The 269,406-nt window shown below is 51.5% G+C and overlaps 4 protein-coding genes and 1 non-coding gene across 5 annotated transcripts in view; all 5 read left to right on the top strand.

Annotated features, from left to right (window-relative positions):
• The window catches only part of LOC110469184 (receptor-type tyrosine-protein phosphatase V-like), a 37,649-nt gene extending 14,549 nt beyond the window's left edge, over nt 1-23,100 (top strand). The window contains exons 15-39 of the mRNA XM_077789047.1: nt 1,245-1,517; nt 2,300-2,572; nt 3,590-3,859; nt 4,276-4,554; nt 4,794-4,928; nt 5,033-5,237; nt 8,124-8,191; nt 8,550-8,676; nt 8,965-9,012; nt 9,413-9,506; nt 10,831-10,921; nt 11,402-11,478; nt 12,294-12,428; nt 13,320-13,442; nt 14,232-14,392; nt 14,722-14,857; nt 15,329-15,408; nt 16,084-16,171; nt 16,586-16,676; nt 17,302-17,378; nt 17,755-17,889; nt 18,386-18,508; nt 19,431-19,588; nt 20,310-20,445; nt 22,546-23,100. Coding sequence (XP_077645173.1) covers nt 1,245-1,517; nt 2,300-2,572; nt 3,590-3,859; nt 4,276-4,554; nt 4,794-4,928; nt 5,033-5,237; nt 8,124-8,191; nt 8,550-8,676; nt 8,965-9,012; nt 9,413-9,506; nt 10,831-10,921; nt 11,402-11,478; nt 12,294-12,428; nt 13,320-13,442; nt 14,232-14,392; nt 14,722-14,857; nt 15,329-15,408; nt 16,084-16,171; nt 16,586-16,676; nt 17,302-17,378; nt 17,755-17,889; nt 18,386-18,508; nt 19,431-19,588; nt 20,310-20,445; nt 22,546-22,605 — 3,443 coding nt within the window. The 3' untranslated portion in view covers nt 22,606-23,100. The remainder of the gene's footprint in view (nt 1-1,244; nt 1,518-2,299; nt 2,573-3,589; nt 3,860-4,275; nt 4,555-4,793; nt 4,929-5,032; nt 5,238-8,123; nt 8,192-8,549; nt 8,677-8,964; nt 9,013-9,412; nt 9,507-10,830; nt 10,922-11,401; nt 11,479-12,293; nt 12,429-13,319; nt 13,443-14,231; nt 14,393-14,721; nt 14,858-15,328; nt 15,409-16,083; nt 16,172-16,585; nt 16,677-17,301; nt 17,379-17,754; nt 17,890-18,385; nt 18,509-19,430; nt 19,589-20,309; nt 20,446-22,545) is intronic.
• Nucleotides 23,101-36,231: 13,131 nt separating this feature from the next.
• LGR6 (leucine rich repeat containing G protein-coupled receptor 6) lies at nt 36,232-191,082 on the top strand. Its single transcript, XM_021527716.3, has 18 exons — nt 36,232-36,500; nt 92,981-93,052; nt 104,444-104,515; nt 116,307-116,378; nt 138,471-138,686; nt 148,898-148,969; nt 164,039-164,107; nt 165,788-165,859; nt 166,990-167,061; nt 168,101-168,169; nt 169,099-169,170; nt 173,277-173,342; nt 176,479-176,550; nt 178,014-178,085; nt 178,782-178,907; nt 182,549-182,709; nt 188,175-188,255; nt 189,795-191,082. Exons 1-18 carry the CDS (start codon nt 36,304-36,306, stop codon nt 191,030-191,032), a joined length of 2,871 nt encoding a protein of 956 aa, XP_021383391.2. The 5' UTR covers nt 36,232-36,303; the 3' UTR covers nt 191,033-191,082.
• LOC116184510 (U6 spliceosomal RNA) lies at nt 182,224-182,307 on the top strand. The gene has a single exon (XR_004149271.1). It is a non-coding gene; the product is annotated as a U6 spliceosomal RNA (small nuclear RNA).
• A 36,457-nt stretch (nt 191,083-227,539) lies between the features above and the next one.
• On the top strand, nt 227,540-251,662 carry KLHL12 (kelch like family member 12). Its single transcript, XM_021527661.3, has 12 exons — nt 227,540-227,623; nt 227,850-228,047; nt 234,610-234,763; nt 235,540-235,757; nt 238,764-238,913; nt 240,629-240,743; nt 243,287-243,393; nt 244,273-244,468; nt 245,159-245,317; nt 246,456-246,554; nt 249,627-249,813; nt 250,112-251,662. Exons 1-12 carry the CDS (start codon nt 227,540-227,542, stop codon nt 250,236-250,238), a joined length of 1,794 nt encoding a protein of 597 aa, XP_021383336.2. The 3' UTR covers nt 250,239-251,662.
• Nucleotides 251,663-258,066: 6,404 nt separating this feature from the next.
• On the top strand, nt 258,067-258,558 carry RABIF (RAB interacting factor). Its single transcript, XM_021527717.3, has 2 exons — nt 258,067-258,252; nt 258,319-258,558. The coding sequence occupies exons 1-2, from the start codon at nt 258,067-258,069 to the stop codon at nt 258,556-258,558; spliced, it is 426 nt and encodes a 141-aa protein (XP_021383392.1).
• The last annotated feature ends 10,848 nt before the right edge of the window (nt 258,559-269,406 follow it).

Genomic DNA, 269,406 nt, shown 5'->3' with positions numbered 1-269,406 from the left:
TGAGCGTGACCTGGATGAGGAGGGCTTGGCATGTAGGGACCAGTAGGGGTGAGCAGTTAATGGTGAGGTGAGACTGATTTATTAAAAAAATATAGATATTGATCTAGTACCGATATCCAACTGGGACGGACAAAAACTCTCTAACAGTTTAAAGTTAGAAAGTGTGTGTTTATTGTGTGTGGGATAGCTCCCAAATCCACACCGCAGCTTGCAGGTGATTACAGAGCCCTTTTATCCATACAAGTATTGAATATCCAAAATACAAATACATATTCATCATTTTGGTACATCCCATTTCCCACTTCCTATGCTAATCACTTCAAAAGCTGTTTAAGCATGCGTGGTTTGTTCCTTGAAATGGGTCGGTGTCCCTTCCATGGGGAGTGGTCCCAAAATGAGGAAGTAAATGAAGTCTTCCTCATTCTGACCTTTCTACCTTTTCAATGCAAATATGACAAATGAACTCTTGGTAGAACTCCCATTCCTTGTCTTCAGTTGGTTTCAGAACAGAGCAGGCCCACAATTGTCTTACATTCCTAAAAGCAATTTGTCAGTTTGTGTATTCTTCATTATAAACCCAGCTAACTCAACATTGTGCTGACAAGCAATCAGTTATTAGTTAACTACTAACTCTTAACTTCATAAAGGCCTACTCATTTATTTTAATTAACTGTAGTAAGGCTTATCTCTAACTAAAATCTTAGCTCCTCTAAAATCTCTAAATTCCTTAAAATGTACATTTCAAGATGGGAGTGGAAAAGAGAAAAGTGAGGATGAGGAGGCATTTGTCGGAGGGGATCCTCCGTGTGCTGCACGATGAGCACAGGGTGTGTGTGTGCTCCTGCTGGGTGTCGTGTTCCTGACACGAGGCGTGTCCCTGACACGAGGCGTGTTCCTGACACGAGGCGTGTTCCTGACACGAGGAGTGTTCCTGACACGAGGCGTGTCCCTGACACGAGGCGTGTTCCTGACACGAGGCGTGTCCCTGACACGAGGCGTGTTCCTGACACGAGGCGTGTCCCTGACACGAGGCGTGTTCTTGACACGAGGAGTGTTCCTGACACGAGGCGTGTTCCTGACACGAGGCGTGTTCCTGACACGAGGCGTGTCCCTGACACGAGGCGTGTTCTTGACACGAGGAGTGTCCCTGACACGAGGCGTGTCCCTGACACGAGGCGTGTTCCTGACACGAGGCGTGTTCCTGACACGAGGAGTGTCCCTGACACGAGGCATGTTCCCCCCAGGCCCGCTGCCCCCGGCCGCCGTGCGCCTGCTGAGCCCCGGGCACCCCGACAGGCTGAGCGTGGCCTGGGGGGCCGCGCCCGGGGGCACCGAGGGGTACACGCTGACCCTGTACCGGGCACCACCGGGCACTGTGGCAGCCACAGCCTCGCTTGGCAGAGACACCCACAACTTCACCTTCACGGGGCTGGCCCCGGGCAGCAAATACCTGCTGGAGGTGGCGTCCGTGGCTGGCTCCTTCAGGGCACCTGCAGCGAACGTCAGCAACTGGACGTGTGAGTACCTTTGGTGGGGGGACCTGTGCCCTGCTGGGCTGTCACGAGAGCTCGTGGCCAGGAGCGTGGTGGCCCTGCTGACCCCAAGCAGTGGGCAGGGCTCTGCCCACTCTTCATCAGCTCCACCAGGCAGCTGGAGTGCCAGAGCCATGCTCTGGGGCAGAACCAGAGGGGAAGTGGCAGCAGCAGGGTGTTCCCCTGTCCCCTAGCTGGCTGGGTGTTCCCTCCTCACCCCTCCCCAGGTGTCTCACTCCATCGGGACAGGGCTGTCCCTGCTCAGACAAGCACAGAGAAGTTTGCAGAGGCTTTGAGCTGACTCTGGGCTGGTGGGTGGAGCCACACAGTGGAGGCTAAGCGTGCTGTACATCTAAAAGATCTTCTAATATATATTTATTTTATCTAGATTTTAATACCTGTTGTGTTAATAATACAAAAATAAATTAAAATGTTTATAAAAAATAATCTTTAATAAGTTGAGTGTTAATAAGATTAAGCAAAGTTTCACTATATTTAAGTACTCAATCTCCATTTTTTTACTTTAATATTCTATTAAAATTTAATTTATTATTCTTTGTTATTAAATTTTACTCATTCTAAATTTAAGCGTTGTTTAATATAAATTATGCTAAATCTTGTTAAAAGTTATTTATCTAAACTATGTAAATGACATAGTTAATTTTCTTAGAGAAGTAAGCGTGGTGCATCCCTTCTGATGGCAGCACCAAGAGACCCCGAGTGTCCTGGGCCCCTTTGCTGACGTGTCTCCCCTGCTGTCTTGGCAGACCCCGTGGCACCCCGTAACGTGTACGTGACGAACCAGGGCTATCCCAACAGGCTGAGTGTGTCCTGGCGAGCTGAGCCCCAGGGACACGACGGCTACAGGCTCCTCCTCTATCACTCGGGGTCAGGCATTGTGGCTGCCAATGTCTCTGTGGGGAGAGGCACCAGCAAGTTCACCTTTTCTGGCCTGGCTCCAGGACACAAATACCTGCTGGAGGTGGTGTCCGTGGCAGGGCCCTATGCAGCCTCGGCAGGGAACATCAGTGACTGGACAAGTAAGTGTCAGAGCTGGAGATTCTGCATCCTGCAGAGCCCCAGCCTTCCCGTCTGGGTGGGCTCAGCACCTGTGGTGGGAAGGGGCAGAGACTCGGCCAGGACGGCTGCCTGGGAGCTGTAGGGTCAGAGAATGGTTTGGGCTGAAAGGGACCTTTTAAAGGCCATCTAGTCCGACCCCTCTGCTAGTGGCAGGGACATCTTCAGCTAGGTCAGGTTGCTCAGAGCCCTGTCTAAGCTGACCTTGAAGATTCCCAGAGATGGGACGAGATGGGGTGGGAGGTGCCAGTGTAGCAATGGGATCATGGGCTGGGCAAGCCCTGGTGGATGGGAGAGTGGGGCAGGGCAGTCCTGCTGCCTGTGGCTGCTGTTTCAGGAGGCAGCCTCCAGCCCATGGCCCCACTGGTTGAAGTCTGGCTCCTCCAGGCAAGGGTGACTGAACAAGAGCACGGCATCCCGTGGCAGTAGTGCTGCTCTGGTAGATGACACCCACAGCCTGGGGGACCACGAGGCCTCACAGCTTGGGGGGACACCCCACCATTCCTGCTGCATTTTTTCCAGGCACTCAGAGAATTGCTGGCATGGGGTATAAGGGGAGGATGGGCTTTTTTTTTGTTTTATGGAATGTGGAAATGCTGATAAGCACAATAAGCCTTTTCATGTGCTCGTCCCCACAGTCCCTGCACTTTGCTTGGGGAATCCAGCGGTCTCTGCTCCCACGCTCAGCCATCCCCTGGCAGGGTGCAAGGAGTCATGTGCTGAGCCCTTCAGGCAGGTTTCTAATGAAACTTGGTAATTAGCAGGAAGAAGAACCCATCTCCTCACACTCCTCACTCTGTATATCCTTCAGCTGCCATTTAAAGGTCATTTCTGGCAAACAGCAGCTGCAGGAATGTTATCACTGAACATGTGGAGTCTCCTTGTGTCACCCATCTCCTACTTGTGTCTCTGTAGAATAGAAGAGAGCACATGCATACCAGTAATACCAGTAACTCCTCCTGGTGTGGTTTTTGTTGTAGCCCCCTCAGTTCCCCAGAATCTCTCGGCGGTGGCTGAAGGGAACAACACGGTGCTGATCTCCTGGGACAGTGTCTCTGGCCAGCAGGACGACTGCCAGCTGTGGCTGCGGGACCCCCGGAACAGCTCGCTGCCCTGGCGGCACTCCCTGGGCACAGGACAGGTCCAGCACCTCCTGCAGGGGCTGATCCCAGGCAGGAACTACTCGGTGTCCTTGAGCTGTGTGGCTGGGCCCTACTGGAGCAGCACCAAGCCCTTGGCAGTGCCCATGGGTGGGTACACACTGCCACGGGAAGGGAGCGGGGCAGGCTGGAAGAGGGAGCAACACCTGGGTGGCCTCAAGTCTGGATGGACCCTTGAGTGTCAAGAGAGGCATGGGTGGGAGACAGGGAAGGCCAGCGAGGTGACCTCTGGTAGCCTTTGGCTCCCTAAGCTAGCCCCACCACAGATCTCCTGGCTGCCTGTGAGGCAGAGCAGACTTTGCAGATCTGCACTGGTTGATGTCTCCTGTAAGATGTGAGCTCAGGCCCTGCCCATTCCATGTCCTGTGGCTCATGGCACAGCAGGTTCCCAGGCTGCGAGTGTCCAGCTCTGCTCATCTCACTGGCCTGGGGAGCAGATGCTGACAGGGGCAGAGGTTGGGATTTCTCTGACCCAGCGAGTCCAGAGCCTGCCCTCTCCTTTGCAGAGCCAAATCCAGTGAAGGATGTGCAGTGCCTACCAGAGGCAAGGAGCCTTTACTTGAACTGGACGAGCTCTCCTGGAGATGTGGAGGCTTATGAGGTGGTGACAGAGAGGCTTTCTGAAGGACCCCCCACCTCCAGGCTTACCATGAGCATCCCTTCAAGCAAGGCCAGTCTGGAGGGGCTGGAACCAAACTCCTCCTACCAAATCCTTGTGAGCACCGTGGGCATGAACACACTGAGGAGCCAGGCTGTGACTCTGCTCTGCAGCACAGCAGTGGAGCGTGAGTGCCCTTTTTTCCCACAGCCTTGCCACAGGGAAACACGCCAAGAGACCCCAGAAAACGCCTGGTGTTGCTGGTCAGAGCTGGGGGCTCCTGGGGTGCCTGTGAGCCCCACGTGGTTGCCCTGCCCTGCAGTGGGTCGGGGCTCTGGCTGTGCTGCTGGGACAGCACAGGCTGAGCAGAGGGGGTCTGGGAGCAGGGACACACTAAGGTGCTGTGCCTGCTGGTTGCTCTTCCAGCCCTGCCCCCTCCCCTGCGTGCAGACGTGTTCCCAGTGGAGGCCAGTTCCACGGTCATCATTTCAGCCGACCTGTTCAGTGAGGAGAACGGCCAGATCCAGTACTACGGTGTCATTGCTACCACCAACGAGTCACGTAAGTGTCCCTGCATGGCCCAGGCTGTGGTGGCTCCCTGGGGGCAGCAGGACCCCTGGACGTCACTTTGGGACTGTCACTGTCACTGTCACCTTCCCCTCCAGTGCTGAGGCCCACCCAGGAGATCATGTCCAGCACATGGTACGACCACTACTACGGGACAGAGGACTCCTACCTGGCAGTGCTCATTCCCAACCCCTTCCATCAGAGGAGCTCCCCTGACACCTGGAGGGTGCCAGTGGGAACAGAGGAGTGTGGCCAGTCCAGGGCAACCTGCAATGGGAAGCTGAAAGACAACGAACAGTACAGGTGAGAAAGGTCAGCATCCCTCCTGAGGGGGAAAAAGGACTGCACGTGTCCCTGCAAGAATGCCACCAGCTCCCTGGATGTCACCTCAGCCTCAAGGTTTGGTGGACCCCAAGGGTTCTCCACCAAGCAGCATTTGAGGAAGGCAGGGTTGGCATGCAGGGAATATTTGGCAATGTAGAGGGCAGGGAGAGGGAAAGCTGAGGCTGCCAAGGGCTGTGTGTGTTGTCTCAGGAGCTGAGCAGGTGTCCAGCCCAGGATAGGAGCTAAAACAGGTGCTGTAATTTGTAGGACCTTCGTTTGTGACTCAGAACCATGTGCAGACAGTGCAAAAATGAAACTGATTTGGAAACAGTTCCAGTGGTGCCTACTCTGTGGGAGATCCAGAGGTTGGGGTTAGCAATAACCAGGCTGAGGTCTGAGTTCCCCATGAGACACACACATGGATCCCAACAGTCATACGTTCAGAGTCTGATTTGACAGTGAATAGGATCCAGGAACATGGAGGTACATATTTTCTTGTAGGGTACCTTTAAAACTGCTGATGAAAAACCAGGTTTTCCACCGCTAACAAAGAAAGGTATCTTTAGTCAGTCCTGTTAATTTAGCAGCTCACAGTTTCATCAAATGGGGACCAAATCCCATTTCTCTGATCGCCCAGAGTTTGGAAGGTTATCCCATTTCAATATAATGAAATTTGCAGCAAGGATGGCTGATTCTGATAAAGCCATTGAGAGCATTAGGAAAAGAGAATGAAAGTCCATGGGAGAGTGCGTGAACAAGAGAGCTTCCCTTTCCACTGGGAATAAAGGGAGAATGAAATCTGCCTGTATGTTTTGTGGTGAGTGGGTGTTGGGGATGGACCTCCTCTCCTCTCCTCTCCTCTCCTCTCCTCTCCTCTCCTCTCCTCTCCTCTCCTCTCCTCTCCTCTCCTCTCCTCTCCTCTCCTCTCCTCTCCTCTCCTCTCCTCTCCTCTCCTCTCCTCTCCTCTCCTCTCCTCTCCTCTCCTCTCCTCTCCTCTCCTCTCCTCTCCTCTCCTCTCCTCTCCTCTCCTCTCCTCTCCTCTCCTCTCCTCTCCTCTCCTCTCCTCTCCTCTCCTCATTCTCACTACTGTTCCTATGTGCAGACATGGAAAACTTTACCTGATTCTGAGTTGTTTTATATTCACACCTGTGCCTAAAAGAGGCTCTTAAGCTGCTGGTTAGGGCAGCACTGGCGCAGGGGGTGGGAAATGTTTTTCCCCTGTTTTTCCCAGGGGAAAAGAAAAAGAGGGAGTTTCCAGAGAGACATTGCTGGGAAATTCCAGCCAGACTGGGGTCATGAGAGCAGAGAGCAGCTCTGGTGTGCTGTGCTAGCCTGCCTGGCAGGAGAAGGGCTGACAGTGCACTCCCATCCCATGTCCATCCCGTGTCCATCCCAGGTCGCTGGGCTGGCAGGGGATCTTAGAAGGTTCCAGAAGCCTGGAGACCGATCCCCCATCAGATCTGTCTGTTGTGCATTGCTCATGCCTCACCCCCAGGCGTGGCAGGGCAGGAGTTGCTGGTTCCCCCCTCAGCCTCGCTCTGCAGGGATGGAGAGGGAGCAGCAGGGACAGAGAGGGGTCAGCAGGGCACAGATCTCAGCCTAAGGGCTGGCAGCAGCCTCGAGGGGATTCAACAGCAGCACAACCACCCCAGGCACTGATGAGCCAAGCACAGGCTCTGTACCTGCCCCACTTGGACTTCTCACCCCAGCAGGGCCCTCCCACGGGGAGCAGCTTGCTCAGGGACATCAGGCCCTGTCATTAGTCCACCTGCCATGATTCCATCACATGAGTCAGTAACATGTACTGAACTGTCCAGTTATTCAGGACTAGAAGGTACTTTTACAGCACAGCTTTCTTACTTTTACACCACAGCTTTCTTTCAGTTTGGCTGCCCTAGAAACTTAAATGTTCTCAATACAAACAGCATTTGACCTAAATAGCCTAAATACCTGACTTAAATGTCTTAAATATCCAGCCTAAATATCCTCAGTGCATGGAACACTCAGCCTAAATATCCGACCTAAATATCCGCAGTAGACTTTGCTGCTGAATTAATGATTATCATAGTGGTGAAAAGCTGACAGCTCATTCCCACTCAGAATTTCTGTTCTTGTTCCCTGTCTTTCAGTGAGTTATTTATCCACAAGCCCTCATCTTTCATGCCATGGCATCTGCAGGCTCACTTTTCAGAGATCCATGCCCTGACAGCCAGGTGTGGGGACCTACACACAGTAAAACAAATTCTTGGCTGCTAAAATCCAGTGCTACCTTTAAGAACCTAGGCTTGCATTTAGGGCACACGAAGGGGTCCTTCCAAGTCCCCTGCTCAGAAGGAAATTCAGCTCTGCAGGGAGCTGTGGGCACTGGTGTGCCTGCTGCCAGGAGGGGATGAGGAGCAGATGTGCACAGGGAAGAGGATGCACCAGCCACTTGTGAGTGTGGGTGTGCAAGGAAGGGTCTGGGCAGGCTCAGCCCTCCCAGCTGAAATGCCTCTGTGTCAAACAGGGCTCAGCTCTTTCCTGTCAGCCCTGCTAACCAGCTGACATGAACGACGTGGTTTTAATTTTTGGTGTCCTATAAGAGACCAGACACTACCATTCTCTGCAGATAACCCTTTGGAGGAGAGCTGCTTCCCATTTGTGCTTGCTGGACAATTTCTCATGCTTTCCCAAGTGCAAGACACTTGCCCGAGAGGCAGAAAAGGGAGGAAGACCATTTCCACACGACCCCTAAGTCCATAACAGAAACTCAGCTTTTTCCAGGCAGCAGTTCTGTTCCCCTGGGTCCTGCCTGCTGGGTGCTGGGTTCTGGGTGCTGGGCTCAGCTCAGGCTGTCCCTGACACAAGACTCTGTTTTGCCTTTAGGTTCAGCATTGCTGCCTTCACCAAATATGACCCAGTAGCCCCTGCTGTGACATTCACCATGTTCTCAGGTAAGCTGGAAAATAGCATTTTCCCTACCTGGCCATGTAGGTTAATGAACAGCCAGAAAGAGATCATAGGCTATAGTAAATATAATAAATAGAATAAATGCCATCTATCATAGAATTATAAAATGGTTTGGGTTGAAAAGGACCTTAAAGCTCATATAGTTCCACACCCTGCCATGGGCAGGGACACCTTCTGCTAGCCCAGGTTCCTCCAAGCCCTGTCCAGCCTGGCCCTGGACACTTCCAGGGATCCAGGGACAGCCACACTCTCCCTAGGAACCCTATACCAGGGCCTCACCACCCTCATAAAAAAAACTTTTCTACTGATTCTTCTCTCTATACTCTCTCCTTTTAATTCCAGCTGCTGGATCCAGTGCAGACACAGGTCCACTCTCAATGCCAATAATTGCTGGAATCATTGTGGGGTCTCTTCTGACACTTGCAGCTGTTTTTGCTTTGGTTTACTGGAAACAGCTCAAAGCAAAGAGGTGAGCATGAGCCATGTCTTACCTGTTGATACCCAACCTTCAGTGCCAAGCCTGGAGGAGAGCAGGGTCAGAGTGCAAAAAGAGACTTAGACAAATTAACACGTGGGTTGGTGGAACTGTGCCTGGCAAGCTCAGAAGCCAAAGGCAGAGGGGAGAGAGGAGCTGCCCATGTGCAGTTAAGTCACAAAACCCTACAGGTGTGCAAGGCCTGCCAGTGGTACACAGTACCTCATGGCATCCATCTCTGCACTGCAGGCAAAAGTAACAGCTCCTGTGCTTTGATTCTAGAGCCAAGAAGAGCAGCCCACCCCAGGAGATGGTGACCTACAGCTTGAGGTGAGTGCTGGTGTCTGCCCTCTGTATGGCCCCACTGCAGCTCCCACTGTCCTTTGCCTACTTCCTTTTTCATGCTTTGACTCAGGAAAAGTCCAAGCGTCTCCTCTCCTCAGTTATTTTATAAATCAGCCTTTCCCAAGTTCAGTATTTATTGCCCAGCTCCATTCCAAGTCAATGCATTATCTCCACCTCCTCTACAAGCTTCTGCAGCAGGAGAATATTCTTACCAGCTGGAAATCCCTCCCAATATTTCAACTGTTGGACCTGCTTCCCTGGGCAGTGAGGTGGTTCTGAACCATCCCTGTGTGCAGCCAGGTCTCCTGGCAGGGCTGTCCCTGCCAGGCTGGCCAGGCCTCCCAGGAGCTAAGGCCAGTTTTCCTCTGGACTTTGTTTCCTGCAGAAACGTCCACCGGCCAGTTCCCCTGCAGAGCTTCAAGCAGTACTATGAGATGAAGACAGCAAGTGCTAACCACGCTTTCTTCCAGGAGTTTGAGGTGAGCTGAGACCCCTCCTAGAGATGAACCTTGGTTTCTGCACTCGGTGGCTCATGCTGTTGGGTGTCTCCAGGGGTGGTCACCCATCTCTGCAATCCAGCCAGCCTGTGGAGCAGCCTTGGAGGCCAAAGATTGGATGGACCAAGCAGTTCCTTTGCTCAAAAGCTGTTTTGTTCAAGTTCTGGTCAAAGCACACATGGAGCGAGGAGAACTAGCACAGAGCAGAGTGCCCAGCCCTGACTGGAGGGGAAGGGGAGAGGGGTGGTGTCATGGTTTGACACTGGTATAATGCCAGTGTTTTTATGAAAATGTAATGTTTTAATTGAATGTTGTGAAATGTGAGCAAGAATAGAGTAAAAAGTAGGCTCAAGCTTAATAACAAGAAAAAAACTTTATTAAGCTACTACTACTATTATATTACTATAAAAGGAAAAAGAAAAAAAGAAAGAAAAAAAAAAACACGCAAAATTTAAAATTGAAGCTTTTTAAAGTATTCTAGACAATCGATAATCAGTCCATCGAGGGAGAGGAGTCCCTCCCGTGCCACAGACCCCCCAAGAAACACAGTTGCTACATCCTGTGTTTCCATGTCACTCATGGCACTGCCCGGAGAAAAAGTTTGCTATGGTGACCCTCTCCTTTCTATGTACAGTGCTCTTACTACTACTGCATGGATGGATAGACTGCTTTTAGGATTTTTCTTTTCAAGGATGCTCTTTTTTCCAAAAAAATTCTTTTTTCCGTGTCAAACCACGACAGGTAGTGATGAGAACCACCCTGGCAGTGGTAGAAAAGAGCCTGCAGACAGAGGGAAGGTCGAGGAGCACTCTCAGAGCTCCCGGGTCAGGCTGTGAGCTTCACCTCAGGCTGCCTTCCCTGGCTCCCACTGCCAACACCTGCAGCCTCTGGCCTGTTCTGCTGCAGCATCTTCAAATTCATATCAGCAATTTCAAACCCTCCTCAGATCACCCTTTCCTGGCGTCTTGAGTGAGGACAGGGGCAGAAGCAGATGCAGCACAAGATATTTCTGTTTGCTCAGCAGAAAATCCTCCAAGCTTTGTGGTAGATTTCCAAGCCTTTTCCCCCCAGTACTTGTTCTTGGGCTTTTCTTTTAAATATAAACAGTGCTGCTGGAAAAGGCAGTGGGAAAAGCCAGCATGGCTCAGAGTGCACAGGCCATGTGAGGAGGGGAGTGGAGCAGTTCTCTGTATGAGGCTAATCCTCTTTACCCTCCAGACAGAGCCACTGGCCATGGGCAGGGAGCTGAGCTGACCAGGAGCTCTCCAGAGGAATGTTGGTGCTTATCTTTTCCCCTGTCCCACAGGAGCTGAAGGAAGTTGGGAAGGAGCAGTCGAAGGTGGAGGCTGAGCTGCCAGCAAACATCTCCAAGAACAGATATGCCCATGTGTTGCCCTGTAAGTGCTGTCTCCTGCCTTCTCCCCAGCCTCCAGGGTGGGAGCTCACAGGGCAGTGTTCAAGGGCAGGCTCACCTTGCGTCCCTGCCAGGGTCAGTGCCTGGCTCCTTTCCTGCGAGCAGGAGGACTCTTGAAATGGGCCTCAGTTTCCAGTTTCCTACTGGAGACTCAAGGCTTAATGGCTGAGCCACCGTTCTGCCCAGTCCTCCAGCTGTGCTGGGTGGGCCCAGCTCAGGATGGTCCCAGCAAGAGACCAAAGGGGGTCCATGAGCTTCACTGGGGGCCTCACGACCCCAGCTCTGTCTGCCAGTGCCCTGCTAGCCCAGCTGGCAGGCAGAGCTCACCTCTGCAGGGAGAAGGTGCCTGGCAGAGCACGGAGCCTCCCTGCAGGAGCTGCTGAGGCTTCTCCCACTGGGTCACCCAGGCCCCATGTCCTGGTGAAGGGCTCCCTGGGGCTCACCTGTGTGTGCTCTCTTTCAGATGATCACTCTCGGGTCAAGCTGAGCCAGCTGGGGGAGGATCCACACTCAGACTACATCAATGCCAACTTCATGCCTGTGAGTGCCCACCTGCCCTCCCCACTGAGATATGGCCACAGGGCTCCATCACAGAAGCTCTGCCTGGCTTGAGGCACAGTGTCCCCTTCTGGGAGGGCTGGTGGCCCTGGAATGTGCTGGTGAAGGCACAGCTGGCACAGGCCAGCGGGAAGCTGGGGGGAGGTGGAGAGGTGTGGCTGTCCTGTAGCAGCCACTGGTGGATCTGTGAGATGGGAAATGCTGCCAGTGTGGGAAATCTCTCTGCTTTCTTCTCGTGGACTGTCTGTCCTCTTCCATCACCTCCCAGCTTACTGCCCTGTCTCTCTGCCTGCTCTTTTCCCTTCTGGTCTGTGCAGCTGCACTTGAACAACCCTGGAGCTGTGCCTTCATCCCCCCTGTGTGAGGTGTTCCCAGGTAACAGGCAGGGCATGCTGCATGCATGGGCCGTTGTGTGGATCTGGGACGTGTGTGTGTCCAAGGGCAAAGAAACCCTGAGACCTTGCATGCTCACCCTGCCCTCAGCAGGGAAGGGGAAGCACAGGGATGACCCAGATCTGTCTTTCTCTGGTTAGACTGAATGAGGAACTGCTTGGAGGGAAATGTGTGGGTCATTTTATTCCAGATAAGTAGAAAGTGTAGCTGGGCAGCTCATGCTTCCTGTGAAATCAGCTGCTGCTGAGATCAGCTGCCTAGGACCTGTGCCCACATGGGCTAAGGGCAACAGGAATTTCTCCTTCTACCACAAAAACAGACCAGGCACTGACTGGTCCCAGGGCAGGACCCACCTGCCTTGGCAACCTGCTAACTCATCTTGTTCTTGTCTGCCTCTTGCTCAGGGCTACACATCCCAGCAGGAGTTCATTGCCACCCAGGGGCCCCTAAAGAAAACCATAGAGGACTTCTGGAGGCTGGTGTGGGAGCAGAACGTCTGCAATATCATCATGCTGACAGTGTGCATGGAGAACGGGCGGGTAGGTCGGTGCCAGCCCAGCCCTGGCGGTGTGAGCTGAGCCCAGGGCTGGGTTGTGTCCTCCACAAAACCCCTGCTCTGACACAGCTCCAGGATGAGCAGAGCCCACACAGATTCTCTGACAGTCTGGGGGAAGAGAGGCTGATCTGTGCAGCTCAGCCACAGCTTGGGGTGGGAGTTTAGCTAGGGCCATGCCCATCACCCTCAGATATTTCTGCAGAATCTGAAATTGCCATGTCCTCTGGGTGAGCCACCTCACGTGGACTGTTCCTCCAGTCTCCAGGAATGATGGGACCCACTCAGATCCTTTTTTTCTGGAGGAGGTTTGGATCCAAATGAAGGGGCTGTGAGGGAGAACTGTGCAAAGCTCCCAGTGGGAAGGGGAAGCACCCCTGCCTGCTCCTCAAGATCTGTCCTGGCTCCCCTACAGCTGCTGCTCTGAAGATGCTCCCTGGGTATTGTAAATGCAGGCAAACCCAATGGGAAGAAATGATGATGTTTGACTCAATTTAGAAGGCTGAATAATTTCTTTATTATAACTAGGCTAAAATATATTAATATACTATATAAAAGAAGGATACTAAAACTACATACTACTTTCTCTGACTCTAACACAACTAGTGCCCCTCTCTGAGAGTCCAGCCCCAGATGTGTTGTATTGGCCATCAGGCTCAAACATTCCTCACCAGAATCCAATCAAGCACTCACTCCAGATAAACAATTGCCCAAACACATTCCACGTAGGAAAAACAAGGAGCAGAAATAGAAATTGTTTTCTCTTTCATTTCTCTCTGTGCACTTCTATGAAAAATCCTGGGAGGGAGAGAAATGTGCTTGCCACACCTGGGAGCCAGATCACCTCATCCCTCACTGGGACCCTGTCCTGCTCTAGGTGCTCTGTGATCATTACTGGCCATCAGAATCTGCCCCGGTGTCCTATGGGCAGGTGAGGGTCCACCTGCTGATGCAGAGCAGCTCTGAGGAGTGGACAGTGCGGGAGTTCAAGCTGTGGCACGTGAGTGCAGCCCCAGGGGCTGTGGGGACGTGTCGGGGCTTTGGGGTGGGCACTGGTGGGGATGAAGTGAAGTTTCTCCTCAGCGATGGTGGCACCTTTCCCTGCCATTTCTGGGGCTCAGAGAAGAGCCCAGCCCTGAGAAGCAGTGAGAGTGACACGGGGGTGTCCAGCACGTGTCACGCTGCTCTCCACCCTTGCTCTCTGGTCTCCATGGACAGACTGCAGTGTCCAGGCCATGTTCCCTGGCACTCAAAGGCAGACGTCCTCCCTCCCACCTCCACAGCACGGCAGGGGCTGTGGGGGAGCACGGAGGAGCAGAAGCCACCAGGCAGTGCAGACCTGATGTTGGCTGTTCCCTGCAGCTGAGGTGTCCTCAAATGCCCAGGTGATGTTTCCCCCCCTCTCAGCCCCTAAATTATCAGGCTAGCCCCGAGATCTGAGGCTGTGAGGGGAGGAATATCAGGAGATGGCAAAGATTTCCAAAAGAGGCTCTTACCCCGATGTAGTTGTCCAGCTCTCTTTATTCTGTGATGTCCAAGGGAAAGTGTGGGGCAAAAGAGGACGAACAGGAAATGTCAGGGGTTTATCCAGGCTTTGGGCAGGGAGGGCTCCTTGGCTCTCCACCAACCCTGTCAGGGCAGGAAGGAGGGTCCAGGGTTATGTGATCAGAGTCACGGGGTCCCAGGGAAGGGGGAAAAGGCATGTCCTGAGCACACCGTAACACCCAGGTGCTGTCAGGGCTGTGAGCCCGCCCCGGGGGCTGCACACCCATCAGCAATCCCTGTGCAGGAGGGTCTGCGGGCAGAGCGCTTCGTGTCCCACCTGCACTACACAGCATGGCCCGACCACGGCATCCCCGAGTCCACCTCTTCCATCATGGCCTTCCGGGAGCTGGTCCAGGAGCACATCCAGAGCACCAAGGATGCAGGGCCGACCCTCGTGCACTGCAGGTGAGGCTCTGCCCCACGGGATGGTGGGGGGATGAGGGTCCTCCTGGTGCACAAAGTGTGAGTGAGGGAAGGCAGTGCCCAGGAGACACAGCTGCTCTCTGGAGTCTCCTGCTGGGTGTTGAGGAGCACGGGAGCGCTGGCAGCCTGCCCCAGCCCCAGGCTGTGGGGCAGGGGGAGATGCTCAGCACCAAGCCAGGGCAGCCTGGGTGCTCCCCAGCCCCATCCCTGCTGGGGCCGTGCCCAGGGAGCAGCCTTTGGGAGCGGGTGCAGCAGCAGGAGGGAGCCTGTGGTGTCAGGCCTTGTTTAACCCTTGCTGTTCTGTGCCTCAGTGCTGGCGTGGGCCGCACGGGCACCTTCATTGCCCTGGACCGGCTGCTGCAGCAGATGAAGCAGGAGAAGGTGGTGGACATTTTCGGTGTTGTTTACTCCTTGAGGATGAACCGGTACCTGATGATTCAAACGCTGGTGAGACCTCTGCTGCCTCTTTCCCCTGGCCCCTCGCTTGTTCCATTGAAGTTCACAGGGCTGGCAGCTGGATGAGCTGGCCAGCCAGCCCCAGCACCCCCAGGCTGGTCCTCAGCCTGTCACTGTGTCATCCTGCTGCTGAAAGCAGCAGCTCAGCTGGAGTGGAAATTGCTGGGGGGGGTCTTCAGCTGCTCCATGCCCTGCTAGACCCACAACAGCAACATCCAGAGTCTCAGAGACCTCCCAGGAGGCTCAGAAACACCCCAGAGCACTGAGGAACAGGATCAGGCCCTTTGCAGACATTTCTTGACCCACACCATGTTGTTGGTCTGTGGTGCTCCCCAGTCTGTCTCCTGTCTCCAGTCTTGGGGCTGGGACAAGGTGTCAGGATTACCCTTCAGGAGAGGGACCATCCCCACCCCCCCCGTGCTGTCTCTGCAGTGTGATGGTCTGTCTGCCTTTGCCTTCCAGTCCCAGTACATTTTCCTGCACAGCTGCATTCTGGACAAGATCTTGGAGGAACCTCTCCTGGATTTATCAGGGACAGAGAGGTAAGGCCTTGCTTTGCCACTCTGCCCACCCTGATCCACAGCCCCTCCCAGCAAGCCCTGGCTGCAGGACAGGAGGACAGGAAGCCCAGCCAGCCTTCCCAGCTGCTGCTGTGAGTGGGGTGTTCCTGCAGCAGGGGTGCCCAGCACAGGACAAAGTGCATCTCCCGGGTACACCAACACCAGAGATGTGCAGAGCTGTCCTGGAGAAGGCATCTCCCTCAGCCTCAGCTTCCCAGCCCACAGACATGCCCTAGAGATAATGTAAAACTGGAGAGGCTCATGGCAGCAGGGTGACCTTGGAATGTGCTCCAATGGAGGCCAAGAGGATGGAGCAGGGTCCAGCTGGGCATGGCTTTGACCACCTATCTCATTGTCTTGGGGCTGCATCTGGAGGTCATGCACTCGTCTCTGTGGTCAGATTGTCTCCTCCCTCATGCAGGAGAGGACGTCTTTGTCCTTGCTGCCTCTTGGGAATGAGTCCTGGGCTGTGTCACCCCTGAGACCTGCCCCTGTGTGGGGGAGAGCAGGTTGTCACGGGCCGGAGCTGGGCTGGGGGCCTGGGAGGCCCCGGGCACGTGAGGAGTGGAGTTGTGCCCACAGCCCTGCCCACCTGCTGCAGACACAGCCTGGGTGCTGCTCAGTGAGCTCACCCCGGTGCCCTGCCTCTCTCCCCAGGTCCTGCCCCATCCCACTGAAGAGCTTTGCCCAGCACTATGCCCAGAAGGCAGCCAGGTCCCACACGGGCTTCCTGAGGGAGTACGAGGTGAGAGCTGTCTCGGGCAGGTGCAGGGAGTGCTGCCATGGCTGTGTGTGCTGAGGGCACCTGGGGAGTGACCGAAGCTGCTCGGGCTGGGGGACACTCTGTGAGTGCCTCCTGAGTGGGTCCCATGCCCCGGTGCTGGCAGTGTCCCCTCTCCACGGCATTGCATGCCCAGGCACACAGCTCCCCCATGCATTCTGCACTGGTCAGGGTCTGGCCAGCACCCCTCCCTCCCAGGTGCCTGCCTGGACAGCAGCAGCCCCTCCTGCCAGCATGGCACAGCCCTGGCACCCACTGCAGAGCTGCTCCTGTGGCTCACGCTGCTGCCATCCCCCTCTGCCAAGTCCAGGTGTCCTCAGGAGGCCCCGGTTCTGACCCTTCCCTCACTGCCTCCTCCACTCTCTCTCACCCTGGCAGGCCCTCCTGGAGGTGGTCAAGGAAGAAGCCAGCTCTGCATCCCCATCTTCAGGCAGCCAGCAGACACGGCCCTCCTCCAGCATCCTGCCGTGTGAGTTCTGGGACACCCGGCATCCTCCTCCTTCTTTTCCTTCTCCTCCCCCGTGGAGCCAGGCTGCACCAGGACCAGTAGTCCAGAGCACAAGAAAGTGTTTTGAGGCTCTGGTGACTCCCCCAGAAGGTTATCAAGGTGTTTGGGGTGGAGGACGTGGTGCTTGGGACGGGGATAGGTGGGTTTGCTCAGCCTGGAGAAGGAAAAGGGGAGATCTTATTGCTGTTTCCAGCTGCCTGTGGGAGGGCACAGGGAAGACATGGAGTCTTCTCAGAGGAGACAAGGGGGTGCTTTGGGAGGGTAATCCTACTTGTAGAAGGAATAGTGAATTTCCATGGAGATGGTCAAACCCCAGAACAGAGACCCAGAGGACTTGCAGGCTCTCCATCCCTGGAGAGGGGCAGATCTCCACTGGCTCAGACCCCGAGTGACCTGCCCTGCAGGAGCTTGGCACAGAGACCTGCCTTTGGGAGCCAGCATCCACAGGCTGGAGATGAGCACTGCAGAAGGAGTGCCCTTGCCAAGAAATGGTGAAGGAAAGATTGGATTTGTGTGGCAGTCAGTCTGCAAAACCTGTTTGGGCTCAAGAGTGCCTTGAATCCCTCCAGCTGACACTCCTTTGCAGATGATCGCTCCAGAGTGAAGTTCTCCCTGCTGGAGCAGGGCCCCCTCTCAGGACTGCTGCAGGTGTGGCGTGTCCCGGTGAGTCTCACACCCACCCTGGCGTGGTCCCTGCCCTGGCTGTGCTCCTGCACTGCTCCCCTGCTCCCTGTCACTGTGGTCCTGTGTGGAGAAGAGGGGACTGCAGGGACTGAGGACATCCCTTCCCTGCCCAGTTTGGGCTGCCCTCACCTGCCTCCTCTCCTCTCCTCTCCTCTCCTCTCCTCTCCTCTCCTCTCCTCTCCCTCTCCTCTCCCTCTCCTCTCCCTCTCCTCTCCCTCTCCTCTCCCTCTCCTCTCCCTCTCCTCTCCCTCTCCTCTCCCTCTCCTCTCCCTCTCCTCTCCCCCATTCCTGCAGCCACCTGGGCCAACAGAACCCCCTCTCCAGCAGGAGAGTGACCTTCTCATTCCCCACCCAGGGCTGTGGCTCCAGCAGGGACTACCTGGCTGTCCAGGGCCCTGACAAGCTGACCATGGAGGACTTCTGGACCCTGGTGTGGGAACAGGATGTTCACACAATCCTAACGCTTCTGCCATGGCAGGAGAAGGGGGAGGTAAGGCTCTGTGCCCACCTGTGCCATGGCAGAGTGGGAATCTGTTCAGTGGAGTTGGAACGAGCAGAGCTCTCAGCTCTTCTCTGCCTCCTAAGTCCTGCGGAGCCAGCTTAGCTGAAGCTGGACCTTTCTGTGTCCAGGTGCTCCCACAGCTTTTTGTGGGATTCAGGCTCTGTCACCCATGCCTGGACTCAGCTGCCCTTCAAGCTGCATCTGTGAGAGACCCAGGGCAGCTCTGCCCAGCCAGGGTGCGGGCACTGGCTGAGCAATTCCAGCTCTGAGCTCTGAGCAGGGCTGCCAGGCAGCTCTGGGCTCCCAGATGAGCTGGCTGAACCTGCTGGTGTTGCTGGAACTCCCTCAGGTTTTAGGTGGGGGATGAAGTGACACGGAGAGATGCTGGAGTGCTCTTGGTGCAGCCCCACCACAGACCCCAGAGATGGTGACTGATGACACACAGTGACCATCAACAGAAAGCCAAATTCCTTGTTGCACACAGGTGCCAGGTGAGGTGTGCTGGCCCCTGGAAGGAGACTCTCTCTGCACGAAGACACTGACCATCCAGTGTGACACAGAGAAGCTGGTCTCAGGATGGAGATGTACCCAACTCAAACTCAAACACGTGCGTGTCCTTGGGGCTGTCCTGCTTCCACCTCCTGGGTGGGGGTGGGTCTGTAGGGGCTGAAGGCTCTGTGGGACTTCTCCAGGCTGCAAGAGCAGAGTGCCAGCAGTCCACAAATGCAGGAGTGAGTCTGGATTGCAACATCCAGAACTAAGTGGACACAGGAGTGTCCTGGTTTGAAGAGCAAAGCCAGTGAGAGGCTCTAAGTTAGAAATACAATTTATTAGGAAAAAAAAAAAGGGAACAAAGAACCAAATATATACAATAGCACTGACAGAGTTAGCGATACAACCTGACACTCTGGCTAGGGTGGTGGTAGCAGATATGGTTCTGTCCAAGCAGTGCTCCTGCAGACTGATGTAGTTTCCCTCTGGAGGTCCAGTGCAGAGAAGGTCTCAGCTGTTCCTCTTGGAAGAGGGGATCTACTTGCTGTCTGCACAACCCCGCTGATATCCTTGATGGTGTCGTTTGACTCCTCCCTCTGGGCGGAGCATCTCACAACAGAATGCTGTGATCTTCTCAGCCATGTGGCTGAAAGAACAGGTCCCCTGGAGGGACTTATCCCTGAGCCACGAGATAAGGAAAGAAAGGGATTGCAGCTCGAGGTGGTGATGGAATACACCCCAATATTATAACCTAGGACAAGGAGATACATGGAGAAGCCCTGCGGGCTGCTAGGTCTGTCTGACCCTTTTGAAGTCCCACACAGCTCTCAGTTCCCTCTCCAGGGGCAAGTCAGGGTGCTGTGGGGAAGGAGAGCAGGTTGCCAGAGTGGGTGGTGGGCAGTGATGCCTGGACAGCTTTACGGAAGCAGGCAGAAAGCTCAGGGAAGTCTCAGAGAGGATGAGGGAATTTGGGCTCCCGTGCATCCAATCTCACCCGTCCCTCCCCAGTATCCACGTCAGCTCTTTGTGTCCCACAGGAGAAGAAGGCAAAGGAGAGGCAGGTGCAGAGGTTCCTGTACACGCTGTGGAGCACCAAGAAGCAGCCTGATGTGCAGGGCCTGGTGGAGCTGCTGGGGGCTGCCAGGCGGGGCACGCCCCAGCGCAGGAGAGCAGCTCCAGTCCTGCTGCACTGCAGGTACCCGGCTCAGCCCTGCACACAGTGCCTTGGCAGGCCCAAATCCCTCCTGCTTTGGAAAGCCAGGTGTCTGCTAAGGCAGGCAGGAGCCTTCCTTGAAATGGAAAATGTAAACCCCCTTCCTACGAATTATTATCATTTTGAAATCAAGGGGCTCTCAGGCAAAGATATGGGAGTAGGAATAACAGTTCTTTACTAGGAAAATTAAAAATACAAATGCAATAACACAAAAAAGAAAACAAACCACTGCCAGGGTCAGAATCTGATCTGACAGCCTGTGGGTCAGGGAGGTGGCAGCAGTCCCATCCCATGGGGGCTCAGCCCTCCTGCAGTGCCAGCTGTGCTTCTGCTGGAGCAGGATCCTGCACAAGGGGGAGTTTTCCTCTGGAGCTCCAGGGCTGGGGGAGATGGGCCATGCCCTGGGTCCATGGGAGCCAGTGGAAGTTCTGAGCCTGGGAGGTCACAGTGCTCTGCCAGGGCTGGGAGAAGACAGGGCAAACAGGGCTGGGCTGGGGGAGCTTGGGTGGAGCAGGCATTCCCAGGCTGAGGTGCCCAGGCCATCCCTGGGTAGCTGCAGGGATACTGGGAGCAGCCCTGGTACACTCACTGGCACACAGAGAGAGCCCACAGTGCCCACATGGCTCCTTGGACTGGTGCCCTCCTCCAAAGGGGTTCAGCTCAGCCTGGCCTGGCATCACTGACCCCCCCTTGTCCCCTGCAGTGGTGACATGAGCCAGATGGGGACCCTGATCTCCCTGGATTGCCTGTTGCACCAGATGAAAGCTGAGAGAGCTGTGGACATCTACGGCGTGACCCTCCAGCTGGCCAGAAGCTGCTGCCTCATGACCCCAACTCTGGTAGGTGGAAGGAGAAGGGGTGGAGAAGGTGGCCAGGGTGCAGCAGAGTCTTCATGCTGACCTGCCTGGAGCTGGCAGCACCCTGCCCACTCCTGGGTGCTCTCTGCTGCCTCTCCAGCCTCAGCAGGGATTTACTTCATGCTCCTGGCACTGACATTTCCCAGGCAAGAGTTTTCCATCTCCTCAGTTCTCAGTTAAGATCAGTTAAATGGCATGTGGGCTCACAGTAAATCAAAGCTCTCTCCCCACTGCACTCGAGGAAGAGTGGAGCACTGGTGTCACCCTGCACAACCTGCCTGCTCCCCCTTGGCAGCTGGGCATGGCTGTCAGCCTGGGCACCCAGAACCTGCTGGCTGTCCCCTTGGCCAGCACCTTTTCTGCTCCATCCCTGACCCAGAGCCTGGCATCGCAGCTGGGGCTGCCCCAGGGGGACAGCAGGACACAGTGCCACATGAGCAGGTGCCCTGTGGGCTGTGGCACTGTCTGATGGGGCTGCTCTGTGCCAGCCCAGCCTTGGTGTGCCAGCCCTGGTGGGTGCTTGTGGCACCAGAGCCTCTGGACATGCTCCAGCTGCTGCAGCTGCTGAGTGAGCTGCTGCACAGCCCTGGAAACACTCCCCACAGGGCACAGCAGAACTGGGGAAGATCTCTCCAAGGCTTCCCAGCTGCAGAGCCTCCTTCCAGAAGCTAATTACATTCTTAATTAATGTGAACCATGTGTGTGGTGGGAGCCAGAGCAGGGCAAGGCGCTCGCTGCCCCGCTGCAGAGCTGCTTTGTGCTCCCGCAGCCCGGCCCTGCAGGGACACAATTCCCCCAAAAAGGCACAGCGAGGGCCCATCAAACGCTGCTGTCCTGCTGAAGGGGGGCAGCAGAGGAGCTGCTTCCCCTCAGAGCAGCAGGGCTACCCTCCTCCACCCTCTGGGGGCTTACCAGCACCCCTTTGTGTCTGGCAGGGTCATCGGCTGCTGGCATGCCAGAGGGATGGTGTTTTTGGGGGGCAGCACGGGGGAAGGTGAACCTTTGGTGGATATTCAGGGGTGACTGTGGGATGTTAAGCACCACCGTGGTGCATGTCCCGGGGGATGAGCTCTTGCATGTGGCCAGTGGGGCTGCAGTCAGCCCTGGGCTGTCAGTGCCCGTTTCACAGCCAGACCTGGCTCACTGCAAACACGCTGTGACCTGGAGCCTCAGCCATTGTGTGATCCTGGCATTCCCCTCCACCAGGGGAGGAGGCTCCTCGTGACTTGTGGCTCAGCCAGAGCATTAACAGCCCTGGGAATGCTGCTGGGGCCCCTCTGCAAGCCCTAATCCCCCCGGCCATGCCGCGTGATTCCAACCCACCCCATCTGCTGCCTGGCCTTGCCCTCCAGCTCTGTGCCCTGAGTACAACCCCATTTCCCTTCCTCACATCTTGCCTACTCAGCCCTGACTTTGCAGCCTGCTGGCATTTTGGGGCAGCCTGGCATTTGGGTAGAACCTCCTATCAAACACACAGGGGACTCAGGACCCCAGAGCCCACATTTGGACATGATGGATCAGTTTGGTGATGCTAAAAAGAGACACTGCAGCTGGGCTAAACCCACACAGATTTTTCTGTACCTCTGTGAGCCTGTAAGCATCTGCCCTGATCTGCTGCCAGCACCTGACTGGTACACTGGGACTACACCAAAGTCCAGAGGTCATCCCTCATGGCCCCAGGTCACTGCCAGACCCCAAGCCTCCAGCTCCATGCCCTGCAGCATCACTGGAGGTGCTCTGGTTTTGGATGAAAACACCACAGCACATCCAAAAAGCCACTGGGGCCCTTGGAGGGGAAGCCAAATGAAATTGTTCCTCTGCAGCTTGGGTGGTATGTTCCTCTCAGCCCCATCACAGGGGGATGAGGAAGGGGCAACAAACAGGGTATAACAGGCTTGATTCTTCCTTTCTGGGTGGCTGTGGTGACACAGTACCATCATGGACTACTGGGGAGAGCAAATCCTGCTCTGCTGTCAGACACTGTTCCTTAATTGGGATTTTTTAAAGCAAACTGAAAGGTTAATGTGTGACCTGGAGGTCTCTGTCAGAAACCTGACTCTGACCCCCCTTTCTCTCTTGCAGGACCAGTACATGCTCCTGTACACCTGCATCCAGGACATCATTGCTCAGAGCCAGCCCTAACAGCACCTGGCCCTTCCTGGCACTTCTGCCTCCCCCTGCAGGGTCCTGTGCAGAGCTGGGGGCTGGTGAGGGCACCAAGGGACTCCTGAGGGACAGAGGGAGCCCTGCAGGAGCGGTGACCTCCCTGGGCACTGTCCCCACTGTGGTGTCAGCTGTGACTCGGGGTGTCCTGGACACAGGGACAGCATCCTGCCACGCAGCCCTGCAGCCTCTCAGTGCACACCTGGTGAGGGGCTGGGCAGGATCTCTCTTCTGGAGATCTCCTGGGGTTTCTGGTGCCTGGAGGGTTCTCTACCCCCTCAGTACCCGCTGTGGGGCTCTGCAGTGCCCCTGAGCCCAGCAGGAGCATGGAGCACTGCTCTGCAGTGCCCGTGGGCTGTGCTGTGTGGGGTCTCAGATGTGCTGTGGGCAGAGCACTGTGGGAGCTGCCTTGTCTCAGCTGGAATGGTCTTAGGTACAAACAATAAAGAGCCCTAGGAAGAGGTGTGCTTGTAAGGGGGGCTTGGCTGATGTGGAGGCTACAGCACAGCACATGGCTGTTTCCCAGCCATGGGGCACAGCAGTGCCCCTTGGGCACTCCAGATGCTGCAGTCCGTGGCACAGCAGCTTCTGGCCACTCTCAGCTGCTCCTTCCCCTGAGGCAACACTTGTGCAGTGAATGTCCAGCCCACCAGACACATGTTCAGACGAAGCCTGGGCTCAGAGTTGTGAAGCTGCTGGGTTCACCCAGCACCAAGGAACAGGGCAAAGCCACCTGGTTCTGCTGGACCCAGCACCAAGGAACAGGGCAAAGCCACCTGGTTCTGCTGGACCCAGCACCAAGGAACAGGGCAAAGCCACCTGGTTCTGCTGGCATCGTGGTAAGCAGCTGGCAGCCTCAGTGGTGCTGCTGCCCTGGGAACTGGTTTGTCCATGCAGGGACATGGCTGCTCTGCAAGCAGGGGTGGCCATGCACGAGCTGAAATCACAAGAAGCAGCTTGGTTCACTGAGCTGCAAGTGCAGGACAGAAGAGTTTAAAAAAGATGGTTTCTACATTCCTCATGTAGAAAAAACTGTATCTGGGACCCTGTTTATCCTCCCCTTCAGGCAGGGTGGGGTTGTAGTGCAGTCTCAAAGCACTGACCCTGTCCCAGTGTGGCCCACACTCCTGTCCCCTGTTCCATGTCCTGTGGCAGCTGCCGTGGGGTGGGGTGAGGAGACAATAACAGGGGTAGGGCAAGGGCCTCCCAAGACCTGTTCTGAGGAGCAGAGAGCCCCAGGTGGACGACTGGGTTGGCCACTCCTCCTAATGCTCCTGTGACTCCACTGGAAGCTTCTTCCAAAACAAGGATCTGTGCCCCAGGATGGGACAGCCAGGGCACCTCAGCATCAGCCATCCCAGCCCTGGCATGAGGCCTCTTTTGCAGCTGGGTGCCCTTTCCCCTCTCCCAAATCAGGTTCCTCTTTGACCTGCTGTCCCACGTGCCTGCTGCTCCCACCCTGCCCCACAGCAGTGCTGGGCAGCCCCGGCCAGGTGTCCTGCCTGGTGTCCCCTGTCCCACTGCCCAGCTGTGGCCACGGGCAGGGCACAGCTGGCAGGGAGCAGTGTCACCCTGCACCAGGACACCTTCTGTGCTGCAGGCAGAGCTGCCCAGTCCCCTCTGCCTCTGGGTATTCCCTGCGTGCTCCCAGCTCCAAGCTGCAGCATTCCTGGCCTGGGGGAAGCCCAGGCAGTGCAGAGCCTTGGCCCCATAGAGGGCTGGATTTCCTCCCACGCTGGACATGCTGGGTGTGCAGTGCTGCCTTCAGCACAGCCCAGACCATCCTGAGTTGCCCATGGGCACCCTCAATCCTCCTGACCTGCCTTGTTCTGGATGCAGTTGCTGCTTGGAAATGTTTCCATGTCGCTACATCTCTGTGCCAGGTCACCCACCCGTGTGATGTGTGCCACTCGCTGCCCAGCCTGCACAAGTGACCAGCCAGTGATTTGTTACACTGCTGCTCCTGGTGAGATGCCAGCGTGCCAGGGGCTCTCCAGGAGGACGAGTGAATACTCCCAACATGAAAAGGCCTTGTGAAGCTCAGTGGATGTTCTCATGTGCACAAAAGGATTTATGATGTTGCCTTGGGAGGAGCCCAGCTCTTGCTCACAGGGAGCCTGATGACTTTATGACTTTTATGTAAGCAGTAAGTCCTGAAGCACACTGGTGCTGCAGCATGGGGGTCACAACAGGGAAATGTTGTTTCCACAGCCAGGATCAGTGGCCTTGGGCTGTTGGTTGCACACGAGGTGCCTGTGCTCTGCAGCAGCTGCCCCTGTGTCTGGGCCACCACGGGAGGACACAGGGCACACTGACAGTAGCATCGAGTGAGCAAGCTGCAAAGTCAAACCTGGTGCAAAGACTGATGTGCCATTTGTCTGTCCAGACTCTGGAGCTGACAGGCTGGTGAAATTTGGACCTGGCCAGCAGCACAGGATCTCACCAGTGCTGGGGGTTTAACCCAAGAGCCCCCAAGAAGGAGCAGTCTCAAAAACCATGTGTCCTGCTCACACAGGCACATAGCCCCATCCTCCTGAGACCTCCACTGGGAACAACCCTGATGTCCAGCTTTCACCCTCCAGCTGCATCCAGCCTTTAAAACAATTCTTGGGCTACAGGACAGCAGCCTGGAGTGGACCTGGAGGTCCATCCAACAGTGAAAATGCTGGCACTTTCATCCTGGAGACTCAATCCCACCCCCTTGTAGTGCTCCTCTCACTGCTTCACCCTCAGCACAGCTGAGCATGTGCAGGCAGAGCCTCCTGTGCTGGAAGGAGAGAGGGAGTTGCTGGTGTGGCAAAGGGCTGGTGTCAAGCCCCAAACAGGGCACAGGTGGACCAGGCCTGGATCCAGCTCCAGCATCACCTCGCTGGTGCTGCTGGGCACAGCCTGTGGCTCTGCTGGCTTTGCACAGCCCAGGAATCCTGGGCCATGGTTAGTCCTGAGGCCATGGACCATCCTGAGCATGGTCACACATCTCCAAGGTGTGTGTAGAGATGAGGTTTGGCATCAGTCTGTACTCAACACTGACAAGCCTTTGCACCTGTATGTCCCTGAGGGGTTATGGTGTTAAAACTCCTGATCTTGGTCCTTCTCTCAGAGGATTTCGAGATCTGTGGAGTGCCCTATGTGCAAAGCAGGGCCAGTCACAGTGGCAATGAGGATGCCATGGGCTAGCAAGAGCCTTGTGAGGGGCACAGAAGAAGGCTGACTGGGGTTTTAGTCTCTTGTGCTGCTGGCTGCCTCCCCTGCATGGGCATTGTCCCTCTTGGCTCTGCATCCCCCCTCAGGAGCCCAGGTTCTCCAGGGACGAGTCCTCCCTTGCTCCCACGTGTCAGGGTGTTGCTGCAGCCCAGCCAGAACTGCCTCCTCCACAGTGGACAGCTGCCAGGGACGAGGAGAGGCAGAAACCCCCAGCCTCTCTCTGCTGCTCTGCCACAGTCAGAACTACCCTGTGGTGTTCAGGGTCATCGTGGCCTGGGCTTGGCTCAAAGCATGGTCTGTGAGGAGGGGCTCTGGCTCTGGCTCCACAGCTGATGGCAGAGGAGCAGGCCTCACAATTGCCTTCCTGGAGAACAGAACACCATCCACATGGGACAACCTGGCCACACCCCAGGCCATGCTCTGATGGCAGTGGCCAAGCAAGGGCTGGGACGAGCTCTGCTGGCACCTGGCCCACACCAGCTCGTCCTGGAGCTCAGCACAGCACATCCATCCTCCTCAATGGATGGGCAGGGCACCAGGAACCTTCCACAGGCCCTTGGGGAAGTGCCCCTGGATCTCCTGTGTGTCTGTGCACAGAGATGGCAGCCCCAGGACACGGCACAGGGCTGTCACCCACACCTGGTGGCACAGAGCTGTCACCCACACCTGGTGGCACAGAGCTGTCACCCTCACCTGGTGGCACAGGGCTGCCAGGGCACCGGCCCTGGGACATAAGGAGGGAAGCTAAAGCCATGGTGCTGTCCACAGAGCTTCCATGAGTGCAGGATGAGTGGTGCCTCGGCCCTCACTCCTGGCTAGCACAGCAGCCAAGGGGAGCCTGCAGCCATCTGCAGCCAGAGTTCAGCTCCTCCAGCAGCTGTGGTGGGAGCTCCTCTGTCGTAGCTGAGCCACAGACAGTGCAAAGCAGCACACTCCATCGTCAGAAAGCTTCCAGTTGTTTTTATTCTAGCATGCATGCTTTTTATACATTCTTACAAAACTCACAAGTTTACACTTATTGGTCACGAGAGTCAAGCAAAGTGCTCATTGGAATAGGCAGTTGCAGGTTTCTCTTATTTATCCTTCTTCCTTTCTTGGTTTCTATGTCAACGACCTTGGTAGAGAATTCTTTCAGGAGTAAACATGGATCCTCTTATCAAACTTCTCTCTGGCTCACAGAATTCACTGTAAAGCCTCTTCCACACTCCTCATGCCCAGGATGGGCACAGGACAGGGATTTGTCACACAGACTGGCCTACAGGTTCTGCCCGTGAGCTGACCCGTGACAGCCACCCAGCGTGTCTGTGCACAGCCCTCTGCTCCGTGCTTCGTGTCCTGCCTGACAGCAGGCCAAGCTGGTGGCAGTGATGAATTCATGAATTTCTGACCTCCCACCCAGTGCTGCAGAGGAGTCTGGAGCTGCAGATGCTTACAGAGGGTGTTGTGGGAGCTGCGGTTTGGATGAATAATTTTCCAGCCCTGCAGCTCAAGAGCCATGAAACCCAGAGGGGGAGAGAAAGACAACAGAGCACTAAAACAAAACAAGCCTCTGGCTTGAGCTGCCCAGTGAGTTCTGGGTCATGCCATGTGGTTCTTCATGTGTATCCTGCTCCAGATGAGCAGCATCCAACCATTGCCCTCCTCCATCAGCCCCGGTGCAGGGCTCAGAACACAGGACATGAGCAAGATCCTGCCTGTTTGGACCCCCCTTCCTGCTCCCTGCTCCCTTTCTGGGCTGCCACAGCAGGGGCAGACTGGGTTGCTCTTGCCAAGTGACAGAGACAGGGACAGCCACCCCTCAGAGCTGGGGTGCACAGCCATGGGAGCTGACGGAGGCTGCTGGAGCCCCACAGCTCCTTGGTGCCACAGCTTCTCCTGCTCTGAACCTCCACCCCAGGCTCTCCCCAGGGCACAGAGTCCAGCTGCTCCCCATCTTTGCACAACACAGTAATGGGCCCCTGCTCCCAGCACAGGGAGCCCATTTCACCCTGGCACGTCCCCAGTGGACTCCTGCATGGGATCAGGTGCTGGCACCAGTCGTGGCATGGAACATCCACTGCCCACCACCTCTTCCCCCTGAGCTGCACCAGACCAGGAGCAGCAGGACTGCAGGATCCCCTGCACCCTCCATCATCAGCTGCTAATGCTGGCCACCTCCTGGTGAGCAGAAGTGCTGGGGCCAGCACAGACTGAAGGTGGGTCTGAACTGGAAGGGGAATTCACAGAATCCCAGGGCTGGAAGGGACCTCTGCAGTCCAAACCCCTTGCCAAGGCAGGATCACCTGGAGCAGAGACACAGGAACACATCCAGGGGGGTTTGAGCATCTCCAAAGGGAGAATCCACCCAGGGACCTCCCTGGGAAACTGCTCCAGTGCTCTGCCACCCTAAATGTGCAGAAGTTCTTCCTCATGTTGAGGTGGAATTTCTTGTGTCATAGTTTATTCCTCCAGGGACAGGTGAGTAGTGCTGGAGCTGAGGGTCCCTCCTCAACATGTGCAAGGTTTGCTATGGCTCTGGCTCTCTGACCCAGCTGAGGGGCAGGTGCTCCGAAAGAAAGGTCTTCAAGCATGTAGGACACTGGACCAGGGTTCTGGTCCACCTAACAGGCCTCCTACCTGCCCCTGCACCTCTGTCCCTGTTCTCTGCAGGGCACAGAGCCACAGGTCTGCCCCTTTTTGCCAGCAGTGCCTCCCAGAGCAAGAGGTGAAAGTGCTGCTGTGTGCCCTGGGACAGTGCCCTTCCCCTGCCCCAGCTGGAGCCACGTGCTGGGCACTGGGGCCTTCTGCTGTTTGCAGGTGTTTGCTGGGACATTTTGGAAAGGCTCTGGGAGTCCTTGCTGGGCCCAGACTCGCTCAGAGCCTGGCAGAGCTGTGCCAGCCTTTGGATGGCCCTGATGGGAGTGAGGGCTCCAGGAATATTCCTCTGGCCTTGCTCTGACCTTGGGCGGCTCCACAGGGTATGGCTGGGCTCACAGACACATCCAAATTACCAAACTCCTGGATCCTGCTCCATCTCTGCTGGTTTGGATCACATACAAACATAAATTACACAAAAATTCCATCTTACACCTATTGTCTTATGTTACATCCACAAAAAATTGTAAATTTTAAGTTTCTTCGTAAGTATAAAAATCAGTAGTGTTATCAAATTCTTTATTAGATGATAGCTTAAAAGATATATAAAGTTCAATCAAATATTATACTTTTGTTTACTTAATTTACTTTTAATTATATAACTTTACCAGTAAGTCAACTAAAACCCAATATTTAAGTAACTTTAACCAATACATCAAACTTAGATGCCATTTGTTTGAGTGCTCCACCTGGAACCTAAAGGATCAGCTTCAAGAGGAGCCAGGGATGACAAGTCTGAGGAGTCAAGGGAGATGATGTCCCAGGAGTGAGTGTCCCCTCACAGAGATGTCAGATGAGGTGGATGAGTGAATCCACAGCACCCATGGGCCAGTCCTGGTGATGTTTATGTTTTCTCTGGTGTCCCTGTGCCCTGTGGTCCTGCCTAGGGCTCTCTGCATCCCCTCCTGCCCCTGCGAGCCCTTCTGCAGCCCCTGCTGCCCTCCCCAGGGTGTGGCACAGCTTTGGCTTGTGAGAAACAGCCCTCACTTTTAAAATGTTAAAGGTTTATTAAACCTTAACAAAAATAAAACACAAGGACTGAATAAGGAAAAATTACAGCACTGGGAGCCCCTGTGACTACCAGCCACGTGCTCATCTTCAGGATGGATGCTCCTCTTTTCTACCTCCAGCCCCTCCTGGAGTCCTGTCAGTTGTTGGAACTCAAAATGTCCCTCAGACATTTTTGGATGTTCCGGGTCCAGGTCAGAAGCATTTGAGACCCTGGCACAGCTGGAAACAGCTGTAATTTTGGGCTTGAACCATGGAATGATTTACCAACTTTGCAGGAAGAACAAGAAGTCACAAAAGTTTAGATATTATAGTAGAAGTAGTCACAAAGTAGAGGGAATAATTTTTGAGTGCTGTACAGGGGGTTTTGGTTTTGTACATGGGGGTCAGAGGGTTTAAGATGGATTTGGGATTTGGGCCTGCCCTGTCCTCCCTCTTTCTCCTTCCTCACCTCCATGTTCTTGGTGATGTTGGCACTCACAGATTGGTTTAGAGTAGAAAGGCACCATTTAATATAGGTAATAGGCATTGGGGAAAAACTGTGAACATGTAACATGTAATGTACCATATAAAAGATAGAAAAACACATTTAATATAGGTAATAGGCATTGGGGAAAAACTGTAACCATGTAACACGTAATGTACCATATAAAAGATAGAAAATCACCATTTAATATAGGTAATAGGCATTGGGGAACACTGTAACCATGTAACACGTAATGTACCATATAAAAGATAGAAAAGCACCATTTAATATAGGTAATAGGCACTGGGATAAACTGTAACCATGTCACACGTAATGTACCATATCAAAGACAGCAGCAGCCCTGGGCAGGAGAGAAGAAGCAGTCGGGGTCAGAGAGGATGTCAGGGTGTGCGTGTGCCTCTGCCTGAGCTGTGAGCAAACCACAGCAGCCCGAGGAGAAAATCTTTTAGATAACTTGCAATAAACTGCCTTGAGACCCAACAACAGAGACTGCTGAGCCTTTCTTGGGAAGCACGGGCTGGAGGAGAGATTTTTCCACCACATATTGCCACCCCTGACCTAGGGATTGCTCTGGCAGTCAGTGACTCCTTCCTTGCTGCCCGGGGTGCAGATCACTTTCTCACACTTCGGCTGGAGCTCAGGTGTTGCCACAGTAAGGATCCAACCCTCCCAAATTCCCCGAGTGCTGAGGCCATCCCATGATAACAGTGAGGGGAGGATACATTACAGTAACACAGCTCTGCATCTCCAAAACTTCCTTAACACACACAGAATGTTCACCCTCACTGTGAGAGCGGCAGCCTCATTGCTCATCCCTAACAGTCCCTGCTGAACCCTTGGCAGTGAAACACAGCCAGCACTGAAATGAACAGGGTTTATGCCTTTTTAATGTTCAGCTCTTTATTAAAAAGATCAGCTGGGCAGGGGGCTCGACACGGAGCTCACCCCCGCTGTTGGAGCTTTTTCCCGGTAGCCGAAGGGGGAGAAGGCTGCAGAGTCTGTCCCTGCAGTCTCCGTGGCACACTGGTGGCTGGAGGTGCAGAGGTGTCCAGTCTGTATCTGAAGTCCAGCAGCATCTATCCCTCTCCTGCCCTCCTGGTAACACCAGGAAGAGTTTGTGTTCCTTTGTTCCTGCTTCCCACAGCCCAGTGCAGTCCCCTGCAGGCTCTGGTGACAGGTCAGACACAGAGCAGGGATGTGGTTCTCTTTTCCCAACCAGCACACCCATCCAGCTCCCTCAACTGTGCCCATCTTTTCCATTTAGGGGTGTTATCACCCCAAAACCCCCTCCCCCCTCTATTTGCATCCCAGCCCTAGAATGGCAGTGTGGGTGGGGGTGTAGGTGATTCCTAGGAGCAATTAGCTAATTAACATTTCAATGTCAGCACTTAGCTCAAGCCCAAGTGTCCCAGCCAGGCTGTTTTGTTCATAACAAGCACCACCCAGGGCTGCACGATGGACTGGCTGTCCTTGGAGATCAGCAGCCAAACTGGGATCCGGCTGGGCTGATCCAGAACCCTATAAAACCCGGAAAGAAACAAAAAGAGGGCGAAAGCAGTTGCCCCATGGGAGCAGGGCAGGGGACACATTGGTGGGGTCATGCCAGGCCCCTGCTGAGCACTGAAGCGCCTCCAGCACTTTGACTCGGCGGGCACTGCCAGGTTCCAGCTCGGGAGGAGCTCAGGTGGCTGGCAGGGCTTTGGCATCCCCTGAGGAGCAGTGCCCTGCCTCAGTGCCCAGGGAGCCCGGCTGGGGGACAGAGCCCAGCCCCAGCCAGCTCTGCACCAGCCCCACGGAGCTCTCGTGCCTCTGCACAGGGACCCCAGCGCTGCCCTTTGGGCTCTGCCCCAGCCATTGCTGCAGCTCCGTCAGCCTCTGAACGCCTCCAGCTCCAGAAAACCTCGCTGCTGTCAAGGCAGGACAGGAATGAAGAGACTCTGATCAGAAAGCTGCTGAGAGTAAAACTCTGATTTATTCAAAACACACCGCTCTTTTATACAGAGCTTCCTGAGCACCAACTCCATTGGTTCTGAAGTGAAAACAACTCACAGCATTGGTGCAGAGTGCTTGATGCACAGTGATAGAACTTAACTATAAACAATGTGAACAACAAGAGAGATAAAGAATTATTTACATTCTTCTCCAGCTCTTTCCCAGGCTGCTGCCTGGCTAGAAACTCTCCGTTTCTCTCTTTGAATGTGAGTCCCACACCTGCCAGGCACAGCCCCCAGGCCATGCCTGTCTGGAATCTCATTTCTGGCCCCAGCGAGGACCTGCTCGGAGGTCCTGGCCCTCCTCAGGTGCCAGGCTGCAGTGCAGAGTCTGCCCCGTGCAGCGTGTGCTGGAGTGAGCAATGCAGCCCAGTGCCCCAGCCCAGCCCCTCTGTGCCCCTGCCAGCTGAGGCCACGGCTGTGCTTGCAGCTCACCAGAGCTGGACCTTGTCCTCCACTTATCTTCTGTTCTAAATTTCCCCAACATTTTTTAAAAATTCCTGCTTTTAAGCAAGCTGTAGGAAGACCTATTAGTGTGGAGACAGCAGGAGAAACGTTACTTGGGATGTTACCATTACCTCTCATCTGCCACTGAGAGGTGGCAAAAAAAAATGTATTTAAAAAAATACATTAAAAATTATCAAAAATATTTAAACATTTACCAAAAAATATTTTAAAATATTTTAAAAGAATGCATGGATTAATCCATTAAGAGATTCACAATAACTACCCAGGAATTCTGTGGTACTCTACAGTACTATTCAGCATTTAAAAATTTCTGTTATTTTCTTATAAGTTGACAACAAAAATGAGGGTGCACTAGAACTGTACTGAAGCATATGCTTTCAGTCTTTTCTAAAATCAAATTGCAGTTGAATTGTAAGGCCTCAGGCTTGTGATTGTTAAAGATGCATTGGTTCTCTGAAGGTGTTTTGGCAGCTCCTGGCTGTCTTTGATGAAAGTTTCCACACCTCTTATGCTGTCTATTTTATGTCACAAAATACATAAATACATTTTATGCAGAGAAATTTTCTCAGATGAGTAGAAAGAAGACTACATAAAAGCAAAATCACACAGAACCACACAGAATAATGAGGTTGGAAGAGAACTCTAAGATCATCAAGTCCAACCTATGCCCTGACACCTCAACTAGACCATAGCACCAAGTGCCAAGTCCAGTCTTTTTTTAAACACATCCAGAGATGGTGATTCCACCACCTCCCTAGGAAGACAATTCCAGTATTTTATTGTTCTTCCAGTGAATTTTTTTTTCCCTAATATCCAACCTAAACCTTCCCCTCGCAGACCTCTCGCTGCCGCTAGAGGACAACACACAAACACGGCTGAGCTGCAGGAAAACATCACGCCCCGAGTGCCCCGGCACGGCTCCCACTGCTGCCACTGAGCTGCAGCTTCAGCACGGCTGGAAATTGCACTTCCACCCCCGAGGGGCTTGTTCAGACATTTCAGGTTTGCCATGTGTAGTGGTTTTGGTTTGTTAATTTGAGATTTTATTAATTTTGAGATTAATAAATTTGGTTTCTTGGGGTTTTTGTTGTTGTTTTTTTTTTTTTTTTTTTTTTTTTGTCTTTAACATGTTTCTTTCACAGAGACGTGTTTATTTTTTAGTGGTTCAGTAGATTGTGAGTTATAGAAAAAGTTTTTGTATTGCTTCATTACATTTTTCCTATGTTAAACTATGACACCACGGAAGCATCAAAGCCCTCTGGTCCAAGTAACTTGGTGTGCAGACCCTCAGTTTTGCCAGGAGCTGGCTGACACGCTGGAATAAGTGATGCTTTGGATGTTGGCAGCTGTTTAAAGATCTCAGAGAAATAAGACATGGGTATAAATCCCCCCAGCCAGCCTGGAATAAAAAGCAAACAATGAAGCCGAAGTGAGGCACATGGAGAAAAGCTCTCCAGCACCAGGACATGCAGAAATGCAAAAATCACAGTCAGTGCCCTCCTGAGGAAATGTCCCCGCTTCAGCTGAATGACAGCTTCAACAGGAGCCTCTCCAGTGGGATTTTCTGCAAGGATGTCTGCACAGGGTGGTCAGGCAGAGCCCTGGCTCCCGAGGACAGTGCTGAGCTAGAAATTGTCAGGAGGAGGGGGTGGGATGTGCTTGGGGTTGGCTGCTGAATCACAGATAAGAGCTGCTGCTGCTGCAGGAGTGACAGGCTGACACTTTCTCCAGACTGACTCCAAATTCCTGGCTGCTGTCAGAGCATGTCCAGCCTTTCCAGGCCCTGCCCACGTCCCGTGTCAGAGCTGCAGGGGAAGCGTGCTGGGAGCCCCAGGGACTCATCCCTCTGAGGAGGGCTCCCTGTCTCCCCACCAAGCTTTTGTGTTTTGCATTTGGAGCTGTCAAAAGACATTGCAAATGTTTAATTAATGACATCCCCAGCACTGTTCATGATGGAAGCGACTTCATTCCAATTAAACCAGTTCCTGCTCCCAACTAAAATCCTCTCTCTGCTCTGCACTGGGTGATGATCCTTCCAATGACTGCACAGTCACAGGGAGTCCTGGAGCTGCAGGATCTGAATGCACTTTGCAAGTGAAATAGTTTCAGATCCAGCATCACCCCAGCCAGGAGCCCTCAGCCAGAGTTGGTGCATCAGCCCTGAGCCCTGAACTCCACCTGGCACTTTTTTGGGGAGGAGATGCCCGCTCTGACTCACAGGTCTCAAGGCACCCCAGTCCCGGTGAGCTGGAGCTGTTTCAGTCTCCCACTATGCCAGTTCACCTTCCTGACCCCGGGTAACACTTCCACCTCTTTTATCCTGCAGTAATGGGGATATCAGCCAGGAAACTCATGCCAGAAGGAAAGGCCCATTCAGAGGAAGCAGGGCTGTGAAAGCACCTCTCAGCCTGTGCCTTGGCCACGGGGCACTTTGCCATAGCATGGTTACAGTGGGAGGGGTGACTTTTTGGGTGCACTTTGCAGCCACCCAGACCTGGGACTTTCTTTCTCTGCCCCATTCACCTCCTCCATTCATGGGTGAGAGGGAGGAACAAACAGGGTATAACAGGAACAAACCAGGATCCAGATGCACCTAAAGCCCCATGGACAGCTGTCTGTCTTCAGTGTGAGACCCATGTGCAGCTGCTGTCCCTGTTACGGATGAGATGCTTGGCTCTGTACAGAGACTTGGGGTGGTTCAAGCTGTGGGGCCAGGCTCACCCCTATCCCTCAAGCCCCTGCCATGGATGACAGCAGTCACTGACAGCATCACAGTGACACTGAGCAGCCATGGCTGGCATGAGAGAGGACACGGGGCTGTCCTTTGCAGCCCTCTCCTGTGCAGCTCCAGCCCCCTTTGCTAGGCAGCTGCTTCTGCTACCCCAGAGCTCAGTAGCTCCTTGACACAGAATCCTGCTCTGCTGCACATCCCACACGTTCCAGGACACTGTGAGCTCCTGGCCCAGGCAGTGTCCCCCGCCAAGCCAGGCCGTGACACAGGTTCAGATGACACGAGCCCCCACTCAGTGGACTACTCCTCTACTTCGGCCACTTTAGGCAGGGTTAGAAAGAGCTCTGGAAGCACCCAGCCCCTGCTCCTGGCATCAGTGCTGGGCAGCTCCTGCAAACGCAGCTCACACATGATCACATCTGGGCAAAACCCACAGCAGCACCGTGTCCCCCCTCAGAGCACTGTGACTCTGCTGCTGCATCCCCTGCATCTCCCCCCAGCCCCTGCCTGCTGCAAGGAGACAGCAACAGGGCTGCTGGAGAGTGAGGGCTGCAGCTCAGGACAGACAGACAGACAGACAGACAGCCTTGGGCATGGTCAGTCCCAGCAGAGAGCTGGTCCTCAGCTCCTCAGTCCCTTCTCCCCAGCTGCACCCTGACTTTCCAGTCACAGCTGAGTTTAGCAGCCAGCACAGACACAGAGTCCTTTATCTGGGGTTGTATTTCAGCGTCCCGAAGTCTGGAGCCCTTGAAGTGCTGCTTGGGTACTCCTGCCTCACTCCTTATACTCCTCTGCTCTGTTGGAGCCAGCTCTGCCTTCCCCTGCCCTGCTATCTCACAAAAACACGGTTACAAAACAAGCCTGCGTCCTGGAGCTATGAACAGGTCTTTATTTGTTGAGGTTTCTTTTGTTTTTTGTTGGGTTTTTTTTCCCCTTTCTTCCCTTTGAATGAAATTCCTGCCAGCTCTAAGAGAGAGAGAGAGAGAGAGAGGGAAAGAGTAGAAAGTTTAACTCCTCCCATTGGAGTGTCTCACGCCCCTGCCCAGCCCTTGAAACCCAATAACCAAGATCATTCAGCAATGCCTCCCCTCGCCTGGCCGCATCCTCAGCGCCCTGGGACCTGCCGGAGATCCCGAGCCCGCTGCGTGCCCCGCATGGACGCGCTCCTCTTCTGGGGCATTCTCCTGGCGTGCTCTGCCCGCTGCCAGGCGCTGCCTGCCGAGCCGGGGGCTGCGCCCTCCTGCCCGCCCCAGTGCCACTGCGAGCAGGATGGCATCGTGCTCTCGGTGGATTGCTCCGAGCTGGGGCTCTCGGAGGTCCCTGCCAACCTGAGCCCTCTCACCGCTTACCTGTAAGTACAGCCCTCGCTGCTTCTTTTGCAATGCTTTCCCCGGAGCCCTCCGACAGCTGCAGCTTTCCTCCGCCTTGGAAGTTGGTGCCACATATCCCCGAAATTAAATTTCCTGTGGAAATTAGAAACCAAGCAAAATAACAACAGAAAAGGCAGCTCTTTGGGCAGGACCTGCCAAGCTCCCCTCCTCCCGCGCCCCTCTGCGAGCGCTGTTTATACTGCGATGTTCTGCTCTGCTCCGCGATTGCAGCGGACCGGGGAACTGACTTGCTGCGTCGATTTTGATTGTCTGAGAACATAATGGAGTATTTTTACACAGCAATTAGCGCAAACTGCTCTGGGATCCTTCTGTCAAGCATTTCAATAGCTGCAATAACTCAGAGCTTTGCGGAGTTTGGGTTGTGCTGGCCACCAGCAGTGTCTAAGCTGCCTTTTTAAAATTAGCATTAAAGCCTTGGAAGAGGTCTAGGGGGTTGGTACCTGTTGTGATTATGTATGTATTAATTTTATGTAAGAACTCTTGATTATCTGAATGTTTCATACCCTTTCTGATGTTAATACCCCGAAAGGTTAATTGACAGAGGCTGCTGCGTTCATTATTAGCCCCACAGGTGGTCTCGGTGCCATCGTACTGGTGATGACTGAGGATCTTGAAAAACGACTGTGGAAAAATCTTAGGTTTTACACCGAGAGGGGAAACATCCCTCTCAGGGACACAAGTTATCCCTCCCAGGGACACAAGTTATCCCTGAGGAAGATGCTTGCTGGGTTTGTAGGCAGCCCGCAGCCGTTTGGCAGGCAGGCTGGGCAGGAGCGTGGCACTCCCGGCTCGGAATGCAGCCGGGGCAGTGCCAAGGGAAGCCGCAGCCGTCGGGGAGCACCGGCAGCCCCCGACGTGCCGGGGATGCTCGTGTCGTGCTCCCTGCTGAGAGCGGAGCTGCGAGCGGCGCACAGACCACGGCGCTGGTTTTCCGACGTCCCCGCACTGTGCGGAGACGCAGGTGCTCAGCTGCCAGAGCAGAGCACCCAAACCCGCCCAGGAAGGGCTTTTGCACAGCCAGGTGGAAGCTGCCACCGCTGGATAAGTTCTCTGCTGCTCCTGCTCGCCTGAGGAGCGCAGTCTTGTGCCAGCCACTGGATGGCCAGAGCGGTACTGGGTTAGCTGGGAGAGAAATTAGACAGGAAGGGACGATGCTCACTGGAGACCATGGAAGATGAGAGAAATGTGTCATGCAGGCTGTATATCCCCTGAGAGAGGGAACCACTTGTGACATGAGGTGTGACTGCACAGAACTGTCCCTGGGGCTGGTTTGGAACCGGCTGCCCACGAGTGAAAAGTCACAGGACCATGTGGGAGAATAGAGAACATTGCCTGTGGGGACAGGGGCAGCCCCGTCAGGCACCCCCTTCACCCTGAGGTATCACAGGAGGGGCACCCGTGGGTGCCTCTCCGCAGAGAAGACGCTGCGGGTCATTCCCGCAGAGCTGTCCCTTGGGCTGGGAGCTGCAGAGCTGCCCAGCGACATTTCGGTGTTCCGGAGCTCAGTGCCGCCTTCACCCTGGCCACGGTGCTTGGAGCAGGGACACGGAGCGCTGGGACGCGGATCCCTGCGCATGGAGCCCAGCGCGGGGATGCTCGGAGGTGCTGCCGGCCCGGGGCGGGCGCGGCCGGGAACTGATGCGGCTGCTGGCAGAGCCCTGCGTGTCACCGGGGCTGGATCCTCGGGACAGCCTGGAGCACCCAGCACTTCGGGCTGCTGCTGGTGCTGGTCCCTTGGCCGTGGCCCCACTCCCGTGTCTGTCCCGTGTCTGTCTCGGCCCCGCTCCCGTGTCTGTCCCGTGCCTGTCCCGGCTCCGTTCCTGTCCCGGCTCCGTTCCCGTGTCTGTCCCGGCCCCGCTCCCGTGTCTGTCCCGGCTCCGTTCCCGTGCCTGTCCCGGCTCCGTTCCCGTGTCTGTCCCGGCTCCGTTCCCGTGTCTGTCCCGGCTCCGTTCCCGGGTCTGTCCCGGCTCCGTTCCCGTGTCTGTCCCGGCTCCGTTCCCGTGTCTGTCCCGGCCCCGTTCCTGGCCCCGTTCCCGTGCCTGTCCCGGCCCCTTTCCCGTGTCTGTCCCGGCCCCTTTCCCGTGTCTGTCCCGGCTCCGTTCCCGTGTCTGTCCCGGCTCCGTTCCCGTGTCTGTCCCGGCCCCGTTCCTGGCCCCGTTCCCGTGCCTGTCCCGGCCCCTTTCCCGTGCCTGTCCCGGCCCCTTTCCCGTGTCTGTCCCGGCTCCGTTCCCGTGCCTGTCCCGGCCCCGTTCCCGTGCCTGTCCCGGCCCCTTTCCCGTGCCTATCCCAGCTCCGTTCCCGTGTCTGTCCCGGCTCCGTTCCCGTGCCTGTCCCGGCCCCTTTCCCGTGCCTGTCCCGGCCCCGTTCCCGGGTCTCTCCGGTGACAGCGGTGTCCCTGTGCCCGGGCCGGGTCCCCTCCCAGCCCCGGTGGCGCGGGGCTCGCCCCGGGACCCTCCGGGTGCGCCGTGCGGGGCGGGCCGGCGGTGCTGGAGGAAGCCTCGGTGTTGTTCCCTTCCTCTCTGGGGAAAACCAACCCGTCTGGTGCTCCTCCAGTGAACCCTGGCAGCGAGAGGAGCAAACAGCGATGGAGGCAGAGAGTCAGGACGAGCTGGGAATGACTGCAGGAGGGCTGGAGAGCTGGGTTTTCTCCTGCTCCTGCCGCTGCTGTCCGCAGGTTATGTGAGATCAGCTTCCCAGGTACAAATGTGCAGCCAGGGCTGGTTTGTCAAAGCAAATCAACGTAAATTTTGTAGAAAGTATGGATATTGGAGTGAGATCTATGTTCTTCATGGAAATACAGGCTTGAACTCGCCATCCAAATATGTAAAGAAATGCTGGATTGTTTTGGAGAGCTACAAGGGCTGAAGAGAGAGCCCTGGAATGGCAGCAGGAACATGGAGCTGGCAGGCAACTGCTCCCAAAACTTTCCAGCTTCTTTTCTCCGTGTCCTGTGTTCTCAGCAAGTCACTGGCAGTGTGAGAGCTGGGCTTCCTCCGGAGCAAAGGAAAGGATCCTGTAATCACCCTTGATTAGACACTGCCTCGCCACTAATGAGCTGTGGCCGTGCCCCATCCTGCCAGTGCCGCGCCTGCACCGTGCCTGTCGCTGTGCAGGAATCCCGTCCTTGCTCACTCCTGCCCCTCTCTGAACCTGACCCCGACCCCATCCAAAGCTTTCAGCGGAGGCCTCGCTGGTGAAATTGCAGCTGTGGTCAAGGAGAGATTTCCCCTTTAGCTGAGGTGCCGGTGCCAGTCCTGTGTCACATTCCACATCTCTGTCTCCATGTGTGTCACAGAGCTGGTCTGGGGCTGCAGCAGAGGGGGCTGGAGCTACTGGGAGCTCCTGGAAAGGACTGCAGCAAACTGGGGATGCAGGAGAGCAGAGCTGCACAGGGGAAGATTCCTGTGCAGCAGAGAGGTCACTGCACAAAGGGGCTCCAAGAATGGGAAAACGGGGAAAGCTTGTTGATGCTTGAAATGGCACCACTGCACACCCTGAATGTGACCTGGAGGAGCAGCCTCACCTCAGATTGCCCAGGGAATCACAGGGGCTGGTGCAGTTCTGTCCCCAGCTGTCCCCTGGCTGTCACCAAGAAGATGCCACAGCTGGGTGCAGGTGCTCAGGGCAGGCCCCTGTCCCAGGATGGCATCCTGACCCCCTCAGCCCCATGGATCTGGCTACCAGCTCCTGCAAGGGGGACAGGTGACAATGCTGGGGTGAGGAAACACTCTCAATTTGCTGAGGCTGCTCCTCTTTCACAAAAAACCAAAAGACGCCGTGTTTGCTGTGTCTGCCAGCTCCCTCCCAGGGATGTGCTGGCCTGTCCAGCTGTCACTTGCAGGAGAGAAACAGAGAGTTTGTCTCAGCAGAGGACACTTTGGGAAGGAAAGGCAACACCAGTGGCACCATGGCCACACGTGGACATCAGCTGGCCAGGGAGCACACAGCCCCTGCCCAGGTCTAGAGGGATGTGACATGTCCTGCACATCCCTTATCCCCAGCCACATACATGGGGAGGTACTGGAAGGATTGCCCAGACATCCTAGGCTGGAAGACACTTTTGGAGGTCTCTTATCCACATTCTAATGGGTCCATCTTGTGAGGCTGGTCAGGATCTTGTCCAGCAGGTAAACCTACTGGATAATCTTAGGAGTATCTCTGAGTCTCTCCCCTTTTTCCCATTTTTTACCATCCCATGTTTCCTAATACCAAATTGCAAATTCCTATGGCTCTTTTGTGCCCATTACCTCTCATCTTTCCCATGCACAGTTCCTAGGAGATGTTGTTTCCAGCTTCTCTACACTCTTCCAGTCAATAAAGAGGGCAGTAACAGTCCTTAGCTATTGCTCCTTTTTTTGTGGACTGATCAAACCTCCTGGAGTGGGACACGGGCAGAGTGGAGAGCAGGGCCCTGTGGGAGAGGAGCAGTGGAGACACTGCAGGGAAGAGCTGAGGGGCACAAACCTGGAGGGGCAACACAGCAGAAGCACCATGGTTCAAAGCTCAGCAGGAGGAGCCTCTCCCCTTCCCAGGGGTCTCAGAGGGGTCAGGCAGTTCTGCTGCTCTGTGCCCATCCTCAGCAGAGACCTGGGTAGGACACAGCTGGTGGGGCTGGCAGGCTGCTGCTGCCACAGCAGGAGCTGGGGGAGGGAAAAGCAGCAGGTCCTGGCTGCTCCCAGATACCACCAAGCACCTTGTGAGGCTTTCCAGACAGAAAGCTTCTCATTCCACACACTCTGTCCCTAGAGGAAAATGGGACCAGGAGCCTTCAGGGCTGTTCTCACCTTGCAGAGACATTTTGAGACACTGTCTGGAATTTAGCATCCCACTGGGGGTCTGGGGCCCTGCTTCACCCACTCTTCTCCTCTGAGCTGCCCTCTGGAATCAGGTGCTACACAGACCCCTGGCAGGGATGTGCAGGAGACAGGGATGCTTTGAAGCTGAGAAGACACTTCCCAGGTCACACAGTGCTGGGTCCAGCACAGGGCAGAGTGAGGGAAAGATGCCTTTTTCTTGGTGTTTGCATTTTCTAAAGACCCACAGAACAGCAGGCGGGTGAGGCAGCAGGTTTCAGGCTCATCACACAGCTGGTGCCTGGAGCGGTACAGCAGCAGTGCTGAAGGAGCTCCCCTCAGCCCAAATCCCTCCCCATGTGCAACATCTGCCCCTTACAGCCCCACTGTGGTAAGGACAGTCACCACAACCCCCTGGGGTGGGGAGCACCCAGGAGCTGCCACAGAAGCTGGGGCACCAGGATGTGTGGCTGTCCTCCAGAAGCCTGGGCAGGCAGGACAGCTCTGGGGAGGGCATTGGGGCTGAAGGGGTGATTAAGGCTTCCAAGGAGCTGGGGTGTCCTTCAGGGGTGACAGGGACCCCTGTGTGCCTTTGGGACAGTCACACATCCTAGGGAGAAAGGGGGAGCAGCCAAAAATGCAGAGAGCACAAAATCCCAAAGCAAAGTGTAAATTAAGTCCTTCCTGGGGCCAAGGCTGCCCTCCTGCCCAAGGGGATTTTGTACAGACCAGTGAGTCAACATCCTGTGCCCGATGCTTGCCCGGTGTCAGGGACCATCTACAGCACCTTCTTCATGCCATGGTCACCATCTACAGCACCTTCTTCATGCCATGGTCACCACAGGAGCCCCACTGCTGCACCAGGAGCCATCCGAACACACCACAGAGGTGCAGACTCACTCCCAGACCCTTCCAACTTCTCAGGCCATGATGCAGGCCAGGACGACCAAATGCTATTACAGCTGGCCAGCAGACTGGGGCTGCTCCCTGCTTGGCCCTCTGTCCTGCTGGCAGACTGATGAAGTGCCATTCCTGCCCTGTTTTGGTTTGAAAAGCCAGGTGTCTGCTAAGGAAGGCAGGAACTTCCCCTGAAATGGAGAATGCAAAACCCTTCCCTCCAAATTATTATAATTTGGAAATTAAGGGGCTCTCAGGCAAAGATATGGGAGTAAGAATAACAGTTATTTATTAGGGAAGAAAATTTTAAAAATGAAATAAAAATGCAAAGTAAACATACAAAATAGAAATACAAAACAACACTCACAGGGTCAGAACATGCCCTGTCCCCTGTGGGTCAGGGAGGTGGCTCAGCCCCATCCCAGGAGGGCTCAGCTCTCCTGCAGTGCCAGCTGTGCTTCTGCTGGAGCAGGATCCTGCACAAGGTGGGAGTTTTCCTCTGGAGCTGCAGGGCTGGGGGAGATGGGCCTGGGCTCCTCTGGGAATGCAGGGGGAAGGAAGCTGCTCCTCTGGGAATGCAGGGGAAGAAAGCTGCTCCTCTGGGAATGCAGGGGGAAAAGGCTGCTGTGCTGTTCCCAGGTCAGATTGGATCCAGGTAGGAATGTTTGGCTGCTCCCCTGGGCAGAGCATCTCCCCATGGATGATGGAATTTTCTCAGCCATGCAGGGACACTCACTGGCCATGGACAGAAGATAATTAATAATTAATGGCCCATGAACAGCAGAGATCTCGTGGAGGGAGGATTGGCTGTGGGAAAGATAAAGAAAAGTGCCCAAAGAACAGGAGATAACTGCCCCAGCTCTGACAGATGGGGATAGAAAGCACACGTCTTACAACCCAGGACACCTGTACAGTCCAAAGCCAACAGGCTCATCCTTGGGAATGCCTTGGAGAAAGGAAACCAAAGCAGGAGCAATGGAAAAATGTTTATGGGCTTGGGGTGGTGGGTGAGGGAGATAAAGCTGCTGAGGGGCACTTGAAGAGCTGGGCTCTGCACACTGCAGTGCATTCACAGATTTATATTCCCTATTTATCAGCTTTGAGGAACATTTTTTTTTCCACACCCAAAATATCAGGGCTAACAAGGGTTTCCCACTTTCAGGAATTTGAGTTCCTTCAAAGGGACTCTACAAAGTCCACCTGCTGGCTCCCTCCAGGCTCTCCACAGGGACACAGGTGTGCTCTGCATGCTTGCCAGCATCTCAAAGATTTTAGGGGCAGGCCACCTGGATTCAGCTCCAATTGCTCAGCACCTCAATTACAGCCTCAGGGTCTCCCGTGGGTGACAGTGGCTTTTTGCTGCTGTGCTGCTATGAGTGCCCCAAGGGGGAACATCTCCCAGCACTCCTGCACAATGAGACTTTGGGATACTCAAATGGGCTGGTCCAAACCAAGACCTGCCTGAGACTTCAGGGAGAGCTGCTGGCACTGAATCCAAGGCTCTGGCTCTGGAGCAGGGAGATGAGCACTAACCAGAAACAGGAATTCCTATCCTGTGCTCTCCAGCCTGCAAGGATGTTCTGGTTTGAAAGCAGAATCAGTGAGAGACTCCAAGTCAGAAATACAATTTATTGGGAAAAGGGGGAAAAAACCCAAAATACATGCAGTAATACAAAAGAAAAACCACAGACAGTGTCAGAATACAACCTGTCCAAATTGGACTGGCTGCAGTCCCTGCAGTGGCAGATGTGGTTCTGTCAGAGCAGTGATCCTGTAGAAGGGTTGAGTCTTCCTCTGAAGGTCCAGTGGAAAAGGCAGCCTTTCCTCTGTGAATCCTGTGGAAAAGCTGAGCCTGGTGTCCCAAAAACCCAGATTATATCCAGGTAGGAATGCTTGGCTCCTCCCTCTGGGCAGAGCCTCTCCCAATGGGATGCTGTAACTTTTATCAGTGCAGTGACATTCAATAGCCCATTAACAGCTGATGTCTCCCCAGAGGGAGGATTGGTTGTGGAAGAGATAAAGAAAACTGCCCAATTAACAGAAGATAACTGTCACACCTGTAACAGATGGCAAATAGAATACATACTGCCTTGCAATCTAGGACAAAGGAGGAGAAAATCAAATGGAGAAAATCTGGGAGTCAGCACAGCTTGTGAGAGAAACTGAACAGCAGCAAGGAAACAGCACAGCTCCTGGGCAAGTGTTTCCAAATGGCCTTTTGTGTCCTCGGGCAAGGTGGAGCTCCCAGCGCAGCAAGAGCTGAAATGCCCTGGTCCCTTGGCCCACAGCAGTGCTGAGTGTGCCTTCATCCCCACATTGAGGATGATGAGCACGATTCTGCAGGTGCTTCCTGGCTGTGGTCTGCACTCGAGGCTCAGGGCAGAGCAGTGGAACGACACCGAACTCCACAGTAAGCAGATAAAGCAGTGGTGAGGGAGCCCAGATCAGGGAGGGGGAGGGAGTGAGGGTGGGTGGGAGTGCTCACAGCAAAGCCAGAGTTGCAGGACTGTGGGAACCCCAGCCTTGTTTTGGGGCCACATGTGGTGGTGAAATTCCTCCTCCAACCCGTGCTTCCAAAGAAAAACTCCGCAGGCTTAGCTGTTCGGTCTCAAGGCAGTTTATTGCTAGTTATCTAACAGATTATGTTCTTGGACTGCGGCTATTTGATCAGTGGCCTGGGTAGAGGCACACACACACCCTGACATCCTCTCTATCTGCTGTCTTCTTCGTCTCTCTCTCCGCCCAGGGTTGCTGCTATCTTTTATAAGATATATTACGTATAACATGTTTACAATTATTCCCCAATACCTACTACCTACGTTGCCAAGTGTTTTTCTACTCTAAACCAATCTATGAGTGCCAACATCACCAAGAACATGGAGGTAAGGAAGAAGAAGGAAGAAGGATGGGTTCAGCCCACTTTCCTCCATCTTAGAACTTCTGACCCCCATGTACAAAGTGAAAACCCCCCTGTACATGTGTTAAAACCCCCCTGTACAATACTAAAAAAATTTTCCCTCTACTTCGTAACTACTTATACTATACTATCTAACCTTTTGTGATTGCTTGTTCCACCTCCAAAGTTGGTAATTCATTCCATGGCTCAAACTCAAAATCACAGTTGTTTTTCAGCTGTCTGCCAGGGTCTAGAATGCTTCTGACCAAGGCCTGGAACCTCTAAAAATGTCTGAGAGACATTTTGAGTTCCCACACAGGACCATTAATCATAGAGTCACAGAATAGTTTGGGTTGGAAGGGACCTCAAAGATCATCTCATTCCACCTTCCATCATCCCAAGCTGTGCCAAGCTCCATCCAACCTGACCCCAAACTTCCAGGGATGGGGCAGCCACAGCTTCTCTGGGCACCCTGTGCCAGGGCCTCACCATCCTCACAGGGAGGAATTTCTTATGAACATATAATCTAAATCTGCCCTCTGTCTGTGGGAAGCCATTGTCCCTTATCCCATCACTATCTACCCATGTAAAATCTGCTTTCCCTCTTTTCTTTGAGCCTCTTTAGGCACTAGAAGGGGTACTAAGGTTGCCTCAGAGCCTTTTCTTCTCCAGGCTGAGCTCTAGAGCTCTCAGCATGCCTTAATAGTGAAGTCAGTCCTAGAGCTGCCTGAAGAGCATGTTTGGTGGGATGGTTTTCCAAGCAATATCTCATTTAATTGAAAAGGAAAAGCTTAATGAAAATGGACAATGTTCATGGGACTGTAAACGGTAGAAATGTAGTAACAAGTTCAATCAGGAGAGATGATTTCAATGTTTTCACTTCATGGTGTCTTTCTAAAAAAAAGTTTCTATTTACATATTTTCACCTACTGCTGTTACATTTACCCATAGGCCATTTAATATTCACATTGCAGGACTTCAAGACTATCAAAGCAAAACATTTTGCTGTTTTTAAAACACAGTTCATTAATTTTTTTGTTGTTCTATACTAAATATTGACATGCTGGCTCTTTGTTCTAGTTCCAAGGGAAAGGAAGTTCAGAAGTCTCTGAATTTCCAATGAGTTTCATGACATTTCTTTCCATTTCCTCCTGCTGCTTCATCTCCCAGGTCCCTTTTCTGCCAGAGGCTCTGCTCCCTTTCTGCTCTAGATGCCATGAGGTAGAAGCACTTTGGGTCCAGCAATGTTCACTTGACTTGGCTGCTGTTTTCCCAGTGTGGGTACAGTTGGAATTAATGGGATGCTGTGCTCTCTGGAGGAAACTGGTCCATGAACAAGGGGTGCATCCCTCAAGTCCTTCCAGCCACAGCAGGCAGTGCTGCAGGCGACAGTGCAGGTGACAAAGGCTGTGCCTACAGTGCCATCACGCCTGAGCCTCCCCAGGATCTCAGTTCCAAAGGAAAGAGGCATCTCTCGCAGGGCAGGTGGGAAGTGGTGACAGGTATCTGGATGTGAGCAATGTCTGACGCTGGGTGCGGGTGCAGAATCTGAGCTGGAAGGGACCCCGAGAACGGGTGAATCCAACTCCTGCGCGAGGGGAGACGCAGGACGGGAGATGCAGGATCTGCCCCATCCCGAAGCCACCGGCTGGCGCCCTGCAGGAGCGGCAGCAGCCCAGCCTTTGCTGCAGCGCTGCGCTCTGGCAGGAGCGGAGCAGGTGCGGACGGAGCGCGGAGGGAGCGCAGCGCAGCGGGAGCGAGACAGAGCTGGGGCTGTGCCGGGCTGGACAGCCGTGAGCGACTGCCAGCACGCCCCTTCCCTCCTCCTTCCCTCCTCCTTCCCTCCGCAAACCGCTGCCAGGACAGCCGGCCGGGGCTGGAGGGGAGCGGCCGCTCCGCCCGGGCTTTGAGGGATGCCCAGCGCCGAACCCTCGCCAGCTGCGGGCAGCCCGGCCGGGGGATGGAGGGGCTGCTGCTCGCCGGACACATGCCCTGGGCTCCAGCTCGCCCAGCTCCATCCCGCTTTTCCCCTCCTCCGTCCCCGAAAGCCGCGGCTGTCTGCAAAGTCCCTGCGCCGCAAAGCCTCGCTCCCCCCGCTCCCTGCCCGCCCCCCGGGCTAAGCAATATGCCACAGCTCCCCTCTCTCCCGCCCCTTCTTGAAGAATAACCTCATAAATCTGCCCGGGGCAACGAAAACACTGAGCTCATGGCCCTTAGATCTGTGTGGGAGGAGCTCTCGCTGGCGATTAAAGGAGTTGAAGGTTTGCTTTGAAAAGCTCTTTGATTCTGGATGGGGCTCTGGTGCCAAAAGGCAGCGATGGGGCTGCGAATGCCTCTCCCCCCCTGCACCTGCCTGGGTCAGGGAGCAGCGGCAGGCTGGGGCAGGGAAGGGGGAGCGAGAGCTTCCAGCTCTGCAGGGGGAGCGGAGGGACCCCTGGGCCCCTGGGCAGCGCGGCAGCGCCCTGTGCCACGGCAGGGATCTGTGCCACAGCACGGATCTGTGCCACGGCAGGGATCTGTGTGTGCCACGGCACGGATCTGTGCCACGGCAGGGATCTGTGCCACGGCAGGGATCTGTGTGTGCCACGGCAGGGATCTGTGTGTGCCACGGCAGGGATCTGTGCCACGGCACGGATCTGTGCCACAGCACGGATCTGTGCCATGGCAGGGATCTGTGCCACGGCAGCGCCCTGTGCCACGGCAGGGATCTGTGCCACGGCCGGGATCTGTGTGTGCCACGGCACGGATCTGTGTGTGCCACGGCACGGATCTGTGCCACGGCTGGGATCTGTGCCACAGCACGGATCTGTGCCACGGCAGGGATCTGTGTGTGCCACGGCACGGATCCGTGCCACGGCAGGGATCTGTGTGTGCCACGGCACGGATCTGTGCCACGGCAGGGATCTGTGTGTGCCACGGCAGAGCTCTGTGCCACGGCAGGGATCTGTGTGTGCCACGGCAGGGATGTGTCCCACGGCACGGATCTGTGTGTGCCACGGCAGGGATCTGTGTGTGCCACGGCAGGGATGTGTCCCACGGCACGGATCTGTGTGTGCCACGGCAGGGATCTGTGCCACGGCAGGGATCTGTGTGTGCCACGGCAGGGATCTGTGCCACGGCAGGGATCTGTGCCACGGCACGGATCTGTGTGTGCCACGGCACGGATCTGTGTGTGCCACGGCACGGATCTGTGTGTGCCACGGCACGGATCTGTGCCACGGCTGGGATCTGTGTGTGCCACGGCACGGATCTGTGCCACGGCAGGGATTTGTGTGTGCCACGGCAGGGATCTGTCCCACGGCAGGGATCTGTGCCACGGCACGGATCTGTGTGTGCCACGGCAGAGCTCTGTGCCACGGCAGGGATTTGTGTGTCCCACGGCAGGACACTGCTGCCACAGCCTGGGACACCGGCACTCGGCCAGGTGCCAAAATGCCTCCGTGCTGGGGAGGAAGACGCTGCTCCCCACGTCCTTCCTCCCAGGGGCTCAGGCACGGGGTCCTGCCGGTGGGACAAGGACCAAGGGCACAGGAGCGGAGTCAGGACAGGGATCACCCAGCAGCTCTGTGGAAAGAGCTGGGAAGGGATAGGGCAGCAGTGTCAGGGCTGGGAGGGGTCTGGGGTCTTGGAGAATGACTCGAGTTTGGTAGGAGCAGAAGAGAGATCAGAAACACCTTTGTGAGGAGCAGCAGGACCAAGCACAAGCATCCCTTGGCAGCCCAGTGGAAACAGAGCCAGGCTTCAGCCCGTGTGGAGGCAGGAGCTGGGCCAGAATGGAGAGCAGGGGGAGGATTCAGGGGAGCTCAGGTGATGCCTCCAGTCCTGCAGGGATGCATCAAGGACCCAAAAATGGCTCATGTAAAACCATTCCCAGCTGCACTAGCCCAGGCTTTGCTGGCAGTGATGAAGGAGGGCAGCTCCAGTCTCCTCCCCTCCATGGATGGAGAGGTCTCTCAGGCTATCCACAGCTCTCTGTCTCCCTTTGCCTTGTTTGCAGCCTTCCTGTAGCTGTTTCAAGCCCTTTGAAGGATTTGCAAATGAAAAGTAGTCCCCATGGGAGTGAAGCAAGCAGAACACACCTGTAAGGGCAGGACATGCTCAAGGGACATGCTGTCTCTTCTTGTGAGCAGCCACAGGTCCCACTACAAAGAGAGCCCGGGAGACAGGATGGTTTCCAGTGCTGAACATCCCCGTGGGGCACCAATTAGGAACATTCCCATAGTTCAAAGGCAAGGTGAAGCCCAAGCACCACGTGTCCTCCCATCAGATGTGCCACGGTGGGAACGCCGGGGTGGAAGGGAGCAGAAATGTGGCCTCCTCTGCCCAGTATGTTGGGGAGACCAGGGCCATGAGGGCTCGGGGCTGCCCTACACACAGGCTGAAGGGCTTGGTAAGGTGCCACTGAGCCCTGAAGGCCACCAGCCCCTGGGACATTCCCCCTGCCTGTGCCACCTCCCAGTGCTGGCTGTGCCGTGGGTGCTGCTGGCAGTGTGGCATGTGGCAGCAGCAGGGATCTCAGGGACCTGCAGGATCAGAAGGCACAGGTCACCTTCCAAGGATGTCATCTGATGTGGGGATGGCTCTGGGTATAATTGTGTATTGAAATTTCTAGAGAATTCACAATTTTGGGCATTTCTCAGCCTCAGTAAAGCAAATATTCATCTTTGCATGAAACCTTCAGGAAAGAAATTTGCACTTTTAGATAGAAATTCATCTTCTGTCTTTCCCTGATGACAGAAGAAAAAATTCTAGTTGCAGGAAACAATCTCTGCAGTTTTGCTTTATCCCTGATTCTGCATCCCTGAAAGTGTCCCCACCAGCCCCTCAGGGCCTGGGGGCTGAGAAAGGAAAAGGCCATGTGAGCATTTCATTTTAGAATCCCAGAATCCCAGAAGGGTTTGGGTTGGAAAGAACCAGAAAGCTCATCCTGTTCCACCTGCCTGCCATGGCAGGGACACCTTCCCCTTGGAGGGGGCTCCAAACCCCATCCAACCTGGCCTTGGACATGTCCAGGGATCCAGGGACAGCCACAGCTGCTCTGGGCAGCCTGTGCCAGGGCCTGCCCACCCTCACAGGGAACAATTCCTTCCCAATATCCCAATATCTCTGGCAGTGCAAAATCATTCCCCCTTGTCCTGTCATTCCAGGCCCTTGTCCAGAGTCCCTCTCCATGTCCCTGGAAGGGGCTGTGAGGTCTCCCTGGAGCCTTCTCCAGGTGAGCAGCCTCAGCTCTCCCAGCCTGGCTCCAGAGCAGAGGGGCTCCAGCCTGGGACCAGCTCAGAGGCCTCCCCTGGGCTGGTGGCACCCCACAGGCAGCACTGAGCCCCTGGCTGAGGACACAGCCAGGACACAGCACAGGCTGTGCTCTCAGCTGGCTGCTCCCAAGGGAGGAGTAAGATGCAGATCCCTAGAGCTGCTCTCTGGCTCTCTCCTCCCTGGACACAGGGGCTGGCAGTGGTCAGACATCATCCAAAGGTGTTGTCCCAGGTGATGTCCAAGGGCACCTTCCAAAACTGAAGGTTGTGGGAATCCAGAGCTTCCCTCTGGCTGCCCTGGCAGGTCTGGGACCCTGGCAGGGGTCAGGAACCCCCTGGACAGAGCCCCCAGAGACACTGGCTGTGATCTCTGCTCATGGAAAAGAGTTTTCAATCTTACAGCATGAATTACAAGCTCTGAGGATTTGATATAAGTAACAATTAAGTGTGGCATGGGTGCAAAAGTGAAAATTTAGGTTTCTAGATTAAGGGTCCAAAGGGGACAAGCTGGACGAAATTGGGTGTGTCTTGTCCTTTTTCTCCTTCTTCATGCCCCCCATGTCTCACTGTGGTGTTGGCATTTTTCTGTTGGTTCAGGCTGGGGACACACTGTCCAACGTAGGTGACAGATATTGGCACGTTCTTGTAAATGCAGCCCAGGGAGTTTCTGGTATTTAATGTTTGTCACATCCCACTGAGGGCAGAGCCCCACACGCTGCCCTGCAGGACAGAGCTGGGCAGGGCAGCAGAACATGTGAGAGATAAACAGAATAAACAACCTGGAAACCAGCACAGACCAATTATGGCTTCTGCTTTGGCAGCAGGGCTGACAGACAGAGACTTTTACAATCTGGGAATCACCATTACCTCAGATTTTGACAGAAGATTGCCTCATACACCAAAGGACAGAGAGGCACCTTTAGGCTCAGTGTGTGGCACTGAACCAGAGGCACCAGAGCCAGGACAGGCCCTGATCAGGGTGCAGGGGAGGCTCGTGTGTGCCAGGGTGTTCCATGGATTGATGAGGTCCTGCTGCACAGAGTGCTTTCATGTGTGCCCTGGTGCTCCAAGTGGGGCTCTCCAGAGCGTGGAGCAGCCCTCCTGTACACGCTGTGTGGAACTTCTCTCCAGCTCAGGGCCGAGCAGCAGGTTCCTGCGCTGCAGGTTGTGTTTGCAGCTGCGTCCTGCGCAGGGAAGTGCCTGCCAGTTTAGGTATTGTTGTGCTTTCATGTGGTGTAAGACAGCAGAAGATTTATTAGTGACAAAAGCATGAATGCTGGAAGCTGTGATTTATTGAAGAAGGGGGAGAGGAAGTGTGTTGCAGCCCATGCTGGTTAGTGTGGTGTGTCTGAGGTGAGCTCGCACACGCTGTGAAAACCGCCCTGCTCCTCCATGCTCTGCTCTGGCTCACCTGGGAGCCCCTGGGTGCACCCAGTCCTCTTCCAGGGGAGACCTTACACTGACCTTCTCACAGATGCTCTGGGGAAAGGGTTTCTCCTGGGTGAAGGGACACAAGGAGTCAGACTGTTGGGGACAGAGTCCCACAAGCTTTGGCTCCCTTGTGTGATATAGGTGGGAGACACAAAGGACAGTGCAGCACGAGGAAGAGGTTTCTAGCTCTGTCCCAGCCTTATGGTTGACCTCAAAGCCCTTTTCTTTTCCTGTGCCTCAGTCTCCCCATCTTTAAAGCACTACTAATAAACCCTTCCCAATGTGCTTTGAGGTCAATTGATCAAACCAGTGCTACAGAAGAGCTGGAGACTCTCTGCACTTTCCAGCCGCATGTCTGGACCTCTCAAGCTAAAATACCTTTTAAAAGTTTATTAAAAAGTTCTTGAGCTTTCCATTTGTTCAGCCACAACACGAAGAAAAGCACCACTGAGCTCTCAGACTTAGTGCCTGCCTTTCATGTCCGCTGACCTCATCACTTCTCAGTGCTGGAGCAGCCACAAGTCAGAGCAGCTACTCCGAAACTCCTGAGAGCCACGGGCAGCAGCTGCTCCCGGGCTGCACTGCAGGACCCCACGGAGCAACTGAGCCCAGCTGGGAAATGTCAGCGTGGCCAGAGATGCTGTAAACCCCAATTCTGCTTTCTGCAGGAAGCTCCCTTACTTGCAGCACAATTCTGTCTGAATGGATGGGGTAAATAACAGCTACTTCAGCTCTTTGCTAAACCTAAAAAGGAGGGAAGAGGCTGGCTCAGGTTAAACAATTAGGGATGTTCTCTTCAGGTTTCCCAAGCAATTAAAGCTAAACCAAACCAAACCACAAGTTTTCTCTGACTATCCCCAAACCATTTTGTTTTGACCCAAAACAGAGTACTTTTCTTTTTTTGAGTCATCTGAAAATCTTTAAACCCTTTAAAAAAAAAAGGTCTTACAACAAAAAATTCCACCTTTTCCCCCAGCCTCACTGATTTTTTTGGTGGAACACAATTTTTCTGTGAACTTACTTTTGACCAAAATGCTGTGGGTTCTACCTTGGCTGGAAGTGGCAGTCATCCAGATGAGCTTGTACTGTCACTTGCTTTTCCTTTCAACAACATTTCTGCCTTTTCACCTCCCACTGCACAGACACAAAGGTCTCATGGGAGCATCACCCTCATCCCAGGGCTGTGCTGAGTTCCCAGGGAGACTAAAGAGGGTCTGGGAGAGGGAAAGAAAGAAACCATGAAGGCTCTTTTTAGCTTCAGAGAGCTCCTCTGGCTCTTCTGACTACCTCTGGCTACTGCCTTTGAAACACCTTTGAAACATCTCCAGCATGTTGGGCACCATGACTGGGCTGGAGGGGAAATCCACATTCTCTTTGAAGTCTGGATACTTGAACAGTCTTAGAATTATAGGGCTGTAATGTACAGGAATGTGTGGGGCTGTAATTGTGACTTAGATCCTTGGATGAAAGGTGCTATGTACATACAAAAGGTATTATCATTATTGCTGCTATTATTACTATTATTATTACTATTATTATTGCTATTATTATTATTATAGGCCTGCAATATGTGGATTGGAGATGAAAGTAGCACCAAAAGATCCTGAAATACAAGATGTGTCTTAAGGAAATTTCATCTTGGAATTGGGTTTTGTCTACACAGGAAAAGTGGAGCTGACTGGCTCCGCTGCACTTACAGTTCTGGGGTTTGATGGAAGAACTCCTGTATGGAGCCAGAATTCCCAAATCTGAGTTTCTCTGGCCTTTGGAAGGGTGTCTCCAGTGGGAGCAATTCCAGAGCAGTTTAAGCATAAAAAGTGAAACCAGACATTTCCACCATTCTTCATGAGACACCCTAATTGCCCTGTAGACATCACAAAATCAGTCCCTGGGGTTTGAGCCATTTGGTGTGAGGAGTTTGGGTGCTGGTGTCCTGGCAGGGCTCAGTGGCAATTCCTGATCTTCTTCTCTGCCTCTGTCAGGGTCGGGATTGAAAGTGCTTGAGAGGGTATTTTGTATTCAGGCTCAAATGTTTATTATTTCTAATCTATGTTACAGTCCCACAAGAGGTGAGTTCTACAGCATTCTGCTAACAAGCTACAAAATGGCTAACTATCTTTCTCTACAAGGTCTTTTAAGGCTAAATTATCCAGTTAAGAAATGACACCTAAATTATTTTTACTTTTAACCCAATAACTGATCATGCAAAGTTGGCAATGCAAATTTTCTAACCATTTACACAAAACCACCCAAACCCATAAAGACGAAGGTGAAGAAGGACCAGCCACCACCCTAAAACCTCCATCTTGCTTTATATATATTACTATATTCTCAACCCTTAAACTCTAAGTTTTGCACCCTGTGATGTTACACACTTCTATTCAAACTCCACTCCCACAATCCCAGTTCTGTCATTCCATTTTGGAAGCTTCTCCAGGGTCTCAGGTCAGTGCAGAGTTCTCTTGGGGGTCAGTGCCTGCCAACACAGAAAGTCTGAAATTCTCAGCAGCCAGGGCTCCAACAGCTCAGAGGCTGCAGTGGAACCTGGCACAAGCTCCCAGTGTTGCTGGGTGTGGAGAGAGCTCCAGTGCCCAGGTGCTCCTGCACTGCAGCAGAGCCAGGCCCACACCCAGCATCCTCCTGCCCTCCTGAGCCACCTTCAGCACCAGTCACCTCACAAAACAGGGCAGCCTGGATGCAGGGCATGGAGAGATCCGGGATCAGCTTCCATCCTCACATGGCCTGGATCTGCACAGGTCAACCTTACCCAGGTTGGATCTGCACAGGTCAACCTTACCCAGGCTGGACCTGCACACTTCATCCTTACCCAGGCTGGGTCTGCACACTTCATCCTTACCCAGGCTGGGTCTGCACACTTCATCCTTACCCAGGCTGGACCTGCACACTTCATCCTTACCCAGGCTGGACCTGCACACTTCATCCTTACCCAGGCAGGACCTGCACAGTTCATCCTTACCTGGGCTGGACCTGCACACTGCATCCTTACCCAGGCTGGGTCTGCACAGTTCATCCTTACCCAGGCAGGACCTGCACAGTTCATCCTTACCTGGGCTGGACCTGCACACTTCATCCTTACCCAGGCTGGGTCTGCACACCTTTGCCATCAGCCGCTCGTTGGTCCTGCCCTGTTCTCATTCACGGGGGGGCCATAAGTGAAGCCAGGCACTGGAGGGGGATTCCCCAGGACAATCCCGTGGGGATTTTCTCCTGTGTCCCAGGCTCAGCAGAGCATCAGGTTTCACTTTCTTCCTGAACCGCAGGGGCCGCAATACTTGACTCACGCTGGGGAGCGGGGGGATGAGTCAGGTCCATGCACAGCAGGTTTGCCATCGCTCAGCTCCCCCAAGAGCGGTCTGGCTCCTCGCAGGAGGGTTCAGTCGCACTGACCAGCGGAGCTTTCCCCGCAGACCGGGGCGCCGGTGCCTCCCCGCCCGCGGTGCTCCGGCAGCGGCGTGTGCTGCGGACGGGAGATGCTCGCCAGCCGCTTGACAGCAGAAGAAAGGCTGTTCCCGGGGACCACCCACCCGAGGATAAGCCAGAGCAAGAGCTCCGATGCCTTGTGGCTTCCTGGTGACACCGCCGAGTCTGCCAGCGCTGATGGAACTCGCTCCTGGGGGTAGCAGACATCGCGGAGCGGAGCCAGCTCCCCGCATCTCTGACACAGGCCTGGCCCTCCCGAGGAGCTGCCAGCGCTGCCAGGCCATGGCTGGGCTCGGCTGGAGAGCACCTCAGCCCAAATCCCTGCAGGCATCTCTTTGTCCTTGTAGGGCAGCGCCTGGTGAGGAGCGCGGCTGGGATCCACCTCCCACCCTGGGCTCCGAGCTCCGGCCGGCAGCCGAGCGCCAGAGCACGGAGCTGCTCTCCTCTGCGAAAATCCCGGCAGGGCTGCGGGGCTGGCCGGCCGCAGAGGTCCCGGCCGCTCTGGCCGAGGCGCTGGCAGCATCAGCAGCTCCCGGAGCGCTCGGAGATGCTGGATTGTCGCACTGGCTCCGCAGGGACGTCTGCCCGCATCAGTGACAGGAGCAGTGACAGGATCCTGTCTGCCGCGCCTCCCCAGCGCAGGATGCCTCCTTTGGCTTGGATCCTCAGTTTCTTCTGGATGAGTTTCACAGCTGCTGGTTTTTGAAATGTCCTCTTGAGAAGGCCAGAAGTCCAAAAGGCATTTTTCAAAAGCTTTCAGCCATAATGATTCTTTTTGGGAAGTCTTTGGTCTGAACACAGATAATTATCAGCCAAAAACTACTGAAAACCACCAGCAATTTTCAGTTCTGATAAAAATGCTATTCTCCATTTTACAGTGTCAACAACTGTTTTTTTGCTCCCTGTTCATTACAGTTTCCTGCAAGAGGAGTCAAATATCTCCAAGCAGCTATCCCCTGGGACCCCAGCAGTTTGTCCATCACTGTCACCCAGCATAATCTCGTCTCCCAGGACTGTTTCTATAGCAAAGAGGTGCAGAATGCTGCCCAGGGTCTGGGCTGAGTGTGGATGGCAATGATATTTGTGGAACTGCCTGGATTGTGCTCCACACTGAGGCTCAGCTCAGAGAGGAAGGGTGCACATCTCAGAATGGTGCTGGCTGACAAAGTCATGGCAGCACAGGGCAACAGATTAGTGGGGAAATCAAGTAATAAAGCCCATGAGTATCTGTGAGACTGTAGCAGCAGGAAATCTTGCCTGAGGAAGCAAATGGGGAGCAGAGTGCTCCTTCTATGTTCTGGGCTTTTCTTTGCAGGCAGCTCTGTTGTAGTTGAGACAGAGACAATACAAAGCAACACACTCCATTTTCAGAGGGCTTCCAACTGTTTTTATTCTAGCATGCATGCTTTTTATACATTCTTACAAAACTCCTAAGGTTACACTTTACTCATTGGTCATGAAGGGCAAACCAAGGGCTCATTGGAATGGGCAGTTGCAGGTTTCTCTTATTTATCCTTTCTTTCTTGCTTTCTCTCTCAGTGACCTTGCTAGAAAATTCTTTCAGGGGTAAACATGGATCCTCTTATCAAACTTCTCTCTGGCTCACAGAAGTTGCTGTAAAACCTCTTCCACACAGCCCAAGGTGAGGGACTGAGGTGATGGAGCTGCCCCAGGAGGAACACAAGCTGGGATGCTTGAGTGCCTCCTCAAGGGTTGCTGTGCTACAGTCCAGGAAACAGAAAGGATGGTGTGGACTGGGGCTTCTCAGAAGAGGTGATCTCCAAAGCTGACAGCACAGTTCTCACTCAGGCTGCAGTGCTGCCAAGATGAGCTGCAGCAAATCCAAGGCTGACTGCACTGGCCCTGAGAGCTCCCCTGCTCCTGAGCAGCAGCTCAGATCCCTCCTGCTACTGCTGATCCCTCTCGCCAGTGGCAGCAGGGAGAGAATCAGAAGGGCAACACTGAGAAGTCCCATGGGCCAAGACAAAGAGAGTTTAGGAGGTAGAGCAAAGCTGGGTGTGCAGGAAGAACAAACCAAGGGAATCGTGCACTGCTGCCCATGGCAGTCAGGTGTTCCCAGGGAAGCAAGGCTTTGTCACACCTCAGGGTTCCTCGGGAAGACAAATGTCACAACAACAAATGCTGCCCTTTCCCCCACAGCTTTCAGTGCTGAGCCTGATGCCATGGGAGTGGGACATCTTTTTGGGCAGCTCAGACCACAGCTGTCCAAGCTGTGTTCTGTGCCACTCCTCACATCCTGCTGTGCAAGCCCTCCTCAGCACAGCCAGGACACTGGTGTGTTATCAGCACAGTCACAGACCCAGACTGCAGCACCCCATGGGCTGCTGTGAGGAAAATTCTCTCCATCCCAGCCAGGACCAGTTCATATTTCCATCAACTTGCCCAGCTCCAGCTGCTTGCACTTCTCCCTGACAGGTTTTTGCAGGCTGGTGTGGAGATCAAGGCTCTCTTCCCAGATCCTGTTATCACCATGTTAATTCATGGCCATAACCGATCAGAATCATGCTTTGCTTAATCTGATTGTTGGCCTTGATCTTCCAGAGCATGGTGTAGATGCTGTTGTGGGCAGGATTCTGCTCGATCTTGGTAAATCAATCAAATCCTGATAAATCAATCCTATTTATTCACTTTACATCTCCTTCTTTCTGTAATGTTTTTCATCAGTTACGTGGCATCCTCCCTGACCATGCTTCTGACCATGCAGTTTGGGGGTAGAAAAGAAATATTGATGCCTGTAGCTCCAGTCCCACAGTCTTTCCCAGAGTCCCACACAACTTGTTACACAACAGCATGAGCCTTCTGGGGCAGGACCCATCATTTTTCTAAAGGTCCAAATAAAAATTAATATTTAATTATGACATTCTTCTGCTTGGCAGATGTGAGGGAGTTTTGGATCTGTGCACTTTGTGTCTGAGGTCTGACTGGGTGATATCAGGAGTTTTCCACAGTTGCTTGGCCTGCCCTTGCTATTCCTGATAGAGGTTGAATTTTCACCAGACCCACCAGGCTCATGATTGGACATAAAAGGGTTTTTTGTTTCCCTGAGACATTGAGGTATCTTGGCTGGGGGTGACCTATCCCACCTGCATGATCGCAGTTCTTAGCACAGGAGGGAGCCCTCAAGTTGTACTGGAGGAGTTGTGCTCCCTTTTTTTACCCATTATTTGTCTCACAATGCTTATTTTAAAGATCCATCTTGGCTAGCCCAGGTCTTGGGTATGTGACAGACCTCCAGGGTTGGGGCCAATGTTCCCTGTGTTCCCTGAAACAGAGCTCCAGGTGCTTTCTGGTGAGACTGAGACCTTCAGAAGGGCGAGCACGAGCAGAGATGGAGCTGCAGTCTGGTGAGGAGTGGCTGAGAGAGCTGGGAGGACTCTGAGGGATCTGGAGGAAAGGAGGCTCGGGGGGAACCTTCTGGCTCTGCACAACTCCCTGACAGGAGTGGACAGCCTGGTGAATTTGGGCTCTGCTCCCAGGGAACAGGGACAGGACAAGAGGAAACAACCTCAAGTTGTGCCAGGGTGGTTTAGGCTGAATATTAGGGAAAAAACACTCCCTCAAAGGGTTGTCAAGCCCTAGCACAAGATGTCCAGGGCAGTGCTGGAGTTACCATCCCTAAAATCATTCCAAAGAGGTGTGGATGTGGCCCCTGGGCACATGGTTTAGTGGTGGCCTTGGCAGTGCTGGGTTAATGGCTGGACTTGATCTCAGAGGCCTTTTCCAGCCTCAGTGATTCCATGAGTCTGTGATCAAGCAGACCTTAGAGGAGACCTGGTTTTGCCCTGGCACAGCACTGAGATTCCTGTGAGGCACTGGAGATGCCCAGGTCTCAAACAGACATGGACTGCACATGTCCAGGGCAGCTGGGGGATGGAGGATCAGACCGTGACAGTCACACCTGACAGGTCACTAAGAGAGCCACGAGCTGTCTGCCAGGAGCCCTTCCCCAGAGCTGTTGGAGAAGCCAGAAGCAAACCCTGCCTGCTGAGGGAGGAGGGAGCAGGGAAGCCACCTGCCCAGCATCCTCCTCATCCTCCTCAAGGGCAGATCCCAAGCTGTTGAGAAAGGAGCCTCTGTGGAGGCCAGGGCTGAGCCACAGAAGTCCTTTCCCTGTGGCCCGTGCAGCAGGAGATCATGGGGACAGCAGCGTGCTCTCCTTCCTCATCTCAGCCTGTTGTGGTGGTATCTGCAGTGGTGGAGGTGCTGTGAGCCTGGCATTTAACCTTCCCTTGGCCAGGTCTTCTGGGACTTCCCCACCCAACACTCAGCAGGTGTGAACAGAGCTGTTTGTCTGTGGGAATCCAGGGCTTCCCTCTGGCTGCCCTGGCAGGTCTGGGACCCTGGAGGGGTCAGGAACCCCCCTGGACAGAGCCCCCAGAGACACTGGCTGTGATCTCTGGCCATGGAAAAGAGTTTTCAATTTACAGGATGAATTACAAGCTCTGAGTGTTTGATATAAGTAATAATTAAGTGTGGCACGGGTGCAAAAGTAAAATTTTTGGATTCTAGATTAGGGGTTCAAAGGGGACAAGATGAAGGAAATAGGGTGTGCCTTGTCCTTTTTCTCCTTCTTCATGCCCTCCATGTCTCACTGTGGTGTTGGCATTTTTCTGTTGGTTCAGGCTGGGGACACACTGTCCAACGTAGGTGACAGATATTGGCACGTTCTTGTAAATGCAGCCCAGGGAGTTTCTGGTATTTAATGTTTGTCACATCCCACTGAGGGCAGAGCCCCACACGCTGCCCTGCAGGACAGAGCTGGGCAGGGCAGCAGAACATGTGAGAGATAAACAGAATAAACAACCTGGAAACCAGCACAGATCAATTATGGCTTCTGCTTTGGCAGCGGGGCTGACAGACAGAGACTTTTACAATCTCAGAATCATCAATAACTCAGATTCTGACATTTTCTCTGTGGATTTTGGAGTGGTGAGGCTGGAGAGTGTGTGACCTTCACCAGCCAGGAGCTTGCCATGGTCTTTGGTGGCTTCCTCTGTGCCAGGAAAGGTGTGTCACTGCTCACAATCCTTAAAGGGTGCACACCAGAGGTTCCCTGACAACACCTGTGGGCTGTTTCCCACAGATGGATCCTGTCAGCTCCAGATATTGTTATTTTGGAATATTGCTGGCTTTTGCTGTTGCTCACACTGGTGGAACTTGTCTGGACAGGACAGATGATCTTTTGGTGCATGAGAAGAGGGAATGCCAATGAATCACCCACAGGGCATCTGATTTCCAGATGTGGCCCACATGCTTCATTGCCTTTCTCCCAGGAGACCAGGCCACAGGCCCTGGGCTCATTGCACCATCACTTGAAGGGAGGGAGCAGAGCTGGCACTCAGGGCATTCCACCAGAGCAGCATCTGCTGCCCACCAGCAAAGGTCCCCACATTCTGCAGCTGCCATGGAGCTGGGACCAAAAGGGACTGGTGGGATGTCCTCTCTCATTCATGAGCAACATCTGGGGCAGCTCCCTACCTGGAGCTGTGGGAGGAATGAACAGCAGGAGCAGCCTGGTGCTGTGGTAAGGAGGGTCCTTGGCAGCTCTTGCCACCTGAGAGCCCCAGCAGGTCACCTCTTGCTGGCTGTGTGTGGTGACAGTGTCCCCAGGCACTGTGGAGATGGCCAGGGCTCTGGAGAGCAGCTGCCTGTGGCATTAGGCACACTGGGACATGCAAGGACTGCGTCAGAGCACGGATTAGGCAGGGACTGCCTCACCCCAGAGCTCTGCTTCCCAGCCCTGCTCTGCCCCCCTGCTGTCCCACACGGTTTGCCCTGCCTGCACCAGAAGGAGCTGGGTAAAACCAGTGCTGAGCCCTCAGGCATTGGTCCAGCACATGGCAGGCAGAGGTGGGGAGTTTGCACAAGTTCTGCTCATGATTTCCCAACCCAGGAGAGCACCAGGGAACATCGGGCCTGCCCACAGACCTTGGCCATTGCCAGGGTAACCCCCTGCAGTTCAAAACCTCCTCACTAGTGAACCTTCCCATCACAAGGCACAATGGAACAATTTATTATTAGTGGTGTGTGCAGGCCCTGCATTCCTCTGGCTCTGCTGCTCCTGCAAGAATGTGGGGACTGATCTAAAGAGATGAACCCATCTCATCTGTGTCGTCTTCCGTGATTTAAGAGTTTGGCTCTCCAAGTCTTTGGCAATTACCTGCTTCTTAATCCTCCACATCCACCAGCTTCCAGGTCATGAAGCCAAGTGGATTTACACTGAATCACATCTGTCAAAAAAAAAAAAAAAAAAAAAGAATTAGAAACACTCTACTTGGTGTCCCTTCACTGTTGACCCCACAGCAACCAGCAGGGATGTCAAAACATGAGCTTCCAAACTTCCTCCCAGTGTGAGCACTGAAACCAAGTCCTGCTGTCAGAAGCTTCTGTTTCCCCCTAGAATTCTCATTACTTAATGCTGCCTGTGAATCTCCTCTGTTTACATGATTTGTCTTTTGCAGCTGTGAGGGAGCAGTTCCTGGGTGGGTGGGATGGAGGGGAGCACTGTCCCAGTGCCAGCACTGGCAGACAGGGATGGGCAGCCCTGGGTGGGCTGGGGGATGCACAGCCCCTGGGGCTGCAGCTGGGTTTCAGGGGGAAGGCAGAACAGCATCCTCTGGTCAGAGCAGGGAGCTGTGTCCCAGGAATAACTATCTTTTCTCTACGTGGAGGGCACCGTGCCTAGGAAAGAGCAAGGTGACTTATTAAGTGTTAAAATTCTCGTGCCATTTGCACTCTTCCCATCAGGGAATTACTGTCTGGCTTCTCCTCTGGTGAGGGAGGTGCAAGCACTCCAGCATGGACACTGGGGACCTGTTTGCCATGGAGACTGTGCTCCTTTGGCAGCCTGAGATTGTCAGGGTGGATCTACCTTAGCCCTGTGTTCCCACCTCACAGCCCCTCTCACCCAGAACTGTCCTGAAGACAAGAGACCGAGTCACTGCCCCGATTTCCTCAGTGAGTGGTGGTCCTGTCAGGGCCATTCCTCAGGAGGGATTTTGCCTGTGGGACAGGTTTGCTTATGTTGCATTCGTTGTGCCCCAGAGCCTGGGGGATGCTTGGGCAGTGGCCACCCTGATTTGTTCACTCTGTCAGTGTGCAGGAGCTCGTGGTCCTCCCAAGGCAGCCTGTGCCTGCCCTCAGAAAGGCATGGCTTTGCTACAGACTGCTTGTGTAGGCAGCTGGCCCTCCATTGTCCTCCCTTCCAAACATTTGAGATGTTTCTAGTCTGTTTTCCTGACAAGAACCTGGAAAGGCGGAAAAAGCCTTCAAGGAACCCATCTGACACTCACATGCTGTGCTGTGGGTCTCCACTGGAGCAACTGCTGAAACCAGAACAAAATAGAAACAGAGATGTTTTTCCAGACACAAATAAGGTCTATGGGACAGGAAAAGACTGGATTAGAGCTCAAAGCAGGAATCAGTAGGAAATGCATGGGCAGAGATTTGAGGAACTGTTGGCAGCTGAGTGTAGGAAGCTTTTGGGATTATTGGCCCATTATTTATCATGTAGGTCCAACATTGTTGGGAAAGGGTTTCCCTGGACATGGAGCCTCTGCAGAGACATCATCTACCACGGTGTGTCCTGGTTTTCCCAGTGTCTGATGGATGGCAAATTTTCATGAGATTTTCAGTGCCTTTCCAGGAGTTCTCCAATATGCATAACTCTCAAAGCAAAGAGATGCTGCCCTGTAAATTCCCTCACAATCAGTACTTTTTTGGATTTGACACTCTGGAAGGTCACCAACGTAGATGAGAAGGAGGGGAGTGCTTTTTCAAACATGTCTTCATGGGGATTCATGAAACAGAGGAAGAACTCAAAGCAGCAAAGATGTAATTTATTGGGTGGATCTGGGCAGAAATTGTGAAAGGTTCCCCACAAAAACAACAGTTACATTTTTAGATGAGAGTGGAGTTTGTAGGTGTTTTGTCTAGACTGTCTCTTCTTTTGATGAAGTTGGAGACTCCCAACAATGAAAATCTGGCTGGGCTTTAAAGGCTTCCTTTGATATTTTCAGAAGGGACTGCAAACCCTTCTGAAGACAGAAGGGTACAGAAGGCACAGTCTGGCCAAGGTAATCCGGCCTTTTGTAATTTAGTGTGGCAGAGATTGAAATAATTGATAGACCTCAACCTGTCAGTCAGACAATTGTACAGATAAATGAAAGGAGGAATGCTATGGGAAGTAGGATAAAATAAACCTGGTCAATCAAACAGTACAAGCCAAACCATCATCCCAGAGTTTAGTTGAGTTTCTATATTTACCCATTACCTTAAAGAATACATAGCAGTGAATAACACTTTTGTTCCCAATATGATAAGAAGTCCTTTCCAAATCATGGATTAAATCTGAGGCTTGCAGTGAGAAATCCCAGTAGGCAGCAAGTTTACAAGTTAAAAAAAGCTGAGCTGCTCCTTAATAGCAGGAGGGTAGGTACACAGTATAAGGTGTATTGTCTTAATTAAGCTGATTAATAAGGCAAATAAAAAGCCATTTCGATTCTGTGGAGGTAGGACATGTAAGCTTACATCAAAACATCAGCTAAAGAGAGCTGGTATGATTACAGATGCAGAGGCATCTCCAGTTCCTCAGCCTTGATCTATTTGCAGGGTTTGGCCTCTAAAACACAGCCTGGCTGTCCCCAGGCATGCTAGGCTGGTCAAAAAGAATATAGTGAGAAATTTCTAATCTCTGAACAACCTCCTGGGTCAGAAATGGCTTGCTCATACCTTGAACCAAGCATTCCACTGTGGGCTCACAGCTGTCTCCCAGCCAGGGCGAGCAGGCTGGTGTGTGCACAGTACAGAACCAGGAATCTCCTGGGCTGGAAGGGACCACAGGGATCATCCAGTCCAACCCCTGCCCTGCACAGACCCCAACAATCCCACCCTGGGCACCCCTGGCAGCGCTGTCCAAACTCTCCTGCAGCTCTGGCAGCCTCAGGGCTGTGCCCATTCCCTGGGAGCCTGGGCAGTGCCAGCACCTCTGGGGAAGAGCCTTTCCCTGAGATCCAACCCAAACCTGCCCTGACACAGCTCCAGCTGTTCCCTCAGGACCTGTCCTTGTCACAGGAAGCAGGGATGGGAGCAGCCCCTCATGAGGAGCTGCAGCCTGAGATGAGCTCTGGCTCCTCTCCTCCAGCAAACAAGCCCTCAGCCCTCAGCTGCTCCTCGTGTGACCCCTGCAGACCCTTCCCCATCCCAGCACCCCTCCTTTAGAGCTGTCTCACAGATTTAGCCTTTTTTCATATTGTGGTGCTTGAAACTGCCCCCATCACTTGAAGTGGGGCTGCCCCAGAGCAGAGCAGGACAATCTCCTCGCTGGCACTGCAGGGCCTGGTGCCCCCTGGACCCCGCTGGCCCTTCTGGCTGCAGGGCACTGCTGGCTCATTCGACTTGCCATGGACCAGGACCCCAAGGTCCCTTCCCACGGGGCTGCTCTCCAGCCTCTCACTCCCCAGTACACCCACACATCCAAAGTGCTCCATCCTAGGTGCAGAATCCAGAACTTGCCCTGGTTAAAACATCCCTGTTCAGCACAGAGAAGGAAACTTTAGGGGTGCCATAACTGGGGGCCTTCCAGTACCTTAAGGGAGTTGCAAGGAAGATGGAAAGAGACTGTTTGAGTGCCTGGAGTGACAGGACGAGGGGAAACTGCTTCAAACTGACAGAGATTAGGTTTAGATATTAGGAAGAAATCCTTCCCTGTGAGGTTATTGAGGCCCTGGCACAGGGTGCCCAGAGCAGCTGTGGCTGTCCCTGGATCCCTGGACATGTCCAAGGCCAGGTTGGATGGGGCTTGGAGCAACCTGAGATAGTGGAAGGTGTCCCTGCCCATGGCAGGGGGTGGAATGAGATGATCTTTAAGGTCCCTTCCAACCCAAACCATTGCATGATTCCATGATTGTTCTGCTCTCTCATCTGTCGAGCTCTCTGCAGGCCCTGTGTCCTCCCACTTTAGTGTCACCAACAAACATGATACCTTATTATACCTGCAGTGGCTGCACCTGAGTCCTTTATGAAGACACTGAAGGGTGCCTTGCATGGGTACCTGGTTTTGCTGAAGACTGAGCCATGAGTCAGCTAACTCATCTTTAGGGTGGCTAAAGAGTTTACACTGACAAACCCCAGGTGGTTTTAAATCTGACCTCCAAGACTGAAGACCAGAGCTGGTTTTAATCCAAGCCCACTTTCTGCATCTTTCCAAAAGGCAAGATGGTGAAAAGAGAGATGGTAATCAGGAGACAGAGTGGGTTAATAGTGGCTGAGCTTTGTGATCATGGTGCTTTATTCTCCTCAGTGTTCCCACCCCGGCTGGGCAGGAGTGGCTCTGCTGCAGCAGCTCATCAATTGCAGCTCATTCTCTTGGATTCAGCTGCTGTCATCACTAAGAATAGCTCATGTAGGGAGCAAGCTGTGGTTGAAAGGTCTTTACCTGACTACAACTGCTCCTCCAGCACAGTGAGAAAGAGCTGCTTTCACAATGACCTGATGGAATGGCTCTGTGGGTATTATGAATGGGACAATTATAAAAACCTGTTCAAAATTATCCCATATTTCCTCAGCAACCAGGGCGTGATTTACCTCCGCCTAAAATGCACATCTAAACCAAGCAGCATGAATCACACAGTGAAAGGACTGGTTTCTCCTCATGAGACTAGAAAGGAAATCCAAAGTCTAGCTTAGATGTAGGCATGTACATCGTAGGCTTCTAAACTGAGGTGGTGAGATCCAAACATCCCCCTCTTTAGTAAGTCCAGAAATGGGAAGATTATTTGGTGAAGTCTTTAATTAATTGGTGATAAAAGCTAATGAAGCTAAGAAAGCACCAAAACCTAGTAAGTGTCTTTGGCGTGGCCACGTCTGTGATTTCTCAGAGCTCATTTCCATTGCCTCTGGGGAGCTGGAGCAGCCCAGGAATTCAATGGAAGACCTTTCAGAATTTTACCTCTCTAATTTAGCATAAGAGTTTGTGACAACTCAAATATTCTGGGACTGATTTTACAAGTTGCTCAGGTTGGTTCATGTCATGTGAAAATAACAATGCTGTTGTCCAAGAACATTATTATAAAGGAATCTAGTAAATCTCCAAAAAACATCATTAAAAATTTTGCAATGTAACTGCAACATTACATAGGCCAAAGGGCATCACCAAATACTCAAGTCTGTTTCTGGTCCAAAAGATAATTTTTGTTTTATCTTCTGAGGATTCTCTTGCCAAACTTCAGATGTCTCAGAGTTGCAGTTTTGTAAAGACATACCCTACAATCTAATTTTCAAGATCAAGAGTAAAGCTTTCTTTTCTCAACACTCTTAGCTGATTTCCCAGACCTTGATGTACAATGGAAATAAGCCATCCTACTGCACACAAAGAGAAGGTGGCACAGCTGAGGGACACACAGCCCCTCTGGCTTTCAGAGCTGCTCTCCAGGTGCTTTCATGCTGGTCTGACAATGGATAAAGGAAGCCAAATCTGGCTCCCAGGGCAGTGTGGTCACTGCCCAGGGGTGGGAGGAGCAGCACTGTGTCTCCACAGCCAAATCTTGTGTTCCATAAGCAGGACTAGTCTGACTCAGCCAGGCTGGGGCAATGCCAGGGACCTTCCTCCCAAAATCCTGACTGGCATGACATCACTGCTGATGACAGGAGATGGAGACAAACATCAAACATCAATGTTATCCCCTTACTCCTAATGGCTTTGGGAATTTTATGATTGTGCAAAGAGAGTCAGTCCCTTGTACCCCTTCACATGATTGGGAAATGGGGCGAATGAGCCAGACAACTCTTAATAGCTAATTACTTTTTCTCTGTAATTGCAGCCACTAATAATATTTCTAACACAGGAGATGCAGACAATCCAACAGGCCAAAAGGTGGCAGGGGTGGGAAGAGCTGCTCAAACACAGGGCCATCACCATAAAATTAAATAATTTTCTTTGTTTTTCCCTGAGAACAGGCTTTGGGTGCTCCCCTCAAAGTCATTCTTAATGTGGACAAATCTGAAAACAAATGGGTAGGATGAATACCAAAAAATATCAGGCGGTGTTGACAAGGCTCCTAAAGGCATCCAAATTTGAGACTATTGACCTACTAACTATTGTGCTTAGCCCACTGCTTAAACCAGTTCTGCTGCCAGAAAAATGCAAAGGGACAAATGCAACACCAGCTTTCAAAAAGCCTTCAGGGGCAGCCCAAGGGACCACAGACCCTTAATCCCATCAGATGGAGTGAAGGTAGAAGTAAGGAACAGAAATATTAGACTAAATTATAAAGGGTAAATGTGGTGGAAGATAAAAAGAGGCGGTTTGAGAAAAGGAAACCATTCATTGAAGGTGCAAACAGGCATCTGGTCCAACAGAAATTGTTTGAATTTACAGTCTCTAAAATGAGCCCACATCAAACTCTCTTAAAGGGGATTCAGTTGGTGTGGGCTGATAATTGGTCAAGAGAAAGGAAATGAAAAAATAATCAGTGGGCATTTTGAGAGCAGAAGGCAGGAGGAACCAAGAACTGGGAGAGTATCACAGAAATCTGTGCCTCTGCCAGATGCCAGAGCTTCACCAGGAGAACAGATGAGGGAGAAATCAGTTTTGAGAAACCCAGGGACAAACTGGCACGTGTGTGCACACAGCAGCGGCTGCAGAGGTGTGGTGAGCAGCTGAGGAGCAGCTCCTGAGGCAGAGCAGGCAGGCTGAGAAACGTGCCAGCTTGGTCCCTAGGGTGATCAAAAAGGCAGGTGTTGAGGGCTGGGAGGAAGCCACAGCAGAGCCAGTCTATAAAGCCTGGGCCAGAGTCTATAAAACTGTGTGGTAGGTCTGCTGAAGTCAAAAGGAATGACCAGAAGTGATGCCTGCCCTCGCTCTGATCTGAAATTAAATACATATCTCACAGGCTCGGGGTCCGGAGCTCACAAAGGAGATGGCAAAAGAAAGAGAGAGAAGATGTGGTTCTATGTCATCCTCATGAATCAGTTCCTTGCTCTGGTCTCAAATCCCTGCTTCCCTTGCTGACTCCAGCAGGTCCTGCTTTACTGCTCCAGCCAGTTTCACATGCTTTTGACTCAGGAGCTTAGGAAAATGTTCATTTTGCCAGGCTTTTCCTTCCTTTGCTGCTCTGAGCAAGTTCCCACGCTGTGAAACACTTTTGTTGAAAAATTCAACTTCAGAAGTTTTCAAGCCTGTTCTGGGTGCAGGGTTGTCTCACTATGTGTGAACTGACAGTGAAATGATTATAAAAGTGAATATAACTGAAATACAGAACTAGTATAAATAAAATTATAAAAGTATGAGTTACAGATCCCATCATGATAATATTACAGACTAATTCTGGTAACTTATATGACCACTTCTCTGACTCTTCTGCCTTTCCAAGATATCATTAACTTCACAGGAACCATGTCCGGCTTCGTTCCTCCTGTTCCGCCCTGGGTCAGACAGACCCGGGCTCCTCTGAAGGATCTCTGTCTAGGTTGGTGTATTGGTTTTGCATGGCCTGGTTTTTAGTAGCAGGGGGCTACAGGGATGCCTTCTGTGAGAAGCTGCTGGAAGCTTCCACCATGTCTGGCAGAGCCAATCCCTGATTGCTCTGAAGATGGACATGCTGCTGGCCAAAGCTGGGCCAGTTACAAAGGCTGGTGACACCTCTGTGACAGCAGATTTAAGAATGAAGATAAACAAAGAGGTTGATAGAGCAGTTTTAATTTCAGCCAGAAAATTGGCAAGTGAGAACAACTCTGCAGACACCAAGGGCAGTGGAGAGGAAGGGCCAGGAGGTGCTCCAGGCACCAGAGCCAAGATTCCTCTGCAGGCCGTGGTGATGACCATGGTGAAGCAGCTGTGCCCCTGCAGCCCACGGGGATCCACAGGGGATGCAGAGATCCACCCACAGCCCATGGGATCCACAGGGGATAAAGAGATACCCCACAGCCCATGGGGATCCACAGGAATGCAGAGATCCATGGGGATCCCAGAGGATGCAGAGATTCCCAGAGGATGCAGAGATTCCCAGAGGATGCAGAAGTCCATCCCAGCCCTGCAGGAGCCCACAGGAGGCCAGGATCCCCTGGCACACCCGTGGAGAGGCAGGCCCTGCTCCCAGGCTGGCCAGCCTGTCCCTGGAGCACTGGCCCGTGGCAGAGTGCCCCAGGCTGCAGCAGCCAGAGGAGAACTGCTGGCCTGCCATGGTCTGATGCTGCAGCAGTTCACACGGAGCTGCTGCTCACCAGGTGGGCTCACAATGGAGAAGTTAATGGAAAACTGTCTCCCTTGGGAGGGACCCCAGGGTGCAGCAGGGGGGTGGCTTCTCTCCCTGGGCAGCAGGAGAAGCCACGGGGCCTTAACTGACCCAAACTCCCATTCCTGGTCTCCCTGCACTGCCAGGGTAGGAGGTAGAGCTGGGAAGGAAGAGGGGTGGGAAGAAAGTGTTTTTAAGGGCTTATTTACTTCTCATTATCCTGCTCTGATTTTGTTTGTAATAAACTAATTTCATATTTCTAATCAGAGGCTCTTTTGGCCATGACAGTTTTTGATGAGTGACCTCTCCCAGTGTGATCTCAACCCATGAACCCTTCATTGAATTTTCTCTCCCTGTCCAGCTGCAGAAGAGAGTGAGTGAGCGGCTTCGGTGGGTGCCTGGCATCCATCCAGGGTCAACCCATGACAGCTGGATTTTAAGTGCTCCATATATTTGGTGCTGGGGTGCCCAAAAATGAGTCATTTTGTCAACAGGAACTGCTGGTGCTACTTCTTTATGAAATCCAGATTGTACTGAGGTGCCTACAGGGAAGATGAACTCCAAAACAAGCAGCTCCTGGCGCTGTTTCTCCAGGCAGGAGCTGCTCAATGGGAGAGGGAAGTTTCTGGCTTAGGGTTTTTTTAAGTTGCAAAATACACTTTTGTCCTCAAATTGAATATTTCCTTCAGAACATAGTGGTGTTTGCCAGAATGTCTCAAGTTTCCATTGGGAAAGTGAATCATGAAGAATTGACTGGCATCCTCCAATGCCCAGTCAAAGCACCTGGCTGGGTCAAACAAAACCATGTTTGACTTCACAAAGACACTGAACTGTATAATGGGAGGCACTTGCTTGGACCTGTAGCTCAGATAATCCTGTTAACAGGTTTCCTAATTGCAGCCCCAGAGTGTCTGTGATGTGATAAAGACATTACTGCTGGAGAACTGTTCTCTAGGTAGAAAACGGAAAGTAAATATTGTATTTCAGGCTTTGCTGTTGTTCTGAAAAACACACTGGGAATATTTCATCCAGCCTTGATCAGATTAGCTGGCCTTTCACCAGGTCCTTTCTGATTCCTGGCTGGTGGTCTTTGTAAATGGAGATGGACAAACTGTAGGAAACAGGAAAAAAACCCAAGAACAATATCCCAGAACAATCTATTCCAATTGTTCTCACAAGCTGAAAAGAGGATTATTTGTTCTCAGTTGAAGACAGTGTTTTGTCTGATTTCAAGCAATTCAGTCTATTGAACTATGTCAGTTTGCATGAAGAATAATGTATTCCAAGGGTTTTTGTAAAACCAGAGCATTTTAGTATTTACAGAGTTTTGCAGCCTTTGCCTCCACAAATTAGAAAACCTGATGCTGACTTGCCAAGTCTTGAACTATCATCCTACAAGTGCATTTGGCAAAGAAAATATCAGTCAAAAACCTTTTCTCTGTCTCTGCAATGGGTCCATTGCTTTGTTCCATCTTTACTGGCTCCCAGCACAGCTCAGAGGGAAGCAGTGACTGCCCAGCAGAGCCAGTGGCCCAAATATTCTCTGGTGAACACTGGTGTGGGCATGTGGAGGTCCTGAACAGGAGCTGCAGTGACAGGACAAGGAGCAACGGGTTTGAGCTGACAACGGGGAAATGTAGGGTAAATTACTAAGTTTAAGTAATGGGGAAATTAGGTTAAATTACTAAGTTACTGAAGAAATTCTCCCCTGTGAGGGTGGGCAGGCCCTGGCACAGGTGCCCAGAGCTGCTGTGGCTGCCCCTGGATCCCTGGCAGTGCCCAAGGCCAGGCTGGATGGGGCTGGGAGCAGCCTGGGACAGTGGGAGGTGGGATGGGATGGGATTTCAGGCTGCTTGCAGCCCAAACCATTCTGTGATTCTCATTCTAGGACAGAGTTAGTCTGGATAACCTGACACAAATTTTCCTTGTCTTAAGCTACTGTCCAGATCTTTACACAGATCTCCTCAGCAGCAAGCCAAGGGTGACATTTTCATTTTGCTCCTCCTTTAATTTTTTTTGTCTGTACCTAAAGCTGAGTGTGCAACCCAATATCAACAGCAGCTGCCTCTGGTGAGCAGTGATGGATATCCAGGAGGCTTCTGGTCTGGGCAATGGCACATTTGCAAGGCCCTGCATGGGTGGGCATGGACAGAGCTGGAAGCTCAGCAACAAATGTGGGAAAAGCCACAGAAATTTTGTTTAGTGAGCATGGTAGAAAAGAAAATGAAGGTTTCGTGTGGGGGGATGCAGTCTATGAGCTGCCCAGCAGATGTTCTCCAACCATGGAGAGAAGGGCAGCCAGCTGAGCAGGTAGGGGACACGGGGACAGTTTTGAAGAGGGAAATAAGGAGGTCTGAGAGCCATTGGCTGGCAGCAGAGCAGGAACTGGGAGTAGGACAGTGTGGGCTAAGAGCAAAAGCAGTGGGGGTGTCTTGGTTTGAAAAGCCAGGTGTCTGCTGAGGAAGGCAGGAGCCTCCCTTGAAATGGAAAATGTAAACCCCCTCCCTCCAAAATGTTATAATTTGGAAATTAAGGGGCTCTCAGGCAAAGATATGGGAGTAGGAATAACAATTCTTTAATAAGAAAATTAAAAATACAAATGCAATAGTACAAAAAAGAAAACAAACCAGTGCCAGAGTCAGAACATGCCCTGAGCCCCTGTGGGTCAGGGAGGTGGCTCAGCACCATCCCAGGGGGGCTCAGCCCTCCTGCAGTGCCAGCTGTGCTTCTGCTGGAGCAGGATCCTGCACAAGGGGGGAGTTTTCCTCTGGAGCTCCAGGGCTGGGGGAGATGGGCCTGGGCTCCTCTGGGAATGCAGGGGGAAGAAAGCTGCTCCTCTGGGAATGCAGGGGGAAGGAAGCTGCTCCTCTGGGAATGCAGGGGAAGGAAGCTGCTCCTCTGGGAATGCAGGGGGAAGGAAGCTGCTCCTCTGGGAATGCAGGGGGAAGGAAGCTGCTCCTCTGGGAATGCAGGGGGAAGAAAGCTGCTCCTCTGGGAATGCAGTGGGAAGGAAGCTGCTCCTCTGGGAATGCAGGGGGAAGAAAGCTGCTCCTCTGGGAATGCAGGGGGCAAAGGCTGCTGTGCTGTTCCCAGGTCAGATTGGATCCAGGTAGGAATGCTTGGCTGCTCCCCTGGGCAGAGCATCTCCCCATGGATGATGGAATTTTTTCAGCCATGCAGGGACACTCACTGGCCATGGACAGAAGATAATTAATAATTAATGGCCCATGAACAGCAGAGATCTCGTGGAGGGAGGATTGGTTATGGGAGAGATAAAGAAAAGTGCCCAATGAACAGCAGAGAGCTGCCCCAGCTCTGACAGATGGTGACAGAATGCACAGCCCAGCCTGAGGGAGCGGGTGCTGGTGCTGGTGCAGTGCCAGCTGTGGGTACGTGGCACTGCCCTGGGAGCTGCTCTGTGTCTCTGCCCCACGGAGCCTCTCGGAGCACCCACAGGAGCGTCGCTCTCGCTCTGACACTGCTGGGCTTGGGGTTTGCCTCTCCCCTGCTCTCAGGAGGATTTACAGCCCGTGCTAGGAAGGCAGCAGCAGTATTAGTAGTGGAGCAGAGGCCTTTGAAAATACAAATGGAGTGGAAGGATGGTCTGGCATGGCTGGGTTTGCAGCCTGCAGGCAAATCCTTGGAGTCTTCCTCCCGCTGAGCTGGGATACCTGCAGCACCAGGGGCTGCTGCTTCCAGAGAAAAGGCAGTTTCTGCTGAAACTCCTGCACTGACTGCCCTGGCCAGAGGCCAGAGAACTTGTGGTCAGAATGGAGAGTCTTCCCAGGTGATGTAAATGTGCTGGAGGTAATTAGACAGCACACAGTGACATGCCCTCACTTATTGTTTTGATACTTGCAGGGGGTTGCAATCCAGTTTCCAGGTCTTGGCAAGAAGCAAAGCTGTTTTTCCTTGTTTTTCAGGGATCTCAAGGGCCCAAACAAAGAAAGGGGCTATTTGAGTGTCCCATGAAGAGACAGTGGCACAACTGGAATCAGGGGGGTCACCCACTTGCAAACATCCCTCCCCAGTGCCAGCTCTCTGCAGCACATCTGCCTGTGAAGCACATGTTGTCACATGTGTCACAGGAGTGACTTGGGTTGTCACACGTGTCACAGGAGGCGTGGGCACACCCTGCCAGGGCAGGACATGGTCACTCCACCTGCACCATCCCCAGGAGCTGCCTGGCTCCCAGCTGTGCTGCAGGCAAGGCACAGGTTGCTTCGAGGGCCCTTCATTTCAGAGGAAAAAGCAGAGTGCAGAGCCTGAGCACCCAGCACAGGCTGTTTGCACGTCTGTTGGTCCCAGGGAGCTGCCTGGCTCTGGGACACACTGCTCAAAGCATGGCTGAGGGAGGGCAGGTGCACAAAGAGCAGGCAAAGGGTGCTGCACATCACACGCTGGCCAAGTGGCCTCTTTTGTTTGCCCTGGGGATACCACAGGAGCAGCCCTGGGTGTTCACTTCCTATCTCCCACTCTCACCAGATGTTAGGGACAGTGATTGTCCCCTGGAAGCCAATATCCATGCCCCAGGTCACTTTTTGGAAGATGGGTTGGCAAGGAGCTGGGCAGGAGTTGGTTAGGGAGCAGAGAAGGCAGCACACACAAGACTGGTGGTGCTATCAAACCTTCACTCTTAGAGCTTGCAGCAAACATCATCTCCTGGAATCACTTGAAATGAGTGAATTTTCTTTGAAAAACATATTTTCCAGGCCTTTAAAGGTTCAAAACTCATAGAAGGCAAATAATAGAAACCAAGAATTCTTCATTGTTAACCCTTTCCACCAAGCATGCTGACAATACCAGAGTCATGAAGGCCTGGTTTTGTAGGGAAGAAAATTAAATTATAGGAGTTGGGTGCTTGATGTAATCTGTTTATTTACCAAGAACACACCCTGGGGCCTGTTCACTGTAGAACAAACACAGTGGCCTTGCTCCAAAATCCCACACCTGCCTCTCCATGCCCAAAAACCTTTGGCCATCTCCTGTCTTCTGTCACCAGGCAGTGTCTCCCAGGCCAAGCTCCACCACCTGCAGCCTGACTCCAGGATTTGATTCCTCCAGTCCTGCACCTCCACAGCTTTCAGCCTGAGGTTCCCCCACAGGGCTGGGCAGCAAGTATCACAATGGTGCTTTGTACAGCTCGGTGTTGAAAGGGGCTTGACTTTTGGAGACTGGATGTGTTTGGAAACTAAACTGCAGCCATTGCTGGAAGGGAACTGGAGGACACGGAGATGCTTGCCTTGAAAATCTGATGTCTCCTTAAGATAAATTAATATATGCATCGTTCTGCATATATTAATTTATCTATGTTCTGCACATATGGGGCATTTGAAGGCTGGAGATGGACAGCTCTGGTGTTAAAAGCAAGACTGGAATTGCTTGCAGTGACAGGAATGCACTGATGCAGGTGGATATGGCAAGGAGGTAGGAATGCACTATCTGATGGGGCACAGAAAACTGGAGCACTGCCTGGAGTCCAAATATTATTGAGATACTAAATTAGTAGATCTATTCCAGACTTTTTCAGAGGTTGAGCAGTCAGACCTTCACCGGAATACTCATTTCTGTAGTCCCAGGGTGATGCAGTGCTCATAATAATTTGTGTCTTGTGGTTTTCCTTTGCATTTCCAAGCAGAAGTCCACTTAAATATGGCATGGGGGCACCAGGACCCCTGGCAGCTGTGAGCAAAGGTTGTCACTCCCTGCAGCAGGCCCAGCTCCAGAGGCATCTTAAAGCCTTGTGTCCACTCCCAGCCCCAGGCTGTGAGCCCAGCCTGTCACCCTGAGCTCCCTCCCATCTGCCTTCCCTGTGCTGGGCACCCTTCCCGTGCTCCAGCTGCAGTTTGGGGGTACCTGTAGCAGCCAGTGCAGGGTAACAGTGTTCAAGATGGTCTTCACTCCCTTTCCCATGCTTTACTGCTTCTGTTTGAGATATGAATAAGGTGCTGACTTCGTTAAAGTGCTTTACAGCAGCGTTCACCCATGGCTGGGGCCTGCACCTCCCACCAGCCCCTGCAGTATTTTGTGCCTTTTCCTGGTGCCCCACCTCACGTCAGGACACCCGTCAGGTTCACATAATCACAGAATTCACAGAATTACTGGGCTGGAAGAGACCTTCAAGATCATCAAGTCCAACCCATGCCATAACACCTAAACCAAACCCTGGCACTCAGAGCCACATCCAGGCTGTGTTAAACACACCCAGAGATGGGGACTGCACCACCTCCCCGGGCAGCCATTCCAGAACTTTATCACCCTTTCCGTGAAAAACTTTTTCTTAATATCCAACCTGAATTTCCCTTGGCACGGCTTGAGGCTGTGTGCTCTGGTTCTGTCAGCTCCTGGAGAAAGAGCCCAGCCCAGCTGAGCACAGCCACCTTTCAGGAGCTGTGGAGAGTGACAAGGTCACCCCTGAGTCTCCTTTTCTCCAGGCTGAGCACCCCCAGCTCCCTCAGGGGTTCCTCACAGGGCTTGTGATGTGTCCCATGGTGGCACAGCTCAGTTTCCAGTGAGCAGAGCAAGCTGCAGCTCTCCCAGTTCCTGCTGACAGCGACAGCCCACGTCTCTGCCCATGACAGCAGAAGCTCAGTCACTGCTCAGGGGTCAGGGTGTTTGGAGTGCCTGGCTGCTGCCAGGAGCCCACCTCCAGCTCAGACATCTCACTACAAGCACTGAGAAGATGTAGAGACACTCCTGGTGCCGTGAGCAGTGCCAGGTGGGGCTCCCACCTCTTCTGCACAGCTCAGAAGGGACAGGAACCTGCTGGAGCAAGTCCCAAGGAGGTCACCAAGTGATCAGGGAGATGAAGCACAACTCCCGCAAGGAAAGACTGAGGCAATTGGGATTGTTCAACCTGGAAAAAAGAAGCTCCAGGGTGACCCAAGTGCAGCCTGAACAGAGCTGACAAGGAAGATGGAGAGAGACTGTGGAGTGACAGCACAAGAAAAAATGGATTCACTGGCACAGTGTAGGTTCAGTTTGAACATTAGGAAAAAACTCTTCCCTCTGAGGGTGGTGAGCCCCTGGCACAGGTTGCCCAGAGAACCTGTGGCTGCTCCATCCCTGGGCTGGTAGAAGGTGCCCATGGCAGGCAGGTGGAACAAGATGAGGTTTAAGGTCCCTTCCAACCCAAACCAGTCTGTGTTTCTGGGATTCTGCTGGGGACAGAGAGAGGCTGTGGCACACTCCCAGCCCCATTTCACAAAAACATCCTTGAAAAGCAGCTTGATCCAGCCCTGCCCACTGCCAGGAACAGTGTGGGGAATGCACCAAGGACCCTTCAGGACACTGACCTTTGGTTTGTGGCTGTGAGAAACAGCTCAAGGTGATGTGTGGGCACAGCTGGCTCACCAGTGGGCACCTGTGCAGCCTGCTGAGGAGACATCAGCCATCATCCATCACTCACCAGATGAGTCTGGGTTCAAACATCACTCTGGGGCTGTGACGGTGGTTTCAGATTCCCCCCACAATGTTCAGCAGTTGGGTGGGTCATGGTAGCTGTGTCAGCCCTAAGCACAGTGTAGAAGACCGTCTTTCTCTGTGCCTAAGTCTGTTGGGGCAATGAAATGCTTCTGATCCCAAAGCTGAATCCAAAACATGGGGAAGAAATAACACAATCACTGTTTTCCCCCAGAAACATTTTGCACAATTGAACTGTGTGAGATAAAAACAGCAAAACTGATTTGGAGGAGGGGGCTGGACCAGCTAGGGTGATGCTACTTGTCTCATTGGCATCCAGAGTTGCTTTCTCTCACCTAAAGAACCACAGGGACCTGAAGCAAGTCAAGCCATGGCTCTAATGATGGTTTATGCATGAGCAGGCTGCCAGCAACTGTTCCAACCATGATAAGGTGTCTGCCCATATGCCAGGGTGTGTGGCCACATCCTGAGTGGGAAGGCAGTCAAACCCCAAAGCATTCCCTGGGCTCCCCACACAAATGTCAGTCTCTGTGTCCGAGGTCAGCTCCTCTCAAACAGGGCATAGGAGTCACCTGGAGCTGGGCATGCATCCAGAGCCTCGCTGTGCCTCCACATTGCAGGATCCAACCCCTGGCTGCTGCCCCTTTCTCTGCTGCCTCTGGTGAACCCCCTCCCAGGCTAGGCTGTACAGAAAGAACCTGCCAGCATCACTGGGTATTATTCTGTGTCCCAGAGGAAACAGAAAAAGGTGGCACAATGCTGCACTGGGAGTGCAGAGGACAAGGGGTGCCCACTGCAGCCAGTGCCTGTCAAAGCACTGAGCAGAGGAGAGTGCAGCAGAGCTGGAAGACAAACGAGGAAAGCATCCTGTGCTGTCCTGTACCTGCCTCATAGTCCTGTGTCCTGCCTGCACCTCCTGCACACAGAGAGGCTCCCAGGGCACTACCCATGGGATGTGCCCTCTCAAACATGAACAAGGGATGTGCCCCTGACACCATCCAGCAGCTGTTCCTCTCCTGCACCCAGGCATCAAACACTTGCTACAGGTCTGGTGGTCAGCAGAACACCTGGTCTGGTGGTGTAGCAGGGGCAGGAAGAGGTGGTGGTCACACATCAGCCGGAGTCCACAGATCCAGCAAGCCTGATGACTGCTCCTCGCTTGGCTATCCTGTCTCTCATGGTCTGCACAACTCTGGACTCTGTTTTCTCATCAGAAGTTTGCTTTAAAGGAATTCTTTGCTTTCATCTGGGCTTCTATCTCCTACTCTCAGTAATCTGGTCTAGCAAGACTGGGATCTGGAGTCTGGCCATAACTGGGTTTGAGAGAGAGGACTGTAGATGGAAGGACTCAAACTGTGAAGCAGTCCAGCCCCATCAGTTCACAGCTGCAGCTCCTGGTTCTTCCAGGCTACAGAAAATGCCTCGGAACACAGACACTGCTGCAGCTGCTCCTCGTCTCTCCACAGCCACAGTGCAGGATACAGCAGGACACAGGGCATGAAACAGGGACTGGACAGATATTTAACTCCCCCAGAACCTTGGGCTCTCCTGGAAAGAACCTTGCCTTGAACTTTCCAAAGGAAAGGTGAGGGTGGCTCCAGCAAGCTGCAAGGCTGGAGTGCACCTCCATGAGCATCCATGACCATAATCAATGCAGGACCAGCAGGTCTGGTGGCAATAACAAAGAGACATTGCTCTGCAAAAGTCTGGATCTTGTTAGCACAAAATACTTTCTTCTTTCCATTTTCTTCTGCTGCAGATCAGTGCCTGGCAGCGCAGTGGGGCACCAGAGAGGGAACCAGAAGATGCCCACCACGATGATTTACCAGCCCTCAGGGGCTGTTTGCCACTTATCTGCCTGAAGACTGGGCAGCTTGGCCTCAGGGAAGGCAGCTTCAGGGTGCATGGACAGGGTTTGGACAGTGCTGTGGGCGGCAGAACCCCTTCTCTGAAAACCCTGAGGGATCCCCAGCACAGCCCTGACCAGCATCCAGCCTCAATGACACCTGCACCAACAGGCTGGAAGCAAAGCAGACACCCCAGCATCCCAGCAGCCTTTGGAGATCTCTTCCCCACCCAGCTCTCCCTGGCCCTTTCCCTGCTTTATTCTGCATTTTAATACATCGGATGTTACACAAACCCACGGATTGTTCTCCCTTTTGTGCTGGGGCAGACAGACAGGCTCCCCAGACAATAGACAGGCTTCACCGGTGACTGGGAAGGAGAGGTGGAAGATTTACTGCCATGAGGTAATTGGCTGGAGGAATCTGAACCTTCTTTGCTTCCGGAACTGCCTCCATTGTCCTGCCCTGTCAGCAAAGCAGAGCCAGGGAGGGTCCTGAGCACGGGGTGCTTGCAACAGGCAAGGTTTGCCTTTTGAGCACCAGCCCCATTCACAGATGGCAGCCAGAACCTGAATTCTTGGGCTGGGAAGGTCTTCTGCCCCTGGGTGCAGCTTACCTCACCTGCTTTGACACTTCTTTTGCCAGATTTCTCAACCATGACTGGTTGGTGACCCCCCTCTCCCTTATTCAGAGCATAAAAATGTCCCAACCCTATTTCATTTACCTCATCAGTAAGAATTAAACTTCTCCTTGATGCCTTTGATAGTGCATTAGGACATGACAGGCAGCATCACTTGCAAGATCACAGCAGTGTGTGGGTGCATGGTGAGAAAGTCAGTGCAAGAGGTGAGGTCTTGTGGGCTGTGTGAGGTGAGGAGGGATCTGTTTCCAGCTAGGAAAAAACACTTTTGCAACTTGAAACTGCCCGTGGTGCTTTTGAAATCCCTTCCCTTTGTGGTGTGGGTGCAGCAGGCACAGACCAGGAAATGCTCCAGCAGCAACACCAACACTTCATCATCCTTTCAGGAGCCAAACACCACCTTGTTGGCATGCAGAACTTCAGGCTGCCACTTTGCTCAGGCTCTTGGCTGCTCCACACGGGTGCTATGTCTTTACTGAATGGCTGCTTTAGCTCAGGGTGGGTTGCAGCTGCACAGCCTTACCCGGCTTGGTCACAGCCTCTCCTGAGTTGTCCAAGTTCTGGAGGCTGTGGCCCTGGACACAGGTCGCTGCCTGGGTGAGCTGTGAGAAGACTGACAGGAAGCTGCAGGATGATGTGCTGGGGCCCTTCAGCACAGCTCTGCACAGACATTGCCAGCAGGTTGCCAGCTGGAGACAGCCTGGCGGGCAATCGGGCAAAGGGTGGCAGGGTCAGGTGGGGATATGCTGGGGACAGCCCCAGCCTTAGGCTATGCACCCCAAAACGTCTGGTGCCTGGGTGCTGGGGCAAGGCAAATAGATGTAATCCATGTCCAGACTCATGCCATGGCCTCTGACAGCCCTCCCAGACACCAGTGGGAGATGCCCACTGATACTCCATCTCTGCAACTAACATCGATCTTGTGGTTTTTCACCCCAGCACCAGCAGGAAAGCCAGTGCTGCTCAGCTTTTGTAAAAGTCTAGATGCAGGACTTCAGTGGTACTTAAAGAGCTATTTTAAATTTTATTTCACTTCTGAATTGTGTCGAATTCTGGGTTTTTTTTCCTTTTCCTGCCTCCATCCCCATATGCAGGCTCAGCCACTGGAGTTCAGGCAGGGATTGTCTGTGAACCCCCCAGAGCCTGTTCTTCTTCCCTGAGTTAAGGTGGTATCTTAACTCAAGAGGTGATACCTCCCTTCTAACTCAGCAAATTCATCCTTCTACGCAAAATAAAGAGGAGGCAGAAACATTTGCAGGAGAAAGTTTTCTTTTGAGTTTTCATTTATTTTTCATTTACTCAGAGTCTCATGATGAAGGCAAATATTTCATGCTGGCCTGGCCACCAGTAGAGGCTTGTCCATCCCCACAGCTCTGGCAGCAAAGCCTTGTCTGATGGAGCCCAAAGGAGGGATCCAGGTTCCAGAGTGAAGTGGGCAAGCCAGCTGCCCCCAGGCTGTGAGCACAGGGCTGGGGAGGCAGCAGCCCCCTCCATGCCCCTCCTGTCTGGGCTGCTGAGTGGCCAGCACTGCCTTCAGGAGCATTACCCTTGGGCACAGCCTCTCATGAGCTGCCACTGCAGGGCTGGTGTGAAAACCATCCTGGACACCCTTCCTAGGATAGCCCCATGGACAAGTTGTCTGTGCTTCTGCCACAGTGCTGGGAAAATGTGGCCTCAACTGGCCTTTCAATCTCCTGCTCCCAATTGTCCTTTCAATCTCGGTGATCTCACCTGGCCTTTCAATCTCCCTGCTCCCAATTGTCCTTTCAGTCTTGGAGCTCTCACCTGGCTTTTCAGTCTCAGTCCTTGTGCCAGCATGGCAGCACAGGGGCTGGAGGGCAGAGGAGAGGGTTGGAGGGCAGGGGAGGACCTCAGCTCTTCCTGCCCCCCCAGTTTCTGCCAGTCCACTCAGATATTTGGGGCAAGATGTTGAGGAGGCTCTGAGTTCTGATCAATGTGTCATGCCTCTGACAGCACCCAGCAGTACCCAGCTCCCAGGAAACAGAAGAGGGCAGTTTTGTGCACTTCTTTCCCAGCTGACCTAGTTAATAGTTGGCCATGCTACAAGCTGGAATGGTTTGAAATAGTTTTTGGGACAGGTTGAATACAATTGAAAATTGAACTTCTGTTCCATAAAAGCACCTGCCAAGCCCAACTCTAAATATAAATCATCTGCAGTGCCAGACCATCCCAAGGCAGTCCTGCTCAGAGTGAATTACTGCCTTCCGTTTCTGCTTGAGTGCATTCAATGTATTCAGCTCTGGCATGACATGGTTGTTCCTGCTCTGCCCTGGTTTGGCACGGAGAACTCCACCTCCAAGACAAGCGAGCTGAAAGGCCAGCCCTGGACATTGCCTTGCTGCTCAGCAGGTGTTAGGTTGTGACAGGTTTTCTCCTCTCAAGGCAGCCATTCTGCAGATGTGCTGGTGCTGCTCTTTGCAATTTTCAGGGCCTTACTTGAGTGTCTTTGAAAATCCCAGCCTGCACAGGTAGTCCTTTGTCTAGACAGCTGCTTTGCACAGTCACAACTAAAGTAGTAGCACAAACCAGACTGAAAAAGCAAAGTGCAAACCTCAGGGGAGGTTCTCCTGCCCCATCATTGCAATGGGCAGCTCCTCTCAGGGCAAAGCAAGGGGATTAGAAGCATAGGATTGTAGAATCACAGGCTGATTTGGTTAGGGAGAGACCTTACAGCACATCTGATTCCAGCTCCCCTGCTGAGGGAGGGGACAGGGTTGGGGCTAGGGCTCCAGCAGATCAGGCTGCTCAGAGCTGCACCCAGCCTGATCCACCCTCTATCCTTGTGCTACACCTCCCTGCTGGTGGAGAGCATAACCTGAGCTCAGGGCATCTCAATCCATGATGAAATGCACAGGCACAGGCTTCTTATTCCCCCACAAGCCTTCCCCTCCTGTCCTGTTTCTCTCAGCCATTCTGCTCAGGGGAGGACCCTGCTGACCTGGCTGCTGGGGTTCAGAGCATATGGAAGACAAGAGACACAGCTGGGACTGAAAGACAAGAGACACAGCTGGGATTGAAAGACAAGAGACACAGCTGGGACTGAAAGACAAGAGACACAGCTGGGAGGTGTCTCTGCCAGCTCTGGGCTGGACACAACCATTGCTCTTTGCTTGCTCAAAGTTTTGGCCAAGTCTTTTGGGACTGGATGCAGTTCTCCCTAGGGGCTCTGAGTGCTGTTGGGTAGCCTGTGGTGTCACAGACGTCCCTGTGGGCACAGTGCAGAGCCCCAGCTCCTGTGCCTGAGCACAGCTCAGAAGCAAGACCAGGCTTCCCTCAGTGCCTTTCCTGCAGTGCCTGGCACCTGCAGGGCCCCAGGATGGTAACTTGCTTGTGGGCAGCAAGAGGATCCCCCTGCAGTGCCCAGGGGGACCAGGCTTTTCTCTGAGGAAGCTTCCTAGAGCAAAAAATGCTCATCATCAAATGCAAAAATTTCCAGGCAACAGAGATGTGGTAGAATTTTTTGAATGAAAACATATTGGAGATGTTTGAATCTGAAGTGAAGGATTTTGTTTCAATTGGGGTTTCATTTTACTTTTGATTTTTCTAAATTCAGCCTCGGGTTAGTTTATGCAGGTGCTGCCTGTCATTAAATATTGCATTGTCATGGCTTGGCTCTTAGTGAATGAAATGTTTTGATGTGAGCATAAACCATTTCAATCAGCCATTCAGACATTTCCAACTACAAAATTTATCAGATTTGGTCCCCTGTAAGATGTTTCCAAATTTTGCCTGCTTCCAAGTAGTGACAGGCACAAACTGCACTGAGATCCAGCAGTGTATCTACTCCAACCCTCCAGTTGTCCTTTACTGTTTACAGAAACAGGACAGAGGTGGCTGCTGTCAGTCAGATGTGCAAGGAGCTCTTGCACAAATTAATTAATGGTGGGCACCACAGAAAGAGTGCACAAGGGCTTTCAGCTCCCAGTAGAGGTGGAACTCCCTAATTCAAGTACTGCCTTCCCTTAGACTTCCAGCTGATACTTTTCCAGAATACGTGGGGGCAAATCTGCTTTGTGCAGAGCTTGTGCAGCCAAAGGAAGGGTGTGAATGACAGTGAGCCCCAGTGTGCAGCTGGAGCATGTCTGTGGCAGGAGCGTGCAGCCCACACCTTCCTCCCCTCAGCCTGCTCCTGACAGGAGATGCAGAGCTCTCAGCACATTCTCTGGCCTGGCCAGGGGTAGCAAGGTGGTCTGAAACCAGTCGCAGCCTAGTACACACCAAGGAAGCACTTGGGTCACACGAGGTATCCAGCACAGCCAGCCTGGCACTCTCAGGTGTTTGCTCGTGGAAATTCCCCAAGAGCCTCTGGGAGCCACAAGAAGACAACTTTCAATAACCTCTGCTTGTGTGTTGCCCTCAACCTGCCTGGACCCACTGGCTGATTCTGGGAATCAGTGATTTAGGCACCCTTGAGCCAGATGTAGCACTGAACAATCACCCTGAGTAGTCACAGAGGGATTTATTCTATGTTAATTTGTCATGTATCTTTGTCTTATGTCTGTATAGAGAGACTCTATAAAGCTCTTTACCAGCAATTTGTACATAAAAAGTACATCCTCCTCCTGCATCAAACCAACATCAGGCCCTCTGTCACACCCTCCTCACTCACCTCCTGCAAGCAGAGGAGCCCTGCTATCCGCATGTGTACCTGGACCCAGATCCTCACACCCTGTTCCACCCCCTGTTCCTGTCTGCTTCATCAGTGTCTGCTTTTTTAGCACTCTTCAACAAGCCTTGCTCTCCAGGTGGATCAGTTCTCTCCCAGGAACATTTCCATAAAAACTAACTGCTGTTCCCACCATGTGGGCTCCAGGAGTGGTGGGACCACCATGCAGGTGGCACCAGGTGGGCTGTAAATCCCTGGATTCTGAGCGCTGGGGTAAACTGCCCAGAGAGGTCTGGGAGCTGTGGGCAGGCTCTGGGGCAGGCAGGGCAGCCTGTGGTGGATAAGCTGCTTCCTGAGGCACTGTGATACCAGAACAGCTCCAGCCTGCTGGCAGGAGCCTGTGCCAGGCTGTTTCTGGCTGCCCAGAACAGCCCTGTGGCTTAAAACCATCCCTGGCTGACCTTGACCTGCTGTCCTGCTTCCAGAACTGGCTTGATTTTTGCAGCATGTGGGAGGGGACACATTTCCAATGTTCATTTGGTTTCAAGGACACTTGGATGGGGAATGCCATGGATGCACCAGTTGTGTTGGTTTGATGTTTGCTGCTTGTTATCTTGTTCAAAAGGCTTTGGCTGGGCAGCAAAGAGGAAGATGCTCCTGAGTTCACCTTTAGCTGTTCTGGGTTAAGAGAATAATTCCTCCCACAGGAGGAATTTTGTCCCCAAAAAGTCTGGCAAGTGAGGACCTGCAGTGCAGCAGAGACCTGGAGGAGGACAGGGAACAACCCCACGCCCTGGACACAAGGGGATGTGAAGCTCTTTTCATGGATCTAGAGGAGACTTTAGTTGCCAAAAGTCAGGATGTTGCTGGGCTGTGGCTGCTCCAAAGGACATGATGGGAAGAAAGGATATACACTTTCAATCCCATTTTTCTTGCTTTAATAAGGTGTCCCTTGCTCTTGTTCAGGCCCCAATATTTCTTTTCAGTTTAGAGGTTCTTTTAGATTTGATGTGCTCATGCTAATGAAAATGTTCAGGTTGACCCAGCTCTTCCACTTGCCAACTTTGAACCCCATTAAGTTAGGCTAACATGTAAAAAGAGTTTTAAAGAGGTTGAGAAGTCCTGCTTTGACATTTTCTGGACAGAAAGCATTTTTCTTTTCAAATTACTTCTGGTTTAGAATGTCCTTTCTGGGATGATTTTCTTAATGTCAACACTAGTGGGAGGAAAAAACAACATGCTTTTTATTATTTTGATCAACCCAAACCAATTCCTTGTGGGCATCTCTTTCATGGCAATCACCAAAAACATGAACTCGCAGAATGGTAACACAAAAGAAAAATTGTGCTTCTTGCCCAACATCCAACTCAGAGCAGACTGCTGCACTGGCTGCTCTGCCTGGAAGGTGGAAGGGGCTCTGTCAGCCTCGCCCCCAGTTTGGTGTGGGAGATTCCCCCTCTCCAGCTCTGTGTGATGGGCACAGAAGCCACCACGGCACTGGCACAGACCAGAGGATGTCAGTGCCTGTCGTGCTCCTCAGAGCTGCATCCAGCCAGACAAGCCATCTGCTCCTGCCTCCCCACAGCACAAGGACTTTCCCCTGGGATTGTCGTGTTCCTTGGGTGCCAGGACAGCTACAGACAGGAGAGAGCCCAGGAGAAAAATCTCCATGGGTTCAAGGAGCGTTTGGACAACTCTCAGGCACATGGGGAGATCCTTGGGGCTATCCTGTGCAGGGCCAGGAGTTGCCTCCATCCTTGTGGGCCCCTTCCAGCTCAGGATATTTTATGATTCTGTGATTCTGTGACACACCGTGCAAAATTCACAACTTTGCCTATTTGGAAGGAGTGCCTTATGTTCTGATCCAAGTCTCATTCCTGCCCCTGGCACAGGGCTGCTGTTCTCATCCCTCTCTCCTCCATCTGGCTGCAGCGTGTCCTGCCAAGTGCCCGGAGCTTCCACCTGCCCTGGGCTTGCACCCCACACCCTCCTGTCTCCTCTGCCCTTCCCCTGGCAGCCCCTGTGGTGGGGTGGGATCTGCTGACAGCCCTGACCTGGCAGAGGGTTTCTAGAGGTGATTTCTTCTGGTTCTCACACCAGCCATTCCCAGGGCATCACTGCCCTGCTCAGCCCCTTCCTGCTCCCACGCTGGAGGGCACCTGGCACAGGGCAAAGCCAGGCCAGGTACAGGATGAGATGCAGGAGGAGCAGCCAGAGTGGCAGAGCTTTACTTGCCAAGGATCACCGTGCTCTGCACAGACCCAGCTGCTGGTGCAGGAATGGGCTTCATCTCACCCTGGCAAACTGGCCTTGCCTGAGACTTTATTATTGAAATATTGTGGAGGTCTGGGATAGGGCCTACACATGGGGGATGATCTAAGATGACTGATCTATTTTCAAACGTGGAGAGGTGGGAGTAGAAACACGTTCTGCTCTTGCCCATTGCAGTGATATGGGATTGAAGCAGTGCTGGTGCCTCCAGATATGGTGTGATGTAAATGAGCTCTCAGTACTTTGATCTCTTTATCTTCCCTTTCTCCTTCTCTTTATAGAGACTACCTTTAGATTTCAACCTGCAGGCTTTTAGGAAGAATTTCAGCTGGTTCTATGGCTCCAGGTTCCATTCTATCCTCAGCCCCAGCTTTGCCCCAGGCAATTCAGGCATTTTGTGGTGACCTTGGAGATTTCAAGATAAAGAGGAAAAGAGATAGTGAGAACCTTTATGAATCACTCTAGTATAATCTGAAGTATTTCTGAAACCATCATTTATTGCCTTTGGGCTTCTTTTCTGGTGGTGTAACTGTGCATTTTTACTGGATGCTAATGAGAGTGGCCAGGAGAGAGGCACAGACAGTGCTCAGCAGCCAGGGATTTCAGGGTGTTTCATTCCTTACAAGAGCAGGCCTAGTGCTGGGCCTTTCCAGGACAGGGATGGGAATTTTGGTCTGGTTTGTTCAGCTCCACTAGAAATGCTGGACTGGGAGGCCTTAATACTGTAATTGTGCAACTAATTAATCAAAAAGATACCAGGTCATTAGCTTCTCCTCACAATCACAAAAATTTCTGCTCACCTGCCTGAGTGTAAGGAAGGAGTTTTTTATGGTGCAGGAAGCCACATGTTCAGCACCAAAAGCAAGAGGAGCTGGGTTGAGCCTGGGCTGGGAAGAGAACACATTAATATCCTGAACAACTTGAAAAATATGAACATATTCATATAGCAGAGCAATTTAGGGGCTAAGAAGACAGTCACCATCCAGGATTCTTAGCAGCTTCCTGTAGGCTCAAACCAGGATCTCAGTCAGATTTGTCTTTGGGGTGACTTTGCCTCCTTACAAACAGAGAGCAAGAGGTCCATTTCCCAAAATACTGAAAGCCTTGTCCAGTGACCTGGGCCATGTCTGTCATCATTTCCAGCTGTAGCTACACTCACTGGATTTCACAGAGGCACCAGGGAAACCAGAAGCCCATGGAGTGCCCCACTGTGGGCTCTGGGAAGGTCCAGGAACAGCAACCTGAGCTTGCAGAAACCTTGCAGAACAAATTCCTGAAGGCAGCTGCAAGAGCAGGAAGACACAGGCTTCTTGCTCTGCTGAGTGACACAGGGACCCATGGAGAGCACCTCAGGGGACTGGAGCTCAGGACCAGACTTTCTGCCCCTTTGGAGTAGACAGAGGAATGTCTTCCCCCAGCCCCAGGGAGGAGTTGCTCTTTCTGTAGGAGAATCTCTGCCAGCTGTGCAATTTTCTACGGACAGAGGCACATCTGGCTCTGAGGTCTCTCTGCTTGGCCTCAGACAAACCCACCCCTGCAGTTTCCCCTTCAAACCCTCCTGGCTGAGCAGACCTGGTCTTGTTGTGCTGCTGAGAAGGGCTTCAACCTGTGTTGCTTTAGGTCTGTTGGTTTTGCTTGCACTAGCTCCCCTTGCAGCCCATCTCTGAGGAAACACTTCACCTTGTGCCTGGGAAGGCAGACCCAGGAGCTGTGGGGCTCACGGGCAGGGCTCACCTTCCCCCAGCTTTGTGGGCAGCTTTAGATGCCTTGGGTTTGTGCAAGGCATCAATCCTGCCGTCCCTAGAGGAACATCCTGGGGATGTTGCTCAGGCCTATCTCAGGGAAGGCTTGCAGGGTGTTCTGTGCAGTGCCCTTAGAGCAGCATAAAATCCTGCCCTTTTGGCCCAGAGCATGCAGGTCCAGCAAGTCCTGCAGGTGCCTTCTGTGCCCCCTCCCACGGTGACATCCACGGCTCTGTGGCTCAGAGCACACCACCACCGCCTGCCCCAGCAGTGATGCCAAGGATAAACCCCTTTGATCTTTAAAGCTCATAGCACCCCTGAGCTAAAGCTCTGTGCTCCCCATCTCACAGCAGGGCTGGAGAGCGTGGCAGGCAGTCCCAGCAGGAAACCCAGCACCGTGTGTGTGTCACTTCATTTTTTGGTAAGGAAGATCAGCTAATCAGTGAATAATCAAAGGTTGTTCATGAAAGGAGGTGACATCAAAGCAAATAATTTAAGGAACCCCTCGAGGGCCAGAGGAGTTGTAAGGTCTGAGGCTGAATCACATGAGCTCAGTTTCCATGAACTGTGTCTCAGTTTTCCTGCAGGTACAAGTTAGAAATGCTTACGATAAATGTTTAGAATTAGTTGGGGAAGGGGGGAAAGTTAAATCACACTAATTATAGCCATGATGGCTTTGGTGCAGTGCCATTTGAAAGCACAGGTATATTCTACACCTAATGCAAGAGGCATTAAAAGACATTGCTTCTTGGGTAAGCGGGGTGATACGAGAGCAGAGTTTCAGTTTTGGGAGGAGTAGAGTAGTTCACTCTACTGGCAGCATTCCAGACAACAGCCATGGAGGATGGTTTGGCAGCAAAAGAATTCCTGCTTCTATTTGATATTTGGTAGAGAGGACAGACAGGCCAGTCACTGGGGAATGAGGAGCAGGGGAGCTCTGGGACAGGAGTGGGTGGCTCGTCCCAGAGCACCACTGCTGCATCATGAACTCAGAAGAAATAATCTGGACAGTTCCTCTGCAGGTCCTACACTGCAAGCCTGGGTGAAGCTGCAGCACCCCATTTCTTTTCCTACCTTTCTGATTTCTTTGAGAGTTAAGGGACTTTGGGGATTTGAATAATTTGTGCATTTCTGCACTGCCTGCTCTGGTACAGACCTCACCTTTGGAAATGGTTTCTCCAGTGCAAATGACAAGAGCCATGCACAGACATGAGTGACCCAGCACTTGTTTGGCTTCCCTGGATGCTCAATCACTCAGAAGAGAGCCCTAGCTTGGAAAGCCAAGGTCACTGACACAGCTGAGAAAGGTCAGAGGAGCCCCTAACTCATTTATCCATGGATCCCTATTTATTCTGCTAGATGCTGCAGAAAAAAATAATCCAACAAGGTTCAAATACTGTGGGTTCCTTTTAAATTAACTGAATGTGGCTGATTGAAGTAACCACCCCCAAACACTTGAAGAGATAAACAGCTTCTCTGATTGCTCTGACAGGAAGCATTTCCACCCTTGCATGTGTTGGGGATGTACATAACATAAGAAACCTTACTAAGAGGAAAATCACAAGCTTGGGAAAACACAGCAACAAGTCAACAACATCTTTAAATGAGTAATAAGTCAAATATTTACTCCCACAACACTTCAGGCAAGAATCCTGTGCCTCAGCTTTCACACAAGCATGGACAGCCTGTGGAGAAACACCTCGTACTTTTGTGGCTAGAAAAATCACTGGGTCCAGGGCTGTGCTTGGGAAGTTTATTTCCAGCCCTTGGAGGAATTTGTTCTTCCTTCACACCATTTGTCCTTGCACATTCCATGCTGTCCTCACACCACACCAAGTCGGGTGTGATGTCCCCTGCCCTGAGGGGCTGGTGGGGGGTCCCTGCAGGATGTCACCCTGGGGAGTTAATGGCAAAACTGAGTCCCTGGAAGTTTTTCCTTGCTGGTAAACCATTGCCAGGATTTGCCCTTTCGGGATGCCCTTTTCAGGGCTGTCAGTGTAGCTGTATTACACTTGAGTCCTGCAGGACTGCAAACCACCAAACAGCCAAAGCATCAGTGACTTTAAAATAAAATTACTCAAAATATTTTCTGTGTAACAACCTTGAAAATACAGGTCGGGCTCTTCTTCACTGCCCAAAGAAATGGTGGGAGAGAGCCCCTTGTCCCAGAGCTGCCCGTGGCCAGGAACTCCAGGGCTGCAGGGTGGGAGGGAAGGGGGATTTTAAAGGAAAGGCACCTGCTGTGGAGCTCTGAGGCTGCCAAGTGATGGGGCAATGACATCTCTCCTCTGCCTTTTGGAAGATTTTTTTTTTTCAGAAACCAGTGTATTTTGTTCATTTTAGGTATGGATCAGGGCAGGGGGAAAGAAGTGTCCATGGCCAGGTTGGACAGGGCTTGGAGAAACCAGGGAGAGCAGAAGGTGTCCCAGCCATGGCAGGGGGTGGAACAGATGAGCTTGGAGGTCCTTTCCTGCCCAAACCATCTGGGATTCTAAAAGATATTTGACCTCCCATATCCTCAGCCCCCTACAGCCCTGCTGCTGTCTGGGACTGATGATGAGTCCAGAGTGATGAGCGTGGACATCCCTGCAGCCACCACCCACCCAGGTGTCCAGCTGTCCCCATCACACCTGGGGAGCACCTGGGCACACAGCAGGCTGTTCCATGAGGCTTGGAAAGTGGCAAGCAAGGAGTGTTCTCTACACTGCCAGCAGAAGGCAACTTAAGGAATATACCTCACAGTTTCAAGGAGATCTTGGATGTTTCAGATTTGTGTTTTCATTCACAGTCTTTCATTCTACATTATTTTTCGTTATTTTCACATTGTTCCACAACATGTCAAAACATCAGACAGATTCATTACAACACAAACAGGAGACACTTTGATGTAGGAAAAAAAAAAGATGTTTTAATGGGTGCTAAGTAGCAACTGCCCTTGGGGGTTTAAAAATAAAAATAGAAGCAGCACAAAACAATATTTTAACCCTTGTATCACAGGATCACCAAAATATAGAATGCAGCATTGCACACAGAACAGTGCAGGCAATAATTTTATTTTGCACTCATTCCAAAAACAGAATTTTGAATTCTCAAAGTTTTTTGGCAAGTTTTCTACTACTTTGGAGAAGAGGAAGTTATAAAGGAAAAAGTAAACTTCTCCAGGAGTATTTTTCAAAAGGGCTCACAAAAGTGCATGATTTTGTCGCAGGACACCTCTCCAGAGAATACGCAAAGACAATTTCCAACCTTCCTGATGTATCACCCGCCTCCACCAATGCCAAACAGAGCTGGTTAAAACATGGTGGTTTGGGTTTTTTGTGGAAAGTGGTCAAAATATATAAGCCTATGCCCCCCAGGCATTCTGCTCTTTACCAGCAAAACTCCAGCATTTTTAAACTGAGGAATACAAAGACATCTCTGTAAATTTTTCAGTGAACTCCTTTTTCAGCGAAGCAATTTCCTAGCCAGAGCCAAAGCCAGCTGAGACGCTCCAGATAATTCACTATGTGACCTGTGAGATCTCAGGTGCTCTGAGCAGGTGGAACAGCTCAGAGAGGTCTCTCCTGTAATGCTGGGTTCTCCTGGGGGGCTTTTCTCCTTTGTGCTTCTGTCCTTGTCCTTGGCACGAGCCTCCTCCCAGTGCCAAGACATTCCCAGTGCCACTGGGAGGACAGGGAACGTCCTTCCTCAGGCTCGCAAGTCTGTGAGGTTTACAGAAGGACAGAGTAAATAAATTGCCTTTATTTTGTTGTTGTTTCTCCTCATTTTGCCATCACACCCATCAGGCTGTGCTATTCAGTGCAAGGAGGAGCTGAGCTGTGCCCTGTGTGTGCAGTGACAAAGAGCAGCCCCTTCTGCCTCCCACGAGGCTCTCCAGCAGCCCAGATGCCACTGCCCACATTGCTTTGCTCACTAGGGGGTATGCCCCATCTATTCCCATTGGGTTTAACCACACCAGATTTTAATTCAGCCTCATCTTACCTCCTAGCTTTACAGGTCAGTGCCCCCTTGCTCACCTGGACACAGCCTGGTCTAGGCTGGGGTAAACAGCATGGGTTTCTTCACATGCAGCTGCTGATGAGGGCAGGGTTGCAGCTATCAGACTCCAAGAACACCCTTGAAACATCTTTGTTTTCTCCAAATAGCAGCTTGTGTATTGAATCAGCCAGGACAGACTCAGCTGCTCTCATACCCTGAGGTGGGGAGAGCTCTGCACAGGTAGCTCACGGTGACTGTAACGTGCAGGGGGCTTCAGAACCACCCAGGACCCTCTGGCTACCAGCACAGCCTCCTCCAGAGGCTCTACTGGAGCCCAGGCAGAGGAGGTGAGCCTTTAGCTGGAGATGGCAGAGGGAGACAAGTACAATCAGCCAGGTTCCTCCCACCTCCTGACAACAGTTTGTCACCCACAGGGCTAACCTCTGCCCCTCCTGGTGTGGTTCTCTCGTTTGTACAGTGTAGAGAAAGCCAGTCCAGTGGGATGGACCCCTTCTCTCATGGGCTGCTGTCTCCTCAAAAGCAGATGTCTGTCCACACACTGGAAAATCTCCCCGTGGGTCTGGCATGGCCATGGTGACAGAGAGATGCTCTTGGGCCCAAGGACATGCTGTCCTATTCCAGTGTCACGGGGCTTCCTGTTCACTCTCCAAAACTTGTGCCTATGCTGTTGGGAAATGTCCTAACTTGCTTCATAACTTGGAGAAGCTCAGGCAGACCACCCTGAAGGAGGCAGCTCTCTCTGGCTGCTCCTCTCCATCCCTCTGCAGGCAGAGCCCGGGCTGCGATCAGATGTCAATGCTGAAATGCTGTTTGCAGAGGCTTCTCACCCTCCCACTTAGCAGAGAGGGGCCACAGAGCCTGGCACTGAGGTCCATTCTATGCAAACCACTGCGTGACTGATCAGAAACCTCTGTCTTTTCTTCCTGCCAGAGACCTGAGCATGAACAACATCAGCCAGCTGCAGCCCAGCGCGCTCCGGCACCTGCGCTTCCTGGAGGAGCTGTGAGTACGGGGTGGTGACGGGCAGGGGGTGCTGGGGGTGCTGGGGGGACACTGCAGAGGCTCCTCCAGCACTGCCACAGCTCCCAGTGCTGTTCCTGCAGCTGCAGCCTGAGCTGGGAGCACACTGCGTGCTGGGACAGGGTTTATTTGCTGCTCCAGCTTAGGGGTTTCGCTGAGGTCGTCACCTTCAGGCTGAGGTGGTGCATGTGCCAAAAGCCAAAATAAAAGAGGACCTAGTCTCTCAGTCAAAAATCAACCCTGCACCCTAGAGCAGAGCCAGCAGAGAGCTTCACTCGCCCTTCAGCAGACAGGGTCCCCCTCACAGCCTCCGGCAGCCCAGAGACACATTAACCCCTGGCACTTCACCGTCTGGGTGAAACCCACCCTGCACAACTGAAGTCCAAAAAGGTCTCCCCAGAGGCTGAGGTGTCCCCCCATGCACCAGTGTGCACTGAGGTCTGAACAGACACCGCAGCAGTCTCAGTCCTGGGGATCAGCATGTGGCTGTGTGTCAGTAAAGGAGTGGCCCCACTTCTGAAAGTGTGGAAATGAACCAGCAGCACAAGAAACCACTGGAATCCTTTGTGAGCCCCAAAAATGGGAGCCCAGGGGGCAGAATGTTGAGGTTGACCATTTCTGCATGAGTAAATTGCACCTGTATGGTTTTACTCCTCTTGACCATGAGAAATACCTCCAGGTGTTATTCTCATGCTGTTGGTACTTTCAACACAACAGCTTCTGTTGGAAAACACAATTTCTTCAAAACACTGTTATTGCATTCATGAAATACTAATATTAATGCTTCATTTGATGTGTGTTGTAAACTTACTGTGTATATAACAGTTACTGCAACTTAATCAGCCTAAATGAAACACTTTCACTTCTCTGAATCAGACCTTGCTGCCACCACAAGGCACAACACTGGCATTTCATAAATTGTATTTTCCAAAATGTCAGAACTACAGATATGACCCTAATGCCTGTGAGGGTGGTGAGATCCTGGCCCAGGTTGCCCAGAGAAGCTGTGGCTGACCCTGGATCTCTGGAAATGTCCAGGGCCAGGTTGGACAGGGCTTGGAGCAGCCTGGGCTGGTGGAAGGTGTCCCTGCCCATGGCAGGGGGTGGAATGAGATGATCTTTAAGATGCCTCCAAATCCAAATCATTGCAGGATTCTGCGATTTTATATTACAGGTTTTTGCTTCAAATGGTCTTCCAGTTTGTAATATAAACAGTTTGCAGTTTATAATATAGAGATGGAGTGAAGGTGTTCAGCGTCCTGTTCATTAAGGAGCTGTATCTTACTAAAATTACTTGGCAAATGAATCCAAACTGTCTTGAATTTGAAATCTGTCTGTATTTCAAATTCATTGGAGTTACAAGGACCCCAGACACCCAAGGCATTTCCAGGCTGACAAGGAGGCATTTTTGATCCTGTTTTGGTTTTGGAGCCAGAGCTGCCCACAGAAGGGGGGCTCTTCAGCACTTTGCACCCGTCTTGCAGCCTTTCTCCTTTCATTTTATCAACATCCATGTCAAAGTGTGGGCACCCAGCACCTTCACTGGGGGTGCTGAGGCTCTTCACACACACAGACCACACTCTGCTGGGTACAATTAGCAGTTGTCTTGCTACAATCAACCGTGTCCTGATTACGTCATGTACAAACAGAGCAGCCTCAACCAGCAACAAATAAATATTCATAGGTTCCAAAAGAGCCGGCTTCCCACAGCCAAAAATAATTATGAATGAAATAGGCAAAGGTGAAAAATTTAAAGAGGAAAATCTGAAAAACTAATTGGAAGTTCCCCTTTGGAAAGGACTAACATCACAGTTAGGAGAAGAAATGCAAACTGCAGCATCATATACCTGTGCATAGTGAAGTGCCTGCTTGAATTTGATAGTAGTAAGATAGTAATCCTATTTATGGAAATCAAGTAATTTATATGAAATCAAGCAAGGAAGGATTTTGTACATTATGGTGAATTAAAAGTGATTCTTTCAACAACAACGGCTAGAAAGGAACAGTTTGTACAGCATTCATAGGGCTGTCATTGACCAATAGTGCAACTTGCCTGGAATTTCCCCTGCTCTTTTCATTTATATCTTCACCAAATTTTCATCCCAAAACATTACATCAGGACCATGACATTCAGGCTGGGATCACCCTCTGTGCCAGGACACGCATAAGAATCAAGCAAACAAATCCTGCTTGTTTAGACATCCTCAAGGGAAGTTTGTTCAGGTTTCACAGCTCAGATCTCTGCTGATTTCATCTGCCTGGGCCACATTCCCAGTGGCTGCCAGGGTGACATGCACACCAGACCAAGCCCTTTGTCTTCATCCCCATGGCAGAGCTGCCTGTGCTGGGACATACCAAGTGAGTGAAGAGCAGAAACCCCTGCTGAGCAGTGAGGGACAGCCCAGCTACCCCAAACCCAGCTACCCCAAACCCAGCTACCCCAAACCCAGCTATCCCAAAGCCAGCTACCCCAAACCCAGCTATCCCAAACCCAGCTATCCCAAACCCAGCTATCCCAAACCCAGCTACCCCAAACCCAGCTATCCCAAACCCAGCTATCCCAAACCCAGCTACCCCAAACCCAGCTATCCCAAACCCAGCTATCCAAACCCAGCTATCCCAAACCCAGCTATCCCAAACCCAGCTATCCAAACCCAGCTATCCCAGACCCAGCTACCCCAAACCCAGCTACCCCAAACCCAGCTATCCCAAACCCAGCTATCCCAAACCCAGCTATCCCAAACCCAGCTACCCCAAACCCAGCTATCCCAGACCCAGCTATCCCAAACCCAGCTATCCCAAACCCAGCTATCCCAAACCCAGCTACCCTAAACCCAGCTATCCCAAACCCAGCTACCCCAAACCCAGCTATCCCAAAGCCAGCTACCCCAAACCCAGCTATCCCAAACCCAGCTATCCCAAACCCAGCTATCCCAAACCCAGCTACCCCAAACCCAGCTATCCCAGACCCAGCTATCCCAAACCCAGCTATCCCAAACCCAGCTATCCCAAACCCAGCTATCCCAAACCCAGCTATCCCAGACCCAGCTATCCAAACCCAGCTATCCAAACCCAGCTAGCCCAGTGGCAGTGTCTCCTGGGCAGGAGGGAGACCTGCCTGCCTACCCACCTCCTGTATCCCTCCAGCAGGGAAGTACTGACAATGAAGAGGGCTCTGCTGCAGCTCATCTTGGCTGCAAGTGCCTGTCTTCACTTAGATTTAAAGCCTTCAGCAGGTTTCTCATCCCCAGGGATTTGGGGTGGCATTATGGCCGCAGTCTGCCTTCTGCACAGAGTCACAAAATCACAGAATAGTCTGAGTTGGAAGGGACCCACAAAGATTGAGTCCAACTCCCAGCCCTATTCAGCACCATGCCCAAGAGTCACACCTTGGTCCCAGGCATGCTGTCCAAATGCTTTTTGAACTCTGTCAGGCCTGGGGCTGTGACCAGTTCCCTCCCCTGACACAATTATCAGGCCAGTCCCCTGGGTCCTGTCACAGAGAGATCAGAGCCTGCCACTCGTCCTCCTCTTTGGGAGCTGAACAGAACAATGTCCCCAGCTGCTCCTCTCACGCTTCTCCTCAAGGCCCTTCACCACCTTCACTGCTCTCCTTTGGGTGCTCTCTAATAGTTCAATATCTGCAGTCTCAGGTTCCCTATTACCTGCTGGATAAGCCAGGTGAATAACAGGCTGGAGCAATCAAAGACAATATTTACAATATTCAGTTCAAGGTGAACCAAAACTGATGTTCCGGGGCTTTGGTCAACCCCAAAAATTTCTTTTAACCTGAGACAGAAAAAATTGTTTCACCTTCATGTTACTTCTTAGCATTTAGTCTTTTACTTTGGGTAAAGCCCTAAAAGATACTGGTATTTGAAATTATATTTGATTTATTGCCTTAAAGATACTTTAGGTGCTCAAACCTTATGAAAAATATCAAAGGTTCCTCATCAAAAACATTGCCAATTTCAACCCAGATTTTCAAATCTCCTTTTCAATTATCTGATGTTCAGAAACATCCCAGGAACTCTTGACACTCCTTGTCCTTGACCTATAACCCTTATTTTCTTCAACAGTCAGAGGAAGCTCAGGTTCCTCTGGCTCCTTCTCACAGTTCTCCTCTCCTGCTCTCGCCCATGATTCTCTGATTCTCTGATTCTTTCTTCTCTCTCATTTGATTTAGCCCCAGTAGCCCAGGGTCCCGTGGAGGAAAGCTGGTGTTTCACACCTTTCACCACTTCTCCTCCTCCTGTTCCTCTATTTTAACATCACCCCAGGCTCCTCATGAAAGTGAAATTTCACAGAAGTCAGAGATCAGCTGGACTCAAGGCTGAGCTTGTCCATGGAGCTGGGATTCAGCCAAGGAAAAGGAATAATGGGAAAGGGGAAGACAGCTGCAGAAATGGGTGGATGAAGCACATGTGTCCCATGCACAACAAAGACAAACATGCCAGGTTTCACTGCTGTGGAGCCCTGCAAATCCACGTTGCTGGGCCCACCTGAGCCCTGAGCACATCAGTCCTCTGCACACACCCACACTGGGTGGACTGTGAGGAAAAAACCAGAGCAGGGTGGCACGTGAGGGTCCTGAGGACAGACAGCAGAGCCATCAGCCAAGCCACCCGTGACACCCAGCCAGGCTGTTCCCACAGGGCATTTCTGCACGGGCTCCTCTCTGCTCTGGACACCAAACGTGTCCCCATGGGATCAGAGGGGATGCTGTGGTTAGGGCACAGCTGAGGGTGCAGGGACTGCTCCAGCTCCTCCCTGTGTGGTGTGGGTAATGTTATTTTCACTGCAGGTGCTTCATTGTCCAGCAATGAGAGCAGGCCCTCGGGTGGGTCCTGTGGGTCATTTGTTTTTACTGAGAGCTGCTGGGGAAGGAGTTGTGAGTGCAATTAGTTCTCATGCTCAGGGGATGCCCAGAGACCAGACTCTCCAGAGACAGGAGAGGCTGCACGAGCAGCCATGGTCCAGCCCAGGCACTGACGAGACCTTCCCTCAAAGAAAACCTGCACAGCTAGAGGTGTTCAGAGCTGGGCCTCACACAGGCAGGGAGCAGCCCAGAGTTTAGTATGTCTCCTCTTTGTTTCTTTCCTTTTTTCCCCTTCTTTTCTTTCTCTCTTTTTGGCAGCAGGAAGATTGTTTAAAGTTGCTAATAAATTCCAGTTAATGAAGCCTGAAAAGCCAGAGCTGGGAGCCAAGAGAAACAAGAGCAATCAGTAGAGAAGGAATAGAAAGAGATCTTGAAAGCCGGCCTGGGAATAATAACATGTTGAAATGTGTTCGCCGGCAAGGGCTTTGTTACCATGCTTTGAATCCAAGCACGAGCGCTCGGTGCCAAGAAGAGAAACTGCAGCCAAAGGCAGGTGTTCATTGCCATTCACCTCTTGCTTCGGGGCACAGCGGCAAGATCAGACCCCTTCCCAGCCACTGGCTCTTTCACCTGCCTCTGCTGGGGCCCCGAGGGCAGAGGGACTCACCCTCACGGGGAGTGCAGGCTCAGCACCACGCGCTCAGGACCCGCTGTCGCCTTCTCTGCCAGCCTGGGGACCAAGAAACAGCACAAAAGCAAAATGAAATAAAATGCAGGCGTGCGTGCTGGGAATGTGAATGCAGCAGCCCTCTTCTCCTGCCTTGCACCTGTGAGGGAACCCCCTTCTCACTCCCCTTCCCATGTGGGTCCAATGGAGCCATCACAGCTTATTGGGCACCAGAGCTGTTCTTGCCTGTGGTTAAAGCACCCACACCCCCTCATCAGCTTCCAGGCATGTGGAACATCCACTCTGGGGGGGCTGTGCAGCACAGGCTCTTACTCCAAGGTAACGTCTCTCTTGGAGGAGGCAGCTCTGTAGTGATGCTGGCAGTGGGCATGTCTCCTTCGGGAGTGACAGATCCCCATGGCACGGCGCTGGCATTTCTGGGCAACACTCATGTGTGCTGGCACTGTGAGAAGCTGGTTCTGGAGCAGTGCAGTAACCTGTCTGAAGCAGGGGACTCCTGAGACAGAAGCTTTGGTGGGTTTCCATGACACATCAGTCTGGACAAGTCTCTTATGGAGACACAAATGCTCGTAGGGCCATGACCTTGTTTGGCTATGCTGAGATTTGGAGGCACAATCACTGCTCCCTTGGTAGTCACCTTGCCTAGCACAGCCCTCCATTTCCAGGTGACTGTAGCTAAAGAGCTGCAGCTCTGGATTCTTGGCCTCTGTGGTTCCCCCAGGATTCTGCACGGGTCCTGTACACAGAAGGCACCAGGTACAACTTATTGGCAAAAAGAAGACCAGCTCTGATCAATCCAGGGCTTTCTGTCTCCCTGGTTGGCACCAGTCCTTGGCAGAGGATGATTTGCTCATCAATTCAGTGGGTGAGCAAAAGCACTGAGAGAGTTAAAGGATAATTCCTCTGATGAAGCCTTCCAAAGCTCATTCCTCTGCATGGTGTGAGGGCTGAGCTTAGCACTGGCTAAGGTGCAGGTGAGGACAGGAGAGAAGGGCTTCTAAGGGATTGTCTAATATGAACATTGACCAATGAGGCCAAGATATTGCAGCTGCCTGAATCAAATTCAAATGTTTTGAAAATTTAGATATTTTTATTCTATTTGTACTCCATTTAGACCAAGGAGAGTGTTCAGCAACTGAAAAATCCTTGCTAGTTGGGATAGCTGGCTCCAGTTTTCCTGCAAACTGCTTTCCATATGACTTACTATATTTTGGGGTACCCCAAGTGGGGCATCAAAAGTAGAAGAGAGTCAAAAGTGAAAACTGCTCGGAAGGTTTGGAGGGAACAAACAGAAAACCTTTGCAGTTGATCATATAAAGAGATGGAGTGAAAGTGTTCAGTGTCCTGTTTATTAAGGAGCTGTATCTTACTAATATTACTTGGCAAATGAATCCAAACTGGCTTGCATATGAGCATTCATGTGGGTTGAAAACTGGCTTGAGGACCATAAACAAAAGAACAAATGCGATCAATCAATCAAGTTGGAACAGGTATTTGAGGGGGGTACAGCGAGCAGGGCTGGAAACAGGCACAGTCTTCTCCTCAGGGATGGAGTGAGACAGCAAAGACCACATTAGAGGCATCTTCAGGAGATACCAGACGAGGACCAGCTGCAGATTCCTGTGTGAGAAGGAAGAGTCCAGGCCTGGCCCTTTGCTCAAATGCACCATGTTTTCACTTGTTGATTTAATTGGCTTCATTCCTGTTTTGCACCAGCACAAGAACAAACTCAGGCATGACACGGGGCCTGTGGTCCCCTGTGTGCCCAGGGGAAGGCCCAGGCTTGGTGTGATGACACTGTTTAGGCAAGAGCATGGAGTGTCTGGGCACACTGCCTCGAGAGGGTGAGTGCTTGAGAAACCAACCCCAGCAGGAGATCAAAGGGGCGGCCGACGTGCTCAATAAAAGTTTGGCAAGGGGAGAATTTCACTGGGATATGGACACACATGTTTGTCCTGTCCTGCCAATGGGCAATGTTCCTGCCTCCTAATGTGAGTGATAAGAGCATCACCAAGCTGCCTGAGCACCTGACATGAGCGATCTTGCCCAGCACAGCCTTCGGGCATGCCATGGAAGTTGTAGCATGACCAAGAAGCCCAGGATACAGGAGGGTTGAGCCTGTGGTAACTGAACAGCAGCAACCATACAGTGGTAAACCATGAGTTTGTTCCAACTTGGAGTGTATTGGGAATGCAGATCAAAGCCTGGAGGAATGTTCCCAGAAATCACGGGAGTGGTGGAAGGGGAGGCGGCGGGGGGGCAGAATCTAAAATCCACCACGAGCTTTCTGAAGCAAGCCAGCCATATCCAGCTGTCACCCTCCCCTTCTACCTGCCCTTCTCTCCTTCTTCTATCAGCCACTTTAAATCCAGAGCTTTCTCTTTCTCCCAACCCTATGTCACAGTGTAAACTTCAGGAGAGCAGGACATAGCACTGAACCAAGACTGTCCTAAAAAGAGCCCTGAGCAGGCCTAGAGCTGAGTTCATGTGCTGTGGACCAGAATTTCAGTCCTGCAAGAATAGCTCCTGTTCCCTGTGCTTTCGGGAAAGGCAGTGCCTTTCTGTCCTTCTTGGTGGGGTTATTTGCCCCAATCTTCCTCCACAGAAGGAGTAAATTAGAGCAGTCTCAGGGGATGTCACACTGGCAGCATCACTTCAAATGTTATTGTTCCATTTTAAATGGAAAGGAAGGAGCCGTTTCACTGCATTTCCTGTGGGATCTGAATTCTGCAGATATATTCAATGGATGCCTGTCTGCCAAGCAGGGAATTTTCTGGAGAGTTTGAGGGAGAGGGACAGAGGGAACCCAGCACTTGGAAGACTGCCAAGTGACCATGGACGGAGGAAGGGTCACACACAGGAAGACTTTTATATCTTGGGTCTCTTTCATGAACTGGCATAGGCGTTAATGGTGTGAAAACAAAGGATGGTCAGGAAGATGCTCCAAGAACTGGAGTCCCTCTGCTCTGGAGTCAGGCTGGGAGAGCTGGGGGTGTTCATGTGGAGAAGAGAAGGCTCCAGGGAGACCTCAGAGCCCCTTCCAGGGACTAAGGGGCTCCAAGTACCAAGGGGTAGGAGTTTGGACAAGAGTCTGTAGGGACAGAACAAGGGGGAATGGATTCCCACTGGCAGAGGGCAGGGTTGGGTGGGATATTGGAAGGAATTGTTCACTGTGAGGATGCTGAGGCCCTGGCACAGGGTGCCCAGAGAAGCTGTGACTGCCCCATCCCTGGGAGTGTCCAAGGCCAGGCTGGATGGGGCTGGGAGCCACCTGGTCTGGTGAAAGGTGTCCCTGCCCATGGCAGGGGGTGGAACAGAATGAGCTTTGAGGTCCCTTCCAACTCTAACTATTTTGTGGTTCTATGACATGTTTCCAGTGGTCACCCTTGACAGGACACCCCAAGAGGCTCACCCATTCCTGATCTGCTCTCGGACAGGTGGCACAGCTGTGCTCCTCTGCTGGAACACCTGGCTACCACCCCCAGCATCATGCAGCTCCCTGTCCTGGGAGGTCTAGCAAACCTCCAAAGCCCACACCTCCAGATCCTGTGTGCATGCCCCAGCCATGCAGCCCTCTAGGAAAGTGAAAACTCAGCCTGTGTGCACAAACACAGACATGTCCCACCTCCCAGTCCCTGCACAGAAGTGGGCAGGGACCCCAATGGCACTGTCAATTGCTTTGGGAGGAGAGTTCAGAGAAGTGGTTGTGGTTGGTGCTTCCCTTTGCCTGCTCCTGGCTTGGCATGGACCCCTAACCCTGGGGAGAGAATCTGGGCTGCCTTGGTGGCAGGGAGGAGGTAAAGGTGTGGAGAGAAGAGCCAGAGCCCAGAGGCGAGCCAGGGACAAGGCACAGTCTGCAGGTGTAACAAGGCCAAGGACAGAAACATTTGCAGCAACAGTGAGGCATGGAGCCTGATCTGGGGGATGCTTTGGGCTTCCAAATTCACCTGAGGCAGGACCCACTGAAACCAGGGCATCTACCACAGAGTAATCTCCCCCCTTATGTCCTGTGTTACACACAGTGCTGAAATGCCACAAGCTGGCTCTGCATGTGTCCCACCAGCATCTGGGGCTCCCCACCACCCTTCTGAGGCCAGCAGCCCCAGTCTAGGCTCCATTTAAGCTTCACATTCCTCTCCTGCTAATCCTGGAGGTCCCAGATCCATTTAGGGACCTGGCAAACACTCAAACACACCCAGGAAAGTGAACAGAGAGGCACGGAGCTGCCAGAAAAGGCACATTTAGCCCGGAGTAGGTGAGAGCTGCCAGCAGCCCGGAGCTGCGGGGAGGTGAGGACAGACAGAGCCAAGTAGGAGGATGCAGGGAGCAGGCTGAGGATGCCGTGCAGGAACACCTCCCCTCCAGGCAAGCACTCCAGCCTCCCGGACAACACTCCCTCCCATGTGGAAATCAGCAATCAAAAGGAGCAATTACCCCAAATCACAGCCCCTAAGTGACAAATAGCCCAGCCTGCCAGGCAGATCATGTGCTGCAGGAGGCAGGTTACAACCTGCTCACACACATTAAAGAGACGACCCTGTGCTGTTTATGCTGTCAGAGGCCTAATTATGGGAGCGATTTTCTCCAGATTCCCGAGGGGAGAGACGGGGAGGGAGAGCTCCGGCACCCACACACGCTGGCTCTGCCACAGGTGAGCGTGGCTGCCCAAAACACCTCGGTCCCCTCGGTGACCTCCGCAGAGCCCTGGTCCCCTGCACTCTGCTTCCACCAGGACTGCGCTGCTCAGCCTCCACACCTGTCTCCTTACCCAACAGCATGCCTAAAAAGAAACAAGCTTTGTCAAAGTTTAATGAATACCTTCTCCAGCATCTGTGCCCAACCTCTTGGGCCTGGTTTGGACTTTCTGTGAGAGTGAAGATGAGCCTGGTCAGAAATTATGTTCACTTTCTCTGTTTTGGAGATGCAATATTCCACTCCAAGGCAAGTAGACAAGTTTCTTGCCCAGTTTTAGTAGCAATTTAGGGTCTTAATCAGGATGTTGAACCTGTCTTTATGATTTCTGGCTGATGGGTGCTGGGACTTCATCCATGTTTGTCCTCATGGGTGAAACAGGAGGAGAAAGAGAAAAGCCACCTCTTCTCTAGGTCAAGCCTAGATTCAGGAGTCCTGGACTTCAGTCTTGGCTCAACCCCATTCCCCCACCACAGTCCTAATGATAATAGTGATGCGGTTTCTAATGTGAGTGAAAAGTGCAAATGCTTTTTAATTCCCCAGCCTGCTCTGGGCCTTTTTGAGTTCTAAGATCAGGTGATGCTGTACATCATGGAAAATCCCATGGATTTCCTTGAATAAATTCTTTGAGTAAGTTCTGAATGTTCTTCCCTGCTCTTTGCAGTATGTCCCAGATATGTCCCATTTTCCATTGTGATGCTGCCCTTTGCTTCACCTTCCTCTCCCATCCCTTTTTTCTTCATTCATCAGCCAGGATTTAGGGACAGTCCTCCCTGTCCCATGAGCAGAAACAGCTCTCCCCTGCTCCACTCTCTCTGCCAAAGCCTGGCATAGAGCAGGGTCTGTAGGCTGGTCACTACCTGTGCTGTGATTTCTGTGCTGGGGACCTCTGTGTCTATCCAGGAAATGCCTTTAAGCCATGAGCTGTCTCTGGATGCTGAAAATGCTGGGTTCAGCTCTGGCAGGAGCTGTGATTTTCTTTCTGTGTTCCCTGGGCTGGGCGAGGGGATGATTGCAGAGGCTGCCCGAGCCCAGGATTGTGGCTCAGCCTGCAGGTGCTGCAGCCTCCTCTGCAGGGGACAGGGGCAGGATGGAGGAGCTGTTAAGCCTCTGCAGACAGGGGACTGTCATCACAGGGATGTAGACACATGACTGGCTCTTCTTTTCACTGCAGACGCCTCTCTGGAAACCAGATCTCCAAGATCCCAGGGGAAGCTTTCTCTGGCCTCTACAGCCTGAAGATTCTGTAAGTAGCTTGCACCTCTCAGCAATCCCAGTCCCTGGCACTGGCCATGAGCAGGGACTTGCAGCCATCCCGAGGGGATGGAAAGCTTTAAGGTGTGGGGTGAGATGTTAAACCCACCCTGGCAAACACGCCCTGTGGTGACGGGGGACTGTGTCCCACCCCACAGACTGAGCAGGTGCCCCCAGGGCACGGTGTGACAATGTGCCCTGGGAGAATCTGCAGAGGTTCACATTTTGCATAAAACTCACCAAACCCCCCTCAAGTGGTGTTCCCCAGCTGTGGCAGACCCCAAACCGGCCCCTCAGCTCCGCTGCTGTGTCGGGGCTGGGTTGGAGCAACCCGAAGGCCCAGGTACTGCATTTGGGAGTGCTGGGGAAAGGGCCTGTGCTCTGTCCAGCTCAGCTGCCCTCACTACAAACCCCCTCATGGCCCAGGAGGCCTCTGCAAGGCTCTGGAGTGACCTGAGAAAGGTGGGATCCTTGGACAGGTGGGATCCTTGGAAAGGTGGGATCCTTGGACAGGTGGGATCCTTGGAAAGGTGGGATCCTTGGACAGGTGGGATCCTTGGACAGGGTGACCTCAGGGATCCCAGCCTGCCCCCAGGGCTGATGGAGGCAGCTGGACCCAGGAGCACTGCAGCCATCAGGGATCTGCTGACCCTGCTCAATAAAGGGCATCGCAGGCCGGCCAGTGGGGAAGGTCTGAGAGACAAAGCTCCTCCGGAAACTTCGGAAGCCACACTCAGCTGAGCTGTCTCTGCTGTGGCACCTTCACTGACACCTCACATGGGCCACAGTGCTCATGGAGTCACTCTGCCTCTTGTGTCCCTGAGACAGTCCTCAGGGTCTGTGCAGGATGTTGAGGTGGGAGTCCCTTTCTCCCTAAGGAACCATTTTAAAAATCTTCTGCAATAAACATTTCATCCCCAAGGGGATGTTTTGAACTCAGCCACAATCTGAAATTGTTGTAGCTGGTCCAGTTTATGCAGAGAGAGCAGGTACAAACCTGCTCCCAGGATTAGAGAGTATAAGGCTGTTTACTACGTCTTCTGAAGATGTAAAGTAGGAATCCTGCCCTAAATCTCAGGGCTTAGAGATTTATCCATCCCCTGCATTAGGCAACAAATCAAAGGAACTGAAGAAAAACCGCAGCTCTCCCACCCAATTTCAACAAGAGGAGCCTTCTACTCTGGGGACGGGAGCTTTTCAAGGTGCTTTTGATCAATTCTGTTTGTGTCAGGCCCGGGTAAGGATGAATGCAGCGTACCTGGAGCAATGCCTCCCTTCCAGGCCTGCAGCTCAGTGGGGAGGGAGGGTGAGCTCTGTCTCCCAAGCCCAGGACAGGGCTCTCTGCCACGGCCACGGGCAGCAGCAGCAGGGACACACTCACAGTGACCAGGGGCGTGAAGGATCGGGGCATTTCCATCTGGAAATGGCTGCGTTGGGAACTTGCTGCAGGCTGTCTTGTGAGAGCCCAGGTCGGTGTCCTCATGCTGCAGGATGAGCTGCCTTGCTCCCAGCCAGCCTGTGCCAGTGACACAGGGTGGCATCTGGGCATGTCCCTCTGGCTGCAGCCCTGCCTGGAGCTAAACCATGTGCCTGCTTAGGGGCTGGGTTCAAAGGTGGAGCTGGCAGCGCTAGGTTAATGATGGGACTCAATGATCTTGTCCAGTCTTAATGACCCTGTTGTTCTCTGGCACGTACCTGGCCCCAAACCTTTCCCAGGGGGTGTGCAGAGCACTAGCCCAGCCACAGGGGGAGGAGGGTGGATGCTCACAGTGACTGGTCCACCCATGAGCCTCTTATTTAACACAGTTCCTGCTTCCTAAAAGCAGAGGCACTGCCAGACCCCATGTCACTGGGAGCATTTAACTTTCCAAAGACTCTGACAGTTCTCCTGGCCTGTCTGCGGTGGAATGTTGTGCTGCCATGTGCTCTCACTACAGGAGATGCTCTGATTGCTTTCTGCAGTGTTTCTGTGGGCTCCACTGGGCTCCACTGGAGTGAGGTTTTTGGGGGAATGCAGTGGCAGATCCCTGCACCACCCAGGAAAAGCAGTCATTGACCCCCACCTGTTCCTCTGTCACTGTAAGAGTAAGGGCAGCAGTGAGGGACACGATGGAGATAGACTGGTCCCTGGGAATTGCTGGAACAGGTCTAGAAATGTTGCCAGGACATATCTTAGGAACACTGAGCTTAATCACATTGGAAGGCTGGGGTGGGACTCACTCATTTCTCTACTAAGAAAAGACTGAGGAAAACCACAAGATACCGAAGAAAGCAGGTGAAGGCCACCCCGTATTTCCTTCAAGCTCTGAGTAAGATCCCTCAGATCACTTCAGCAGTGACCTGGTTGGGGCTGGTGGCTCTGCAAGAGCTCAGCAGGATCTGCCCCATCTCTCCAGGAATCAGAGGGAACAAGTGTATTCCCTAGTCTGGTTTTGGCCAGGTTTGGAGAGCAGAGCCTGGAAAGTGACCATGGGGATGGATCACCCTGCTCCTTGTGCCCTAAGAGTGACCAAAAACCATCAGCCTCTTCCCCAGCCACAGCTCAGTTCCCTCTTCCCTTTGCTGCACTTCTCTGTACCCTATCCAAGCTTGCTGAGGGTCAGAATACACTGCTGAGCTGGCTCCAAGATCTCCCTGTACCCTGGAACTCTGACACTGCAAATATAAATTTCAACCTAAAAGACTGGGAGGAATTTGGGGCTGCTGGGAACGTGCAGTGATTTATAGGATGCTGTTGTTATGGACATTGTGGGTACTACAGAGATAAGGGTAAATTGATGTAAACTGGTGCTTTATGCAGTCCACAGAAGTGTGCCAGGGATCTGGGGAGCACCAGGGAACTGGGGAACACCAGAGTGGCCCCAGTTATGTCCATGTCCTGTGGGCTGCAGTTATGTCCAAGTCCTGTCCATCTCCTGTGCACTGGGAGAGGACAGCATGTCATGGGACGTGAGGTGCTCACTGCACTGCTCCCCAGCCAGACCAATTCCCTTAGGGTCAGTGTAACCATTCCTGCAGTCATGTGCTTTCCTTTGCACCTTAATCTCCATCAAAACCACATAGATAGTGAACTTTAATCTCCACAAAAACTACACAGATATTCCCCTCTCCAGAGGGTATCCGGAGATGGGAATCTGAAGACCCTGAGACAGGAAACATCAGAGAGATGCTGGGATGTCAGGAAGTAAAAGACAGGAGCATGGACGAAAGTCCTGTCTCCTCACTTTACGAAGAGGCAAAGCATTGAGATTATAATTAACCATTCTGGCTCTGCTGAAAATCAAGGCAGAGGAGGACTCAGAGAGGGCAAATAACCCTTCAGGCTTTACACTGAACTGCCCTGGGGGTGTTGGCCAGCAAAGGGCTGCTGGGCTGGGACCCACCTGCACTGAGACACAGCTGTGATGCTTCTGCTCCTCTTGATGATGGACAAGCTTTGGCCAGGCCACACCGTCCCACCTGGGACCTGCCCTGCAGGACACGAGGCAGCAGCAGAGCAGCCAGATGACAACAGGCAGAAGGATGAGGAAATGCCAAATCCTCGCCTGTGGGGAGCCTAGAATAGGAATTGCAGAGATGCTAGAAGAGTGGGAGTGATGTGGCTCCCCCACCCATGTCCTCCTCCTGCAGCTCCTGTGCACAGCTGGTCCCTGGGCAGCACAGGGGGTCCTGGTGCTCACAAGGGTCACTCCAAGCCTCTGGCACTCTGACAGTCACAGCTGCCTGCCCCCTCAGCTCCTCTGTTGTGCCCCGCTCACAGCACCCTGCCCCTCTCATCTCCTCCCTGCCTGGGGATCTCCTCCCCTCCTGCTGGCCGTGCTCACGGGGCAGGGAGCACCGAGCACCAGGAGCTGCCTCGCTGCTGCACCCAGAGCCCGTTCCCATGGGGGACACGCTGCGGGGCTGCTGGCATCCCTCTGGGATGGGTGTCACCCCCACAGGACGTGTGGCTGGTGGGAATGAGCCCTGCAGGTCCATAATCATGGGCTGTGCTTCTCCTTCCGTGCTGTGCAAGGGCCATGGAAGCCCCGGTGATGGATCCCGTGGCTGTTCCCTGCAGCCCACTGGGATGGAAAACCTCACCCAGGTGGGCACCTGTCCCACAGGGACCAGCACAACCTCTGGGGCTCCTGCTCCTGCACTGGGATTTGTTCTGCAGCCAAGGTGTGCTGGGGAGATAAATCCCTGGCTCCTGCAGCCCAGTGAGAAGGTCTGGGGGTCTGGTGATGAACAATGAGTCAGCCGAGGTCACTTCACCTGGAGGAGAGGGGAATGAGGATGGACACAAACCTTCAAGAACAGGCTGCTGCAATAAGTAAGGAAATGCAGTCTCCATGCACGGAGACAAGGAGCAGCAGGTTCTGGAGTAGCTGGCGACAGGGATACTGAGGATGTGTTTATGGATATGGGTGCTGTGTCACAGGCTGGCTGATGTTTGACAAGTGACAGGCTGGGCTGTGGTTGGGAATGGCTGCCCCAGCCATGACCAGCTGAAACCTGGGGTATTCAGGAGCTGACCCACAGCAGGGTCACAGATCTTACCTCTGGTGACAGGGGGGTCCCCTGAGGAGGCAGGCTGATATCTGGGGATGGAAACAATTTTCTAGTTTAATTTTGGTGTGCTAGAGCCCTAGGGCTAATTGCAATCATGCACAAGTAAACTCTCGCATGCTTCTTGGGCTGTCAAGGGGCCTGGTGCTTTCCCAGTCTTTCCAGAGAATCAGTTTATGTTTTAAAAAGGATGGGAAACACCCTGGGAATTCCTCCACCAACCCGCCTGTGCAGATGGTCTCTCCCTGCCCTCGGAGTGAATCCCAGAGGTACTGGAACCTGGACCAGATTCTTGGCTCTGCCTCTTCTGGCTGCTTCACTGCACAAAAACCACCTGGAAAGTGGCCATGAAGATAGGCCTGTGCAGAAACCATGCAGGGGTACACCCAGGGAAGCAGGTGTGTGAAGCCTTGGAAGAGAGCAGGGGAAGAGCCAAGCTGCCCCACTACAACAAAACATCGTGCCACAGATCTGCTGGGATATGCTGAAATCTTCATGCAAGGAGCCTGGAGCCAGCCAAGGGCAAGGGGAGATGTGGCCTCCTCAGCCCCCTCAGACAAGGGCAGACTGACAGGGTGGATGCTCAGCAGCAGTAGCTGGTGCTCAGAGGTTTTCTCCACTGGCAGGTCCATCCCTGTGCAGAGACTTTGGGAATGCACCTCTCCTGGGGGCTGTTCTGCAGCACAGTGCACCCACATCCTCTCCACAGAGCTGATGCTCCTCAGTGCAAGCTTCATGGCCAGGATCATTGCAAGCCACTCCACAGGCTGTTTTGACCCCTCTGCAAGCTCCTTCCCTTGCAAAATTAACTCCTTGGTCCATGGTCTCCCAGCCTTGGAGCTTTCCAGGGTGGCAGAATGTGCTGCTTAGTGGCAGTATCTGGAAAACTGGAAACTTTTCCATCCTTCCAGACCTCTTCAAGAGCTGCCTGGATGATTCTCACTTACGAGTGTCCTGACTGGAGCCCCATCAGCCAGGAAAGTCCCATCCCAGCTGGCGATGGGGCTGACTTGTGCTGCCACAGCTTCCCAGACATCCCACCCTTGCACAAGATTCCCTCACCAAATGCTGCCCTGCACAGCCAGGAGTGCCCTCCGTCTGACTCCTGGCTGAACATGCTGCAGCAGCAGCATGCTTTCTAGCCAAGAAGGAATCCCACACCAAACTCCACAGGGAAAGACTCCAAGTACAACCACAACCTCACCCCAAAACGTGGAGGGCAAAATGCCTGGGTGCATCCTCTTGGCTGCAGACCCTGCGCACGCAGCAGGCCCACCCACCCTGCCACTCCATTCCTCAGCAAGCCCCAATCAGCCTGTGTGAGTGTGCAGATCCTGTGCTGCCCAGCCAGCCTGCACGGCCTGGGGTGTGAGCACTGCACTGCCCTGCACGGCCCTGCACAGCCTGGGGTGTGAGCACTGCACTGCCCAGCACTGCCCAGCACTGCCCAGCACTGCCCTGCACTGCCCTGCACTGCCCTGCACAGCCTGGGGTGTGAGCACTGCACTGCCCAGCTCTGCTCTGCACTGCCCAGCACAGCCCAGCACAGCCCAGATCTGCCCTGCACTGCCCTGCACTGCCCAGCACAGCCCAGCACAGCCCAGCACTGCCCTGCACTGCCCAGCACAGCCCAGCACTGCCCAGCACAGCCCAGCACAGCCCAGCACTGCCCAGCACAGCCCAGCACAGCCCTGCACTGCCCAGCACAGCCCCTGCAATGCCCAGCAGAGCCTGGGGTGTGGACTGAGCCCTGCCTGAACCCCCTCCCAGCACACACTGCCCCAGCCCTGCCCATGCTTCATCTCCACCAGCAGGTAGGCTGGACAGAGCCTGACAGGAGTGGCCTTGCTCAGCACATGCCACATCCCCTGGCTGCGCCCTGCCCAGTGGCCACCTCACCATCCCCTCTTCTTTTCCTCCTGAGCAGTGACCACAGAGCCTCCTGTGGCCCAGGACAGGTGCTGACTCGCCTGGCATGTGAACACACATCAAAACAATCACCAAAACAGTAACATTGCCCCGGGATGGCAGGTTTGGAGGTGGCTTGGGACACTTCAGAAATCCCTAGACAGACCCTATCTCTTGACCAGCCCTGAGCTTGTGCAGCACAGAAATGGCTTTGAGACAAAGGGAATGGTGTGCCACATCCAAGAGGCGCTCCCATGGGGAGGGAAAAGGAACGTGCAGAGGTTGGAATGTCTTTAATCCCCATGCATGGGCTCCAGGCACAGTTGCCTCCAGCAATAACAGCCCTTTGACTGTGCTGGCTGAGTCACTTCAGCCTCCCAGGATGGGGACATTTTATCATGCACAGGCCTGTACCTCTGAGGGCTGTGTGTCTGCTGAGGCTCTCTTGTGCAAGGATCCTGGTGTGATGGGACCCGATCCCAACATTTTTCTGGTCGTTCAGGTGTGGTCCCTGCCAATGAACAATCCTCCTACTTCTGAAAATTAAACCCAGCCTCTGAGGAGCTGTGATTTATTCTGGTTCCAGCCAGCCTGCTGTGGGTAGCAGGTGGAGTGTCTGTGTCTGACATGGTCTGCAAGCCCCAGTACCACCTGAAGAGTGCCAAGTAAGGTGACAGTGCTCCATCCACATCTGGGCTTGAGTCATTGCTGGTCTGAGCAGTCTTTGCTTGTCATGTTCATCAGTGTCCTCAGCTTGACCAGAAGTTGGCTCATCAACCAGCAAGGTCATAGAATGACAAAATGGTTTGGGAAACAAGCTTAAAGACCATCCCATTCCTCCCCCTGACATGGGTAGGGACACCTTCCACTAGCCCAGGGTGCTCCAAGCCCAAACCTGGCCTTGGACACTTCCAGGGATGGGGCAGCCACAGCTTCTCTTGGCACCCTGTGCCAGGGCCTGCCCACCTTGAATAAATTCTAAGAAAATTAGACTCAGCAACTGAGAAATCACATCAGCTAAACCAGGATTGTTCCATGGGCACAAGAATTCAAGCTCTGACCAAGGCTGTCTCCAAGCTGCTGTGAAGTAGCACCTTGCTCTAGGAAAACCAGTGAAATCCAGGGATTTTGTAGGAAGGCAGGAACTGATGGAGAGGCAGAAATAGAGAGATGCTGACAAAGGCTGAGGCCAGTGTGATCTGGGATCTCAGGGTCGCTGTGATTTTGTGGACTGAGGTCCATCCTCACAGACTGTCTGTGCCTCAGCCAGTCCCCCTGCAGCAGGCTGGGCTCCAGCAGATCCCAGCTCACCATCCCTGCTCTCACCCTGGAAAGCAGCTTCCTGCCCTGGGGGAGCAGGAGCATGGGGAGGGGACAGTGTCTGCCCCAGGCCTTCAGGAACATGAGTCAGGTTTGCAGAGCTGCTCCCTCTTTTCAGTGCTGATGACATAAATCGTGCAGTGACCTCTTGAAGCAGAATATATTGGCCATCCTTGGAGCCCAGGCCTCCTGCTGCAGGTGCTCTCCTCAGTGAGCTGCAGCATTGTCTTCCCTCTTCTTACGCAAGAGCAGCACCCCAAAGGGCAAAACGCCACGACTGAGACAGAGAGGGAGCTGGTAGCCCTGTCCAGCTTTTCAGATGCTCTGCTGTGCTCTGAACCCTTTTGCCACCCTCATGTTATAGCACTGCCCAGGCACCCTGGTGTGGAGCAGCCCCAGGAACCAGGTGCCACAGAGAGGAGGTGTGATCCTGCAGGTGTGTAGGATCATCCACCAGCTTTTGACACAATGATTTGAGCTCTTCCCAAAATCATGTTCTATGTTGCTCATGAAAAAAATGTAATATGCAAGGGTGGTTTAAAGTGATGTGTAAGGATTGAGTGCAGTGAGGCAGCCTGATGGGAGCTGTCCTTAATACCAGACTGTAAGAGAAGCCATTCTGGGACATCCAGGGATAAACACAGCATGTCTTCTCCTGCTAAAACCTGAGCTCCCTGTAAGAAAAGCTGGAGCTTTCCTGAGCTTGAGGCTTAATGAAGAATTTCTTGTTTAATACCAGGGTGGCCCTGTCCCTAGAATATTATCAAACTCTGTTTGGAATTAGTTTTGGTTTCTCTGTGTCATGCTCTGATGATGAGTTATTGGATTCATTATGTGCAATGTGAAGAAGCACTGGTTCTTGTCCCAGTCCCAGCATCTGAAAACTTCTCTAGCTGCCCTGCTGCTGTGAAAAACAGCATTGTCCACCACTCCAGTGGTTTATGAGGTCTCCGAAGCATCTTCCTTAAATATTGTTTGTCTACACCAAAATGGCTTCATTTTGGAATCAGTCCATGCTGATGGTGGTCTGGAAAGTCTCTCAGTCTGTTTTACTGGTTGAAGAAGGGACTTGTAATAAATGGCAGGCAGCAGGATTCAGCAGAAGTGTGACAATGGGCTTTGCTTTAGTGCTGACTTCAGAGGCTTCCAAGGACCAACACTAAACACCAGGCTCAGATTTCAGAGAGCCACTGAGATTCAATGTTTGTCTCACCAAAACCCTGAAAGCACTTTCTGAAGCCCCGCTCTGCATATCTCTGTGTTCAGCTCTGCATCTCCTTGATTTTTCACAGACATGAATTACTATTCCACTTCACTGGGCTGCAGGAGCCAGGGATTTATCTCCCCAGCACACTTTGGCTGCAGAACAAATCCCAGTGCAGGAGCAGGAGCCCCAGAGGTTGTGCTGGTCCCTGTGGGACAGGTGCCCACCTGGGTGAGGTTTTCCATCCCAGTGGGCTGCAGGGAACAGCCACGGGATCCATCACCGGGGCTTCCACGGCCCTTGCACAGCACGGAAGGAGAAGCACAGCCCATGATTATGGACCTGCAGGGCTCATTCCCACCAGCCACACGTCCTGTGGGGGTGACACCCATCCCAGAGGGGTGCCAGCAGCCCCGCAGCGTGTCCCCCATGGGAACGGGCTCTGGGTGCAGCAGCGAGGCAGCTCCTGGTGCTCGGTGCTCCCTGCCCCGTGAGCACGGCCAGCAGGAGGGGAGGAGATCCCCAGGCAGGGAGGAGATGAGAGGGGCAGGGTGCTGTGAGCGGGGCACAACAGAGGAGCTGAGGGGGCAGGCAGCTGTGACTGTCAGAGTGCCAGAGGCTTGGAGTGACCCTTGTGAGCACCAGGACCCCCTGTGCTGCCCAGGGACCAGCTGTGCACAGGAGCTGCAGGAGGAGGACATGGGTGGGGGAGCCACATCACTCCCACTCTTCTAGCATCTCTGCAATTCCTATTCTAGGCTCCCCACAGGCGAGGATTTGGCATTTCCTCATCCTTCTGCCTGTTGTCATCTGGCTGCTCTGCTGCTGCTTCGTGTCCTGCAGGGCAGGTCCCAGGTGGGACGGTGTGGCCTGGCCAAAGCTTGTCCATCATCAAGAGGAGCAGAAGCATCACAGCTGGTGTCATGCAGCTCCTCACACCCCCTGCAGTCACCCCCAGTGTCTCTGCTCTCTCCCAAGAGCACTTCTGCCCTGCCCTGGCTCTCCTGTGATCCCCCTAGCCCAGGCAGAGCTGTAAGCCAATGCCCGGCTGTATCTGTGCAGCCTTTTATCCCTGTTCATCTGTGCAGCCATTCTCTCAGTTGCCCTATGGAATCCTGCATTTTCCAACTGCTCTTCCACACCAACGTCTCTCCACACCCCTCTTCATATGTGCAAGTTGTTGGCAGAAATGCCGTTTGTGATGCTGTCGATCCTTAATCATGTTCTTCATTTGGAAGGGAATCATTTATTTAGTGTGGCCTCGCTGCTGCCCTTTTGTACCAAACACTTCTCCTCTGCACTGAATGTCAAAATGTAACATTTTACTAAAGGAAGGCTTAAGTCATGATAGCTGTTGTCCATTCTTTCTTCTCCACTCTTATGGTCTTTTACCCTGTATAGAAAAAAAATTTGGCACAACTCATTTTTCACTAGCTACCACTGACAGTTCCTCGTTTCCTTGCCCTTCTTCTGTGTTCATACAAATTATTTACTGATAAGTGCCCATTTTCTTCCAGAAGTCAAAGAGGTTTATGCCCTATAGCTTTCCATTTTTAAAGGCTGTCTCTTTCCAACTTCCCTTCCATGTCAGACCTCTGAATCCTCAGCAGTAAGGCTGCAGTCACTGCAGTGGGGAGGTTCTTGCCTCCATCCGTGTTCTTTGGGCTGCCCCTCACCACTGAGACCATGCCCTGCTCCTTTGACACTGGCAGGAAATTATGATAGGACCCTAAGCACTACTTCCTTTTTCATGCCATCTCCAATCACTCTAAGAAGGTTTTGTAAAGAGCAACCTCAGATATGTAAGCCTTCCTTTTTTAGGCACTTCCCCTGGCCCGGCTACCTTGCTGGGATGTGTCTGTTATTCAGGGGAGCCTGTGCCAGTGATGTCCCAGTTCTGGAAGGAACAAATAGGTTCAGGACAGAGGCATGTCCAGAGTCAAAAACAGCCTTTGCAAAGATGCTGAGATGATGACAGCAGTAAACTCAGATGTGTGCTGCTCCAGTAGTCAGGGAGAGAGGATTGTGTCTGACCAGGTCTGAAACAGCCCTTGGAGTGTGTTTCTCACTCTGCCTCCATCCCTAGAGCTATTTAGACACCCACCCCTGGGTGCACTGTCACCTTTGTCTCCTCCTTTCCCATCACCTGTGGAGGTGTCTCCATGGTCACAGCCCTTCTCTATGCCCTACACCCACTTCCATCTCTGAGGGCTCCTCCTGGGTCCTGCCTGTTCAGGCCAACAGCACCAGGCACCTGCTCTCTCTGGAGTCTCTGGTTTGGTTCTTCCCACAGCAGTTCCAGTTCCTGCTGCCAGCTGTGCCAAGGCTGCAGAGTCCCTGAGCAAACAGCTGTGAGCAGCTCCTCACACTCTGTTCCTGCAGCTGCCCACAGTGGGGTAGGAAAGCTGCCCAGGGCTGGTATCCATCCCCGCTGAGAGGAACCACTGATACACATGAGCAAAGGAGGCCTGACTCCAGGAAAAATGTGGGACAGCCTGGCTCAGAGCAGTGGTGTCAGCCTGGGGTAACCTGCACATCTGCAGGGCAGAGACCCCTTTGTGGTAACATCTCCCATTGCAGCACCAGACTCACCCCTTGGCCCTTCTGCTGCACCTCCTGGGCCAGACTGGGCTGCAGCTCACCTGCCAGCCACCTTAAGCTTGCTTAAGAGCCCTGGCTGGCCAATGTGGTGCTTTCCAGCAAGAGCCCAGAACAACTTCAGAAACAAGCAACATCCTCCATTTCGCGTCAGGCTGTTGTTGTTGGGTTTTTAACAAAGTTTTCTTTTTTCTAATTATAGGATGTTGCAGAACAATCAGCTGAGCCGCATCCCTGCAGAGGCACTGAGAGATCTTCCAAATCTCCAATCTCTGTAAGTCATTAAAAATCAATGCTGCTAGCTGCAGAGTCCCTTGGGGAGACCAGGCTTCCCAGCATTTGAGTCATTAGTTCCTTTGTCAAGGATGTTCTGTTCCTTCTTCCTTTTCTTTTCCAATTTATTCAAAGATTACTGTCACTTACAGTGGAAGGGAGGGGAGGGCCGTTTTCAAGGAAGAAACACTGGCTTGGTAGAGGATGTTGAAATTACAGCTCCCCATGTGTGCATTGTGATGAAAAGGCCACCAGAGCCAATGCATATTTCAAGGAACATTGGAAAATATCCACCCAAAGAATCTCTGTCCTCTGCACTGTGGACCACAGCGGGGAAAGGACCTGCCAGCGAGCACAGAGGACACTCTGGGCTGTCAAAGTGCAAGTTGGGCTGTTTTACCCAAATGGAGGATAACTGTGACAGGGTAGAACTGCTTTAAAGACTTTAACAATTCAGCCCTGGGAAGAAGCTGAGGCTGTGATTGTGCTTTTCCTGTAAAGGAGCTATACCCACACCAGGTCTGTGCTCCCATGTTCCCTAAAAATCACACAACTTTGGAATTCTGCTGTTTTGCTGAATATGGGCACAGTTGAGACCAGACCCTGGGAGAGCCAGTGAATTTAGGGAAGGTGTGTTTGGTGCAGGGAGCACAGCTGAAGCTTGTAAGAGCATTCTGAGTTGGGCTGAACCACTGCAAATCTGACCTTAATCCTTAACTTCAGTCCTAGTCTTACACAGCCCTTTTATCACAGAAATGTTAGCTGGGAGCAGCTTCTGGGAGTCTCCTGCTTGGAGCAGGGCTACCCCAAATACTCAGGGGGGCAGTTCTGGCTTTGTCTATCCAAGCACAGAGATTCCCCTCTCGCTGATAGCCTGGGGCTGTTCTTCCTGGAGAAGAAACTTTTTCTCAAGTCCAACCTAAAACTCCTGGAAGGTAATTTGTGGCCATTACTCTTTGTTTGATCACCTGGAACTGCCCTGAAGGGCTTGGCTCCATCATCTTTGGTTGCAGGTCCCTGGCAGTTCTCCTCTCAGCCCCTTCTCTGCTAAGTGAAACCAACCCTGCTCCTTCCACCTCTACTCATGGGGCAAATGCCCTGGAACCCTGACTCAGCCCTCCACTGAACCTGTCTCCTTCCTCTCATCCTCCTTACACTGGGCACCCCAAAACTGGGCACAGTTCTTCATGTGTGGCCCTCCCAGTACCCAGTAGGAGTTTATGTAAATATTAATTTAAATATTAATTTGCAATGGGGGTGTTGGCTGTGCAGGATATGAATGTTCTTTCTGCCAGAAGAGATTTGAAACATTTGTTGTTGAAACATCATTGGCACATGGTTGTGGTTATCATTAAATTGTGTTGACATCATCACCAGTGCCAGAGTCAAGACCCCCACTCCAGGGATTTTGGGATCAAGTTGTTTTCCAGGTGACTTCTCTTTCAAGGAAGCATGGCATGGAAGGTGTGCTGGTTCTTGACTTCTTTTCTGCTTCTGTCAGGGTCGGGATTGAAAGTGCTCGAGATGATTTTTCATGTTCAGACTCAGATGTTTATTTTTTTTCGTATCTATGTTACAGTCCCACAAACACTGAGTTCTGCAGTATTTCACTAACAAGCTACAAAAATGGCCCCATATCTATCAGTACAAGGTCTTTAAAACTATCAGTTAAGAAATGACACCTAAATTATTTTCACTTTCAACCCAGTAACCAGTCCCTCATGTCCTACAACATGGACTTTTCTGTCCAATTACACAACACCACCCAAAACCATGGAGAAGAAGGTGAACAAGGACCAGCCTCTGCCCTAAAACCTCCATCTTGTTTTATATACATTACTGCATTCCAAAACCTTAATCTCTAAATTTTGCACCCCATGACGTTACACACTTCTATTCAAACTCCACACCCACAATCCCAGTTCTATCATTCCATTTTGGAAGCTTCTCCAGGGCCTCAGGTCAAATGCAGTGTTCTCCTGAGGGTCTGTGCCTTTCAACACACAAAGTCTAAAATTCTCAGTAACCAGGGCTCCAAGAGAAGGTCCCTGCCCCAGGAACAGCCCTTTCCCCCTCAGCCTGTCTCTCCTATGGCTTGCAAGTGTGGGACAGGCAGTGCCAGCAGAGCCAGCCTTGGCTTCTGAAGGTTCTGCTGCCCACACAGCCACCACTGCAGCTCTGGCCACCAGTCCTGGGGCATTTGCCACTCATGCGTGGCAACCTGCGCTAGTGCTGGGAGGTCCATCTGCTCCATCTCCTCAGCCCACAGGCCCTGCCAAAACACTACAGGGCACGTGAGAAATGCAAAACACCCCAAGGAGATACTTGCAGAACTTTGGGGGTTGTTTAAGGGGCAGGGTGGGAGGATCCCTTGTGTGAATTAGCACAGAGGTACGTGCTCCTACTGCACTTTGAGGCCACCTCATCCAGGGTGGTTTTCCCAGGTGTCTCCAAAGTTGGGTCAGGAGCTAGGGTAAGCCGGGATCCAGTGATTTTCCTGCAGAAACTGAAGAGTAAGAGCAAATTTTTGGAAGAAATAAGCTGCTTTCGACAACCTGAGGGAGACTAGGCTTGGAATAAAATCAGAGGGCTGAGTATCTGGGCAGCTCTGGCTCAGACATGCCTGATGCCTGTCACAGCAGGACTGCTTTCAAGAGCTGCAGCCACAGCGACCAGAGGCTGCAGCTGTGTCCTCCTGGCCCCCAGAACATGCTGCCCAAGCTGGTTGCTTCCCACTCAGCTCCAAGGTGACTAAGCAGGGACCTCCTGCCTTTCCCAAGCAGCCTTATTCCTGTGCACCAACCTGCCTGGGCTGCTACTGCCCTCTCAGAGCTTCCCTCAGCCCCTCACCCCTGCAGTGCACAAGCACCCATGTATTGGAAATGCAGGTGAACCTGGTGGGCAGAAATGCTGATGTCTGACTCCAGTTCAGAAGGCTCAATGATTTATTATAACTATGCTATAATACATTCATATACTATTTAAAGGAGATACTAAAACTACAAACCTACTTTTTCTAACTACCATTCTAACTCCCTCACAACTCGTGACCCTCTCTGAGAGTCCAGCCCCAGGAGGGTTGGATTAGCCATCAGCTCAATCCTCACCAGAATCCAACCAAGCACTCACCCCAGGTAAACAATTCTCCAAACACATTCCACATGGGAAAAACAAGGAGCAGAAATAGAAATTGTTTTCTCTTTCTTCTCTCTGTGCTCCTCTATGAAAAAATCCTGAGAGAGAGAAGAATGTGCCTGCCACATCCATGTCTGGTCCCTGTGGAGTCCTTTGCTCCTCCTCTTCTCATCATCCATTTTTAAGCTACCTGACCTCATTTCCCTCTAACAGAGCCACATCTTCTGTGCCTTCCCCAGCTCTTCCTGAGGCTCAGGGTCCTTTCCCAGCCCCTCATTATTTTTGAATCCTGTCCCTGACCCAGCCTGTGACTGTGATGTCCCAGTCCGTCCTCTGTCTTAAAAAAAAAAAAAAAAAAAAAAAAAAAAAAAACCAAAAAAAAAAAAAAAAACCACCTGTTAGGCCTGACAAAACCTGAGTTCAGGATGGGAAAGGCACCACCAGCTTCTGGCCTGCAGAACTTCTCCATCCAATGCTCCCAACTGCCCCAGCCAGGCCCACAGCATATTCACCAGCCACCAGGCACAGTGGGAGCAAGGAAAACTCCTGCTGGGAAATAAATTTTACATGGGATGGAGTCTAAAGTGCCCCTCCATCCAAGTGAGCCTCAATACACATTCTCATGGTCACAGAGTGCACAGGGCTTCTTTAGAGTCAGAACACAGAATCATTACTGTTGGAAAAGACCTCCAAGATCATCGAGTCCAAGCTGTGCCCAATCCCCACCTTGTCACCAGCCCAGAGCACTGAGTGCCACATCCAGACATTCCTTGGACACCTCCAGGGATGGGGACTCCACCACCTATCTGGGAAGTCCCTTCCAGTGCTATAAAAGCCTCTCAGTAAAGAAACTCTTCTTGATGTCCAACGTGACCTTCCTCTGGCACAGCCTGAGGCCATTTCCTCTTGTCCTGTCAGATTTACATAGATGACTGATTAACACCCTTTTTGGGAGGCCCATTTGAGAACTGGCAGAGCATATAAAAACAGAGATGTGTATTGTGAACAGCACAATCCCCTGTAGCAGATCTGTTGGGACCTTAAAGGTTATCTCATTCCAGCCTCCTGCCATGGGCACTTTCCATGAGGCCACATTGCTCCAGGCCCTTTGCCAGCCTGGCCTTGAGCACTTCCAGGGACAGGGCAGCCACAGCTGCTCTGGGCAACCTGTGCCAGGAAGATGGAGAGCTCCAGGAGAAGATCTGTAACAAAAAGCAAGCAGCAAAACACGAGTAACTTGTGTAGTTCTCACATCAGTGAACCCACCTCACCCATCCCGTTGTGTCTGTGCTTACAAGAGTTCAGGGCAAAGCCATAGGAGCTCAGTGACATCTCCAGCTGTCACTTCTGCATGCGTGCCCCTGAGGCTGGCCCAACTCTTCAACCAGCTGCGGGGCAATCTCTTCTGGAAGCAAAAGTTTCAGAAGTGTTCCATGCAATGGAGAACTCTTCCCTGTCTGGGTGATGAAAGGAAGGGCCAAAAGTGCTTCTCAGAAGGATCCTGAGCACAGATCACCCCCAGGCTGCAGTGAAACCTGCCCTCAGCACGGAGAGGACAGGAGGGAGCTGTTCTCCAGGATGGGTATTCCACAGGATGGTTGTTCTCCAGGGGAACAGGCACAAGCCAGCTCTGCCTCGCATTAAGACCACACCAAACTCTTCTTCTACTTTGAGCCTGACTTCTTTAAAGTGTTGAGGGCATGTGCAGACAAAGATGATGATTTGCACTTTCATATAATCACAGAATCATCAAGGTTGGAGGATACCCTCAAGATCACGTAATCCAGCCATCAGCCCAGTGCCACCACATTGGCCCCTACACCACATCCCTGAGTGCCACATCCAGACATCTTGAACATCTCCAGAGACAACGACTCCACCACCTTCCTGGGCAATTTATCCCAATGTTTGGCCACTTTTTTGATGAAAAAATAATTTCTAATATCTAATCTGAATCTCCCCTGGAGGAGCTTAGGGCCATTTCCTCTTGTCCTACTACCTAAGACATGGAAAAGAGCCTGACCCCCACGTCACTGTAACCTCCTTTCAGGCAGTTGTAGAGAGTAGTTCCCTCCTCTTCCCACAGAAGTTGCACAGCAGAGACCCATGGGCTGGGTGAAGTCCCCAGAACCAGGTCTGGTGACACAGCCCAGCGTGCCTGCAAGGCACAGCCCTGCTCAGGGTGGATGGGAACACTTCTGAGCACACACAGTGTGTTACAAGGTGGCTCCACTGCTGTGCCTCACGCTGGGGCAAGCATGACCTGGAGAGCATCCTGGGTCTCACGCTGTGCTGCTCCCCTGTGGGAGCAGCCAGTGCTTGCAGAGCCCTGCAGTTCTCCTTCTAGCTCACGTTCAGAGATGCTCTCCACCCATCAGGAGTGGCACAGCATGGACAGCACTGTGTCAGAAGGGGAATACAGGGCTGAGATCATCTGCTTGGTTTCTACTGCCGTGGCTTCTCCAAATGTGGCTACTCACCTCAGACCAGGAGATTCCATGCAGGTCTGCATTAGAGTGATTTTTTCCCCCTCTTTTTCAAATATCTGAGTCATTTTCCACGAGTTTATGAGACTCCTGTGTATCTATTGCCAAAAAAATTGCCAGCCTGGAACACCTATAGGTCACCCACAGCACGAATTACCCATCAGGCCATCTGAGCCCCAGTGTATTTGTGCTGCTCAGAGACTCCTTTTTTCCTTCAGAAGGGGAAGTGGCTTTATGGCACATCATGACAGTTCATGAGTTACCAGGCTTGTATGGCACTTGGTGAAATATTAACTCTCTGTTTGCATGTTGGCTACACATCCTAAGCAAGCAGGACAGCTGGGAAGGGGGTGAAAATGGGAGCCAACAGGAGTGGGATGGAACCAGTACCAGACAGAAAGGGATTGTGTGTAGGTTATTTTCTTGTCCTTTCAGGTGTTTACATTTGGTGTCTATGTTTGTCGGATTCAGGCAGGATTTGAAGGGAAAATGTGTATCCCTTAGGGACAAACTGACCCAGCAGAGGAAAGGCAGATTTCTCAATGACCAAGTGTTTTCTTAGGATTACAACAGAAGCAGCAAAACTAAGTGGAGACTGAGAACAATTGTTTTCAGCTAAGTTCTACCAGAAAAACCTGCCAATCAGTTCAAGAGATGAGGTGACCAAACAAATGGACAGAAAGAGATGTTCTGGCCACTGTGGGACAGAGAGAGGCTGGCATGCACTGCCTGCACAGCACTAAGTTAGATTTGAAATGTAGCAAAAAACTGTCAATGAACTCCAGTTGTCTCCAAATGTGGCAGCTGATTTGGTTTCTGGGCATTTAGAGAGGATGAGACAGGACACATCACCCAAGCTTTGGTGGTGCTTGGAATTGAACTGCAGGGTCCCTTTGTGGCACTGCTGCAGTCCAAGCCTGGCTCCCAGGCAGGAGGAGTATCCAGACCTGTGCTGAGTCCCTCTGCTCGCTGGGCAGTGCAGGCAGCTCCTGCAGGCTCTGCAGGGTGCATGCAGTGAGACAAGGAGCCAGCTGGCTCTGCAGGGAGTCTGGGGGTCCCTGGCAGCAGGAGATCAGCTTAGGTACATGCTCAAGGAGAGGGAGGCCAGGCAGGAAGAAACTTCAATAAATGCTGTCACTCAGGGGACAGAAGGAAAGCCATTCCTCACTTTTATCAGGTGCTGATGCATGTTAAAGTAGGAGTGCCCTGTCCAGAATGATCAGAGCCGGGGGCACAGTCGGAGCATGAGCCCTCAACCCCAGGAGATGCCTGGGGCCCTCTTGCATTGCACATACACCCCCCGTGCCTTTCACCTCTGGCTTTGTGGCAGCCAGAACACAGGGCTCCAGCATGCCTTCTGTACCAAGAGCAGGAGCTCTCTGTACCTGGGTCCGCTCACATCTGTCTAAAAAAACAGATATAAAAGGAGAAACACAGACACCACAAAGACCACACTTACACTGCTCTGCTTCTGTGGAGCTACCCCTCTTCTTGCCTTCTGATGAGGACCTGTCTGAAGGTAAGGACCTTTCTTAAAACTGCCAACCCATGGACTTCAGTCGTGCAGAATTTTTCATGGCAGGTGTGGTGTCCCCCACAAAAGACATGTTGTGGAACCAGCGCTGGCAGAACACTAATTTTAACTACTCTAGATGAGGCACACTGGCTCCCTGGGAGCCCCAAGTTACTGAAGATCCTTCTCTGGACAGAGAGCAAGCCAGAAAAAAAATGGTTCAGACAAGTTTCAGTGAGATGGGAGAGTCAGAGTGTTCCACTTTGGATTCCTTCTCTTGGATATTCCCACTGCCCTGTGTGATCCCCCCATATCCTTCCTAACCAAGGAAGATGCAGCTCCGAGTTCTGGCAGATAACATTTCAAACCCAGTAAGAGGGCTTCCTCCTGCAAACTCTCACACAGGTGCTGTGAATACCAGCCAGCCAGGACGAGGTTTCCACTCACCCAACATAACTCCGTGCCAAAAGGGCATTTGTAGCTCTAGGATGCCCATTGTCCACCATGCCATGTGCTGACCCAAAGCTTGGCTGCTCCAGGTTGGACCACTGGGAATCACCAACCATTGGTCATCAGGGACCTCCTGTGCTCTGCACCAGCCTCCTGAAAGGGTTTGGCTTTCCCCAGCCAGAGGTGTCCATGGGCCATTCTGCCCATGGATGTCAGCCAGCCTGAGGGGGCAAGTGTCAAACCCACCCAGATAGCCCCATCCACATCAGACACCCCTGTGCTTACAAAACACCCTCAACCACATCCTCCAAAGCTGCAGCCACGCCCAGACCAGAACCAGACCTGCCCTGCTCCCTGTCAGCTACAGGATGTGGAGACATCACTGTCTGCAGCCCCCGCTGTCAGGAAAGAGACCTTGGCAGCTTTCTCTAGATGAATACAAAAAGGAATTTGGATTTCAAAAGAAAAGTCCAAGCTCTGGAGACCGAGCCTCCTAACAAGTATGAGTGAGCTGCTTCCCAGCAGGCTTGATTTATCTGGGAAGCATGCTGGGAAGGCCGTGGGGAGGATTAGAAAGAACACGCACACCTGATGGCAATGCTCTGAGCCCTGCAAGGGGTGCCAAGGCCTTACATAATGCTCAGATCCAGTTGTGATCCCCTGGCAGAGTGTCTGGCTGCCGGTGGTTTGTAGGTGCAGTAACAACATACCATGTGCATTCTGGAAGAGTCGTGTGTCAGTCTAATTAACGACTTTGTGGTTTGTGAGCACTTACCTAAAGCAGATGGGCACTGTGTCTGTTCCTCTGCCAGGCAGAAAGAGTCCAAGGTATTTCAAAGTGAGCAGGTGCTATAAATTATAATTACCAAGCTTGTCGAGGTAGAGAAAGCAGAAAGAAAAGAAACCTGGTGGATTAAGAGATCAAGATAAACTCCTGGTTTTTCTTTTTCAAATGCCTATGGAAAGCTTTTTTGGGAGTTTCTTGCAGATCAGCATTTTGGGAAGGTGTTTAGCATGTGTCTGGCTCTTCAGGGTGACTGTTGTCTATATCAGCCTCGTGGGGGTAGGGAGGATTTACTGCCAGGCAGAAGAGTTAAAGCCTCAAGATCCTGCACCATGAGACTGAGCTCCCCTTACCCCCTTTCCACACTCCACTTTGGGTTTTCTCTCATGCCCCTGGCAAGATGCTCCATTCTGCTGGCAAACCCTTGGGTGCAAGCTTGGTTCATTCCCTAGCTCTGGATTTCAAAAGAAATCCACAAGGATTGACTCTTGCTGTTGGGTTTGATGGCATCCAGGAAAACAACCTGTGACTGTGTCTCTGTCTTCTTCTGTCTCTTGGCAGCTCCTCCTGTGTTCAGAAAAGTGCTTCCCTCCCTGCCAGCCTGTGCCAGTCCCCTCCAGCTAGCCACACTCTGCTGCCTTGTGGCTAATGCGCCCAGTGCAGAGGTCACCACTGTTACCAGCATGCAACAGCCCCATTCCCTGTGATCCTGGCCTTGCTCTCATTTTATTTCCCCTTTCTCCATCACACTCTTTCATCCCTCTGGAATATTTGCAGAATTTTCCTGCCACTGTGCCACAAATCTGCTGTTCCCAGCTGAAATGAGCCCTGGGCTCCCTGAGGAGCACTCTGGTCCCATCAGCACCTTCCCCACCAAGGGCAGGATCTTGTTTTTGACCCTTGTGTGACAGCAGTGCTGTCCTCTGCTCATCCAGCCTTCACAAGGTGAGGGGATGCAATCTGGAGGAGAAACTGTGCCATAGATGTTGTTCTTAAAAATACTAAAATCATTTTCCTGTTTGCTAAAGCTGTAGTTTCCCATTATATTTTGATTTCACTCCATCTGTATTTGACCCATCATCAATAAATGATAAATCAACCTGACATGTAACTCCCTGTACACAAGTTAATTGTACCTCCAACTAAAACAATCCACTTCCTCCATCCCATTGGTTTGCCACCACTTGGACTCCTGTGGAAATGCAATAAAGGCTGCTTCCTGCCCTGTCCCTTAAGGCAGGCTGATTATTTTCATACATATGGCCAGAGATTAAAATGCAAAAAATGACTTATAGCGATTTGAGAACATGTGGACTTTGATGTATACAAAGGAGGAAGGCTCTTCCCAACAGATCAGATTCTTACAAGCATATAAATTCTTATGACAGAAGGAAGAAAAAAATCCCTTTGGAATCAACATGGCCTGAAGAGCTCAGTCTGTTCATTCCTCATTTCACTTCTTTGATCTGTTTGAGATTTGACAGTTTGCTGTTCACAGCAATATTCTTCTCTATAAATCACACGTGATGCTGTGAGGTTTTGGGAAGGTGTTGTTGCCATTGGTTGTTTAGAGAATAAAAACTATAGACAAACTGATAGCTATAAAGTCAATACAGCATAGCAGTGACTTCCAGCCTGTTGGCATAGGAGCTGTCTTGTGGCAAGACCACCTCAGCTCTGATTTACTGGCTGCAGAGTCTTTCTGGAGCACAACAGGAGGTCAGGGAAGGGCAGTGAGGTAGCTCTGATGGAGTGCATGAAGATGGACTGAAGCAAAATGTCTGCAAATGTTTCCCTGGTGATTGCTGCTGCTGAGCACACAGGACCTTGGATTTCCCCTCTTATGGATACGTCTGCAGCAGAAAGCATTCCTGCAGCAGGAAAAGGAGCCCAGGACATGTATCACAGTGCCAGCAGCATGCTGTCCTTCCACTTGTGAGGACACAGGCTGCTCAAAACCTTCCTGTCCCATCTCTGAAATCCCCTTTTCCCTGAGGCCCCTCTTCTCAGCAGCCAGCTCTGGACAGCAGCACAACTGAGTCAGTGGAGCTCTGTCCCCACTCCTGTTTTCACAAGCCTGATCTCTATTTTGGCACTTCAGGTTTAATAATATTTCTATCAAGGAGATGACCTGGGAGGGTCCAAGAGCAGACATTTACCACGTTCACGTGAGCACTGCAGGCAGATGTGCCGCACATCTGGATGTACTGAAGTTAATTTTCAGGCACCATGTAGCATGGTGTGGTGAGTCTTTGCTGAAGTTTGGTTGCTGCTAGTGTTCCTCGAAGCTGTATGGAAGCAGGAGCCTCTCTGGCTGCACTGCCGTGATGGTGCCTCCCAGACATAGTTTGCACAGCCTGGGAGTCACCTGAAAATGGCACAGTGGCCCCTGTGGCTTGTGCAGTTGAGCCAGTGCACAGACGAGAGAGATGATAAATTTTGTTTCAGGTGGGCTTTGTCCCTGGAAGGGACAAAGGGTCTTCTCCTGAGGCCACTTCTTATCATTTGGTTCATCAATGATAAAGCAAATTCAGAGGAATTACTGCTTTTTGGCACAGACTTTGAACAGGTAACATTTTTCTGGTTCTGTGTACCTTGGGCTGTCCTCCAACCTGCCGTGCCCTAGCTCTTCCCTCCACCCAGTCTGAGCTGCCACTGGAGATCCACGTTTGTCACCAGGACTGGCAACGATAGCTTAGCAAAATCAGACCAGGTCTGAGGAGAAAAAGGTGCATTAGAATACAAATGCAGTTCAATATTCTGATTTTGGACTCGTTCCCCTGTTTATATGGGCCTAATCCAAATCCTAGGTCTGGGTTCAAGAGTATCCCTGACTGGGAAACAAAGTGCATGGCTGGACCTGATTTTCTATTCTAGCAGCTTTCTTTGCCATTCAGCTCATCTTCCCATGCTGTTTAGAGTGTGCTCCCCAGTACCTCTGAAAACCATTTTTACTGCAATGATAAGCGGCAATGTATTTGCAAAAGCCAAATTGGTAAATCCACTTGGCAGAACACACATCACTCTCTTTTGTTGGGCAAAATCTGTATCTTGGTCACTGCTAGGACCCAAGAAGCAGCTCACAGGTGACAGCAGGGGGATCAGCCACGGTGGTGTTTGGCACAGCTGCAAGAAAGCCTGGGCCAGGTTGTAGCTGGGATGTTGAGTGCCTGGGACCAGGGGACTGGTGTCTTTGTGCCTCTGCTGTGACTGGGGTGCTGGATCCTTCCCTCATGGTCCCATGGAGGATCCTAAAATACTGCCAGGAAGGAGATCAAATTCTTCTGAGTCACCACCATGGCCTCACTACACAACCTTCCTTCACTTTGGATAAGTTTCTGCTGTGCCCACGTCTCCCTCAGGCAAACCAGGTGGATTTGTCTCCCCTGACCGTGGCTGTCTAGGTATTACCTCACCGCAGGAGCAGTGGAAAATGATCAGCAACTGCAGAGGGTGAATCATCTCTGTTATCTCAGAGCCCTCTCTGGGGGATGAATCACTCTCTGGAAGAACCTGGTTTTCTCTTCTGGCTATAGAAAGACCCTCTAACTGGTTTCAAGTTCTTTGTGAACAAGGCTGGATGAAATGTGGTTTTCCTCTACACCTGGAAGGCAAAAGAAAAATGTCCCTGTCCCCACCCATCACTTTTATCCAGCAAAATCAGCCCCTCAAGCTGACACACCCCATCAGAGCAGGGGTACCAAAGCAGAGCTGAGCATCTCTGCTCCCCACAGCCCCTGCACATGACCCAGCACACATTTGTGTAGCCCTCAGGGAAATCTATCAGAGGAGATCATCTTGCCCAAAAATACAAACGCAAGGAGCAGTTTACCCTCTAATCAAGGAGAAATTTATCTACACTCCAGAGCTGGAGGTGTTTGAATTTGCAACTGCTGTTCTCAGAGCAAGTCAGAAAGGAGGCATGGCTGGTGGTACATCACAGACGTGGATTTTTTTCCTGTCAGTAGGAGGAACTCAGCTGGTCAGATTAGAGTCTTTTCTGCTTAGCAGTAAAAAACCATGAAATGCAATGTGGTTCTCCCAGTACAATGGTCTCAATGGCATTTTAAAGAGGAAGATTTAATGACCACACAGAAGCTGTTGAATGTATTATCCTCAAGGAGCAGTTGACTTTAGTAGTGCCACAACACATCCTTGCTGCATTTGTTTTTCATTCATTGCTTGCTGTTTTTCAGCAATGAGTTGCTGTGAAGTTTATGTAAAGGCAATGTCCATGTATCTCATGCTTGTAAGTGTCAATGCTGTGAAGGATCCCAGTATTCTTCTCCCAAGAAGATAAATGTTGTGTGCTTTACCAGGCTAACAGCTAAAAGTTTAGCAAACTTCAGTCAAGAACTGGGGAATAATACAGAAAAAAAAAAGCTGTCTGCACGAATCTCCTCCAAGCATGGTGTATGTAGTTACAAGACAGAGAAACTGCTCCAGCTGCATCAGCTGCCCCATCTGTGCTCATGATGTGTAAAAAGCAGCAGCTTCTTTCTTTTGAAATCCTTTCCTGGACTGTGCAGAGAGTAGGTCATTCAGGTCCCGATGACCTTGACTTGGGCCAGCATGTCCATGATGTCAGCTTCTCTCTTGAGATTTCACTTTCTAATTTCCCCATTCACTGAGCTGGTGGTTGGCAGCACTTGGAAGGGGGTGATGGTGAGGGACTCCCTTGCCACGCCTCAGCACCTCCAGAATTCCCACTTGTGCTGCCAATGAAGGGGTCCCAGCACAGGGGGTGTTTGGAGCTGTGCTTGTCCAGCAGCTTGGTGTGGCTACACCTGCCTGGCTGTGCCCACCAGGTACTGTAGTCACCTCCAAACTCCTCTGTGGTGACTGTGGCAATGCAGCAGGGCCACTGGTGGTCACTATCTCCCCAGATTGTTTCCCCCTTTCTCTGCTCACACTGCAGTGACTGCAGAATCCACCTTTCAATAAGCAGAGGTCCCTCAGAAGAGACTCTGACAAACACTGAGACTTGACTCCAGCTTCATCCCTTCTCAAACACACTGTCACTTCCCATCTCAGGCTCTTAGAGCTTTCAGGAAGAGGCAGGTACTGCCTTGGCTGCCCTCAGTGTGTGCCCTGGGCACATTGTGAGCATTTAAGAAATAATAATCACAGCTCACATCCAGACTCCTGCCTCATAAAGTCATAAACTAAGTTCCAATGTGTTTCCATTAACCTTTGTCATGTCATAACCCATGTAATGTCATGAACTTGAACTCACTCACCCTCGTGAGCACCCAGGCCATGCTGTGTGTCCCTGGTGATGGCTCAATAGAAATGAGAGTCCCACACAATGGACATGTCAGTGCCAATGAAGATGGGTCCCAGGTGTTCAAGCATTGTAAGCTCACATGTGTGTAAGGAGTTGTGGAAGGACCAGAGAGGAGCTTCAGGCAAACTGGAGATAGGGAGATGAGCAAGGAATGGACATTTTTAAACTGGCTTTATCTATCATAGAATCATGGAATCCTGGAATGGTTTGTGTATAAAGAAACCTTAAGGCTCAACTCGTTCAAATCCCTGCCTTGGGCAGAGACACTTCCACTAGCCCAGCCTGCTCTGAGCCCTGTCCAGCATGGCCTTGGACACTTCCAGGGATCCAGGGACAGCCACAGCTTCCCTGGGCAACCTAAGCCAGGGCCTCAGCACCCTCACAGCCAAAAATTCTTTCCCAATATCCTATCTAACCCTGCCCTTGGCAGTGAGAAGCCACTCCCCTTGTCCCGTCATGCCATGCCTTGTCCCAAGTTCCTCTCCAGCTCTCCTGGAGTCCCTTCAGGCCCTGCCAGGGGCTCTGAGCTCTCCCTGGAGCCTTCTCCAGGGGAACACCCCCAGCTCTCCCAGCCTGGCTCCAGAGCAGAGGGGCTCCAGCCCTTGGATCATCTCCATGGGCTCCTCTGGACCCCACGAACAGGAACACCGTGTGTTTCTTTGCTGAGGGCCGCAGAGCTGGACCCAGCACTCCAGCGTGCTGAGATCTGATCAGAGCCCCTCTCCCCAGAGCACAGCATGTCCTGCTCCTTCTGTCCCAAGGGCTGCGCTCCCTTCTCTTTTCCAGGGTTCCCAGCAAATGTGCAGCCCTTGCTGCTTGGTGAGCTTTGAGCCACTCTGCTCAGCCTCCAGCTGCTCCCTGTACCTTCTCCATCTCCCTGTGCCTGGCACCACGGCCAAGGGGGCAATGCCAGGGCCCAGGGAGAGGCTGGTCCGGGAGCTGGCACAGCTGCCCAGCTTTCAGCAGTTTCTATAGCTGCACAGAGATTTTGGCAATCCTTCTTGCACCGTTCTGACCTGAGGGGTTTTGGAGGTGTTTGCAACTGGGGATAACAAAGCCCTCTTGTCTACACCAAAGACACTTTGTGTGGAGTCTAGGTATTGCTCTGATTTCATTTCCTGAGCATCCCTCGTGGAGAGCTTCCCACAGAAACATGCCCCATTGAGTCAGGAGGGAAGACTCATTGCAGTCCAAACAGAGCCCTGCAAACTTTCTCACCGGGTCCTGTTCCACTGCCAACTGCAAACATGTTTGTGTCTTGAACCTTCATTCACTGCCTGGGATGGTTTTCACAAGTTTCCAGCTGGAAATAGAGCCAGGCACCACTTGTGAGTCTTGCTTGAGGGCTGTGAGCCTTTTGTAGCACGGCAGAGATCCCAGGTGTAGGAGCTGGCCTACAAGGCAGTAATGTGTCATTCACAAAATCATAGAATGCTTTGGGTTGAAAGTGACCTTTAAAGGTCATCTAGTCCAATCCCCTGCAATGAGCAGGGACAGCTTCGACTGCACCAGGCTGCTCAGAGCCCCATCCAGCCCTGAGCGTTTCCAGGGAAGGGACACTTCTCTGATCAGTCTGTGTTAGTGTTTCACCATCTTACCATAAAAAATGTCTTCTTTATATCTAGTCTGAATCTCCCCTCTTTTAGTTTAAAACCATCACCCCTTGTCCTATTCCTACAGACCCTACTAAAACGCCTGTCCCCATTTTGCTTATAGGCCCCCTTTACGTGCAAGAAGGAGCTCTGAGATTTCCACAGAGCCTTCTTTTCTCCAGGTGGAGCAACCCCAGCTCTCTCCTCCTGTTTCCAGAACAGGAGGGCTCCAGCCCTCAGCATGGCCTCCTCTGGGACCACTCCCACAGCTCCATTTCCCCACTGAATCTACAATTCATTATGGCAGCAAAGACATAACAGGCAGGCAGAAATTTAACCCAGTTTTCCCCTTTCCAGGTGAGTACTGCAGTTCCTGGCTGCCTTTGTCCCATCCCAGCTGGTTGGTGGAACCCCGTTCCTCCCCTGGGTTCCCCGGGCAGGCTGAGGGACCCAGAGCCTCCTGCCTGTGCCTGTCAGCCCCAGAAGTGCTGGGCAAGGCACGAAGAGCAGCAGGCGTGGGGCTGGCTCGCAGGGCAGCGTGGCACTGGGGACAGGGTGGCCTCAGCAGGGTGAGCCCAGGGCCAGTGTCCCTCGCCGTGCCCTCGGCTCCTTGCACAGCAGCTCCCAGAGCTCACCAGCCAGGCACTGACTCAGGCTGGGAGCTTTGCCTGAGAAAGAAGCTGAGGTGTTGGCCCCAGTCATTAATAAGTTATCGGAGAAGTTGAGCTGCAATGACATCATCTCCTTCTTATGTTACTACAAGGAACTTAGATCCTGTTATGGGAGAGGAGGTAACTCAATCGAGCCTTTCAAGATAAACTCAGACAGGAAGAGAGACACGATTGCCTGAAGGCACCAATTAGACATTTCTGGTGAGCTCAGCTCTGTTCAGCTGACACACGTGTGCACTGGGGCCAGGGAGACAGGAGCTCCTCTCCGGTGTCCCAGGGCTGGGGTGTGAGGCGTGGGCAGCCAGCACTTCCCCTCCGTGCTGCTGGCTCAGCCCTCACACCTTCACTGACCACAGCTCTCCCTCCACGATGTCCTTGCTTTGTGTCCTGTGTCCTGCTGTGGACAGGGACCCACAGAGGAGCTCCCTAGTCTGGGAGCCCAGCCCTGCACCACTCAGTGCTGCACATGACCTTCAGTGGCAAGTCTCCTCCAGCTTTATCAAGGGAGATAATAGCCCAATGTGTGGTAAAACATACTGGGAGGATGGGCTGCAGTTTGGGGTCCCAGTGCCCTGCGGTGACTGGGCTATGGGGAACATCCCAGTCTGTGCTGCAGGCTAGTTCCTGCACATGAGTGGCCTAAGACATGCAGACAGACAGCTCTTACTAGCTCTGATGTGTGTGGGGAAAGAAAAAACAGCAGCAAAATTTGGAATATGTCCTGACAGCATGGTATTGAGCATTTCTGTTGGTTTCCAAGCTGCAGCTCCCCCTGCAAATGCTTCACAGCCAGAAGGAAATGGTAAGATACAGGTAAATTTGTTTCTGCCAGTCATAGGCTGAGGTATTTTCATCACATCTGTTAGGGAGCAGAGAGACTGCTTCTGGATATCCCCTGGTTATTCTGGGTTTTGTGCCAGTTATGTTACCAACAGCTCAGAAAAACATTTGTACGTTCTCTGAAACACTCTGGAAGCATCTCTTGGGAAAGACAGCTCTTAGAAACTGCTGGGTCTGTGGCACAGAAAATGCAAGATCTTGGATCAGCTCAGGATTAACACAAACCTCACAACTCACTCACAGCACTGAGGACTGCACAGACCCCACCCCAACCAGACTTCCCCAGTGGCTGCACTGGTGGCATTGGCTTGTCTTCTGCTCTTTGGAAAGGAGGAATCTCCCACTCTTGACATTTTCTCCTTAGAAAAGGACTTCCCTATTTGCCTGGTTCCTTCTAGAAGTGTTCCTGATCCCACCATCCTCTCTGGACTGCTCCTGACAAGAAGGCAGTTGATTTCTCCACAAGCATTTATCAAACACAGACAACATTCAAAGCAGTGAAGGGGCTCTTCCAAGGCGTGTCAGGCCCTTAGCCTGGAACTCAATATGAAGCTGACCTGAAAATGTCCTGCCCAAGGAAATGCTTCCTTTTCCCATCCTACACAATTCCTCTGCCTCCCCAGAGCTGTCACTCCACAGCAGCAGCAAAGCAAGCAACTGGCAAGCTGAGGCACACTCACATCTGGTGCTGACCTGGTCCTCTCACCCTGGCTCTGCACAGATGTGAACATCTGCTCAGGGAGAAAGATGCCTCAGACCAGTGGACTGTGGATGTCCTTCCAGGCAGCTCCCTCTCTCACTACCCCTGTGGTCCCCAAACCTGAGGTGACTGCAGGCACTTTTAGGACTTGAGTCAGTGTCATGTTGAAGTCATAGCCCTGTAACTCTCAGCAGCAGCTGCAGCTCTAAACCCAGAAACTGAGACTTTCAGCAGCTGCTGTTTTTCATAAGCTGTTGTTCTTGAATGTGCCACTCAAAATCACCTCCTGCATGCAACAGACAGGCCAACACTCTGCAGAGCTGTGCTTGAGCCCCTGAAGTAATTTGGAAGTCTTGGCCATGCTGACATCTGGAGTCACTGTGTGTGATCCTCTCTCCAGACCCATAGCACTGCTTGACAGCAGGCGTGGGACAAGTCCCTCTCCTGAGCCATCCAGCAGCTCTGCCAGAGGCGTCTTCCTCTGCAAGCAAGCAAAGGGTTAAAGCTTGCAAGGAAAACCAACTGAGTGATTTGGTGAAACAAAGATTAAAACATCTCCGTGGAAGGTGAGGAGCCAGCCCTGGCCTGTGCTGTCTCATTTACCCACTAATCAGCCCAATTACCTCAGGTATAAATCATAACACAAAACACTTACGGAGCCAGAGTTGCACACTGAAGAAAGGAGAGAACTGTTGGGTTGGTTTTTGTTTAGTATAATTGATATAATTACTAACAACTCTGTGCCAAGAACTTCAGCTTTTCTGCTTCCAGAAGAGAGTAGAGAGCTGTCTGAAAGCCATAGCAATTAGCAATCCCCACATGCACAGCTTTTATTAGAAAGAATGCACATCTACTCCAGAAAGAGCCAGCAGCTCCCTGAGGAGCAATTAACCATCACTTGGTGCCAGGAATGCAGCTCTCACTGAGCCCATGTCCCCTCATCAGCGCTGCAAAGGCACATCAGGAGTCCTGCCCATCATGCTGCACGTGAAATGCCTTCACCTGGGCACTTCCTTGTTCCTAATTTTAACTTACCTGGCTGCAGAGAGGTGCATCTTGCTGTGCTGAGGTCCAAGCAGGCTGCTGATTCTGACACTTCTCAGGTGCAGCTCATTCTGCCAGCAGAAAATCTCCCTTTTGCTCCCCTGAGGAGTCTGTGTGAGCTCTGATCTCCACACTCCGGAGCAGACTGACAGTAACCCATGGCTGGAGCTTCCCAACACCCCGGCGTGTCTCATGGACACATCACACCTCACCAGGAGGCCACTGCCAGCCCCTGCAGAGCTGAGGAGCAGCAGAGCTGGGGCTCTCTGAGTGCTGCAGAGGTGACCTCTCTCTGGCAGCGAGGTGTGGGGGTGCAGAGCTGTGGACACACGAGGCTGCAGCAGTCCAGAAGCCATCCAGGAGTGTTAACAAACTCCTTGGATGGATCCAAGTACCTCAAAAACCTCCACCTGTGCTGCACTTCTCACACCCATGGACATCCCTAGGGGAAAAAGAGCCCTTCCTGAGGGTTGCTAAACAGCCACAGAGCAAATCCAGCAGCATTCAGGGTTTCCCCAAGTCCTGGGGCACCGTCACGCTGAAACCAAACTCCTTTGTGGGTCAGACTGAGGAGTTCATGAGCAAAGTGGGATGGAAAGTTGGACAGCCATGGGCTCCACCTCGCTCCCTGTCCCTGCTCCTGCCCCTGTCCCTTTCCCTGTCCCTGTTCCTGTCCCAGCTCAGCCTGGCTTACCAGCCCCTGGCTCTGGTTCAGCATCTCCGTTTCTGAAAGCTTAGTTTGGGTTTGAGAAATTATAACCATTCACATGGGTATTTTCATTGTCTGTTCTTTAAGTAATTAAACTTGAAACTGAGCATTCACTTTAAAAAAATTTTCAGTAAACTTATAGGGATTTGGATGAAAGAATATCTATGGGAAAAGTAAGCAATGCTGCTTCTTTTTTTTTTTTTTTTAACAGCTTACGATGCCAAAACCTAACAGAATTATTATGCTGAGGAAGGAATGGAAAAAATAAGCAAAGATTAATATTTTGTGGAGAAGCTTTAATTTTGCTCAAAAAGTTCTTGTTTGTCCCAAAACATTTTGATGAAATTTTCAAATAGATTCCTTAGCCTTACACTGAGCTCCTGCAGGGTTTGCTTTTCTGATCTTTATTCTTTGGAACTGTTCTCTCAAGAAGATGAATGATGTTATTCTCTGATTTGTTTATAGTCGGGGGGGCAATAAGTAAATTGGAGCAGAACTTGCAGTGCCTACTCTCTCAACAGGAAAAATCAAAATCCATTGTCTTGTGTTGGCCCTCTGAGCAAAGACACAAAACCTGTGGGAATGGAGCTTTGGGTGTGATGTGCTTTTGTGATCCTCTCAACAGAACAGAATCACAGAATCAGTCACAGAATCACAGGATGCTTTGGGTTGGAAGGGACCTCAAAGCCCATCCAGTTCCACCTCCCACCATGGGCAGGGACACTTTGCACTATCCCAGGTGGCTCCAAGCCCCATCCAGCCTGGCCTTGGGCACTTCTAGGGATAGGGCAGGCACAGCTGCTCTGGGCACCTGTGCCAGGGCCTCCCCACCCTCTGAGGTTAAAACATTAATGTGGAAAAAATGGGAGTAATGGAATAGGGGTTTAACCCACCCTGGGTTATTATCCCAGCCTCAGGTGATGCTGTAGCAGAGCTTGTACTCTGCATTTAAAGCACATTTTCCTGAAGCTCTCAGGAAAGTTTGACTGCACTTCTTAACCGGGTACAATTCTCCAGATTTGTCCATCCAGGTCACGCCAGCCAGGGCAGGAAATGCTTCTTTCTGTGATGTAGGGAAGGTCTGTTTCCCAGGATTATCTGAGAATTTCACCCAGGAAATTCTGCCCACACTCCCTTGCAGAAAGCAAGGCTTGCACCCAGCCTCTGCCCTGCTCCCACTCGTGATGGGGCCTTTGGTCTCCTCCTCCTGCAGTTCATTGCAGTGTTCTGTGAATTAAAAAATGTTGGTACTATTTGAAGAAGGATCATATCTGAGGAGTTACAGTGACTACGGGGGTGCTCTAGTGCTCAACTTTCATCAAAAATATTACTTTATATAGTCAAGAATACTAATTTCTTTACCACATTCCTTTCTAGAGGATCATTGATTTGAAGGCTGGGCCATGACATCTCTGTTAACTTCCTTCTCTCATGCTTTGATAAGAGACAAAATGTTTCCTCTTTGCAATTTGAATTCAGAGATCTCTGCCTTAGATAGCTTGGAAAAATAAAATAAGCTCTGTTGCCTGTGGATGGAAATTAAAATTTTGTATAATTGGTTCCTGGTATTTCGTCCAAATTTGAAATATTTTCCGCTTATAATTTGGTTTCAAAATCTGCAGATAACACATTGTATCCTGCTCACCATCACTGCAATAAAAGGTCTTTAGAGAGATTATTCCCAAACCTAAGTTTTAAAGTTTTCTTCATAATAGCCTTAATTTATTTTTTTTTGGCTTGTCATGTTATTTTGAAACAAAAGCAAGTGTTCAAAATTAAAGTTTCTCACCAAATTAAACCTCAAGTTCAACCACCTTAAGCTTTCCACAGTGATTAAAAATAAGCAATTGGCAAATGGAGGGAAGGACAGGCCCGAAGGTGTGATAGCAGAGCACAGGCTCAGTTCCTGCCCGTGACACAGGGGCACAGTACCCCTGGTGGTTGGGATCACTCACAGAACACTGAGCAGGGCTGTGACACATTTCCCATTTCCAGCGAGATCCCTTCCCTCTGGAATGGGGCCGTGGCTCCTGGTCTGGCTGTCCTGCACAGCCGTGGGTGTGAGCTGAGCTGGCATTGCTCAGGCAGATCCACAGCAAGCCCAGCCCTGGGAGATGCAGCTCTGATGCTCCGAGTTCAGGGGGTGGCTGTGAGCCACGGCTGGCCCAGGGGCCACCCAGAGGGACTCAGCCCCACCACGGTGCTCCAGAGGCTGCCATCAGCTGGCAGCACCAAATGGCCATCAAGGAGGAATGGTCCTTGTGATGCCTTGTGAAGGCTGCCCTAGAACAGAGGCTGGACAGAGCTAAAGAATAAAGCAGGGATTTATTAGGAGGCCTCCATGGATCCACCTTGGGCAGCACAAGAGCCCAGCCAGGGCTGCACCCAAGGTGAACCAAAATGGTCACAAAATGCACAACTGGTCACGGGGTCTCTCACTTTGATAAGTTCTGCTCCATTTGCACCTTGCAGTTCATTGTCCCATTCCAGCTTTAGCCCATGAAGTCTTGTTTTTCTCTCTTCAGCCCACATTGTTTGTGCTCTTGGGCCTGAGATTTGAATTGGCTGTCCTTGGTCCCCAGCTGGAGAAGGAGCTGTTTTGTCTCCCTGCTCTGTGCAGAGGGCTCACCACCCCAGACCCACACACTAAAGCAGCACAGAATGTGAAAAATAGAAAAGCCAAAACCTGAGGCATTGCGTGGCGGTGGCAGACATCTCCCAGCAGAGCTGAGAGCGTCACCAACACCTTTTCATGTTAATCACTATTTACAGCTCAATCCAATCTCCCTGGCCATCAATCCATCCCGCCTCTGCATCGCTCCCTTTGCACAACACCCGGGAAGGGCTTTCACTGATCCCCACCCTGTTTCTCTCCCACCCAGACGCCTGGATGCAAACCTCATCTCCGTGGTGCCCGACAGGAGCTTTGAGGGGCTGCTCTCGCTGCGTCACCTGTGGCTGGACGATAACGCCCTGACGGAGATCCCTGTGCGTGCCCTGAACCACCTGCCAGCGCTCCAGGCCATGACCCTGGCCCTCAACCAGATCTGGCACATCCCTGATTTCGCCTTCCAGAACCTCAGCAGCCTCGTGGTGCTGTAAGCCTCCTCCACTTCTTATTCCCTCGCTGGGACAAGGTTCTTCCCAGGGCCCCTCCTCCTGTGGGAATCCCTGCTGCTCACTCCCCCTGGGGCGAGGGACAGAGGTTTTCTTCCCCCTTATTTGATATGAAATGCTAAATTTACCTCTCTTGATTTTTTTCATATTTTCCCCCCTTTTAAGTGAAGAGCTAGAAAGCTCCCTGATATAATTCAAGAAATGCTTTATATTAAAAAAAAAACTCAGCAACTAGAAACAAAAACTAGATTGTTTTCCTTGAAGACTCAAGCAACAAAAACCTTTTCATTTCTTTTCCTCCCTCCAATCCCTGTGTTAAAACTACAGAAATTTCTAGCAACATGAAAAAAAATAATTAAATTGCAACAACCTGCAGTCAGGTCAAAAAAGCAATATTTTAATTTCAAGGAAAACATACCAACTCACTCCCTCTCCTCCCCACTCCCCGCTTTTATTACCAAATACGATTTTAAACCAAAGGTCTAACGCCAACACCTTGGCCAAGCCCGTGCCTGCTTATTTGCATGAGTGTGGTACATCTGCAGGTCAGCTGTTGCTGCCCAATTCGCCTCGTAGGCATCTCCCAGGCAGCGTTGGGAGAGCAGTGCTGCTGCTCCAGGATGGAAACGCTCCCTCCATGGGCTCCCACGGCCTGGGGTTCCTGGGCTCCATCCCACCCCGGTGCCGTGGGTGTCCCGGACAGCGCTGGGCTGATAAGCACAACCTGTCCAGGTCCCCCAGGCAAGCTCCCAGCCACAGGCAATCTTAGCAAGCAGCTCAGCTCTTGAGATCAGCTCTTTGGTGAATTCAGCTCTTCAGAGATTTCAGCTCTTTGGTGAATTCAGCCCTTCAGGGATTTCAGCTGTTTGTTTGCCACGGGCAGACACAGGGAGAGAGAGGAGAAGGCTGCATGTGGTTCCACAGCTGTGTCTTCATTGGCAGCTCCTGCGAAGGGTTTCAGTGTCAGCTCTTCTGCTGCGCTGGGCAGAAATGGGGTTTATGTAGGGTACAGGGGTTTTGGAAATGATCCAATAGCCAGGGTCGAGGCGAATATGCCCTACAGTCCTACAGAGAGATAACAAAGGTCTGAATGCAGACAAGGGGCTTCTTTGGTCCAGTCATCATGACTTGGCATTTCTTATCTTAGGCGAGTGACCGCCAGGGAGGCCTTGCAGAACCTCTGGCTGCTACAGTGGGCAGTGAGACACCAAAGCTCCTGCAGAAAGGGAACTGATCCCTCTGGCAGCTGCTCAGGAGGGGCATCCTTTCTATCAACTGAGCCTTGCAGATTATCTTCCCTTTAAAAGGAACTTCACATGTGCAAATTAGATGCTTATTACTTCTTTGGTGTTGATCAGCAAGTTTGGGTGTGATTGACAAATGGTTTAGAGCTCCTCTATCCACATGAAATGCCATCTCTAGTTTGGTAATTTGTACTGATAGCAGGGTGTTAAGTAACCTCAGCATGTAGTGCCTTAGTGAAAGTTTAGCAATTATTTCCCTTTCAGAATTTAAAGTGTTTACTGAGACCATCCAGCATAGAAAGTGCTTGGACAAAGCACAGTTCAGAGTTTTATTAAGCACATCAAATTCATCTGTTTAGACAAAGCATAAAGGCTTATTTAGGAGAAAAGCAAAAAGCAACTTGAGAAAAATCAAAAAAGTAGTTTTCACCCACAATAGTGCTCATTCTCTAAGGCAACCCCTGGCCACCATAATGCAACCACTTCAGTCAGCTTTAATAGCTCACTCAGCGGGTGAGCTGACATCTGGGGCTTCATTTCAGCCTCCAAAGCATGCTGCTTTCATTCCGGCTCATCCCATACTGTGGGCAAGAAGCAACTCCTTAATTAACCAGGCAAGCTTGAGAAATAAAAGTCATTGACCATTAGGTCACAAGGGAGAGAATAATGTCCCACCACATACAATTGGAAGGGAACACATGTGTGATCCTGCCAGGCTCTGTGGGACACGATGCTACATTTTTGTGGGATCACAAGTGTTTGGCAGAACTGGCCCCATAAATCTCTCCCATGCTTCCATGCAAGCCCTTGTCAACACATCACCAGTGGAAAGTCACCCAGTGTCTCTCCTGTGTCCCAACCAGGGATAAGTCCCTGCTCCAGACTCACCCACCGAGCTGACAAGCAAAAGTTCCCAAAACACAGCCAAGCTGGAGACAAGACATTCCCCACCAGGGTGCAGATGGTGTGTGTGCCTTCCTCTGCCAGTGTCTGGATTTGCAGGTAGATGGAGGATCTGGCTGCTGCTCTAAACATGGGAAACTCCCAGCTACAGGGTGTTAAAATGAGCCCCTGGGGGAAGAAAGCCGAGGGCAGATGGGGCTGAGCACAGGGGAATCCCTCCTATACAGCATGGTCATACTCAGGGACACGGCTGGTCATGGCTGGTCATGGCTGGTCATGGCTGGTCATGGCTGACCACGGCTGACCACGGCTGACCATGGCTGGTCATGGCTGGTCATGGCTGGTCATGGCTGACCACGGCTGACCACGGCTGACCATGGCTGGTCATGGCTGGTCATGGCTGGTCATGGTTGACCACGGCTGACCACGGCTGACCATGGCCGGTCATGGCTGGTCACGGCTGGTCACGGCTGGTCACGGCTGGTCATGGCTGGTCATGTCTGGTCATGGCTGACCACAACTGACCACAGCTGACCATGGCTGGTCATGGCTGACCATGGCTGGTCATGGCTGGTCACGGCTGGTCACGGCTGGTCATGGCTGACCACAACTGACCACAGCTGACCATGGCTGGTCATGGCTGGTCATGGCTGACCGTGGCTGGTCATGGCTGACCGTGGCTGACCATGGCTGACCACGGCTGACCATGGCTGGTCATGGCTGGTCATGGCTGGTCATGGCTGACCACAACTGACCACGGCTGACCATGGCCGGTCACAGCTGGTCATGGCTGGTCATGGCTGACCGTGGCTGACCATGGCTGGTCACGGCTGGTCATGGTTGATCATGGCTGACCACAACTGACCACGGCTGACCATGGCCGGTCATGGCTGACCATGGCTGGTCATGGCTGAACATGGTTGGTCATGGCTGACCATGGTTGGTCATGGCTGGTCATGGCTGACCGTGGCTGGCCACAGCTGAGGGCAGGAGCCTCCCAGGTGCAGCTGCACCGTTCCTGCTCCACACCCCTTGTGCCCTGGGCAGAACTATTTCACCATCCTGCACCGCCACAAGCATTGACATCAGAGCCTCAATCTGGAATACTTTAAAGGTTCAGTGTCTGCTAATAAATGAAACCTTTGTTGAGGAATTCCCTGATCTTATTCCCATTTATTGCTGCTGCAGGCTTCAAGCTAGGGCTGCAGACTGTTCAGTGAGCAGAGTCCCATGTAGATCACTCATCATGAAATCCACGACTCTCCATAACTGGCACCATCCTTTCCCAGCTTTAATAACTGTAATAAGGGCTCCGTGTGCTGGGGTGTTGGCACTGTGCTTTGATGGCAAAAGAGAGGTGGATATTTGATCAGGATAGGTTGTCACTGTTGAGACAGGACAGGAACAAAAGAACTCAGCCTTCTGAACTGGAAGGCTAGATGAACAGAACTCAACTCAACTGATTTATTTTGAATACATTGCTCTTTTTATAGGGAACATTGTGCAGACTAATTGCATTGGTCTTAAAGTCTTAAAGTAAAAACATCTCAACCATTGGTGTGCAGTGAATGATGCACGGTGGCAGAACATACCTATAAACAATATGGATAACAAGAGAGATAGAGAATTATTTACATTCCTTTCCAACTCTTTCCCAGGCCCAGCCTGGTTATAAACCTCTCTTTTTCTCTCTGACTGAACTGAGAATATTCATAAATAGTTAATGGGAATAGGTGGTTACCTTCCAGTCTGATCTATTCAGGACCAAATGTATCTTAGTACCTGCACACAGAAATAATCCTGAATACTTTACAGCTGATGATTTGTATGAAGTAAAGGTTGTTTTACAAAAATCATCATCTTTCTTGAGCATAAGAGATTTTTCATTCAGCAGTCAGCATCTGAAACCCCCATGCTGCTGTGCTGACAGTCCAATGAAGTGCCTGGCAGCAGTTTTCAGTAGTGTCCCTCATTTCCTCTGTCAGCTGAATTCAGCAAGAAGTCTCAAGCCAGGAATCACAGCACCTTCTTCAGTCCCACTCTTCAGAGGGGTCCTCAAGTAAAATCTTTTGATGCCAGGAAATCCCCCATGCTGCAGACGTGTCCTTGCTGCCACATCTCTGCAGTGGGCTGCAGTTCCCTTCTTCCCTGATGGCACCCTAGGAGCTCTCAGCAGAGATGCTGGGATGTGTGTGGGACACAGAGCCTGAGTGAACGTTCCAAAACAGGTCAAGCAGTAGAGACATTTGCCCTGTAGTGAGGGATCTGGATAGAGAAAATCTTCAAGTAGTTTTACTTTCATCACATAGCAGAGAACCCCTTAAGTTAAAGCAAATTAGGTCAAAACCCAGATCCGTCCTTGTTTGGGTCCACAAGGAGCCTTAGCTCCTGGAAACCTCCAGGAATCATTTTGGGCCTGTAATGGGAGCAAAAGAGAAGCTCCACTCCTCTAACCTGGCCCTCGCCTTTGCCTACCTGATCAAAAAAATGGACTCTGGGAAAAGTTGTTCTTGTGCCATTACCAGTTAGTTTTGCTTAACGCCCTCTAATTCTTGTGCTCTGTGTCCATCTCCTCTGTGCCACTGCTGTATTTATGTCTACTGCACCCTTCCCTCAGCTCAGCTCCTCCAGTCCCCATCCAGTTACCTGGTTTGAAACATGGAATCCCAGGATGGTTTGGATGGGAAGGGACCTCAAAGCTCACCCAGTTGCACCCCTGCCGTGGGCAGGGAAACCTTCCACTGGCCCAGGGTGCTCCAAACCCCATCTGGTGGCCTGGAACACTTCCAGGGATTCAGGGACAGCCACAGCTTCTCTGGGCACCCTGTGCCAGGGCCTGCCCACCCTCACAGGGAAGAATCTCTTCCCAACATCTGATCTAAGTCTACCCTCTCTTAGTTAAATAAAAAAAATCTACCCTCTTTCTCCCTTGTCCTGTTACTACATATCTGTGTAAAGTCAGAAGTTAGTTCTCATATTACACTTATTTTTTCCTTCACACCTTCAGATGGAGAGACCAGCTCTGTACACTGCATCAAAGACAAAAATTAATTCTGGTTTATATCATGGTACAATGCTGTTCTGTGCCCTTTCCCTCTTCTAGCTATCCCTGTCACTTCATTTGCTTTTTTCATAGCTACTAAGTACCAATACCTCTTTCCTGGAGATATATAAAATCCTGATAGTGTGTATGCTCATAGAAGACTGGTTCTCCCCTCTGCTGTACTTGTCAGTCACACAACCTGAATATCAGCTGATAATTTATTGTCAAGGTCACTCAGCAGCTGAAAGCATGAAAACAGTAAATAAAGGCTCTCTAGTAGAATTCCTCTTTCTTACAGTTTTTGTCATTAAAGGACATGATGCAGACCTCTCTCTAACAGAATGATTTAGTGACTAGAAGAGAAAACTTCTTTGCAAGATTTATGGGTTCCCATTCCCATTTTTCCTTGTTCTGGCAGAACAGTGGCTGAGACTTTCAGAAGGGACCACTGCTTTTCAGTGTCTTCCTTACCTAGGAGCAAACATAACACATCCCAACTCTCCAGGGAAGCTGATCACCAGTCATTTCAGTGACATCTGTGGGACTTGGGGCTTCCTAGCACCACAAAGCCCAGTGAATCCCTGCCCTCACCTGTGCAAGGGAGTTACCAGTGTCTCTCTGAGAAGTTGTAGGCAACCTCGGTCTTGGCAGGGAGTGCAATTCATATGCATGTGCAATTCATTATCACTGAGAACAATATTGCCTGGAACATCTGGGTCCCATTCATGAGCCTTTTTATTGGCAAAAGTGCCTTTTCTCTCGGAGGACCAAGCTTGCTGCCTTGGCAAAAGTGGATTTCCTTCTCCAGCACTTGAGGAAGAAGCAAATCGTGCTCCAATGCACCCTGAAAATGTCATTTCAGATGGAGCTTTATTCTTCACCAGACAAGCCTCATGCTGGTCCTCCAGTAATGGAAACAATCCATGGAATTTGCGCCATTTATGATTTAGATCTGTCTACTTATCCATGGCCAAGTTGAGGAAAAGAACAATTTTGCCACAATAAAGATGGAAGCTCATCATGGCAGTGGCTCGTCAGGGGAGAATTCATATGATGTCAGATTTGAGCTTGGTTCAAATCATCTAATGCAAATAATTGATGGGAAATGTTTGCATTTGTCCTTTTTGAGAAGAAAAAAATGAAGTCATTAAAAATGAAAGCAATGGCAAATCCACCACTTCTCTTTGTAGTCTGTTCCAGTGGTTAATCATCTTTAGTGTTAAAAAAAAAACCCGCTCATATTTCCCATTTGAATTTTCTTTGGCTTTGACTTCAGACATTTGTTCTTATTATTCTTTTCTCTGCTAAATCACAGAACCATTTTAGTACCCAGTTTCTAACCAGGAAGAATCCTATACATTACACTGCACTCATCCCCTTGATCTTCTTTAATAAGCTAAACAGATTGAGTTCTCTAAGTCTTCATCCTATTTTTTTTCCAGCCCTTGGATCATTTTTGTTGCTCTTCTTTACACCCATTTCAGTTCATAAACATCCAGTTACCAGTGTGGGTATCAGCACCACATTTATCCTGCCAGATCTGCTTTCACCAGTGTTCAATGCAGATATTGATACAATTTCCCTTTCCTTGCCCATATAGACAAGCACCTTCATTAAAGCATTATTTAGGCACCAACTCAGCTTGCTTCTCTTCTGTGTAAGACAAATGTGCAGTGCCCTTGGAGGTGGCATTGCCAGAGTTGAAGCTACTGCCTGTGTTGGACTGTCTTAGACTGTTCTCAAGACCATTTAATTCACTGAAAAACTAAATGGAAAAGGAAGTCCGGTAAAACCTGAACAAATTTGACTAAGGGTGCTGCAGGAATGATGGAGGAAAATCACATTTATTCCCAATTTATGGTAAGATCTTGTTGGCAAGGAGAGAAACTCTTCCTTCTCAAATCTGTTGCATGTTTCTTATTGTGGGTCAGAATTGATCTTGTAGGTTTTTTTTTTTTTTTTCTGCTTTGTTTCTAAATTCTCACCACCTGAGGCATCAGGCAGGGTGCAGCCTCTCTCCCCAGCCTGCACGGGGATTCTCACTGCTGCTGGTCTCGGCAAGGCACAGCAAGGGCTCACTGGCAGCAGAGGAGCTGGCTTGTCCCCGGCAGGTGGGAGCTCTTGTGCTGCTGCAGGAGGTCCCAGGAGGTCCCACCCTGCCAGGGTCCAGTGTACAGTTGCTGTTCCTGTTTCTGATGGAACTGCATGGCTGAGAACAGCCTGCAGGCCTGCCCACAGAACAGCAGTGACTGTCCTCATCCCAGGCAAAGCCTTTCGTGGGTGACTGCCCAAACCCACCCTCACCCCCTGGCACTGACCTGCCAAGGAACAGACCCAGCTCCTAAAGCCCATTGCCCTTACCAAGGTGACTGGTGGGTTTCAGCAAAAGCTTAAAGACTTCCCATGTTTTTGCATCATAGGGGTTGTTTATAGCCCAGAATCAAGTACCTTGAGCTGCTATCAAACCAGCTGAGCTGTAATTTACAGGGCAGAATATAACGTCGTGTGGGCTGAGCTCAAATCGACAAGCACTGGAGATGTTGCAATTCCACTTGTTAAAATTTGTTTACCAGGGGAGAAAAAAAAAAGGCAGGATGGAAGACAGGAACATCTTTTCAAGTGTTTACCTTTCCAGCTCTCTTGTTTCTATTATTGCCATGTGGTTGGGTAACTCTAGAGTTCAACTTGGACAGCAAATTTTTTTATAACTCCCTTTTTTGGTCGCTCATAATTTTCTCACCAACAAAGAACTTCCTTCGGATGATTTTCATTACTCTGCCTCCAAACAAAGCAGTCTAGAGCCAAATATATACACAGCAGGTGATTGCTTTTCTCTGCTGTCTCCTTGTCTGACTGCAGTGACAGCAGCCAGCTGGTCAGCATGTCTGAGCTCGGACAAGGTGTCCAGTCACACTGTCCTGACAAATCTACGGGGAGCTCACACCTTCCCTGGCACTCAGCATTCCCTTGTCCCCTCACCGTCCCCTCACAGCAGACAGGGGTTTGGGCATGGGGTTCTTGTGGTACCTCTTCATGCGATCCCACAGCAACTCCAGACCCCAACCCTCGCTTTGCCAACTGCAGTATCCAGTGGCAAAGGAACTCAAAGTGGTTTGCAGCACCAACTGAAGAGAAGGCAGCATGACTAGAAGCTGCTAACATTTGATGGAGGATGTTATCTGGGCACAAACTTCTTTTCATGTGACAAAGAGATGTTTCTCCCATAAGATTCGCATTTTTATCTCAGGCTTCTTTTCTCCCCTAAAAGTCACAATCTAAGTTTTCTTGCAGGCAACATCCTTTTCTTTTTTCCCATTTGCTCCAAGGAGCAAACGTATTTTATCAGATATCTTTCCCTTCCCTTCCCCTTCCTCTGAAATGTTTCTATGCTCTCATCCCAACCATCTCAGGCTGGTTTCTGCTTTGCGGGCCCCTACCAAACTGCCCTAGAGCCTGGCTGTTCCTCCACTCCCAGCTTCCTTCTGCTTTACCCTACAATATTTGGCAGTGGGAGCTGCCTGTGCTCAGCCAAACAGCTCACGCTCAAATCCAGGTGGAGTGAGAGATTTTTCAAGCTGAGACACATTTAGATCAAGCAGCAAATAATGAAAAAAACCATTTATCCACCTGCCAGGATGGAGCCTCCCCCAGGCTCTTGGAAGGCGGCAGCAGCATTGGACAAAGGCTGGTGCATCCCTTGCTAGTGCTATCATGGGCATGGGACAAAAGGATCCCGAGGGGAGTGGTATGGCAGCAATTCACCACATGGAGTTGGTGTTAAAAGAGGATCTGAACTGATGGGGAAACCTACCCTGAGAGACCTGCCCCTCTTGGTGGGCAGTTAGCACACAGAGCCTGGCAGTGCAAGCACGGGCATCAGCAAGGGGGTTAAGGGCAGGCTGCTAGAAGTGCAGACTGGGCAGCAGTGGGGTGTCTTCTGGTTTTCAGCAGACTTTTCTCAGACTGCTCACAAGAACTCTGTCCATGGACTCGGAGGTGCCATTGAGTGGGATTTCAGAAGGAGCTGCACAATTAGCCACAAGTTCATAGCTGTAAAGGAAGTGACATGGAAGAAGCACTGAGATGTGCACACATACACAAGAGTCTCTGATAATCCAAGACAGGGAATTCAGGGATTAAGGCCTTGGGTTTGACAAAAGACTGAGACAGGAGAGTGAGAAATCCATGGAAAAACAGAACCCAGAACTCCAGAACTCATCACCTACAGAGCTTCCAAGCCAAAATTACCCCAGGTGGCTTTGCAGGGGCCCCCAGCATATGGCTTCCCAGTGCCAATGTTAAGGCTGGGAGCTCCCAAGCCTGTAAGCACTAGATGTTCGTGGCATGTAGCAGCAGGATGAAGGGGAACAGGAAAAAAACTGTTCCTATGGTGCAGAGAATGTGCATCAGCCTGTGGCATGGCCCCAGCACTTCAGCTAGGCACTCTGAAGCACTGAACTGAAGATAACTCTCACTACAATCAAACTGGAGCTGGTCCAGGAACTGTTTTTTTTTTTTTCCTTTCAATGTAAAGATAATAAACTGTGACTAACAGGATGATTTTGCACTCAAAGTCTTCTTGCTGGTACTAAGCCTCCATGAAGTCCAAATATAATTGTGTCCTTAGATAGCCCCCAGTGCCCATGAACAGCTGGTGAAGCCACACTGTGGGCTGAGCCCAGAGTAAGGTGAGCTCCAGGGTGTTTCTTGAAGCTTCTTGCTTTAGCATGTTCATCCACAGCCACCTGACAGCTGTGAAGGTGGAGATCTCAGGGAAAATCCTGCATTAGCCTGGAATTCCTGAGAGGAATGGGAGCTCTTTAGCTTTCTGCAAGCACTACTGCACCCAACGTGTCTCACGGGGTAAGAGAGGGAACCCCATAAGTGCCCTTGGCACCCCAGCCCAGACTGTGCTCAGCTTACAGGACACTCTGGACCACGGCTCAGCCCACAGGGAAAGGTCAGCCTGCAGCCCCACTGACCATCTGTGTTTTGTCCACAGGCACCTGCACAACAACCGGATCCAAAGCCTGGGAGCCAACGGCTTTGATGGGCTGCACAGCCTGGAAACCCTGTGAGTGCCCTGTTTCATTCTCTGTCCTAAAGACATGGGGTGTGTTCATGGCCCAGCACAGCAAGCATTGTCAGATTAACCCCTTTTCTGACTTGGAGATGGGGTAACTGAGAGGCATTTTAAAAACTTTTCTTTTATTGGCAGCCTCTTGAGAAGGGTGAGACAATGCAGGAGTTATAATTCATGCCATCACAATCAGAAGCCAACGATTTTCTAATTACAACTCATTATAAGCATTTATTGGCCTATCAGCTTCAGCCACACCATACTGTAAATGCCTTAAAGCCAATCATCAAAAATTACCTCTTGTGGGTCCTACTACAATATATCTTTCATAGTTCTAGTTCTTCAAAGTATCTAGTCTTATTTACAAAACCATTCTTTGAAATTTATTTCCAGTTCCATTTCTCTCTCAGCAATGTCTGTCCTATTCCATGGCATTTCTAAGTCAGCATTTCTTATCTCAAAGTTTACATACAGATACACACTATATGAGCCTTCTGTCAAGCTTTAAGAATTCTCTACAAATCCATTTCCACATGCAGGAAAGGGGGTCAGCCCCACACTTGTCCCTGAGGGCAGCAGCAGGGCTGTCTCCAGGCATGAGTGGTGCCCAGGGCATGGTGCCTGCTGGGGAGGGAGAGCCTGGGCTTTCCCCTGTGCCTGTGCTGCTGCTGCAGGGGATCTGTGCATGTGAGCAGTGTGGCTGGCGAGGGGTTCCGAGGCCCTGGACACCATCCCAGGCCAGGGGCAATCCCAAGAGCTTGGATGCATTCCCTACTCAGGGAGTGTGTCTCCTTCCTCAGCACACGGGCGTGGTCCTAAAACCTCCCCAACTCCTGACCCCAAAGCGAGAGGCTGGCTCAAGTTTGGGGCCTGGAAAGTCCTCAGGGGTCGGTGGGGTATCTCTGAGGTGATCTCGTGTCTGCTGGAATCACCCATAGCCAGCTGATTTCATTGTGCACAATGTGCTTGGCACGGCTGGGAAACAGCCGGTGAGAAGACTGCAGCGAGGATGGGAATCGGGAGTGAACTCACCTCAAGGACACACCTTCAGGAAGGTAGATTGAGATTGGATAGCAGGAAGAAATTCTTGGCTGTTAGGGTGATGAAGGCCTGGCACAAGGTGCCCAGAGCAGCTGTGGCTGCCCCATCCCTGGCAGTGTCCAAGGCCAGGTTGGAGCTCGGAGCAACCTGGGATAGTGGAAGGTGCCCCTGCCCATGGTGGGAGGTGGAACAAGTTGGACTTTGAGGTCCCTTCCAAGCCAAACCATCTGTGATGAGCAGCTGGAGCTCACCCTGAACTCGGGGACAGTCTCATCCCACAGCCTGGACACACATGCCCTGTGCTGTGACAGCTGCATGAGTGGCCTGGGCCTCGTGCTGTGTATCAGCCCAGGAGGAAACATAAACAAACAAACAAATAAATTGAGGCACTGAAAGACTGGAAAGGGTGCTTGATGCCTCCAATTGTGCAGAAACATGTCCCTCCATGCAGGCTCAGGGTCAGAGGCAGGCCCTCGCCTCCTGCCAGGAGAACCAGGGGGTCCAGGCCATGGCAGAAGGAGATGCTGCTTCCCAGCATTCAAGTGCCACTCAAGGAGACAGGGCCCCTCTGTGCCCAGCATGGTGCCAACAGCAGCCATCAGGCAAGAGTGGCAGCAGCAGGCAAACCCTTGGTCCCCAGACACACTCCTCAGGGCAGGACCATGACACACATTGTCTCTTCCTTGCAGACTGGCAGATCCTGGGACCACCCAGAAGGGCTCAGCTGGGGAGAGGCTGAGCTGTGCCAGGGCTGGGAGGCTGATGGATAGTCTCCTCTGGTGACCCACGGGTCCCAGCTTGGCTTTCTCCCCAGTCATTTCTGGTGGTCACAGGAAAATATGTGAGGGCAGAGCTGTGGCACCCAGGCTGCACAAAGGCAGGGAGCAGCAGGAGGAAGCAGAGAACTTACTGATTGAAGAAAACCTTCTTTGGACTACGCTGTAGCAGACATGCAGGAACATCCCAGCCTGCATCTTGGCAACCCTTCTCTGTAGGCAGGGTGGTTAGAGATGCTGCTGCCCATCCCAAGCAGAATGGAGCTGCAGAGGCAAAGATGGCCTTTTTTTTGCTGTGGGAAAGACTAAAGGGAGATAATTCTGTTTCCACAGCCAGTTGTGCAGAATGTTCATTTTCCCTCTTTTCCACTCTGCTCCCACTCTCACACTTTCTTTACCTTTTGCTGCCCATCCGAGGTGCCACCCAGCACCTGGGGAGCTCCATGTCCCCTGCTCCCAGTGCCTGCAGGGCCAGGGCTGTGCAGCTGTGTGGGGACTCTGGAGCACTGCAGCTCTGCAAGCCCTGCCTCTGCTGATGCTGATCAGGCAGCCCTGGAGGATCCAGCCTCCAAGGGTGGTCCTGTTGGAGCAGGGCACTGCCTGTGTCCAGGCCCTGCAGGATGGACGGGTGTGAGGGTCCCACAGCCCCACCCTGCACAGCTGCCTGCAGCAAGGAAGGTGCTGGGGCAGACAGCTCCAGACTCTCCACACTCTCCTCCACATCTGATTGCTCTGAAGAAGTGTCCTCCAGAGCAATGAGAGACCTTCTGCTCCTCTTGACCTGAGCATCCACTTCTCTCCTTCGGGCCAGCAAGCATTGCAGCTCAGTGATCCTTGGGGTACAGATGTTCCTCAAGTGGAGCCACCCCCCATGTTAATCCTTAGCACCCACCTGTCTGCTGGCCAAATCTGGCAAGTTCTGGGGCAAAAAACTGCCAAGCTTTTGGTTGACTGTCCCAGCCAAGCTGCTAGACCTGCATCTACCTTCCACCTCTCAGCTCCTGTGCATGTGGAGACGATTACAGGCTCCACATTTATCCTCTAACTCAAATTATGATTACATTCTGTTGACAGCACTTAGCACATTTTCTTGGCTTGTGGAGGCCAAACCATGTTCTCAGTTACCCCGTGGGTGTTACCTCCTGGAAGGCAACAGGATGGTAAGGGTTGGTGAAGACAGAAATTTCTCCAGGGTTCCTAAAATGAGTATTTGTGGCCAGATGTTGATTATAAACCAGGCACAATAGTTGAAGAACTGTAAAATTTGAGTGGAAAACATTGTTCAGGTTTTTCAGAAAAGCCTGGGAAGTTTTAGGTGCAAAAACCTCTGTCTCCCTAAGGGAGATATTTCTTCTCATATTCAGCTAGACATGAAACCGTCTCTTTTTATTAAATGCCAAAACCCTAAGAAAAGCAGCAGGCACTGCCCTGTGCAGTTCACAGCAATGTGTGAGCTGTGTAAGTACAACCACACTGCTCACCTGCTCCAAGTCTCAGCATTTCTGCAAAAACAGATCCCAGTGGAGCATCTTTGCTCTTGGAGAAGGCTTGGCACTGATATTTCAGGAGAGCAGCAAATCTAGAAAGAGGTGAAGTCAGATGAATTACTTCACATTTCCCTTGCACTGACCTGCAGCTCCTGTGGACAAGTCAGCTCTGCCGAGTGCACAGCAAGAGCAGCTCTGTGTTCTCCACTGATGGGGGAACAGGCAGATGTGCAGCACCCACCAGGTCTCAATGAGTCAAACACCAGCATGAAACTGGAGAAAGCAGCTCCAAGAAAATTTTCTCTGTCAGGGCAAGACCTGGCTGCTCCCCAGCCTCCCCCCCAGCCTTCTCTTCCTGGGAAGGAAAGTTGGCAGGTAGGCTGGAAGCAACTCAGAGCAGCCTGGGCCAGGTTCCAAAGGGGTTTCGAAACAGCCCTTTAAACCAGTGAAATTCCCTCTGCAACTCCCATCAGCCTGAGAGATGACACAGAACAACCCCACAGGGCTGTGGGAAGAAGCCCCAAGCTGAGCCATGAAACCAGGGAGTAGATGGCCAGAGTGGGAGAAGCCTGGCATCTTTTAGCCCTTTCCCAAAGACATGGAGTGAATAAGAGTGTAAATATCCTGATTCTTCCTGTAGCCCCTTTGGGTTAACGGCCTCAATCCTCCACACAAGGTGTAAGGTGAGGGGATGCCCACGGGAAATGCAGGGAGGAGCCAGCACTGCCCTGCTGGGCACGGAGACCATAAATACCAAGGGAAGGACATCCATCACCCATTGGCCTGTGGCCAAGGTGAATGGCAAGTGGCCTGGCACAGCAAGGTGAGGGTCTCCTGAGAGGGTGAGGAGTGGGGAGGTGAAATGAAAAAGAGTCAAGAGAAGCACCATCTCTTGCAAGAAGTAGGTGCAAGGCATGCCAAGAGACTGCAGACACAATGCTCTTTGCATGCTTCCCTGTTCCAGATTTGCCCTGTCAGTCCTGCCCTGTGGTGTATCGTCCTTTGAGATGATTAACACCTGCAGTAAAACATCTGGGACCCTCACCTGTTTCTGCCATTTGGATGGAAAGATCTTGAATTCTCCATTTTCTGATTATCTTAGACCTAATTTCTCAGTCTTTAACAAAGCAGCAAGAAGGGGAAGGGGTTTAGACATCTTCTAGTGGGAGGTGTCCCTGCCCATGGCAGGGGCTTGAAATGAGATGATCTTTAAGGCCCCTTCCACCCCAAACCATCCCATGATTCTGTCATGAGATTGGCTGTGTATCAGAAGCCTGGTGAGTAGAAGTGTCATGGGAAAGCTGATGGAAGGAGCAGTTCAGCTGCAGCCAGGAGCATCCCTGCAGTGACAGAGACTGATTCTTGGGAACACCAGAGCTTGTGCTCAGGGCTGGGGCAGGGTGCTGGGGAGAGCGTGGCCGTGGTTTCAGAGGAGCAGCAAGGGAGAACTGCCAGCCAAAGGCCTGCCTGGTGCTAACACAGGGAACAGCTTCCCCATGCTCTGTGAGGAAAGGACTTCTCATGAGGGGATGGATCCCTGTGACATCAATTTCCACAGGGAGGCTGCTCTCATGCCCAGGTTTCCTCCTCACCACTTCACCTGGAAAGCTGAGCAGTGTCCTGAGGTCCCTGAGCTTTGCTTCCAGTCTGAGCACAGTCCAAAGCCTGAGGAACAGTTGCCCCATACCAAACAGTGCTCAACTTCAGCCTCGTTAGGTAGGTAGTCGTAACACTGAATTTCTCCCTCTGTGTCCCTGAAATATGAATATTTCATGGATCACAGCTGAAGGGGAATGAGTGAAGCCCCCCTGCACGATGAAGCTCCAGGTCACTGTCTGTGCAGAGGGATGGAAGGGGAAGCTGACCTGAACCTGTGCAGCCACAGGTGCTTGGGTGTGTGTGCATGCCTCAGAGACAGCCATGGCAGCTGAACCTCAGAGCTGGCCCCAAATCCCACCAGCACACACAGACCATCATTTAGCATTGCCTTCCCTGCTATTAGGCAGCCCTCAGCCCTCGGTGTCCCCATGGCAGAGCAGAGCAGAAAGCAAGTGCAGAGTGCAGCTGGAAGGGGACAGAGGCTCCTCATGGATCTTCCCAAATCCTCCCCCAATGCAGTTGTGGAAGTGACTCATTAAAAATGCCCCTGGGATGTGATCTCTGCTTTGGAGAAAAGGGGAAAGCATTTTTTTCTCCCATATTTTGTCCAAGCAGGGAGAGGGGTGGTGGCGCTGGGGGCTGACTGTCACACACACCCCCAGCAGGAATCCTGAGGTGAGTCCCTGGTGCAAGGCAGGTGGGCAGCAGCAGTGGCTCTGGCAGGGCTGTGCTCCCAGGTGTGGCTCAGCTGGCTGGCAGTGCCAAGCAGCACCCTGGCAAGGGATGTGCAGGGTCCCCCACCACAAAAGCCACCTCACATTCCCCAACACCTGCTCCGAGCTCTGTCTGGAGCCGCTGAGGCAAAGGGGAAAGTGCAAAAGTAAGAGATGTGATCCTGCCAGTGGGCCCTGCCATGGACACGGCCGAGTGCCAGGGAGCCAGGACGAGGGCAGGGGCCAGGGCTCCCCTGCCTTGGCACACCCACAGGCAGACCCTGGTGCTGGCAGAGAGCAGAAGCCTGTCCTGGCAGTGTCCTGCCTTCCCAGCAGGGCCAAGGTGACTCCGGGGGCACAGGCAGGGCTGGAAATGGATGGCTGCTCCCCAGGACCAGCTCAGCACGCTGGAGGCCAACGGGCTGCAGCCAAAACAGGAACAATCTGCCCCAGAAGTGCTGCTCCCCTGGGAAATCTCCAGCCTGCCTCTGACACGGACGTGCCCAGGGAGGCCACGCAGCCCTCGCCCATCCCCTCCACCTGAGATGACCCCGCTGTTTCCTATCTGCTGGATTCTCCCTCCCCATCCGCATCCCTGCCAGCTCCTCCACCCATCACAGCAAGGAGATAAATCACTTGGAAACAGCAAATCTCCATTCATTTAAAAACCTTTTAATTTATTTTTTAAAAATTGCACTAATAAATTAGAAATGTCTCCCAGAACGGCTAAATCCAAAACCCTCTGGCTCCAGGCATTTTATCTGCCTAACCTTGCCTCACAGGAAATGCCCTTACCACAGAACCCGACCCATTATCTGGGTAATTAGTTGAGTCTGTAAAAGCAGAGCAGAGCTGAAACCTACCTACTCCTCTGGAGAGTTGGATTTTCTATGGAAGAGGAAAAAAAAAAAAAAAAGAAAGTAAGAAAATTAATATAAAATGCACCTTGGGCAATGACGGCAGGAAGAAAGAAATGGGAAATATCCCCAGTAGAGCTCATACAGGGTTTGTTTAACACTTTAAGGGCCAGGCAGGCTTTGCTGTTCTCCCAGAAAACTGTCTGCCAAATGTTACCTTGCTCCTCAAGTGAATCTCTCTCCATGAGCATGTCTAATTTAAAGCCTTTTGTGCAGACTCTTGATGTTAATGCCAAATCTGAAGAATTCCCAAAGCAGCTGATGGATTTGACCCCTCAAGGACACCCTGTTTGCTGCACTGAGCTGTCCTGGTACTTTCTCAGCATCCTAATGCTCCCATGTCAGCATGGGTCCCCAGGCAGCTCATCAGAGCTTGGCTGTGTGATCCCAAGCTGCTCTGCCAGAGGATGGAAGGGACTTCAGGAGAGGCTCAGTGTCTTGGTTTGAAAAGCCAGGTGTCTGCTAAGGAAGGCAGGATCCTCCCTTGAAATGGAAAATGTAAACCCCCTCCCTCCAAATTATTATAATTTTGAAATCAAGGGGCTCTCAGGCAAAGATATGGGAGTAGGAATAACAGTTCTTTACTAGGGGAAAAAAATAGAAATGTAGTAATACAAAACAACACTGACAGGGTCAGAATAGGAGTTGACCCCCTGTGGGTCAGGGAGGTGGCTCAGCCCCATCCCAGGGGGGCTCAGCCCTCCTGCAGTGCCAGCTGTGCTTCTGCTGGAGCAGGATCCTGCACAAGGGGGGAGTTTTCCTTGGAGCTCCAGGGCTGGGGGAGATGGGCCTGGGCTCCTCTGGGAATGCAGGGGGGAGAAAGCTGCTCCTCTGGGAATGCAGTGGGGAAGGAAGCTGCTCCTCTGGGAATGCAGGGGGAAGGAAGCTGCTCCTCTGGGAATGCAGGGGGCAAAGGCTGCTGTGCTGTTCCCAGGTCAGATTGGATCCAGGTAGGAATGTTTGGCTCCTCCCCTGGGCAGAGCATCTCCCCATGGATGATGGAATTTTCTCAGCCATGCAGGGACACTCACTGGCCATGGACAGAAGATAATTAATAATTAATGGCCCATGAACAGCAGAGATCTCCTGGAGGGAGGTTTGGTTGTGTGAGAGATAAAGAAAAGTGCCCAATGAACATCAGAGAACTGCCCCAGCTCTGGCAGATGGGAATACAATGCACACCCCCAGGCTCATCCTGTAACCTAAGGCACTGAGGCACCCAGATTGAGGGTACACTGAAAGGAAGGGGACATGTGGCTTTTTGGAAAGAGGCCCACAGTTTTGGGCCTCCTGGTTGCACAGGTCCCTGTGCCCAGCCCAAGAACAGAGCTATAAAGTTCACTGACTGCTCTGATCACTGTGTAATGGAAAGTGACTTTTCCAAACAGTGAGAGTCACCTGTGAAACTGGCCACTCACCACACCTGGCACTGACTAGGTGTCTCCTTGGGCCCCCTCCCAGTTTGCTGCAGCTTCTCCCCCTCGGGCAGCAGCCTGTGACTACCAGGAACGTGCTCTCCCTGGTGCAGCTCAGCTCTGAACCAGTTAGTACCTTGTAACCAGAAGCAGAACACAAGCCCAGTCAGACATGATATTTTGCAGGTCTATAAAGAAAAAAAGAAAGAAAATGAAGGCAGTTCAGGTGAAAAGGTAGTTCTGGAGGTGCTGCACTTTTCCCTGGCTCCACTATAAGGCTCATCTCCATCGCAGGACTCTCCCTGTTCTCCCTTTGCCCACCAAACTCTCACACCCCCTCTTGCACATGGCCAGCTCTCCAGCCTGGCTCCCCCTGCCACTGTTCTTGCAGCCTTGGAGCTGCTGATTTGCAATGAGCAACAGCACTGGGGCTCTCCAAGCTCCAACCTCTGAGTCTGCAGACGTGCTGTGACCCATCACAGGTGCTCAGCTCCTCTGCTTCTTTGGGCTTCCTGTTGCCCAAAGCTTTTCCCTGTTGCCAGAGCCTTTCCTGGAGCAGCTGTCTGTGCCTCTTCCTCCCGAGGCATGTGATGTGAAGTGATGTCTGTGCAGAGGGAGGAGCAGAGGCAGCTGGGGGCACGTTTTCACCCTGCATGTGCTGGTGGTGCACGGGAGCTCTGCTTCCATCCCACGCTCCCTCCTGCCAGCAGCAGAGCTCCAGGGGCTGATCCCCAGCCATTTGTGCACCTTGGGGAGCAGATGGAGATCCCCAGCTTCTTTCCTGCAGTTGGGGAATGGCCTGCTGCAGACCAGGCTTCCCTGAGCTTTGCCTTCCTCTCCAGCCTGGCAGGGAGCTGCCTCCTCCCTGCCTGCCTCCTGGGCCATCAGCTCCCTGGGGTTTCTGTGTGTCCCAGCACCGAGGTCCTTTTGTGTCCGAGTGTGCATGGCAGAGTGTAAAACACATCAAACGTTTATCCATCACCTCTGTCAGTCAGAGAGCAGACAGGAGTCCTGGGTGCAACAGCCACACGCTGGACGCTGCTGGGATGTTCAGTGGAGATCAGAGCTGCACTGGGGGGGACTGGTGGCTGCAAGGGTGCAAGGCACAACCCACAGACAGTCCCCCTGCTTCAGCAAAGAACCCTCAGTGCCACAGAAGTCCTGTAAAGTGGTGCAGCACCCTATCAGTGAGAGGCTGAGATGTTTCCAGGCCAGGCTGTCAGAACGAATCCTCGTTCAGAGACTGCTCTTGCTCCTGGCAGGAATCATGTACCCTAAGTACCTGACAACCTTCCCACAGTGGGCAGCCCATCTCTGCTCCTTTGGGACACACATGCACTCCTCAAGTTCCATCGTGGTCTGGCTTCTCCTTATGACTTGCAAAAACAAGGGGTTTTCTAGGACATGATTAATGTCCCAGTGAAAACGCTGACCCTAGCAGATGAATCCCATGGTGGGTCTTGCCTCTCTGCGGTGCATGTGAACATCCCCCTCTTCCTTTAGGGGATGGGCACATTGCCTGGAGCCAGACAAGTGCTCTGGGGCCTTCCACATCCCCCTTCCCTCCTCTCACTCCTTTTAGGCACTGGCAGCATCTCATCCCCCAGGCTGAGCTGGGCAAGGGCAGGCACACACTGCTGCCAGTGCCAGGAGAGTGGGCTTTGTGCTGATGCTACACAACAGGAACTGTTGCAAGCATTCAAAAAACCACTTCAAGTGCTTAAGGACATGTTTTAGTGTGGGGTTAATGGTTGGACTCAATGGTCTTGGCTTTTCCAACCTTAATGAATCTGTGATCCCATAAAACACAGCACCTGATTGTGCAGTTATTTTTCATATTTGAACTGATCTGGCAGCTCAGCCACAAGCCATGACTGGATGTATGGAGTCTGGGTAAAGCTGTCTGCTCAGTACTGGGCAAGAGGTCAAACTACATGGTCACCATGGCCCCCTTGGGCTTCCAGACTACCAATTAAATCATTTCCACCGCTTGATTTGCCCACAGTAACCAGCACAACTAGCCGAGGCAGTAATTACATTTACTGGCAGCTTGATGAGGTGCCAGCACAGGACAGGTGGAAATGCAGGTCCTCAGAGGAGGCTGCACAAAGTCCCCTCCAGGCACCATGGTAACATCTCCAACTCCACTGGGACTGAAATAGTCAGCAAATGTCCCATCTACAACTTCTAATCTCACTTCATCTTCAGGTTTATTAGCTGCAAATTTGTGGTGTTTTGTGGCTTATGGAAGAATTTATAGTACTATATAATTTTTTTTTGGCTTCCTGTGTGGAACCACTAATAGTCCCTAACAGGCAGAAAATTGACCTGAGACTCTTTCCCCTCCTTCTCTCCTTTTGGCATGACTGAAGATATTAATAGTTCCAGGCTGCTTGCTGTCAGCTCCAAATCACCCTGGCAGTTAAAGCCCAAAATAACTGGGCCTTTGATGTCAACTTACTTTTATTTCTAAATAAACAACAGTGTTGGTTAAGATCTTCCAAATACGAAGCTATAGACTCCCTCTAGCAATAAAAACAATGGAAAACCAGCCAGTTCACTGTGTCTTGGGCAGACTGGGTGACCTTTCAGAGGCTTTCATCTCAAGTAGAAGAACAGACAAGGCTCCTCTTGCCATCCCACTGCCATGCTAGAGCTGGTAACTTTGAACCTAGCTGAGGAAAGGGATTATTCATAGCCATTGCTCTTGAACATTCAGTTCTGAACCTCTTGCCTGACTGATTCTGCTTTCAAAGGCATTTCTTAATGGGGAAAACTCCCTTATGTCATGCTTATTATTTTTATTTTTGCTGTTGTGAGGATTCCCTATTGCATGGCATAGCCACTGCTATGGTTGTTGCCATCCATCCACCAAGCACTGCTGCCATTGATCTGCTTTGTGCCAAAAAGGACAGCACTCCACAGCCAGGAAACCCCACATGCTGCACACAAAGCCGTGGGTCAGCCCCAGAGCTGGGGCAGCGCTGCCAGGTCCAGCTCTCTTGGCCAAGAGGCTTCTTGGGCCACCCCAGCCCGTGCCACAGCAGTGTAGAGGGGACAGTGAAGTGGCTTTTTGCAGCTTTCCCTGCTTCATCCCAAATCTGGAAGCAGTTGGGAAGTGGCAGAGTGTGGCACTAGGGAAGCAAAGCATTGCCCAGGTACCCCGGATAAGGCAGGGAGAGGAAGGGAACCTTTCAAGGTGTTTGCTCCAGCACCTCCATTTCCTTCATCTACCAGCTCCTGGAAAGGGTTTGTATTGATGGGCAGTTCACTGACATGCTCAGGAGAGGAAATTTTGTTGCCACTGGAATCAAAAAGCAAAATCATCCCTAAACCACTGAGCCATGAGTCCTTCCAATCTGCCTTGACCCTGTGCTGGGGAGAATGATCTGGAGATCCACCAGCAGGCACAGAGGAGATTCCTGGGCTAGATGGAGCCTGACAGCACCTGTGAAAGACCTGAGGACTGGATTTCACTAAATGAACAGAAACTTCCCCACTGACAGGAACAGCCTGGTGGAGGCTGAATGCTGTTTCTGGGTCATTGCTTGGACCACAGCCCAACTCCAGTTCTGTGAAAGAAGAAGAAGGGACATGGAAATTTTTTTCGCATCATGGTTTGGGTGCGGGTTTTGGGAAGAGTGGCCCCACTGCAGGGAAGAGATGGCACCTGAGGACCATCCTGAGTGCTGGTTTCTTCCAGCCCCCTCCGGGCAGCTGAACCCCATGAACTGGGCACAGCTTGGCCGGGAGCTGCCCTGGGGACAAGGCAGGGTGGTGAGAGCAGCACAAGATCCAGAGCAGCCAGGGACCTGCTCCCCACAGCAGCTGGGCTCTTTCTAGGAGGGAGGCTCACCTCCCCAAACCCAGGAAGCACAGGCAGGAGCGAGCACAGGCACATTGTCTCCTCTGAACAGAGCACAGAACGGGGCTGCTGGCAGCCAGGATGCAGCAGCATGACTACACCTGGTTGCATTTCCACTTTCCAACAAGCCCAGTGTCTGCCAGCATTCCAAGATGGGCTTTTACCCAGCAGGAGCTGCTGAGCACAATGAATGCTCTTTGTATGTGTCAAGTGCAGAGGGGAGGGAGGCCCCAGGATGCTGCCAGGGCTGGGAACGGTGTGTGTTCGCTCAGGAAGAGCTGGTCCTGTACATACTTGCTCACATGCAGAGGTACAAACAGAACCTTCATCTGCTGATGAAAGACCAGCCTGCCTGGAAGAGGTGCAGGCTGGAAAGGAAATACATTTTTAAAGACAGGAGCAAATATTACAGCACGATGAATTATTCCTTGTAAATAATACTGGATCTAAGATCCCTTGTTCTGCAGTGAATCACAGGTGAGCCAAGGCTCCTCTCTGCTGGGCAATATTTTCCATCTGTTGGCAGCTCACAGAAACAGCCCTGTGCCATCACAGGAAGCCTCCACAGTGGCAGTGACACTGCAGTGATGGGCTGAATGTCACTTGGGGCTGGGGCTCATAGAGCCTTTTCTCCAGGGACCATCCCTTGGCATCACACAGGCTCATCCCAGCCCCAGTTCGTGGTGCAGGGGAGGGAAGGGACACAGGCAGACACCCAGCCTAGAATGCCTCCCTATGGAATCTCCCTCTAATTTCAGGGAGTCACTGCAGGGTGAAATTTTTAAAGGTATTATGCACCTTATGTGCATAATTTGGGACTGTCAGTCAACTTAGGCTGCTAATGCCTCTGATTTCAACCAGTGCAGGGATCTGGATGTTAATCTGATTTGACTGAGGCTTTGAGAATGCCCAGTGAGGTCCTGCCTGCACTTCTCATTGCTTGTTCACTTGGGAAATCCAGTTCTGCATCTTCCTGAGCAGCAGAGAACGGATGTGTCATTAACAGTCCTGCCCCTGGTAACCAAGCCTGTGCAGTGAGAGCCCTCAGCCAGGCCCTGGTGGAACCTGGCAGGTGCCATCTACAGACACTGGCCAAGAGCACCCAAACAGCTGATAGGGAGCTACGAGCAAAGAGTGAGGCTATGAGCAGACATGTGTTGGGCTATCTACCCCTGAACAGATCAACCTGGGCTCAAGCAGGGAAGTCTGAGGAAAACCACTGGTCTGCTTGGAGCCAGATGAGAACAGAGTGTGTCAGAGCAAGTTCAGGGAGTGGCAGAGCTCTCCTGCCTAACAGATGTGAGGAGGGGACACCAGTCCTGTTCCACTCCTGGGCCCTGGGACAGGCAGAGCAGCCTCAGGTGTGCTGGGACCCTGCCAGCACACTGCAGGGTGGGCAGAGCTCAGGGTCTCACTGCCAGCCCTGTGCTCCTTCCCTGCGGATCGCCAGCACTGCCAGCTATCAGACAGCATGAACTCCTTCCTGCAGGAGCAGAATTCATCTGCTCAAATCTCTGCAGAGTACCAGCATCCAGATCACAGTGTAACTGGAGGAGGGAAAATTGCCCTCAGTGTCAGGGGACAAACCCTGCCAAACCAGGACCTGCCACAGAACCTGGGCTTCTCAGGGAATCCAGCAGCAAGGTCTGGTGTGGACCTTGTCAGAGCTAAACGTGACAAAATCCACCCACAACAACCTCATTCCATATTCTTCTCTTGGGTTTGTGCCCTATCTTGTAATTCTGTGATAAGCATTCCCTAAGACATAAATCATATAAACTGGAAGTCCTGGAAGGACCTATTTGGAGAGACTCTCTGGGTTGATTTCCCATGTAAACACCTTCAGGGCAAAGCTAAGCTGGTGCCATGGAGTCATTCCCAAGCAGGGGCACTGGTAGTGAGAGAAGATGTAAGAGACAAGGGGGCCAAGAGAGATCATAACATAATGACCATGCCTGGGCCCAGAGGATGAGAATTACAGGGTAATTGGGCAGCAGCCCATTGCTGTGTAAATGCTCAGTTATTTCTGTTCCATAAACCACAATCCAGGTTACATGGTAATTACTTTGAGGTTCATTAAGTGTAATTATACAGTAATCTCCAGGAGCCAGTAATCGTGTTCCAAAGTATCTACCACTTAAAACTTGGTGAGTGTCGTGCAGGTAGGAAGCAGTGGCCTGGCTTTCAGCGAATGGCAAAGTGGGATGGCCAGGATGGGTCAAATGTTACTGTGACAGCTGAAATTGCCTTCCAAGGAGAAAGCTGGGCATGCACGAGAAGTGCTGCACACCCAAAGCCCAGCCAGTCTCCATGGGCACCCTCCAGCCAGCTGCAGGATTGGTGCCTTTGAAGGGCTGCCCCTCCCAGGTTGCCAGCAGTGCCCCAAAAGTCAAATAAATCCTTTTCCAGAGGTTAAGCCCATCCCTGGAGAACAAACATAGCTCTTGAGATTTCATTCAGACTCAGATGTCTCTCTTAGTTGCCAAGTCGGGGTGGGTAAATTCTAAACTTGTGATTACAGCCAATGCAGTATATTTTATTTTACTACACAGACAATTAGACAATGCTCAACAATGTCAGTACTTCTTGCACATCACTTCCAGCTTTGGCTCATAGATTCCAATGTGGGGTTGGCTCCAACCATCAGAACAAGACCTAAGTCCTCCCACAGACTCCTCTTCTCACTGTTCCCAGTGGCACCATGTCCCAGTGGCAGGGAGACCCAGTGTCCTCGAGAGGGGGAATGAGGAATGTCCCCACTGAGGGAATGGTCCCTGATCCCCTCTGCACCACAGAGCACAGGGGCCCAGAGAAGCCCTTCTAGGGCCCACAGAACTGACACTGTTTGTGTTTCTTGCCCTTCAAAGAACCCCATTTTGACCTGGAAAGGCAAGAAAAATTATTCAGAGCCAAAGGCCCGGGGCTGAACTCCTGGGAGAAGCGGCCAGGGCCCTCAGGAGATGGGGAGCAGCAGCACTGCCCAGTGATGGGCACAGGGCACTTGGCAGGGAGGACCCCTGTGGCAGCAGCCATGGCTTGCACTGGCTCTCACCTGACAGTGGTCCCAGCAGGGAGTGTTCCTGCTGCAATATTCCTGCTGCAGGAATGGGTGAGACTGTTTCCAGGCAGTGGCTGGATCAGCATGGTAGGAAAAACCTGTCTCCCATGTTAACGACCAAGTTTCCCTGGCTTCAAAGGTCGAGTTCCTACAGAAATGTTAATGAATGTATTTCCCTTCTCTGTCTTTCAGGGATCTGAACTACAACGAGCTGCTGGAATTCCCCGGGGCTATCAGGACACTGGGCCGACTGCAGGAGCTGTGAGATTTTCCATTTATTCCTTTTCAAACCCACTCCCTGTGGAAGAGTGACCAATAAAGCATCGCGTGTGCTCTGACTTGAGGGGAGCACTGTCCAAGCCTTTCTTTTCCTTCCCAGCTCTATCCACTCCTTCAAAGCAGTTTATTCCCTTGATTTCCATCAGCCCTGACCACCTCCCCATCAGCCTCCACACCTCAGAGGGGAGTGGGAATCTCTGCCAGCCTTGGAGCAGGTTCCTCCTACTGCTCCTCACTCTCCTGTGGCATCTCAGGGGTTCAAATTCTATCTGTTCTCTGGCTGCTTCTGATGTCCATCCCTCAGCTTGGGACCACAACCTGGACTTAACGATGTTATTGTGAGGCCACAGTTTCTGCAGGCACTGTGCCACCTCCTCTAATGCAAAGAAACTATTCTATCTTCCTTAGGACAAATTTATAATAGGGAATTACCAAAGTTTATGGCCATTTTAGTGAATAGCTTTCCTTCCTCTAATTGGTCAGCCTGGGAGATGCTAAAAATAAGAAACCATCCCACTTATCACCCACAAAGGTAGAAGCCCCAGGGTGGGGTGAGTTGATGTGGATCCACAGTTCCTGTGTCACACTGGTGCCAGGCTGGGGTGGGACAAAAGCAGCTGATCTCGTGTTTCTGGGAGCCTTGGAGTAAAAATCTGATACCACTTTTTTCTTTCCTGGAAGAATTCTCATGAGATTTCTCTGTTCAGCCCAGTTACCATCATTATTCTCACCTTCAAAATGAGAATAAGATCCTTAATCCCCTTCAAGATGGCTTTTGACATGCCTTCAGTAAAGAAGAGGCAAATTCCAAGCAGTCATCAACTAAACACCTGCTCAGACTCCTCTGGGATAAACAACTTGGGCATCACCCACAGCTTGGTCATAGTCCTGGACACAGGACCCTGAGACTGACTTTGCTGTACAGGAGGTCAGACTGTGGCCACAGAGCTCTGTTATGCTGTCACAGAATTCACAGAATCACTGGGTTGGAAGAGACCTTAAAGATCATGGAGTCTGTCTCAACAGACTCAAATGTCTCCCAGCCCCAACACCACAGCTCAAACCTGGCACCCAGTGCCACATCCAGTCTTGTTTTAAACACACCCAGGGATGGTGACTCCAGCACCTCCCTGGGCAGCCATTCCAGAGCTTTGTCACTCTTTCAGTGAAAAACTTTTTCCTAATATCCAACCTATACTTCCCTTGATGCAGTTTAAGGCTGTATCCTCTGGTTCTGTCAGCTGGTTCTCAAACTTAACCAAAAATACACAGCTAGAGCTACAAATCCTTTAAAGTCATGTGGGCCAATAATTCCTGGCACACTCTGGTTGGCAGCTGTGGAGTGGTAATGGAAACTATCCACAAAAATTGTAGTTCCTGGTGGATAGAAAATCTTGTGTTTGGCATGTTTCTGTTTCCTGACCTGTAAAGTGTTAAACCTGAAGTCCTTGTACCCTCAGTGGGGTTGGTGGAGTCACATATGGAGCAGCAGATTTTGTCCTGCCAAACCACAGACCTTGTTCACCTGCTGGGATGATGCTGCACCTGGGAAGGAGACTATATCTCCTCTTTGACAAATATTTTGAAGGCTCTCTGGCTTTAGAAGTGTTGAGAAATGAAGGTTAACTTAATTAATATCAAGATATCTGTTTCTCCCAACAGTGGTTTTCACAACAACAACATCAAAGCTATTCCAGAGAACGCATTTGTTGGGAATCCCCTCCTCCAAACAATGTAAGAAAATTAAGTAATGTTTCCTACGTCTTTATATTGCCCAGATAGGGGCATTTCCTGGTATCTTTAGTTGGGATTTCTGACAGTGGTCAAATGACAACAATCTGATATTTGCTATCCATGTGCCAAAGGAGGCTGAAATGGCTTCTTCTCAGCTCCTTCTCAGAACTGCTGTGGGTTCTCCTTTCCCTGATGTTTGCTGCAGCAGAGGCTGATAGCAAGGAAGGAACAAAACACAGGTGGTCTGCATGGAAACCACCTAAGCCCTGGCTGACATCTGCTGATGTTTATTCCTCGTGCTCAGAACAGCTACAGCAGCAGCTCCACATGTCAGAGAGCTGGGATTCCAGACCCCTGTGTGTGCCCACACCTGGGGACACAAAGCCCTGCAGATAAACACACCCAGCTGTCAGGTCATTTCTGCTCTGACCCAGGCACAGTTGGTGATTTTTGGATAGTTCTCTGAACCACACAGATATTGAAAATCATGTGACAAAAGCTCTGCTTGTCCAAATTGGACTTAAATTATAGAAATACCAATATCTGGAAAGGCATGGTGACACTGGGTGAAACCATTCACTGCTCCAGCCAGAACAGCTGCTCCCTTGGGCAGCATCCACAGGGTGATGATGGGGGCCCATACACCCACAATGTTCATCTCTCCATTGCATCTGCCCATCTAAAGTCTTCCACAGTTAGTGGGGGGGAAGTGCTTCTTGTAGGAGGTGAACTCAGCTCCTCCCATGTCTCAGTGGGTCTGAGAAGAGCTCACTTCACTGACTGTGACAAGTGGGAAAGGTGCTGGTGCTGTGTGTGAGACCACAGGAGGTGTCCTCCAGTGCAAGGTGTTTCTCAGCAGGGCTGAAGAAGGGTTTTACACCTGCCTAGCCCATCTAGTTCAGCAGGACCCCAAAGGGCCCATTCAGAGCAGCAGGAGATCTCAGTTGTACCAATGTCCAGCCAAAACAGGCCAGTGGGAGAGCCTGTGGTTATCTGGGAACAGGAATTCCTCAGAGCACAGCAGCACCTCCTGCATGGCGGGCTGCTGGTAGCTCTGAGCCTCTTGACCTGTTTCAGCCTCTTCTCTTTGCGTGCAGCAGACTCTGACCTGTTCCTCTTTCCCATTGCAGCCATTTTTATGACAATCCCATCCAGTTTGTTGGACAGTCTGCTTTCCAGTACTTGCCAAAGCTCCACACTCTGTAAGTTCACCAAGCACATCCCCAGAGAGGTAACATCCAAGCTCCAAGCCCCATGTACTGGGCACCTTTGTGGCCTCCTCCCTCCCTTTTTTCAAGAGTCCCTGTGCTACTAGAGGACCATGAAGCCACTCTGTTGTCCAACCCCAAAGGCTACTCCAAGGAGTAGACTGCAGATGTTTTCTTCCGAACAAGGATAATTTTGAAAAGGGCATTTTAGAGACAGCCACTAATTCCTCCTCCCCACACAGCTGACAGACACTGAAGCTTTCCAGGGTCTCCACAGCTGTGCCAGGAGCAGCAAAGTGCCACATACAAGTGCCACAGCTTTTTCTGCTGTTGCACAATTGCCCAAACAGAAGAACACTGAAGGCATCTGCTTTTCTCCATAAGATGGAAAAGTGGAGGAACACGTCCCAGCACCATGGCACAAATCATATTTCTGGGCAGACAGCAGTGGCAGTGTTTCCTTCATGTGTTTGGCCCTGGGCCTGCTCCAGGGCCACCAGCACAGGCTGAGCACCACCTGAACCACAGCAGCTGCCCCATATTGGCATTTCAGCCAACCTGTTGTTGCACAGCACTAAAAATACTGAGGCAGTGGCAACCTCATAAATCTCTATTTATAAGCCTCACCCAGGCACATAAATCATTCAAATAGCCCTGCATTCTTTAAATCCAAATGCATAGACCCAGGGAGGTTTGGGTGGGATGCCCTGCTTACATTCCCCATGGTAATTGTTTGGGGTTTTTTTATTTAATTTGGATAGAGATTGTGCCAAGAATGTCAGTGGCTGGGAGAAGCTTTGAGTTTGCCAAGTCTCCTTGCATGGAAGTGCCCGGCTCCATCTCGCTGTATCCGCACGTTGTCTGCTCCAGCCACACGGACAGGGACACACAGGGACACTCTGGAGCTGGGCCTTGATCACACCTGGCTGTGAGGAAGCAGATTTGCCACTGTGCTTGTGGGTCTGGAACTTTGGGCAGCTGTACTTGCCCCCAGGTGCTCTGCCCACCTCACTTCACCCTCGTTTCTCTGCAGGTCACTTAATGGAGCCACCGATATCAGGGAATTCCCAGACCTTAAAGGCACCACCAGCCTCCAAGTTTTGTGAGTGGCACCTCTCTCCCTTTTACCCTGCTAGCTGTGCTCTTCCTCCTCCAAGGTGGTCCAGGCTGTTTCAGTGAGGACAACTTTCCCAGTGCTGTGCAGTATTCAGCTCTGCCTCTCCCTGGTCGCTCACCCTTCTGCTTCGTTTCACCCCTGTGGCTCCTGAATGCAGCTTTCCTCCCTGTGAGTGGCTCTCTTGGTACTCTTGAGTGTGCTCCAGTCCTTTGTTTGTTTGTTTGTTTGTTTGTTTGTTCCTTCCTTCCCTCCTGCACCTGTGAAGGAGTGAACCTCTGAGTGCAGTGCTTCTGCTGCAGCCCAGTGTCTCTGCCCATACTGGAACCAGCGCTGTGGTGCAGTTCAGGAAACATCTGCCACCCAGGCTGGGGTCCTGCAGCTGCTCTGGTCCCCTCCCCACACCCCCAGGGCCTTGGAGGACACGCTGCCCCTGGCCCCACACGGTTCTCCTCTCTCAGACACGTGTCCCCACGCTGAGCCCAAACTGGGAGCACCCCTGGGCAGGGTGTGGCCTGGCCCTGCTGTGTCCCAGGGACACAGGGACACACCATCCATCCCTCATACAAAGTTCTGAGGCAGTCCTGGCTCCAGGCCTGGCCAGCCTGGCCAGTGGGAACAGGGATGGCAGAGCATGCCACAGAGGCCACTGCCACCTGCCCCAGCAAGGCAAGGACAGCTGTGAACTCAGCACTCAGCAGTGGCCCAGAACTCTTCACAGGCACATTCACCTTAGCCAGGTCCAGCAGCAGTACTTGTTTCCAAAACTGCCAGTATTTTATCTTCTCCATGTTTTTTAATTCCCTTACTGATACTGTCTCTCCTGCCATTATTTGGAACTGGCATCTGGGTTTCTGGGTCACAGAGTCTGAGTGCTGACTGTCACACCATTTCTTCTCTCTCCTCCACCCCTCTAGGACCTTGACCCGGGCAGGAATCCATTTCCTCCCCAGAAGGATGTGCCAGCAGCTGCCCAGCCTCCGAGTCCTGTGAGTAACCTGTGTCTCTGCCCTGCCTGGTCCTTACAAAATGCCCTCAGGAACTGGTCTTTCCTTTTGTCTAGCTCAGGGAAAAGACCAGCTGTGGAAGGCCATCCTGTGCTTCTTGTTCCCATCATCTCTTCCATGCAGAAATTGCCACCTTCTTAATCGCTACTTTGAGCTCTTGCTTGTTCTTCACCTTGCTGCTTCATCCCAGCTGCTGCTCTGGTCCCTGGGCTGCAGGCAGGCACATCCTCCTTGCTCTGCACCAGCAGGAGCTGTCCCCTCCCCGTGCAAGGCAAGTAGAGAGAGTACAAAAGGAGATGGGTAAGAATGGCCACAGCACTTCACAGCTCCCAGCTGAGCAGAAGCTCCAAGCCCAAAAACAAGGGGGAAATCACCCTCACCCTCTGCCCCAGCCTTGGCTTATTGCAGTTGGAGCTGCAGCAAGTGCCATCATCTGGAGGAAGGATCCCGTTCATAACCCAGCAGAGATCAGGTCTGACCTGATGGAGACCTGTGAGGCCACAAGGCCACATTTCCTCACATGGGGCAGCAAAGCCAGATCAGGGTTTTGCTCAGTCTCTGTTTCTTTGCCTCTGCCTGCTTAGCCAGGCACTGAATGATGCTGGGGGGTCACACTTTCTCCATGGTACATGATGAAACCAACATCTCAGAAAGGTTCTGCATCATCTCAGCATCACACCCCTGATTCCTGAGATCCCCAACTATGTTTGCAGTCAAAGACATCCTCAGGAAATGAGTCATGAGCCAGATTTATACAAGTTTGCAGCCTTAGGGCAACAACAGGCTTGCCTCTCATCAGTCTTTATACAAGCAAGCTGAAAAAGAAAACAAGTTTGTTCCAGGAAAGCAACAGGAGTGAATTCTTGATCACAGAAATTGGAAACAAGAGTAAAACATAAAAATAAAAGAAGACAATTTGTAACTTAGGAGATTACAGGCTTTGGTTCCAGATGTCCCTGTAGGGAAGATCTCTCATCTTTAGACATCTGGACCAATTCAATGGATGACTTGCTATGACAGTGCAGCCTTTGGACTGGCCCAGGCTGTTGCATCCCAGACCTCTGTTTATGTTTGCAGTTATCAGACTGGAAGCCCCCACAGCAGAGCCTGTTCTCTGTGCCTACCCCCCACCACCGTGTGGGAGAGTTTTATTGGGACACGCCACCTTGTTGCCTGCCCCTTGCTCCTCTTCCATAGTGAACACTCCTGACATTAATTGCATTGCTTTCAGGGCTTGAAGGGAGAGCACAAGGGCCAATGTGTGTGCATGGTTACATCTCTCTTGCCTTTGAAATGCCTTGGCCCCTCATCCCCACAGACCCAGAGGCTGTTCTCTCCTGTCTCTGGGCAGCCATAGGAGCCATGGCTGTCACACATCTGACTGTAGATGACACAGGTTAACCTGCATTTCCAGGGGTGGATTCTCTGCAAGGATCCTGAACAGGGACTGTAGAGCCTTTGCAGGGGCAGAGGGTCACAGCCCCACACAGGCAGGGCAGCCTTTGGCATCAGCCTGGCATCCATCATCCTGCTGCTTCCATGCAGAGCTCCTGCCCAGGGCACAGATTTCATGGAACCATGGTACATCCTGAGGTGGAAGGGACTCACAAGGATCGTTGAGTCCAGCTCCTGGCTCTGCACAGAACACCCCAACAATCCCACCCTGGGCCTGAGAGAGTAGTCCAAGTGCTCCTTGGGCTCTGGAAGATTTGTCTTTCTTCTCAAGCAGAAATAGGTGACAGTCCCCTGAGCAGAGCTGAAGTCCCTTGGTGCCATCAGCACCTTCATCCTGGTATGTTCCCAACAGAGCATGAGTGACCAAGGCTGCTCTGTTTGTACATTTTGGGCTGCATCTGGTTACCCTCACTCTGGAGGAACCAGAAATAACTCCTGGGGCTGGTTCTCCCCCATCACTGTTAGCTAAGCTCCAGCCCTGTCAAGGCCAGTGTATTGACACAGGGACCAGGGAAAAGTGACTGATGCTAAGGTTTTTCCTCCATCCTGGGTGACAGCCTCCAGAGCCAAGTACAAACCTTTTGCTTGCTTTTCCCTCCCTCCTCCTCTCCACCATGGAAAACTGGTGGTGAGTGGGTTGGCAAAAAAAATAAATAATTGAAATATTTTAGGAGCAATCTATTGGCAGAAAAATGGAAACCAAGTTTGGAAAGTCGGCAGAGAAACCACATACAAAACTTTACCCTGGGGTAAATTTCCCTTGAACAACCACAAATCCAGTCTCTGCTGGTGGAGGAAAGAGCTGGTTTAAACATTGCTCCTTACCCAGCCTGTTTCAGCTTCAATAAATCCTCATTAAGCTGTGCCAGAGTGGGTTTTCCTCTGACTATCAAGCCACTCTGCCCTAGATGCTGACATGACACTGAGCCATGAACCAGTGGCAAGAGGAGTTTGCTGCAAACTGCTTTCGAGTGACAGCACTTGAAAGAACAAGGACCAGAGGTTGTCAAAGTCTGTATTGTCCTGAACCAAATCCCCGTCAATGGCACAAGCCCTTCCCTGACCTTGGGGGGAAGCCAGGGAAGGCTGAATGGGGAGCAGGCAATGGGCAGTGGGGTTGCTGTGCCAGAGGGAGGAGAGAAGCCAGCTGGTCAAACCCTCCCCAGGCTCTGCAGGCACATCTGCAGCTTGTGCTGAAATACCTCTGAGCTGTGCCCACCGAAAGCAGGGCTGTGCCCGGCAGAAGTGGCATGGGAGGGTTTCACAGCTGCCCTGAGGCTGGGCAGGACAAGCCCAGCCCAGCTGTAGAGCAGCTCCATCAGCCCTCAGGATGTGCTGCAGGGAGCTGGGCTGGGGGTGGGCGAGTGGGGAAATCATGGAGTGACCCTGGCCTTGCACAGAGTGGGGAAATCACAGAGTGACCCTGGCCTTGCACAGAGAGTGGGGAAATCATGGAGTGACCCTGGCCTTGCACAGAGTGGGGAAATCACAGAGTGACCCTGGCCTTGCACAGAGTGGGGAAATCACAGAGTGACCCTGGCCTTGCACAGAGTGGGGAAATCACGGGGTGACCCTGGCCTTGCACAGAGAGAGGGAAATCATGGAGTGACCCTGGCCTTGCACAGAGTGGGGAAATCATGGAGTGACCCTGGCCTTGCACAGAGAGAGGGAAATCATGGAGTGACCCTGGCCTTGCACAGAGTGGGGAAATCACGGGGTGACCCTGGCCTTGCACAGAGTGGGGAAATCACAGAGTGACCCTGGCCTTGCACAGAGTGGGGAAATCATGGAGTGACCCTGGCCTTGCACAGAGAGAGGGAAATCATGGAGTGACCCTGGCCTTGCACAGAGAGTGGGGAAATCACGGGGTGACCCTGGCCTTGCACAGAGAGAGGGAAATCATGGAGTGACCCTGGCCTTGCACAGAGAGGGGACATCATGGAGTGACCCTGGCCTTGCACAGAGAGTGGGGAAATCACGGAGTGACCCTGGCCTTGCACAGAGAGTGGGGAAATCATGGAGTGACCCTGGCCTTGCACAGAGTGGGGAAATCACAGAGTGACCCTGGCCTTGCACAGAGTGGGGAAATCACAGAGTGACCCTGGCCTTGCACAGAGAGTGGGGAAATCATGGAGTGACCCTGGCCTTGCACAGAGAGTGGGGAAATCATGGAGTGACCCTGGCCTTGCACAGAGTGGGGACATCATGGAGTGACCCTGGCCTTGCACAGAGAGTGGGGAAATCACGGAGTGACCCTGGCCTTGCACAGAGTGGGGACATCATGGAGTGACCCTGGCCTTGCACAGAGAGTGGGGAAATCACGGGGTGACCCTGGCCTTGCACAGAGAGGGGAAATCACGGGGTGACCCTGGCCTTGCACAGAGAGGGGAAATCATGGAGTGACCCTGGCCTTGCACAGAGAGGGGAAATCACAGGGTGACCCTGGCCTTGCACAGACACCCAGAGCCAGCAGCTGCTGCAGGAGGGAGATCCCACTCACTGGGATTGCCAAAAGTGGAGCTGTGCAGGATGAAGTGAGGTCACCTCACTCTCCAGCAGTACCTGCCTTCCAAGGGAGGGTTCAGGGGCACTGCCTTTTGATGTCCCAACATTCCTGTGTCCTTTTCCTGCAGAGAGCTGTCACACAACCAGATCGAAGAGCTTCCCAGTTTCCACCGGTGCCAGCAGCTGGAGGAGCTGTGAGTATGGAGATGTCCTTGTTTGTGCTGTGCCCTGGGGAAAAGGGCTGCTTTGAGGAGAGGGTGGTTCCCACACACAGAACTCCCTAAGCACTGGGAAAGTTGGGCATTGAATCACTGTTTGGAGTGCAAATGGGCCAGAGCTCCACTCTCTGCCCCTGTGCACATACAGAATAAAAATACATCCCCTGTGCACAAGAGCTTAATTCAGTCAGGTGCTGCCGGAGGTCCCAGATGTGACAGCACTGAATTCACTTCTCTAACTCCAGTCCCACTATGAGCTAATCAAGAATGGGGTTTATGTCCACCATAAATGCCTTCTGCTTCAAGGAGGGGCCTCATGCCATGGGCACAAAGCAGCTCTTACCCACCCTGCCAGGGCCAGCCCCTCCTGAGAGAAGGGGGATTCTTTTCTCAGCTGTAGTTCTTGAACTGGGTCCTCTCCAGGCCCCCGGAGGCACTCCTGTTGCTCTGAGACAAAATTATTCACATTCAGCTCAAAATGTCTGGAAATCTGGCTCTACACTAAAAATAGAACTCAAGTTCTTGGCCTCTTTGAGAAAAACGTTTTAAGAAAACAATTAAGATAGACTCCATTATTTTTTACAGAATTCTGCTTCCTGGAAGAACAGATGTATGGGAGCAGCATGCCCATTAAAAAACCCCACAGGAGAGGTTGTCCCTGCTCTCTGTAGCACCTCAGCCTGGATAGTCAGACCAGCTCATCCAGCCTCAGCAAACTGGACATTAGAACACTGTGAAACTACATGGAAATGAGAATACACAGCCCCTGCTGCTTTTTATGGCAGCTGGGAGAGTACCCCCAGGAAAACATTTGAAAAAAATATAAAGTACACCAAAAAAGGACAAATGTTCAGAATTTCGAAGCTGTAGTTTCACACATTCTGCCTAAGTTGCCTCTTACAAAATTTGATAATATGCCAAATTCAGACTTAACATTAATATAGAATCACATTAAATCCCAGTTCCTGGCTAGTGAAGTCAAATAGATTATACCTATAAAAATATTAATATTGAATTAATATTAAATATTATTTTTTTTTATTAAGAGACCAAAATTAGTATTTGGTCCCTTAACCACAAAGGTTTTGTCCTGTAAGCCCCACCTCCACTAAGGATCAGTATTCCTGATGGTCTGAAACAAGTCTGGTGGTGCCTGTTGGTACCTGGCCCACAAACAGCTCAGCTGTGCCCTTGCTCTGCTGTAACTGCTGGTGTGCAGACCTTTACCTGCACCACACAGGTGACCCCTCACAGCTAAACACCCCTAAATTATTTTTCTCAACCTTGTTCCAATACTCCTGTGAGAACCCCGGGCTTGGTCTGGGGTCTCGTGTGGTGGAAAAGTCTCTCCTCCAACCCGTGCTTTACAGAAAGGCTCAGCAGTCTCTGTTGTTCGGTCTCAAGGCAGTTTATTGCAAGTTTTCTAAAAGATTTTCTTCTGGGGCTGCTGTGGTTTTCTCACAGCTCAGGCAGAGGCACACACACACCCTGACATCCTCTCTGACCCCGACTGCTTCTTCTCTCCCCGCCCAGGGCTGCTGCTATCTTTTATATGATATATTACGTATTACATGTTTATAGTTTTCCCCCAATACCTACTACCTATATTATACAAGGTGCTTTTCTACTCTAAACCAATCTGTGAGTGCCAACATCACCAAAAACATGGAGGCAAGGAAGAAGAAGGAGGAAGAACAGGATCAGCCCACTTTCCTCCATCTTAGAACTTCTGACCCCCATGTACAAAATAAACCTCCCCCCTGTACATGTGCTAAAAGCCCCCTGTACAATACTAAAAAAAATTCCCCTCTACTTTGTAACAACTTTTACTATCCTATCTAACCCTTTGTGACTGCTTGTTCCACCTCCAAAGTTGGTAACTCGTTCCATGGCTCAAACTCAAAATCACAGCTGTTTTTCAGCTGCCTGACAGGGTCTAAAATGCTTCTGACCAAGGCCTGGAACCTCTAAAAATGTCTGAGGGACATTTTGAGTTTCAACATACTCCTTCTGCCCAAACTCCACCTCTTCCAATCAGTGAGACCCCCAAGTCTGTGCCCAGATCTTCCAGTGGCTGCCAGGTGAAATCTTGGCTGGAGGCAGGGGCAATGCCAGCCTGGGGCACCACGGGGGCAGCTCAAGTGCCACCTTTGGAACAGGAGCAGGTGGCCAAATACCAACTGAGACACTACAGCCAGCACATGAGGGCCCGTGTGTGAGATGAGTCAAGATCACTTCTGACTCTAAAGACAGTTTAGCAACCGGGGGAAAACCAGGGAGCTGCTGTAGGTGGAGCAGCAGGCAGTGGCTGTCTCCCCTTGCAGAAGGTCATAGATGGGGGGACACTTCTTCTGCAGCTCTGGGAATTCAGGATGGGCATTCTGCAGGAATCTTAGTAAGCATTCACCACAGTTTCACACCAGGGAAAACAGAACTGAGGAACTGAACCTTTCCCACAAGGTGCATGGCTGGAGCATCCAGGATGTCTCTTGGGGACGTGGGGAGTGAGTAAATCAGTCACAGAGGCTGTGTGAGCTCTCACACTGCTTTTTGCCCTTCCCCAGGGGATAAAGGAGCTGGAAAGGAGATGTGGAGGGCTGAGGCACTTCATGTGCAGATGTGGACAGTGGGTTTTACATGACATCAAGATATTTCTTCATGGAACACCGAGATCCCTTCAGCCCTCAAACCTCCATCCTCACCAAGCAAAGGGCAGCACCACATGGTCCTTCCTGAAGGGTCACACAGAGCTGGTTGCTGATCACTGGCTCCAAGCTCTCAGCTTTTCCTCTGGAAAAAGCAGTTTGGAGGCATAGGGCAGAGCAGAGTGGGAAACCAGTGTGGATTTGGGATTAACAGGGCATCTTTGGCCACTGCACATCAACAGTTCTTTACTGGGTCATGATGGCATGAAAAGCAGAGGCTGTCTGAGCCCTGGAGCTGCCTGTAGGAGAGAATGGCTTTGACACTTTTGCTGCTCATCCTGTTTAACTCTTGGAATTAAGAGTAGGTCTCCCAGGCACAGCAACTTCCACTGTGACAGTGCTGCACTGGGACAAAGATCTCCATAAGTGCCCCCATCTCTCTTCTCAAACCAGCTTCTGTTTTCCAGGGGTCTCCAGCACAACAAGATCCAGGAGATCAGAGCAGACACCTTTGTGCAGCTGATGGCCCTGCGCTCCATGCAAGTATTGGCTGCCAGGGACCAGGGGGGGCATGCTGGGGAGGGGTCTGGGAGCCCAGATGGGCTGGGGGAAGCTCCCAGCCTGCCTCTGTCACTGCTGGGAGGCTTTTCTGTGAGTCCCTCTTCCATTCCACCTTAAGAAAGAGGTGGGCACAAACCATGCTTTTGGTTCCCCTGTGCCTGCAGACCCCCCTCTTTACCTGCCCCTCGTGCCCACACCCCAGACACTCTCACCACACTCTGCCAAGGCAGAGCCCACATCACAGAGAGGCCTCCTGAATGCAGGAGGAGCTCAGGGCATGGGTGTACCTGAGCTCCAGCACCCCTGTCCCACCCAGGCTGGTCCTGGGCCATGCACTCCTGGAGCACCCCTGCAGAGCATCTGTTTGGTTTGGAAGTTCCTCCCTGTGGCAAGCCTGCATTCACAACACCTCCCCACCATCAAAAGCTCGTGCTCCGTGTCACAAGTGCACCCAAGCACTTCCCACACACACAGAGTCACCTGCCGAGTGCCTGGCACCTTGGAGAGCTGGCAAGGCCCTGAAGGGCATCACTGGCTCTGCAGCATCTGGGAGGAGCCCTGGCAGTCTTTGTTTGCTGTTCTGTTAGGAAGTGAACTAAATCACACCAAATCTGTTGCCATGGTGCAGCAATGTGATGCCATTTAATAGTTCCTGGGATCCCATGAGTGTCACAGACACCATGGTTACACCTGGGGTGTGACAGGTGACACTGCAGACACCCAGGGAAGCGTGAGCATGCTGCCCCAGCCCAGGCACACACACAGGTGAGAAAGTCTGGCAGCTTTGGGTATGTTCTGGTCCCTGTGGAAAGGATTCATCCCACTCAGTGTCCCACATCTGAGGAGCTATCTGCCCTTAGAGCTGGAGAGATGAAAGCTGTCCTGTGGTCAGCCCTAGGACAAGAAATGTCTCCCAGTTTGCTGGTTTCCTCTGCACTGCTTACAGAGGAACTGGAGCTCTCTCACTTGGGTGGAGGCAGGGTTTATTGAGAGGACTCAGTGAATCCAAAGCACCTGTGCATGGCAGGAGATATTCTAAAATCACCTTCCCCAGACCCCTGGCCCTATCTGCCCATGCTGCACCCAGCACTGTGACTGCACTGGGGATGATCTGGCACTAAGGCATGACCTATTTGGCATGTTGGCAAAAAATTCCCAAATTTACAGAAATTAAGCCAGAAAAGAACATTTTTCATTGATCCTTTCCTATGGGTCTCAGCAGAGGAGCTTCTGCAAGGCAAACTCTTGTGCCCTCTGTTGGAAACCACCCATATACAGACCCAGACTTGTCTGTGGGGAGCTGCAATGGGACAGAAATTGCTGCTGACCAAGGGGCTACAGATCCCACATGTGCTCCCACCAGGGCCCTTGGCTGGGCCAGTGTCAGCAGCTTCACTGCCCTGCTCTGCTCTCTCCTTACTGCTGTGTCCTTGCCTTGCAGAGACCTGAGCTGGAATTGCATCCAGTTTATTCATCCAGAAGCCTTTGTGACCCTGCACTCCCTCACCAAGCTGTAAGTTGCAGGGATATTTCTTTCACAGTGGACGAGGGATAGGAGGTATCTGAGGACCTCAGACTGACCTCCTGGGCTACCGGAACACCTGGGATTTAGATGTTGGATGATTGATGTGCTGAGGTGCATGTCTCAGCACTGATGTGGACACAACAAATCCCCAGGTTTCCTATTAATACTATTAATAAAGGGATGATGAAGTGCAGGAGGGGCCATCTTCAAGATGCTCTCATCCTGAACACTAAACCTCCATTTCCTGATGCTTCCATAGCCACCTTAGATGCCTTTAAGGAAGATCAGCATGATGGGCTGTTTCTGCAAGAGTAACTGCATGCCATCTGTGCTGGTTCTGGAGGGCTCCCAGTTCCCAGCCCCCTCTCCAAGCCTCTTGGGTATTTTATGGGCTGGGATCTGCATCACCCCTGACCTACAGTGCAGGAAGGGATGTGTGGGACACCTACATGCACAGCGAGGGAGATACCACCCAGAGCTTTCAGCATGGCCACTACCCCCAGCCCCTCACTTCCCCAGGGTCTGCAGTGTTTATCTCCAGAGGCTCCTGGCCCCAGTGCAGCACCCAGCCCCATTTCAGCATCACATCAAGGGAGCAACTGAGGCAGTGCCCTCTGCTTGGCTGAGAGACCACTGGCAGCAGAGCCCTGACCATGGTCTCCCTCTCTGCTTTCCCCTCACCAGGGACTTGACTGACAACCAGCTGGTCACGCTGCCCCTGGATGGTTTGGCTGGACTGACTCATCTGAAGCTCCAAGGCAACCCAGCTCTCTCTGAGCCCTTCACCAAAGAGAGCTTCCCCAAAATGAGGTACTTGGAGTGTTGCTTCTGTCACTTCTGGTATTCAGCACAGGCTGGATTTGCTTACAGCACTCAGCCTCCTGCCCTCCTTGCCCATCTCGTGCTTTCTCCACGCTTCCAGGCCCATGGGTTGAGAGAGATTCATCTGCTGCTAACACATCTCATCTTTAATAGGTTCCATGGGAGAGCAGTGATGCGCTCCCAGGCCACCACCCCCACCCCAAACACACACACACAAGTGGAAAGCGTGGAGCAGGCCCAGCTCAGGGCTCCTCTCAATGGAAAACATTCCCAGAAGCAGTCCTACCTAATGACATCCAGGTTTTCTTCCATAAACTGTGCTTGTGTGGCCATGTCTTGTCTGTTATGGATTAATGAGGAGCCTGAAGCAGTCAAACTGATGAGGAAGAGGCTGCAAAAGGCTCAGAGCAGAGTAGCAGAGTGCTGTGCTGCTGGCTCAGACTTCCCTGACCCTCCCTGGCTCCTTGGTCTCAGTGTGGCACCTGCCTTCGGGTTTAGACACCCATGGTCCAGAGAACACAAATTCCTCCCAGATGAAGTAATCTCTTCCTTGGGTGTCCCAGGGAGTTGTCTTCAAGCCAAGAACGCATGAGCTGATGCTCCCATTCATCCAGGATGGGTTCCCAAAGCTGGAGCTTTTCCAGTTTACACAAAGGGCTGGGGTACAGATCACTGCACCAACACAGGGCTTAAAGCTCAGGCCTGAGGACAAGTGTGGAGCTCTCCCTTCAGCTGCCTCAGCAGTGGTGCCTGCAGGGCTCTCTCTTTCTGACTTTTTTTAACACATAGCTGGGACCAGCATGACAGGTTTCCAAATGGCAGGGGATTCCAGAAGCTTTTGAAGGGTTTTCTACACCCAAGGTCATAGAACAATAGAATGGTGTGGGTTGGACAGAAACATTAAAGCCCATCCCATTCCACCCCATGCCATGAGCAAGGACACCTTCTATTATCCCAGGTTGCTCCAAGCTCTGTCCAGCCTGGCCTTGGGCACTTCCAGGGATAGGACAGCCACAGCTTCTCTGGGCACCCTGTGCCAGGGGCTCCCCACCCTCACAGCAAAGAATTTTTTTCCCAGTATCCCATCTAACCCTGCCCTTTCCAGTAGGAAATGAGGATTCCTTGTCCTGTCCCTCCAGATCCTTGTCCAAAGTTTCTCTCCAGATTTCTTCACAGAGACACGGAATCAGAGAATCATTAATGTTGGAAAAGATCTCTGAGATCATTGAGTCCAACCTGTGATGAATCCCCACCTTGTCAGCAGTCCAGAGCACTCAGTGACACCTCCGGTTGTTCCTTGAACACCTCCAGGGATGGGGACTCCACCACCTCCCTGGGCAGCCCCTTCCAATGTCTAACAAGCCCTTCCTTGAAGGAACTCCTCCTGATTCCAGCATGAGTCACCCTTGGCATAGGGGAGACTCATTTGAGGCCATTTCTCTCTCCCTGCTGCTTAGTGCCCTGGAGAAGAGACCAAACCCCTCCTTGTTACAATCCTCAGATGTAGGCAGTGATAAGGTCCCTGCTGATGTGGGAGAGCTTCCTTTTCACCAGGCTGAGCCCCCTCAGCCACTCTCTATATGATTTACTCTCCAGACTCTTCCCCAGCTCCATTTCCCTTTCCTGGACTGACTCCAGCCCCACAATGTCTTCCTTGAAGTGAGGCGTCCAGAACTAGACACAGGACTCAAGCTGCACCCTCACAAGTGCCAAGCTCCTTTAGGCACTGGAAGGGGCTCTGAGGTCTCCCTGGAGCCTTCTCTTCTCCAGGTGAACCCCCCCAGCTCTCTGGCTCCAGTGCAGAGGGGCTCCAGCCCTCCGAGCAGCTCCGAGGTCTCCTCTGGACCTGCTCCAAAGGGCAGTCCCTTGTGCAGGGTGGGTCAAGTTCAGCACTTCCAGGGTGATTCTCCTCTAAATCAATTCCAATGGCATCTCTTGGGCTGGTTTGCATTTGTACCAGAGAAACTGAGCCTGCAGCAATGCTCCAGTGAACCATGCCAGGCAATGGATCCATTAACATTCCCTAAATTTTGGGTACTGCCATTAAGCAGCCTTATCCTTGGGGCATATGTCTGGAGGAGTCATCTGGGAGCAGTTCTTAGCCTTGCTGGGAGGATCTGCACCTCCCTACCACCTTTCAATAATAGGATCTAATTTGGAGCTTATAACAGGAAACGAGCTTGTATACAGAGTTTCCAGACCCTCCCGGGGCTCAGCCAGAAATGTTTGGGAACATAAAACAAAAGCATATTTTTAGACTATGGAGTTTTACCATATTTACTGATCTTGTCAGAGGTTCTTAATTGTCTGGAAAACCTGGGGTTCCTTTGCCTTCATCAGCAGTCTCCCTGACTTCCAGCAAAGCCAAAAATGCAGCTGCTGACAGACAGCCTGGTATTGCATCCAGATGATGCTCAGCTGCTGTTGAATTTACCTTGCAATACATGCTATAATTAGCAACTAACAATTCAACTTTCAAGTAGAAACCAGACATATTTAAATAATTTGCTTCACTTGGGACACCTGAGAATTCCCTGCCTGAGCTGGAACTCCTGGAACTGGAGTTTCAAGCACAAGCAAGGGGAGCTTTGCTCTAGGGAAACTTCTGCCTTTGAAAGAAGGAAAGGCTGCCTGGGAAAACTTGGCCTTGGGGTAAAAACTGAAGACTGTGCATTGCATATTAGAGAGAGGGGCTAGTTTATTCTGAGGAGAACAGCAGAAGGGTTTTTAGGAGTGTGGTGGTTTAGGAATGGTATTCTCCAATTTATTATTCCTGCTAAAACCATGCACCACTGCTCCTCCCCAACTAGAGGCACAAAAGGCCAAGATCATGGGTTGAGATAAGAACAATTTACTGAAAACAGCAATGAGATAAGATACAAACAGTAACAGCAAAAATATTAATAACAAAAAGTATAAGAAAAGAAAGTTATTTACATGGAAAGCCCCCAAAAACAAACAAATACCAGATGGCTCCTCCGTCACATTTTCTCCTTTTGCCCTAGCCCCCAGCAATGAGTAAGATGGTCCAGAATAACCTCTGGTCCTGGCCATGCTCCCTCACACCTACTGCAAAAATTAACCCTGTTCTGGCTGGAACCAGAACTATCTGGGAACTTCAGAGCAGTTTCCAAACGTGGTGTTTGACAACATTCTATTGACTGGCAGTGTCTTAAGCACCAAAAGTGATGCAGAGACACCATGGGCTGCCCTGGCTCCACACCCTGTCCTACATGGAGTCCTTCACCAAAGCAAAGTCCCTCTCCACTGCAACCATCACCACAGAGAGCAGCTTTTGTCATGAGTGCAGCACAGGTACCAAAACTGGAACGATACAGAGAAGATCAGCATGGCTCCTGCACAGAAATTCATAGTGTTCCATATTTTTTTGACTCAGCTGGTTAGAGTACAGTGCCAATAGCACCAACATTGTGGATGTGATCCCTGCAGGGCCCGTTCACTTCAGAGCTGGACATGATGATCCTTGTGGCTCCCTTCCAACCCAGAATATTTTGTGACTGTATAGATGAGTTTCATCTTTGAACAACTGAAGGAACTAAGCAAAAAGTGCAAAGCAATGGAGAGTCATGGAGGGGACACACCTTAAAGTTCTGCTTTCCTCTGTGCAGAGTCCTGGAGGTGCCCTACGCCTACCAGTGCTGTGCCTACGGGAGCTGCAGCAGCTTCTTCAGGGTGTCCAGCCAGTGGGAGGCAGAAGACATGGCCCCTGAGGAGGAGGATCCCCACAAGAGGACCTTGGAATTGTTCCCAGGTCACGCTGATAACCACTGTGAGTAAACAGCCTGCACGGAGATCGGCCCCGGGCAGGGCTGCGAGCTGGGGTGCAATCCTGCATCTGCAGGAGTGGTGCCACTGTCAGAGGTGGCACCTGCCTCAGGGAGGGCAGGCTGAGCCTTCTTCAACACAGGTGGTCCATTGCTTTGAACAGGCTTCATTTGGTGACCCTGTGTGGGAGAAAGAGTAGATCTGGCACATCCAAACCTTCACAATGGAACCAAAGGACCTGGCAGCCCTGCACAACTTGGGCATGATTGTCAATTTGGCCTTGCTGGCTATGGAGGGAGACTGCTCAAGGCACTGGAAGGGGGCTGAGGCTACCTGGGTTTGGTCATTAGATTTCTGGGCAATGTGGAGCCTTTGGCAGGACATCAGTCTTTGTTCTTATATTCTCTAGAGGAAGGACCCTGGGATTAATCTGAGTAAGAAAATGAACTCAAAGACCTGGAATATCCCTCTGACTGGAGGTAGAGAGAGCTCTCTGTGTGTTACTTTTGTGAACACCCTGGGTGTTACAGAGAGGTCAGGGTTAGGTGTGACAACAGAACATGTGTGGGGAACACAGCACCGGAACTGGCCATGGCAGGGAAGGAGAAGCTCCATGGTCAAGCAGCACTTTCTGTCCAAGGGTCAATTTATTCTGTGCTCCAAAGTGCAGCTCTGCACAGACTGCATGAGGCCAGTTCCAGGAGGCCAGCAGAGAGTGCAAGGCACCACTGCACTCCCAGCCCCACAGCATAGCAGCAGCTCCAGCACAAGGCTGGTGTGATTCCTCTGCAAGGGAATCTCAGAATAACATAAAAAAACCAAAAAAACATGAACCCCTTTCCTTCCTCTGTAACTGCCAGAGACTGCAAACAACATTTCAGAACACAGCCTGGATGTTGCTTCTATTTATATATTTGTGTAAATACAGTGCACTTCCGAGGCCTGAGACATCCTGTAGGCAAATCCACATGGTAGATGGAGAGAGGGCTGTGCCCCTGGACTCACCTGGTCACAGCAGCACTGAGCATCCAGCCCCAGCCAGGGGCCCTGCTGTGCTCCCTGAGCAGGCAGGACTGGATCTGGAGGCAGATTCAGACCCAGAGCTGCTGGACACTGTGTTATGGGCAGGATGACCAAGACACTTTGTGAAACAGCCAGCAAGTGACCCACAAATCCTGCTCCTGCTCCTGCACTGATCCCTCTGAAGAATAACCTTTAGATATGCGAAGAGTCCAGCCAGAGGGTAGCAAATGTGATTCCTACTGGCATCATGTGGCTGCAGGAAGCATGGTAGACTTGGTGGTAACACTGCCAGACAGTAGAGAGGAGTCATGTTACAGTCATTGCTGCAGGATTTTATTCTGAGCCGGGTCACTTTTTCCATCATTAATGCAGCCCATACTGTAGCAGTCGTGGTGCAGATAGTTGTGGAGTTTGCCCAGCAAATTATGGCATTTGTGGAAGATCTAGTTTGTGATAAGGGGCCTCAGACCTGCTTTTGCTTGGTACCAAAGTCTTTGATGTCCCAAAGGATGCTCTCACCTGGCCCTGTCAGCAGACCAAAACCTAGCCAAGGGTCCCAGGCCTCCAGGCCAGTCCCAGTACCATGAGGGGAATGCTGACTGATTCTAAGACCAGATGAGGCTATTTGCAGCTCATAAATGTTCCTATTTTCAAATGTTAAAACATTGGATCTGTTTTGAAATTTCAAAGCACAGAGGTGCAAATGTGAAATGCACAGGAACATCACTCCTTATGACGTACAGCTTTTGCAGATGAGTCTCCAGACCTCCAGCAACAGGGTCTGTGCCTGATGATATGGGGTTTGGTGATATTGCTGTCTTATTTCATTAATCGTGGCTTTATTTCTTTCCCTGTGCTTCCTTTCTGATGGCCACTGCTGGTATTTAGCTGGGTTATATGAACCTTGTAACACTTTCTCATTAAAGAGTAAAAAAGCTCCCAAACATTCCTTTCATGCAAGAGGGAAAGTGGTCTGCTGAAGAGAAAATACCTCAGGGCTGTGTTGCAGCAGGTCCAGCCAGGCTTGTCAAGGCACTTGGATGCTGTGGGAGAGCTTGTGAGAGGGACAGGGAACAATTCCAGACAGCTTTGTCCTCCCAGCCTTGTGCATTGCTTGCAGTCCTTCCCAAACGAGTCCCCAGAACCTCAGGCTGGGTAATGAAAAGCAGCTTGTCCCAGGCAGCCGTGGAGGGACAAGAAATGGCTCCCAGTGGCCAGCCCTGCCCTGCAGCCTCTCCTGCTCCCACACCCAGCACCCAGCCCCGAGGGACCACCAGAGCACAGAGACACTGGTGCCACAGAGCCCAGGGCTAGATGAGCTCTTCCCCACTCCCCAGGGCCCTGGGTGCCTGGGAACCCCCCACCCCACCTGAGGATGTCCATTCTCATCTGAGTAACAGCCACCTGAGGCCCAAACTAGTCTGGTCAGTGCACATCTCATCATTCTGTCACCCTGTCAAAAATGGATATTTAAGGTCTCACTTCCAGCACTTTCAATGTTTGGGATATTATGGAATTCTAGAATGGTTTGGGGTTGGGAAGAACCTTGAAGCTCTTCTCATTGCCCCCCCCTGCCATGGCAGGGACACCTTCCACCATCCCAGGTGGCTCCAAGCCCCATCCAGCCTGGCCTTGAGCACTTCCAGGGATGGGGCAGCCACAGCTTCTCTCCAGCTCTCTTGGAACTCCTTTAGACCCTGGAAGGGTCTCTAAATCCTGGGGCCTTCTTTTCTCCAGGCTGGGTAATCCCAACTGCCTCAGCCTCTTGGATTACAACTGGCAGTGTTTAGCACACACCCCCTGCCCCAAGACTGTCCCCTGTGGCTGAGCAGGAACCCGAAGATGGCTCAGGGACCTGTCACCAGGACAGCCCCCAGCAGTCCCCAGCACTCCCAACAGTGCTGCAGAGGAGGGCAGAAGTGCCCTGGAGCACTTCCCTCACCACCCAAGCAGCTCCCTTTGGGACCTCTGCTTTGAGGACAGAAAGGGATGAATTCACTTACGAGTATGTGTTTGCAATGATGGAACAAAGCTGTGGGAAGTGAGAAGGGAGCACATGTGCATGGATATCCTGGGCAGTGGGACACTGCTTCCCCAGCCCAGCGCCTCCAGCAGCTTGTGAAGTTGCTAATGAACTTCTGCAACCACCTGGCAAACCCTGCAGGGTCCTTAGAAATACACTTTGCTTCTGTCATTGAAGAAAGCTACTCCAGACCCCAAAGAGGATCTGCCCAGGCCTCTTGCAGCCACCCTCACACCGAGGAGGGGCAGGTCCCTGCAAACCCAGGGACTGCCCTGGCTGAGGCAGTCAGGACTGAGCAGGGAATGAGCAGACAGCACTAAGGGGGAAAAGCATTCAGCCCAGTGTTTTTTGTTCTATCCCTTCCCCTGCAATTCTGCTCCTCTTCCTCTCACTTGACTTTTGGTACAGGCAGCTCCTTTCTCATGGAAAGGTCACTACTGCCAAAGTGGGTTTTTCCCATAAAACCTCAGAAAGTGGAGGCACCTTGGCAAAATTCAAATAAATAACAGCTTCTTCAAAATCAGTGCAGCCTGCCTTGCCAGGACACAACAGCCATTTTCCTTTCTCCACAGTTCCCAGGCTGGAGAGGGACTGGGAGAGCAGAGAGAGGTACATTTTTCACTTTGAATCCCACTGTGCTGACTAAGGATTGCTTTGTAATTCCCAGCAGGCTCAGTAGTCCAGGCAAAACAAAAGATCGTCCTTCACTTTAGGAAAATGTTTAACCTGGGCTTAAAACCAGGCTTTGAGGAGAAAATGGATGGCACAGGTTATACTTTCCCAAGGGTTGGGTCTCATCAGAGCACAGAAAGAGAAAGGCTCTGTCTGTTTTATTTGGGTATCGTGACTGCACATCACAGCCTCCGCACTGTGGCTGGAAAAGACACTGGAGATTTTTAAGACTATAAAACACAAGGATGAAATATTTTTCCATCCCACTGTGAGGGTTTCCTTGCCAGGCTCCAAAGCAGCAGCAATATTTCAATTCTTACATAGACAGATTTTTAAAATTACCTTTTTTTGCAAAGTTCCCGAAGCTGAGAAAGCCATGAAGCTTGTCAGGAGGCACTAAAGATAGCAAGTTATTTGTCGTCATCCTTTAATCAAATAATCCCAGTCACATTTTCAAACACAGGCAGGGAGCACAGCTCATGAGAGGCACCACGTCTAAACAGATTAGACACATAAATCTCACTCAGGTCAGCCTTATCTTCAGCACTGTGGAAATCTGCCTTCCTGGCCAGTGTCTGAGCTGCCAGGTGCACACCTGGGCTCCAGCATGAGTCCATTCAGCCAAGAGAGTTCATCCCACAGCCACATATCCAGCTCTCTGGCTACCAGGCTGTAGCAAGAACAAAACCACATCCTTTCCCTTTCCTCCCACTGGCAGAAAACCCTTGCAAGATCTCCCCTGGGAGCTGAAGGCTGTGCTGGTGCCACAGGTGGGTACGGGGCAGCAGCACAGCAGCTGTCCTCACCGTGTCCCAGTGCTGTCAGCCAGCAGGACTTTGGGAACAGGAACAAGGAACAAAGCAGAAAAACACTTTGTGGATTAGGCTGAGAGGATGCCACTCACCCTGAGACAGCCTACACTGAAAACACAGCTGAGGGCTCAGCCCCATTCCATTCCAGCAGCTTCTTCTTCAGCCAGGGGCTCTCTGCCTGAGCCTCAGCAAGCCCCAGCCTGGCTCAGGGAGCAGCTGCCAGCATGACAGAGGTGCTGGTGCAGGGCTGGGCTCCGCAGCCTGGCTGCACAAACCCCGTGGCTGCAGAATCTGCAGCCACAGGCAACCAGTCTGCAAACCCCTCAGCAAATCCTGGGAACATCCACGATTAAAAACAGGGCACCACAGTCCCAAGATTTCACAGGGCATAAAATAACGCAGTAAACGTTGTGTTCCCTTGTCTCTTTGCTGTGGAACTCTTTGGTGGTGGTTGCTGCTGACAAAAAATTTGTGCTGCAAGAAGAGGCTGATGGTTCCCCCTGAACAAAGCCCCAAAATCCCTGTTGATGAACAAACACTGGACAAGGCCTGCCCAGAAAGCTCCCATGGAGAAGCTGCATTTGAAGGCTTTGTGTTCTGTAACCACACAGGCTGGAGTATTTTGTTACTTTTAATAAAGAGTGCTGGGAGGAGGGAACTGCAGTCACACAGCTCTGGGATCTGGGGCTCTCACACTTCAAATGTTGGGAGTAACCTAAAAACAGAGGGGTTGGCTGCACTGCAACCCACCAACATTTACAAGATCTTCTCCCTCTACAGCAGTGACTGCAGGGGACAAAGTGTACACCAGCAGCTACTTTGAACTGGCTGGGAAGGTCTGTGTGGAGGACAGGCAGCAGGAAAAGCTCCTGGCCTAGTTAGCTTTGATGGTTCTGCTTGTCCTTATCTGAGCACCACTTCTTGTTCTTTCCTCCCCAGATGACCTAGATGCAGATGATCTTCAGCTGGACCTTGAGGAATCAAAGCTGTACCCCACTGTTCAGTGCACACCAAGCCCCGGTGAGCAGCCACGGAAACCCTTTGAGCAGACTTGGGACCCTTTGAACTTCTCTCGATCCCCAGGATCCCCCACGACCTTTCAGATCAGAAGTTTGATGGGTTGGGCTTAGGCCAAATGGGGGAGAGGTGAGAAATCTTCTCCCCACTGGATGTAGCTGCCCTCCTGGGAGGGTTGGCCCAGGTCAGGATAAGGCTGACAGGAGCCCCAGGTACCACCAGCTCCTCCAACCTGCTGCACTCAGACCTGGCTCTCCCGTTTCCCTGCATCACTTACACTTGGCTTTGCCTCAGTCAGCCTGGCATATTGTATGGCAGGGCCTTGTCCTTGGTGTCCTGACCATACCTTTGGCACTGCAGACTGCAGGGATGCTTTGCTCTGTTTCCTGAGGAAGGGAGAGCAGGGAGGCACTGGACTGCACATGCTGGTTGGGGCTCGAGGAAGTTGCCTTCTGATTCTGTCCCTGTTCATAGCTCAGTGGGCTCCTACACAAGCACACCTGGAAGCTGGAAAGGTCTGGTTCCAGCCAGCCTCTTGTGGGACACTGGCAAGGACAGACTTTTTACCAGTTGTTCCACTGAGTTTGTTGAAAAAGTAATAAGATTTCAGCTGAGGGCATGTCCTGCTGCCTGGCACTCTGAGCTTCACCTTCTTTGAGATTAAAACAATTTTTCCATTTCCTCTAATTTTGTTTGCTCTCTACCACCTAACACTTCTACCACCCTGGTTTTGTTTTTGCTGCACCACTCACTGAAACACTTCAATCCTTCCCAGAAGCAATTTTATGCCATTGCCCACTCTCTCTTTCCCCACTTTTTTCTTTGGCGAACAGCTTCCAGACCAGTCCTCTTTTTACCCCTCCATGACCTTCCCTTACTCACTCCCCCATCCATCTACTTCTATTCTTTCTTTCTCCTGACATCCTTCCATGTTCTTCCTGCCCAGACCCCTCTGTCCCTTCCCTGCCACACCAGCTCCCTCCCTCTCTCCCTCATGCCGAGACACTTCACCTCGTGGTGCTCATCCCCACTCATGCAGAAACAGACACCTCTTAGCCAAGGTCTCGAGTGTACAGAGACAGGCTGGCAATGCCAGAGCAGGATGCAGCATCCTGGCAGATCTCCACACCACCAACTCCCAGGGGGAACGTGAGAAGGAGCAGGTAAAGGCAGAGGGGCCCAAATGCCAGGCTGACTCCAGGAGTGCTGGTCAGTCTGGAGTCACGACCTTTTTACATTTTAGGAGCACTGATCAGTTTGTTGTTTCTTATATTTCATTTTGACCTCTCCCTGCACCTTTTTCCCACCCTAGGTAAGATCTGAGAGGATGCCAGAGGCACTCCAGTGTGGGGTCAGGAGCACAGGGAAGAGCCAAGAGGCAGCTGCAGAAAAGGGTGGACAATGTCATATTTTCTTTGCCAGCCCAAGGCACTCATGTGTCTGATGGGGCCAGGAGAGGGCTGAGACTTGGCCACCACTCAGAGCAGCACCACTGGAGAGAAGCAGTGCCTGCTGGGTGTAACTTTGGGGTTTGTCTTCCAGGTCCCTTCAAGCCCTGTGATCACCTGTTTGAGAGCTGGATCATCCGCCTGGGAGTCTGGGTCATCGTTCTGGTCTCGGTGCTCTGCAACGGGCTGGTCATCCTGGCTGTCTTTGCTTCCCCCAGCTACCTCTCCCCAGTGAAGTTCCTCGTGGGCTCCATTGCTGGGGCCAACATGCTGACGGGCATCTCCTGCAGCATGCTGGCCCTGGTGGACACCCTCACCTACGGCCACTTTGCCCGCTACGGCGCCAGATGGGAGACGGGTGCGGGCTGCAGGGTGACAGGGTTCCTGTCCGTGCTGGCCTCCCAGGCTGCCATCTTCCTGCTGACCCTGGCTGCCGTGCAGTGCAGCCTCTCAGCCTCCTGCGTGAGGGGATATGGGAAGTCCCCGTCCCTAGGCAAGGTCAAGGCTGCTGCCTGTTGCTGCCTGTTGTTGTCCTCCGTGGCTGCCGTTCTGCCTCTCTTCTCCGTTGGGGAATATGGAGCATCCCCTCTCTGCCTCCCATACCCCATCCCGGAGGGGAAACCCACCACCCTGGGCTTCACCGTGGCCTTGGTGATGACAAACATGCTCTGCTTCCTGACCATCACCGGCACCTACATCCGACTCTACTGCAACCTGCTGAAAGGGGAGTTCAGCGCTGTCTGGGACTGCGCCATGGTCAAGCATGTGGCCTGGCTGATCTTCACCAACTGCCTCCTCTACTGCCCAGTGGCCTTCCTCACCTTCTCCTCTACCCTCAATCTCTTCTTTATCACCCCAGAGGTCATCAAATCCATCTTCCTTGTGGTCCTGCCCCTGCCCGCCTGCCTCAACCCCTTGCTCTACCTGCTCTTCAACCCCCACTTCAGAGATGACTTCCGCCTGCTGAGGCAGAAAGGGCAGGACAAGAGCAGCTTCCCCCAGTCCTGCAGGGCTGATGACATGGATAAAAGCTCCTATGACTCCACCCAGGCTCTGGTGAACTTCTCCGACATCGACCACACGTGTGAGACACCTGATTCCCTGGGAGTGCGCCCCATCCTTGACAGCTACAGCTTCCCCTCCATGGCGCTCATCCCCTGTCAGCAAAGGGTGGGCACCAGGGGCAAGGAGAGGAGCTGCTCTGAGCATTGTCCCTGCCTCAATGACAGTGAGGTGCTGATAACTTCAGAGAGCAGGGATCTGTCTGGCAGCAGCCTCAGGATAACCTTCTTCCCCTCCCCACCCACGCCGCCCTACACATCTCACTTATAAACCTCCTCGGAGCAGCCGTGGGAGCGGCCCCACAGCACACACCGAGGGCCAACACCAGTGCCAGGGGGCCAGCAAGGTGACACAAACGGCTCCCTGAAAAGCACCAGTATGACCTGTCTACCCTCATCCCCATCATACCTGCCTGGGCAACAGGCACCACTCTGCCAGCTGCCCCTGGCCTAGAAGGGCTCTGACTGAGCTCCAGACACTCAGAGCTGGCCATGGGAGGAGGCAATCCCTGTGTGAGTCTCACTTCTGCTAGGAACTGCCTGGGAGTGAGCCCCACTGGCTCAGGAAGTTGGTCAGGGAAACCTCCTCCTGGCCACCCTGCAGCATCACCAGCCAGGAGGAGCCTGCAGCGAAGCCAAGCTTGTCTTCTCAAGGCAGAGACCTCTTGGCCAACGCCATGTCTCTGTGGCAACCCCTGGAAATGGCCAACTGCAATGTGGCCACCCACAGGAACCCCAGGCCTTGTCCTCTAGGGCTCTCTGCAGGTCCCACACACCCCTGGAAATAGTCTGGTGCCTGTCTCACGCCACCAAAAGAAGCATATCCATGTGTACACCTACTTTGGGAATTTCCATTCATTCACTGGAAGCTTCATGGGTTGGACACCACCCTCACTACCAGCCAAGACCAGGAGCTGGGGATGCTCAGTTTTTCAGTCTGACCCACAGTGTCTCAGAATGGGTCTCTGAAACCCACAGCAGCCAAATCCAAACAGTTTCCAGAAAAAAAACGTGTGTTCTGCCTGAGGTCTTCCAGCAGCACTGAGCCAAGGCACCCAAGGGCACACCAGGCCCCCTCCACCCCCCCTTCAAACAGCACAGCACACCTGGACACTCCTGTCTGTAGGCACCTGGCTCCTGGCCAGACTTGGTGAAAATGGGATCTGGCTGCTGCCTCACTGCCCCCAAACCTCACTCCTGGAAGAGGCTCTTGGTTCTGGGAACATGTCCCATGTACAGAATAGCCATTCTGGGGACTGCATGTGTCTTCTGTTTTAAGGGCAGGCAGCTGGTGTAGAAGGAGGAAACAGAAATCAGCATTGTGGGATGGTGGCATCAGGAGGACACAGGCCACTGGGAACAGCCTCAAATGCACTCCCTGCAGCTCAGGGATCTCCCAAATCCATTGACTCCATCACAAACCTACCCAGTGCAGCAGGGAACCCTGCACTCAGGGCTCAGGCCCTGGGCAAAGCTTTGGTTCTGCTGACGTTACTGCAGCTGTTTGTCACTCATTTTCATGAGATAATAAATGAGCCCTGTTGCTGACCAGTGGCTGGTTTCTGTCCTCTTTCACGTGAGGAGAACTTTGGTGGTTCTCTCGGCAGCTGCTGTGCCTTGGGTGCTGTCTGCATTGCCCAAGTGAGAGGTGGGAAATTGTGTTGTGTCCACGTGAGTTGACACCACCCTTCCCACCCCTTTATTCCCAAATCACCCTTTATGCAGCAGAATTGTGGCACCAGGTGCCTCTCCAGGGCCCGTGGACCAGACTCCTGTGAGCTGTACCCTGTGATCTCCTGCTCAGGGGTTTGAGTTCATGACTAGGACAGAGTCTGTGGCATCAAAGTGTAATACATCATATAACAGAGTCTCCCCTGCAAAGCCAGACTCACCAGACACAACCTGGTTCTGCTTCTCCCCTCTGCACTTGAGGCCTGTGGTCTTATGTCAAGATGAAAAACTTGAGAGATAGCAAGAAATCAGAGGAACAAGATCCAAGGATTAGAGAAGAGGGTGGGACTCCCAAATTTAGTGACAAAATCCAAATCTCTGCTACAGTCTTCAGGTAGGAACTGTGAAAAATATGGCCTGTTGTGAGACTTGAGTCCTGATCCAGACTTCTGATATCCTACACATGCTCAAAATATGTTTTCATGTTTGGCTCATTAAAAACACAGAGCCATTTTCTTCCATGTCCTTCCATGTCCAGGGCTGCTCACATGCACAGGACTGGGAAAGGCTCATCCTAGGCTGATTTCCAGAAACAAAATGCTCCTTTGGAAGTGGGATCAGCCTCCTGGAGATAGTCCAGAGGAGGACTACAAAGTTGATCATAGAGATGAAGCATGGGGAAAGGTTGAGAGACTTGTGATTGTTCGGCCTGGAGAAAAGAAGCTCTGGGGTGACCTATTTGGGATCTTCCAGGACCTGAAAGAAGCCTGCAAGAGGATGAAGAGAGAATGTTTACAGGGGCCTGGAGTCACAGGACAAAGGGGAATGGCTTCAAACTGACATGGAGTAGGTTTGATTAGATACTGGGGAAGAAATTCTTGGCTGTGAGGGTGGCAAGCCCCTGGCCCAGGTTGACCAGAGAAGCTGTGGCTGCCCCATCCCTGGAAGGGTCCAAGGCCAGGCTCTACAGGCCTTGGAGCAACCTGGGGCAGTGGAAAGTGTCTCTGCCCATGGCAGGCATGGGCTGGATGAGCTTTAAGGTCACTTCCCATCCAGGACAATTCTATGATCCCCAGCATAAACTCAAATTTCCCAGCACATATCCTTACTCCATAAGGAAATCTCAAATTGGAAGACACCCTAAAATAAACCCCACTGTCACTGACACAATGAGCATCATTACAAGTCACAAACTGCAACACTCTCTTGCCTGAAATCCCCTGCCCTGCACTGCTGCTGGGAGTATCTTCAAGCGGTCACTGAGGTACCCAAATGCACACAGGGCAGAAGCCGTCCCCAGCAGAGGGACGTGTGAGTTCTCCAAGGGCACTTGGGCCATCAGGGGACAGCCCTTCATCACGATGGCAGCAGGAGCTGAGCAGCACTGTGGACAAGAGCAGCATGATGCTGCATGGCCAGTGGAGCAGAAATGGAGTCCCCAGCAGGTACCCGGGGCTCCCAAACTGTCAGATCTTGTGCACAGCTCCTGTTTATGTCAGGCTGCCATGACTGGAGGGGCTGTTGGGTCGAGGCGACAGCTTCATTTTGGGACTACACAAGTTACAGCCCTCATCCAAAGGGTCTCTATACAGTTTCAGCCCAGTAAGTGTCTCAGGTGGTGGCCACTGTGGGGTACAGCAATGGCAAAGAGTTACAGACACCCCTGAAGGCAGAGGAACAGGGAGTCAGCCCAAGGCTGGCAGTCTGGCACAGTCAGCTTTCCAGCACGCGTGCTCACCACCTCGGGAGCTGGCTGAAGAGGAGGGAGAGCATCTGAGAGAGCCCAACCCAAGAAGACCCTGAGATAATGACAGGGTTGATACAGGTGAAAGCACTGCCCTTCCCATGAGCAATTTCCCCAGGAAGCTGTGGAAAAGTCCACTGTGGGTCTGCATAAAAGCTCTCTGGTTGTGTGGGGTCCTTGATCCATGGGGGACTTCCCACACCCTCTTCTCCCAGATGAAGTGATGGCCAGCAGCCCTGCAGGCCCTGTGTGTGCCAGAGCCCAGAGCAGGCCAGCCAAACTGACACCCACAGCACCTCACTCCATCTCTCAGGGCCTCCACTGCAGGCACTGTCCATGGATGTGCTGCCCATTACTTCAGCTCACCCAGAATCCCCACTGCACCCTGTCTCCTGCCTCAGTCTTCTGCCTCTCTAATGTCTCCAGGCACGTGCCTGGAGGGCATCCCCAGTGAGCCAAGGACAGGCTGAGGGCATCTCTGGGGAAGGAGGGACAGAGAGCACCAGATCACCCCAAAGGGCCCTCGGCCCCAAAAGCAGGCATGCTGTAAAGCACAGGAGCTTTTCCTCACTGTGCAGTGGGAACCTTTTCCCATCAAGAGTCCCTTGGCTCCGTGCAGGGAAGCTCAGTTGCCTCTGAAAGCCAGTGCCCATCTCCTGGCAACTCAAGAGTTGTCAGCCTCAGAGAGAACAAAGCTGCTTGGAGCACTGCACAATGCACCAGCCAGGATCCTCTTACCCAGCTCCCACGGGGCACAGAGCCCTGCCACACACTGTGGCTGCACAGGCAATCAGGGGAATTTAACTGAGCACAAGCTGGTCGTGGAGCAGGGATCTGCTCCCTCTGCTCTCCAGGCCACAGCAGCCCCTCAGAGCCCATGGCAGCAAACACAGCCTGAAGGCCTCTCTGAGCTGTGCTCCTTGCAGGGTTGATAAGAGGAAAGGAGGGAGCATAAACACAGAGCACATCCTGCACTGACCAAAGAGGTGTTCAAGAAACAGTGAAAGGTTATGGATCTGCAGATGTGCAGGAAACAGAAAACAGCACCTTTCTATTTCTGCTGCAGGCCATAAATCCAGAGTATGAGCTCACTGGAAAATGCTCATTGAAGTGCCTTTCACTACATCTCTAAGAGTGTGCACACTTTCTAACAAGCACTAAGTTCAATTACTATTTAAAAAAAATAAAAAGTAATCCTACAGCATTCCATCCTTCCTAGCAGCTGTTGTGGTCCTTACTGGTGCCACCTCTGCCCACCTTTGGGCAGCTCAGCCCTCAGCCAGGTGGTACCCGGGGTGACCCTGGGCCTCCACAGGCAGCACATCCTGCCTGGATTAGCCAGTCCCACAAGCAAGAGTCAACTTAGGTTGTGTCACCCACTTCTGGCCACCAACAAAAGTGTGAAATGACTTCAGCAAGCTCAGAACACAGGGAAGTTCTTGCTCCCCATCCTCCACCAGCAAGAGCTCATGAGGCTGCTCTTCTGCCTCCTCTCTGCTCTGGTCAGGTGAGAGCCCACCTGCAGCTGCCTCCACTTCTTGGGCCACCAACACAAAGTAGATGTGGATCTGTGGGAACAAGTTCAGAGGAGGCCACTACACTGATCACAGGGCTGGAGCCCCTCTGCTCTGGAGCCAGGCCAGGAGAGCTGGGGGTTCACCAGGACAAGAGAAGGCTCCAGGGAGACCTCAGAGCCCCTTCCAGAGCCTAAAGGGGCTCCAGGAGAGCTGGAGTGGGACTTGGGACAAGGATCTGGAGTAGTAGGACAATTGGGAATGGCTTCCCACTGCCAGAGAGCAGGGCTAGGTGGGATATTGGGAAGGAATTTTTCCCTGTGAACGTGGGGAGGCCCTGGCCCAGGTTTGCCCAGAGCAGTTGTGGCTGCCCCATCCTTGGAAGGGTCCAAGGCCAGGTTGTACAGGGCTTTGGAGCAGGCTGGGCTAGTGAAAGGTGTCTCTGCCCATGGCAGGGGGTGGAACGAGTTGCGCTTTAAGGTTCCTTCTGACCCAAGTTATTCAGATTCTATGATTTTAAATAGAGCTAGGCTGGGAGTCCCGATGTGATAAGGCCAGAGTTCTGAGCTGATGGGGACACCCTGCAACAGCCCTAGGGGTCACCAAGGTGCTGGGACAAGCTGAAAGGGAGGAGGTTGAGGCCATTGTGGGCTGCATTTTGGCTGAGGAGCAGTATTGGAAGCGGAGGCCTGGGGGTGGCAGGGTGACAGGCACAACTGCTCTGGAAGCCATTGTCAGGGCTGGGCACCTTTGAGGTTTCCCCTGCACGTCAGCAAGGCACTGCCAGGACACCCTGAAGGGCAGACATGGCATGTTGGAAGAGGATTTTGGCCCTGAGGGACCCGGAAGCATTGTGTAGCAGGACAATGTGGAGGCAGTGTGTAGGCACGCTCAGATGTCCGCTCTCTCCTCGTCTGGCCCTCCTGGCTGGAGATGTGCAGCTCCTCTGAAACAAAGCCAGCAAAGCAAGCACCCTATGGTATTGTTTTTCAATCTCATTGTTTTTTCCACCAACATTGTGATTTCTGTAAGACTGGGCCATGATTGGGAACGCCTGGGATGGCAGCACAGCCACGGGCACGCAAGGGATGAGGAACAAACTGTGCGTGGGGTGGCAGTGTCTGGTACTGGCCTCCTTGGAGGCCAAAGGAAAACAGACATTTTGGAGAATGCAAGCCCATCTTCAAGACTGGGGTGGACCACACATTGGGTCTGGCAGGTGACTTCAGCAGTTGAAAGTCATACCTGAGCTACCAAGGGGTTAACACCTTGATCCTGCTCTCCAGTGACACAAAACCACATTCACTTTCTCAGGCAATCTCTTCCATTACTGTCCCGGACCTGACTGGCAGCTTCCAGACTCTTGTTCACACAACACTTGCTGGTTTGAACTCCCAGAAGCAAAATGGAGGCACTTCATCTCAGCATTTTGTCTGTGAACATTTTTTTAGCTATAATTCCTGCTGGGATCTTTTCCATGCCATCCAGGCCCAACTTTTCTCCATATGGACACTGTGCTCCGAGCCCTGAATCCCCACACACCTCTTCCTTCCATCACAGACCCAGGAAAGGGCTGTTGGTTGGTAGTCCAGAGCAGGAGCATCACAAGGACCAAAGATATTGGTTTTTGTTCTCCAAGTGAATGACACTGTGATCTTCAATCTGCACTGCCCATGGTGGAGGCTTCCCTTGTATCTGCTCCACTCCATGGTCTTTGTCAGAGTTTCAAGGTGAAACAGTCAAAGATGGGCAGACTGGCACAGGAAAAGGTGAGATGTGATGGATGTTCTCACAGAGGGCTCAGCTACAAAAGACCTAAAGAGAGCTGCAAGCCAGGGAAGATCATGGAGCAAGAACCTTGTGGTATCCTGTGCTGGGTAAAGGCCACATGGCCTTCATGCAGCCAAGAGCTGGCTCTCCTCAGAAATTTTGGGTACAACCCCAGGGCTAAAGCCACACATCCATCTGAAATCCGCCTTGCTTCAGCTGGATGTTTCCCATAGGCAGAGGAAGTCTGGTTTCCCAGAGCCAGAGGCACCACTTTGAAAGGTGATAGCCAGGAACTTGGTGCAGAGGAAGCAAGATTGGAAGGGGCTGAAGAGTTAACAGTCTGCTCTGATCCCTCTGGTCAGTATACTCTCCTGTTCTGGGAAGGATTCTGTTGGGAAGGAGAAATATTCTTGGAAATATTCTACTCAGAGATTTCTTAAACCTTGGATGAAAGCAAAATGTGTGAAAATTCTCTTCATCTATGATCCCAGGTATACAACAAACTCCAGACCTTGTATCTTCTCTTTGGATGTATTGAGGATGACATTGTACATACAACTGTCAAGTGCACACTTGGAAAAATCACAGGAAAAGCTGAGTTCCCAGTGTGAAAAGCCAACCTGGAAAACAGTAAAAAGCTCCAGTTTCCTGAATGCCTCAAAACTGGAGTAACTTCCCTGCAAGTGTGAGGAAGAAGAACCCTACTCAAATACTGGTCAGTCACAAACTAAGCCAAACACCTTAACCTCTTCTGTGACTACTCCCTGCCCTCAAGACATACAGGGCTGAAAGAATTAAGGTTTGTCTGGGGCAGGATAATGGGTAATGGTCACAATGGTCACAATTCCACTCCTAAAGGGCTCCCAGGGCACAGGTGTCAGCAACACAGGGTGCTTAGGGATGCAGAGAGATGTTTTCTGAAGCACTTTGGCATCTACTTATGAATGGAAACAAATGCCCAGGATCATCTGACTGTTTGTAAAGCCTCAGTGTGCAGTGAGGGATGGGGGGAGCTGGGGAATGCTGCAGCTGCCTCTTCTCTTTCCCAGATATTCCCCGAGATATGCCCTTTCTGCAGCTCCACAAGGAATTGAGCAGCAGTGCTCTCTCAGGAGTGAGGATCCTTTGGCCCCCAGGACCATAGGTGTGTGTAAAAGCACAGACAGCAACCCAGAAAAAGTGAGGACACTGCCCTTTGGATATTGGCTGCAGGTGGGTGCAGCAGGAGCTGCACATTCAGGACATGGGTCACATCCATCTCCCCCATGCCACAGTGACAGAGTTCTTGGGATGCTCTTGTATTGCCAGCCTTTTGGTGGGAGTCAGGTGCCAGGGCATCTCCCAGAGCTCCCACCTCACGTGGTCTGAGAATGCAGAGGGCCCTGCATTACCCACCTGTGGCAGGTACAGCTCAGAAGCAGCAGGTGATATCCCTTTCCCTTCAGAAGTGAGGAGCAGCAGCTCAGGTACTTCCTTGAGTAGCCTGAATAGAAGAGCAGAGCACCAAACTCTTGACTGGCAAGAGCCAAGTCTGTCTGCTGTACTGAAGCTTGGGGAACATTTCTATTCTCCCTCCTCTCAACTTCCAGTACTTCTCGATGAGTACTTCCAAGTCATCATCTCCCAGATAATCTTCTTCTGCCTGCTCAAAGGCTACCTGTCATTTTGTCTTTTAAATTTTAATAATATCACTATTAACTATCAGAATTTTAATGTCAGTGATTCTAGTAGGAAGAAACTATTGGGCACAGTCTACTTTTAAAAATAAAGTATGTATGTAATTATTATCCCTTATTCTTAAGAATAATCCACACAATTCCAAATCCGCATCAAAAATAATCATAAAATCATAGAATTGGAATCACTGAAGCTGGGAAATTATCTAGCCCAACCTGCCCACTGAAGCAGGGTCAGCTGTTGCAGCTTGCCCACAACTGTTTCCAGCCAGATTTTCAATAACTCCATTGATGGGGAGATTCAATAATCCTCTGAACAATCTCTCCCTGAGTTTGACCACCCTCACAGTAAAAAAGTGGGGGGTTTATGTTCAGATGGAATTTTCTGTGCTTCACGTTGTGCCCATCACCTCTTGTCCTGTCACTCACTGGGCAGCACTGAGAAGAGTCTGAGTCATCTTCTTCAATCTCCCCATCAGGTATTCTAACACACTGACAAGATCCTCCTCAGCTTTCTGGCCACCAGGTAAAACATCCCAGCTCTCTGAGTTCCTTTTCACATCAGAGATGCCTTATGGCCCTTCATTGGACTCTCCCCAGGAAGTTCAAGCCTTTCTTGTACTGGGGAGTAAATGGCCCTGTGGGCGTATCTGATTTCGGGCACGTGCACGCAGACACACAGACACACACACATGCAGTGACTTCAGTATGTGCACATTATTCCCTTATTTCTATGTAAAAACACCACCTCAGCTCACCCCAAAGTTCTGTGACTCCCATCCTAAACTGCCTTGTGCATCATCCTGAGAAAGGAAGAAAATTGCTCTCTGCTGCAGGGTGTGGAGCTGGTCTTATTCCCAGCTCAGGGCAGAGCAGTAACCAAGGCTTCCCAGCATGGAATGAAGGGGATTAGGGATTTCTCAAGAGTATCCACCACTGTCTGTTAGACAGAGAACACAGAACTGGATCAACATAGCAGTCTCATCTCTCTTGTCTTTTCAGAGCTGTGGCTCTCACCTCCCCAGAACAATCCAAAATGCTGGACTTCTTCTGGCATCTGCAGGATGCCAAGCTCCAGCAACAAGCCCAGCTCCACTTGCCATGACTGATATCACAGCACTGCAAAGTTCCACAATCCAGTTATGGCACTCTGATTAATAATTATGCATTAATATATAAACGAATAATACTGGTGAAACATCAGTATTAGGGAATCGAAAGAAGCAGGAGTAGAACAACTTACTGTCAATGCCAGCCTCCTGCCCTGACTCACCTCTCAGCATTTTGCCCATAACCTTCATCCCCTTTTTCCCCCATGATACCTAAAATAGCCACAGATGTCCTTGCCTTAAGCATTCAAAGTCAGACCAACCATCTATGAAGGAGCAGGTGACAAGGGAGGAACATGCAAAGCTTCAATTCACAGCTGTAAGATGCCAGTTCTGCCGTGAGAACACTAGAAGGAATCAAGTGTATGGCAAGAAAGATCCTTCAAGGCTCTTCTGGGACTTAACAGTAACTAGTGAGATCATTTGCTCAACATGTTGAAATAATCTGCTTTGAATTTAAAGCTTTGCTGTTGAAGGCACAATGTGATGATGGTTGGGTGAAAGCTGGGACCCACCAGTGTTCTTCATGGATATGGTGCAGTGAATGCCACCTACACTGAATCACATTGTATCATTAATTATAATGTTTGAACTTGTCTTAAGTTAGAAATGGGATGTTGTCCTGGGTTGTAAGATAAGCTTGTATTCCATTTGCCATCTGTCGAAGGCGAACCGGTTGGACAGGTTTTTTGTTATCTCTCTCAGAGACAATGGTTTGTGTATACACCTTTGACTGATTCAATGAAAGGCTGAAAAAATGTAACGCCGTGAGGGGTCCCACCCAGAGGGGGGAAGCAGCTCTCTCGCTCTCTCTTCGCGGGATTCCGAGAGAAGCAGCTCTCCCTCTTCTTCGCGGGATTCCGAGAGAAGCAGCTCTCCCTCTTCTTTGCGGGACTCCGAGAGAAGCAGCTCTCCCTCTTCTTTGCGGGACTCCGAGAGAAGCAGCTCTCCCTCTTCTTTGCGGGACTCCGAGAGAAGCAGCTCTCTCTCTCTTCGCGGGATTCCCGGGGAAAGCAGCTCCCTCTCGCTCTCTCTTCGGCGGCACCCGCAGCGAAGCAGCCGGCGCGCAGAGGCGACGGCAGCGGAGCTCAGAGGCAACCCCGGCGCAGAGGAAGACCGGCCCCCACTGCCACCAGATCTTCAGAGGAAAATTATACCCTTCTAAAGATCACCACTTCAGCTGCAACTCATCAACTATTGCAAGGGAAAGCAATTGTCCCAGCAAAACCTGATACTGGCATTCCTCAGGTTCTAGACTTTTTCTTTCACTAGTTTTGTTTGTACCGATTGCATTTTCCTTTTTAAATTGTTGTCTAGTTTTCTCCTAGTAAAGAATTGTTACTCCCACTCCCATATCTTTGCCTGAGAGCCTTTTAATTTAAAGATCCTCGTAATTCAGAGGGAGGGGGGTTTGCCGTTCTCCATTGCACAGGAGGCTTTGCCCTCTTTCACAGACTCCTGTCTTGTCTAACGAAGACAGAATTTGGCGCATCAACGTGAGGCCCGAGGGCATTGAGAGGGAAAAAGGATTAACAGTTCTTAAGTAATTTGGTTTTGTTGTGTGTAAAAACATCTTCAGCATCACCATGTGGTCTAGTTTACCTTGGTTTGGGTGGCATGTGATCGTAGCTATACTTTTCCCATTTGCAGACCCTTATCTAAAAATGGGTCCTATGACTAAGGCTACGGTGTCTGTTATCAAGTTTGGCTTCTGGGTTAATTGGGTGAGGAATTCATGGATCTTTAATTTCCTCTGGAAGGCAGGTACATGGATTCATAGCTATCACACGTTAACTGTATGTTTTTGGGGTTACTTTAATAACGGTACCTACTGCGAGGAAATAGCACCTGGGCAAACTTTCTCTCAACCTTTTAACCATCTTTTTGGGTCTGTTCCACCAGTTCTCAAAGGGTTAAGATCCTTTATAAGTGCTAATGATACCATACAATGGGTGGTGTTGCTGATAGTCCTGTTATATTTAGCATTCAGAGATAAGGGAAGATTAACCTGGATAACTACCCTCACACCTACACCACAGACTCGAGATGCTGCTGCTCCAGAGCCTGACCCTGCCCCACAGCCCACCTCAGAAATGAACCGCCCAGATTGGGTGAGGGTTCTGGTTAAGGAGATACGAGAGATGCTGAAGGAGTGCATTTCCCCAGCTGGTGAGAAACCGGCCCTTTGCCTTGAGGAGGGACAGTCTAATAGTACAGCTGTGGAACCCACTAATGTTACAACTGTCCAGGTTCCAGCTGAACCACAAGGGCAGTCACGGTCAGCAGCAGTGGCCCCGGTAGAAACAAGGAAGTCTAAGGTGAAAGCAGAGCACCCTGCAGATAGGGACAGGAATGGAGGAACCTCACAACCCACAGGGGAGCCAGAGATTGCTATCATCACCGAGTCCCTGACGTACGAAAGTCTTCGCAATCTGCATAAAGACATTGTGCGACGAGGGCGTGAGGCTTATGCTACCTGGCTACTCCGGGTTTGGGATCTTATGGGTACAGGCGTGCAGCTGGACGGTGGTGAGGCAAGGAACTTGGGACCCTTGACCCAGGACTCGGGTATAAATCAGGTTTTTGTAAGGGAACCAGGGTCCCTTTCTCTCTGGGAGCGGCTCTTAATGAGTGTCAGGGAGAGGTTTATCCACAGAGAGAGAATGCAAGAGCACCATCATAGAATGCGCTGGAAGACCCTCGAGGAAGGGATCCAACAGCTGAGAGAAGTGGCAGTATTGGAGGTACTCTTTGGGAGGGATGGACGACACAATAATGACCCTGACAAGGTCAGGTGTACGGGACAAATGCTGTGGAGTCTGGCAAATCTTGGGCCATCTCAATACGCCACCTTCATTGCAACGATCAATGCTGACACCCACCGGGAGACAATAGGTTCTGTTGCCAACAAACTTAGGAATTATGAGAGTATGATTAATGGCCCAATGCAGGCTCATATCTCAGCTGTGATTAAGGAGTTTAAAGAGGAGATGAGGGAGGAGATAAGGAAGGTTAATACAGCACCCGTGAGAGTCACAGGCCCCAGAATCAGCACCCAACAATCCCCAGCTAGAGAGAGAGGGTACACCCCAAGGGCTAATCTGTGGTTCTTCCTGCGTGACCATGGGGAAGACATGGGGAGGTGGGATGGGAAACCCACCTCTGTCCTGGCAGCACGGGTCCGTCAACTCAAGGAGGGAAACTCTAACCGGGGGAGTTCCACCAAAGTGAAGGTAGCCTCAACCTCCCGTGACCAAGCTTGTGGGTACGATCTGTCAGACCCCCTTGAAGGGACCTCTAGTATGTATGCCCAGGGAAGGAATGATAACCAGTGTTAGAGGGGCCCTGTCTCTAGCCAGGGAGAGGCACGGGAAAACCGGATCTTCTGGACAGTGTGGATCCGATGGCCTGGCACATCAGAGCCACAAAAATATGATGCTTTAGTTGATACTGGTGCACAGTGTACTCTGATACCATCGGGACATGTGGGGGCAGAGCCTGTTTCCATTGCTGGTGTGACAGGGGGATCACAACAATTGACTCTGGTGGAAGCTGAGGTGAGCCTGACTGGGAAGGAGTGGAAGAAACACCCTATAGTGACTGGCCCAGATGCTCCGTGTATCCTAGGTATAGACTTCCTCCGGAACGGATATTACAAAGACCCAAAGGGACTCAGGTGGGCTTTTGGAATAGCCGCTGTAGAGGCAGAAGACATTAAGCAATTGAACACCTTGCCTGGACTGTCAGAAAACCCCTCTGCAGTAGGACTCCTAAGGGTGGAAGAACAACGCGTGCCAATTGCGACCTCGACAGTGCACCGCCGGCAGTATCGGACGGATCGAGATGCCGTGATCCCCATCCACAAAATGATTCGGGAGCTGGAGAGCCAAGGGGTGGTCAGCAAAACCCACTCACCCTTCAACAGCCCCATCTGGCCTGTGCGCAAATCTGACAAAGAATGGAGATTGACTGTGGACTATCGTGGCTTAAATGAAGTGACTCCACCGCTGAGCGCTGCTGTGCCGGACATGCTGGAACTCCAGTACGAGCTGGAGTCCAAGGCAGCAAAGTGGTATGCCACCATTGATATTGCTAATGCGTTTTTCTCCATTCCTCTGGCAGCAGAATGCAGGCCTCAGTTTGCTTTCACCTGGAGGGGCGTGCAGTACACCTGGAACCGACTGCCCCAGGGGTGGAAACACAGCCCCACCATCTGCCATGGACTGATCCAGGCTACACTAGAAAAGGGTGAGGCTCCAGAACACCTGCAATACATTGATGACATCATTGTGTGGGGGAGCACAGCGGCAGAAGTGTTTGAGAAAGGTGAGAGGATCATCCAGATACTACTAGAAGCTGGCTTTGCCGTCAAGAAGAGCAAAGTCAAGGGACCTGCCCGAGAGATCCAGTTCCTGGGAGTGAAATGGCAAGATGGACGGCGCCAGATTCCCACTGAGGTCATCAACAAGATCACAGCTATGTCCCCACCAACCAGCAAAAAGGAAACACAAGCTTTCCTGGGTGCCATAGGTTTCTGGAGAATGCACATTCCTGAGTATAGCCAGATTGTGAGCCCTCTTTATCTGGTTACCCGAAAGAAGAATGATTTCCACTGGGGCCCTGAGCAGCAACAAGCCTTCACCCAGATCAAGCAGGAGATCGCTCATGCTGTAGCCCTTGGCCCAGTCAGAACGGGACCAGAGGTCAAGAATGTGCTCTACTCTGCAGCCGGGAACCATGGGTTGTCTTGGAGCCTTTGGCAGAAAGTGCCTGGGGAGACTCGAGGCCGACCACTGGGATTCTGGAGCCGAAGTTACAGAGGGTCTGAAGCCAACTACACTCCCACAGAGAAGGAAATCTTGGCTGCCTTTGAAGGAGTTCAAGCAGCCTCGGAAGTAATTGGCACAGAAACACAACTCCTCCTGGCACCCCGACTACCGGTGCTGGGGTGGATGTTTAAAGGAAAGGTTCCTACTACCCACCATGCCACTGACGCCACATGGAGCAAATGGATTGCCCTCATCACTCAACGCGCCCGTATTGGAAACCTGAATCGCCCTGGGATTTTGGAGATAATTACGAACTGGCCAGAAGGTGAAAACTTTGGTCTCACTGATGATGAGGAGCAGGTACAAGTGGCAAGGGCTGAAGAAGCTCCACCATACAACCAACTACCAGCAGAGGAGACCTGCTACGCTCTTTTCACTGACGGTTCCTGTCGCATCGTAGGGATGAACCGGAAGTGGAAAGCAGCCGTATGGAGCCCCACACGCCAAGTTGCACAAGCTACCGAAGGAGAAGGTGGATCGAGCCAACTCGCTGAACTCAAGGCCGTTCAGCTGGCTCTGGACATTGCTGAAAGGGAAAAGTGGCCAAAGCTCTACCTTTATACTGATTCATGGATGGTAGCCAATGCTCTGTGGGGCTGGCTGGGAAGGTGGAGAAAGGCCAACTGGCAACGTAGAGGAAAGCCAATCTGGGCTGCTGATATATGGAAAGACATTGCCTCTCGGGTGGAAAAGCTGACGGTGAAAGTCCGTCATGTAGATGCCCATGTCCCCAAAAGTCGGGCTAATGAGGAGCACCGGAACAACGAGCAGGTAGATCAGGCAGCAAAAATAGAGGTGTCAAAGATAGACTTAGATTGGCACCATAAGGGGGAGTTGTTCCTGGCTCGATGGGCTCATGATGCCTCAGGTCATCAGGGCAGAGATGCCACCTACAAGTGGGCACGAGACCGAGGGGTGGATCTAACCATGGACAGTGTTTCCCAGGTTATCCATGACTGTGAGACGTGTGCTGCCATCAAACAGGCCAAGAGGGTGAAGCCCCTATGGTATGGTGGGCGGTGGTCCAAGTACAAGTATGGGGAGGCCTGGCAGATTGACTACATCACACTGCCCCAGACACGCCAAGGCAAGCGCTACGTGCTGACCATGGTAGAAGCCACCACTGGATGGCTGGAGACTTTCCCTGTACCTCATGCCACTGCCCGGAACACCATCTTAGGCTTGGAAAAACAAGTCCTGTGGAGACACGGCACCCCTGAGAGAATTGAGTCTGACAACGGCACCCATTTCAAGAACAGCCTTATCAACACCTGGGCCAGAGAACATGGTATCGAATGGATATATCATATTCCCTATCATGCTCCAGCTGCCGGCAAAGTTGAACGGTGCAACGGACTCCTTAAGACTACCCTGAAGGCACTCGGTGGGGGAACATTTAGAAACTGGGAAATTAACCTGGCAAAAGCAACCTGGATGGTCAACACCCGGGGGTCTGTCAATCGAGCTGGCCCTGCTCAGTCAGAACCCTTACACGCAGTAGATGGAGATAAGGTCCCTGTAGTACATATGAAAGGTATTTTAGGGAAAACTGTTTGGATTAATCCCACCTCAGGCAAAGACCAACCCATTCGTGGGATTGTCTTTGCTCAAGGACCTGGTTACACTTGGTGGGTAATGCAGGAAGATGGGGAGACCCGCTGTGTACCACAGGGAAACTTAGTCTTAAGAGAGAACTGGGTGTAAGATTTCATGGTGTGCAGATGGAAATAGAATAAGGGGTGGATAATGTCCTGGGTTGTAAGATAAGCTTGTATTCCATTTGCCATCTGTCGAAGGCGAACCGGTTGGACAGGTTTTTTGTTATCTCTCTCAGAGACAATGGTTTGTGTATACACCTTTGACTGATTCAATGAAAGGCTGAAAAAATGTAACGCCGTGAGGGGTCCCACCCAGAGGGGGGAAGCAGCTCTCTCGCTCTCTCTTCGCGGGATTCCGAGAGAAGCAGCTCTCCCTCTTCTTTGCGGGACTCCGAGAGAAGCAGCTCTCCCTCTTCTTTGCGGGACTCCGAGAGAAGCAGCTCTCCCTCTTCTTTGCGGGACTCCGAGAGAAGCAGCTCTCCCTCTTCTTTGCGGGACTCCGAGAGAAGCAGCTCTCTCTCTCTTCGCGGGATTCCCGGGGAAAGCAGCTCCCTCTCGCTCTCTCTTCGGCGGCACCCGCAGCGAAGCAGCCGGCGCGCAGAGGCGACGGCAGCGGAGCTCAGAGGCAACCCCGGCGCAGAGGAAGACCGGCCCCCACTGCCACCAGATCTTCAGAGGAAAATTATACCCTTCTAAAGATCACCACTTCAGCTGCAACTCATCAACTATTGCAAGGGAAAGCAATTGTCCCAGCAAAACCTGATACTGGCATTCCTCAGGTTCTAGACTTTTTCTTTCACTAGTTTTGTTTGTACCGATTGCATTTTCCTTTTTAAATTGTTGTCTAGTTTTCTCCTAGTAAAGAATTGTTACTCCCACTCCCATATCTTTGCCTGAGAGCCTTTTAATTTAAAGATCCTCGTAATTCAGAGGGAGGGGGGTTTGCCGTTCTCCATTGCACAGGAGGCTTTGCCCTCTTTCACAGACTCCTGTCTTGTCTAACGAAGACAGATGTGCATTGTATTCCCATTTGTCAGAGCTGAGGCAGTTCTCTGCTGTTCATTGGGCACTTCTCTTTATCTCTCCCATAACCAATCCGCCCTCCACGAGATCTCTGCTGTTCATGGCCATTAATTATTAATTATCTTCTGTCCATGGCCAGTGAGTGTCCCTGCACAGCTGAGAAAATTCCATCATCCATGGGGAGATGCTCTGCCCAGGGGAGGAGCCAAGCATTCCTACCTGGATCCAATCTGACCTGGGAACAGCACAGCAGCCTTTGCCCCCTGCATTCCCAGAGGAGCAGCTTTCTTCCCCCTGCATTCCCAGAGGAGCAGCTTTCTTCCCCCTGCATTCCCAGAGGAGCAGCTTTCTTCCCCTGCATTCCCAGAGGAGCCCAGGCCCATCTCCCCCAGCCCTGGAGCTCCAGAGGAAAACTCCCCCCTTGTGCAGGATCCTGCTCCAGCAGAAGCACAGCTGGCACTGCAGGAGGGCTGAGCCCCCCTGGGATGGGGCTGAGCCACTCCCTGACCCACAGGGGCTCAGGGCATGTTCTGACTCTGGCACTGGTTTGTTTTCTTTTTTGTACTATTATATTTGTATTATTAGTTTTCCTAATAAAGAACTGTTATTCCTATTTCCATATCTTTATCTAAGAACCTCTTAATTTCAAAATTATAATAATTTGGAGGGAGGGGGTTTACATTTTCCATTTCAAGGGAGGCTCCTGCCTTCCTTAACAGACACCTGGCTCTTCAAACCAAGACAGAACTCCAGAGAAGCAGGCATGCTATAGCCAGGCCTTTCAGTGCCCAAAACATGCAGAGTAATGGGACATCTTTTCACTATTAAGAAATCAAACCTGATCTTTCATTACTCAGTGTGGTTTCCATCACCCAAAAATAGCAGAGTGAAATGCCGGGCTGCTGAAGTACTCCAGCAGTGCTAAGGAACTGTTCCTTCATTTATGACATCATCAGCACAGGGACTTGTGACCATCAGAACAAACAGAATCCAATTTTTATTTATTCCTTTTCTAAGCATTCTGAAATACCAAATAAAGAGCAGGACCAAGGGACATGGGAGATGCTGTCATCATAAGGAACACAAGGTTTGAAGGTAGTGCCTGACACACAGCAACAACAACCAAAACCAGAGGAGACTGGCCAACCACTCACATCACAGAAATATTATAAGATCTACTTCTTTACACCAATTAAGTGATACTTGTGAAGTGCAAATCAAGTTGACAGAAAAGCCATCTACAAACTAATCTCACATTTCCTCCTGCTCCTGGTAACAGCATTTTCTTTGCTTGGGGAGTTTTGATTCTTTGGGATATTGTCTCACTTCCTTATCCAGCAACCTGGGATAACTTTAGAGACAAAGAAATCTTCCAGCCTGTAGAGCACGGCCCATGGTGCCGATCCTGCCGTTGTCCAGCACACTCCCAGCCCAGCCTCGTGTCCAGGACTCCCCACCACATTGCAGAGGCACAGGGGAGAAGCAGAGGGAGATGCACAGTTGTTCTCATCCAAGCATAGTACTTGACCCCAAACACTGAGGAATAATAATAACAAAAACAATAATTTTAACACTTATAACTGAAGTATACATTTTAGAAGTTGTAGGAGACAGCAGAGGGCCATGAACTTGGTGAGTAGAGGCAAAAACTTGCTCCTCTCAAAAAACATCATTCTATATCTATGTTTACACCAGAGTGTGTGGGAAGAGCTGATCCTGAATTGCTGCCAGTCCAGCTATAAAATCCAGCAGCCATTGCACACCACCTAGGAAAAGTTTTATGTTAATTCTAGACAACAACAACAGCCACTTTCATCATGGATACTTCTCTGAACCAGGCAAAGAGAGGAGGAAGGAACCAGATGAGTTGTTTGGGTGGCAATGAAAACTTTTTCCAAAATCAACTGTTCAGGAAACTACAGCCTTCAGCAACACAGCTAAAGCAAATCTAATGCTGAAGCAGATGATATATTGAGTCCAAGGTTGCCACTGAGGTTCAAGGGGTGCCCAGAAGAAGTTTTGGCTCCTACACAGCTGGGTTCTTCCTCCCCTTTGCTGTACTGCCTCATGAAACCAGTCAACAAACAAAAAACAATTGCACCAAAAATTCTGCAGTTGTTTTACTCCAAGCCCTCAGGGGACAAAAAAGCCTTTTATGCTTTTAATCTTCTGGTTTTCTCTTGCAATTTTGCCAATTGAGTTAATCAATTAAAATAACTGGATTATTTTCCTTGCCTAACCCTGCTAACCCACCTCTCCTCTTCCTTCTCCCACTCTCACATTTAGACCTTTATTTTCCCCCTTACTTCTCCCCTTTTATTTAAACTCATGGTTTGGAAAATTCCACAGCTGGAATTTTACATTTTCTTTTGTCACCACATTGGAGACATTTGAGGAAGACAGTGAGGGCAATGTCTCAATGAGCACAGTTACATGGGAAAAGACACATTAAGGCAAAGCATGTTCCAGCTCCTGAGCCTGGCTTACCTTCCCCTGCCTTGCCATGACTGCCTGGTTGTTAAAACCCTCCATTCATCCCCATCTCTCTGTGTTTACTACATCACTTCTTCCTCTGGCATCTCAGTCTTGTTTCTGACAATCCATTCCTGCTACGTACATCCCTCATCACCCTACACAGAAAAAAATCACTTATAAGAGGAACAAAATTGCCCTGCACATCTGAAGGTGTCCGGTGTGAATTGAGTGAGCAAAGCTTCAAAGAGTCCCAATTCTCTCTTTTGACAAGTGCTGGGCCCTTCACTTCAGGAAAGACCTTGAGGTGCTGGATCACCATGGGAGGTTCAAATTGGACATTATGGGAATAAATCAGGTGCGACTCCATATTCTTCATGATGGAAAAAGCCCATTCTTTATTCACATAACTGTTTTTTATACAGTATTGCAGACCTTGTGTGTGACTCCAATTGGTCAGTAGTTTTCTTGCCAATTACTTCATTGGTTAGTAAAAGGTATTTAACTCATCCATCAAATCTCTCTACTCTTAAATGGTTTACATATTTTCTTCACTGATTCTCATGGGATAGATTTAATATTTATGCAGGTTTTTTTTCACCCAGGAATAGATTGTTATGTTAATAAACTGTTCACACCAGGATTGTTTTCACATGGGAACTTGCAAAGTACTAGCTTAACTTAGAAGAAATGACAGGCAAGCGATTGATCTAACAGAGCAGGCCTGATTTTATGAGGCCTTTCTTTTATATTTTTTCTACCTTACTGCAACAGGACATCAGGAGGGATTTCTTTCCTTAAAGATTTGTTAAACACTGGAAGGGGCTACCCAGGGAGGGTCAGAGTCCTCATCCCTGCAGGTGTTCAAAGAACATGTGGGAGTGGCACTGAGTGCTCTAGTGCCTTGTTTGGAAAAGCCAGTCTGCTAAGGAGGCCAGCAGCATCCCCTGAAATGGAAAATGTAAACCCCCTCCCTCCGAATTGTTATAATTTTGAAATTAAGGGGCTCTCAGGTAAAAATATGAGAGCAGGAATAATAGTTATTAGGGAAGACAATTTAAAAATAAATAAAATAAACAATGCAGTAATACAAAACAACAGTGCCAGAGTCAGAGCAGCCCTGTCCCCTGTGGGTCAGGGAGGTGGCTCAGCCCCATCCCAGGGGGGCTCAGCCCTCCTGCAGTGCCAGCTGTGCTTCTGCTGGAGCAGGATCCTGCACAAGGGGGGAGTTTTCCTCTGGAGCTCCAGGACTGGGGGAGATGGGCCTGGGCTCCTCTGGGAATGCAGGGGGAAGAAAGCTGCTCCTCTGGGAATGCAGGGGGAAGGAAGCTGCTCCTCTGGGGATGCAGGGGAAGGAAGCTGCTCCTCTGGGAATGCAGGGGGAAGGAAGCTGCTCCTCTGGGAATGCAGGGGGAATAAAGCTGCTCCTCTGGGAATGCAGGGGGAAGAAAGCTGCTCCTCTGGGAATGCAGGGGGCAAAGGCTGCTGTGCTGTTCTCAGGTCAGATTGGATCCAGGTAGGAATGCTTGGCTGCTCCCCTGGGCAGAGCATCTCCCCATGGATGATGGAATTTTTTCAGCCATGCAGGGACACTCACTGGCCCATTAACAGAAGAGTTCTCATAGAGGGAGGATTGGTTGTGGGAGAGATAAAGAAAAGTGCCCAATGAACAGAAGATAACTGCCCCACCTCTGACAGATGGGGATAGCAAACACACTTATCTTGCAATCCAGGAAATCTGGACTTGGTGACAAGGTGGGGATTCGGCACAGGTTGGACTTGATGACCTTGAGATCCTTTCCAACATTAATGATTCTGTGATTCTATGAATAAGGAAGAACCCAGAACCCCAGAGGCCTGCAGGGAACAAGGGGTTTGAGCTGACTGTGAGGCTGCTCCAGAGCCTTTCCAAGACACAGAGCATTACTGGAGCAGGCTGAGGAGATGTGGGGCCCTGTGTGCCCTGCAGGGAGCACAGGTGGGGATGGGGATGCACTCACAAGGCCAATGGGAAAAGAATGGCAATTCCCAAGAGAGCACCTGCCCATCACACAGAGGCTGGGCCTGGTCAGGGAACTGCCCTGAACATCCAGGAGCCACTGGCTGTCACTGTCCCACCACCCAAGCTGGGACCGAGACCCCTCTGCAGCTGCACTCCCACACTCACCAAGTCACTCCAGACTTTCTCACCAGCTCCATCCTGGGTTTCCCATCAGAGGACTCCATGAGAGTCTCAAATGTCCAGATCCTTAAAAGAATTTAATCCTCGTGCAATAGCTAAATAACAAACTAACAGCTTGAGCTGGGGCATCTGAGGAGGCACCCCAAACAAAGATAACCCTGGGCTTTTATCCCATCACAGTCTAAGGACAGGAAAGGCTGGGGGTCCTTGGCTCCTGCCATGTCTCTGAGTGTCCAAGTCCTTGGCCTGGCCACAGGACCCTGGGCCCTTTGGTGTGCAAAGGGTCAGCAGTTCACAGCTTCTTGCCTTGCGCCCTGGCCCCCAGAGCTCAACCTGCAGCTCCACTGCAGCTCCAGTGCCACAGGCACTGAGTGGATTGTCTGCCAGGCCAATCCTGTCAGTGGTGGCTGCTCCGGAGGCTGAACTGTAGCCTGATCCTTTGGATTCTACTCACATCCCACAGAAGCCCTCACCTGTCCTCCAGATCTCCATGGAATGAGTGCACCAAGGTTAGGATTTTTGGAAAGCCCCTTCTCTTGCAGGTTTATCTGAAAATTCCAGTCCTCAAACAACAGCAGAACACAAAGTTGGGAAGCCACAGCCAGACACCACACATGCTACACCACCACCTTCTTCATCCTCCCACGTGAGCAAGAAACAGCAGAAAGACTTTGCATCAGAGAAGTTGTACTGCACAGGCCATTCCATATCTCCTCATCTCCCTTATCCACAGGCAGCTACAGATATCTTTAGCAGTCAGTATAAGGGAAGAGGGCAGAGAGAAAATCATAAAATCATGGAATGGTTTGGGTTGGAAGAGACCTTAAAGATCACCTGCATAGAAGTCTAGAGAGGCACATCATAAGAAGAAGTGTTGGAGAAGGAAAGCCCTTGAGGTCTGTGGAACAGATTATGAGGAACAGATGCTAAATCCCCTGTCCCAAGTGACCCACAGAGCCTTACCCCACTCTACACAGCAGCTCTGGCAGGAGGTATTCCCTTCTCTAACTTAACTGAAGCTTCTGCCTTACCTCCCTCAAGTGCCTGCTCCTGGCTTCTGACATTTCACATGCTCAGGGATCTCTTTGCCAGCTCTTAGCAGCAGCTTCCTCCACCTGAATACCTGCTCTGTCATGGCCTCATCAGTGATCAGGACAGACACATTCTCAAAGCCCTTTTTCCTCCTTCCTAGCAATGTTTAATGACTGCTGTTAACAAAGCCTTGGAGAGCTTATAGTGAAGTGAATTTATCAACCAAGTGAAAAAGAGGAAGAAATCAGCATATAAAGTGCTTCATCCTCAACTGAGGGTCTGTGTTCCAAACACTGTGCCCAAGGATCCAATCCTCACCTCTAAATGCCTTCCACATGCTCAAAATAATGGCAGAAATTGCAGCTGCCTCACCATGTGCACACCATGGGGTGAGAGGCAGTTCACCTTCCAGAAACAGGTCCTTCCAACTGAAAGTGCTTTTTTTTTATATGACATTTTTGCTCCAGAAAAGGTTTCTGAAAAGGGGAAAAAAAAAAACAAAAAACAAAAAAACAAAAAAACACCAGAACTTACCAGAAGTTAGAGCTCAGTCAGACACAAGGAACAAAGAGTGTCAAAGAGTGTTAGCTAAAGGCTGCTGAGCTGGATGAGATTAATTTTACCAGCCTTATTGAGTCCAGGCCATTCCAGTGCAGGATGAAGAGTTTCCAGATTTGAAAGGGGAAAGAAGAAAAGAAATTGGATCTTGGCTAACTCAGGGGACCCAGGTAGCTCAGGCTGGGCACACCCACTGCTCCCAGCAAGCTGGGGGCAATGACTCTGTCCCCTCCAATGTGGTTCTGCCTCTCCCCAGCCAGAAAACACTCAAACTGCCCTGGGGCCCCCGGCTGTTCAGTCCTGTCCCCAGACTGTCATCCCAGCAGAAATGCACAGTGGGTGTGCCTGCAGAACCTGCTGCATGGCCCTTCCCAGATTACACTGCCATCTCATATGGACCACGGGGAATTGCAGGGCCACGGTGATACCCATGAGTGCAGAGAAGCTGCCAGGAGATAACAGCCTCCTGCAGCTTTTCTCACTCCCTTGGATCAGACAGGAGAGGCTCAGACCTGCAGACCAACCTCACAAGCAAGACAGCCATCAAAGACAGGCATGCTCAACCTTCTGGCAAAGCCTGTGGGGGCTCTAGGTGCACACCTCCATGGGATGGATCTTGAGAAATTAAAATAAAGAGTGGAAAAAAACCCCTTCATTTTCCAACAATCCGTAGTATTGGGGAACTTCATTTTCTGGTGAGTTCATTTTTCCTATTCAATGTGATCTCCTATTTACCAGAATTTCAGGGACAGGAGGTATTACTTATAGAAGAATTATAACTTCTATTGCCTATAGCCCCATAAAACTTTAAAACACATGATGGCAGCAATCTTTCCTGCATAAAAGGCCTCCTATCCATTTCCCACCCCAACAACCCCATCACTCAGTGCACAGTAACAGGTCTATCACAATGCTACAGGCAAAAGAAAAGCCCTTATGGCTTTCTTAATGAAACCTGTACAAGGTGGGCATTACTATTTTAGTCTAGAGGAAGCAGGTGTCCAGAATCCAATAGCAACTGAGAAATCTTTACAGAAGAATTTTGCAGATATCAAGATTCTCAAAGCATCAGCTTTTTCAATGATGTACAGGCAGAGAAACATTTGCCTTTTTAGTTTTATTTCACTTCCATCCAGACCTTTTTGTTAATGAACAAATAAAAAGTGAACTGACCTAGCTCCATATTCCCTGGACCTTATTATCTGACACTAAAACACAGACTGGTTTAGAAAATACAATGTAAAGCATTCAGGGTTGCAAAACACAGCTAAAGGAAATTTCACCTGGCTCTGGTGAACTACAGAAGGATTTTGGAGCACTATCCCTATGTAAAGAAAGCAAAACGTTAGTAAAAACAGCAGTACCAGACAGAACATCTCTTAGTGGCAATTTATTATTTTGAAATAATTTAGACTATCCCAGATGTCCCAGATGCTCTAACTGCAGCCAGCCTGTCCAAAGGATCTTGGAGAGCTTCTACACAGGGCAAAGTAAAATATTAAAAAACATAATATAATATAATATAATATAATATAATATAATATAATATATAATAATCTTATCATATCATACAATATACAAAACCTATATACAAAATAAATACTGGAACATTTATGTCCTCAAGAGGATGCATAGATTAAACTCAAATACAGCTCTTTATGCAGAGAGATAAAAGAAATCTAAAACAATTTTGGTCAGAATAGCCCTCTGGAAGGCTCCAGTCTAATCCCTTCCCCATAGCCAGGATAATCCCAAGGCCAGAACAGGCTGCTCAGCACCTTCTGGTAAATTCTGAGCTCATCACGGATGAAGATTCTCCCAGCTTCCCAGGACCTGTCCCAGAACTACACCACTCAAATGGGAAAACTTCTGCAGCAGAACTTCCCTTGCTTAAATTCCCTCTTGCCTTTCCAATGTGCCCCTCTGACATGGCCACTCATTAGGCAATAGCAGACAGCAAGATGTCCCCTTTGTCCTCCCTCCCCCAGCTGAAACCAGCTCTGTCAGCCTCTCATTTTTCCTGTGCTTCAATCCCAGCCACCTGTGTTGACCCTACAATATGTGCCCCTCCACGGGGAAGCCCAAAATGGACATAGCACATCAGGTGTGACCTCCTAGGTACCACACAGGGACAAAGACACACTTCCCTCCACATGCCAGCTGCACCAACACAGCCCAGTATAGGGCTGACCTCACTGCAGCAACATCACACAGGAAACTGTGTCAGGAACCCTGCCAGGGCCAGGAGAAGCAGCACCTTCTGACCCTCCATCCACACAGGCAGCTGGAAAAGTCCACCTTTAGTAAAGCCACACAGACTGTTCTCAGTTCCCTGCCTGTCCTTTCAGTGCCCTCACATTCTTGGACGTGGTTTTAAGGAGGATCTATTTACTACAAAACTTTCCCAGGACTGAGGTGAGGAAGTTCTGAACCTTCTTTTTGTGCTTTTTGCAGAAGGGTATGACACTGGCCTTCTTCATGGCAATCATCAGAACCCTTCCACAGCTGCCAAGAGTTTTCAAAGGTGCTGTGGGATAACCCTGCAATGACTTCAGCTGGCTCCCTCAAGACCCTCGGTACAGACTGTATGGTCTTACAGGGTTGTCTACATCCAGTTTCCTTACATAACCTGCAATTCTCTCTTCCTCTAATTTACCTCTCTCTCCTGAGCTCTGTCTGGGTACCAGGGAGGCCATGCTAGGGAAGCTTGGAACCCTTATCATGCCCATTCTGCAGGAGGAGATTTCCTAACTCCACCCCCACACACTCAAATGATGCCTTTGTGTTCCTCCTGGGCTGCTCATCCTGGCTTTCACTTTCTGTGCACTTAATGTGGGATTTTTTTAGTTTAGTTTAGCCATGAGCTCCCTGTTCAATCACTCTGGCCTCCTACCATGGTGGCTTGGCTGCCTGCAGACCAGTCTGAGCCTTTACGCTGTTTGGGGAGGTCATCCTTGAAGACTGAGCAGCTTTTCTGAGAGGCCCTCTGACAGTAAAATAACCCCTAAGTACACCAAAGTCTGATTTCCTGGTGTTAGAATTGTTATTCTGCCGCTTGCCCTCCTAATTTCTCTAAAATCCACAAGCTGTGAGTCTAGCAGCCAAAACTGCCATCAACCATCACATCCTCAACCAGCTCTTCCTTACTCCTGTCACAGCCCATCACCTCCCCTAGCTGAGCTGCCCAGCACATCCATCAGAAATTCAATCACCATTACACCTGATGGTGAGGCTCTTTCAGCTTTTTTGTCTGCATCTTCCAACCTATGAAATCTGTAGCAACACGCTACAAACAGTTCCCCCAGGCAGACTCTGCGTTCAGGCCTGGAGCACAAAACCACTAAAGGCCAACAAAGGATGGTGTTGGGATGGGTTCCTGCTGGAAAATCCAAATGCTGGTTTATTGAACACTAGAATACAGCTCTGAAGATAGTACAGGGACAAGAACCGGGATGGGTTGAGGATCCAGGATTATATATGGGGTAAGAGGGGGCAGTCCAGAGGGTTGGGGCCAAATGGGAGTAGGGCAAAGAGGTGCAAAGGAGGAGAAAGGGACAGGGAATTGGGGACTGGGGACATTGGGGATTGGCAGGGAGGAGAAATGTGGTAAAACAGGACCAATGGGGATTCAGGGAAGGGAGAACATTCTAGAGGATATACGTAACTAGAAATGGAGGCTGAACAGGTCAGAGCCAATGAGCCAATAGGACAATGGAACTTGGAGGGAATTAACATATGAACACAAAGGTCTGTGGGAAAGAGGTTTTTCTCACCCCAACTTTGGGATGTATTACTTATTGCAACCTTTCTGAGATCAAGGGATGATTTTAGTAACTGAGACTTTGGTCTTCACAAACATTTTTGTCTGAAGCTTACAAAATTATGTTTTCAGCATCAATTGCATTTGGGTCCAGAACAATGAAGAGTTGCAGGAGGAGGAGAGCAAAAAAAGCTCCTCTGAACTACAGGATCTGATTTTCCTTCATTTTTAAATAATTACATAATTACTTTCTGTGTGTTCTCCCATCTGGGCAGGATGCACCAGACCCACCCTAGGACTGTGGGGAAAGCTGGGGACATTCCTGTGCATTACCCCCACTCTGGACCTCTTGTTTTAGCCTTTTAAGTACAGTGTCATCCTTCTCTCTTTACTACTTGTCCCATATGATCACTTGGACTCCTAAGTCTGGCCCTCCAACCCTCCCTTACCAGCAAGGGGCATGGAAGGGGAGGAGTACAGGTCACACACGTCACGGTATTGTAGGAAAGGGACACAGACTGAGGGGTGTTTGTGAAACAGAAGGTCTCGATTTGGATGAAAACCCATTCCAGAAAGGTGAAGGCAAGAGGCAGAGACATGTTGGGTCCCACAGTCACTTCCTCACAAGCCATCAGGGATACGGTCTCCTCTGGGTGCCCAATCACAAGAGGTGAGTAGATGTCCCTAAGGTACAACACATGGCAATTGGGAGCAAAGTCAGGTAAAACAGGTTATGAATCAGAAAACAAAGGTTCAGTGTGTGGCAGAAGGTGAAAAGAGACTGGTCCCAGTGGCAGCAGCTCCAGTGCCTGCTATGGCAGCCAGCAGGTGGGCTCTGCAGGGAGTGGCACAGGCCCACACCAAGCCCTAGGGACATGAACACCAACAATTCCCAGATCCCACAGCTGCCAGTACTGCTTGGTGCTGCTGGTAGATCACCCCTCCCTTGTGCTGTGCAGTCCTTCCAGTGCTGATGTCTGGGAATTCAGCCTCAGGAAACAGATAAAGAACACAGGAGCCCTACAGCACACCTGCCCTACAGCAGGAAGGACATGCTTCCACAGCCATCCCACCATATTCAATAAGGATCTTAGGTGCTCTCACATCAAAATAAGGACACTGCCTTGGACACTACACTCCAGATGGACAAAGTGCTGAACAACCTGGACACAACACGACAATACTTGTGTTTCAGCCCAGAAACCCCTCCGTGTCCTGGGCTGCACCAAAAGAGGTGTGGGCAGCAAATGAGGGGATTCTGCTCCTCAGCTCCACTCAGGTGAGACCCCAGCGGCAGTGCTGCTTCCAGCTCTGAGGGCCTCAGTACAGGAAGGACATGGAGCTCGTGCAGAGAGCCCAGAGGAGGCCATGGAGATGCTCCAAGAACTGGAGCTCCTCTGCTCTGAAGGCAGGCTGGGAGAGCTGTTCAGCCTGGAGAGGAGGAGGCTTTTCTTAGAGTCCCTTCCCGTTCCTAAAGGAGATCTAAGAGAGCTGAAGAGGGACTGTGGACAAAGATCTGGGCAACGGGGAATGGCTTCCCACTGCCAGAGGGCAGGGTTAGATGGGATATTGGGAAGGAATTCTTGGCTGTGAGGGTGGGGAAGCCCTGGCACAGGCTGCCCAGAGAAGCTGTCGCTGCCCCTGGATCCCTGGAAGGCAGGGGGGCATCCCATGGCGGGGCTGGAACAAGATGAGCTTTAAGGTCTATCCCAACTCAAAGCATTCTGTGGTTCTGTAACACTCAAATATTGCCCTGGTAAGGTTAGAGGGACCCTTACCTCCTGTTTGGGGATTTCAGAAGAAATCCCAGGGTTCTTGCCAGCCACTGTCGCACACACCCGCACACAGGCAGAGTTTCTGGAGCTCTCCACCGCTGGCGCCGGCAGGAGCCGCTCCCGGGCGGGCTCGGAGCTCCCCTGCCCTCGTGCGGTGTGCGGGCACTGCTGCAGCTCCGACACACGGACACACCGATACAGACAGACAGACACACAGAGACACCGCCACAGACACACAGACAGACACACAGAGACACACAGAGACACACAGACAGACAGACACACACACAGACACCGCCACAGACACACAGACAGACAGAGACACCGCCACAGACAGACACACAGACAGACACACAGAGACACACACACACACACCCCGACACAGACACACACACACACACACACAGAGAGACACCGCCACAGACACACAGACAGACACACAGACACACACACAGAGACACACAGAGACACACAGACACACACACAGAAACGGACACAGACAGACAGACACACAGAGACACCGCCACAGACAGACACACAGACACACAGAGACACACACACACACACACACACCCACAGACACACAGAGACACCGCCACAGACAGACACACAGAGACACACACACACACACCCCGACACAGACACACACACACACACACACACACAGACACCGCCACAGACACACAGACACACACACAGAGACACACAGACACACACACAGAAACGGACACAGACACACAGACACACAGAGACACCGCCACAGACAGACACATAGACAGACACACAGAGACACACAGACAGACAGACACACACACACACCCCGACACAGACACACACACACACACACAGAGACACTGTCACAGACACACAGACAGACACACAGAGACACACAGACAGACACACACACAGACACCGCCACAGACACACAGACAGACACACAGACAGAGACACACACAGAGACACACAGACAGACACAGACACACACACAGACACCAACACAAACACACAGACAGACAGACACACAGACAGAGACACACACAGAGACACACAGAGACACACAGACAGACACAGACACACACACAGACACCGACACAGACACACACACATACACAGACACTGACACACAGACAGACACACAGACACACAGACAGACACACAGAGACACACACAGACACACTGACACAGACACACTGCCACAGACAGACAGAAACACTCACACACAGAGACACACAGAGACACACCTCCAGAGACACACACACACACACACACACACAGAGAGACACACACACACAGACACACAGACACAGAAACACACCGCCACAGACACACACACACACACACACACCAACACAGAGAGACACACACACAGACACTGATAAATACACACACACACACGCTGACACACACATGGATACACACATACAGAGAGACAGACACAGTCACAGATAAACACAGATACACACAGACATACAGACACACACAGACACACAGAGTCACAGATAAACACCCAGACACACAGACACGCACACACAGACACGCACACACACACACACAGCCCTGCGGGTCCCCACGGGTCCCCACACCCAGGACAAGGGGCTGTGCCCTTGGCACTCGGGCTCAGGGACCATGCCTGGCAGATCCCATCCATATGACACATGCACCCCTCAGCAAACACGTGCCATCTGAAGTTGGGCTCATCACAGGCAGTTTTCAAAGTGCTTCTCAGACCACCCTTGTGAGACTTCTCTTACAGTATTCCTGAATACGTGCTCCAGTTACAGAACCTTGATATCCCAAAGTCATTTTAAATTTACTAAAAGCTCTCACCTAAAGGACAGAACAATTTGAAAAATTTTCCAAAGTCCCAGCCCAGGAACCAACCATTTTGTGACTTCTCTGAAAGCTGGAAAAAATTCTGAACTACAGACACAGCACACCAGAAACCACAGCCAGAGGCAGTTATGAAAATACATAGATCTAAGGTCCCAGCAAAGAAATTTATCAAAAGTCTCAGAGATCCCATTGAAGGGACATTTAGAAAATGCCCTCAGGGCATCACTGATGAAACAATTGTGAAAATCATCAATGCAATTGTAAAGCTGCCCTAGAGTCAAAACCATATGGATTTACTAGGAACATCTTGGTGATTCTAAAATTGCCCCAATAACATCACATAGAAGTCATTTTGGAAGTGATCTGTAATGTCAAAGCATAGCAATAAACACCTCATTAAAGGGACCATAAAAAAAAAACAACTAAAAAATCCCACAAAGCATCCAGTATTAAAAATCTTTTGTGTGATATTTGGAAGTATTCTCGTGGGGGCCTTTTGAAGGGATTTGTACAATGATCCCTCCATTTTTTATGGTTAGGTTTACAATGGTTCCTCTGTGGGAATTTGGGCTTACTTTTGATAGCTCCTTGGCAGTGTTTTTTGTCTCCTCTATGTGTTTTCACAATAGTTCCATGATGGAGGTGGGGTATTTTTACAAGAGGCATTTCTTAGATTTTTTGGAGACAGTTTACATAATGGTTATGTAACAGTGTCTTTGGGAAGGATCAGAGATGTGGTTTAAAGGTCTGAGTGATGTATTTCTGACTGTTTTCCCTGTTAAGTCACATTCACTGGACCCACTACATGCTGTGAAGAGCAAAGATGAGATAACCACAGTCACTGTGACCTCATGGAAAGGTAGAACAGCCATACTGTGGACAGCTGAAGATGACACTACCCTGCAGTTCGTGGGAGGAGCAAACTGAAACAAATATTCCCATTAATGACTGCAACAATTCCCAACAGATCACCTGAGATCACCAGCGCAGCCTGGTTCCCGCTTCCACCACTCCCCTGACAGTGAGCATGAGTTTCTCACGCAGGGATGCAGCTGACTTGCTCCACAGTGCAGCCAAATTAAAAACCACTGTGTAAGAAGGGAGGGATCAAAGAGTCTGGCTTCTTCCATGATCACAGCCAAAACAGTCTTGCCCATCCCAAACTGGTAAACCACTGCTGGAGAAGAATCTAGAGCTCCCTGCTGCTGCTCAGACTTGAAGGAGAGCCTGGGTGCACACTGGCCTGTTTTTCCAGGAATATCCATTTCTCTGATACAGGAAATCATCTCTTCCTTTTCAGCTGAAGAACATCCATTGAGTAGCTGGACTGGAAGAGAACAGAAACATTTCTTAACCCAGGGCTTGCAACAGGAGCTGAATTGCAGTAACTGAATTTTTCTCCTGGAGCAGCACAGGAATTGAGAACAGACTCAGGCTCCTCAGATGAACAGCTCCATGCAGGAGCTGAAACCAGAAGTTACTTGGCAGTAGCCTTTGAGTGCCTCTGGTCGGTGGAGGATTATCTTCCAGAGGATGAATGTTCTCAAGAATATATTCCCAAATCTGGTGGTAGCTTTTGTTAGTTTTGACATAAGAGACTTAAAGTCAACCCAATTCCAACATTTCTTCCTCTGCCTTCCCGGAACCATTCTTCTCCCACAGCACCACAATTCTGCATGCCCTGAAAGAACTGAGAATGGGACAAAACTCTCGGAGGATAAAAACTCTCGTGGGATAAAACTCTCAGAGAAAAAGGAAACTTCTAATAACAGAAACTTCAACAGAAAACATTTTCTCTCTGAATGAACAATAAAAGACATCAGTCTTGTGTCTAGAAGTACATGAGCCTCCAAAAAACTTTTTATAACTAAAGTATTTCAAATATTTTTTTTTTTTAATCAATGAGAATTGTTTGTAATGGTCCTGCCTGTACTCACGCCAAAGCTCTCCTTGCTATCTCATGGGCACATCTGATCTGTGTCTCCAGAGTTCTTGCACACTTCCACTCCTTGAACACCACAGTGCAGTGCGAGTCACATGGGCTCCGTGAGGTCCTGAAGGTGGCTTGGATGCAACCTCAGCTCTTCCAAAATCCATCTATCTGTTCCCTGAAATCCTTGTTCCTCCCTGTGGCAGACTCACACTCGTCCAAGCCATACCAAACCATACCACCTTCCCAAGTGCACAGCTGTGGGAGAACAACCCTCCCCAGGTTACTCTGCTGGGCAATGACAGCTCCAAGCACTGTTATCCCTGTGAGCTGCAGACAAGGGAGCAAGGGAGGAGTGAGAGGGATTCCAACCATGATCCACACAAACAGCAAATGCAAAACACCTGAAACTGGGCATCTGGGCTCTGCACTGCTGTTCCCAAGTAAAAGAGTCTGACTTGTCTTTCTAAGAGAAAGAGTGAGTACATCTGAGAGAAGGAGGGCTGGGGCACAGCCAGAGCAGCTGTGCTTCCTGGGGATCACATCTAAGTATTCTTAACCTACAGGACCTGCAGGCACAAACTCACATTTGCAGAAAACCAGGTTTGCTTGGCAGTGTGACAGCAGGTTCCCCAGCCTGGCTTGTGGAGGAGACACTGAGCCAGGACACACTGCAGCCTTGGAGAGCCAAGACTGTTCCCACAAATGCTGGGAACTGTGTCCCTGATGTCCCAGCACAGGGCTGGCAGAACACCTGAGTCACCAGGGAGTGCCATGTTTGGGTCAGAGCACTCTGCAGGAAGTCCTGGGGCACAAGAGCTGGCCTGACCAGCTCTGCTGCAGGTGAGATTCAGTACCATCCACCCCAAAAGTCATGGAACACAGACTTCAAAAGCCATTCCTCCACATCCCAACTGCCTCTTCAAATAGGCACAGCACAGGTGGCTCCTCCACTCACTAGGCTGGCCCTGTTCCAGTGGCAGGAGGTGTCTAAGTCCAAGCCAGTCTGAGGGAAAAACCCCAAAGGAAGCTACAGATGAAGTTCTCCCAAGTTTCTCCCTTGCACCACACCAGCTGGGACCTTTCTATGCAATCCCAGAGGACACTCCAAGGACCAGACAGGTCCTATCAATCAAGCCAAGGAACTTGGCTGTGGACATTAACCCAGACCCAAAGTGCAACTTAAATCAGAGGCCTAGAGAGCTGGTCCCACCCCACTCAGAGCAGAGCCAACACCAACATCCCATCAGGCTGCTCAGGGCCTTGTCCAGGTACATGGAAATGCCTTTGGAGCATGGTGTGTTTGTATAGAGTGTTCTAGACAGCATCACCACTGTGGGGTTGAAATGCATTCCCACAAATGGGATTACATGTTCCTTTTCAAAGCCCCTGCTCTACTTACTTGCTTATTCTGAAAGAATATTGCTGCAGTGAATTTATTTGTACATTATTTCTGAGCCCTACGATGCACCTTGCTCTTGCTTGCACAAATATGATAATTTCTCTATTTAGTTCTTTTTTCCTATATTAAAAATATGTATTTAAAAGGATAAATAATATATGCAGAACATTAATATAGAGAGCAATGCAATATATGTCACCATTCAAATAAGATTTTGTACCTAATTAACAAACATACAGTAAATTATGGTGTGCTTTTCATCCTTTGAGATATAAAGTTTAATTTCAATACGCAATTTTTACAGTGGCTGCCTTAATTTTCCTCAGTTTTATTTTCTTGAAAAAAATAATCAAGTTATAGATAGAACACCTGATCTGGAAAGGACCCACAAGAATCATGGAGTCCAACACCTGGCCCTGCACAGACACCCAACAATCCCACGCTGGGCACCCCTGGCAGCGCTGTCCAAACCCTCCTGCAGCTCTGGCAGCCTCGGTGCCCATTCCCTGGGCAGCCTGGGCAGTGCCAGCACCTCTGGGGGCAGGACCTTTCCCTGATCTCCATCTAACCCTCCCTGGCCCAGCTCCAGCTGTTCCCTGGGGTCCTGTCCCTGTCACAGGGAGCAGAGATCGGAGCTGCCCCTCCTGAGGAGCTGCAGCCCCAGTGGGGTCTGACCTCAGGCTCCAGGGTGAACAGACCAAGTGCCCTCAGCCGCTCCTCGTGTGGCCCCTCCAGACCCCTCCCTATTTCTGTGTCCCTCTTTTGGACACTCCAATAACTTCAGATCCTTCTTATATTGTGGTGCCCAAAACTGTCCCCCAGACTTGAGGTGAGGCTGCACCCCTACAAATGGTGGGGGAGCCACTGATTGTTCCCATTTGATACTATCTGGGATTTCATCTGTAGCCTTGGACAATCAGCACCAGGTGGACACAGAGGCTGACAGCTGGGAAATGAGGTGCACAGAGAGCACTAAGCAGGCAAGTGCTGCCTCTTTCCTCTGTTCTTCCAGGCTGTATCTCCCATGCATGAGTCTGCTCTCACACTCTGGTCACACATCCCTCCTGGCTTAGAGCTCCCAGAGGAGCAGATGATGATGCAGTCTCACACACATACTGGTACCTGCCTCCAGCACAATTTCTGCTTGAGTTGTATCTAGAGAATGAAGTGCTGCTGACTCAAAAATCCCCCCTGGTAGAGCATCTGCCAGCTCTGAAGGTAGTGGTAAACTGCCCTCCTTGCCAAACACTGGATTCTCATCTCCACCTGCTGGGTCTTGCCAATCATTTGCTTCTTTAGCATGTCTGAGGTCAAACAAATCCTCCAAACTCTCACTCCATGTACAGCCTTCAAACAGAGTGACCCTGGTTCTTGGAGGAGGAAGCTTTTGAATTAATGATCAGCCTGCAGTCCAGGATAATATCTCAACCTTGATGTACAGGTTTCTTAAGTCATACTCTGTTCTACATTTAGCTGGGAATTTATCTCAGGTTGTTGACAATGACTCTGCACCTGACTGTATGGATTCAGGTTTTAAAATTCATCCCCAAGCAGGCTTGGAAGCAAGCTCGAGGGCAGGAGGGGAGCGGAGGCGGCTCAGGGCTGTCAGCTGGAGGCGATCTGCTGGAGATGTTGAGTTGCATGTGTGGGAAGAGCTCAAAAATAGTATGAATTTTAAAATCCTGGATTCTAAAGCAGGCTCCTGGTGCCTGGCTCACAGCTTGGCTCCCGCAGCCCTGGCAGAGCCAGTTCCAGGGGTTCACCCGGCAGGAGCAGCACCAGGGGAAGGAGCAGCTCACACCATGCCCAGAGCTCTGTGAGGGCTCTGCCTCCAGAGCCCTGCGGCAGCGAACCGAGAACCATGGAATCACAGGATCATTAAGGTCGAAAAAGCCCTCTAAGATCACATAGTCCAACCACTCCCCAGAATTGCCATATTCACCGTAAAACCATGTCCCCAGGGGCCACATCCACACATATTTTAAACACTTTCAGGCGTGGTGATTCCACCATTCCATGCCGACTGTCCTGGGCAGCCTGTGCCAGGGCCTGATCAGCCCTTCAGGGAAGAACTTTTCCCCAGTATCCAACCTGAACCTCCTCTGGCCCAGCCTGAGGCCGTTCCCTCTCCTCCTGTCTCTGTTCCCTGTTGCACAGCCCAACCCCCCGGCTGTCCCCTCCTGTCAGGAGCTGTGCAGAGCCACAGGGTCCCCCTGAGCCTCCTTTTCTCCAGGCTGAGCCCCTTCCCAGCTCCCTCAGGGATTCTCCAGCCCCTTCCCAGCTCCCTCAGGGATTCTCCGGCCCCGTCCCAGCTCCCTCAGGGATTCTCCAGCCCTGTCCAGGCTCCCTCAGGGATTCTCCAGCCCGGCCCCAGCTCCCTCAGGGATTCTCCAGCCCTGTCCCAGCTTCCTCAGGGATTCTCCAGCCCTGTCCAGGCTCCCTCAGGGATTCTCTAACCCGGCCCCAGCTCCCTCAGGGATTCTCCAGCCCGGTCCCAGCTCCCTCAGGGATTCTCCAGCCCCTTCCCAGCTCCCTCAGGAACTCTCCAGCCCTGTCCCAGCTCCCTCAGGGATTCTCCAGCCCCTTCCCAGCTCCCTCAGGGATTCTCCAGTCCTGTCCCAGCTCCCTCAGGAACTCTCCAGCCCTGTCCCAGCTCCCTCAGGGATTCTCCAGCCCAGTCCTGTCCCAGCTCCCTCAGGAACTCTCCAGCCCCTTCCCAGCTCCCTCAGGGATTCTCCGGCCCCTTCCCAGCTCCCTCAGGGATTCTCCAGCCCGGCCCCTCAGGCTCTCCGCGCTGCAGGTCCCGCGGGGGCCGCTGGGGGGTGCTGCGGGGCCCGCCCCGGGCTCGTTGCTCGGCAACCGCCCGGCACCCAGGGGCGGGGCGCTCCGCGCGCGGCGCGATGACGCAATCAGAGCGCGCGGCAAGGGGAGAGGGAAGGGCGGGGGGAGGCGAGGTGTGCGGGCCAGGACCTCTCCCCGCGGCGGTGAGTGCGGCCGGGCCGGGCGGGGCGGGGCCGGGCCGAGCCGAGCCGAGCTGGGCCGAGCCGGGCCGGGCCGGGCCGGGCGGGGCGGGTGTCGCCGGGGCGGCCGCGCCGCGGGGTCGCGGTGGGCGGGGGCGCCGGGCGGGGCGGGCGCTGAGGGCGGCGCGGCGCAGCGCCCCCTGGCGGCGGCGGGCGCCGTGCCATGTGGCCGTGCTGGCTGTGCCCGCAGGTGCCGCGCGCCATGGCCCCCCCCAAGGACATCATGACCAACTCCCACGCCAAGTCCATCCTCAACGCCATGAACGCCCTGCGTAAGAGCAACACGCTCTGCGACGTCACCCTCCGCGTGGAGCACAAGGACTTCCCGGCCCACCGCATCGTCCTGGCCGCCTGCAGCGACTACTTCTGCGCCATGTTCACCAGCGAGGTCGGTGCTGCCGCCGGCCCTGGGTGCTCCGTGGGTGGAGGAGGCAGGGCCGCCCAGTCCTTGGGCTGTTCTCTGTTGAGCTGCTCAGCAGCTGGGCCAGCATCCCCCCGTGGGGGCCCAGGATCCCCTTGTGGTGATCCTGGATGCTGGAGTCCACTGGATACTCCCGGTGGTTGCTCAGGATGCCCCCGTTGTAGTTCTTGATCCTTTCATGGTGGCTGTGGGTGCTTCAGGAATCCCTATGGTGGCCCTGGATTACTCCATGGTGGTCCTTGGTCACTGTGAATCTCTCCATGCTGGCCCTGTAGCCCTCTGGGTTCTGTCTTGGTGGTCCTGGAGCCTTTCGAGGTGATTCTGTGTCTTCTTATGGTGGCCCCAGAGCCGTTTATTGTGACCTGGTGGGGAGTTAAGAGGTTGTGGCAGGAACTCTGGCCTTGATTCACCGTCTGCAGCGACCACCCTGTGCCCAGCGAGCTGCCAGGCTGAGCTGCCAAGCCAGAGAGTTGTGATACATTTACTTATTTTTCTAGTGGTGCTTTGTGGTTTCCGTGGTTGCGGGCATCTTTCCTGGCCTGGCACAGAGCTGTGGGAGCCGTGCTGGGGATTCTGGGCAACCCTTTCAGTGCAAGGGAGGGTGTTTGATGCATGCTCTGGGCTGCCCTTGGCACTGGCGGAGAGCTGGGCTGTGCTGCTCTCCTGCCATGGGGGTGGCTCTGAGCCCCAGGTGCTGCACCCAGCACATCTCACCTGTGAGCACCCTGGCTCTCAGCCCTTCCTGTGAAACTTGCACTACCTGTGTGCAGTTTCCCTGAGTCACTGACAGGCACTGCTTCAGCTGCAGCTGGCACTCTGTTAAATGTCAGATGCTTTGCCTGGCTTTGTCTTTATAAGTTGTAGTCAATATTACCAGCTTTCTGTTATGGAAGATGCTTTCCTTATCCTACTACCTTCCCCGTGAGCAGGGAGAAACATTGTTAAGTAGCTCACAGGTCCTAAAGCCCTCCCTGCTAGCTGAAGAATCATTGCAGCAGAGAATTATTTTTCTCTTTGTTTCACCCAGGCACAAAGGCTGTGGCAGAGCTCTCTGTGTGCCCACTTATCTCAGTGCTGTCAGGACAGCAGGTGTTTGAAGTCCTGTCTAAAGAAACCAAAATGATGCATGTGTAGCCTGACCTCAGACCAATACCTTTTTTTGTCCATATCTTCATGAAATTTGTAAATTCATCAGGTTTGTGCTCTTTCTCTGCATAAAGGAAATGTAATTAGATGATGAAAACACACAAAGCACATTCAATCCCTAGTGGCTGAAGTTCTCTGTTCTCCAGTAGCTCTAGGTGCTCAGCAGTACAGCAGAGTATCTCTGCTTCTCTAGGTTTGCCTCCATGTTCCTGTCAGTGCTTTTGACTTCTGGACTTCGTGTGCAGAGATCCCATCACTCCGTGTGCTCCAGAAGGTTCTTTGTGGCTGCTAACAAAGGCTGGGGGTTGGTGTGCTTTGGGTCTGAGCTGAGATGTCTCTCCTTGCTTCGTTACACTCGTGTTAGCTGTAACATCATAGTGACCTTCATTCAGACTTGAGAATCTTCCTAGGAAATTAAATTCTTCCTGGGAAAGTAGCTGTGCTCAGTAGGCAAAATTGCTTGTTCTCTCGTGCTCCCACAATGCCTCTGCTTTAAGGGTTTCTTTTCTTTTGCTTGGTTTGTGTTTCTTCCAAACTTGTGTCTTTGTTATGGAAACCCTAAAGTGACCAACCTGCCAAGGGGTACACAACTAGGGGCCAGGAAGGGGCAGCTTGGTAAGCCTCAGAGTGGACATGTTTCCTGTGTGTGTCAGCAACAAGTGTGTCGGGGCCTGTGATGGGACTGCTTGGACACTCTCCAGGCACTTGTGGGTGCAGGGTTTGGCCAGACTGGACTCCAGGGAGCTCAGAGTCTGTGTGGTGTCATGGATTGACAGGCCCTGCCAGGGCTTTCTCAGCTCTCCATTGCTTGCCTCCTGCAGGTCTGGGGACTGCTTGGCTGCTCTGATGTGCCAGGCTGGGCTGCATGAGGCTTTGTTCAGAATTGATTTTGGGTTTATGTCATGGCATCCCTGGCATTTTATCCTGGGGTTATGCCACAGTATTCCTGGTGTCACATCTGTGCATAGCCAGTACAGCACTGAGACTGTCAGCAGATACTGTTGTCATAAAGAACTGCCTTTGCCTCTCTGTGTCTCAAGTTTCCTTCCTTCTCTCACTTCTGACTTTTAACATTTTAAAATAAGTTCTCAGTCTAGCTTAGTATTAATTTCTTCCCATTTTATGTTCCTTCCTGTTTTACAGCATGAGAAGAAGCCACTGACCACCTGATGAACCCCAGGTTTCTTAGAGCACTTTCCTTTGCCCCTGTGCTAAGCAGTGTGGGAAAAGTGAAACACCATCAGTTTTACCTGCAGGCTTGTTCCTTGTAGTGAAAATTGCAGAGCAGTTTTATCACCCCTGGATCTTGGCTGTGCACTGGTATTTGTCTTTATTTGTCCAAGTTAACATAACTTGGGATCTTTTAAGAGCTGATTACTGGCTCTACCTCAGAAGGAAACTGTTCTGTCTTCTCTTGGAGGCTGTGTTCTAGAAATTGAAGGGCTCTTTCCCTGTAGAACAGAAAAGTATTATTTTGAAAGCAAACAGCTGGTGTTTCCAGGTTCTTACATGGTCAACTTCTCTGCACTGTGATTGCTCTCCAGGGTACAGTGAGCCACACATTAGCACTGCCATGCCAGCATTTCCCCTGTGAGAGGAAATTGGGGTTTATTCTAGAGTACTTTTGTGTATCTGCATTAGTAAAGGCAAAAACAAGAAGTAGCCTTGGGTAAGAAAGGAGTTGCAAAATTTTATACCCGTTCTCCTGCATGATTGTCATGGTTTAGCCCCAGGCAGCAGCCAAGCCCCACAGAGCCCCATGCTTGCTCCCACACCAGCAAGATCAGGGAGGGAGTCAGAAGGGTAAAAGCTGGAAAATTTGTGGATTGAGATAAAGACAGTTGAATATGGAAAGCAAAAGCCACGTGTGCAAACAAAGCAAACCCAGGAATTCACTCCCTGTTTCCCAGGGCAGGCAGGTGTTCAGCCATCCCACAGAGAGCAGGGTTCCAGGCCACATAACAGTGACTCCTTCCCCTCCCTCCTTCTGGCCCCCACTTCATGTACTGAGCATGAAGTCGTGTGGTGTGGAACGTGCCTCTGGTCACTTTGGGTCATCTGTCCCAACTGTGTCTCCTCCCAACCCCCTTGCCAGCCAGGCAGTATGAAAAGCAGAAAAGGCCTTGGCTCTGTGTGACCACTGCTCAGCAGTAACAAAAACATCTCCATTATTGTCCCTGCATTCAGCACAAATCCAAAATACAGCCCCATGCCAGCCACTGGGAAGGACATAAACTCTACCCCAGCCAAACCCAGCACAATGATTTATGGATGGAATGGAACAAGCAACATAGTGTTTCACAAAAGAGCTGTAACCTGTAGCCCCTGCCTTAAGGCTTTCTGCAGCTGGGCATCTTGAAGTAAAACTCCTGAGGCCTCTAAGTGACTCTCCTTAGTTGTTTTCCCGGATGCTGCAGTTGATTTTGGGATCTGTACTACTGCACACTTCTGTATGGGCTACTTTACTCCCTTCAGGGAGACTGAGCAGAGCTCTGATATTAAAAAATTAAGTGAGAAACCAACCTGAAATTCTGACAAGCAGAGATGTGTCTGATGCCACTGAACAACCTCAAAAGTAAACAGTGAACACCTTGAAGAGGAAAGCTACCTGGCCTGGGTGTCGGGTAGCATTGAGTGACCATCATTTTGCATTCTGAGTCCAAAGATGTGGCTGCATGGAGGGACTGTGTGTCCGAGCAGCCCAGCACTGGGCACTGCAGGCAGTTCTGTAATGCTGCACACACAGGCTGGAGATCAGCTCACAGTCCTCATGAGTCTGAAAGGCTGAGAGAATGGGGATTGTTGAGTCTGGTGGAGGCTCTGGGGTAGCCTTCCAGTACCTGAAGGGAACCAACAAGAAAATGGAGAGAGACTTTTTTCACTGGGGTTGCAGGAGAAAGGGAAATGGCTTCAAACTGACAGAGAGGATCCACAGAAGGTCCCTTCCAACCAAGACCAATCCATTACTCTGTGCTCAGAATCAAGTTGTCTTCACACTGAGATCCTTCTTCAAGGTATGATGTTAGGATCCCAATTCTACATCACACATATTAGGTGAAGTTATGTGAAATACTTCCTTCCTTCTAGGCATTCTTAGCATATGAGTAAACTGAGCAAAATAACCAAGTAGTGGGGTGTAGCAGAAATACAAGGGAAGCAGGAGGTAATCATCTGTATGGTATTAGTGTTGTCCTTGTGGTTTGTGTTGTGGTCACCAATATAAGGAGAGTATGTGCATGGCTGATTGGTTGTGGGTCAGGAGCTTCCTTATCAGCACCACACTGATGTGTGAAGAACTGATTCTAACAGCTATCAGGAGGTCAATAGAAGTTTGTAACCTCTTTGATCCTAAATATGGTCTATGTCTTCATTTGCTTATTAGAATCATCTGAATATTTCTGATCTTCGGTGGCATTTGTGTCCTTTGTGGTACAAACAGCCTAGTCTTGTTTTGGGAATGTTTTGTCTGGTGCAAGGCAGGAACTGGTTTTAGCTTCTGAATGCAATGCCTGGCCTGTCACACAGCAGGTCAGACAAGGTAATTTGCTGTTCCTTCCCAAATTTGGAAGCCATAAAGGTTGTTCACTGAGTCAAGAGATTTGAAAGGCCTCTTCCCTCAAATTCCTTCAAGGGTCACCATTACCTCCTGTACTTTCCCCCAAGTCTATCTCTGTACGACAGACAGGGCTCAGTCCCAGCAGACATCTCTGCTGTGTCATGGAGTGCCTCTGCAGGAGTAGCTTCCACTGCTCTTATTTTCTGTATTCTGTATCACCTCATTTTTCCCCAGCTGTGGCAGGTTTGCAGCTCAGTGATGGTGCTTTGGTCATGCTTTCTGCTTCCTGAGCCTCTGCCCAACTGGCTGTACCAACTTCAGGCTCATTATTGACAAGAGAAGCCACAGGCTGTCATGTGCATTGTGCTTGCACTGGTGCTGACTGCTCCAGAAGTCAGGGGCTGGTTTTGCAGCATGCCACAGGAAGATCTTTCTCTCTTGAGGTGCAGCCATGCTGCTGAGCTGGCAGCAATGTGCAGGGTGTGATCAGTGAGCCCACCAGCCAGTCCATTGGTCAAGAATCATCGGGTGCTCTGCCAGCAGCTCTGCACTGGAGGCACTGGACCATGAAACTGATACTTTGTGAAATAGAATCTGTTTTTTGCAAATTGATGGATTCACAGAATTTGCTGTTCCCGAAGATTGACCGTTGAGAGGATAATGTTCCTTGAAAATTAATTTTATTCCAAAATTAATCATAGAGGGGATTAAATAGTCTGGGGACAAAGTCTGGATTGTGTAAGTGCCATTGCTGCACAAACTGTCATTTTACTTCATTTCATTTTAGGAATGAAGTTCACCATAAGCTTGAAGAATGAATCAGGAAGCTGACGAGTCGAAAAAGCTTTTTCTTTGGCTTGGTTTTAGAGAAGAGTGGTGAAGATGTCCAGGTGTTGGAAGGAAAATTACTTGTCAGTAGAATTGACTTGTTCAGGTTTGGGGCTGAACATGCCCGGGGGAAGTTACCAGAGCTCAGGCAGAAGGATGTCCTACTGATAGGGGGCACAGAGAAGCCAAATTTCTGGGCCACAGAGACACTTGGCAAAACTCCCAAAATAAGGAAGAAATTGATAAAGCCAGCTCAGCGGCGGTGCTGAATTCAACTCCAGCAGTGGCAAGTTCAGACCACTGACTCCAGAAGTCCCCTGACCCAGAGGAAGAGAAAGGCTGAGCATGGGACTAATTAGCATAAGTAGCAAGGAAGTCATTAACCAATAGAAGATAGAAGGCTAATCAATGAGAGAACTAGATAGCTTGTAGCCAATGAACATTAATGCCTTTGTTTGCTAAAATGTATAAATAGTAAACTGTTTTGTCAGTCTGGCTAGCTTTGGGGATTGGCCCCCAGCCCCCTTTTCTGTGCTGAACTGAAATGAATCAAATACCCAGACTCTGGGTGTGGATTGGCCTCTTTCACATCTGGTGAAAGAACCTGCTTTGGGCCAGCACCTAGGTGGGAACTCCATGTTAACTGCAGGAGGAATTCCCTTGGAGTAAGCTTGGAGTACTGCATGGAGGAGACAGTTTAGTTGTCTTACATAGGTGACACATGTAATCTCTGCTAACTCAGATCTCAGCTCACAGGTTTTACTGTGCAGTGTGACTGTCCTTTTGATCCATAAAGAACTTTGTCTCTTACTCATTTCTGGAAGTGAATTCTATAGGGGAATTCCCTCCTTCCCTATATCTTTTCAGTGAGCACCAGAATAGAAAAGGCAAATCTCTGTTGAAAGCTCTGACAGATCTTATTTTCAAACCTGCTGAGGGTTGTAGGCTTTCTGATCACGTTAATGAAAAATAAAGCTGTGTCTCCCTTTTAATTTACAGCTCTCAGAGAAAGATAAACCCTGTGTGGATATCCAGGGCCTGACAGCCTCCACCATGGAAATCCTGCTGGACTTTGTATATACAGAAACTGTGCATGTGACAGTAGAAAATGTCCAAGAATTGCTTCCAGCAGCGTGTCTGCTTCAGCTGAAAGGTAATTCAAAGATTAGCACAAATTGCGTCATTGCTGCTGTTTAGAGATTTTGTTTGTTTGACCCTCTGTGCATGGAAGAGAGACTGGGGGAGGAATGATATTTTAAGTAGTTATGTCAAACTTCTCTTGTGTGCTGTCGTCTCACTGGTAGAGGAACAGATTTGGGTGCAGAACAAAATGGTAAAACAGGTCCCACTCTTTGGGCTACTGTACTTCTGCAGGAGTATTCCCAAGAGGAATTGTGAGCTGTATAGCACATGAATGTTACAGCTCAGTTAGATTATTGTAATAAGCAATCCTAGATGTCATTTGACCTGCCACCACAGTGTGTCTGGGTCAGTAACAGACTGGTTGTTGTCATTGCACATGCACCTATGGAGCTATCCCAGACATCCTAAATCCCAGGCAACTTGCCTAAAGATTATCACAGACCCAGAAATACAGTGCCATATCCACTAGCAGACACAGTAGTGGTTTATAACCCATGAAGCTGAGTACAACTCACATTGGAGTTTTCCTAGTATCAGATTGACATAATTTTTTCATTGGGGTAGAACAGCCAGAGCTCAAACCAGCCCAAATACATGGTCTGGCTGCTCCAAGTGTCTTCACGGTCTCCAAAGCAATACATGCATGTGTATGTTTCTGTAGTACTTTTACTTGTTATTGGATTGGATTTTCATTATTGCTTAGAACTTTCTTTTTTGAAGCCCTTGCCAAAGCAGGTGATTGATAGTAAGTGTGCAGTGCTCATTCACCCCTCCAATTTTCCATAGGTGTGAAACAAGCTTGCTGTGAGTTTCTAGAAAGCCAGCTGGATCCATCAAATTGTTTGGGCATTCGGGATTTTGCTGAGACACACAATTGTGTGGATCTAATGCAAGCTGCAGAGGTCTTCAGCCAGAAACATTTTCCAGAGGTGGTTCAGCATGAAGAGTTTATCCTCTTAAATCAAGAAGAGGTTGAAAAGCTCATCAAGTGTGATGAAATTCAGGTAAAACCTGAAAAGTACCATTACTGTGCAACATATTGAAATAAAACATTTAAACCAGTCAGTAATTAGTTCATACTTCTGGGATGGACTCCTCACACAGTTCCTGAATTTGAAATTTAATTTTCAAGCAGCATCTATTTTTATTTTTGCTAGTTTGTAATTTTACCAATACCATGTAGCTTCTCTGTAAGAATTTGTTGTCACACAAGTGTTTCTTGCAAGTCAATCACCGCGAGTTAGTTCCCTTTGCAGAATTATTGTCCCTTCATTCCCTCCTTTCACTGGAGTAGATAATTTGTCTCAATGCCTACATTTCAGAAATAGCCCCAAACCTTAACTTCTGTTTGCCTGCTGATAGCAGCACAAGGAATCCTGGGATGGTGCAGGGTGGTCTAAATCTGCAGGGAGTTACAGGGAGATTTAGTTCCCTGAAGGTGAGCTTCTGGAGGGTGTGCTATGTGACTGGAACATGTCAAATACATTTTCCCAACTTTTCTATTAATAAGTTGAATATTGCCTGTAAATGAGGAGAGAGCTTGATTATTTATTGAAGTGGATTTTGTCAAGAGCTGATGTTCGCTGCAGTTGAAAGGATTGAAGCAACACTGCTCAGAGTTCAGGGGAACAGGAATTCTTGGAAGCAAACCAGTGTATGGGATATCTTTAATGGGATTCCTGAAAAGCCAGTACAGGGGTAGCTGGGGAGAATTGTTGATGTATTTCTTGAAAGTAGTCTTCAGACATGCCAACATCCCCTTGTTAATGAGGCTGCTTGAGAAAAAGCAAGTGAGAGATGAAGGACCCAGCTCCAGCTGGGATCCGCAGTGGAGCAGGCTGAGTGTGCTTGGTGTTTGACAAGCTGCTGTTTTATGCTGTGGGGGGCTGAGCTCCTGTAGGTTGTGATGCTGCTGAGAGCAGCTTCTGGGCTGGGAACAGAAAATAATGAGGAACTTCAGAATGACCCAGGCAAGCTTCTTGGGTTCAGGAAAAGTGACATTCCTTGTGGATTGGAAGGGCTGGTTCAGACCATGCAGTAGGCAGTGTGTTGGACATGCACTGTTGTGCCTTAAGAATATGTGACAAGTAGGGCAAGGGAGGGAATTCTGCCCCTCTTCTCTGTCCTTGTGAGACCTCACCTGGAGTGCTGTGTCCAGGTCTGGGGTTCTCAGCACAAGAACCACGTGGACTGTTAGGGAGGGTCCAGAGGAAGCCTGGAGCCCCTCTGCTCTGGAGCCAGGCGAGACAGCTCCAGGGAAACCTTATAAAGGGGCTTATAAAAAAGAGGAAGAGTGAACTTTTTACATGGGCAGAGAGTGATAGGACAAGGGGTAACAGTTTTAAAGAGAAGATATTTAGATTTGATGTTGGGGAGAAATTTTTCCCTGTGAGGGAGGTGAAGCCCTGGCACAGGGTGGCCAGAGAAGCTGAGGCTGCCCTGTGCCTGGAAGTGTCCAAGGCCAGGCTGGACCAGGAGCAACCTGGTTTGGTAGAAGGTGTCCCTGTCCATGGTAAGGGGTGGAATGCAATGGGCTTTAAAGTCCATTCAGCCCAGACTAGTCTGGGATAAGGAGCAGATCTCTCTCCTGCTGTGCCAGCACAGAGGTGCTGTGTGGAATCAAGAGCGTGGCGAGGGAACACCCTCAGAAGATCTCTGGGCTGTTCAAGAAGTGCAGTGACAGGTCCACACTGTGATCCCGCATTTAGTGTTACTCATCATTTATCAGAAAACATAAATGATTCAATGAACAGTAAAACTGTTAAATATATCTGAGGACATTCCGTTCAGGAGGGAATAAATCAGCACAGGATTACTGCATTTAAAGAGGAGGTGGGGAAATTGGAAACAATACAGTAGTCTGCTCTCCTTTTGTGAGCTCTAATTGTCCTCCCCCTGTAATTCCAAGAGAAAGAGGCCATTCCAAATTGCACTGTAACAAATATAAAACAATGGTGTAGAAGAATGCCTTACATAATTAACCTCTGTGGCTCCCTGCTTCAAAACATTCTGCCTGACAGCTTCAAACTGGATTTCAAAGGGGACCAGTCATAGGCTGGTGGGAAGACTTAGTCCTTTCATCACGGACTCTTCTTTTATCTTCATATTTAGTCTCAGTTAACAGACTGTGTGATAATAAATTCATGTCTGATTTCCTTTTACGTTGGATATGTGCAAAAAGAAAACAAAGTCTCAGTAATATATAATTTATATATATGTATATGCAATAAGTAATATAAGTAATATATAATTCTTATATATATATATATATATGAGATTTTTACAATTCTTTTGCTTTTGGTAATCACAGGTGTCCAGAGCACCTGTGGTTCTCTAACAGGATCAAATCTGGATTTGTCAGTGTAATCTCCAGAAGTGGTGTAAGCACCAGCATGTGCTGGTCCTAAATGGAGACAGAAATAAAGTAGTGGTAAAATAAAACAAATACTAGAAATAAACAGTAGCATTCATGCCCTGGGATTCTCCACTCTGAAATCCTTTGTAGTTTTTAAAAGGTGACTTGAAACCTTAAATCTACTTGCTCTGGCTGGAGTGTCTGAGGGACAGTGCATAGGCACAGGGCTGCCAGGGCCTAAGGCAGACACTTTGCTGTCCAAAGGAAACATGATTTTGATCATCTCTTTGATAACACTTTGAATTTTGTTGGATCACAACTCCTGCTCCAGAAAACTGGGGGAGCTGTCCTGTGAGTTCCCACAGTGGATGTGAGTGGATGGAGCTCTCAGCTCCAGGCTCTGCTCTGCACCATAGCGCTCACTGCTCTGGGACTTGGACTGCCCATAGTTATCTCAGCTGCAGGAGAAAAAGCAAATGCAGGTTTAAGGAAAAGAAAGTGAGGGAATTCATTATGCTTATGGGGATTTCCAAGGGACTTATAGCTGAAGTCCCTTGCTCGCTGTGAAGCAGTGCAGGAGCTGGACGTTGTGTGCTCCATGGCAGTAGCTCCAGCGTTGTGCTGCCACCTGATCAGGCTGTGCTCCTGTCTGCAGGTGGACTCGGAGGAGCCGGTGTTCGAGGCGGTCATCAACTGGGTGAAGCACTCGAAGAAGGAGCGCGAGGCGTCGCTGCCGGAGCTGCTGCAGTACGTGCGGATGCCGCTGCTCACCCCGCGCTACATCACCGACGTCATCGACACCGAGGTACAGCGGCCACTGCCTGCTCCTGCCTGGGCTCTGCTGGCCCTCAGAACGTCTGCAAAGCTCTTTCTCTGCTGCCACTCTTTGGTGACACTGTGCAGCTGTCCCTGCTCAGCCGCAGCGCTGTCACACTGAGCTGTGTTTGCTGTGCCAGCAGTCACAGCATCCCGCTCTGCAGCCGCAGGGTGCCCTCTCCAGAGCCATTAGCCAGCTGTCTCTGCAGATATCCATAGCACCTTTCTCTTGTCATCTCTTACAGTCTCCAAGTGCTTTCTGCCTTCATTCCTAAGTTCTGTCTGGTCCCCTTCCCCAGGCTGAAGATTGCTGGCATTGATCTCAAGGAGGTCATGGTTCCTTAGAGGGTGTCTGAGGTGCAGAGGGCCAGCAAGTACCTCTTAGTGAGAAAAACAGCAGCTGTGTGGGTCCAGGACCAGCACACACCCAAGAACCATGGCTAACGCAGCTGCTTTGTGTTCTGGGATGCTGCAGAGGCAGCCCAAAATGGGAACGATGCAAAGCGACAATTAAGCTTTTTAAGTGCAAGTTTAATTCCAGAGAGAAAGTGATGCTGACTCCAGGCAAGATTTCAAAGGAAGGCCCAGAGAAGGTCAAACCAGCCTTCATGTTAGATGGTGATAGGATGTACTCAGGGGTTACTAGCCCTTGTCACCTGACAGGTGCCGAATGGTGAATGACAGATGTTTCTCTATGTCAGGAAAAAGCTGATTTAGCAAGTCTTGAAGATGTGATAGATCATGGATGTTATTAAATCAGGACAGCCTAATGGGCTGTTGTGGTAGGTTGTGCCAGAGCTAAAGGGTGCTCAGTCAGATTGTCATGGTCCACTTCAAACTGAAATTTAAGCTAATGGAAAAGGGACTGGTGCCAAAACAAATAGATCTTTTCCAAATCCAGCCCAAGACAGAGTGTGTACAGCCCTCAGCTCTCAGAGTGAACGTGGAGGGTGACCTGTCCAGTCTGGCAGTGCCACACACTGGTAGTACGTCCTCCAGCTTGGGCCAGTATGGAGAGTGGAGCGTTGGCCCCATGTGGCTGCCTCACACAGACACCAGGAACTTGCAGAGGTAAATCTGAACATACTGAAGCAGCATGTACACCCAACACCCATGGGAAAATGAGTGCTGAGCTGAAAGGAGGTTGGTCCAGGCCCTCAGCTAAGGAAGGGAATTGGACAGGATTGTGCAAGGAGATGAGGCTGTCCTTGGATGTCCCTCACTCTTCAACAAGACCTCAGTGTTCCTGTTGCCTCTTCACAACTCCATGTCCCATGTGCAAAGTGATCAGGGCAATAAATCAGCTAAATAGTTTCATTGTGCTGTGCTGTCCCTCTCTCCTCCAATAGCAGGTGCAGGACAAGTTATGTGGGGCAGATCAAGTGTGGTTTCACTGCCAGTTCCCCTTCCTAGTCATGCTTCTGGTGGCTTAAATGGAGCAGAAGTGGCTTTTCCTTAGTGTTCTAATGCAGCCCTTTTATTTAAGAACCCTTCAGTGCCAGACTGTGAGGATGGAGCCGTATCTTCTCAGCTGCAGTCTGGTCTTAGGTTGCCTTTGCATTTCTCTGCATGCAGTATCTGCACCAGGACCAGGATACAAGTCATTTTCATGCTGTCTGAGCTGATGAGAGTTGGCTTTAGGACAGTTCCTCTGAGGTTTCTTAAAATACACTGCATATACCAGTGACTCATGTTTCTCCCCAGCCTTTTATACGCTGCAGCCTGCAGTGCAGAGACCTCGTGGACGAAGCCAAGAAATTCCACCTTCGGCCTGAGCTCCGGAGCCAGATGCAAGGACCCAGGACACGAGCACGTCTGGGTGAGCAGCAGAGGAAAGGACCCTGAGAGGGGCCAGGGCACTGGCAGGTGTTGTGTCAGACACCTTGACTAATGCCTTGTAACTGTGTTGATGTTCTTCACAGCAGTAACTTGTCCCATAGTCCCCAGCAGGACAGGGAGCAGACTGCAGCAAAGGACAGAGGTGCCTCTTTTACAGGGGCACCTGTAAAAGAGGTTTACAGATTGCTTAGTGCCTGTGTGGGGACTAGGTGATTGCCTTTAATCCCAAGTCCTTCCTGTGGCCTTAAAAAGTTTCCTGAGTTGCTGGTGCCTGCAGATATGTTTGTCCCAGCATGCAATTGTCCAAGAACTGTGGGAAGAGTTTCTTCCTGTCTGAAGAGGCAGGTATCGGAGTCCAGAATAGAGCTGTGAGGTGAGCAACAGCTGCATTACAGTGACAGCAAGTTTCCACAGAGAATTGAACAGGGGAAGGTGCAAGGAGGGAGATGGAGATGTCCCTCTTCCCCTTTAGAAGTGTTTATTTTTTCTTCATAGCCTTGTTAAGGCAAATAAATGGTGTTATCTTCCTTTATTTTAGTAACTTCTACCAAGCACAGTCACTGAGTTGTTTGGAAAATGCTTGTCTTAGGGCTATGAGCACCCAAGAGCAAAATAAAAGTAGGAATGACCTACAGAAGAAGGACAAGAATTTTACTGGCTTCTTCTGTGCCGTGCCTGTGTCCTGGTGCACTCCCAGGGCACTGTCATCAGTGCCAGCATGCATTGCTCTCCCTGCAAGGAATCCTCCGTGTCTGTTCTCCAGTGCTGCTGAAGGTGTGGTGGAGAGAGATTCCAAAATCCCTTTGTGGCCTCTTTTAGGAGACAGAAAGCAGATTAACCACAAAAGCAGGAGGGCAGATTAGGTTTGTCAGAGACACACTGATCAGACTTTTCTGGCCTGAAGGGAATGCTGTTCTTCTGTTCCTGAATGATCCAGGCCTCAGCACATTTTGTGGGAATTTCAATGCCAGTTTCAAAGACCTGCACTTCAGCTCTGCCTGTTGCTGGCATCAGCTTTCCAGTGTCTGAAGGGATCTACAAGGAAGCCAGGAAGAGACTCTTGATCAGAAGCTGCAGCAATCAGACAATGGGGAATGGTTTCACACTGAAAAGGGAAATCTAGGGAAGAAGTTCTCCCCTGTGAGGCTGCTGAGGCCCTGGCACCAGGTTGCCAGAGCAGCTGTGGCTGCCCCATCCCTAGCAGTGTCCAAGACCAGGCTGGACAGGGCTTGGAGCAACCTGGGATAGTGCAAACTGTCCCTGAACATGAATGACATGACCTTTAAAATTTTCCAACACAAAACCATTTTGTGATTCTATGATTTTAGAAAAGCACATTTCATTTTATTCTTAGTTGAAATACTTCACCTGATAAAAAAGACTTTACAAAACTGTTTTATTATCTAATTGTACAGGTTAAAACTGCACATTATTGTTGAGGTTCATCCTTTGGATTCAGCCCTAGCTGTTTTAATTTATTCCATATTATCTGATATCAGTAATGTGTCACTTACAAACTGTGATCAAGGAACTGAAGTGCTCGCACTTTTAGCTTTCTTACTGGAAGGGAGGCTTTCCAAGATGTTGGAGTTCTTGGGAATCCTTCCCAGTTATTTTTTATATTCTTCATCTGATGTGGCAGCATTTCTGCTTTGTGACAAAGTCTTGTTAAATGTTTGTTGCTTGGTGCTCAGTCCTTGTGCAATGAAAGGCTGGACAGTCCTAAATTCTAGTGATAAACTCCCTGTTCCAGAAAGGGCCTGAGGAGTCAAGGGGATGCTGAGCTGTTCTAAACCTGAGACAGAAGCCTGTCTCAGGCAGTGATTAGAGGGGAAGTTACAACTTTCCAGGTCACAGTTGTTATTAACAGTCATGAAGGAAATAAGAAAAATTCAGAGAATTCATCTCAGAGAAAACAGAGGGAAGGCAATTTTGAAATAAAATACACAAGATTTAAGAGACAAGTCCTGGGAAAATATTTAATTAGTTTTTCAAGCTTCAGGCAGCCTGACTTGTTTCTCAGTTACGTGGTGAACAAAGTCCCCTAAATCAGGCCTGGATGTCACTTGAGACCCAGGAGGAGACTTTGTGTTGTGAGGAGGCTGCAGGGAAGTAGCCACTCTCCTACAGATTCTGTGGGGTGGTGAGAGGTTTGGGAAAAACAATGGAAAGGGTACAAAAGGAGATATAAAAGAGTGAACTTCAGCACCTGTCTGAGGGAGCTTGTCTTTTCAAAGTGCCTCTGATGTTAGGAGAAACAGCCCTTCAGCAGCCAGCTCCTAACACCTCAGTCAGTTGTCTGCCACATGCACTGAAGAGTTTCTCCCTTCTCTTTCTTGCCGAGCACAGAGGGAGTGAGTGCCTGAGCCAGGTTAGGTCCCTTCTCCAGGGCTGAGACAAAAACAGGGATTTAGAGGCAGCTTTGTGCCAGGGAAGGCTCAGAGTTTCTTCAGGTTGTTCCCCTGAAGTGACCCTTTAGTTGTGAAAAGATTGACTTGGCTTTGCTGTCCCTCTGTGCCTCAGGAGCTAACGAAGTGCTGCTCGTGATCGGCGGCTTTGGCAGCCAGCAGTCCCCCATTGATGTGGTGGAGAAATACGACCCCAAGACTCAGGAGTGGAGTTTCCTGCCGGTAAGGGACTGTTCCGACCACCACTGGGCTGACCAGGCTGTGAGCAAGCTCTGATCCTGCAGCACCAGCTGGATAACAATCTCCTTGGGCTGTCCTGTGCAATCTGTGGAGGATTTCTGACAAATTTAGAGATTTACATGATGAATGCTGAAACCACTTCAGCTTGCAGAGTGACTGAGGGAGAGGGGGTTGTTGTCATAGACCTGATCAGCTGAGCCTGCAGAGACCCACATGTTGGTTGTGGGAGTGAGAATGATCGTGTTTCTTAGTGAAGGAGTGTGAAGCTTTAAGGTTAGTGATGATAATTGGAATGTCAATAGGAACAATGTAATCAGTGCAGTCTTCAGGCTGCTGCGTGATCCCACTGCTTGCAGCATTTTAGAGCATAATGGGAAGAGAGAATTCCTGCACTGAGGAGTATTTCTACCCAAATTAAAATCACCTTTATCTGTGTGAAATGGTGGAGAACTGCCTTTTCTTCAGTATCACCTGTTAGGACAGACTCAGTATCACCTGGTGTTCCAAAATTCTGATCTTTTTTGGAGGCTGAAAGCTTCATCAAATATTCAGAGTCCCTACTTTTTCCCATTGCCAGTGGGAGGCTAACAAAATTGTCCCAAATGCATCAGAAGTTATGCAGCAGCACAGGATAAATGACATTTAGTGTGAAATGTTTGAGTGCAGAGAGACACAGTCCTGGGAAGAGAGCATGGCAGGGGGAGGCAGGCACAGTCACTCAGGCTGTGTCCTTTAAATCCGTAGTGCTGCCTGCCCTGGGGCAGTGAGCCATTTCCCAGAGGAGCAGCAGAAGAGCAGTGGTTGGTCTCCGTGCCCGGTGTTGTGTCTGTCCGTGACCTTGGTGTTGCTTTGCTGTCCCAGAGCATCACCCGCAAGCGGCGATACGTGGCCACGGTGTCCCTGCACGACCGCATCTACGTCATCGGGGGCTACGACGGGCGCTCCCGCCTCAGCTCCGTGGAGTGCCTGGATTACACCTCGGATGAGGATGGCATCTGGTACTCCGTGGCTCCCATGAACGTGCGCCGAGGGCTGGCGGGAGCCACAACCCTTGGAGGTACGTCCTGGTCACTGCCAGGCAGAGCAGCCTGTTCAGCTCTGGCCTGAGATGCCCTGAGCTGCTGTGTGAAGAGTAGGCTGGCTCTGGGGGAGGAGGGAAGCCTGAGATTCTGCCTTCTCATCGCTGGGATGCAGAAATGGAAAACTTGCCCACATATCCTGAGAGGAGTTCTGCCTCCGCTGCATTCCTGCAGCATGTGTCTGTGAACTGGGGAAAAGGGGCTCTGTGAGAGATTATGGAGTGGGAAGCTCTGAGGGTGGTGACAGTGTTGGACAACGCTGAGCACAGGACACCAAGTACAGCTGTGACCATCCAGCACTGGAGTGACTGGAACATCTGCAGGTAAGGAGTGAGGACTGGGCAGGTACTGACATGAGGCTCGCCATGGGCAGGGTTTGGGTTTGGGCATGGCAGTGTTTCAGTGGTTGTGCAGCGTGAAAAAAAATAGCTGGATTGTGTGTGTTCTCTTTCATCCATCATCAAGAAGCAGATTTAAGGTCCAGATGGAACTTGTGTTTGTTTGTTGGGCCTGAGCCAGGCTGAGGAGCCTGGGTTCATCTTGGCTCCCGGTGTGCCATGGTCTGTTTTCTGTGGTTTGCAGTCCATGTTGTAGCTTTGCTCCGTGTGTGAAGGCCCTGGTGCTCCATGCTCCTGGCTGACTGGCTGGTCCCACCTCTGTCCCTGCAGACATGATCTACGTTTCGGGTGGGTTCGATGGGAGCCGCCGTCACACCAGCATGGAGCGCTACGACCCCAACATCGACCAGTGGAGCATGCTGGGGGACATGCAGACAGCACGGGAGGGAGCGGGGCTCGTGGTGGCCAATGGAGTCATCTACTGCCTGGGTAGGTACCCTCAGCACCTCTGGGAGCTGTGCAGAGCCTGCCTTTTTACCCAAGTGACCGTTCAAGTGCTGTCTGAGCAGCCCCAACCTGTCACGTCCCTGTTGGAAGAGGTTTAACCTCACAGCATTCACAGCTGTGTCACTGTTCCCTCACTGTTCCCCTCACAATGCCTTGGATAGCAGCTGCCACATCACTGCAGGGAATGCTGTGCACTGCAAATTAAATACAGTTTACACAAACTGCATTTGAGGAATGGCAGCAGTGGAGGATAAGCAATGCCAGCTGAGGCTTTGTGTGGCCTGGCAGTGCCTAAATGTGCAGAGATGAAGCAGGTAGCTGTGGGGACAAAGGGTGTACCTGCAGTGGTGGCTGTAGTGCTCCAGAAATATATCCTGAACTGTCTGTTCTCCAGCTTCTTCCTGTAGCACTCATTTCCATTTCGGAGCATTACATCAGCTGTGAATATAGTGAGATTGCCAGAGGACAAAGCACTCTGAAGCTTCTGCTGTGGGTCACCTTCTAGGCCCCAGAGAAGGCAGGCCCAGCATTGCACCCACATCTGTTGCAGTTGCGTTCCTGGGGAGTCACAGACCTTAGGCACTGGTTTCATAGAACCACTAAATGGTCTGGATTGGAAGAGACTTCATCTCATTCCACCCCCTGCCATGGGCAGGGACACCTCCCATTAGATCAGGTTGTTCCAAGCCCTGCCCAACCTTGCCTTGAATGAACCAACCACATTCATTCCCCTTCCTCATGCTGTTCTGCAGGGTGGATGGCAGCACACTGCTCCTTTGCTGGACCTGCACAGAGATTTTAGTATCTGCTTGTGAAACAGCTCTTGAGAAATCCCAGCCCACATCATTCAGCCTTGTGCAACTGCAGCACAGACCTGGGAGCTGCACATCTGCAGGGCTGCACCAGCAGTGGCCTCAGTGTGCTCAGAGGCTGCTGTCCCATGTGGCCCAGTGCAGTGTGGGGGCAGAGCTGGCTCTGGGCTGGCTGCAGGATCCTCTGTCCCACCAGGATGGGCTGTGCTGATGGCAGTGCCACGCTGTGCCAGAAATGGTACTGCTCTCTGCACAGAAAACGTTCTCCCCAGGTGAGCCCCATGGTTTGCTGCTGTGTTTTGTTTCAGGAGGCTACGATGGGCTGAACATCCTGAATTCTGTCGAGAGGTATGACCCCCACACTGGACACTGGACAAATGTCACTCCAATGGCCACTAAGCGCTCAGGTAAGAGCCCACAGTGTCTTTATTGAGTCAGAAATGACAAGATATATGAGAGATACACACCATGTGTTTTCAGAAGGCTAATAACAATTTTATTAGGAACTCATTCCTTTTTATACTCTAGTTCACTACAAGTGGACCTCATTGGTCTTTTAATCAAACACCATCACCATTGGCTAATTATGAAGACACCCATCTGTAAACAACCTTATGAGAAAATAACTTAATACAGACACCACCTGTGGATTGTTTAGTATTTGACTATCATTCTTTCTCTCCAGCTCCCTCAGACCAGTTCATGGGAAAGCTTATCTAGCTTTCTCTCTCTCTGACCAGACTGTCACATCCACACCCACAGTGCCTTGAGGTCAGTGTGTTTCCTGCTGCAGTGAGGGAGCAGTCACTGCTGGTGTGTTCTGCTGCCCTGGAGGATGCTCTGGCCCCAGTGGGTGGGTTGGCTTTGAGAAAGGATGATTTTACTGGCTTGAATTCCTAAGAGAAATATTAATTTTCACATGCCTCCATCCCAAGCCAAGGTGTGCATAGAGGAATGCAGTGGCAAGGTTACAGGTTACAGGGAGGCAGATGAAATGCTGTGTGACTTCCACAGCTAGGAGCAATGCCTGCCATGGAGAAGAGCTCCCAAGGCACAAACTGACCACAGTAGTGGGTCAGTGCTTGTCAGCTGCACGGGACATGGTGAAGGCACGTGTGCCCTGCCAGGCTCCTTCACCTGAGCCCTGCTCCAGGGCAGCACTGCCACAGCACTGTCACCCCGCTGCACAAATGGTGCAGTCACACAATAATTATCCCCCAACAACTCTTCACTTGCCTCTCTGCCTGGTGTTCTATCCAAGCTTTAAGTTGGCACTTGTATCTAGGATAAAAATACAGTTTAAATCCTACTTTTGGAGTATCTTTCTGTTTAAACTCTCCATTTCTCAGAGGGGTTGTCATGGGGTTCCTGTAGCTCCTGTGTGCCCAGGTGTGTTGATCTCCTGCTCTTGCTGTGTGCCTCAGGCTCCTGCCCTGCCCTCCAGGCCATGCTGATGGGCTGCCCTGGCCCTGCCTGTGTGCACAGGAAGGTTGCTGTGTGCCTCCACACCTGTGTGGCTCCCAGTGCTTACAGTTATGTGCTTAGAGCCTCTTCCAAATCCCTTTTGAAGATGCTTTTTCTCTGTTCTTTCAATAACTGGCCTTCACAGCCAGCCTGGGCAGCACTACTCCATGTGATCCCTGTGTGGTGGTCCTGGTTAGGGACAAGTACTGGCTGCTCAATAAAACTGGGCTCTGTTCCAAAAACATTTCCATTTTCTTGTGCCTGCAGTGGCATTCACCAAACCCCCAACCTTTAAATATTTATTCCTGTGACTGGGATATTCCTGTTAAGTGTTGGTTTATCTGCCAAGAATGGATTTGATTTAGGAGTTAGGTACTTTCCACATCCAGGAAGGCTATACATATAAAACACAGGATAAAATCTGCAGGTTTTTCTAGGTCAGAGGCACTGTGTGAGGTCAATCCATGAATCTCTGGGAAGCTTGCTGATCAGATGGGGCCTGCTTTGAGAACCAGAGAAGGCTGAAGGCTGACTTTAAGACCAGAAGCAGAGTTCAGGTTTTCTACAACAGGCATTTCTCAGGTCTGTGCTCCCCACAGGAGCTGGAGGCTTTAGTAGCTGTGCCTTGGCTGCAGCATGAGCTCCTTGGTGCCACAAGCCAGCAGGAACCTGGTGAGGCTCTTGACCCAGCGCTGGTTTCTTCCTTGCCACTGTGATCTGGAGTACCAAGATCTGAAACGTGGGTGTGCCCAGAGGCCTTTTTTTGCTCAAGTTTTTGTGCTGCCACTCTGGTAATAACACCCCTAATTACTCACATCCTAGGTGAGCTCACACCCCTAGGTGTGAGTGTTGGTGACCTTGGACCCTGCAGGATTTCTTTTGCCCCCAAAAAACCCTCTTAAGATTTATCCACGTGCAGGTGTTTGAATTCCAAGACCAGGACTGAGAGTAATCTTGGCTTTATTCACAGAGATCATTTCCTCCTTGTTTCTTTTCACCTCTTAGGGCAGATTCTGGAGGGAGGCTACCTTTCAGAGACTTTGGCCATAGTGCATTGCTGGACCAAATTTCCCTGATTAGGCCTTGGTTTGGTCTCTTCAGCCAAGGCTCCTGGAGAGCCCACTGGGCCAGCTTGGCAATTCCCAGCTGTTCTGGGGCTCTCAGCAAGGACAGATAGGGAAAGCCAGGATGTGTTTATTGGAACAGAAAGTCTCTTATACCCTGTTTGTAAAGAAACAGATCCATGCCAGGGTAGCCGGCTCATTTCCTTCAGGATATTCATTGGTGCAGGAGTTCCATGTGGGTGGTGATGACTGTGCAGGAGCCCCTGAGGCCACCAAGTGCATGGTAATGTCACAGTGTCCTCCTGTGCTGCACTTGAGGGGGTGCCAAGGAGGAGCTGAGGCTGGTGGGGGTTATTTGTTGCTGGTTTCGTAAATTCTCAGTTGGAGCAGCATATTATTGTCTGCTTTCACTGTGAAAACACCTGTTCAGGCAGCTGCTCCAGCCACCTCTGCCTCTGCAACAGTGTAGAAACCAGTTTTCATTTTGTCTTCCAGAGGAGTAATGTCAGGGAAATCCCTCCTCAGCTTTGCATGGAGCAGTGTGCAGCTACTCTCCAGGCCACAGCCAGGAGCTGGGTGACAGCAGGGAGTCAGAAACACCAGAGGAACCTGTCTCTGGCTGACAGTCCCAGCCAGCTGCCTGCCAGCAGAGCGGGCCTGGTGCTGCTCTGCTCACACACCTGTGGTCAGGTGTCAGCCCAGGTAAAGCTCTTGTGCTGCTGTGCTGCCTAGGCTCCCCATGCCACAGAGTCAGCAGTGTTTAGGTGGAGCAAGATGTTTTCCTGTTTCATTTTGGAGACAACAGAAGACATGGTTATCAGCTCTTTTGGGGAAGGTACAAGCATAAAAAATCTCCTGTGGAGAGGGAGGAATTGAGCTGTTCACCTGTTCAGCGAGCCTGGTGCTGCCGGTGTCACTCGCGGGTGTGACTGTGCCACCTTCCCTCCGCAGGGGCTGGCGTGGCTCTGCTCAATGACCACATCTACGTGGTGGGTGGCTTCGATGGCACGGCCCACCTCTCCTCGGTGGAAGCCTACAACATCCGCACCGACTCCTGGACCACGGTGACCAGCATGACCACGCCCCGCTGCTACGTGGGGGCCACCGTGCTGCGGGGCCGGCTCTACGCCATCGCCGGGTAAGCCCAGGGGCCCTGCAGCTCTGGGTGCTCAGCAAGTGACCCTGTGAGGGGACACAGCTGCTGCCCCTTCCACGGGGCCTCTCCTCTGTGAGAGGAGACACCCACAGGGTCACCGTGCCCAACCAAAACAGGCAGCAAAAGGTCTGGGGCCCAGGCAGGCGGGAGAGCAGCAGCAAACAGCAAGGCAGCCTGATGCAGGGGTAATTTAGGCTATTCCAGCCTCCCGGGAGGAGCTGTGACTGCCTCAGCCTCTTCTCCAGCACCATCTTTCATTTGTAACTTTCTGTCCTGGCAGGTACGATGGCAACTCGCTGCTGAGCAGCATCGAGTGCTACGACCCCATCATTGACAGCTGGGAAGTGGTCACCTCCCTGGGGATGCAGCGCTGCGACGCAGGGGTCTGCGTCCTTCGGGAGAAGTGATCAGGAGGGAACTCACAAAGAAAAACACTCTAAAAAGTCTCGGCTGGAGGAAGAGTCCCAAATGATTTGCAGTGACTGTTCTTGAGAGCTGTGGATGCTGTGGGAATGGGCACCAGAACAGCAGCTTTCTGTGCTGCTTGTGGCACATGCGTGATCTCAGCAGTCATTTGAAATCAGGGGCTCTCTGGGAAGCTGGAGGAAGGGGATGGATGGGTCAGGAGAGGCTGCACTCTCTGCTGTTCCTGTGGCTCAGTCTGTGGGCAGAGCAGAGTTGCCCCAGCCTGGTCTCAGCCAGCCTGGTGACCCCTCCAAGGACATGTACATACCCCTGCGTCACCTCTTCAGCCACCGCAGGACCCCGCGGGTCCTCGGGTCGCTCTCAGCCGTGTGGACGTGTGAGGGTGAGTCCAGCTGCTCTTCTGTTCCAGCTTCCAATCATCGTGTACTGACTGTTCAGCGTGCCCCCCGAGCACGCGTGGCCGCAGAGCCAGGCTGGCTGGTGTGTGCGAGGGGGCCTGCACTGGCACTGCGGCTGCAGGGTCCTCGCAGGGCTGCACACAAGGGAGTCAAGGTTCAAGCTGTCAGCTGCTGTGATCAGAGCCTGAGGCCACAGGGCCACAGGCAGGGGAAGGAGCTCGTTGCCTGCCACAGAAGCGTCTGCAGTGTTTGTGCTCTTGATCAGGTGCTCAGCAAGGTTCATCACATCGTGTTTCCTCAAAAAGCTTGACAGCTCCAGCTGCAAATGACGTGTGGCACTGGGAGCTTGGCCGTGCCTGTGCCCCACCCTGTGAGGAGGTCACCTGAGCTGAGGCCAGGAGAGCAGGGACACAGTGGCTGCTGCCCACCAAGGTCCTGCTGGGTGAGTCACTGGGGTTTGTCCCACATAAAATGCTGAGTCCAGCGCACCCAAGGCAGCCTTTCATTCAAGTTCATTGTGTTGGTTTTTTATCTAGGGTTTTTCTGCTTCCAGGGCTGTTCTGGAGTGACATCCAGGATTCTGTTTCGCCCGTTGTTCTCAGCTGTTTATTCCCCTGTCTCATAACTCCACATCCTATGACACTTGCTATCCCTGGCCTGCCCCGTGAGCCCAGGTGAGGCTCCATCAGTGGCTCACAGCAGCTCATGGAGCACTCCCTGCTCAGCATGTCCTGCCTCACTGCGTTCCTGGGAGCACGGGCTCCCCTCTGCCATCAGCTTGGCCCCACAGTGCCTGGGCTCCATGTAGTGCTGCTCGTTGAGCTTCCTGCTGACTCCTTGCTTGGGGACAGGGTGGGATCAGGGACGTGGTAGCATGACCTAATTATGCACTTTCAGCCAATGCTCTGACCTTCTGCGTTTGTTTCTATCACACAAGTGTTCTGTGGTTTTGTTTCCTATGTTTATTTTTTAATGAAAGTATAAAGAATAAAATATTTCCTGAGCCAGTAGGAGTTTAGCTTCTGTTCTCTACCTTCCCGACATATGTCTATTATGTGGAGGGTTTGTGCAAATCCTGTGTTAGACAGGCAGCTACCCTCAGCTGTGTCTCTGCCCTGCAGCTTCAGCCTAGTAATGAAAAACAGCTGCTCCAGCTGTCAGATCTGTGGCACAGAGTCCAGCCAGGCCTGAAGGACACCCTAGTGAGGGAATTTCTTGCAGGGTCTGTTGGAGAAGAGCGTGGCAGCTGAGAGGAGGAAAAGACTACGATTACAGTCAACAGAAATAATCAATAATCAGGGGCTGAACATGAACCCAGGTGGTCAGGAAGGCCAATGACACCTGGTTTGTACCAGCCTTGGTGTGACCAGCAGAACCAGTGACCATCCCTGTGCACTGTGCACTGCTGAGGTTACAGCTCCGACCTGGGAGCAGTCCTGGGACCCTCACAAGGACATTGAGGGACTGAAGCATGTCCAGGGAAGGGAATGGAGCTGGGGAAGGGGCTGGAGCACCAGGAGCAGCTGAGGGAGCTGCAGGGGCTCAGCCTGGAGAAAAGGAGGCTCAGGGGGGACCTTGTGGCTCTGCACAGCTCCTGACAGGAGGGGACAGCCGGGCTCTGCTCCAGGGAACAGGGACAGGAGGAGAGGGAACGGCCTCAGGCTGGGCCAGAGGAGGTTCAGGTGGAATATTGGGGGAAATCTCTTCCCTGATGGGCTGATCAGGCCCTGGCACAGCTGTCTAGGGCCATGGTGGAGTCACTATCCCTGGAAGTGTTCTGAAGACCTGTGGATGTGGCCCCTGGGGACATGGTTTAGTGATGAACATGGCAGTGCTGGGGAAATGGTTGGACTCAATGATCTTAGAGGCCTTTTCTAAATTAAACAATTCCATAATTCTAATACCGTTACAGCAGAGCTGCAGTTGCAAAAAATTACAGCTCCTTTGTCTACCATGGGCATGTGGGATGAATGGAGCCCAGCATTAATTAATTTGTCCATATGCAAAAGACAGACTGTGTTGGTTTCAGGGCAAACTGCAGCATTCTGCCCCAGGAGCCTCTGATGGCTCCAAATCCTCCCCAGTCCCCCCATAAACAGCTCACCACTCACTCCAGATGTTCAAGAGCCTCTCCTGACACCTGTCCCCAAACTGCTCCATCATTCCCTCATTTGGGGGGTGCCGCACTCACCAGGAAGCACTCACTGGTTCTATCCATGGATCTGTCCTACCTGTGCCCCTCTGACACCTGCAGGGTGCAGGCAGTGCAGGGGAATTCCCAGGCTCTGATACTGACCCTGGAGCTGTCAGCTCCTCTCCCTTCCCTGACGAGCCCTGTTCTCCTGCAGGGGGATCAGGAGGATTCAGCTCCAAAAGTGACGGGTCCAGTGTGTGGTTGGGCAGAAACTCAGCAGTCAGACAGATTGAAGCAGCAGCATCAGACCTGGGTTACAGCAGGATGTGACAGTGAGAGTGGCCAGCAGACCCATCCCTGCCTTTCCACGACAGGATGTACTGAAGGGTTTGAAAAGGATCTGGCGTTTCCAGGGAGGTAATGTGCAATATAAATCTTCAAAATGCTCCATGTTGGTGGTGGAGATGAGAAAATGTCCAGGCTCCGGCTGAAAGCAAAACAAAGGGACAAAATATTCTGCTTGGGAGGAAGCTGTTAGGGATTCTCCCTGGCCAGCAAGAATGAAGCTTTGCTTCATGACTAATCCAGCAGAAAACGCTAAAGGACAGAATTATGGGTGAGTTTTCAATAGAGAAAGCTCCCATCCAAGACTTAAGAATTGACCAAGGATCCTATTAGTGGGTTTTTATTTACCTCTTGAACTGTTCACAAGGACTGTAACAAAGAGAGCCACCACTCCAGCCACCAGCCCTGACCAGCCAGCCCAGCCCAGCAGCAGCTCGGGCCACAAGCTGGAGACATCAGCTGGTGTTGTGCCCCTCGGGGGTTACGGGCTGGGGCACAAGTGCCCATCTCACGTTAATGTGACGAGGTGAGAGCAGATGCAGCACTGGCAGTGGGGATTTGCATCCTGCACCAGCCTCCCCAGGGCAGGCAGGACTCACCTTCCCCCTGCATCTGGCTGGGATTTCACCCCTCACAGCCTGTGTTACCCCAAAATGAGGATGTGCACACGTGGTACAACCAGGCAACCTTACAAATGTGTCACTGCATGTTCTGCTACAGACTGGGAGGGAAAGGCCTCCCCCACTGACCCTCCTGCAGAGCAGATGGTGGGCAGGAGCAGAGCTTTCCTCGCTGGTCTGGTATTGTAAAAACACGGAGAACCCCAGCTCAGGGAACAAATGATGATGTCTGGCTCCAGATCAGAAAGCTGAAGGATCTGCTTTATTAAAAGTATACTATAGTACATTTAAAGAGATACTCTTTAAAGATATATTATACTATTCTATATACATACCTCTTACTTACCTGACTACAAACTCGTGACTCTCTGCTGAGAGTCTGAGCCACAGCTGGATCCCACTGGTCGTTGAGCCCAAACAACCTTCCCCAGAATCCAACCCAGCCATCACTGCAGGCAAGCAATCTCCACACCACATTCCACATGGGCAAAACAAAGGAGCAGAGATAAAGATCGTTTTCTCTTCTCTCTGTGCTCCTCCTGAGAGACAGAATTGTCTCTCTGTCTAGAGAATGTGAATGTCACAGTCTGGGGCAGGAGTGACCCATGGGGAGGCTCTGAAGCTCTGGAGAGAGAGAAGTGACACTGAAGTGGACTGTCCCTGCTCAGGTGCCTCCGGGGCAGCCCGAGTCAGCTGCCAGGGCAGGGATGGCTTTGAACTCCCAGGAATGTTCTGGGGTGTTTTTCTCAAAATCGTGTTGACACCTACATGAGCAGGAAGAAACTCACAGAATTCAAGGATAACTGCTTGGGAAGAGCAATCTGGTGGTCTGTAACCCTGGTCCAGTTTGGATCAGGTTCTTTTGAGTCCAGAGCATCTCCAGGCATGGGAGTTCTGTGACTTCCCTGAGCCCCCAGACGGGTGGCTCTGGCTGTGGGACAGGACTGGACCCTGTCCCCTTCCCGTGGGACAGGTCTGGACCCTGTCCCCTTCCTGTGGCTGGTTTGTGCCTGGCTCAGTGCAGCCCCAGGGCTGCCCAGTGGGCACTGCTGAGCTCCTCTCCTCCTCAAGCTCTGCTCCCCTCTCGAGTCCTGCTCTGGCTCCCCACACACACCCAGACAGGGCTCAGGAGCTCAAATGCCCCAAGCACTGCCCGTGCCTTAGAAACACCTGCACAGGTCCCAGGAGAGTGGGGTGATGTCTCCCAGCTACACTCACACCCCAGCTCGTGTCAGCATTGCCCAGGGCTGGAGCCCAAGGTGAGCAGCTGGATTCAGCAGATTTCATTGTACTACAACATGAAATAACCAACACATTCCCGTTAGATGGAAAAGAGGGAAAAGAGAGTAAAAGGAAGGAACTTTATTTCTGACTTTGTAATATATAGAATTTTAAAAGTGGTAGTGGATTGGAGGATGAAATTGTTACTTGGCCAACTACACTGGTTAAACTAACAGTTTATTAATTTTCTCTTTTTACGAAGAAGAATGCAAAACAATGTTATTTACATGAACATGCGTGAGAAGCTCTAGTAGAAATACGTAAACATCAGAAGGCATAGCAAACTTTTAGAAGAACTTTAAAACTTCTAGAAGAACAGGGTGATATTGCATTGCTGCTGAAATCCTCACCTTTATTAGTGAATATCAGTGAATATTTACCTCAAATATCATCTCCCATTTCTGGCTTCTCCTGAGGGCTCTTGGCAGCAGACAGTCAGAAGTGAGACAGCAGGAGGATGGGGCATATTTACACCAAATCAGGACTTTCCTGGGATGTGGCCTACCCTCCAAAGAAGCAGTAGCTCAATCAAAAGGCCTCTTTCAATCTTCTTGACACCAACAGGGGGGTGTTAGCAGCATCCCAGGGCAGGAACCAGCCAGAGTGGCTCAAAGGTGCTCAGTGGGGAGCAGCAGAGTCCCCTGGGCCCCAGGACCTTGCCCCAGCACTGCTGCCCGGAGCCCTGGCACTGCCCGGAGCCCTGGCACTGCCCGGAGCCCTGGCACTGCCCGGAGCCCTGGCACTGCCCGGAGCCCTGGCACTGCCCGGAGCCCTGGCACTGCCTCCTGCTCTGCCCGGGCTCTGTGGGGTCAGGCTGATCTCTGCTCCCCTCTCCAGTGCCCTAGGCTGACTGTGTGCTGCCTTTATCCCCAGTTGTCTGCCCTGTTTATGTTGAATAATAAATTCTACACTTTTGTTCCAGGAGTGAAGTGGGGGGGGAGGAAGTGCAGGGTTTGTTTTCAAGAACTGCACTCCCTCCTCCACATTCCTGCTCCTGGACTGAGCGTCTGCGGACGGACAGACAGCGGGACAGAGCTCTCCTTTGCTTTTTTCCTAGTTAGTTTTAGCTAGCTGAGACAAAGAAGTTCCCTGAACTGTGCTTTTTTCCCTTTCTCTGGACCTGCTCTGGACTGAACACCAGCAGAGCAGCAGCAGCTCCAGGCCTGGGCCGTGGCATTTCCAGCACTGAGGGACTGATCAGAGACTGAGTGAGCCCAGCTGCAGCCCGGGGGATTTTTCTGAGTTTGTCTCTCACTTGGAGTGGCAAGAAGTTTTATTGTTTAATATTGTTCAAGTTTGCTTGTTCAATAAACAGGTTTTTCCCACTTTTTCTCTAAAGAGGTATCTTTCCCAAACTGGTTGTGGAGAGGGGCCAATTGCATCTGCTTTCCTAAAGGAACCTTTCTGGGGTTCTTTGCCCAAATTTGCCCTGAACCAGGACATCCAGGAACACGCAGCCAGTGTCAGCCCCTCAAGGGGGTTCTCTCTGTGCCAAGCAGCCTCGAGAGCTGCTTTAGAGCATCCCGGGCTCTCCCAGGTGCCGATGCAGTCACTCCATGCAAAGATGTGCTGCAGCTTCACAGAATCCCAGGATGGGTCGGGGGGGGGAGGGACCACAGTGGCTCATCTGGTCCCACCTCCCTACCCAGGCAGGGCCATCCCAGAGCACACGGCACAGGATGGCTTCCAGATGGTTCTGGAATATCTCCATTGGTGGAGACTTTTAAGGGAGACAATTTGCCTTTGTCCAGCATCAACTGAGCTCCTTCTCCAACCCCGAATCCAACCATCTCCAGACTCCCATGCCTAGGAAGTGACTGTCCCTCACGATCCCTGTGGGCAGGCCACGAGAGATGCGGCACTGCCAACTCCTGCCAGTCCAGGATGCCCAGGGAACCAGAAAATCCCAGACGGGTTTGGGTGGGAAGGACCTTAAAACTCATCCCATCCTCCTTGCCATGGGCATGGACACCTTCCACCATCCCAGGGTGCTCCAAGCCCCGTCCAGCCTGGCCTTGGACACTGCCAGGGATCCAGAGGCAGCCCGTGCCAGGGTCTCAGCCCATGCTGGGGTCTCAGCCCACTCCCAGTGCAGGATTCCCAGTGCAGGATCCCAGTGCAGGATCCCTAATCCAGGATCCCTAATCCAGGATCCCAGTGCAGGATCCCTAATCCAGGATCCCTAATCCAGGATCCCTAATCCAGGATCCCAGTGCAGGATCCCAGTGCAGGATCCCTAATCCAGGATCCCTAATCCAGGATCCCAGTGCAGGATCCCCAATCCAGGATCCCAGTGCAGGATCCCAGTGCAGGATCCCTAATCCAGGATCCCTAATCCAGGATCCCTAACCCAGGATCCCAGTGCAGGATCCCAGTCCAGGATCCCAGTGCAGGATCCCTAATCCAGGATCCCAGTGCAGGATCCCTGATCCAGGATTCTTGTGCAGAATCCCCCATCCAGGATCCTCCATCCAGGATCCCCAATCCAGGATCCCCCATCCAGGATCCCCAATCCCGGATCCCAATCCAGGATTCCTGTGCAGGATCCCTATCCCATTGATACCTGTGCAGGATCCCCAGTGCAGGATCCCAGCGCAGGATCCCAATCCCGGATCCCAATCCCGGATCCCCAATCCCGGATCCCCAATCCCGGATCCCAATCCCGGATCCCCAATCCCGGATCCCCAATCCCGGATTCCCAATCCCGGATCCCCAATCCCGGATCCCAATCCCGGATCCCCAATCCCGGATTCCCAATCCCGGATCCCAATCCCGGATCCCCAATCCCGGATCCCAATCCCGGATCCCAATCCCGGATTCCCAATCCCGGATCCCAATCCCGGATTCCCAATCCCGGATCCCCAATCCCGGATCCCCAATCCCGGATCCCAATCCCGGATCCCAATCCCGGATCCCAATCCCGGATTCCCAGTCCGGAGCTCCCGGACCCTCCCGGGGACGGGAGCGGGGCGGGGCCGCCGCGCTGACGTCACCGCGCGCCGCTGACGTCACGCGCCGGCCCCGCCCTGCCATGGCGGCGCCCTGCGCGGAGATGGAGCCGGCGGCGCCTGCGGCCGCTGCCGCCGCTGCTCCTGCGGCCGCGCCGGGCTCGGCCGGGCTCGTGTGCGCGCAGGGCCGCAACCTGCGGGCCGTGCTGTGCCAGCGCTGCGGCTCCCGGGTGCTGCTGCCCGGCGCCGCCACCTTCGCCCGCCGTGAGGTACCGGGGGGTTCGGGGGGAGGCGGGCGGTGCCGGCCCCGCGCTGACGGCCCCGTGTCTCCGCAGCTCCTCCTGCCCGCCATGAGGAAGAAGGCGGCGGCGGCGGCGGGCGGCGGCGGGGACGTGCTGCGGGAGCACTGGCTGGTGCGCGACATGTTCTCCTTCGAGAACGTGGGCTTCACCCGCGACGTGGGCAACGTCAAGTTCCTGGTGTGCGCCGACTGCGAGGCGGGGCCCATCGGCTGGCACTGCCTGGACGACAAGGACAGCTTCTACGTGGCGCTGGAGCGCGTGGCCCACGAGTGACGCCGGGCCCGGCCGGGAGCCCCGGCGGCCCCGAGCCCGGCAGCCCTGCGGGCTGACCGCGGCTGCTCGCCCCGGAGCCCGACGGACCGCGGCCCGGCTGCCCCGCGGCCCGGCTGGCCACAGCTTGCCTGCTCCCCGGTGTGACTGACCCGCAGCTCGGCTGGTCACCCCATTTCCCAGATCCACAGGCTGAGCAGCGTCAGGAATTGCAGCCCTGCCACAGCCAGCTCCTCACCTGCACCCACACGGGAAGAGTGTTGGTGGCGGGAGGGTCCCTGTACCCTGCAGGGACAACTCACCGTGACATTTTTGCCTTGTAGCCCAATCTGCCCCAGTCAGGCTGCTGTGCCACTTCCCCGGTGGCTGCTGTTGCTCCAGGGGGCTGAGATGTCTCTCATGCTGGTGGCCCTGTGACACCATCTGGGAGCACTGGGACAAGGCAACAGGAGGACAGGACTGCTGCACTGAGTTGTCCTGCAGCCAGAGCAGTTCCAGGGCTTAAGGCTGCATCTTCTGTTGATTTTCAGAAGGAATGTTTGCTGCCCAAGCTCTAACATTTATGTTCTCCAAAACCTCAGCCCACCTGACAGCTGTAGCACCTGAAGTGAGTGTAAGGCATTCCACTAATGTGTGCAGTTCTGTTAACTGAGTACTTGGGAACAAAACACAGGTAGAATGTGCAGACAGCATAAACTGATAGAACAGCTAACAAAGAAAATGTGTCGGAGCATAGAGCTTTCAGGCAGCAAGAGTGAACAGATTCCAACCTGAAAAGCATCTGAATCATTGGACAGGCAGTGCTGAAGCATGTCAGAACATATGTATGTGTGTTAAATAGTGATGTCAGGAAGGACTTTCTCTTCTGTAAAACCTGGTGGTAAGAGTAATCTGGGATATTGTGACCAGTTTTGGTTTCTGCCTTTTAAAAGCTGGGCACTAAGAGCTAATTAAAAATGGAAGGAGGCTGCAGCAGCCATGGTTCTCCCTGCATTTATCACTGCTGGTAATCTTGGCCCAGCTCATGCTCCATTGCTGAGCCCTGTGTGGGTGACAGAACAGCTCTCCAGGGATGCTTTGGGGTCCCTGGTGCTGTACCTCACTGTGGGACATATCACTGTCCTCTGCTCCTGAGCACTTGGGTACTAACCCAGCTGAGAAGGCTTAGCTGTCACCCTGCTGGGTGCTGGACATGTTTGTGCCACCAAACTCAAGGTGGGGTGTTGGTGTGCTGCCCCAGGTCTGTGGGAAGAACTTTCCCTTGCCCCTCTAATGAAACAATTTTGCTGGCAGGGCTCTGTAGGGCAGGCACAGCCTCAGATGAGTCTCCAGAAGAGGCATCCTGACAGCAGCAGGGGCAGAAACAAGTCCCTTCTTCCTGCAGTGCTTGAGCACCTGCGCTTCTATGATTTGGAGACACTGCCTTAATGTGTGGCCTGTTCAGGGGCTGCTCTGTCAGGAACCTCTGCTGTGGGCAGTCAGGATTTATCAGGGCAGGAGAGAAGCAGAACTGTGGTCTGGGGGCTGCAGGCCTCGCTGGAGCAGGAAGCAAATCCTGTGCTGTGTCCTTGCTAAGTGTGTCAGACGGACATTTGTCATGGAAACTGCTTCTTCCCTCCTGCCCTTCCTGTCTCTTAGCCCTAAGCCCAAGGACTGCACAGGTTCATCAAGGAGATGTGCCTCAAAGGACAAGAGAGCTTCACTTGGCTTCTGCACAGACATGGCAAAATGGTGGGATCACATCACTAATTTCACACTTTCATTTGGATTGTTGTCTCTTAGGATATGTGTTCTGACCTGTAATGCCCCACTTAGAGTCCATGTTACCTAAATATGCTGCACTGCACAAGTCTCATTTTGAAGGAGCCACTGTGCAGAACTGTGGAAATCAACTTGAGTAACACTGAGTAAATGACCTCCAAGAAATGTTACTTGTGGATTCCTGAGTAGTGGGTGGCACTGGGAGGAGCTGGAGGATGGTGGCCACTTTCCCTGCCAGTAGAGACCCTGGAGAGATGGGAGAGCTCAGGTCAAAGCCTTCACATTGCAATGGCAGCAGCAAAATCCACCTCAGCACAGCCCTCAGAGTGCTCTGAGCTCCTGCTCCTCTTTGCTGGAAGAGGGGAGCTGAATACTCCATGGATGCAGGTCTGCTTTCTGCTGGCTCTTAAATAGGATCACATAGACTTAAAATGCTAAGAAGAAATGAACAGTGTGATGGGAATTCTTGGGAAGAAGCTTTAATGCCGTGCAATCTTGGGCATCATTCAGCCTCAGGTAGGGTCTTGGGTTCCTGCAGCTTGGAGAGGCCATGAGAAACAGCCCTGCAGTGCTGGTGGCACAGGCAGAGACCTGGGGCAGGTGATGGGACAGCGGTGCAGTCCAGCTCTCAGTACCTGGGCTAATTCATGTTCCCAGAGGTGACTGAGAATTTCAGGGGGGTGGGCAGGAGGTGGGGAAAAGGCAGCACACTGTAGAATTTGAGCTCAGGCAGCTCCACTGTGCCAGTAGTGCAGCTCTGGGGGAGGAGTGTCCCGTGGCCTGGGGGAAGAGCAGCTGCTGCTCACTGGACACATCACCAGGTTTGGGATCTGCTGAAGCTGCACCGTTCCTGTGCTAATAAAAATTCACAGACTCACAAATATTTTCACTGCTTTTTATCCAGCATGTTGAAAAACTGTTTTCCAGTTGCTCGTGGCAACTCCTAGAAAATAAGGGTAGACAACCCTCAGGCATGGGGAGCACTTACGTAGGACCTGGGAAAGCTCATCTTGCAGCCTTTTTCTGTCAACACCAAGACAGTGCAGAAACTCTTATTTCCACATGTAGATCACTTTATATTAATTTGAAAATGCATTCTTCTATTTAATGTCTGCATAGATTTGACTCCTGAGACCATCCTGTGTTAAGATGTAGCTGTGCCTTGAGAGGGAACAGGAACAAACCTGCGTCCTCTGCTCCAGCCAATCCCTCCAACAAGGTTCAAGGGGGCAAATAATAGCAATTTTGTCTAATTGCTTCCCAGTGTGGATTTAAGGCATGCCTGGTTTGTATGGGTCAGGGGTTTATATGCCATAAATTTGCTTAGGATGGCTAAAAGCAGACCTTGGTCCGCTCTGGCTCTGGTATTGGGATGGGTTCACAGCCCAGAGCCATGGTTTGAGTCTGGCTGACATTGGCAGTCCTGTAGCTTCACCTCTCTGCTCCCATTCCCACCCAAACTTCCCCCTCAAGCAGCTGCTGAACCCTTTGTATGTTCAATTTGATAACTTAGGCTAAAGCTGCCTTTCTTGGCTGCTGGGTTGACATATGCAGCCTGTGAGACGCTCCAGGGGCAGTGGCAGGATGGAGGCCATCCCTCCTTTTTGGCAGCTGCAGGCTGTGAGATCAGCTGAGCTGTCCTGGGGAACTGCCACAAGTCCTGCCTTGCACAGAGGTCACGATCACACTCTTCCTTCCCTAAATGAGTTACATTTCACTGAATCAGGTATGTGGTGCGTGGAGCAGGGGCTGGGATTGATTCAAGGCTCCCTCTTTCCCAATGTCTGCACATCAGCAAAAGGCCTGGTTCCTCCTTGGTTCCTCACCTCTTACTGAGGGAATCTGCAGCAGGGCAGTGGTGACAATGTGGGCTTTGAAGCAGTATCTTGGAGAACTTTGCTGTTTGCTCCCTGCTGTGTCCTAGGGCTCTCCCATCCAGCTGTGGCCTCACGGAGGAAGCCAGCAGGGATGACAGTGAGATCACTGCAGCACCTGCACAGTGTGTCTGTGGGACCTGCTGCCTGCAGGTGTGGAGGGGAATGGCTCAGCAGAGTTCAGAGAAGAGCTGTGGCTGATGAAAGCAGGGCCAGCTTGGCCCAGGAGGTGGTTGTGGTGTTCCCTGTCCTGTACAGCTCACCTTGCTGCATTCCCTAAACCTCTGTGTGAGCCGGGGTTGCCCCATCAGCACAGGCAGTTTTGTAGGGAGCTGTTCGAGAGAACAGGGATTTCTGAAATGTGTTATGAATTTCCCTGAAGGTCATTTTACATATCTGACATTACACTCACTGGCAAGAAGTAGGAAGAAAGGAAACAATTGAGATTAAATAGCTTCAGGGTTCTTGGACAACTGGTACAGGAAAAGCATCCCTGCCTCCCACAGAGTCAGGTTAATGCAGGCTAAACTCCAGAATCAAAGAAACACTAAAACACCAAGTATTTTGCCAAAAACCCACCAAGTATTTTGAAGATGGTTGGAGACAAAATCCATAGCAGATGAGTGGAACTGGCCATAAAAATGCAGAGAGAACATGAGGGCTTTTATCAAAGCCAGCTTTGTTCTCTTTCAACCAACAGTTTTACACATTTCAGCATAAATACTTGAGTGCTGAGTTGTGAGGCAGCCAGGTCCCTCCGGTGCAGCTTTGGCATGAGCACAGCTGGGCCCCTCAGTGACAGAGAAGAGGGAGATGGCAGCCCAGCAATCCAGGTGAGAGTTACTGACCTGTGGGGCTGGATCGGGGAGAGAAGCCAGTTTTCACAAAAATTTGCTTTGGGGTGAGTGCCCCAGCACCTGAAAATGACCCAATCTTACACAAAGTGAAAACCGTGTGCTTGGCTCCCTTTGTGCAATCCCTGAGGAAGAGTGAGCAGGTTCCAGGGTTGCTGAGATAACACTTCCATCCTCTGAGAGGGGGAAGCAGCTCTGGAAAAAATGTTTCTTGCATCTTCCCTAAAACTGAAGGGAGTGTGGCACAGTCCATCCCAGTGGTTGCTGCAGTTTGGCTTTTGAAGTGCTGCACATCGAACTCTGGAGAGCTGCAGGGGTGGGAACACCTGGGGGGAGGATCTGTCCCTTGCGCATCCCAGGGCCGTTTCCTGGGGGCTTAAGACATGAACTAGTCAGAAACAGCTTCTGCCTGGAGAGAACCGTGCCAGGGAGGGAAGGGCACCTGCCTCTCAGCCGTGTGGGCTGAGCTGGGCAGGACAGCCCGGGGCAGGTTTGGAGCCCAGAATTGCAGCTGGACAGAAATGCAGAGCCCAGAAATGCAGCTGGACGTGGCAGTGGCGCATGTGCTGCCACAGCAGCCGCACAGGAGGCCGAAGCAGAGAGCCAGAGCCGTGTGTTTCCAGCAGCCCGGCAGGACAGGGTGCAGCTGCCGGCGGGTCTGTCCTTCACGAGTCTCTCAGGGTCATTTGTGTGTTGATGGGGTCCGAGAGCTGCGCTGGGAGGATTCCCTCGTGGACGTGCTTGTCCCCGCCTCTCCTCGCTGGGGAAGCAGCAGGGAGTGTGTGTATCTCAGCTGGGCTTCTGCTCCCCCTTTCATGTTCCTTATCTTCCAGGAGGCTCTGAATTCCCTGCGGGAAGGCAGACAGTTGCTGTAATCGCTGTGCGTGCAGAGGCAGAGCGCTCCGTCTGCTTGCTGCCTGGAGTACCCTGTGCCATTGTTCCAACCCAGCTGGAAGAGATGCCCTGAGAGCAAGGGAAAATGAGCAAAGCCGTGTCAGCACAGGTATCCTTCCCCTCCTGAAGCAGCTGGCTCTCCACGCTGCCTGGATTGCTGTGAACTGTGAGCAGTTAGGTTCTTTCCATGGCAAACATCCAGACCGCAGCTCCTTGCAGAATCGCTGGGTAATTTGGAATATCTGGCAGTGGAACATGAGCACATGGCTTCAAGAACTTGTTGCCTCGTGCTTTCCTGTTCTCTTGGAGGACCTGGTTCTCTCTGCCGGGCCATGACAGGTCCAAGGGGCTGGCATAAAATAGACCAGGACTCGGCAAATAGGACCCAACTGCCGAAGAGAAAGAAGAGAAAGCTTGGAGAAAAGAGCAGCTTTAGGCTTCAGAAGGAGGGATCTCCCTTGATGAGGAACACCGAAGTGTGAGGGCCATAACTATGCATAATGCAGCAATCTGGGGGCTCTGTGCCCACTTCAGCTCAATCCCTGCTGCAGCCACAGGTGTCCCAGCCTGGCTGTGGTGCCAGCGCTCCACAGGTTCCTTCCCTTTCCTCAAGGCCTCTGCTAGGATATGGGGATTTCTGTTGGAAACCCACTGTGTTGGCACCAAAAGGGAATGTCTTGTGTGTAGCTGGATGGTACCCGAGACACAGCTCCTGATTTTGGGAGAGGTGATGCCACAGTGCCCAGTGCTGCACATACTCAGGGCAGTTGAGTGCAGTTTACTGGATCACTCCTTGGCACCCCCTCCCTGCTTTCACAGACAAACTAGTTTGTGCTGCTGATCCAGCTAAACTGATGTGAAATTAGCCTTGGCACAGAGGTCAGTGAAAAGAGGCTGTTGCCATGTGCAGCTGCACCACGTGGCCAGTGCAGAACTGGCTGCACTGGTTGCAGTGCAGTGCACCTGCACAGCACCTCTGCCTTGTCCATGCATCCCTCTGCAGGACCACCTGGAGCTCTCCAGCCACGTCAGTGCCTACACTGCTTCAGCTCCTCAGGGCTAATGGGGACATGAGTGCTCAGCTCTCTCCTGGTGCCCTGCTCTAATCCATCAGTGTCACCATGAATTCCCAGAACATCTCAAATCTGAGACAGTGGACTGAGAAGTTTCTGTTCCTACCTGCTTTACTGGTCAGCAATCCACAGGATTCTCAGTACAGCCACCCTGTGTGTGCTTTGGATAGCAAGAACCAACTCAGGTCTGTGACACTTCCCCCAGCCTCTGCTGCCTGGCCATCACAGATGGAGCAGTCTGGACTGTGGATGTGTCATGGTTTAACCCCAGCTGGCAACTAAGCACCAACACAGCCCCTTGTTTTCTGCCCCACATTGTAATGGCAGGAGAAGTGGAAGGTGAAAGTGAGAAAACTGGTGGGTTGACATGAAGACGGTTAAATAATGAAAAAGAATTTTTTTTAAATGTAAGAGGGAAAAATAGAAACCAAGAAAAACAAGTGATACAAGAAAGCAACTGCTCATTACCAACTGCCCTAAGCCTGGCCAGACCCCACCATCCCCTCACCTTCTGTTTCAGGGCTGAGCATGGCATCACATGGTCTGGGATATCCCTGTGGTCAGTGGGGGACAGCTGTCCTGGCTGTGTCCCCCCAGCTCCCTGTGCATCCCTGGCCCAACGCTGGTGGGTCAGGGTGAGGGGTAGAACAGCTCCTCACTCAGCAGGAGCTAAATCATCCCTGTGGGCTCCGTGCTATTCTCAGCACAGACCCCAACACAGCACCACAGTATGCTGTGGAGAGCTGTAACTCTGCCCTAGCCAAAACCCCTGCAGGATGGGAACTGCTTGCCACAGTCACTCACTGCACCTCTGCCAGGTTCCATGGTCAGAAGGACCCCGCGACATGGTTGGTACAGATGGGAATGTCCCAACTCTGGGAACAGGAATGAGCTGGTCCCTGGTGCTGCTGCCTGACCAGCAGGGAGGGGAAGCTGCACAGTAAGAGAGATCTGGCTTTATGAGCAATTTTGGTTACCCACACTAAAAGAATTACAAAATGGTTTGGGTTGGAAAGGACCTTAAAGCTCATCTTGTTTCCACCTCTGCCGTGGGCAGGGACACCTTCCACCATCCCAGGGGACTCCAAGCCCTGTCCTGCCTGGCCTTGGACATTCCAGGCATGGGGCAGCCACAGCTTCTCTGGGCAACCTGGGCCAGGGGCTCCCCACCTTCACAGAAAGGAATTTCTCCCTGGTGTCCCATCTCTGCCCTCTTCCAGTGGGAAGCCATTCCCCCTCATCATGGCATTCCAGGCCCTTGTCCAAAGTCCCCCTCCAGCTCTCTTGGAGCTCCTTGAGGCACCGGAAAGAACTCTAAGCTCTCCCTGGAGCCTTTTCTTCTCCAGGTGAACACCTCCCCAAAAAAAGCCAATTAATTGCCCTAAAAGAGATACCAATACCAATTCCTCTAGCAGGGCAAGACAAGATATGTTTTCAGTATCTAAATCAAAAGTTAGTGTGGAGAAGACAAAATTTGTAGGCTAGGGACAGTTTACTTCCAGGTAACAAACTGAACCTGGTACAGGTTCAGGTAGCAAAGTCTGGCATCATTTGAGACACTGGCCAGCACAGACACAGCACCCCAGAACAGAGAGGCCATGTCCCAGTCGGTAAATTCCTCAGGAGGGCTTTGAATTCTAAATTAAAAACAACTGTACTTGCCAGAGAAGCTGTTTCAGCTTTGCCAAAAGGCAGGTGGAGGTTTGGTACTGCAGAGCAGCAGGGAAAGGCAGGAAATCAGCACTGAAAGAGTCTGGGCTGAAGCAATATTTAAAGTGAGCAGGGATGGAGCAGCCCCTGCTTGCAGAGAACAAAAAAATAGGGCAGGTAGTGAAGTCCAGGCTTGCAGGAGCAGGATTAAAACAGTTGAATGAACAAATAATCTAAGATTTAAAAGCAGAAAATGTATTTAAGGTCATTAACCAGGCTCTTATTTAAGGATTACCTCCAAGAAGCCACGTTAATAGCATGGTGAGGTTACAAAGTGATCAAGGGAGAGAATGCTGATATTAATCTTGCTCATGGAATGTTAATCTGTGGGCAGACACTGCTGCAAGTACTCCAATTATCATGGAAGGAACCTCACAAACAAAACCAGAGCCCAGCCCTTTGGGGTTCCACTCTGGCAACTCAGGCACATCCTGCCACTTAATTGGACACTCCCTGCGGGGGCAGGATCAGGTATAAACAGGGTTTAATCATATAATTAGAGCTATGCCTATTGCACATGTTCAGGTTCTGGAGACCTTCCTTTGTACAACTGCTCTGGCTATGCCTTCTGCCTTGTAATTCCTGTATTTAAGGATTCCCAGCCCATCTGGATCAGGACTGTTTAGAACAGGAATTAATTCAGTGCTAGTTATGAATAGTTTTCAGCTCTAAATGAAAGATTTATCTTGGCACCCAGCAGACATTCCCAAAACCCTTTTGGAGAATCCATGTCCTTCCATCAAGGTTTGGCCTGAGGTCAGTGGATTAAGCCTTCTCCTCGAATTGTTGCTCTCTTTGTTGCAATGCAGCAGTTGAGATAAAATGTGCAGGTCTGTGTGGTGAGATAGAAGGTTGTTGTGGTTTTCTATTCCCCAATTCAGTGTCTCCACCAAGACTCCCCCAAACCAGATACCTCTCACTGCCCCCCTTCCCCTCCACCTTCCTGCTCTCAGGAGGGGATGGCATTGAGAATTGGAGGCACAAAGGGTGCAAATCATGTGTTGATATAAGAACAATTTACTGGAAGCAGCGATGAGATAAGAAAACAACCAGTAATAACAACAATATTTATAACACAAGGTATAAGGCATCATTTATTTACATGGAAAACCACAACACCCAACAGTTTTTCCTGCCCACACCATGCTTTTCCCCCACCAAAAGGGAATGTCTCCCCTCAGGAAGGGGGAGTCCCTCACTTCCACCTTTCCACCCTGGCAGTGAAGTGCATGCTATGGAATAACAATCTGGACCCACCCACACGGCTCCAGGCCCTGCCCCTCATGGCTGCTGTGAAAAAATTTCACCCTGTCCTGGCTGAAACCAGGGCAAATGTGCAGGTCTGTGAGGAGATGAACATCCTGCTCTGCAGCCAAAGCCCAGCAATATGCACTGGGCTGTTGCTACTCTCTGGTGCATCCCAGGGGCACCTCCACCTGCACATCCCTCTCCTTCCCAGGGCCCTGCCCACACCACCCTGAGGCACACCAGAGGATTTGTCCCCACCCACCTGGGTTATGTAATTCTCCTTAGAAGAAAGAAATACATATTAAGGAAGTGGCTGCTGGAGTATGACACATCCCTTCAGCAGCTCCCAGCTGATGTCCAGGACCAGCTCCAGATCCTGCAATCTAAAATTGAAAATAATTAATAAAATCAAATATATTAGATACAGAAAGGGTCTTTCAGAGCCAGAGAATAAAACCCATCACTGAGGAGCAGGGCCCTGCTGAGGTACCCCCTGATCCAGCCTGCAATGGGCTGGTGTAAAGCTGGTGGCCATGGGATACAGCTAAAACCAGAGCAGGAAAACTCACAAACTCACTGCCCGCCCCCCCGTCCCCATCTGCCATGTTCCTGTGTAGGAACTGTCCAGACAGGCATCTGGGCTGGGTTATTTGGCCTCCACAAAGAGGCACTTGGAAGGGAGTGTCCTCTCCCTGCTGATCCAGTCAGAGAGGCCCTACCCTTCTGGAAGGAGCCAGGTCTAAAAGCCGGGTGAGTGCACAGGACTAAGGATGGATGTGTGAAACAGCATGGATTTGTACTTGGAGTGGAGGAGATGAACCTGAGCTCTGAAACAAGGGAGCTGTGGTGAAGCACTGCCCCCTGAGTGATGCAATTTGATGGCTTCACTCTCACACGTGCCCTCAGCAATCTTCACACTCTGTGTCCTGTGAGCTGGAGGTGAGGAGGAGCCAGGACCTCAGTCAGTACCAGCCAAAATGCAGGCAGCAAGCTGCCCTTGTCCATCTGAGTGCTGGGAAATGTGCATGGAACTCCCAGGTCATCCCAGGCACTTAGAGCAGGCAGGTGCAGGGTTAAGGCTGTCATGTTTTTGGGAATTCAATGTCAGAAGTGAATGTGCACACATTATTCACCCAATTCCTCTGAGAAAGAACAGAAAGCAAGAGCTGTAGAACTGTGCATTCAAAGAAGTTTCATCAAAGCTGCTGGAGAAGCCCCAGGCCCACAGTGCAGGTGCTGAGACTGTATCACAGATACACAGCTAGCCCAGAATTTTTGGAAGGTGTCATATTCACTGAACACATGGATTGCAGCCAAATCTGCACTTGGGGCTGTGATAGCATTACCAGGCACAGGGAAATCCTGGGGAAACAAAGAAACTTTTGCTGCTCACAGTACTGGTCTCCAGCAGGAAAAAGATTGTACTAAAGAAACCCC

Source organism: Lonchura striata, chromosome 30, assembly GCF_046129695.1.
Source record: "Lonchura striata isolate bLonStr1 chromosome 30, bLonStr1.mat, whole genome shotgun sequence".
NCBI classification, from domain to species: domain Eukaryota; kingdom Metazoa; phylum Chordata; class Aves; order Passeriformes; family Estrildidae; genus Lonchura; species Lonchura striata.
The sequence above is the reverse complement of the archived record's forward strand: the minus strand, read 5'-3'. Positions and strand labels throughout refer to the sequence as shown.

Excerpts from the sequence above, each read along its gene's own strand:
- LGR6 (XM_021527716.3), top strand. The coding sequence starts at position 36,304 with ATGGACGCGCTCCTCTTCTGGGGCATTCTCCTGGCGTGCTCTGCCCGC. Across the intron at positions 168,170-169,098 it reads ACCACCAGCCTCCAAGTTTT|GACCTTGACCCGGGCAGGAA; the intron begins GTGAGTGGCACC and ends CCACCCCTCTAG. Across the intron at positions 188,256-189,794 it reads TCAGTGCACACCAAGCCCCG|GTCCCTTCAAGCCCTGTGAT; the intron begins GTGAGCAGCCAC and ends TTTGTCTTCCAG.
- KLHL12 (XM_021527661.3), top strand. The coding sequence starts at position 227,540 with ATGACGCAATCAGAGCGCGCGGCAAGGGGAGAGGGAAGGGCGGGGGGA. Across the intron at positions 240,744-243,286 it reads CAGGACACGAGCACGTCTGG|GAGCTAACGAAGTGCTGCTC; the intron begins GTGAGCAGCAGA and ends TCTGTGCCTCAG. Across the intron at positions 243,394-244,272 it reads AGGAGTGGAGTTTCCTGCCG|AGCATCACCCGCAAGCGGCG; the intron begins GTAAGGGACTGT and ends TTGCTGTCCCAG.
- RABIF (XM_021527717.3), top strand. The coding sequence starts at position 258,067 with ATGGCGGCGCCCTGCGCGGAGATGGAGCCGGCGGCGCCTGCGGCCGCT. Across the intron at positions 258,253-258,318 it reads CCACCTTCGCCCGCCGTGAG|CTCCTCCTGCCCGCCATGAG; the intron begins GTACCGGGGGGT and ends GTGTCTCCGCAG.